The following is a 288,358-nucleotide window of genomic DNA, read 5'->3' on the forward strand; positions in this document are numbered from 1 at the left end:
GGAATGTTGGAGATGGGGCAGTAGCTTGCAAGCACAGTGGGGTCAAGGGTTGGTTTCTTGAGAGGGGTGATGATGGCAGATTTGAAGGAGAGGGGACAGTACCTGAGGAGAGAGAACCGTTAACAATGTCACACCATCCTGACTTGGAAATATATCGCTGTTCCTTCATCGTTGCTGGATCAAAAGAAGAACATAAGATCATAAGAATTATGAACAGGAGTAGGCCATCTAGCCCCTTGAGCCTGCTCCGCCATTCAATAAAATCATGGCTGATCTGGCCGTGGACTCAGCTCCACTTACCCGCCCGCTCCCCGTAACCCTTAATTCCCTGATTGGTTAAAAATCTACCTGTGACTTGAATACATTCAATGAGATAGCCTCAGCTGCTTCCTTGGGCAGAGAATTCCACAGATTCACAACCCTCTGGGAGAAGAAATTCCTTCTCAACTCGGTTTTAAATTGGCTCCCCCGTATTTTGAGGTTGTGCCCCCTAGTTCTAATCTCCCCGACCAATAGAAACAACCTCTCCGCCTCTATCTTGTCTATCCCTTTCATTATTTTAAATGTTTCTATAAGATCACCCCTCATCCTTCTGAACTCCAACGAATAAAGACCCAGTCTACTCAATCTATCATCATAAGGTAACCCCCTCATCTCTGGAATCAGCCGAGTGAATCGTCTCTGTACCTGCTCCAAAGCCAGTATATCCTTCCTTAAGTAAGGTGACCAAAACTGCACGCAGTACTCCAGGTGCGGCCTTACCAATACCCTATACAGTTGCAGCAGGACTTCCCTGCTTTTGTACTCCTTCCCTCTCGCAATGAAGGCCAACATTCCATTCGCCTTCCTGATTACCTGCTGCACCTGCAAACTAACTTTTTGGGATTCATGCACAAGGACCCCCAGGTCCCTCTGCACCTCAGCATGTTGTAATTTCTCCCCATTCAAATAATATTCCCTTTTACTGTTTCCCCCCCCCCCCCCCGCAAAGGTGGATGACCTCACACTTTCTGACATTGTATTCCATCTGCCAAACCTTAGCCCATTCGCTTAAACTATCCAAATCTCTTTGCAGTCTCTCTGTGTCCTCTACACAACCTGCTTTCCCACTAATCTTTGTGTCATCTGCAAATTTTGTTACACTACACTCTGTCCCCTCTTCCAGGTCATCTATGTATATTGTAAACAATTGTGGTCCCAGCACCGATCCCTGTGGCACACCACTAACCACCGATTTCCAACCCGAAAAGGACCCATTTATCCTGACTCTCTGCTTTCTGTTCGCCAGCCAATTCTCGATCCATGCTAATACATTTCCTCTGACTCCGCGTACCTCTATCTTCTGCAGTAACCTTTTGTGTGGCATCTTATTGAATGCCTTTTGGAAATCTAAATACACCACATCCATCGATACACCTCTATCCACCATGCTCGTTATATCCTCAAAGAATTCCAGTAAATTAGTTAAACATGATTTTCCCTTCATGAATCCATGCTGCGTCTGCTTGATTGCACTATTCCTATCTAGATGTCCCGTTATTTCTTCCTTAATGATAGTTTCAAGCATTTTCCCCACTACAGATGTTAAACTAACTGGCCTATAGTTACCTGCCTTTTGTCTGCCCCCTTTTTTAAACAGAGGCGTTACATTAGCTGCTTTCCAATCCGTTGGTACCTCCCCAGAGTCCAGAAAATTTTGATAGATTATAACGAATGCATCTGCTATAATTTCCGCCATCTCTTTTAATACCCTGAGATGCATTTCATCAGGACCAGGGGACTTGTCTACCTTGAGTCCCATTAGCCTGTCCAGCACTACCCCCCTAGTGATAGTGATTGTCTCAAGGTCCTCCCTTCCCACATTCCTGTGACCAGCAATTTTTGGCATGGTTTTTGTGTCTTCCACTGTGAAGACCGAAGCAAAATAATTGTTTAAAGTCTCAGCCATTTCCACATTTCCCATTATTAAATCCCCCTTCTCATCTTCTAAGGGACCAACATTTACTTTAAGTCACTCTTTTCCGTTTTATATATCTGTAAAAGCTTTTACTATCTGTTTTTATGTTTTGCGCAAGTTTACCTTCGTAATCTATCTTTCCTTTCTTTATTGCTTTTTTAGTCATTCTTTGCTGTTGTTTCAAATTTTCCCAATCTTCTAGTTTCCCACTAACCTTGGCCACCTTATACGCGTTGGTCTTTGATTTGATACTCTCCTTTATTTCCTTGGTTATCCACGGCTGGTTATCCCTTCTCTTACCACCCTTCTTTTTCACTGGAATATATTTTTGTTGCACACTATGAAAGAGCTCCTTAGAAGTCCTCCACTGTTCCTCAATTGTGCCACCGTTTAGTCTGAGTTTCCAGTCTACTTTAGCCAACTCTGCCCTCATCCCACTGTAGTCCCCTTTGTTTAAGCATAGTACGCTTGTTTCTGACACAACTTCCTCACCCTCGATGTGTATTACAAATTCAACCATACTGTGATCACTCATTCCGAGAGGATCTTTTACTCGGAGATCGTTTATTTTTCCTGTCGCATTACACAGGACCAGATCTAAGATAGCTTGCTCCCTTGTAGGTTCTGTAACATACTGTTCTAAGAAACAATCCCGTATGCATTCTATGAATTCCTCCTCAAGGCTACCCCGTGCGATTTGAGTTGACCAATCGACATGTAGGTTAAAATCCTCCATGACTACTGCCGTTCCTTTTTCACATGCCTCCATTATTCCCTTGATTATTGCCCGCCCCGTGAAGTTATTATGTGGGGGCCTGTAAACTACACCCACCAGTGACTTTTTCCCCTTACTATCTCTAATCTCCACCCACAAAGATTCAACATTTTGTTCCTTAGAGCCAATATCGTCTCACACAATTGCCCTGATATCATCCTTTATTAACAGAGCTACCCCACCTCCTTTCTCTTCTTGTCTATCTTTTCGAATTGTCAGATACCCCTGTATGTTTAATTCCCAGTTTTGGCCACCCTGCAACCATGTTTCTGTAATGGCCACCAAATCATACCCATTTGTAATGATTTGTGCCGTCAACTCATTTACTTTATTTTGAATGGTGCGTGCGTTTAGGTAGAGTGTTTTAATCCTAGTTTTTAAACCATGATTTTTAGTTTTGACCCCTCCTGCAGCCCCTTTATATTCAGTGGCCCTTTTTGTTTTTTGCCTTGGGTTTCTCTGCCCTCCACTTTTACACATCTCCTTTCTGTCTTTTGCTTTTGTCTCCTTTTTGTTTCCCTCTGTCTCCCTGCATTGGTTCCCATCCCCCTGCCATATTAGTTTAACTCGTCCCCAACAGCACTAGCAAAGACTCCCCCTAGGACATTGGTTCCGGTCCTGCCTAGGTGCAGACCGTCCGGTTTGTACTGGTCCCACCTCCCCCAGAACCTGTTCCAATGCCCCAGGAATTTGAATCCCTCCCTGCTGCACCACTGCTCAAGCCACGTATTCCTCTGCGCTATCCTATGATTCCTACTCTAACTAGCACGTGGCACTGGTAGCAATCCAGAGATTGCTACTTTTGAGGTCCTACTTTTTAATTTAGCTCCTAGCTCCTTAAATTCATCTCATAGGACCTCATCCCTTTTTTTACCTATGTCATTGGTACCAATGTGCACCACGACAACTGGCTGTTCTCCCTCCATTTTTAGAATGTCCTGCACCCGCTCCGAGACATCATTGACCCTTGCACCAGGGAGGCAACATATCATCCTGGAGTCTCAGTTGCGGCCGCAGAAACATCTATCTATTCCCCTTACAATCGAATCCCCTATCACTATCGCTCTCCCACTCTTTTTCCTGCCCTCCTGTGCAGCAGAGCCAGCCACGGTGCCATGAACTTGGCTGCTGCTGACCTCCCCTGATGAGTCATCCCCTTCAACAGTACTCAAAACGGTGTATCTGTTTTGCAGGGGGATGACTGCAGGGGACCCCTCCACTACCTTCCTTGCACTGCTTTTCCTGCTGGTCTTCCATTCCCTAGCTGGCTGTGGACCCTTCACCTGCGGTAAGACCAGCTCGCTACATGTGCTACTCACATCATTCTCAGCATCGTGGATGCTCCAGAGTGAATCCACCCTCAGCTCCAATTCCGCAATGCGGACCGTCAGGAGCTGGAGGCGGACACACTTCCCGCACACGTAGTCGTCAGGGACAATTCCCACATGGTACAGGAGCAGCATATCACGTGACCGAGCTCTCCTGCCATGACTTAACCCTTAGATACACTTAAATTGGCAACAACAATGCTAAAGTTTACTCACTGTTATAGAAGAGAAAAAAGAAAATCTACTCACCAATCACCAGCCAATCACTTACCCCCTTGGCTGTGATGTCACCTTTCTGTTTATTTCTACTTCTTTTTTGCCTTCTCCCTGTAGCTCCCTGGAACTCCCTCCCTAACAGCATGGTGAGAGTACCTTCACCACACGGACTGCAGCGGTTCAACGCGACGGCTCCACCACCTTCTCAAGGGCAACTAGGGATGGGCAATAATGCTGACCTTGCCAGCGACGTCCACATCTCAGAATGAATTTTTTTAAATATTGTATTCAACATGTCACCATTTATAGTCGAAGAAGAATCTAATTATATCATACAAATGACTGCAGTAAATTATTTGCTGGAGGGTGCCATCTGATGGCAATAAGCTGTTGCCTCTGAAAAAGACTGGCAGTAATTAAATATATCCATAGATGGCGGTAGTAGTCAGTGTAATATAACAATGTAATGGAATTAATCTCATGAATATTTTTACAGTACTTTAGAATAATTAAAAATAAAATGCTTATCTCTTAGCGGCAAGTGAGAAATGCAGTCCAAAAAGTACTTAATTGTGTGTAAAGCGCTGTGAGACATCCGGTGGTCATGAAAGATACAAGTCTTCTTTTCTTTGAAATCATGTATGCAGATTACTATCTTAAGTATTACACACCATGCTGTTATATTCTTAATGGGTTACACTTTATCCCAATACAGGGCCCAAGTTTCGGGCCGCGCCTAGAACGGCGCAGCCCCGACCTGGACGCCCGTTTTACGCGCCACAAAGTGCGCCTAAAAAAATCTTCCAGATTCTCCAGCTCCCTGCTGGTCCTCTGGCCCTCGGTGCAGCTCAGCACGAGCTGTAGGGGCGGAGCTAGGTCCCTGCGCTGAAAACAGTGCCGGGACCTCTGCATATGCACGCTATAGTGGGTATGCATGTGCAGTAGCTCCAGGAACTCAAAACTGTGTGGGAGCGGCCCGAATGGCCTCACTGGGGCTGCGTACATAAGGCTCCTCCCACGCCCAGCTCCTGCTTCCTCCCGACCCGACTCAACTCCCGCTTCCCCCGCCCCTGACACTGACCCGACTCCCGCTCCACCCCACCCCCCGGACCGGACCCGACCCGACCCGCGCTCCCCTTCCCCCCCCCCCCACGACCCGAACCGAACTCCCTCCCACCACCCCCGACCCCTCCCACCCCACCCGGACCAGACCCGACCCAACCTGACCTCCCTCCTCCCTCCCCCCGCCCCCGACATGAACCGACCCGCGCTCCCTCCCTCCCCCCCACTACCCGAACCAACCCGACCTCCATCCCCCCCACCCCCCCGACCCGACCCGTGCTCCCGACCGCCACCACCCCCCCCCGGACCGGACCAGACCCGACCCGTGCTCCCGACCCCGACCCGCGCTCCCCCCGACCCGCGCTCTCCCCGACCCGACCCGCGCCCCCGACCCCGGACCCTGGACCCGACCCCACCTACCTGTAAATCAGGAGCAACTGAGGCCGAAACTTGGGCCCAAAATTATTAAATTGATAAAAAACAATTAGAATGTTCTGGCTGAAGACCTTCAACTAATTAAATTGTTTGGGACCAAAATTTGGTGTTTACCGCCAGCTGATATCGACCTGGAGAAGCGGAACCATGGCGCAAACGGCTTAGCGCCTGTGCTCGGCGATGTCACCACCTGCTGCAAACTTCGGTTGAGTTTTTACAGCGGCGCAAAGAACCACTGCCTTGCCTTCTACAAAAAGTTGGCGTTGATAACTCACGATTGCGATGCCAGGGCGGAATATAACGGAGTAGCAACCGGGGCACAAAGGTCGTGGTGAGTGCTACGTATTCTCCTTGCAGATTGCGTAGGTGTTGGCATGCTGTGGCTGCTGAGTACTTACCTTGACAACTATCATTTCGGCAACATTGACGTGTTCCATTTCAGATCCAATGCAGAGTACCTTTTTGCACTTACCTTTGGCAACTTGATGGGGGCAGTGCTGGCACACCACGTCGTGCTGTGGCAACTACTTCAAAGGCAACGGCTACACAGATAGGATATGGCCAATGTGGGTCCACGCCTGGGGAGAGGCCACAGACATCTGGGGCAGAAGCAATCACCCCCACCAAGGTTTACCATGTGCATTCTTCGTACCTTGATTCTGGGGTGGTTCCAGCAGGTTGGAAAACCGCAAATTTAACGCCCCTATTTAAAAAAAAAAAGAGGCAAACAAAATCAGGATACGTTAGACCAGTTAGCCTAACATCTGTCGTTGGGAAAATGCAGGAATCCATTATTAAGGAAGCAGTAGCGGGACATTTGGTAAAGCATGATTCAATCAAGCAGAGTCAGCATGGTTTTATGAAAGGGAAATCATGTTTGACAAATGTCATCGCACACTGCTCCCTCCAATGGCCCCGGCCTGCTGATGGCCCCGGCCTGCTGGTCGGGGCCATTGGAGGAAGTAGCGGCGGCGGCCTGGCCCAGAAATCAGCACGGTCCTGGCCTGCAAGACATTTTATGCGACACCTTATCAAATGCCTTCTGGAAATCCAAATACACCACATCCATTGGCTCTCCCTTATCCACCCTGCTCGTTACTTCCTCAAAGAACTCCAGCAAATTTGTCAAACATGATTTCCCTTTCATAAAACCATGCTGACTCTGCATGATTGAATCATGCTTTACCAAATGTCCCGTTGCAGGGAGCAGCGCATGCTGCAGGAGGGCGATGGCTAAAAAGCCAGGTCGCTGATTACAGTATGGGCGGGCACAGCAGGAGGGGCGAAGGAGTGGCAAGAGTCCGTAGAGGGAAGTGACCAGGGCCCAAGAGAGGGATGAATCTGGGGCCAGAAGAGGTGAAGGCCCAGGGGCAGCACAGGCCAGCCCACACTACAATATGTGTGCGTGCTCGGTCTGTGCAGCAGAGCTGGTCTCCAGTTAGTCTTGGGTAATCCTTGCCACTTGATCAAGGCCTAGTTCTGTCAAGCCCGTGTGGTGGCTGATGTGCAATGGCCACCACATGTTAAAAAAATCCATGCACAGGCATCTTCCACCCTTCACGACGTAGTTCGGGATCTGGAATATTAAGTCCTTCATTAAAAGACCTGTGAACTCATTCCTTTTTGGCATGGAAGCAAGTCATCCTCGCTTCGAAGGACTGCCTATGATGATGATGACATAAAAAGTTATTACACAAAATAAAAGCTCACAGGGTTGGGGGTAATATATTAGCATGGATAGAGGATTGGCTAACTAACAAAAAACAGAGAGTTGGGATAAATAGGTCATTTTCCGGTTGGCAAACAGTGACTAATGGGGTGCTGCAGGGATTGGTGCTGGGTCCTCAACTATTTATAATCTATATTAATGACTTGCATGAAGGGGCCAAGTGTAATGTAGCCGAGTTTGCTGATGATAAAGATTGATGGGAAAGCAAATTGTGAGGAGGACACAAAAAATCTGCAAAGGGATATAGACAGGCTAAGTGAGTGGGCAAAAATTTGGCAGATGGATCATAATGTGCAAAAATGTGAGCTTATCCACTTTGGCAGAAATAATAGAAAAGCAAATTATAATTTAAATGGAGAAAAATTGCAAACTGCTGCGGTACAGAGAGACCTGGGGGGTTCTTGTGCATGAACCACATAAAGTTAGTATGTAGGTACAGCAAGTAATTAGGAAGGCAAATGGAATGTTGGCCTTTATTGCAAGGGGGATAGAGTATAAAGCAGAGAAGTCCTGCTACAACTGTACAGAGTATTGGCGAGGCCAATTTTGGTCTCCGTATTTAAGGAAGGATATACTTGCATTGGAGACTGTTCAGTGAAGGTTCACTAGGTTGATTCCGGAGATGAGGAGGTTGACTTATGAGGATAGGTTGAGTAGGTTGGGCCTATACTCATTGGAGTTCAGAAGAATGAGAGGTGATCTTATCGAAACATAAGATAATGAGGGGGCTCGACAAGGTGGATGCAGAGAGGATATTTCCACTCATAGGGGAAACTAAAACTAGGGGACATAGTCTTAGAATAAGGGGCCGCCTATTTAAACTGAGATGAGGAGAAATTCCTTCTCTCAGAGGGTTGTAAATCTATGGAATTCTCTTCCCCAGAGAGCTGTGGAGGCTGGGTCATTGAATATATTTAAGGTGGAGATAGACAGATTTTTGAGTGATAAGGGAGCAGAGGGTTGTAGGGAGTGGGCAGGGAAGTGGAGCTGAGTCCATGATCAGATCAGCTATGATCTTATTGAATGCGGAGCAGGCTCAAGGGGCTAAATGGCCTATTCCTGCACCTATTTCTTATGTTCTTATTTACTTACATGCCCGAGGAGCAGTGCATAAGGAGGCTGCGGTTCCACAAGGAGGTGGTCATGGAGCTGTGCCATCTCATTCACAGACCTCAAAGCAGCAATTGGCAGCAGGCCCTCACTGTCAGTGCCAGTAGTGCTCAACTTCTACACTACCGGGTCCTTCCAGACTCCAGTAGGTGGTATATGCAACATTTTGCAGTTTGTAGTACATTGCTGCATTTGCCATGTGACCGATGCTCTCTGCAGCTGACGAATGGACTACATAAAGTTCAGCATGCCCAGGGAGAACCAGGACCAGCGCTGCTGTGGCTTCGCCAAGATAACGGGCTTCCCCAGGGTTCAGGGGGCCATTGATTGCATGCATGTGGCATTGCAGGCCCTGCCCCAAAATGGAGAGGTGTTTCGCTATCGCAAGGGCTACCACTCCCTCAACGTCCAGTTGGTGTGCGATCACAAACAGATGATCCTTGCTGTGAATGTCCACTATCCTGGCAGCTGCCACGATGTCTTCATCCTGCGGGATAGCCGTGTGCCGTGCGCCAGCAACTGCAAGAAGGGCGTGGCTGGCTGATCGACGACAAAGGATCTGGTCTCATCACCTGGCTGGTGACTCCCCTCTGCAACCCCACCATTCCTGTCGAGCAGCGCTACAACCACAGCCATGCTGCAACCAGGACTATAATAGAACAAAGTATCGGTGTTCTAAAGCAGTGTTCCCGCTGCCTTAATCGCTCTGGAGGGACATTTTAGTACACCCCTGGTCAAGTGTCCATTTTCACCATTGTGTGCTGCATGGTGCGCAACCTGGCCATCATGAGGAGCCAGCCATTGGCACCAGGGATGGCAGCTGCACCGCAGGAGGATGAGGACGATGCAGAGGAAGACGAGGAGCACAAGCCACAGAGGAGGCAGCCCGAGACTGTTGCTGCTGCAAGGGCTGCTCGTCAGAGACTCATTGTGCAGCGATTCCAGTAAATGATGCAACACATGCCAAGTGGCCAGCCTATTCACCTGGCGATGTGCTGAGGACATCAAGCCCCACCCTCCAACCTTCCGTGTATATAAATCACAGCACAATAATGAAAATTCGCAAATTCACAAGAGTGTGCCATAAAGAAGCATAACACAGAGCCAGCATCAGCAGCAAATTATGAAAGAAACAACACCCCTGCAAACATAATCACCCAGAGAGGCAACTGCAACTATCTACATGCCTTAATATTCCAATAAGGTCACCAGATATGGCCATGATGCTATCAATGGTTAGTGCGACTTCCGCTGTGATTTATCATCCATTCCCTTTTCCCCCTTCCCACGCCTATTGCTCCACTTTAATGGGATCTCAGTGACTGCAGCAAGGCTGCACTACTGATGCCTAGCAGGATGTCCCCGACCAGCTCTTGCCCTGCAAGGCCCGGCTGCAGACTCTACCACCTAAGCATGGGCGGCAGCAGTCTCGGCTGGATGGGTTGCAGACAGCAGCAGGTGCAACGGCAGAATGGGAGATGGAATGATCATCCTGAGAGGACATCACATTCCATCGCGACCGACACTCTGCCACTCAGCATCCTTAGCAATCTGGGTGAGCACAAATTGCTGGCCTGCTTCGGCACCGTTAGCTCTCCGTTGGACTGATGGGGACCCAAACACGATGGCAGCAGTCAGTGCTTGCGTGGCATTAAGTTGACTCTGCATCAGAGCAGTTTAACTATGCATCAGGGCAGAGTGCGTCTGCATCAGAGCAGAGAGCGCCTTGATGCCACCACGCACTGATGACATGGCAGAATGCAGGCCTTGCGTGACTTCGGCCTGGTGCTCAATGGTTCCTGCCACGTCAGCCATGGCCCGCGCCATCAAGTCTGGGACCCCATGGTCACTTGTGGCTTCCAACATCTGTTGGTATCTATTAAGGATAGGCTCGATGGGCAGCTGAGTCGCAAGTGCAAATGTTGAGGAGGACACCTCCAGCCTCACAGTAAGTGTATTGAGGCTCTCGGGCACCCTTGCCAATGCATCCAACAGATCACTGTGCATCCGCAATGATTGTCTTGTGACAAATTCCAGCTCGGGGTCCTCATCAGAGTGCTGCTGAGCATCACTGAGTCCCGCACTCACCCTCAGGAGAGCTGGACCCCGAGTTTCCCCTCCCGACATTGCTGCCACCTCCAACTCTCCGACCAAACCCTTCATCGACTGAAGTGGTGTCCCCAGTCGCTGAGGCCGATGGCTCCTCAGTAACTGGGAGAGAGGTATCTTCTGCCTCCTCCTTATCACCACCATCGCAGCACTGGATGGCTCACGTACAGGCTCCTCAGCCTCTGGTTCATCATCTGAAAGCACAAAGCCAGAGAAGAGTGATTACCTGCAGGGGAGGGGGCCAGGAATGGGAAAGGCATTCTGAAATGCCAGTCTCATGGAAAGTGGGGAAGGATTGTGGCGTCACGGCTAAGTGGCCTGATAGAGGATGCAAAGGTACTCCACATACCGTCACTGCAGCACTGTCCCGAGGGGGCTCGGCCTCACCCACCACCACCACCGCATCCATGTGCGCCCATGAGGGCTGAAACGTGTTCCTCCAGCTCACTGAGGGCCTGGAGGTCAGGGTCCCCTCCTCCAGTCCACATTTGTTCACGCCGGTTATTGCACGAGCTTGTCCTATAAGAAACAGAATATCTGAGTTAGCGTGCGTCTCTCGGTCCGTCCGAAGTGCCTTGTATAGTTGAGTAGATGTTACTGTACAGGAGTCTTCACATGTCAATGTCACTCGGAATAGCTGGACGTGGCAATGCTGGAATTTGGGGGCCAGCACCTAACAACAGTTAAGGTGAGGTTACCATCTCATCCAAAAGATGGCACCTCCGACAGTGCAGCAATCCCTCAGCACTGCACTGGAGTGACAGCCGAGAATTCTGTGCTCAATCAAACAAAGAATCAACCCTGGGCCACTCTTAGGACAGCTTCTTGTGGCAGGTTCAGGCCAATATTGATGGAAGTCTGGGAGCAGATTGCCCACTTATGCTATCGGCCATAGATGGTGAATGTTCTGGGAAGGCTGAGGAAACTGGGGAGAAAATATTCTTTAAAAAAAAAATGCTTTCTGCACGGGAATCAAAAGTGTTAGTTTGGATCCAGAGGTCTTATGTTGTGTACTCCAAGATCAGTGCAACACAATGCTCTGATTAAATCTTTAGAGAGGGATATTAGTTAAATTGAGCATTCCTGCACTCCCAGTGAGGAGCTGTAGCCAAAGTGGGTATGAGTCGCAGAATGTAACTCTCTATCTTCGGCCCGAATCCCATTGAGTGTCGCACTCTGGGTGCATTGGATTGTTAATGTTAATGTAGGTTTGACTCTGACAACATATTTCACTGTATGCACCGTTTGTTCTGTTTAGCTTTCATGTTCCATTAAGTGAAAAAAAATTATTTTGGCATGAGTCAATGTCAAAAAGTAGAGCTATGGAATTCTAGGAATGATTTTGTAATTTCACTTTCAATTACTCTTTCGGAATTCAGACATTACTTTGAAAAATTGATATGATATATGCCAGATTGATCCGTTGATTTCTGAGTTAGACCATTTTAAACAATTAAAATGATAACCCAGTTGTCAAAGATGGAAATAGTCCCAATACTGGTGACATTAATCAGAAAGTATATGCAATATTTTAAAATTAGTAACATGTTACATTGCAGATTTCTTCATTCTATTTAGGCTACTTTTATTTATAATTACCTTTGCCCTGAAATTGTTTGAGGATACCATCTGACTCTTGTTGTAACTTTGAGACCAGTGGAATCCTCGAAGAAATGACGTTCATGACTCAATTGAACTATTTGTCGAGGGGTTCCTCTGGTCATTGCAGTGGAGACTGGGAGAACCCCTGCGAAATTTCAGGACTCGTCGTCAATTACTGCGGAGAGAAGCTCCAATTAGACTATATGAAAAACAACTTTAAAAACAAATTATTTTGTTTATATAGTTTTGTTTAAAGAAATTCCCTGATGACAGACAGGAATTTGAACATAAATCATGATTTAAAAAAAAAATTCACTCCCTCCTTTGCCCCATTACACTTATAACCTAGAAGCCATCTCTGGAAGAAAACACAAGATAGTAAATTGCGTGCATGGCACAGCTGAACTTTTAGCTAGAAAGCACTGTGCAATCTTGAGATGGAGCTTTCTTCGATGTCAGTGGCGAGCGCTATCACTTCGTCACTGACCACAAAATCCAGGCCAAAGTTTTCTTATACCTCACCTGAATCTTCCACCTTTCAGCTTATACCAATGTACCTATTTGTACTGCACTTTTTTTGACAGGCATGTGTCTGTCAAGCCCCCCCGCCCCATGCCCTTACTGCACTTTTTTGACAGACATGCGATAAGCCCCGCCCCCGTCAAGCTCCACCCGCCCTCCCCGGGCCGGAATCATTTCCTCCACGTGGTGCCGAGAAGCAGGACCTGAGGCTCTGACTCTCTTCAGCCCTCTCCACCCCACCCCGCCCCCTCGCCCCACCCTCCAACTCTCACCCCCCCCCCCCCCCCCCCACAAACTGGCCTGCGGTCGAGAGGGCCTGTGGGCGGTGGCGAGCAGAGAAGCAGCGGGGGGCCGAGAGGGAGAGAGAGGCTGGGGAGAGAGTGAGAGAGGTGGTGTTGGGGGGGTGGGGGGTGGGGGTAAGTGAGAGAGGTTGAGGGGGTAAGTGAGAGAGGTTGGGGAGGGAAGAGTGAGAGAGGCTGTGGGGGGGCGGGGGGGAAAGAGTGTGAGAGAGGCTGGGGAGGGCGCAAAGTGAGAGAGGCTGGGGGGAGGAAAAAGTGAGAGAGGCTGGGGGGGAGGAAAGAGTGAGAGAGGCTGGGAGGGAGGAAAGAGTGAGAGAGGCTGGGGGGGGAGGAAAGAGTGAGAGAGGCTGGGGGGGGAGGAAAGAGTGAGAGAGGCTGGGGGGGGGGAGGAAAGAGAGAGAGGCTGGGGGGAGGAAAGAGTGTGAGAGGCTGGGGGAGGAGGAAAGAGAGAAAGAGAGTGAGAGAGTCTGGTGGGGGGTGGGGGGTGTAAGAGCGTGAGAGAGGCTGGGGGAAGAGAGTGAGAGGGGCTAAGGGGGAGGAAGAGAGTGAGAGAGGCTGGGGGGGAGGGAGAAAGTGAGAGGCTGGGGGGAAGAGAGACTGAGAGAGGCTGGGGGGGAAAGAGAGTGAGAGGGGAAGAGAGTGAGGCTGGGGGGGGAAAGAGAGTGAGAGAGACTGGGAGGGGAAGAGAGTGAGAGAGGCTGGGGAGGGGAAGAGAGTGAGAGAGGCTGGGGAGGGGAAGAGAGTGAGAGAGGCTGGGGAGGGGAAGAGAGTGAGAGAGGCTGGGGAGGGGAAGAGAGTGAGAGAGGCTGGGGGAGAAGAGAGGCTGGGGAGGGGAAGAGAGTGAGTGAGGCTGGGAGGGGGGGGGGGGAGAAAAGAGAGTGAGTGTGATATATTCACAGAGCATAGCACACACAGCTCCTAACATGGCAGGCAGCTCTCTCTGAAGCTTTCGGAAATCTGCCTGGTTCTGTTTAATTATTAACTGCAATTGCAGCACACAATACGTCCACATCCACAGTGTGGAGCTACAAACATTATAAGCTGACAGACATTACACTTCTCCCTCCTTAATGAAGAAGTTATTATAACAAACATCATACATAACTTTCATGTTTATACATAACACAGGATATAAACTTATTTTTTTCCATATTTACAAATTTAACTTTACCATTTGTTTTCTGTTTCGAAGAGGATACCTTCGCTCTCGAACAGAACTTTCCAAACATGGTGTCGAATCTAAACTCATTCGAGGCTCATCCTGAGGAACGTTTTCCTCCATGGAATTTCCTTGCTTTTCATTTGAACTCACTCTAACTTCAGGCTCTTTGTTTTCCTAACTCAGACTCAGACTTTCATTCTGATTCTCTCCTGGATTTGTTTCCAGTACATTGGATTTAAGATTTGCTACTGGTGTATCAAAACTATCTGATGAGTCAGAAATAATTGAATCATTCCCACCTTCAACTCCTTCCATGTCTGTGGGTAAAATATCAATATGAACAAACCTAACCTGTCCATTATCAAACATCTTTACCAAATATATGTGCGAGGACCACATATCTTCACCACTCTTCCTGGTAACCAATTTAAACATTTATGTTGATGGTTCTTCATTCTCACCTTCTGGTTTAATTTCACACTTCTCTCTTTTACTCTACCTCTATCATGATTCTCTTTCTATCTGAATTGTGTCTCTTCTACGGACTGTGCCAAATTTGGCTTTAATAACGAGAATTTGGTTCGAGGCTGTCGTTTGAGAAACAACTCTGCCGGTGTTCTACCAGTACCAGTAGGAGTATTTCGATATGTAATCAAAAAATTAGCCAATTTGTGATCCATTGACAACTGTCGTTTCCTTGGATTTGGATCTAACATTTGTTTTATGAGGGCACGTTTTACAATTTGTACAGTGCGCTCTGCTGCGCCATTCGAAGCAGGGTGGTATGGTGGAACCTTGGTATGTTTCACACCATTTTTGCTTGTGAATTGTGCAAATTCTTCTGAATTAAATTGTGGTCCATTATCCAAAACAATCTCTTCAGGGAGGCTAAATGAAGAAAATAATTTTCGTAAAATGTCCAATATTTTACTTGTTGTTATTTTCCACATTGGAAACACCTCACCCACTTCGAATGGCCATCAGTCACAATGAACAATTGTTGTCCTTCAAACTCAGCAAAATCAATATGTAGCCTTTGCCACACCCTGGAAGGCCATTTCCATGGCTGTAATGGTACTGGTGGTGGTTGCTTGCTTACCGATTGACGTCGTATACTGACTCATGATGTACTCTATATCTTTATCAAGACCTGGCCATCATAAATAACTGCGTGCAAAACTCTTGGTCAAGCACATTCCCAGGTGCTGGTCATGGAGATCTCCTAATAATTTGGACTTGAATTTATTTGGTATAACCACTCTTGCACCCCACATGATACAATCTTTATTGACTGATAATTCATTCCTACGGATGAAGAATGGATGAATATCTTTGTCTGTTACCTGGTTTGGCCATCCATTTGCAATAAACTCATACACCTTTGACATCACTGGGTCACGTTTGGTTGCTCAACCAATCTCTTCAGCTGTGACTGGCAATTCATCAATGTATGAAAAATAAAACACTTCTTCCCTATCAGGTGTAACTTGTGATGGGGAAGGCAATCTAGACATTGCATCAGCATTACTGTGATCAGCTGAGCGAATGTATTCAATATCATATGTATATGCTGACAAAATCAAAGACCATCTCGGCATTCGGGCTACAGCTAATGTTGGAACTGGGGACTTTGGATGGAGGATTGCTGTTAGGGGCTTATGGTCCGTAACGATGGTAAGCTTACGACCATACAAGTATTTGTGAAACTTCTTGACCCCAAAAATTAATACCAAAACTTCCCTTTCAATTTGCGCATAATTACTCTCACTGGCACGGAGAGTGCGTGAAGCAAAAGCAATTGGTCTCTCCTCCCCGCTACTTAATACACGAGAGATTACTGCCCCAACTCCATACGGAGAGGCATCACATGCTAGCTTAATCTCCTTAGATATGTCATTGTGAACTAACATGGTGGTCTCTACCAATTTGCTTTTACACTCCTTGAAAGCTGTATCGCATTCTTTTGACCACTTCCAATGGACCTGTTTTTTCAAAAGTTCATTCAGTGGATGTAATACTGTAGCCAAATTTGGTAGGAACTTCCCATAATCGTTCAAAAGACCCAAGAATGAACGAAGTTCAGTGACATTCCTGGGAGTGGATGCATTTCTAATTGCATCCAATTTTTCCATGGTTCGATGTAAACCATCTTTGTCTACTCTGTACCCTAAGTACTCCACTGAGTTTTTAAATAACTCACACTTACAAGCAGACACTCGTACTCTGTGCTTCTCTAGCCAATTTCATTCAATATGTTATTATGAATTTGCCTATTTGATGCTGAAATTAGTATGTCATCCAAATAACATACTACCCCTTCAATACCTTGCAAAATCTGGTTCATCACCCCTTGGAATATGGCAGGGGCGGAAGACACTCCAAATGGTAGCCTATTAAATTGATCTAGGCCTAGATGAGTATTTATAGTCAAACATGACTTGGACTCCTCATCTAGTTCAAGCTGTAAGTAGGCATTCGTAAGATCCAGTTTTGAGAAGATCTGACCACCTGTCAGTGTTGTGAACAAATCTTCTATATTCGGCAATGTATTGGGGACATTACCCTCTAGAACCTGGTTTATGGTTACTTTATAATCACCGCACAATCTTACCTTACCACCGGACTTAGGTACAACAACAATGGGTGTAGCCCAATTACATCGATCTATCTTACAAATAATGTTCTCAGTCTCTAGTCTTTTGAGTTCTAGCTCAACTTTCTCCTCGAGTGCATATGGTATGGAATGTGGCTTGTAGTAAACCGATCTAGTGTCCTTCTGTACCCTGACACTCGCCTTGAAGCCTTGGATCGGACTGCCCGTTTCGCAGAACACCTTCGGATACTTCTTGATAACCTCACCTGTTGATGAAAATCTCGCTTCCACACAGAAAATCTTATCCAATCCAGCTTCAGTGAGCTCAACCAATTTCTTCCTAGTAAGGCAGACTTGTCTCCTTTCACTACTATTAGAGGCAAGTTCTGAAATTGATCTTTATATTTCACCGGTACGGTGATACGACCTACCACAGGAATTTTCTCTCCCGAGTAACCTCGCAGCTCTATCTTGGATTTCTCCAGTTGGAAATCACGCAATTTGTCACGGTATAGTGACTCCAGTACTGCACTCACGGATGCACCAGTGTCAATTTCCATTGGTATCTTGAATCCCGCAACATCTATGTGGATTTTGATGCTTTCCGAATCGCTGTCCGTTAACCTCGTGTTCCTGATGACATGTAACTCTAACATCTCCTCGTCCTGTTGTTGTTCTTCCATGCTATGTAGTCTCTTGGGATTTCGACTCATCGCTTTGAACGCTGGACTCATAGCTTTAAAAGCTGTTTTACCCTTTAGTCGGCATGCCTTCGCAAGATACCCAGTCTTTCTGCAGAAGAAACACTCTGCCTTCACGTATGGACAACTTTGAGCAATGTGTTGTCTCAGGCACCTATAGCACCACTTCGATGCTCTGTTGGAATTCCAGTTTCTGAGGCTTTGGGCCCCCACCGTCTTTTACTTTGAACCTGCAGGTGATTTACCTCGGTTGACTGACGACCGTAATTATTATTTAATTCTCGGGAATATTGTTCAGCTATGCCCATCAACCTCGCTGTCTGACAAGCAATCTCAAAAGTCAAGTCATCCGTCGTCAATAACTTCCTTCTGATCACATCATTTTTCACCCCACAAACAAAGCGATCCCATAATGCTCGGTTTTGAAAGTTTCCAAAATTACAGTGCATCGACAGCTTTTTAATGCTACGATGTAATCACTGATAACTTCATCAGTCTTTTGATTCCGAATCCCGAAATGATAGCTTTCAGCAATTTCTAACAGTTTGGGGTTATAATGCTGCTCCAGCTTCATTAAAATCTCTTTAAGCGTTGTGTCCTTTGGCTCGTCAGGCACAAGCAGATTTACAAGGGTTTCGTATAATGTCGGACCCGCCTCCGATAAGAAGATCGCTTTCTTACATTCCAACACAGCCCAGTTCTGGACTGCATTGTCTGGAACTTTGCTTCCTAGCCGATCCAAATACACTTTAAAATGTTCCCGGTCGTGTCTATATTCCCCCAAATGTCCGATTACACCTGCCATTTTAATCTCCAGCTGTTCACACCGTGTGCTGTATTTTACCTTGGATTTTGTAGCTTTGTTGCAAAGACAGAAACTTCCAAAATCTCTCTGTCAGCTCGCTGAATCCTTCACCAACAAAATTTAAACTTTAAATCATCCGATAAATCCCATCTCGTCGCCAAATGTGATATATTCACAGAGCACAAGCACACACAGCTTCCTACATGGCAGGCAGCTCTCTCGGAATCCTCTGAAAATCTGCCTGGTTCTGTTTAATTATTAACTATGCAATTGCAGTACACAATGCATCCAAATCCATAGTGTGGAGCTACAAACATTGCAGTGAGAGAGGCGGGGGGGGAGGGTGGGAGAGAGTAAGACAGGCTGGGGGAGGGGTGAGGCTGGGAAGAGAGAGAGAGAGAGAGAGAGAGAGAGAGAGAGAGAGAGAGAGAGAGAGAGAGAGAGAGAGAGAGACAGCCATCCGGCCCTTCGAGCCTGCACCACCATTTAATAAGATCATGGCTGATCATTCCCTCAGTACCCCTTTCCTGCTTTCTCATACCCCTTGATCCCTTTAGCCGTTAAGTGCCACATCTAACTCCCTCTTGAATATATCCAATGAACTGGTATCAACAACTTGCTGCGGTAGGGAATTCCACAGGTTAACAACTCTCTGAGTGAAGAAGTTTCTCCTCATCTCAGTCCTAAATGGCCTACCCCTTATCCCAAGACTGTGTCCCCTGTTCTGGACTTCCACATTATCGGGAACATTCTTCCCGCATCTAAATTGTCCAGTCCCATCAGAATCTTGTAAGTTTCCATGAGATCCCTTCTCATCCTTCTAAACTTCAGTGTATAAAGGCCCAGTTGATCCAGTCTCTCCTCATATGTCAGTCCCGCCATCCCGGGAATCAGTCTGGTGAACCTTCGTTGCACTCCCTCAATAGCAAGAACGTCCTTCCTCAGATTAGGAGACCAAAACGGAACACAATATTCCAGGTGAGGCCTCACCAAGGCCTTGTACAAGTGCAGTAAGACCTCCCTGCTCCTATACTCAAATCCCCTAGCTATTAAGGCCAACATACCATTTGCCTTCTTCATTGCTGCTGTACCTGGATGCCAACTTTCAATGACTGATGAACTATGACATCCAGGTCTCGTTGCACCTCCCCCTTTCCTAATCTTCCTCCTTTCAGATAATATTCTGCCTTCATGTTTTTGCCGCCGAAGTGGATAACCTCACATTTATCCACATTATACTGCATCTGCCATGCATTTGCCCACTCACCTAACCTGTCCAAATCACCCTGCAGCCTTTTAGCATCCTCCTCATAGCTCACACCGCCACCCAGTTTAGTGTCATCTGCAAACTTGGAGATATTACACTCAATTGCTTCAGCTAAATCATTAATGTATATTGTAAAGAGCTGGGGTCCCAGCACTGAGCCCTGTGGCACTCCACTAGTCACTGCTTGCCATTCTGAAAAAGACCCGTTTATCCCGATTCTCTGCTTCCTGTCTGCCAACCAGTTCTCTATCCACGTCAGTACATTATCCCCAATATCATGTGCTTTGATTTTGCACACCAATCTCTTGTGTGGGACCTTGATAAAAGCCTTTTGAAAGTCCAAATACACCCCACTGGTTCTCCCTTGTCCACTCTGCTAGTTACATCCTCAAAAAACTCTAGAAGATTTGTCAAGCATGATTTCCCTTTCATAAATCCATGCTGACTTGGACCGATCCCATCACTGCTTTCCAAATGCACTGCTATTTCATTTTTAATAATTGATTCCAACATTTTCCCCACTACTGATGTCAGGCTAACCAGTCTATAATTACCCGTTTTCTTTCTCCTTCCTTTTTTAAACAGTGATGTTACATTAGCTACCCTCCAGTCCATAGGAACTGATCTAGAGTCAATAGACTGTTGGAAAATGACCACCAATGCATCCACTTTGTCTATGGCCACTTCCTTTACTACTCTGGGATGCAGACTATCAGGCCCCGGGGATTTATCAGCCTTCAATCCCATCAATTTCCCTAACACAATTTCCTGCTTTATAAGGATATCCTTCAGTTCCTCCTTCTCACTAGACCTTCAGTCCCCTAGTATTTCCAGAAGGTTATTTGTGTCTTCCTTTGTGAAACCAGAACCAAAGTATTTGTTTAACTGGTCCGCCATTTCTTTGTTCCCCATTATAAATTCACCTGAATCTGACTGCAAGGGATCTATGTTTGTTTTCACTAATCTTTTTCTCTTCACATATCTATAGAAGCTTTTGCAGTCAGTTTTTATGTTCCCAGCAAGCTTCCTCTCATTATCTATTTTCCCCCTTCTAATTAAACCCTTTGTTCTCCTATGCTGTATTACAAAATTGTCCCAGTCCTCAGGTTTACTGCTTTTTCTGGCCAATTTATATGCCTCTTCCTTGGATTTAACACTATCGTTAATTTCCCTTGTTTGCCACGGTTGAACCACTTTCCCCATTTTATTTTTACTCCAGACAGGGATGTACAATTATTGAAGTTCATCCATGTGATCTTTAAATGTTTGCCATTGCCTATCCACCGTCAACCCTTTAAGTATCACTCGCCAATCTATTCTAGCCAATTCACGTCTCATACCATCGAAGTTACCTTTCTCCAAATTCAGGACCCTCGTCTCTGAATTAACTGTGTCACTCTCCATCTTAATAAAGAATTCTACCATGTTATGGTCACTCTTCCCCAAGGGGCCTCGCACAACAAGATTGTTAATTAGTCCTTTCTCATTACACAATCACCCAGTCTAGGATGGCCAGCCCTCTAGTTGGTTCCTTGACACATTGGTCGAGAAAACCATCCCTAAGACACTGCAGGAAATCCTCCTCCACCGCATTGCTACCAGTTTGGTTAGCCCAGTCAATATGTAGATTAAAGTCTTCCATGATAACTGCTGTACCTTTATTGTACGCATCCCTAATTTCTTGTTTGATGCTGTCCCCATCCTCATTACTACTGTTTGGTGGTCTGTACACAACTCCCACTAGCGTTTTCTGCCCTTTGGTATTCCGTAGCTCCACCCATTCAGATTCCACATCATCCAAGCTAATGTCGTTCCTTCCTATTGCATTAATTTCCTCTTTAACCAGCAATGCAACCCCACCTCCTTTTCCTTTCTGTCGATCCTTGCTAAATGTTGAATACCCCAGCCTTGGTCACCCTGGAGCCATGTCTCCGTGATGCCAATTACATCATATCCGTTAGCTGCTATCTGCGCAGTTAATTCGTCCACCTTATTCCGAATACTCCTCGCATTGAAGCACAGAGCCTTCAGGCTTGTCTTTTTAACACCCTTTGCCCCTTTAAGATTTTGCTGTAATGTGGCCCTTTTTGCTTTTTGCCTTGGGTTTTTCTGCCCTCCACTTTTACTTTTCTTCTTTCTATCTTTTGCTTCTGCCCCCATTCTACTTCCCTCCATCTCCCTGCATAGGTTCCCATCCCCCTGCCATATTAGTTTAACCCCTCCCCAACAGCACTAGCAAACACTCCCCCTAGGACATTGATTCCAGTCCTGCCCAGGTGCAGACCGTCCAGTTTGTACTAGTCCCACCTCCCCTAGAACCGGTTCCAATGTCCCAAGTGAGAGTGAGAGTGAGAGGGCTGGGGGAGAGAGAGGGCTGGGGGAGGGAGGAGAGACATGGGTGGGGGGTGGGCGGAGAGACACGGGTGTGGTGGTGGGAGGAGAGACACGGGTCGGGGGTGGGAGAAGAGAAATGTGTGCGGGAGTGGGGAAATCGGAGGGGAGGGAACTCAGGGAAGACGGATCACATTCTTCCAACCCCCTACAAGGGACAACTTTGGAGTGGATGACATCACCACACGGTCACTATTCACTTCATACCCAATAAACCTGTTAACAATCCGTACACAATGTCTGACCCATCTATGATGGAGTGGGGGGGGGGGCGGCGGGGGGGATGATGCATGTGCTGGGGCAAGGCACTTCGGCTGGGAGAGGCATGCACTTGGACTGGGGTAAGACACTTTGGCTGGCCCTTGCTGTCTTCTGGGGAGCTCTGTCCTCTGTCACTTCAGGAAGTCAAAGTGGATCGAGTTACAATTTGCAAAGTCAGTAAGACCTTGGGCTAGGCGGCTCCAGTTACACATTCCAGTGAAACATCAGGGTGTGGCTTACCAATCATAGACAAAGGATGGAGCATAGTGGCCATTTTGGCAGTACAAATAAGCATGTCCAGCTTAAACACATGTCCCCTTCTTCTGCTGTCCTGCACAAAATCACTTATCCCTGGCTGATCTTCTACATCTTTTTAAAAATTCATTCACAGGATGTAGACGCTGCCAGAAAGGCCAGCATTTATTACACATCGCTAATTGCCCTCGAAAAGGTGGTGGTGAGCCACCTTCTTGAATACAACTGAGTGGCTTGCTAGGCCATTTCAGAGGGCAGTTAAAAGTCAACACATTGCTATAGGTCTGGAGTCACATATCGGCCAGACCAGGTAAGGTCGACAAATTTCCTTCTCTAAGGGATATTAGCGAACCAGATGTGTTTTTACGACAACCTGATAGTTTCATGGTCACCATTACAGATTCCAGATTTGTTTAATTAACTGAATTTAAATTCCCCAGCTGCCATGGTGGGATTTGAACTCACGTCCCTGGTCGTTAGTCCAGGTCCAGTAACATACCACTATGCTACCGTATGTCTTAGCTTTATTAATTTGAACTCTTCCATCATGGGCGATTTGAATCCTCATATAGATTGGACAAATCAAATTGGCAAAAGTAGCCTTGAGAGTGAGTTCATAGAGTTTATTTGGGATGGTTTCTTAGAACAGGACATTGTGGAACCAACCAGGGAGCAGGTTATTTTACATCTGGTAATGTGTAATGAGATAGGTTTAATTAATAATCTCATAGTAAAGGATCCTCTAGCATGTTCGAATTTCAAATTCAGTTTGGGAGTGAGAAACTTAGGTCTGAAACTAGTGTCCTAAACTTAAATAAAAGCAATTGCAAAGGTATGAAGACAGAGTTGGCTAACGTGGACTGGGAAAATAGACTAAAGGGTAAGACGGTAGTTAAGCAGTGGCAGACATTTAAGGAGATATTTTATAACTCTCAACAACGATATATTCCAGTGAGAAAGAAAGCCTCTGCGAGAAGGATGAACCATCCATGGCTAACTAAGGAAGTTAAGGATGGTATCAAATTGAAAGAAAATATATACAATGTTGCAAAAATTAGTCAGAGGATTGGGAATTGTTTAAGAATCAGCAAAAGATGACTAGAAAAATAATAAAGAAAAGATAGATTATGAGAATAAATTAGCAAGAAATATAAAAACAGCCAGTAAGAGCTTCTATAGGTATATAAAAAGGAAGAGAGTAGTTAAAATAATCGTTGGTCCCTTAGAGGATGAGACTGGGGAATTAATTATGGGAAACGGCATAGAATTTGAACAAATATTTTGTATCGGTCTTCACGGTAGTAGACACAAAAAACATCCCAATAATAATAGATAATCAATTGGCTATAGGGAGGGAGGAACTTAAAACAATCACTCTAACTAGAGAAAAGATACTAGGAAAACTAATGGGACTAAAGGTGGACAAGTCCCCTGGACCTGATGGCCTGCATCATAGGGTCGTAAAAGAAATGGCTGCAGAGATAGGATGCATTGGTTGTAATCTACCAAATGTCAGTGGTTTCTGCAGAGGTCGCAGCGGATTGGAAAATCGCAAATGTTACGCCCCTATTCAAGGAAAGAGACAGAAAGCCGGAAACTATAGACCAGTTAGCCTAACATCTGTCATTGGGAAAATTCTGGAATCCATTATTAAGGAAGTAATAACAGGACATTTAGAAAATCATAATACAATCAAGCAGAGTCAACATGGTTTTATGAAAGGGAAATCATGTTTGACAAATTTATGAGAGTTCTTTGAGGATGTAACGAGCAGGGTGGATAAAGAGGTACCAGCAGATGTTGTGTATTTGGATTTCCAGAAGGCATTCGATAAGATGCCATTTAAAAGGATACTGCACAAGACAAGAGCTCACAGGGTTGGGGTAATATATTGGCATGGATAGAGGATTTGCTAACTAACAGAAAGCAGAGAGTTGGGATAAATGGATCATTTTCAGGTTGGCAAACTGTAACTAGTGGGATGCCCAGGGATCAATGCTGAGGCATCAACTATTTACAATCTATATTAATGACTTGGATGAAGGAAGTGAGTGTACCTTAGCCAAATTTGCTGATGATATAAAGATAGGTGGGAAAGCAAGTTGTGAGGAGGACACAATGAATCTGCAAAGGGACATAGATAGGTTAAGTGGTGGGCAACAATTTGGCAGATGCAGTATAATGTGGGAAAATGTAACAATAAAAAAACAAATTATTATTTAAATAGAGAGAGACTATGAGATGCTGCAGTACAGTGAGACCTGGGGGTCCTCGTGCATAGAATCATAGAAAAATTACAACACAGAGGAGGCCATTTGGCCCACCGTGTCTATGCCGATCGAAAAAGAACTACCCAGCATAATCCCACCTTCCAGCACTCGGTCCATAGCCCTGCAGATTACAGCTCTTGAAGTGCAAGTCAAAGTACTTTTTAAATGTGATGAGAGTACCTGCCTCTATCACGTTTACAGGCAGTGAGTGCCAGACTCCCACCACCATCCCCTCTAATCCTTCTACCAACTACTTTAAATCTATGCCCCCTGGTTATTGACTCCTCTGCTAAGGGAAATATTTCATTTCTATCACTCTCAAACATTAGGAGTGTAAATCAGATGGCTCCAACATCAGACCATTGTTCACTCTGAAGTACTGTTAATATTTGAAATTTTGCTTTTGTGCACTGTTTTTGGGAAGGGTAGTTTTTGTCCTTAGCAAGATGTAGTTGGCCAACTGACTCTGTTGAAAACACTTAACATGTCTTGATGCTTTGTTTCTTGTGTCGCCTGACCTTCTCATGTTACATTTCCGAACAAAGTAATGAGAAAAATTTACCCTTAAATTTTATAAACCTCAATTAGCTCTCCCCTCAGCGTCCTCTGTTTCAAGGAAACAACCCCATCCTATCCAATCTTTTCTTATATATAAAGTTTTCCAATCCTGGCAACATCCTCGAAAATCCCCTTTGCACCCTTTCTAGCACAATCAATCACATCTTTCCTGCAATGTGATGATCAGAACTGCACACAGTATTCAAGCTGTGGCCTAACTATTGTTGTATACAGTTCTAGCATAACTTCCCTTCTCTTGTATTCTATGCCTCGGCTAATAAAGGCAAGTATTCCGTATGCTTTTTTAACTACCTTATCAACCTGTCCTGCTACTTTTAAGGATTTGTGGACATACACTCCAAGGTCCCTCAGTTCCTTCACACCTCTCAATATCCTTCCATTTGCCTTGTAGCTCCTCCCCAAATGCTTTACCTCACACTTTTCCAGATTGAATTCCATTTGCCACTTTTCTGCCAACTTTCCAGTTCATCGATATCTTCCTGCAATCTACAGCTTTCCTCCTCACTTTGTATCATCTGCAAATTTCATCAGCCCCCTACATTTAAGTCTAAATCATTAACATATACGACAAAATGTAAGGGACCAAGTACTAAGCCCTGTGGAACCCCTTTGGAAACAGTCATCCAGTCACAAAAACTCTCCTCGACCATTACCCTTTGCTTCCTGCCACAGAGCCAATTTTGGATCCCATTTTCCACTCTCCCTTGGATCCCATGGGCTTTTCTTTTTTGCTCAGCCTACCATGTCGGATTTTGTCAAAAGCCTTGCTAAAATTCATGTAAACTACATCAAATGCACTGCCCTCATCAACCCTCTATGTTACCTCCTCAAAGAATTCAATCAAGTTAGTCAGACATGACCTTCTCTTAACAACTCCATGCTAACTGTCCTTGAATGTGAGGTCATGCACTTTTGCAGAAAAAAAATCAAAGAGCAAGTTATTATTTAAATGGAGAAAGATTGCAAAGTGCTGCAGTTGAGTGGGACCTGGGGGTACTTGTGCATGAAACAAAAAAGGTTAATATGCAGCTACAGCAAGTGATCAGGAAGGCCAATAGAATCTTGGCCGTTATTGCAAAGGGGATGGAGTATAAAAGCAGGGAAGTCTACAGTTATGCAGGGTATTGGTGAGGCCACACCTGGAATACTGCATGCAGTTTTGGTTTCTGTATTTACGAAAGGATATAGTTGCTTTGGAGGCAGTTCAGAGAAGGTTCACTAGGTTGATTCTTGTGATGAGGGGGTTGACTTATGAGGAAAGGTTGATAGGTTGGGCCTCTACTCATTAGAATTCAAAAGACTGAGAGTTGATCTTATCGAAACATATAAGATTATGAGGGGGCTTGACAAGGTGGATGCAGAGAGAATATTTCCACTGATGGGGAGACTAGAACTAGGGGGCAAAATCTTAGAATAAGGGGCCGCCCATTTAAAACAGAGATGAGGAGAAATTTCTTCTCAGAGGGTTGTGGTTCTGTGGAATTTGCTGCCTCAGAGAGCGGTGGAAGCTGGGACATTGAATAAATTTAAATCAAAGATAGACAGTTTCTTAAACGATAAAGGAACAAGGGGGTTATGGGGAGCGGGCAGGAAAGTGGACCCGAGTCCATGATCGGATCAGCCATGATCGTATTAAATGGTGGAGCAGGTTCGAGGGGCTGTACGGCCTATTCCTGCTCCTACTTCTTATGTTCTTCTTATTAATCTGTGTCTTTCCAAATAAAGGTTTATACTGTCCCTTAGAATTGATTCCAATAATTTGCCCATTACCGAGGTTAAACTAACTGACCTGTAATTGCTTGGTTTATCCCTTCCTCCCTTTTTAAACAATGGTACAACGTTAGTAGATCTCCAATCCTCTGGCACACCTCCTGTAGCCAGGGAGGATTGGAAAATGTTGGTCAGAACCTCCGCAATTTCTTCCCTTGCTTCTTTTAGTACCTCGGATATATTTCATCCAGTCCTGGTGAATTACCTACTTTCCAGGATGCTAAACCGCTTAAAACTTCCTTTCTTACAATGTTTATCCTATCCAATATTTCACTATCTTCCTCCTGAATGTCAACTTCGACATCGTCCTCCTCTTTTATGAAGATGGCCGCAAAGTATTCATTTAGTACCTTATCTGTTGTGTATCTGTAAAGCATGCACTCCCATGATTCACCACCAGGAAGAGCATCCCCTGTAGTCCCAAGGGATCCCAGCATCCCTTGGGAGCACTGTGTATAAGCCGGCCCCCAAGGCCTGTTCCTCACTCTGGAGTGTTTTAATAAAGACTGAGGTCACTGTTACTTTAACCTCCCTGTGTGCAGTCTCATCTGTGTTAGGAACACAATAACTGGCGACAAATATACGAATCCAACGCAAAGATGCAGCAAACTGTGGGCATCCTGGAGAAGTTCTCGGAGGGTGAGGACTGGGAAGCCAATGTCGAACAGCTAGACCAGTACTTTGTAGCCAACGAGCTGGATGGAGAAGGAAGCGTTGCAAAAAGGAGAGCGGTCCTCCTCACGGTCTGTGGGGCACCGAACTACAGTCTCATGAAGAATCTTCTGGCTCTGGTGAAACCCACAGATAAGTCATATGAGGAGCTGTGTACACTGGTTCTGGAGCATCTTAACCGGAGGGAGAGCGTGCTGATGGTGAGGTATCGGTTCTACACGTGCCAGCGATCTGAAGGTCAGGAAATGGTGAGCTACGTCACCGAGCTAAGTCAACTTGCAGGACAATGTGAGTTTGATGGCTACCTGGAGCAGATGCTCAGAGACTTTTTTCTACTGGGGATTGACCACAAGACCATCCTACGAAAACTTTTGACGATAGTGACACGGGCCCTCAGTAAGGCCATTGCGATAGCACAGGCGTTTATGTCCACCAGTGATAACACCAAACAAATCTCTCAGCACACAAGTGCTAGCAATGTTCATAAAATAACTGGAATTGTGTTTGCAAGCAGAAATGTATAGGGCAGAAACCACGAGTCTGCAACTGCCAGCAGGCCTCAGGTGACCCAGATGACTGAGAGTCCGCAACAAAGGATGAATGCAAGGCAATTCTCACCTTCTTGGCGTTGTGGAGGCTTCCATTCAGCCTATTCATGCTGCTTCAAAGGGTATGTTTGCGAGAGCTGTGGAACAATGGGGCGCCTCCAACAAGCTTGCAGACAAGCTGCATGCTCTGCAAAACCTGCTAACGTGGCAGAGGAAGATCGGTTCATGGTGGATCAAAGCAATTTCGAGCCTCAGAGAGAGGACGCAGATGCTGACGTACATGGGGTGCACACATTTTTGACGAAATGTCCACCTATAATGCTAAATGTAAAATTGAATGGCTTACCTGTAGCCATGGAACTGGACACTAGCGCTAGCCAATCCATCATGAGTAAAAAGATGTTTGAGAGACTGTGGTACAAGAAGGCACTCAGACCAGCCCCGAGCCCCATCCACACGAAACTGAGAACATACACCAAAGAGCTCATCACTGCCCTGGGCAGTGCCGTGGTCAATGTCACCTATGAGGTCACGGTGCACGAACTGCCACTCTGGATTTTCCCGGGCGATGGCCCAAACTGCTTGGAAGGAGCTGGCTGGGCAAAATCTGCTGGAACTGGGATGACATCCGAGCGCTATCACATGTCAATGCTGAACAAATTTCCTTCCCTTTTTGAGCCAGGCATTGGAAACTTTTCCGGGGCGAAGGTGCGGATCCACTTGGTCCCAGAGGCACGACCCATTCACCACAAGGCGCAAACGGTACCTCACATGATGAGGGAGAGAGTGGAAATCGAACTGGACAGGCTGCAATGCGAGGGCATCATCTCCCCAGTGGAATTTAGCGAGTGGGCCAGCCCGATTGTTCCAGTACTCAAAAGTGATGGCACGGTCAGGATTTGTGGCGATTATAAAGTAACAATTAATCGTTTCTTGCTACAGGACCAATACCCGCTACCTAAGGCAGAGGACCTATTTGTGACGCTGGCAGGAGGCAAGACGTTCACCAAGCTCGACCTGACTTCGGCCGACAACACGCAGGAGCTGGAGGAGTCTTCGAAGGGCCTCACCTGCATCAACACGCACAAGGGATTGTTCATCTACAACAGATGCCCGTTTGGAATTCGGTCGCCTGCAGTGATCTTCCAGAGAAACATGGAGAGCCTACTCAAGTCGATACCACGCACGGTGGTGTTTCAGGATGACATATTGGTCATGGGTCGGGACACCGTCGAGCACCTACAAAACTTGGAGGAGGTCCTCCAGCGATTGGATCGCATAGGTCTGCAGCTGAAGAGGTCGAAATGCGTCTTCATGGCAACAGAAGTGGAGTTTTTGGGGAGAAATATCGCGGTGGATGGCATTCGGCCCACAGATGCCAAGACAGAGGCTATCAGGAACGCGCCCAGGCCACAGAACGTCACGGAGCTGTGGTCGTTCCTGGGACTCAACTATTTTGGTAACTTCCTACCGGGGTTAAGCACCCTCTTAGAGCCCCTCCATGTGTTATTGCGTAAAGGTGAGAACTGGGTATGGGGAAAAAAAACAAGTAATTGTTTTTGAGAAAGTCAGAAACATTTTATGCTCCAACAAGCTGCTTGTATTGTATAACCCGTGTAAAAGACTTGTGCTAGCACATGATGCGTCGTCGTACAGAGTCGGGTGTGTATTACAACAAGCTAACGTTGCGGGGAAGTTGCAACCGGTCACCTATGCCTCCAGGAGCTTGTCTAAGGCCGAGAGGGCCTACAGCAAGATTGAGAAACAGGCATTAGCGTGTGTATTGGAGGTAAAGAAAATGAATCAGTACCTGTTTGGCCTCAAATTTGAGCTGGAAACTGATCACAAGCCCCGCATATCCCTGCTCGCTGAAAACAAGGGGATAAATACTAATGCCTCAGCCCGCATACAAAGGTGGGCACTCGCGCTATCAGCATATAACTATACCATCCGCCATAGGCCAGGCACCGAGAACTGTGCGGATGCTCTCAGTCGGCTACCATTGCCCACCACGGGGGGTGGAAATGGCGCAGCCTGCAAACTTGTTGATGGTGGCACAGCCCGCAGACTTGTTGATGTCATGGAAGTGTTTGAAAATGATAAGTCACCTGTCACGGCCCGCCAGATTAGAACTTGGACCAGCCAAGATCCTCTGCTGTCCCGAGTAAAAAAAAACTGTGTGCTGCATGGGAGCTGGGCCAGCATCCCCGTTGAAATGCAAGAGCTAATCAAGCCATTCCAGCGGGGAAAGGACGAGCTGTCCATTCAGGCAGACTGCCTGTTGTGGGGTAACTGCGTAGTGCTACCAAAAGGGCAGGGAGACGTTCATCGCAGATCTTCACAACAGACACCCATGTATAGTAATGATGAAAGCGATAGCCAGATCCCACATATGGTGGCCGGGTATCGACTCTGACTTAGAGTCTTGTGTATGGCAATGTAGCGGGTGTGCTCAGTTGAGCAACGCGCCCAGAGAGGCACCACTAAGTTTGTGGTCCTGGCCCTCCAGACCATGGTCGAGGATTCATGTCGACTATGTGGGCCCGTTTCTCGGTAAAATGTTCCTGGTGGTGGTGGAGGATGCTTTTTCAAAATGGATTGAACGTGAAATAATGTCAGGAAGCAGCACCACCGCCACCATTGAAAGCCTGAGGGCCATGTTTGCCACCCATGGCCTGCCTGACATACTGGTCAGTGACAACGGGCCATGTTTCACCAGTGCCGAATTTAAAGAATTCATGACCCGCAATGGGATCAAACCTTGGCCCCATTTAAACCAGCCTCCAATGGGCAGGCAGAGCGGGTAGTACAAACAATCAAACAGAGCCTCAAACGAGTCACAGAAGGCTCACTCCAAACCCACCTGTCCCAAGTACTGCTCAACTACCGCACAAGACCCCACTCACTCACAGGGGTGTCCCCGGCTGAGCTACTCATGAAAAGGGCACTTAAAACCAGACTCTCGCTGGTTCACCCCAACCTGCATGATCAGGTAGAGAGCAGGCGGCAGCAACAAAATTTAAACGATGTTCGTGCCACTGTGTCACGGGAAATTGATCTGAATGACCCTGTGTATGTGCTAAACTATGGACATGGTCCCAAGTGGATCGTGTGCACGGTGATTGCTAAAGAAGGGAGTAGGGTGTTTATAGTCAAACTAAACCATGGACAAATTTGCAGAAAACACCTGGACCAAACGAGGATGCGGTTCACAGACTGCCCTGAACAACCCATAGCAGACACCACTTTTTTCGAGCCCACAACACACACCCAAAGGATCAACGACACCACGCCAGACCAGGAAATTGAACCCATGACGCCCAACAGCCCAGCAAGGCCAGGCTCACCCAGCAGCCCTGCAGGGCAAACAACATGCCAGCCCAGTGAGAGCACAGCCAACACACCAGAACAGACATTTGTACCGAGGCGGTCCACCAGGGAAAGAAAGGCTCCCGACCATCTCACCTTGTAAATAGTTTTCATTTTGACTTTGGGGGGGGGGGGGGAAGTGATGTTGTGTATCTGTAAAGCATGCACTCCCATGTTCTGCCACCAGGGAGAGCATCCCCTGTAGTCCCAAGGGATCCCAGCATCCCTTGGGAGCACTGTATATAAGCCAGCCCCTAAGGCCTGTTCCTCACTCTGGAATGTCTTAATAAAGACTGAGGTCACTGTTACTTTAACCTCCCTGTGTGCAGTCTCATCTGTGTTAGGAACACAGTATTATCCACATCCTCGGCCTCCACACATAGATCACCATTTTGGTCCCTAATCGGCCTAACATTTGCTTTAGTTATCCTCTTGCTCTTTATGTAATTGTAAAACATCATTGAGTTTTCTTTGCTTCTACTTGCCAGTATTTTTCTATGCCTACTTTATGCTTTCTAATTTCTTTCTTCATTTCACGCTTGCAATTTCTATTCTCTTCTAGGTTTTCTGTAGTATTGAACTCGCGATATCTGATATAGGCTTTCCTTTTTCTCCCTTATCTTACCCTGTATGAACCTTGTCATCCAGGGGGCTCTAATCACAAAACGTTAGTATGCAGGTACAGCAACTAACTAGGAAGGCAAATGGAATGTTGGCCTTTATTGCAAGGGGGATATAGAGTATTAAAGTAGGGAAGTCTTACTACAACTGGAGTTCTGCATACAGTTTTGGTCTCCTTATTTAAGGAGGGATATATTTGCATTGGAGACAGTTCAGAGAAGGTTCACTAGGCTGATTCCTGAGATGAAGGGGTTGTCTTATGAAGAAATGTTGAGCAGGTTGAGCCTGTACTCATTGGAATTTAGAAGAATGAGAGGTGATCTTATTGAAACATATAAGATTCTGAGGGGGCTTGACAGGGTAGATGCAGAGAGGATGTTTCCCCTCATGGGGGAATCTAAAACTAGGGGGCATAGTTTCAGAATAAGGGGTCGCCCATTTAAAATAGAGAGAAGGAATGTCTTCTCTCAGAAGGTGGTGAATCTTTGGAATTCTCTATCCCGGAGAGCTGTGAAGGCTGGGTCATTAAATATATTTAAGGTGGACAGTGACAAATTTTTTGAATGACGGAAGTCAAGGGTTATGGGAAGCGAGCAGGAAAGTGGAGTTGAGGCCAACATCAGATCAGCCATGAGGGGCCAAACAGCCTACTCCTATTTCTTATGTTCTTATCATATCTTCCCTCAGTCTTCTCTCCAACAAAAAGGTTCCTAGTTCTGTGAGTCATTTATAATTACTTAGTCTAATAATTCTAGTAGTTCTTCTCTGCACTTTTTATTGTTCAACTATATCCTGCCTGTAATGAGGGTTCCAAAACTACATATAATATTCCAGGTGTGGTCTGACTGGCACTCTATACAGAGGTAGACGAGCTTCCTTTGATCTCATCTCTATTTTTATACAACCTGACATCCCAGTTGCTTTTTTAACAGGAGGCCAGACACTGTCTTGATGTCTTAAGAGATTTATTTACTATATGACTCCCAGATCCATTTTCTGATTCACCTTTGTCAGTACTTTCCAAGTAATCTTATAATCTATCTGCTTATTTTATTTCTCCAAATGCATGATTTTACACTTATTTGCATTAAATTACATTTGCCAATTGTCAGTTTTTGTACCCCTGTAGTTTGTCCTTATATGTCACGGTATTAAGCACTCCCGTTACTTTGGTGTGACTCCAAAAAGGACCAAAATCATCAGTTTTGCAATCGAATTCCATGAGCTGCTAGTACTGCATTCCATTTGAAATCAAGTAACTCAGCACAGATGAAGGACTGAAACTGGAAGCTTCTTGCTTTGTTTGGTTCAGTGTCACATCACACATTGCATTTATCCAGGTGACTCAACCGTTGAGCTTGGCGAGGGCGAGGCAATTCATTCAATAAACCTCACTAGCTGGTATTTAACCCACAAGCTGTGTATTGAGTATATATGTATGGCCACAGAGTATGAACATACAATACAATCTAGTAATTTGTATTATTTTCATGTCTGTTACTATATACTCAAATGACAGAGTGAATTAAACACTTGTACATGTGAATTTTGTACCTTGCACCTATATGGGAGATCGTTTCCAAACCCACCAAGCTTGATTAAATATTGTTCTATATTCCACTGTTTTTAATATTTATTTCAAGCATCCCTCTTCCAGAGTGAAAAACCTGTATAACTTCAATAGCCCCGCACCTTTTTGGATGCTTCACATTACAATGTATTGTTTTTCTTAAGTGTCAGCTATGACTCAGTGGGATTGTGGTTTCAAGTCCCACTCCAGGAACTTGAGCACTTTAAAAAATCTAAGCCGACACTCCAGTGCAGTGCTGAGGGAGTGCCGTCTTTCTGATAAAGACGTTAAACCGAGGCCCTATCTGCCCACTCAGATGGACGTAAAAGATCCCATGGCATTATTTTGAAGAAGAGCAAGGGAGTTAACCCTGGTGTCCTGGCCAATATTTATTCCTGAATCAACATAACAAAAACAGATGATCTGGTCATTATCATATTGCTGTTTGTGGGAGCTTGCTGTGCGCAAGTTGGCTGCCGCATTTCCCACATTACAACAGTGACTACACGCCAAAAGTACTTTATTGGTTGTAAAGCGCTTTGAGATGTCCGGAGGTCATGAATGACGCTATATAAATGCAAGTCTTTCATTCTTTTACAATTTCAAGGATTTTTCTCTTTCTTTATAGAACACATTGACCCTATTTACTCACTGCACACTGGCTATTCACATAACTAGCTATTATGTGCACTGACTGCCATTTACTACACCAATAATAAATGAATGTATGACCAAGTTTTGGAGTTAAGAACAATTGAAAAAAGTGCATTCATTAAAATAATTCCAAAAATTCAAAACCTATCATAAAATAATCCCAGTGAACTTCATTATAAAATGCTTGCTTCTGGATGCAAAAGAAACTATTCAAATAATACATAATATTACTAAATACGGCATATTCTTTCCTAACATACAGTGTGGGAACAAGAGGTGCAGCCAGAATTTAAATACTTTATCTAGATTCTTGCTTCACCCACTATGTTCATATTCATATTCTGTGGTTTGTTGTGTTGCAATATACAGGAACATAGCCAATGCATTTAATAGCAAATACCAATCCAATATCTACTCAGTAAGTATTGACACAAGATGTTTACGAAATCGGATTTAAACACCAGGAGGTATGCACTCAAATTAAGAAGAGGGTGGCCATCTAGCTGATCCTAATCAGATTAGATTGTGCCACCTTTCAGCACTTTTAAACAGAAAAGAAAAGCAGTAGATTCCAATTGCACAGCCAGTGGTATTTTCTTCCAAAGCGAGAATATAAGAACAAACTTAGTAAAACACACAAGTCTAGTCATACCAGATCCAGACTGGAAAAGGAGGTAATCTTATAAACCCTATTACAATGAAACCCAGGGGGCGATTTTAAACTGCTGGCCGCCCATTTCTGGCCTGAAAAACAGGCAGCAGTAATTGGAAATCGGAGTGGGAAGCCTCTTGGCCAAGGCTCAAGGTCCACCTGATGTCATTTTCAGGCGGGTTTGTATAATTACTTTTAAAATTTAAATCTTTGGGAGTCGAAGCTGTATGTATGGCTTGGACTCCACCGGTGAGGAAGTCGAAATGCCTCCACGCACTTGGTGCACCGAATGTCACACAAATGTCGGGTCCTGACCAACGTCCCCTCTTGCGCAGCCGGGGACCGGTTCTTATAATATTAAACTCTGCGCATCTGCAAAACTGTGAATTGGCCATACAAACCCTTAAAGGGGCAACACACCCAAAAAGAATTAGGGGGAACATTGGTCCTGACTGAGAAGCAAGGGAAAGAGCCCCCTGGCTAAGGGACTCTTGCCAATTCGATCAAACCAGAACCTCTCCAGCAATGGCCTCTCTTCCCAATGTCACCAATGGATACCCCAAGGATACATCCTTGGTCCCTTACTTTTCCTCATCCACATGCTATCGCGAGTGCTCCCCAACCCCATTAGCTCCACTGTAGTACCAATAAACTCCAGGACCTTCACCTCAATTGTGCCAAACCCTACCACTATTTCCCAATACTGCCAAAGCATAGAAAAGCCCATGAATACATCAAAACCCAACTCTCCTCCCAATCACTGCTAAGTACAAACATAAGAATTAGGAGCGGGAGTAGGTCATACAGCCCCTCAACCTGCTCCGCCATTCAATAAGAGCATGGCTGATCTTCAACCTCAACTCTATTTACCCGCCCGATTCTCCTAGAGTCATCCATGCCTTTGTTACCTCTAGACGTGACTATTCCAATGCACTCTTGGCTGGCCTCTCACATTCTACCCTACGTAACCTAGAGGTGATCCAAAACTTGGCTGCCCGTGTCCTAACTCGCACCAAATCCTACTCACCCATCACCCCTGTGCTCGCTGACCTGCATTGGCTCCCGGTTAAGCAATGCCTCGATTTCAAAATTCTCATCCTTGTTTTCAAATCCCTCCATGGTCTTGCCCCTCCCTATCTCTAATCTCCTCCAGCCCCCCAGCCCTCACCCCCCCACACCCCACGAGATGTCTGCGCTCCTCTAATTCTGCCCTCTTGAGCATCCCTGATTATAATCACTCAACCATTGGTGGCCGTGCCTTCTGTTGCCTCAGTCCTAAGCTCTGGAACTCCCTGCCTAAAGTTCTCCACCTCTCTACCCCTCTACCCCTCTACCCCTCTTTCCTCCTTCAAGACACTCCTCAAAAGCTTTTGGTCACCTGTCCTGATTTCTCCTTAAGTGGCTCGGTGTCAAACTTTTTATTTCATAACACTGCTGTGAAGGGCTTTGGGATATTTCACTATGTTAAGGGCACTATATAAAAACAAGTTGTTTTTGAGTCGAAAAATCTATCTCAGCCGTGAATATAATCAACAACTCAACATCCACAGTCCTTTGTGGTAGAGAATTCCAAATATTCACAATCCTTAGTGAAGAAATTCCTCCTCCTCAGTCTTGAATTGGCTGACCCCTTACCCGGAGACTATGGCCCCTAGTTCTAGACTCTCCAGCCAGGGTAACAACCTGCCAATTCCCCTCAGAATCTTGTATGTTTCAATGAGATCACCACTCATTCTTCTAAACCCCAGAGAGTATAGGCCCAATCTACTCATCTCTCCTCATTAGGACAACACTCTCATCCCAGGACTCAAATTAGTGCACCTTTGTTGCACCGCCTCAAAGGCAATTATATCCTTCCTCAGATAAGGACAACAAAATCGTGCACAGTACTCCAGGTGTGGTCTCACCAAAGCCCTATACAATTGTAACAAGACTCCAACCCCCTTGCAATAAAGGCCAAAATGCCATTTGAGTTCTTAATTGCTTGCTGTACCTGCATGGTAACTCTGTTTTTCCTGTACAAGGACATCTAAATCTCACTGAACAACAACATTTAATAGTTTCTCACCATTTTAAAAATATTCTGTTTTCCTATTCCTCCTACCAAAGTGAATAACTCTGACTGAAGGACCAGTGAGAGTGGCAAGCACAGGCAACTCAGAGTGGTGCTGCCCGGCAGCATGAAGCATGACAGGTTTGGGCTGACAAAGAGTTAGCGCAGGGAATCGGTGTGTAGTGAGGTCAGGTCGGGTGGCCTTGCAGCGGTGAGTGGTCTCAATGCAACAGGGAGATTTGGGGAGAAAATTAAACTTTAAAAAAAATTATAATAAATTATCAGCAGTGAATCTTCATTGAATCCTGTCCATGGATCCAATATCCTTCTTATAGCAGAGTGCCAAGAGCAGAACACCATACGCCAACTGTGGACTAACCAATGTCTTCTACAAGTTCAACATAACATGAAATAAATATATATATGCATAATACATTTCCCACTAATCCAGTGCCCAAAATGGTAATTTTATATTGTGGCATTGTAGATTAAGGCAGGAACCTTTAGGTCTTATGTGCCTGTTAGTTGTATTACCCAGTTTTCAACTATGTCACATCAGCTCTACTGTGTTCAGCACAGCTGTCGCATAATGGTTGAACAATTAAACATGATATACAAATGCCTGGCAGTGACTTAATCATATCATTCCCACTAATATTCATAAACATGCTTGATGATCTGCAAAATGATGCTAGTTTTATAAAAACTGCTTTTGTTTGATTTTGAAAAATTATGAAACCTAAGTGGGTTGATGTGTGGTGCTGAAGCACAGAATGTCACAGGGTGGTAGGATATGGGGTTGGGACCAGGCCATTGCTCCTCCTGTTTGGCTCGGAATGGTAAATAGTCTGGGAAAATCCAAAGAGAGGGGGAGAAAATACATTTAAATATTTTTAAAAGAATGAAAATCTACATTTAAACCCTTAAATTGACCGACAGGAAATGAAAGAAACACATTGTTGAATATAATCATGATATTTCAAGTATGCTGGCTGATTGAATCAGTCAGAAAACAAGCTATGAATGATCCAATCATTATGGCATTCTCACCATGTGACTATAACAAAACCCCACAGTTCATGTTTAAATATGTATTAATTCCTCCTACTCTGCTTGTAGTGTTGTGTGAAACTATAAACAATAAATGCTACAATACTGTAAACTTTTATTTACTCAGTTACAAATACATAAAATGAGCACAGAACAAGCATTTCAGCACTGGAATTACAGTACATTATGGAGCTAGCAGTAGAAAACAGTTCAACCCATACTATATAATATTCCGCAACGGCAATTGATAAATAAAATCACGAAGTTAACAAAATGGTGGTTCAGAATGAGTGTAAAATTAAGCCCAGAATTTATGGCGCAGCAGGAAGCAATCATTTTTCTGGTGCTTTATTACGATCTTTTGAGCAATTTAAAAAAAAATTATCCTCACTGAGACCTGCACTGTAATTTCTTTTTCATTGAATGCATTTTTATGGCCTCAGTATATCACATTAAAAATTGAAAAGCTTCTACGATTGCATGTTCTTAAATTTTCTGTGCCTAATGTGCATGAGTGATGGTTAGATTGCTTGAAACTTTAATTCTCATACTTTAAAAAGGAATGTATAGCAAGAGTCTGACGCTTTCCTCAAACTCCGATTGTTTACGCTGATTTCCGATTCTTTATACACAGTTCCATGTTCCGCGCATACTAAGGAGATTGGCAGGAAATTTAAGTGCAAATCAGTATTTGTAAAATGGGCACACGAATGTGTAACTTAGCCAATTACATCTACTTAGTCTCAAAGGCTTTTTTCAGCTTCAATCTTAGCTATTTCAATACCATTTAATGGGCATGTATGTCATGTATTTTTCCGTCCAATGTGCAGCACATTTCACTTTACAGAAGAATTGTAACAATAAACTTGCAGCTGCTATGTGTTCAGACTGTGATCCTATCATAAATGTAGTGAATAAAGACTCAGGGTACATGTAGTTCAGAACAGCTCATTTATTACAGAAAGCAACTCAAAACACCTTTCTTGTATTAAAGCAAAATACTGCGGATGCTGGAATCTGAAATTATTTAAAAAAACAGAAAATGCTGCAAATCTCAATAGGCAACATCTGTGGAGAGAAGCAGAGTTAACGTTTCAGGTCGATGACCCTTCATCAGAATTGACGAATATTCGAAATGAACAAATTCTTAAGGAGCACTGAAAGGGGGAGGGGAGGTAAGAACATAAATGGTAGGTCTGTGATAGGGTGGAAGAAGAGATATTTGAGACAAAAGGGACGATGGGTCTACTTGAGATGGTAATAGCAGAAGTTAAAAAAATATTAGTTTAGATAGGGTGTGAATGGCAGGATAATTATCAGCTGCCATGAGAAAGAGAGAGAGAGAGAGAAAAGACATCAGAGCAAAATATGGGCATTGGTTAAGGTCTGAAATTGTTGAACTTAATGTGGAGTCCAGAAGGCTGTAAAGTACCTAAATGAAAGATAAGGTACTGTTCCTCGAGCTTGCTTCATTGGAACAGTGCAGGAGTCAGAGGACAGAGATATTAGAACCTTCTTGTACTAACTGGTTACTGCTTGCCACTCTCTTTCTTCTGATGATCGGACCATGCTCGTGTCAGATATAAAATATGAAATGGATCAAGAGATCAGACCTATAATTATTCATTCACCTTGCACCCTCCGTAAACTTAAGCTCATCCAAAACTCCGCTGCTCGTATCCTAACTCGCACCAAGTCCTATTCACTCATTACCTCACTGACATTCATTGGCTCCCAGTCTGGCAATGCCTCAATTTCAAAATCTTCATCCCTCCATGGCCATGCCCCTCCCTATCTTGAAACATCTCCAACCTTGTAAGATTCATGAAGGGGAAATCATGTTTAACTAATTTACTGAAATTCTTTGAGGATATAACGAGCATGGTGGATAGAGGTGTACCGATGGATGTGGTGTATTTAGATTTCCAAAAGGCATTCGATAAAGTGCCACACAAAAGGTTACTGCAGAAGATAAAGGTACGCGGTGTCAGAGGAAATGTATTAGCATGGATCGAGAATTGGCTGGCTAACAGAAAGCAGAGAGTCGGGATAAATGGGTCCTTTTCTGGTTGGAAATCGGTGGTTAGTGGTGTGCCACAGGGATCGGTGCTGGGACCACAATTGTTTACAATATACATAGATGACCTGGAAGAGGGGACGGAGTGTAGTGTAACAAAATTTGCAGATGACACAAAGATTAGTGGAAAAGCAGGTTGTGTAGAGGACACAGAGAGGCTGCAAAGAGATTTAGATAGGTTAAGCGAATGGGCTAAGGTTTGGCAGATGGAATACAATGTCGGAAAGTGTGAGGTCATCCACCTTGGAAAAAAAAAAACAGTAAAAGGGAATATTATTTGAATGGGGAGAAATTACAACATGCTGCGGTGCAGAGGGACCTGGGGGTCCTTGTGCATGAATCCCAAAAAGTTAGTTTGCAGGTAATCAGGAAGGCGAATGGAATGTTGGCCTTCATTGCGAAAGGGATGGAGTACAAAAGCAGGGAGGTCCTGCTGCAACTGTACAGGGTATTGGTGAGGCCGCACCTGGAGTATTGCATGCAGTTTTGGTCACCTTACTTAAGGAAGGATATCCTAGCTTTGGAGGGGGTACAGAGACGATTCACTAGGCTGATTCCGGGATGAGGGGGTTACCTTATGATAGATTGAGTAGACTGGGTCTTTACTCGTTGGAGTTCAGAAGGATGAAGGGGGATCTTATAGAAACATTTAAAATAATGAAAGGGATAGACAAGATAGAGGCAGAGAGGTTGTTTCCACTGGTCGGGAAGACTAGAACTAGGGGGCACAGCCTCAAAATACGGGGGAGCCAATTTAAAACCGAGTTGAGAAGGAATTTCTTCTCCCAGAGGGTTGTGAATCTGTGGAATTCTCTGCCCAAGGAAGCAGTTGAGGCTAGCTCATTGAATGTATTCAAATCACAGATAGATAGATTTTTAACCAATAAGGGAATTAAGGGTTACAGGGAGCAGGAGGGTAAGTGGAGCCGAGTCCACGGCCAGATCAGCCATGATCTTGTTGAATGGCAGAGCAGGCTCGAGAGGCTAGATGGCCTACTCCTGTTCTTAATTTTTATGTTCTATGTTCTTATGTTCTTATATCTCTGTGGTCCTCCAATTCTGGTCTCTTGCGCATTCTCGATTTTAATCATTCCACCATTGGGGGTCATGCCTTCAGCTGCCCAGACCAGAGGCACTGGGATTCCCTGCCTAAACCTCTCTGCCTCTCGCTCCTCCTTTAAAACGCTCCTTAAAACCCACCTCTGTCAACTGTCAGAACTCCTTCACGGCAAACGAGCCAAAGATGGGCAGAGGAAACGTTACAGGGACACCCTTGAAAGCCTCTGAAAAAGTGCAACATCCCCAATCACACCTGAGAATCCCTGTCAAAGACCGCCCTAAGTGGAGGAAGTGCATCCGGGAGGGCGCTGAGCACCTAGAGTCTCATCGGCGAGAGCATGCAGAAATCAAGCGCAGGCAGCGGAAAGAGCATGTGGCAAACCTGTCCCATCCACCCTTTCCCTCAATGACTATCTGTCCCACCTGTGACAGGTACTGTGGTTCTCGTATTGGACTGTACCAGCCACCTAAGAGTGGAAGCAAGTCTTCCTCGATTCCGAGGGACTGCCTATGATGATATGATGATGATTTCATTATTATAGAATTATAGAAATTTACGGCACTGAAGGCGACCATTTGGCCCAAATTGTCTGTGCCAGTGTCAAATTTTGTTTGATAATGCTCCTGTGAAGCACCTTGGGATGATTTACAACATTTAAGGCACTATGTAAATGCAAGTGGTTATGTCAGAGTGGCTTTTATTTTTCAGCAATTCTCCATCTCTGCCGCAGGCCTCCATTTTGAATGGTTCTGAATTGTCACATACCCACTGCCTTTTTAGTACTAAAAACCTCTCAACTCTATAGTCAAGTTATAATGGTGTAATTCTGGATATTTTCCACAAAACAAATACTTATATAACAGCAACTTACATTTATATAGAGCCTTTAACATAGTAAAACTTCTCAAGGCGCTTCACAGGAGAATTATAAAACAAAATCTGACACCGAGCCACAAAGGGAGATATTAGAGCTGAGAGGTAGATTTTAAGGAGTGTCTTAAAAGAGGAAAGAGAGGTAGTGAGGCAGAGAGGTTTAGGGAAGGAATTTCAGAGCTTAAAGCCTCGACAGCCGAAGGCACGGCCACCAATGGTTGAGTGTTTGAAATCGCGGATGTTCAAGAGGCCAGAATTAGAGGAGCACAGATATCTCGGAGGGTTGTGGGGCAGAAGAAGATTACAGAGATGAGGAGGGCCATGGAAGGATTTGAAAACAAAGATGAGAATTTTAAAATCGAGACATTGCTTAACCAAGAGCCAATGTAGGTCAGCGAGCTCAAGGACTTGGTGAGAGTTAGGACACGGGCAGCCGAGTTTTGGATAATCTCAAGTTTATGGAGAATAGAATGTGGGAGACCAACCAGGAGTGCACTGGGATAGTCAAGGCTAGAGTAACAAAGACATGGATGAGTGTTTCAGTAGCAGATGAGCTGAGGCAGGAGCGGAGACGGTGGAATTAGGCGATCTGAGTAATGATGCGGATACGTGGTCAGAAGCTCATTTCAGGGTCAAATATGACACCAAGGTTGCAAACAGTCTGGTCCAGCCTCAGGCAGATGCTAGGAAGAGGGATGGAGTCGGTCTCCATTTTGCAGTGACTCTTGAATGTCACATATCCTTTTTTTTACTATAAACCTCTCTAACTCTATAGTTAAGTTATGTTTGTGTGATGCTGGACATTTTTCACAAAACAAATACTTGCATAAATGTACAGAATAATGATTAATTTAAACAAAGAAAATCCAGACGTGTATGTGGTCCTTCACTGCAACTGGGCTTATGCATATCATGTGCGAAAGCAAAACCAATTCAGGGCTGTGCACCTATCTCTAATTCACCCTGATCATCAATTATTTTGTATAACTTTATCAGTGTATCAGTGTCAAATAATCTTGCAATTTAGATGCTTTCATTTTTTAATTCTTCTGAACTCAGTTTTCCAAACATTCCCATGCCAAACACACATTTGTTGCAAAATAATGCAAGGCAATTTTTTAGTCGAAGGTCATTCAACTGAAACAGAATTTTTAGTTCAGTGCTCTGTTCACAATAACAAAAACAGTGGTGGTATTGTATGTCTTTAAACTTATTGTCTGAAATATTATCTCACTCCTACAAAGAATTTATGTTGCCAGCTTTTGTTTCATGTTTTCATGGTACAAACACAGTATCATTCCAGTTCATTACTGACAAAAAATGCTCTCAATGTTGGAAAGATATACATGATATTTCTTTCTGAATTTTGAAACTGTTTCACTGTTATCTGTTCTTTACACTTCTTTGGCATAGGATCTTTTGTCTTAATTTTCTAATTTTTTCTTCCCATGGCTATTTAATTATTGTTAGGGAAATAGTTAAAATCTAAAAATAATTTCAATTCAATAAAAAGTGAAGCAACATACTAAAGGAGGTTTACATGCCATAGTAACAGGGGAGGAAATCCCTTAATAAATGGCAGTTTTCTTATTTTGGTTTGATACTTTATGCAGTGGAGCCCCTGCAGAAATATCCATTGAAAAAAAAAACTTTTATATTAGCTGTCCAGTATTTCAGATGATTCGTTTTGGTAGGCATGAGTTGACCTTATGTGGGCTGGGTAGATGATTTTCATTGTTGCCAAAGTTCTACTGCAAGTTCGCTTGAGAATTTATTTGTGTGTTGGAATTCCCCCCCCCCCCCCCCAAAGTGCCACACCAACTCCAGACACAATCTGACCAAGTGCTGCGGTTGGCAGTGACAGCTCCACCCTTGAGCAATAGTGTTGAATCTCAGAGTGCAGGTTGCAGCTCACAGCCGGTGAAACTGGCCGCTTGTGACAAGAAAGCTGGTCTGGGGAAGCACACGGGAGCAGTTGTCACTCGAGTTCCCTCTTGCTGTGTCTGGTTGCAGTCGGGTCTGTGCTGAGGACACTCAAACAAGAACTTACCGCAGGCAAGTCTTACCTCTTTTCTCCGCAGACTAAAAGCACCTTCTTCTGGAGAGGGACGTCCTGCCTCGCAAACTCGAGGGCCCTATTGGGGAATTTGAAACATTAGCAGAATGTGATTGAAGTCACGATATTTTCCGAAAGCTTCTTTTCCTTTAATATTAAGGCATATTTACTTTAAAGTACGATGTCTTGCCACAGCAAAAACAAGTGAGGTAAATGTTCACTTTCGTTGTCAGAAATGATGTTATCTTTGTTGGGAACAGTAATATTAACACTATTAGCGGTAATCGTTTTTTGAGGTGTAAGAGCACATTTTTCCCCCAAGTGTTCAACAAGTGTGAGTAGCGTGTCTTGTGCGCACGCGCAGGTGTTCCGCCGCAGGTTCATTCTCCATGTCCCTAATGTCTGTCAGTGAGTTGCTGACAGGGCGTTGCCTCTCTGCAGTAACTCAGCACATTACTCTCGCAGGTGTAGTTTTAAATGGCAGAAAGACTACCAGAATGTTACACAGTTCAACCTTGCTTTGTCTGCATTTGACATTTATAAAACTGCTTTCAAAATAACAATTAAACTTCATAATCATCACCAAAGACATGTGAGCTGACCGACGGAGGTGCAGAAAGTGCATCCAGGAGGGCGTTGAGCTCTTCGAGTCTCAACGCAAAGAGCGTGAAGAGGCCAAGCGCAAGCAGTGGAAGGAGCACGCGGCAAACCAGCCCCACCCCCACCCCCACCACCTTCCCTCGACGAATGTCTGTCCCACTTGTGACAGGGTCTGTGGCTCTCATATCAGACTGTTCAGCCATCAAAAGAACTCACTTAGGGAGTGGAAGCAATTCTTCCTCGATTCTGAGGGACTGCCAATGATGATGATTTTCAGACAAGGCCAGTTGGCATTCCAAGTAAAATATTAGGAAAACAGGAATGTGTTGCAAGGTTGTTACTCGTCAATGGATAGGTTTCCACTGCACCAAATGGAGGTTGAAATTAAAGGAACTGATTTAAAAAAATAGCATCAGCAGGCAAAGCTGTGGAAAAGGAAGTTATTAGCACTACCTTTCTCATTATTAAAATAATGCTAATGGAGGGCTTAGCACCAATTGGCAATATTTTCTGTTCAGTGCAATTAATGATCTCCATTGCCACCCATAACACCAGGCCCAAGTTAGAGTTACTGCATTTTTGATAGGTAAACATGTTGGCAGCAGTATAGCTGCAATATTTGCTGTCTTGCATTGCCGAAGGAACTGCAGGAACACAAGAAGTATTTATCTGTCCGTAATGGAAAAGCAATGCTGCAAAAGCTGAGGCTCTCCAGGAAGGTGACTACTGACCTCTGCCTCATACTGAAGGTTGAGCTTCAGGCAGAGTCTTCAGTCAGTACTAGCCTCCCTGTGGTTGCCAAGGTAGCGACATCTCTCAGTTTCTATGTTACTTGTAGCTTCCAGGTCCCAATAGAGTTCTGTTATTTTAATATGCATAGGGTATGAAAGCAAATGTTTTAGAATGTGTATGTTAATGCCTGCCTCCCAAGGAGTTCCCATAATTCATACATTGTCCACAAACCAAACATTACTGAGCTTTTTCCAAGGAGTGGAGGGAAGGCTTGATGACTAGATGATAATGACTATATCTTGCTCCAGTGGTTCATGATACCTCTCTATAACTGGTATGCCAAGGTATAAATCCATTTCAACAGCGCCCATATGCAGATCAGAGTGCTGATCGAGTACTGAAGTAGTTCTTCAGGTTCTTGGACTACTTTATCCCCCACCCTAACCACTTGTCTCAGGCTGAACCAGACTATTTGCAATTTAAGGCATCCTAAGAAATACCAAGCTCAGGTGTTGATCCCATCACCTAGAGGACTTTATTCCACTTTTGTAAAATCACCTGCCTCTGGCCCTACCTCATCCATTTGCCACTGAAAGCCTCATCCATGCTTTTGTCACCTTCAGACTTAATTCTCAAGCTTGGCATTTCATCCTCCACCCTCCATAAACTTCAGCTAATCCAAAACCTTGCTGCCTGTAATCCATCAGACTCAAGTCCTGCTCACTTCTGTCCTCACTGACCTACATTAGCGCCTGGCCAGTCAACACCTCAAATTTTAAATTTTCATCTTTGTGTTCAAATCGCTTCATGTCCTTGCCCAATCTTAACTCTGCAACCCCCCACCAAACTTTCCACTCCTGATTGTGACCTGTTGTGCACCCTTCCCTCCCTTTGCCTTCCATTAGCAGCCATACTTTCAGCCACCTAGGCCCATGATCTGAATCCCCCCCCAAGCTTTCCGCTCTCCACTTTCACTGTCAGGCTGTGATTTTGCCTACTAAGGCGAGGTAGGTGACGGGCTGCGACCGCTTTCCTGGCTTCATGCCAGCTTCCCCCACGACGTTTCCTTGATGTGGCTTGTTAAGCCCGCCCTGTGAGGTTCCCGGCCAATTAGAAGGAAGCGGGTCTGATGACATCACGTGGTGACGTGCCATCAGCCAGTTTCCTTAAAAGGGACCATGTCCACATTCATTTTGACAGTTGTGCTGTTAGTGCTCTGCAGCATTGGGGTGCTGCAAACACAATCACTGCAGAGATGCACGGCTGTACCCAGCATCTCCCATGACTCCATCCAGATGCTTATGGAGGGAATCACAGTACAGGGAGGTTCTCTCCCTTCCCCCAATGGATAGGAGAAAACTCCCCAGGAGACCAATGCAGCCTGGTTGCACATTGCACAGAAGGGCACAAGCAGGGATGTCGTCAGGAGGATCAGGCTGCAGTGGCGCAAACCTTTCAATGATCTCAGTAGACCACACACTCAATCTCATCCTGCTGTGCCACTCATCACATCCCCATCACTCTGCCTTCCCTACCCCTGCACATCCTTACTCACACCAACTTATCTTGCACCTCCACCCATCACTATCTTCATTATCACATCCCCATCTCACTACCCACCCCTCACCCTCACCCAATCATACACACAAGGGTAGGCACTTGGGTGTTTTAGCCAATGTAAAGTTTTTGTTGATGTGTTGGCAGACATTGAAATCTTTATTTTCGAAACTTTGCATACTTGGACAGATGTGTATGTTCCTTCGGAAGTGGCTTAATGAGTTGCAGTAAATGGTGAGACATAAGGGTACCCCCCACAATGCTGATGTGTGAAAGGGCAATGCAAGAATGCTTTATGCTGCTGGGGTGGGGTGGCAACAACCTGGTGCATCATGTGTACAGCGTCAAGTGAAGTCAATCCAGCCATGGTGAGGCCATCCCTGGCAGCAATGTGGTTGGGTGCTGATGCCCTGTGTCCTGTGCTGCATCAAGTGATTGCGGAGAAGGTTGGTGTTGCTGTTGATGAAGCTGGTGTGTTTAGTGATGTTGGTGTTGGGGCTGATTGTGGTGGTATTCTGAGGACCAAGGTAAGATTTTTTCCAAGGGTACTGATGCTGCTGGAATAGATGGCAGGTGAGGTTGAGATGACAAAAGCAATCTGTCAATGGTGAGAGAGGTTGCTCCAAGGAGGTGAAAGTGGATAGAAAGTTTACATCAAACACTTCCAACCTTCCTTAAGCTGAAAAGTGTATTCCAAACCCTGAAGGCTCCGGCTTCTAAGATTGGTAAGTGAACAGCTGTGACATGTTGGCTTTTAGACCAGTGTTGCAGCTGTTACCAATTCAGAGGAATGGAGACTCATGGATAACCCAACCAACTTACCAGACGTGATCCTCGAGCACCGTGAAACGCATCAAAAACCTGGAAAAATAGTATGTAGATGGTAAAATGCTGTTTAAGTACTTTTTAACAATGTTAATTGGCTCACCCGTCACTGAGTGTCGGTTCTGTAAAGCGCGGGCAGACCCAGCACTTGGGAAACTGACACGGAGATGGGTTCACAGCAAAATCCTGCCCCGCTGTCAATCTTTTAGATTTTGACAGCGGACCGGTCTCCAAACCCGCCCTCTGAGCGCCGGCAAAATCCCTGCCCTAGACTCTGCTTAAAACCCACCTCTTTAACCAAGTTCAACTTTCTAATATTTTCTCCATTGGCTCAGCATTTATTTTTGATTATGTCTCTGAAGCTTCTCGTGATGTTTCTCTGTGTTAATAGTGCTATATAAATGCATGTTGTTGTTCAGTGACTCATTGATCTATGCTGCAAAGAAGGTTAGCAAAGTAATTATAATCTATGTTGCAATCTCCATGATATCGCCATTGACAAGATTGGAAAGAATGAAATAACTTGCATTTATATAGCACCTTTCTTGACCTCAAGGTGGCCCAAAGCACTTCACAGCAAATTAAATGCTTTATAGTCATTGTACTGAGGAACTGCAGCAGGCAATTTGTGCTCAGCTGGAACATAACATAAGAAATAAGAGCAGGAGTAGGCCATTTGGCCCCTCGAGCCTGCTCCGCCATTTAATAAGATCATGGCTGATTTGATCCTGGACTCAGCTCCACTTCCCCACCCACTCTCCATAACCCTTCACTCCCTTATCATTCAAAAATCTGTCTGTCTCCACCTTAAATATATTTAAAGACCCAGCCTCCACAGCTCTCTGGAGTAAAGAATTCCAAAGATGCACGACCCTCAAAGAAGAAGTTTCTCTATTTCTGTTTTAAATGGGGGAACCCCTTATTCTGAAACTATGCCTCTAGTTCTAGATTCCCGCATGAGAGGAAACAGCCTCTCTGTATATACCCTGTCAAGCACCCTCAGAATCTTATATGTTTCAATAAGATCACTTCTCAGTCTTCTGAACTCCAGTGAGTATAGGTTCAACCTGCTCAACCTTTCTTCATATGACAACCCTTTCATTTCAGGAATCAATCTCGTGAACCTTCTCTGAACTGCCTCCAATGCAAGTATATCTTTCTTAAATAAGGAGACCAAAACTGTACACAGTACTCCAGGTGTGGTCTTAAGAACACCCTGTACAGTTTGATCAGGACTTCCCTACTTTTATACTCTATCCCCCTTGCAATAAAGGCCAACATTCCATTTGCCTTCCTGATTACTTGCTGTACTTGCATTCCTATTTTTTTTTGTATTTCATGTACAAGAACCCCCAGATCCCTCTGTACTGCAGCATTTTGTGATCTCTCCCCACTTAAATAATAATTAGCTTTTTTATTTTTCCTACCAAAGTGGATAACCTCACATTTCCCACATTATAGTCCATCTGCCAAATTGTTGCCTACTCACCGAGCTGATCTATATTCCTTTGTAGATTGTTTGCATCCTCCTCACAACTTGTTTTCCCACCTATCTTTGCTGATGATACAAATTTGGCTACATTGCAGTCAGTCCCTTCATCCGAGTCAGTAATATAAATTGTAAATAGTTGTGGCCCCAGCACTGATCCCTGTGGCACCCCACTAGTTACAGTTTACCATTCTGAAAATGACCCATTTATCCCAACTCTCTATTTTCTGTTAGTAAGCCAAACCTCTATCTACACTAATATATTACCCCCAATCCAGTGAGCTTTTATCGTGTGCGGTAACCTTTTATGTGGCATCTTATCGAATGTTTTCTGGAAATCCAAATACATGACATCTACTGGTTCCCCTTTATCCACTCGATTTGTTACATCCTCAAAGAACTCCAGCAAATTTGTCAAACATGATTTCCTCTTCATAAAAACATGCTGACTCTGCTTGACTGCATTATGATTTTCTAAATGTCCTGCTACTACTTCATTAATGACAGACTCTAGCATTTTCCCAACGACAGATGTTAGGCTAACTGGTCTATAGTTTCCTGCTTTCTGTCTCCCTCCTTTCTTAAATAGGGGCGTTACATTTGCAGTTTCAGTCCGCTCGGACCTCTCCAGAATCCAGGGAATTTTGGTAGATTACAAGCAATGCATCCTTTATCTCTGCAGCCACTTCTATTATGTCCCTAGGATGTAAGCCATCAGGTCCAGGGGACTTGTCCACCTTTAGTCTCATTAATTTGCCTAGTACCTTATCTCTAGTGATAGTGCTTGTGTTAAGTTCCCCCCCCCCCCCCCCCCTCCAAATAGCTCCTTGATCATCAATTATTGAGATTTTTTAGTTTCTTCTACCGTGAAGACCGATACAAAATATTTGTTCAAAGTCTCTGCAATTCCGTTTCCCATGATTAATTCCCCAGTCTCATCCTCTAAGGGAGCAACATTTGCTTTAGTTACTCACTTCCTTTTTATATACTTGTAGAAGCTCTTAGTCAGTTTTTATATTTCTTGCTAGTTTACTCTCATAAGCTATCTTCTCTGTCTTTATCATTTTTTTTTTTATAGTCGTCCTTTGCTGGTTTCTAAAAATTTTCCCAATCCTCTGGCCTTCCACTATTCTTCACAACATTGTATGCCTTTGTTTTCAATTTGATACCATCCTTTACTTCCTTCATTAGCCAGGGATGGTTCATCCTTCTCAGAGTCTTTTTTTGTGTCAGGTGAAATATATCTTTGCTGAAAGTTATAAAATATCATTAAATGTTTGCCACTGCTTTTCTACAGTCTTACCCCTCAATATATTTTCCCAGTCCATTTTAACCAACTCTGCCTTCATACCTTTGCAATGACCTTTATTTAAGTTCAGGACACTAGTTTGAGACCTAGCTTTTTCACCCTCAAACTGAACTTGAAATTCTACCATGCTATGATCACTCATCACAAGAGGATCCTTCACTATGAGATCATTAATTAATCCAGACTCGTTACACTTTACCAGATCTAAAATAGTCTGCCCCTGGTTGGTTCCACAACATATTGTTCCAAGAAACCATCCCACATACACTATGAACTCTTCCTCAAGGCTACCTTTGCCAATTTGATTTGTCCAATCAATATGAAGATTAAAATCACCCGTGATTATTTCCGTACCTTTCTTACAAGCCTCCATTATTTCTTGATTTATACTTTATCCTACAGTGTGGCTATTGTTTGAGGGCCTATAGGCTATGCCCACCAGTGACTTTTTTCCCCCCTTATCTCCACCCAAACTGATTGTACATGTTGATCTTCTGAGTCAGTATCATTTCTCACTACTGCACTGATCTTATTCTTTATTAACAGAGCTACCCCACCACCTTTTCGTTTCTGCCTATCCTTAAGAAATGGCAAATGCCCCTGAATATTCAGTTCCCAGCCTTGGTCACCTTGCAACCATGTCCCTGTAATGACAATCAAATCATACCCATTTATGCCGTCAACTCATCTATCTTGTTATGAATGCTTTGTGTGTTGAGATATAGAGCATTTAATTTAGTCTTGTGTATATACTCTGTCCCTTCCCGTCACACTCTGGTTATTACCCCCATCGCTACCCTACACTTTTGCCTTCTCCTTTCTCTGACTTTTTTAAGTTCCGCTCACCGGATCCCTTCCCTTCCCCCCTCACTATTTAGTTTAAAGTCCTATCTACAACTCTAGTTATTTGATTCGCCAGGACACTGGCCCCAGCCTGGTTCAAATGAAGTCCGTCCCAACAGAACAGCTCCCTCCTATCCCAGTACTGGTGCCAGTGCCCCATGAATTGAAACCCATTCCTCTCACAATAATCTTTGAGCCACGCGTTCATCTCTCTGATCCTATTTACCCTATGCAAATTTGCTCGTGGCTCAGGTAATAATCCAGAGATTATTACCTTTGTGGTTCTGCTTTTAATTTAGTCCCTAGCTGTTCATACTCCCTCAGCAGAACCTTTTTGTTTGTCCTACCTATGCCATTGGTACCTACGTGGACCACGACAACTGGATCGTTCCCCTCCCACTCCAAGTTCCTCTCCAGCCCAGAGGAGATGTCCTTAACCGTGGCACTGGGCAGGCAACACAGCCTTCGGGACTCGCCTAACTATACTGTCCCTTACCAAATTTCATTTTACTCCCCCCTCTTGAATGGCCCCCTGTACCACGATGCTGTGGTCAGTTTGCTCATCCTCCCTGCTCTCGTCCACACAGGGAGTAAGAATCTTGTACCTGTTGGACAAGAGCAATGGCCGAGGCTCCTCCATCACTCCATCCTAGATCCCCATACCAGCCTCTTGCAAATTCTAGGTCCGTTATGTATACCAGGAACAAGAGGAATCTTGGCACAATGCCTGCGGTGCATCACTCAGTATTTCTTTCTATTGTGAAGTAGCAATAGCCTGCAGTTACCCGATGATCTAGAGGAACTAAAACACAAGGAGGATGAGTAATTTCTGTCTACTGAATATGCCAACTATTTTGAACTAAGCAGAGTCAAGAGTTATGGGGAAGGGGCAGGAAAGCAGAGTTGAAGCCAAGATCAGATCAGCCATGATCTTATTGAATGACAGAAGGCTTGAGGAGCCAAACATTTATTCTGCATTCTGTGTCTCCCTGTGCAGATTCCAGTTTGTGTATCATTGTGTTTCTCTGCCTATTCTGCTTTTGTTGTTTAGAGTCCATGTGCAGAACTATAATGGTATGATAAAACAGTGCATTAATGTGCACAGGCTTTTGTGGCTAATTATGGAAATAGTTTCAATAAGCATACAAGTGAGATGGCTTTACTGTATTGTGGATACTGCCATAATCTTATGGTCTGAGCATTACTTCAGTACTAATCTACATCTAGTTGTTGTAATTCCCAGGGGTATACCATGGGTTGGTGGCTGTGATGCAGAGGGCCCTCTAGTGGTGATAATTCTGATGCAACAGAATCAGTCTCAGTCGCTTCGTGGGGTGTCACCCCAAAATCCTCAGGTCCGAGGTGCGTTCCATTATGCTGGGCTTGATGTTGGCACAGAACTGCCACCACCATGAGAGCCAACTAGCAAACCCTGACCTCCATCTCGCCTCACACTGTTGGGGGATATGGACTTATAATATGCAATCTTCTGCTTCAGCCCAATATGGCACATCGGTCATTCCTCCTACATGTCTAGCTCTGCTGCTTACGATAAACTTTGTCTATAAGAAGCAAAAAATATAATTGAGTAAAATGATAATGAAGAAAGAAAGACTTGCATTTATATAACACCTTTCACGACCACCAGATGTCCCATTGCACTTTACAGCCAATGAAATACGTTTGAAGTGTAGTCACTGTTGTTATGCAGGAAATGTGGCAGCTAATTTGCACACAACAAGCTCCCACAAACAGCAATGTGATAATGACTAGATAATCGGTTTTAGTGATGTTGATGGAGGGATAACTATTGGACAGGACACCAGGGATAACTCCCCTGCTCTTTGAAATAGTGCCATGGGATCAGTTAAGTCAGCCTGAGGTTGATTTGCCCCATTGACTTGGTCAGCACTCAGTCAAGCATTTGCACATCATATTTGGCTAATGTCGTGATAGCGACATGACATTACAAGCAGCTTCCAATATATGGTCATAGTCCCCATCCCTCCTTTTATATATGACATTTAACTATTATTGTTACCTTACCTTTGTGATTTTCCATAGGTTATTATATTCCTTGCATACTTCATCCATGATATATATCTCCATGGATAGGTCTTTCAAAGTGCCACCACAGGCACGATGGGCCGAATGGCCTCCTACTGTGCTGTAAGATTCTATATCCAGGGGATTGGGGATGCCATTCACCTTCCCTGCAACATCTTGAGATGCATACTGCCAGTTGGCCTTGTGTAAATTTGTTAAAGATCAGTTCACGTCTCCAAAAACATAAGAAATAGGAGCAGGAGTAGGCTGCACCGCCATTCAATATGACCATGGCTGATCAGATCATGGACTCAGCTCCATATCCCCACCTGTTCCCCATAACCCTTTATCGTTTAAGAAACTGTCTATTTCGGTCTTAAAATTTATTCAATGTCCCAGCTGCCACAGCTCTCTGAGGCAGCAAATTCCACAGATTTACAACCCTCAGAGAAGAAATTCCTCTTCATCTCTGTTTTAAATGGGCAGCCCCTTATTCTAAGATCATGCCCTCTAGTTCTAATCTCACCCATCAGTGGAAACATCCCCTCTGCATCCACCTTGTCAAGCCCCCTCAATCTTATACATTTCAATAAGATCACCTCTCATTCTTCTGAATTCCAATGAGTAAAGGCCCAACCTACTCAACCTTTCCTCATAAGTCAACCCCCTCATCCCCAGAATCAACCTAGTGAACCTTCTCGGAACTGCCTCCTTTCGTAAATATGGAAGCCAAAACTGCACGCAGTATTCCAGGTGTGGCCTCACCAATACTTTATATAGCTGTAGTAACACTTCCCTGCTGTTATACTCCATCCCTTTTGCAATAAAGGCCAAGATTCCACTGGCCTTCCTGATCACTTGCAGTACCTGTATACTAACCTTTTGTGTTTCATGTACAAAATCCCCCCAGGTCCCACTGTACTGCAGCACTTTGCAATCTTTCCCCATTTAAATAATAACTTGCTCTTTGATTTTTTTTCTGTCAAAGTGCATGACTTCACACTTTCAACATTATAATCCCATCAACTAATTCTGAAATAATTTACTGAAAGAGCCTGACAGTAAAACAGATTTTTATTCTGCAGCCCTGTGCATTAGTTTCTACTGAATTCCACCCTCCACAGCACTGTTCACTTTTGCAGCTGCTACTTAAATAGTTAAATGACTATTAAACCACTTGAGAATTGTGAAATCCACATGATCATAGTGTCCTGGCCAATATTGATCGATCAACCAACACACTAAAACAAATTGGATTCATTCATCGATTGCTGTTAGTGGCCAGCTGCTGTGTGCAAATTGGCTGCTTCATTTCCTTACATTGCAACAGTGACACCTTAAAACTACTTCATTGGCTGTGAGAAACTTTGGTTTATCCTGAGGTCATGAAAAGCATTATATAAATGCAAGTTTTTCTTCTGTAATTTGGAACTGTTTGGAATTAAGTTTAATGCCGATGTGCATAAATATTGCTTGCAGTGAAAAACAAGGGATATATAATCAGGAAGAATTTCAGCATTAATTAAGTCAAAAATTTACATTATTAACACTAAAGAAATAAAAGTAGAAAACAACTCCTCAAGAGGTTGAGATGACAGAAATCGAGAGAGAGAGCGAGAAGCAAGAGCTTCACACTAAAAATGAGTACTCAGGTGACTGATGAACTCATTTTAAACAGTGGAAGATGCCTGTACGTGAATTATTTTAGCTGGGTGGCCGTTGTACACCAGCCACCACACGGGCTTGACGGAGCAAGGTCTTGGTGCAGTGGCAAGGGGATCCAAGATGTCTGGAGTCCAGGCTCAGCCGCATGTGCCAATACATACACAGAAACTCAAACATACTCCTATTGTCCTCCTTCCTTCCTCCTTCCCATAGGACCTCTCTATACGTGGAATTCATAGTACGCAATGTGAACCTCACGACCTCACAGCCTCGCTATTGGCCCGTGCTGCACTTTCCCTTGGCCTTGTCCACACTGCTCCACCCTTGGGCTCCGACCTCTCCGCTCCTCCATGCCTCGTCCATCCTCTCCTTTCCACTTCCGATCTCCGGACCTTGCTGGTCCCAACCTTCGGACCTCGCTAGTTCTGACCTCCATTCCTCCCCGTTTCTGACCTCAGCTCCTCGTCGTTTCCGACCTGGGCAACAAAATTAGACGTCATCAGAATGCAGGTAGATGATTGATGGCATCTCTTGGAGCGTGGTGGAGCCCAGTGGAAAGTTCGGGACGCAGGAGCAGGAGCGGGAGAAGCATAGGAGCGAAGCGGCGAGGAGCGGAGATCGGAAGCGGCGAGGAGCGGAGATCGGAAGCGGCGAGGAGCGGAGATCGGAAGCGGCGAGGAGCGGAGATCGGAAGCGGCGAGGAGAGGAGGTCGGAAGCGGCGAGGAGAGGAGGTCGGAAGCGGCGAGGAGAGGAGATCGGAAGCGGCGAGGAGAGGAGGTCGGAAGCGGCGAGGAGAGGAGGTCGGAAGCGGCGAGGAGCGGAGATCGGAAGCGGCGAGGAGAGGAGGTCGGAAGCGGCGAGGAGAGGAGGTCGGAAGCGGCGAGGAGAGGAGGTCGGAAGCGGCGAGGAGCGGAGGTCGGAAGCGGCGAGGAGCGGAGGTCGGAAGCGGCGAGGAGAGGAGGTCGGAAGCGGCGAGGAGAGGAGGTCGGAAGCGGCGAGGAGCGGAGATCGGAAGCGGCGAGGAGCGGAGGTCGGAAGCGGCGAGGAGCGGAGATCGGAAGCGGCGAGGAGCGGAGGTCGGAAGCGGCGAGGAGCGGAGGTCGGAAGCGGTGAGGAGCGGAGGTCGGAAGCGGCGAGGAGCAGAGGTCGGAAGCGGCGAGGAGCGGAGGTCGGAAGCGGCGAGGAGCAGAGATCGGAAGCGGCGAGGAGAGGAGGTCGGAAGCGGCGAGGAGCGGAGATCGGAAGCGGCGAGGAGCGGAGATCGGAAGCGGCGAGGAGAGGAGGTCGGAAGCGGCGAGGAGCGGAGGTCGGAAGCGGCGAGGAGAGGAGGTCGGAAGCGGCGAGGAGAGGAGGTCGGAAGCGGCTAGGAGAGGAGGTCGGAAGCGGCGAGGAGAGGAGGTCGGAAGCGGCGAGGAGCAGAGGTCAGAAGCGGCGAGGAGCGGAGATCGGAAGCGGCGAGGAGAGGAGGTCGGAAGCGGCGAGGAGAGGAGGTCGGAAGCGGCGAGGAGCAGAGGTCAGAAGCGGCGAGGAGCGGAGATCGGAAGCGGCGAGGAGAGGAGGTCGGAAGCGGCGAGGAGCGGAGGTCGGAAGCGGCAAGGAGAGGAGGCCGGAAGCGGCGAGGAGCAGAGGTCAGAAGCGGCGAGGAGCGGAGATCGGAAGCGGCGAGGAGAGGAGGTCGGAAGCGGCAAGGAGAGGAGGCCGGAAGCGGCGAGGAGAGGAGGTCGGAAGCGGCGAGGAGCGGAGATCGGAAGCGGCGAGGAGAGGAGGTCGGAAGCGGCGAGGAGCAGAGGTCAGAAGCGGCGAGGAGCGGAGATCGGAAGCGGCGAGGAGAGGAGGTCGGAAGCGGCGAGGAGCAGAGGTCGGAAGCGGCGAGGAGCGGAGGTCGGAAGCGGCGAGGAGCGGAGATCGGAAGCGGCGAGGAGAGGAGGTCGGAAGCGGCGAGGAGCAGAGGTCGGAAGCGGCGAGGAGAGGAGATCGGAAGCGGCGAGGAGAGGAGGTCGGAAGCGGCAAGGAGAGGAGGCCGGAAGCGGCGAGGAGAGGAGGTCGGAAGCGGCGAGGAGCGGAGATCGGAAGCGGCGAGGAGAGGAGATCGGAAGCGGCGAGGAGAGGAGGTCGGAAGCGGCGAGGAGAGGAGGTCGGAAGTGGCGAGGAGCGGAGATCGGAAGCGGCGAGGAGAGGAGGTCGGAAGCGGCGAGGAGCAGAGGTCGGAAGTGGCGAGGAGCGGAGGTCGGAAGCGGCGAGGAGCGGAGGTCGGAAGCGGCGAGGAGAGGAGGTCGGAAGCTGCGAGGAGAGGAGGTCGGAAGCTGCGAGGAGCGGAGGTCGGAAGCGGCGAGGAGCAGAGGTCGGAAGCGGCGAGGAGCGGAGGTCGGAAGCGGCGAGGAGAGGAGGCCGGAAGCGGCGAGGAGAGGAGGTCGGAAGCTGCGAGGAGAGGAGGTCGGAAGCGGCGAGGAGCGGAGGTCGGAAGCGGCGAGGAGCGGAGGTCGGAAGCGGCGAGGACCTCCAAATCCCCCTCCAAGTCCGACACCATTTGGACTTGGATATATATCACTGCTCCTTTATTGTCACTGGATCATTTTCCTGGAATCCCTTACCTAACACCATAATTGGAGCAACCCTCACCATGTGGATTGCAGCTGTTTAAGAAGACTCACCACCATCTTCTCAAAGCCATTAGGAATGGGCAATAAATGCAGCCTCGCCAGCACCATCCATATCCTGAGGACAAATAAAAAGAAACAAGTAGTAGATTGTATTCTAAAAAGTGTTGCTCTGTTCAGCATTTAAAAAAAAAAGATTTCTTTCTCTTTTATTTGTCCATAGAATGCTATGTTAGTGAGTGGTGGACAGCTGGACAGACTTACATACCATGTGATTAGGCTAGCAGTAGTACTGTACCAGGTGATTAGTGCAGCAGTGATATCGTGATTTATTTTACTAGCTGATACAGGGAAATACCCTAGCTTTTATGTTACTTGCAAATCTCCTGTGGCATAGATTGTGATCATTTGTTTTATAATGATTGAAGCCTTATCCCATGTAATCAGCTGGGACAGTGGACAGTTTACAATTTACACTTAGTAGCCCCAATAATATTTTAACAACAGCAGAGTTTTTGGGCTCATAATAATTCAAACTTTGCTTCCACATTACAAATAAAACTGGTACTCTTCAAAGGAGAATGGAAGTCTGGGGGACTAATTTTCAAAATATTTACCCTTTTTATAGAGAAAAATAATACCCTCAGCAAAATTTAAAATAAAACAAAAGATTTTTCTCAGCTGATGGAACAGGTGAGATGTTTGGCCTCCCTCTCTGCCAGGCCGCTTTGGGACATCACTAATGGGAAGTGATGTTCCATTGTAAACGATGGCGACCGTGATTCAGACCAGTCTGAGTCCTGGCAATTATGAAAATAGATTTTTTTTTAATTCTGAAACAATGTTTTGGGAAGTATATTATTTTTCTCTATGAATATAGTGAGTGTTTTGAATAAAAGTATCTCCCTAAATCATCATCTTCCTTTCGTTTGGCAATGCTTCCCAATTAAAATATAGAAAGCTTTTTATTTTTCAAACAAAGTTCCAGTAATCCTACTACCTTGCCAGAATCCTTCTAGTAACGTGAACAAACTGAACAGATTGCAATTGCATTTTGTTTCTCGTTTGTGACTCTGATCCCATTTCTGAGACAGCCTGAAATGACAGTCACTGCTGCAACTATCGCATCTACTGATTTGGAGGAAGGCAAGATCAGCTCTGTTGCAGCAACTTGAAACAAATAAAAAAACAGGGAAAACTGAGAATATTAAGTACAAAGTATACTGATAGCCAAATATCTGGTTGAGAATTGAACTGAAGGTTATTGAGATAAGTATAGGTGATTAAGTAGACCATGCAACACAATGGTTCCTGTGGTGCTGGGACCACGGAATGTGATAGGTCTTGGCTGACTAACAATATAGGCTGCCTTGTCAGGTTCCTGGAGTCTTGCCAGATTGCCATTAAGCATCAGGGAGAATTTCAGTGTGTGATTATTTTGTAAGTTTCCCTTTGATTATTCACTTACCTCAGGAGATTTACTAAGTAGGGTAAAGTCCATAATAGTGGATATTGTATACGGTCTGTGGAAGAAATAGGTTTCATGAACTAAATAACTTAATCTTGTGTCAAAATCTCTCATATGTGCTTAGGCTCAATAACATGAATGAGAAGAAGAAAACACTTCATATGGTAAACGAGCAGAAATACCACTTGGTTCAAAATGAAGTGGCACATGCAAATATTATTTTCAGAAAGATTTTGACCATCAATGTATGCAAACAAGGTGTGAATCTTGCCATGATTCAGCTAGCAGTAATGGCTTATTGATAGTATAAATTCTACACCTTTATGTACATTAACTCTGTACATTTAACTAAATCACTCCAAACATCGGGGAAACTAACCTTTCAACGATGAGACACTTTGATTATGTTTTAAATAAGACATACTACAAACCATTTACCAAAAGCAAAATGAATTCTATCTTACTGGTATCACTGTGCATAAGTTTATCTAATCGTGTTCATTTAGAGAATGTGACCCGAGAGGAGACATTGACGAGACCAAATCCAGATTGGGTGATCTGAACTAAAAACAGAAAATGCTGGAAACATTCAACAGATCAGGCAGTCTGGAGACATAAACACTGTTAAACGTTTCTGTTCAATGACCTTTCATCAGAACTGGAAAAGTTAGAGATGTAATAGATTTTAAGCAAGTTCAGGGACAGGGAATGGTGGGGGGCGGAGGAAAAGACAAAAGTGAAGGTCTGTGATAGGGTGGAAGACAGGAGTGATTAAATGACAAAAAGATATGATTGTACAAAGCAAAAGGAGATGGTAATGGGACAAGTGAAGAAACAAAATATGTGTCTAGAGGAAATATAAATGGATATAGCAGAATCATCTACAGTGATCGCTTTGCTGAACACCTCCGTTTAGTTGGCAAGCATGACCCTGATTTTCCATCTCTTGCCACTTTCCCATCCCACTCCCATTCTGACCTCTCTGTCCTTGCAGTCTTACATTGTTCCAATCAAGCACAATGCAAGCTCAAGGAACAGCACTGCATCTTTCGATTAAGTCATCCTCGTTTCGAGAGACCGCCTATGATGATGATGATTTTGATTAGGGACTTTACAGCCTTCCGGCCTCAACATTGAGTTTAACATCTTTAGATCATAACCAGGGCTCCTATTTTCTCAGATAGCAAGTGCTGGAAATGGCAGGGTGGATAAGGGGGAAACCAGTAGATGTGGTGTATTTGGATTTCCAGAAGGCATTCGATAAGGTGCCACATAAAAGGTTACTGCACAAGATAAAAGCTCACGTAGTTGGGGGTAATATATTAACATGGATAGAGGATTGGCTAACTAACAGAAAATAGAGAATCGGGATAAATGGGTCAATTTCTGGTTGGCAATCAGTAACTATTGGGGTGCCACAGGGATTGGTGCTGGGGCCTCAACTATTTACAATAAGAACATAAGAACATAAGAATTAGGAACAGGAGTAGGCCATCTAGCCCCTCGAGCCTGCTCCGCCATTCAACAAGATCATGACTGATCTGGCCGTGGACTCAGCTCCACTTACCCGCCCGCTCCCCATAGCCCTTAATTCTCTTATTGGTCAAAAATCTATCTACTGTGATTTGAATACATTCAATGAGCTAGCCTCAGCTGCTTCCTTGGGCAGAGAATTCCACAGATTCACAACCCTCTGGGAGAAGAAATTCCTTCTCAACTCGGTTTTAAATTGGCTCCATATTTTGAGGCTGTGCCCCCTAGTTCTAGTCTCCCCGACCAGTGGAAACAACCTCTCTGCCTCTATCTTAACTATCCCTTTCATTACTTTAAATGTTTCTATAAGATCACCCCTTATCCTTCTGAACTCCAATCTATTTACAATCTATATTAATGACTTGAATGAAGGGACTGAGTGTAATGTAGTCAAGTTTGCTGATGATACAAAGATGGGTGGGAAAGCAAATTGTGAGGAGGACACAAAAAATCTGCAAAGGGATATAGACAGGCTAAGTGAGTGGGGCAAACATTTGGCAGATGGAAGATAATGTGGGAAAGTGTGAGGTTATCCACTTTGGCAGGAAAAATTAAAAAAAAATTATTATTTACATAGAGAGAGATTACAAAATGGTGCACTACAGAAGGACCTGGGACACAAAAAGTTAGTGTGCAGGTACAGGTGTGACGTCCAAAATCCGGAGTTCCGGAATCTGGAATTTTCCGGAATCCGGATACCGGGCCTATATATGGTGGGGTCGTCTGGAAACCAGAAAATGTTTGGAAAACTGGACACCATTGCCTCGGCGACCCAACCTCCGGCCGCCCAAACTCCAGCCATCTCGGCTCAACCTCCCCCACCCCCCGTCTCGGCCCGATCTCCAGCCTCCCGACCTCCCCCCGCCTTGGCCCCACCTCCGGCCAACCCGACCAACCTTCCCCGGCCTCCCCCGCCTCGGCCTGATCTCCGGCCGCCTGACCTTCCCCAGCCTTGGCCCGACCGACCCCCCCAACCTCCGGCGGCCTGACTGGACCTCCCACCGACCCCCCACGCCCCGACCGACCTCTCCTATCTATCTTCCTCGGCCCAGGCAAAGACGTTCCGAAATCCGTAAATACCCAGAATCCGGAATAGCCTTGGTCCTGAGGTTTTCGGATTTTGGACGTCACACCTGTACAGCAAGTAATCAGGAAGGCAAATGGAATGTTGACCTTTATTGCAAGGGGGGGGGGGGGGTGGAGTATTAAAGCAGAGAAGTCCTGCTACAACTGTACAGGGTATTGGCGAGGCCACACCTAGAGTACTGCGTACAGTTTTGGTCTCCGTATTTAAGGAGGGATACACTCACATTGGAGGTAGTTCAGAGTAGGTTCACTCGGTTGATTCCTGAGATGAAGCAGTTGACTTATGAAGAAAGGTTGAGCAGGTTGGGCCTATACTCATTGAAGTTTAGAAGAATGAGAGGTGATCTTATTGAAACATATAAGATACTGAGGGGACATGAGAAGGTAGAGGATGTTTCCACTTGTGAGGGAATCTAGAACTAGGGGTCATAGTTTCAGAATAAGGGGTTGCCCATTTAAAAGGTAAATGAGGAAGAATTTCTTCTCAGAGGGTTGTAAATCTGTGGAATTTTCAACCCCAGAGAGCTGTGGAGGCTGGGTCATTGAATATATTTAAGGTGGAGATAGACAGATTTTTGAACAATAAGGGATTGAAGGGTTATGGGGAACAGGCGGGGAAGTGGAGCTGAGTCTATGATCAGATCAGCCATGATCTTATTAAATGGCGGAGCAGGCTCGATGGGCCAATTGGCATACTCCTGCTCCTATTTCTTATGTTCTAATAGTCAATTAAAATCTATTTGTAAAGTTCCCCTCATCAGTGTCTCCCTGCTACTTTCCCAGTACATCAGTTGATAAATGTATTGAATTATTGAATGGTGTGATACAATCTTCAGAGTTCCAGATTTGACAGCAAGAAAGTGAAAGTAAACGGATTAGGAATATATTGGAGCAGTGCAACAAAGACAAAAGAGTAGCCTCTGGAAGTACAACAATTTTATTTAAAATATTAACTGAATCAGGCAGTTTTAATTTAATACAACAGCCTCAGTTCTGTACAGACTAATACTGTGACATCCTCTTAATGTGGGCGCGGGTTGGTCTCCGATCGAAGGAACATTCACATCACAGCCTGTCAGACTGTAATTCGGATTGTGAATCCTTTCATTACTTCACACTTTTCTCCAAGGGACGAATGTCAAGCTATGGAAACGACATCCTCTCAGTGTAACAGGAGCACTTCATAGATTAAGATCGATACTTGGGACAATGTAAAAATGGATGAGGAAGTACTGCAACTTATTGATCTACACCTGACATGGGAATACGTAGTGCTGTTGCTAGGCTTGCTTCATTTGGAACAGTCAATATTTTGTCAATATAAAGCCAAGTTTTATTTTGGAGTAGCTCTTTTACAGGAGTGGTTTAGCTCAAGAGCCAAAAATCAAATTATATACCAGCCAAGACCTGCAAGCATTTAATGCTGTGCACGTATACTCACTGATCTTCTCACAGTAAATGCAAGTACAGGTTGAACCTCCCTTATCCGGAACCCTTGGGACCTGGCCTGCTCTGGATAAGGGATTTTTCTGGATGAGGGGTGGTCACGTTAAATTGGATGGTACAGGTACTGAGCAAGGGGATAACGGGTCTGGCTGGCTTCGGAGTGTGGCAGAGAGATCATTGTGGGGGAGTGGTGGAGGATCGCGGGGTCAGGCCAGCGATTGCGGGAGTCGGCAGCGAGGAAGGACTTCAATTTGTTCATATCGGAGTTCTGCACATGGCCGGAAATGGTTCTGGACGAGGGAAGTTCAACCTGTATACCATTGGATACATTATGAAACCTTGGCCAGCATGTTGACATGATTTGTTTCTATCTGTTTACTGATTGTACAATCCAGACTTTCTCATTGAAATTTCCTCTCATTTCTCTTTTTTCCATGCTTTATTTCCATTTCACTTTCTGTATTCCTTTCTCTCATTCCCTCTGTCTCTGCCATAGTAATTTCCTTTCTCACTATTGTTGTGTATGCGTAAGTAACTGACAAACTGAGCCAGGAGAAAAGTAACTTAAACCGTGTGCTTTTATACAACCCAAAATAGAGTCCCCAAACCGGCATGAACCAGCATGTGTACAGCAACTGTGAATAGCTCCCACAGGGTCCTAATGCCTGTCCTGTGAGATGTAACAAATAAATGGAGTGTGAACACAACATATTTCCCCCTTTTTAAAACCACAGTCTATGTACAGACAAAGTCCTTGAGATAGCCAGATCGTGCTCTGATACGCTGAGACCGGTGTGGAGCTTGCGGTGTTTGCTCTAGGTTTTGGTTGAGAAACAGAACGATGCCTCTGTTTCATCCTGCTGGTCTCTTTGCGCTAGGTTTGGGTTTGAGAATGTCCAGTAGCCAGCAAAGATTCCGCCCAATCATGAGCTCAGTGGGTGACTTCCCCGTTAGCGAGTGCTTTGTCAAACAGTATATGCGGAGAATGGTTTGAACCGCTTCATCGAATGTTTAGCCTGTTGAGAGGTTGGCTTTCAAACCCTCTTTGATGACACGGTTAAATCACTCAACACCTCTGTTGCTTTGAGGATTGTACTGAACAGTAAGGCGATGTTCGATAGCATGACGAATGAGGAAATCCGCGAACTGGTCGGACACAAACTGTGGTCCATTGTCAGTGATTATGATTTCTGGGAGGCCCCACTATGCTGCAGAATAGTGACAATCATTGATGAGGTCACTGAACGTGTTGTAGCGATTTCTGGCCATTTGGAATGCAGGTCATGTACTACAACAAGGAACTGCTGGTGCTGTGGAGCTGCTTCAACTGGACCGAAGATATCCAACTGAAGTTGTTGCCATGGTCTTTGAGGCCGTGGAATGGGCTTCATTGGCGCTGGTCGGATGTTTGTGACCTTTTCTCTCAGACTGCATGCTTCGCAGTGTGAGACGAACTCCTCGATGCGAGTGTCAACCCCAGGCCACCATACTGAATCGCGACATCTCTGCTTCATGCGGTCAATGCCAGGGTGTCCATTGTGTGCCAATGAGAGAATGTGCTGTTGAAGCGACTTGGGAATTACTGTTCTATCACCACGAGCTAGGCAGTCATCGTTCCAAACGGAAAATTCATCGCAAAGTCTATGCAATGTTTTCAGCTCTTCCAGAATTTGCTTAGGCCACTCAGTCTGGAGGAAGTGGCACATGTACTCGAGCGTAGCATCACTCTGTGATTCGGTTTTGAGTTCGTCGCAGGGACAAGGCTTCTGATGGATTGAGTGATGATCGACGTGACATATGTGTCATCATCTGTGAACAAGTCAGCACCAGAGTCCGAAATAGGTGTCGGGCGGCTGAGCATGTCAGCTACATGGTTGCGACTACCAGCGATGTACTGTACATCAAAGTTAGACTGATGAAGGCGATCTGACCATCGGCTGATTCGTAGTGGTCTGTGTCCAGATCCAGTTGTAGCGAGTAGTGTAGTTAGCGCTTGGTGATCCGTATGGAGGGTAAATTTCCTGCCATAGAGCTAGATGTGCCAGCACTCACATGCGTAGATGCAAACAAGTGCTTCGCATTCCCCTGTTGAGTATTTACGTTCTGCAGACAAGAGCGTGTGAGAGGCGAAGGCGACTGGGTGTTCCAGGCCGTCAATCCATTGTGAGAGCACAGCACCCAAGGCAGTGCCTGATGCATCCGTGGTGACATACATAGTGGCATTCGGATCAAAATGCGTGAGGATAGGAGGGGATGTGATTTTCTCCTTAAGCGTGGTGAATGCCTGAGCTGGGAATCTGTCCATTCCCAAGGGACGTCCTTGTGCATCAAATTGCGAAGTGGTTCGGCAATGTGCGCGTATTGTGGGACGAACCTCAGATAGAAGTTGCAAGTGGTAAAGAATGATGAAAGTTCTTTGACGTTGGTAGCCTCCTGCATTCGTTGGATCGCGACAATGTTGTCGTGCATCAGCTTGACACCTTGTGCTGTGACACCGTAGCCCAGAATGTTTATTTCTCCAGCAGCGAATGTACACTTATCGACGTTAAGTGTAATGTTATGTGTAACATGTCTAGCCATAACTGCGTGAAGTTGCTGGTCATGTTCTTCCATTGTTCATCCATGGACGCCTGCTAGCATAGTAGTGACAATCTTCTAACATGTACTTGGTGCAGAAGATGATGCATGCCCTACGCACTAATACTGATACAGACCATCATGCATCGTGAATGCCGTGAGCGGTTTGCTGTCCTCCACTAGGGGTTTTGCAGGTCGAATTTTGTAAAGACTTGAGTTCGTCGATGGTAGGAAGCGGGTACTTGTCGGGGATGATGACCTGAAAGAGGTCAACAAGGCAAATACATAGGCGGATCTCCCCATTTTTTCACCAAGCAATGGCTAACTTTGAGATCCAGGACAAGGAGTCGATGCTCTCAGTGATTCCCTGAGATTCGAGTCGCGATAATTCTGCGGATACTTGGTCGCGAACCACGAATGGGAGATGGCAAAATCGTTATGTAACCGATTTGACGGAGGGTCATCGCAGGGACAATGGCAGAATTTTGTTGTCACTCCAACTCTGTGAAGTTTGAGGGATGCTGCTTGTCAAAGTCCACCGTGTACACAGGTGTGCCAGTTGGGTCATAAACTTTGAACCCAAGCTTGTCAAATAGGTCAACACCCATGAGGCTTCGTCCCTTCGTGGCATAAAAGGAAAAGTTCTCCAATGTTATGTCCTTGTAGTATATCGGGACCGATATGATCCCAAGTACCTCAATTTAGGAGTTGTATGTAGAGTGGAAGTTGCGGGCTGCAGTTGGCAGTGCGTGAAGTGGGTTTTGTTCACAGCCTCGGTCAAAATGGAGACTTTGGCTCCAAGGTCAATGAGGAGGCAGCAAGGCGTGCCGTTAATGTTTACCTCACAGTCCTTCAATTTGCCCGAGCCGATGTGCAAAATGTCACTAACGGTGTTATCCATATTAGGTTCATCACTATCGGGGTTGTCCACATGTCGAATATGCAGCGATGAGCGACAGACACTAGCAAAATGGTTTATTTTACCACATGCAGAGCATTTCTTCCCACGTGCAGGGCAGTTAGGACTCTTTGCTGATTGTGATTTGTCCCCACAATTAAAGCAGTGGAAGTTAGGCCCGCGATTCATAGTGGGTAGCTTATTACTAGCCCTGGGTCTCTGCAGTGATTTCTGCTTTGGACGAACGCCTTGCACATGGGCTGTAGCTGCAGTCTGCTGCATAGGGGGAGCAGGGGATCTAATCGCTTTTGAATTGGAAAATGCTGATTAGATTTGGATGGCCAAATTAGTTGTTTGTCCAATGTCAATTTTCATCCTCCATTAGCAAGCATTCCCGAATGCGTGGGATTGATGTTTCCTCAATAATTTGATCCTTGATCATTTCCTCTGTAAGTTACATATCGCAGCCAGTTCAGTTAATGAAATGATGTACTGTTTGATTGTTTCACCGTTCCCTTGCCCCCTTTTACGAAATTGGTATCTCTTCATCACGATACTTTTCTTTGGCCCAAAATTGTTCTCTAGGGCGCTTACCGTTTTGCCTTCGATTTGGCCAAAGATGCGTTGGCCTTTGGTGCCGAGGCAGTGGATAAGTATTGCACGGCGACAAGCTGGTGTTACGTTGTCACCGTCTAACTCACTCGCCGTGATGTTGGTAGAAAAGCTTTTTATCCATCTTGGCCACGGAATTGGAGGGTCCCCGGCTGTGGAGAGGAAAGGGGGGGGGGGGGGGCGAGGGGAGGTAGGAAGGTAGGAAGGTTAATTTGAGTCATCCTTGTCGCCAAATTATTTTGTGCTTGCGTAAATAACTAACAAACTGAGCCAGGAGAAAAATAACTTAAACCGTGTGCTTTATACAACAACCCAAAATGGAGTCCCCAAACCGGCATGAACTGGCATGAGTACAGCAACTGTGGATAGCTCCCTAAAGACCGTCTTGTGAGCTGTAACAAATAAATAGAGTATGAACACAACAACTATCCAGTTCTTCTTTTCTTAATTCTATTATCTCCCTTTCTCTCATTCCCTTATCTTCTTTCTCATTTGCTGGCTCACTCATTCCTTCTTCTACCTTTCTCTCATTCCCACAATCTCTAATTCCTTCTCTCTTTCAATCCCTCTCTCTTTCCCTCTTTCTAAATAATGCTGTTTAGAAAAACCTTTCCCTATTAGTTATCATCAAAACACAAACAATGGAAGATCCTGCAATATTAATTTTTAATGAACTGAAAATGTTTTTAATATGCTAACTCCAGTCATTTTATGGCATTTTCATGTTCGACAAAGGGGGGAGGAAGAGAAAAAAAAAAGTAGTCCAAAATGCAGACAAAAAGTTGGAGGGGAATAAAAGCACATCTGCTGATGTTGTGGAAGTAGATTAGGGACCTTTGGGAGTTCTATGTCACAAACGAGAAAGCACATTCGAATGACAAACTCATTTTTGAACATTAAAGATCAATAACTGAAGATTGCATATTATAAAAAAAGTTTTATTTATTAACTAGCCTCCTTTGGAAAAGAATTAACTCAAAGAAACATTTTACAAAAGAGTTTCCTTGGCTAAAACCTACACGAAATGTGATACATCTTTGCTGGAATCAGGAAGATTACTACTTGTATATTTGAAAAGAAAAGGCGGGGGGGAAATTGGAGGATTTAGTGCCGGTCGCTACTGCCATGAAATGGAGAAAAGATGGCGGCTGGCGCTCTTCCACCAGCTGGTGGTGGATCCAGCGGCGCGAGCCATTTTGGAGCTGCCTGTATCGCTGCCTGTATCGCTGCCCGTATCGCTGCTGGTAAACACTAGCAACAGGGAGATTTAAATGAAAAAGAGCGTGGCAGCAGTGAGTGTGTATCGCTCACTTGATGGCCAATCTCCAACATTGCATTTAGCCGTTCCACTTACCGTCAGCATACGAGCAGGAATCAGGCTGCAGCAGCAATATTTAAAGACACTATCACCAGTCAGTTGCACCTGTCATGGTTCAGCAGTCTCAGTGGCTGTTTACTACTTCCTGCAACTGAAACAGCTTTCTTTAGTTATTTCAAGGTTTTTTTTAGCAATAGAGTGTTGTTTCAAGTGCAGAAGTCCCTCATTATGTTTTAAAGGCGTCTTCTCACAATGCTTGCTCAGTCATGGGGACTGTTCTGGCAGCCAGCCTCACCCTCTAGGATCTACAGCAGAGGAAATAGAGGCAGCGAGGAAGATAGGAACCTGCGCGCAGAGGCAAGAGGAGGAGGGCCATGAAGCCTTACTCACCTAGGGTCTTCCGACTGTATGGGAGCAGACTGAGTGTGGGTGGCCTCAAGCTGAGACTGCATGACAGCAGTGTGAGCTTGGATGGCACCAAGCAGTGACTGCATGAGAGCAGTCTGAGCTTCCGCTGTAGCACTAAGACTTTGGGTCGTTTCTGCCTGTGCTGCATTTGAAGCTGCGACATCACCCATCATGCACGCCATTACGTCTTGGTCGACACGGCCTCTCTGGGAGTGGAAATCCTGAGCTCCATATTCTGCGCAGAACCCTGTGCAATGTTGGAGGCCGACTCCTCCACGCTCCTTGACATTGCCGAGAGGCTCTCTGGCAGCCTTATTATCGCACCCATCATTTCTGCGTGCATGTCTATCACCCTCCTTCTGATGGCCTCCCCATCGAGGTCCACATCGGAGTCCTCTGCAACAGAACCCATGCACGCACTCATACTCCGGGGAGTTGGCCCCTGAGCTACCCTTTCCCCCTGGCCTTATTGCAGCTCACTCATGCCCAGTGCATCACCCAGTGCAGATCCTGCTTCTACGTTAGCCTCTAAAGTTCGTGGAGTGCCAGTTTCTGAGCTGGTGTCTGTGAGTTAGAGATGCATGAATTGGTGTCTTCTTCCTCCTCTTCTCCCCCCTCGCTCTCAGCGGTGCCCTCATAGTCAGGCTGCTCGTTGATTATCTGAAAGCACAAAGACACAAGAGTCAGGTTTTGATGAAGGTGGGGGGCGGGGAAAGCCAGAATTGTATGCATACAGCATGAGTAGCTTGAAAGTGAGGAAAGATTGTGGGCTGAGGGGGCAGTGTGATGCGAGAAGTAGGATTAAGAATGACCATACTGTTGTTGTCCCCAAAGGGTATGAAGCTCGCCGGTGGCCACAGCCTCTACCACGTGCCACCCAATGAATCACGAATACTTGCTCCTCAAGCTGGCTTAGGTGTTGAAGGTCCTCCTGGCCCCCTCCTATTTGCTCCTGGTCACGGCAAGTTATGTGTGACCTTGACCTGCAAGAGAAAGAGAAGTGTTGAGTGAGTTTAGTGCAATGTGTTTGAGTGATTATGCCTGCGATAGTTGAATAGCTGTTATTGTGTGCAAAGTGTGAGATGTGGGTGTGAGATAGGTGGGGATTGTTGCTTTGTGTGTGCCGGGGTGTGGTGCAAGGAGCAGTGTGTGAAGTTTGTGGTGCAGATGGTGGTATGTGGCATTTGCTGAAGCCGTCACTCATCCTGACCACCCACATGAGGTTATTAAACTTACTCTGCCACTGAATGTGGGTCCCGCGGATAACGGTGCTGGCTGTGATGTGGTCTGCTATCTCACGCCACATGGTCCTGGATGTGTGTGGCAAGGGTCGGCTGCCAGTTTGTAGGTATAGCACCAACCACCTCCTCTTTACTATGGACACCAACGCCCCGAGTGAGAACCTACGGGCTCTCTCCCTCCATCTATGTTCTGCCATCACTACTTGTTAGTGTTGCTTCTTCATCCACCTCTTCACTGTGCTGTTGGGGCAGCTGAGCAGCCTGACAATGAGGTGCTGCTGCATTAATGCACCTCCCCTTTAATTAATGGAAAAAGCCTGTGGCAATCATGACTGTGAATTAGACCATCCCCGATATTGGTCCACCTGTTCAGTATAAAGCCGATGAGCAGCAGTTTTAGTGCTGAAATCATGACTAAAATAATGTTAATGAAGAGTGAGCATGAATTTTGAGTGCTAATTAGACCAATGTCAGGTGGCACAGCTTAACAGTGCCACTTTCTTGGCTATTTCCAATTTTTAGTCCAAGGTGCATTTATATAGTGTCGTTCACGTTTACAGCCAGAGAATTACTTTTGAAGTGTGAGTCACTCTTGTTTTGTGGCCAAACATTGCAGCCAATTTTTGTACAGCAAGGGCCCATAAATATTGAGTTACATGACCAGTTAATCTGCTTTGATGGTGTTAGCTAGGGGAGAAATGTTGGTCAGAACATTAGGATAATCCCCTCAATGTCTTTGTGCTGCTTTGAATAGTGCTATGTGATCTTTTACGGCCATCTAAACAAAGAGATGGGGCCTCAGTTTAATATTTCATTGAAAGATGGCACCTCTGACAATGCAGCCCTCCCTTAGCACTGTACTGAAGGGTCAGCCAAGATTATGTATTCAAATCTTGGAGTGGGATTTGAGATTAATTTTCGCCGACTTTGTGACTGGGTTTTCGCCGCGACTTGACCTTTCGGTTGTCAGCAAAAATCTAGCCCAACGAATGTTGAGATAAACACATTCATTTTTTTTAATGAATCTAATTAATCAAACATTAAGGAAAGGAGGACTGGTTAAGTAGTGCATAAAGTCTATTTGCTAATAACTGGATTTATCATAAAGCTATTACTCAACTTTAGGATCCCTATCTTCATCAGCATGCTCCAACATGGCTGAGGAGAGCAATAGTTCCTACTGCACAACCCGCCGCAAATAGTTGATGTAATATAACTTGTTGAGAGTATATTGGTTATCCAGATGAGAATATAAGTAAAGACGACCAGCTCTTTTGCATCTGACCATGTCCTTTGCTGCTCTGCATGTCTCACATTCGGACTCAATCTGTTAACAGAGCAGCTTAATAAAACATAAGATTATATAGATTACAAATAAGTTACAACATTGAAATGTTGGACTCAGTCAGACCATGTTGAACTTTATCTTCCACACAAGCATTAGTCCTAATCCCATGTGTCCATACTGTTCCCATATCCCATTTTTTCCATTTCCTTCAACTACATATCTAACCTATTCTTAAATGTCAAAATGATCTCTGCATTTCCTGTATTCCTATTTTGGACATGTATTTGAAGAGAACTAATTTGTAGGGTTATAAGGAGAAAGCTGGAGTGTGGGACTAAATTGGACAGCTCTTTGAAAGGGCCAGCATAGGCATGATGGGCTGAATGGCCCCTTCTGTGCTGTGAGATTCTAAGATTCAATGATTATAATGGTGTCTACACTTTAAACGTACTGCATTGGCTGTAAAACGTTTTGGAACGTCCTGAGGTCGTGAAAGGCGCTATAGAAATGCAAGTTCTTTCCTCTTTGTTTCAATCACTAACTCAAATATTGCATTCAACAGTCTCATAACCCTCTGTGTAATTTTTATTTCTACAATTTTGAATTTGTCGGGTGGAAATCTACCAATAGTGGACCATCTACCCGCCGTACACGCCGTTCAATTTTCCTTTCCGTTCTTCCACTTTCCGATCCCTGACAAAGTTGAAAATCACCCTCCATATATTTAATTTTCTATCTATGTCTCCTTGTTCAAGATCCCTTCTATTGTGTTCCTAACACAGATGAGACTGCATACAGGGAGGTTAAAGTAACAGTGACCTCAGTCTTTATTAAGACACTCCAGAGTGAGGAACAGGCCTTAGGGGCCGGCTTATATAGAGTGCTCCCAAGGGATGCTGGGATGCCCTCCCTGGTGGCAGAACATGGGAGTGCATGCTTTACAGATACACAACATCACTCCGCCCCCCAAAGTCAAAGTGAAAACTATTTACAAGGTGAGGCGGTCGGGAGCCTTTCTTTCTCTGGTGGACCGCCTCGGTACAAATGTCTGTTCTGGTGTGTTGGCTGTGCCCTTGCTGGGCTGGCGTGTTGTTGGCGCTGCAGGGCTGCTGGGTGAGCCTGGCCTTGCTGGGCTGTTGGACGTGATGGGTTCAATTTCCTGGTCTGGGGTGGTGTCATTGATCCTTTGGGCTCGAAAAAGCTGGTGTCTGCTGTGGGTTGTTCAGGGCACTCTGTGAACCGCAGCCTCGTTTGGTCCAGGTGCTTTCTGCAAATTTGTCCATTGTCTAATTTGACTACAAACACCCTACTCCCTTCTTTAGCTATCACTGTGCCCGCGATCCACTTGGGACCAGAGTTTAGCACATACACAGGGGCATTCAGATCAATTTCCCGTGACACAGTGGCGCGACCATCGTTTACATTTTGTTGCTGCCGCCTGCTCTCTACCTGATCATGCAGATTGGGGTGAACCAACAAGAGTCTGGTTTTAAGCGTCCTTTTCATGAGTAGCTCAGCCAGGGGCACCCCTGTGAGTGAGTGGGGTCTCGTGCGGTAGCTGAGCAGTACTCGGGACAGGCGAGTTTGGAGTGAGCCTTCTGTGACTTGTTTAAGGCTCTGTTTGATTATTTGTACTGCCCCCTCTGCCTGCCCATTGGAGGCTGGTTTAAACGGGGCTGAGGTGACATGTTTGATCCCATTGCGGGTCATGAATTCTTTAAATTCAGCACTGGAGAAACATGACCCGTTGTCCCTGACCAGTATGTCAGGCAGGCCGTGGGTGGCAAACATGGCCCTCAGGCTTTCAATGGTGGCGTGGCGTTGCTTCCCGACATTATTTCACATTCAATCCATTTTGAAAAAGCATCCACCATCACCAGGAACATTTTACTGAGAAACGGACCCGCATAGGTCGACTTGGATCCTCAACCATGGTCTGGCGGGCCAGGACCACAAACTTAGTGGTGCCTCTCTGGGCGCGTTGCTCAACTGAGCGCACACGCTGCATTGCCGTACACAGGACTCTAAGTCAGAGCCGATACCGGGCCACCACACGTGGGATCTGGCTATTGCTTTCATCATTACTATACCCGGGTGTGTGCTGTGGAGATCCGAGATGAACATCTCCCTGCCCTTTTTGGGTAGCACTACGCGGTTACCCCACAACAGGCAGTCTGCCTGAATGGATAGCTCGTCCTTTTGCCACTGGAACGGCTTGATTAGCTCTTGCATTTCAATGGGGATGCTGGCCCAGCTCCCATGCAGTACACGTTTTTTTTACTAGGGACAGCAGAGGATCTTGGCTGGTCCAAGTTCTAATCTGGTCGGCTGTGACAGGTGATTTATCATTTTCAAATGCTTCCATGACCATCAACAAGTCTGCGGGCTGCACCACCATCAACAAGTTTGGAGGCTGCGCTATTTCCACCCCCGTGGTGGGCAATGATAGCCAACTGAGAGCATCTGCACAGTTCTCGGTGCCTGGCCTGTGGCTGATGGTATAGTTATATGCTGATAGCGCGAGTGCCCACCTTTGTATGCGGGCTGAGGCATTAGTATTTATCCCCTTGTTTTCAGCGAACGGGGATATGAGGGGCTTGTGATCGGTTTCCAACTCAAATTTGAGGCCAAACAGGTACTGATGCATTTTCTTTACCCCGAACACACACGCTGATGCCTCTTTCTCAATCATGCTGTAGGCCCCCTCGGCCTTAGACAAGCTCCTGGAGGCATGGGCGAAAGGTTGCAACTTCACCGCAATGTTAGCTTGTTGTAATACACACCCGACTCCGTACAACGACGCGTCACATGCTAGCACAAGTCTTTTACACGGGTTATACAATACAAGCAGCTTGTTGGAGCATAAAATGTTTCTGGCTTTCTCAAAAGCAATTACTTGTTTTTTTCCCCATACCCAGTTCTCACCTTTACGCAATAACACATGTAGGGACTCTAAGAGGGTGCTTAACCCCAGTAGGAAGTTACCAAAATAGTTGAGGAGTCCCAGGAACGACCGCAGCTCCGTGACGTTCTGTGGCCTGGGCGCGTTCCTGATAGCCCCTGTCTTGGCGTCTGTGGGCCGAATGCCATCCACCGCGATCTTTCTCCCCAAAAACTCTGTTGTTATGAAGACGCATTTCGACCTCTTCAGCCGCAGACCTACGTGATCCAGTCGCTGGAGGCCCTCCTCCAGGTTTTGTAGGTGCTCGACGGTGTCCCGACCCGTGACCAATGTGTCGACCTGAAAAACCACCGTGCGTGGTACCGACTTGAGTAGATTCTCCGTGTTTCTCTGGAAGATCGCTGCAGCCGACCGAATTCCAAACGGGCATCTGTTGTAGATGAGCAATCCCTTGTGCGTGTTGATGCAGGTGAGGCCCTTCGAAGACTCCTCCAGTTCCTGCGTCATGTAGACCGAAGTCAGGTCGAGCTTGGTGAACATCTTGCCTCCTGCCAGCGTTGCAAATAGGTCATCTGCCTTAGGTAGCGGGTATTGGTCCTGTAGCGAGAAACGATTAATAGTTACTTTATAATTGCCGCAAATCACTTTTGAGTACTGGAACAATTGGGCTGGCCCACTTGCTGAATTCCACTGGGGAGATGATGCCCTCGAGTTGCAGCCTGTCCAGCTTGATTTCCAGTCTCTCCCTCATCATGTGAGGTACCGCTCGCGCCTTGTGGTGAATGGGTCATGCCTCTGGGACCAAGTGCACCTGCACCTTTGCCCCGGAAACGTTTACAATGCCTGGCTGAGAAAGGGAAGGAAATTTGTTAAGAACCTGGGTACATGAGGCCTCATCGACATGTGATAGCACTCGGATGTCATCCCAGTTCCAGCAGATTTTGCCCAGCCATCTCCTTCCAAGCAGTGTGGGGCCATCGCCCGGGACAATCCAGAGTGGCAGTTCGTGCACCGTGCCTTCGTAGGTGACCTTGACCATGGCACTGCCCAGGACAGTGATGAGCTCTTTGGTGTACGTTTTCATTTTCATGTGGATGGGGCTCAGGGCTGGTCTGAGTGCCTTGTTGCACCACAGTCTCTCAAACATCTTTTTACTCATGATGGATTGGCCAGTGTCCAGTTCCATGGCTACAGGTAAGCCATTCAATTTTACATTTAGCATTACCGATGGACATTTTGTCAAAAATGTGTGCACCCCGTGTACTTCAGTATCTGCCTTCTCTCTCTGAGGCTCGAAATTGCTTTGATCCACCATTGACCGATTTTCCTCTGCCACGTGGTGATGAGCAGGCTTTGCAGAGCTTGCAGCTCGTCTGAAAGCTTGTTGGAGGTGTCCCATTGTTCCACAGCTCTTGCAAACATACTCTTTGAAGCAGCATGAATAGGCTGAATGGAAGCCTCCACAACGCCAACAAGGTGTGAATTGCCTTGCATTCATCCTTTGTTGCGGACTCTGAGTCATCTGGGTCACCTGAGGCCTGCTGGCAGTTACAGACTCGTGGGTTCTGCCCTGTACATTTCTGCTCGCAAACACAGTTCCAGTTAATTTATGAACATTGCTAGCACTTGTGTGCTGAGAGATTTGTTTGGTGTTATCACTGGTGGACATAAACGCCTGAGCTATCGCAATGGCCTTATTGAGGGTCGGTGTCTCTACAATCAAAAGTTTTCGTAGGATGGTCTCGTGGCCAATGCCCAGTACAAAAAAGTCTCTGAGCATCTGCTCCAGGTAGCCATCAAACTCACATTGTCCTGCAAGTCGCCTTAGGTTGGCGACGTAGCTCACCATTTCCTGACCTTCAGATCGCTGGCACATGTAGAACCGATACCTCGCCATCAGCACGCTCTACCTCAGACTTATCTGTGGGTTTCATCGGAGCCAGAAGATTCTTCATGAGGCTGTAGATTAGTGCCCCATAGACCGTGAGGTAGACCGCTCTCCTTTTTGCAGTGTTTCCTTCTCCGTCCAGCTCGTTGGCTACAAAGTACTGGTCTAGCTGTTCGACATAGGCTTCCCAGTCCTCACCCTCTGAGAACTTCTCCAGGATGACCACAGTTTGCTGCACCTTTGCGTTGGATTCGTGTACTCGTCGCCAGTTATTGTGTTCCTAACACAGATGAGACTGCACACAGGGAGGTTAAAGTAACAGTGACCTCAATCTTTATTAAGACACTCCAGAGTGAGGAACAGGCCTTCGGGGCCGGCTTATATACAGTGCTCCCAAGGGATGCTGGGATCCCTTGGGACTACAGGGGATGCTCTCTCTGGTGGCGGAACATGGGAGTGCATGCTTTACAGATACACTGCACCTTCGGTCACTGGAAACAGTTTGTTTCTGTCTACCCTGTCCCATCCCATCAGAATTTTAACACCTCTATCAAATCACCCAGTATTTTTTCTGCGAATGAAACAATACCAATTTTTCAAATCTTTGCTTACATTTAATTTTCTCATACCAGGCAGCATCTAGCAACTCTGTGCTGTACCCTGTCTGTTGCCTCAACATGTGTCCTTTAGTATGGAACCCAAACTGCACACAGTATTCCAACTGCGGTCTTACTCACGTTTATATAAATTTATTATTACATCTGAACTCTTGTATTCTATACCTCTTTACAACAGTAACTACACTCCAAAAGTACTTCATTCGCTGTAAAGTGCTTTGAAACACCCGGTGGTCGTGAAAGGCGCGATATAACTACAAGTCTTTCTTTCCATAAAATTCGGTGTTCCACTAGTTTTCTTTAAATGGCGTTATCACTTGAGATGTTGCTTTTAATATCTTGTGAACCTCAACCAGCAAATGCCTCCACTCTTCCACATCACCCAACTTTCCTCTATTCAAAGTACAATTCTTACTTTTTTAAACAAAATATACTACATGGTACCTCACATTTACTGACACTGAATTACACACATACACACTCACATAACTCTCTTCTCGCTTATACAATTATGAATAAAATAGTTAATTTTGAATTGAGGGGTTTTGAGAGTGGATCAGTCCTGGGCCTGATACTGGAACCACTGCTTCTGGGGAAGGTGGAGGCCAGATAGGAAGGCCACACAGGGGCCTGGTGGGACGAAGTTTAAAAAATACATTTACTAATTAGAATAAATAGGTATTTTGTGCTGCTGCTCATGGTGTTGCTGCAGCAGAGACGATTATTCGTTGTTAAAATTAATATTAGCGTGCTTGCTGGCCACTTGGAGGACTGCAAGACTGTAGTGATAGACACAGACTTATACACTGCTGTTACACTGCATTCTGTACACTGTAGTGATTGACACAGACCTGTACACGTTACACTGCACTCTATGCCATCCAAGGAGGCGGAGCATGTGCACAACTTCTCCTGAAACACGCATATTTTGCAATGTTTGAAACATATTAGATTTGTGAACAGCCTGATTCCTGAACGATTTAAAATACCAAAAGAGCCTGAAACAGCAAAGATCGGCTGGCGAAACTGGCTCTAAACTTGAAGAGTTAGGACATCACCGACCGACCTGCGCAATGGTTCTTCCACTGAAAGGAATAAGTTGTCAATGTTGGTGGGACCACATACTTGACTGCGGAATTTAGGTGGTCAGGAATGAATACACAGGTACTAATGTTTAGCTTGATATCTGATGTTTTTCTGGATTACATTAGAAAGGGCTAGAAAGAAGTTTCACCGAGTTTTATCTCCTGAAAGTTTACTTGCATTATTTGCTTTTCTTGTTGAGTAGGATTCATAACAGTGCAAGATGTACATAGTTTATTTTCTTACTCACAGTAATATTTTCCATTTTCCATCGTTCCTTGTAATGTGTGGGTCTGTGCTATTTTCATTTTATTACTACTGTTATTTCTCGCCCGTATTTGCATCGCAAAATTTAAATTGTGCGTGATTTGAAATGAATAAATTTTCATTCTGATTTTGTATTTAAACAGTATATTCACCATGGGTAATGCAGTATCACATGAACATTTGAGTGACTCTGTGGCGGAATCCTCAGCATTGGAACAGACCACGGTAATGCTAGTATCAATTTATCATCTTTCTTCAATTCATATTTTTACGTGTGTTTATTTTAATTTCGCAGTGTTATATTCAAGGAGCGACATGTTAAAGCATGTCTGTAATAAATGTTTTAAATCAATATTGTGACCTTCATGTGGCATCATAAGGAATAAAAACTGAGTGGCATGTGCTCCAGGAATGCTGCTGAAATAGCATAAGATGAAATTGAAAGGGATCTAGAGCCATTGGTAGACTCAGGGCTTAACATATCCAGTCATTGCAGAACAGCACAACAAAGCTAATGGGATGCTGAACTATATAGTTAAAACAGTAGAGTCAGGAAAATCATGCCAAATCTGTACAGTGTTTCAGTTACACTATGCCTTACGCATTGGGCAGAACTTACAGCGAGAATGTAAAACTGACGATAGTGGATAGGCTGTTTGTTACCAGCCGTTTTACAACCCGCGCCGAAGTTGAACTTCTGCCTATTGTGTCCAGTTTTGGTCAGCAAGACACAAGGAGACCTTTTCCCCCTGGGGGTAGCTCAGAGAAGAATTATGGTGTCAGAGGATTGAGGAAATCTTGGACTTTTCAACCTTGAAAGGAGGTGATGGGGGTGTCTCATAAGGGTGAATAATATAGTAATGACAGAAAAGATATTTATAACACGACTTTGAATTGTCTTTAACAATAGGACAAGGGCACAGGTTCAAACTAGTGAAAGGCAAATTTGGACTGACATCAGGATGTTCTCCTTCATGCAAAGATTGACCATACATAGGGCTCAATTTTGGCCAGGAGTTGCTCCGTCTTTTTTGGAGCAACTTGATTTTTCTGGAGTATCTTAAAAATCCCCATTTTGCACATTCAATTTGCGCCAGTGTAAGTGAGTTAGTTAGGATTTTTTTAGTTTAGATTTTTTTTCTCAAAAGGGGGCATTACCAGCCACCTACGCCAGTTTTGGCCAATTAGGCCACTTTGGCCAGCTAATAGTTATTCCAAATCTACTTAGGCCCGCGTATGTGGCCACTTCAGAATACCATTGCGGAGAGTTAAGAAATCAGCGTAGATAGGTACATCGGAGACTAATCGGCCTGGGATAGGGGCGGGAAGGGAAGCGGAGAGGACCTTGCACCAAGACTTACAAAGCACTAAACAAATCACAAAAAGTAATAAGCATTCAAGAAGAAATAAAAAATAGAACAAAGTCCTACCTTCATCTGAAAACTTGGCCCGGGAAGGCAGCGGGTTGGCTGGTGCAGGAGGCCACTCTGCCTGGATAGGGGCAGGAGCCATTGAACTGCCGACATCGGAGCACAACAGGCTGCAGGAAGCAAACTCACCGGACAGGCTGCAGCAAGCAAACGGAGAGGCTTCGGGGGCGGGGGGGGAGGAGAGGGAGAGAGGAGAGAGAGGTCACAAGACTCAAAGGGGTGGAGGAGGAGGAAGAGAGAGAGGTCACATGACTCAAGGGGGGAGGGGGAGAGGACAAAAGACCTTTTGGGTGTGGTCCACATATATACCTTGGGGGGAGGGAGAGAGAGAGACACAGAACTGTGAACCTGTGCTGTGCTGCCTGCTTTCCTGTCATTTTGACCTTCTTTGAAAGTTTAACTTTAATTATGGGAGCAATAATATCAATGCCACACCTTTTGCGAGTGTTCTGCATCATGGTGCTATGTAGGAGACAATTGATTAGAGCTCATCACATCAGGAACATCAGAACCCGTAGGCGGCTGGGCAGGAGGCTTTACCCACATCGGCAATTTTGAGTCAGGTGTTCGTACCTGGACCTGAGTAATGCTGATTGTGTCCGCAGAGAAGTTGTCTGTGAGATCTGTGAGTTGCTGAGACCAGACTTACAGCCGAGAAGCATCAGGAGGACTGATTTGTCAGTTGAAGTGAAGGTTACAGCTGAACTTTCCTTCTATGCCTTGGGATTGTTTCAAGCTACAACTGGCGATGTGTGCGCCATCTCTCAACATGTAACACATGTCTGCATTTGGCAGGTCACGACTGCACTGTATGCGCAGAGGAATAACTTCATCAAGTTCCCAATGACCGCCCAAGGAATGGACTTCTGGGTGGGATAGTGGAGATAAACTTTGAAATCATTTAAGCAAGTGTTGAACGCTGGATCCTGTGAGGGGTGATTGTAGCTCGTTGCCTGACGGATCAGCTAGGATTGGCTGAATGGCTCGCTTCATTTATCTTGATTTATATTGAGCGAATAATATTCACAACTGCAAATAGCAGTCAGCTGATTTATGACAGGCAGACATTCATCTTTATCAGCTTTTCCCTCTGACAGTATTTAATCACAGTATAACACTTAGAAACAACGGCACTTAAATAATAGTTTACTTTGGGAAACTGAAAATATATTTTCACTTGTTTTTAATCTCTGCTTATGTTGTTAATTCATCTGAAATAGAACCTGATTTTTGAAGTTCCTATGCATATTTAAAATTTGATCTGTCTGATTTAGTTTGAATTCTTTTATTCTTTATTGTTAAATTCACAAGACATACAGAGACTACATACAAAACAAAAATTCATCTAATAGTCAACATAAAATCAGCCTCTCTAACTCTCTTTCCTCCTTTAAGATGCTTGTTAAAACCTATCACTTTAAACAAGCTTTTGAACATCTGCCTTAATTTCTTCTGTCAAATTTATCTGTTTGTCTGTAACACTGTTGTGAAGTGCCTTGGGACGTTTTACTACGTTAAAGGCGCTATATAAATAAAAGTTATTATGATTATTATTATAATATTGGGAATAAAACTACATTGGCAGTTTGAATTAAATACTTACGTTTGATCTTTTATTTAAGCTAATTTTGGCCCCGAATTATATACAGTGCAATAATTAATAATTAAAATTGGTACAGAAAATAAACATAAGGCTGTTTTTTATATATCTATATATATATATGTGTAAAACATATTTTATAAGAAAGTACTGATATAAAAGGGGTCAGCGGGTCTAGTAAGGAGGAGGAACTGAGGGAAATCTTTATTAGTCGGGAAATTGTGTTGGGGAAATTGATGGGATTGAAGGCCGATAAATCCCCAGGGCCTGATGGACTGCATCCCAGAGTACTTAAGGAGGTGGCCTTGGAAATAGTGGATGCATTGACAGTCATTTTCCAACATTCCATTGACTCTGGATCAGTTCCTATCGAGTGGAGGGTAGCCAATGTAACCCCACTTTTTAAAAAAGGAGGGAGAGAGAAAACAGGGAATTATAGACCGGTCAGCCTGACCTCAGTAGTGGGTAAAATGATGGAATCAATTATTAAGGATGTCATAGCAGCGCATTTGGAAAATGGTGACATGATAGGTCCAAGTCAACATGGATTTGTGAAAGGGAAATCATGCTTGACAAATCTTCTGGAATTTTTTGAGGATGTTTCCAGTAGAGTGGACAAGGGAGAACCAGTTGATGTGGTATATTTGGACTTTCAGAAGGCTTTCGACAAGGTCCCACACAAGAGATTAATGTGCAAAGTTAAAGCACATGGGATTGGGGGTAGTGTGCTGACGTGGATTGAGAACTGGTTGTCAGACAGGAAGCAAAGAGTAGGAGTAAATGGGTACTTTTCAGAATGGCAGGCAGTGACTAGTGGGGTACCGCAAGGTTCTGTGCTGGGGCCCCAGCTGTTTACATTGTACATTAATGATTTAGACGAGGGGATTAAATGTAGTATCTCCAAATTTGCGGATGACACTAAATTGGGTGGCAGTGTGAGCTGCGAGGAGGATTCTATGAAGCTGCAGAGTGACTTGGATAGGTTAGGTGAGTGGGCAAATGCATGGCAGATGAAGTATAATGTGGATAAATGTGAGGTTATCCACTTTGGTGGTAAAAACAGAGAGACAGACTATTATCTGAATGGTGACAGATTAGGAAAAGGGGAGGTGCAACGAGACCTGGGTGTCATGGTACATCAGTCATTGAAGGTTGGCATGCAGGTACAGCAGGCAGTTAAGAAAGCAAATGGCATGTTGGCCTTCATAGCGAGGGGATTTGAGTACAGGGGCAGGGAGGTGTTGCTACAGTTGTACAGGGCCTTGGTGAGCCACACCTGGAGTATTGTGTACAGTTTTGGTCTCCTAACTTGAGGAAGGACATTCTTGCTATTGAGGGAGTGCAACGAAGATTCACCAGACTGATTCCCGGGATGGTGGGACTGACCTATCAAGAAAGACTGGATCAACTGGGCTTGTATTCACTGGAGTTCAGAAGAATGAGAGGGGACCTCATAGAAACGTTTAAAATTCTGACGGGTTTAGACAGGTTAGATGCAGGAAGAATGTTCCCAATGTTGGGGAAGTCCAGAACCAGGGGTCACAGTCTAAGGATAAGGGGTAAGCCATTTAGGACCGAGATGAGGAGAAACTTCTTCACCCAGAGAGTGGTGAACCTGTGGAATTCTCTACCACAGAAAGTAGTTGAGGCCAATTCACTAAATATATTCAAAAGGGAGTTCGATGAAGTCCTTACTACTTGGGGGATCAAGGGGTATGGCGAGAAAGCAGGAATGGGGTACTGAAGTTTCATGTTCAGCCATGAACTCATTGAATGGCGGTGCAGGTAGAAGGGCTGAATGGCCTACTCCTGCACCTATTTTCTATGTTTCTATGTAAGAAAAGGCTTTGAACTGCTGCTATAATGAATGAATGTGTATAAATGCTGTGTGTTGTGTTTGTCCACAATAAAGAAGTAAATGCTCTGAAAGGATAGAAAAGATGACAGGATTCGTTATATGCATCCAGCAGTTTGGAACTATTTACAATCACTAAGTGAATCTGATTACACAATTCACAAGTAATGGAGATTGCCTTCATTCATGCAACAAAAACCATGGCCCAAATTTTACGGACACAATTATTTGCAGTTGTGAAAATAGCCACATTGCCTCTGATTGGCTCTCCATTATCAAATGACCTGATTGCTGATTGGTCCCCTTGGAGGATAAGCCACACCCAGAAATTTCTCTGGAATGTGTAACTGGAACTGTCCAGCCCAAGTTCTGAGTGACTTGGCAAATTGTAATTCGATCCATTCTGACTTTCGAAACCAGAGAGGATAGACCTCCACCAACCCAGCAAAAGCCTCCCAATTTCCAGCCGAAATCCCTTACCTGAACCTAATTGCATGCCTCCGCCTTACCCCAGCCCAAGTGCATGCCTCCCCCAGCCCAAGTTCCTTACTCATCCCCCCCAGCCCAAGTTCATGACCTTACCCCCCCCCCCCCACCCCCACACCCGTCATAAATGGGGCATTGTGTGTGGGTCACGGATTGTTAACAGGTTATTGGGTATGAAGTGAATAATGACAGTTTCGTGACTTCCGGATTTCATCCACTCCAATGATATCCCTTGTAACACACGCACCGAGCTTTACAAGAAATTGGGTGTGGGTGTAAAGAGGTTGGAAGAACATGATACGTCTTCCCTGTGTTCCCTCTCTCCTCTCCAATCTCCGCTCCCACTTCCCCATCTCTCTCTCTCACCCCCACCCCCCATCTCTCTCTCTTTCTTCCTCTCCTCCCCACCCCTGTATCTCTCTCCTCGCTCGTTCAGAGACTCGGAGGATCAGCAGCGCAGCTCGCAGCTCGGTCGGAGGCTTGGAGGAACAACGTGGTCAATTGTGATGCCCACCTCCGGTTCGGGGTCCCATTTCCGGTTCTGGTTTCGGACGGGAGGCATCGGGGATGGGGTCCAGAGGATCCAGGCGCAGAAGGTCAGAAAAAACACAGTGCAAATAGTCGCAATGGAATTTTACTGGTGCTGAGAGGGCGCGACCGGAGACGGGTAAGTTGTCAAAATAGAAATGATTGACAGCAGGTTGGCCCCACCCCACCCCAGCATCATAAAGCATCCCTGTAATGCCCAAGCCATTCCTTTCATACTCATCACCATTGCATATGTCTCACCATTCACTGCAACTCACTAAGCCACTTCCAAAGGTGCACACAAATCAATGTTTGATAACACATTAACAGATACTTTACATGAACATTGGTGATAACACCAAAGTGCCTACACTTGTGTGTTGTTAGTTGGTATTATTGGACAAGGATGAGGGTGAGTGTGAGGGGTGGCTAGTGAGATGGGGAAGTGATAATGTAGGTAGAGAGAGAGGGATGGGTGGAGGTGCAAGGTAAGTTGGTGTGAGGAAGGATGTGCAAGAGTAGGGTAGGTAAGGCAGAGTGATGGGGATGTGATGAGTGGCACAGCAGGATGAGAATGAGTGTGGCTTTGCAGTAATGTTTTGTGATCTACTGAGATCATTGAAAGGTTTACGCCACTGCAGCCTGGTCCTGCTGACATCCCTGCTGGAGCCATCCTGTGCAATGTGCTGAGTTGGTCTCCTGGGGAGGTCTCTTCTACCCACTGTGTGCTGTGACTCCCTGCATAATATGCAGGGAGTCATGGGAGAGCCTGGGTGCACCGTGCACTTTTTTGCTGTGCTCGTCAGTGATTGCAGCAGTTCAATGCTGTAGAACACTGACAGCACAATTGCCAAAATCAATGTGCACATGGTCCCTTTAAGGAAAACGGAATGAACATGTCATTTAATGATGTTGTCAGACCCACTTCCTTTTAATTGGCAGGGAAATGTGCTGGGCAGGCTTAACAAGCCCAATCAAGATAAAAATCACTTGTAGTGACTACACTTTTACCCACCTTATGTATGTAAATGCCGGCAGGCTGATGGGGCCTGGGCTCTCAGGCCATTTCCCTCTAATCTGCCCCAGTTATCGCCATTTCCCATGACTGCCTGCTGGAAGGTAGCAGTAAGCCTGGGCAGCAGAGGTAATGACCCCAAGTGAGGGAGGGGGCCGAGTAAACCTCGGCTCAATTTTGGTCGAGGCTTACAGAAACTGTGGCCGAGATTCTTCATAGGAGCACCTCTGCCCCTTTAACTGCTGTTCTGCTGTTTTGTGTGCTGCAGTGACAGTTTTGCTCATCAGTAATGGCTCCTCCCTTATCGTTCAAAAAACAGTCCATCTCCATCTTAAGTATAGTCAATGACACAGCTCTTCGGGGCAGAGACTTCCACCGATTTACGACCCTATAACCAGGGTGTAGTTTGAAAGGCAGGCCCGCAGTGTCTTGTTTGTGAAGTATGTTTCTGATCAGTTGGCAAAGCAGCCACCCAGCTTGATACGTATGACTGTAGGTAAATTGAATGTGCTCTTTTTTTTATAGTTGTGGATTGCTTGTTATTGGGGAGCAGTAGAACAGGAACCATAGAAGGCAAACAAAGGGTTTGGAAAAGATATGGGAGCAAATAGCATTTTTCCACCATTCTGGATAGTTTGTGAATATTTATCATGTATTGGCATAACATTTGTTAATGCTGTTTAGATGCTGTAATTCTTCAGCTATTATGTCACAAAGATTGTATTACTCTCATGAGTTAATCCATTGTCATGTGTTTAATTATCTACATATATTTTGTGTAAAATAGAATTATTTTGAGTGAGTTCAGGATTATAAGCAAGGATATAAGATGCAGAGTATGCACACATAGGAGCCCTGCCTTCTGGGCTCAAAGACCTCGAAATTGCCCTTCACCCTGATAGGGGGCGGTAACCTTCGGGGGTCGGGACTTCCTGCGCCCGGCCCATGCGGCCCCACCCCCGATGCTGAATTGGGCCGTGTGCCCCTCAAAGGAAGCGGAGTGAGCAGCAGCGGGGTATTGAGTTCAGCGACTCGCGGAGCAAGCCAACACTATGATGCTCCGCACAGCGCCGACGCACTGCAATGCCCCTCCCCTTCAATTAAAGGGGAGGGCTGCTGCGCACTCTGCGGGCCCTTGGTGGCTGCCATTAGGTCTATGCACTATGGCAGCCCAGTCCACGCGAGGGCCGCCATTTTAGGGCCAACACAAGAGTCGGCCGACAAATAAAAATGGCGGCCGAAGCGCATAAAGACCTCCCCTTTAATTGACATCTGCCCGTGACAGCCTCACAGACTGCAGGGCAATTTACCCACAATTAACGGGGACGGCATGGGGCGGAGAGTGGTCTGCATGCATGGCGATGAAAATATCGTCAGTTGCACGCCAGCCCGGGATGCTAATTGTGGGGTGCGGCGCTGCTGGGTCAGTGTACCCCTAAACCTCCAGGGCAATTTCCCCGGAGCCTCCCACGGGCGAAAACGCCATTGCGCCCCCGGAGGCCTCCACGGATGAAGCCCGGGCCAGCCTCGCAGGTCGCAGATATCAACTTAAAGGGGAGGCTTTTCGTGCTTCGAGCTGCCATTTTTATTTGGTGACCCATAGCGAGGCGAACCTTAAAGGGGAGGCAGCCATCTTGTTTTTTTCCTGACTCTCTGGTCGGGCCGAACCCTGCTCCTTTCTGGGGATCTGGGCCGCCATCACGCAGCCCGGCACTCCACCTCACTGACGGGCTGCGGCCACAGCTCCCCTTCGGCGTCAGCGCTACGCTGAGAAGCCGCGTAGCGTTTCCAAACCCGCCCCAAAGAGAAGTTCAGCAGCTGACATTGCGCTACACTTCCTGTGAGGGCCGGTAACCACAATTTCGCAGCTGGGGCAGAACTTCTGCACTGGGCACAGGAAGGCCTGCCTCCCTCCTAGGTCACCGCCCCCAAAGAAGGCATAACTGAATTTTTCCCTCAAAGTGTGATTAGAACTGATTTTAAGGGGTCTGGGGGTGGGGGGAGGTCAGCCAGCTTCAACACGTGGTAGAAGAGTTTTACAGAATCCAGAACAGAATCACCAGTTCATGGGGCTCTCCTGGACTGCAGCCCTTTTATTGTCCTCTGGACTTAGTAGGCCAAAAAACTTTCCATTTACTGTGTTTTAGGTCTTATGCTATTCTTTTTTTTAAAAAAACAGACCCAAATATTCTTTAAACTTTATTTCATTCAGTGCACTGTCGAGAATTACAACAGCATTTAACAGAGAAACTGTACAGAAGCACATTGCAATTCAATGGTTTTTTTGCTCTAATATGATTAAAAAGTTTACGTGCGAATGCGCACACAAGACCAAACTTAATCATACGGTTCTGCAAGTTCTATTCCTGTTGCAATCAATGCCATAGTCGTGTCCAGAGTTGAATGGTTATATACTGTAATGACATCATAATTGCCCAGAAATCTTCTGTAGAGATACTTGTTTATTTTATGAGAAGGGGTGTGTGCATTTAATATTCAACATTGGTTCATTTCAAAATGCCAGAAACATTTCACTGTCTTCTTGCAATGGCTGTGGTTTGGAAGTGAAACAGGATTACACGTGCTGCAGTAAATTTTCTGGCTTTCCATTGAAAACAATGCTATGAATTGAAAGTTGTTTTGAGTGATAGTATTGTGAGTAAAATATAATCATAGACCACAATGTAACTGTTTACCTTTGGTCTTCCTTTTAGAGATTAACTATGTTCTTTTATAAATCCCATCAAAAAAAGAGGCGTTAAGCTTTTGTTTTCTCATATCGCAAGGACCTTAGTTTTGACCTTAGCACATTGGCATTAACATTGTGTACTTTATAATCTCAACAACATAGTGTTTGTGAGTGAAATCTACTGCACCACCACAATTTATATTAAACTCTTGGTAAAGAGATTTTCAGGATGGTTCAATTGACTTCTGGAGGGAAGATATGTGTCCTGAAGATTATAAATTCCCAATATACTTGCAATAGGCCTCAGGAAAATATATTTTTTTTCCAAAGAAATGTATGATCAGTGAATTGTGTATGTAAAATTTTCACTGGGGAACTGATAAATCCAGAATTTATTACATTGGTGACAAAAACATTAATAATTCAAATGTGACTTTTGTCTTTCATAAATTATCAGCTGTACCTCACTCAGTTCAGAAAGTGTGCATTCCACAGTTCTGCACAATATGCATTTGTTAGATATTGTTCTTAAACTACTTAATTGTTTATGTCTTAGCAATAAAATGTCACTTGCCTTGCATTCAATTTGCTGTACACAAAGTACAGCATAAAATTTACCTTTAGATAATTATACATATTTTTCTTTTTCAGGCTGAAACTGACACTGATATTGTTCAGAATGGACCAATTCTGGGAAAACCCTTGCAGAATTCAGATACTGGTATGTATGAACTATTCACTAGGGACATCTTGAGCAAAGACGAACAACATCCTTGGTACCGTTTTTCTCCATGGTCCACGTTATTGTCCTTTAGACAATGAAGCTGATTACTTAGTTTGTCAAATTTAGAAAAAATCTGTACTGCAACCTGCTAAAACTAAATTAATATTCAGCAAATTTTCATTTGAATTTGCAACTTTTAAAACAGATCTTTCTTGTCATGGTCTTCAGATGGTTTAAAACCCAGGAACCAATTTTAAGACACTTGTAACGTCACGCATACCCAAGTAAGAATATATTTTCAATCCTGAATATACAACCTGATGCGACATTGAAGAAGCCATTAATCTATTTTTACATACAGGTTAGTTGAGATAGGGGTCAAAAGCTCGATTTTAACTCTGGATTGGTTTTCGGCAGGTGCGTAGTGGTGTGAGTTAGAAACTCACTCGCTGCTCTAGAAATGAGACCTGGGGTATTATAGCTCCAGGGGTTCATCTACATCCTGCTGGCCACCCCATTCCTGCTGGGAAGCGACTGAAAATCATGTGGCCCGGATGCCACCCGCCAACAGCGGGTAGGTGCAGTTTCGGCTGCTGAGGGAGTCATGCAAGAATTTCGTAATAGGGAAGGGGCGGTGGTGAGTCGGTACCAGGGGAGGCCTAAGCTTTTCTGGTGGGGTCTGGAGGACCACACTTAAAAGTATAAAAAGTTAAAAACATTAGTTGTTTGGTCCCAGATCCTCTTCTCCGCTATCTTCACCTGGTGGGATAGCCACTGTTGCTTCCTGCTAAAGTCGGCAAGTTAAAATTGCAGTCAGATGATGATGACACCATTATAAGAAAAAAAAACACCACTGGCTTTGGGCAGGCGTCCTTGTTGCCTGCTCAGTTAAAAGAGGGAACAGTCAATTCCTGGCCGTTCTAGGGAAGTTAAGTAACCTGGGCGATTTTGTTCTGTTTCTGCTGGGTGGGTAAGGCTAAAACCACTCCACCCAGAAATCACATACTGAACTGATTTATTCATATCTGAGAAAAGCATCCTTGTCATTCCCAGCATTATGATTTCAGAATAACTAATTTCACTATTGTGTATAATATATTCCTATTTAGTCCTGCTCGTGATATCTGTTTTTTGTTGTATAAATTTTGAAGACCGCCCAAAGCAGAAAGTCACTGGGGAGACCAGTGGGAAACATGGCAGCAGATCAGTCACCTGTTTTACACCCTGCCTGATTTTCCTTTCTAATGACATTCCACCAGTGGGAACAGTTAAAGTGGACTTACACTACCTTCATCATCATCATCATAGGCAGTCCCTCGAAATCGAGGACGACTTGCTTCCACTCTAAAAATGAGTTCTTAGGTGATTGAACAGTCCAATACAGGAATTACAGTCTCTGTCACAGGTGGGACAAACAGTGGTTGAAGGAAAGGGTGGGTGGGGAGTCTGGTTTGCCGCACGCTCCTTCTGCTGCCTGCACGCTCTTCTGTATGCTCTCGGCGATGTTGCTCAAGGTGCTCAGCGCCCTCCCGGATGCACTTTTTCCACTTTTCACTACCTTAAACAGTAATTGTCACCATCCCATGATAGCTGATATTTGCAGAGCGCTTGGATAAAGAGGGTAATTGTAATTGTGTTTAAATTTATGGACGTACAAGCTTCTGTTCCCATTTCACTCATAACACAACCGGTTGCAGTCACATCAAGATGGATCCGTGTTGCCTTTAACATGACATTATTTTTTAAAGTGGTACAATTATGCCATTTTTAGTTAAACACTTAAATATCTTTGTTGTGAAGTGTTTTGCGAATCGTTTTTGTTGGTGGTTTCTGTCATCATTCGCAAGTAATACATGAACACATTTTATAGTGATATAATTAATAAACTTTTATATGTTTATATGTAAACAAATGAAACAAAGATTTACCAAACATTTTTTTCATGAAGACTTTAGTTAAAAGCACAGGTCTCCACTGCCCCACCCCAAAAAACAATAAATTTGAAGTTGTAAATAACCATTCTCCACAAATTGTTTGCTAGTGTATGTAACCAGAGAAGTAATGGCCATTAAACTTCCTGTGCCATGTGCCATCTACTTAGTTCACTATCGTAATTCAGACATAACATCAGGGCACAAACAATTGAAAGCAAGCAATAAAAGTTAATTTGTTACCATGAAATTGTTTTTCAAACCAGACCAGTAAACTTGTGCAAAAACTATGCTGCATTGGTGCAGATATACATACATATATATGTATATATATATATATATATAGGGAGAGAAATATTAAAATCCAAGACTGCGTTTTATTTATGAATGTGAAAGATCTTTCATTCTGAGAAAGGCAGTATGAATGGAGGAATTGAGTTTAATTCTGACTTGTAGTACTAGTTCCCCACCAATAAATGGCTCTCGTGCACTTTGTAAACAGTTCTGTACTTGTTTAACAAAGGAAACCAACTCATCATTCCTACACTGCCAACACCCCTTTTAGACCAGTGTTGAAGACAGGTAATTAAATAATCAGAATTACTTCCAGCTGAATCACCTCAATAAGCAAAATTAATTCTGGTTAATTGAAACACCAACTTTTCATGACCAATAAGCTGAAAGAGATAGCAGGTTTTCCTATAAGCCATTCTGTCTATTGTAGACCACAGATGAACAAAAAGACAGCATTTAAATATTAATCAGAGCCCAAGAATGCTATAATGCTATGAAGGTATTAATGACTTTGCTGGTAGCTCTGGGACAAATATGAATCTCCAGATAGCTTCAAGTTGTGTTTGCTTATGGATTAGTAATGCAAACAATGGAGAAGTACACCCAGCTTCTAAGAGAATGAGCTTTGTGATTTACCAGGATGTTGCTGTTTAACGACTATTCTGTGGATTAATTGTCATGCTGTCATGGGTTGACACCCAAAATTCCAAGTATATCAGATCATTCTATGTCCAATGGAAGGAAGTTAAACCCAGTTAGGTGTCATTGTATCTGCTGTTCACATGGAGCATTTTATTAATAATTAAAAACAAATCAATCATGATAAATAAAAAGGAAACACCGAAAGTTAACCTGAATTGAATATTTAAATTATTTGTTTAAAATTGACTACTTTTGATCCTATGTTTTGAGGTAGGCGAGTGGTGCAGAAAGAGAATCCTCCCTGATGTGACACGTGCTATCATTGTAAAAATACTGACCTTGAATACAAGATTAGCTTTGCATTTCATTTTAAACTGTGATAACCAATTTATTTTCACATATGCTATTTTAATAGTTGGGCATGTGTTGCTAAACCTCTTCAATGTCCAGTATAGTTCAATATGTACCATATATTTTTCTGTTAAAAGATTACAAAGAGAAAAAGAAACAAATGTAGATTCAAAATCATTCAGCGTAACAAAGTATATAAACAGGTTATATTGCAATTTAAACATTCTAATTTAAAATTCTCATCCTCATGTTAATATCCCTTCCTAGCCTTGCCTCACCCAATCTCTATATCCTCCTCAAACTCTACAACTCACTCCAGAACTCTCCGTTCCTCTGACTCTGGCATCTTGTGCACTCCCTCCTGCTTTGCTCTACTGTTGCCAGCTGTACCTATAGCCGTCTCAGTCCCATACTCTGGAATTTCTCCCTTAATCTCCTCTGCCCCTCCACCTCCCTCTTGTCCTTTAAAGACCCTTCTTAAAATCTAGCTCCAATCAAGCTTTTGCACACTTCTTCTAATAGCTCCTTCTTTGGCTTGGCATCCATCTGTGTCTGATTACAGCCCCGTGGAGCCCTTTAGGACATGTTTTATTTTAAAGACGGTAAAAGGGAGACAGCACTGTGAAATTGATGCTTTTTGTCCCCATTCTGTGCCCAAAAAATGAATGCAGAAAGGTTCAATTTCTAGGTCATGGTTTGAGTTCATGTCTGAATTTTCTGTATATCAGAATGGCTCTCATTCTGTTCAAGTAACTGACAGGGTGCTGTAGTCGCACATGCTGACAATTACTGTGATTTTCTGATTTAACAGGCACCAGTATTGTCATCCAATGGAATTGTACTCCATAGCTAGCGTTTAAACCTACCTAAACAATCCAGTGATTGTTCACTGGTGTAAAATAAAAAAATAAATTGCTGCTGATAGTGAAGCCTAAATATGTTTTTACTTATTTGACACAATCATAGCTGGTTGTCAAATGTGACAGAGCACGATTAACCCGTAGTGATTTCAGTACATCAAGTATACCATCGCAACGTGTTCTGTTTTACCCCACATTCTCACTTAAAAAGTGAAAGCCATTATTAAACCTCATTAACATTTTTAAAATATTTTTAACTGAGTGTATTAATGGATTGAGATGATGCTCTCCTGTGCTTTTTATTTTCAAACAAAATGCTTATCATTTCTCACAAAGGCAGTCAATTTTGAAATATTTTTGTGACTGATTTTCCTATATAAAAAAACAGACTCTGTCATCATTGAAAACAGTTGAGAAATTTGAAACTATGGTCACCTGCAGGTAGTGGAATGACCAAGTACTTCGGCACTTCCTTGTCACTGAGCAGTTGTGAGGGATGGTTGAGAAAGTTGTGTATAATACAGTACTGCATATACATCTCTTTACTTCTATTTCTTTTTATTCTCTAGTATTTTCTTTCTGTTTCATCATTCTGTCTCTTTCCATTCTTCATTTGTTCCATCTGAAGAAATCTGGAGATTTGATTATCTGATGAGGAAACTGCATTTAAAGTCTAGAAACGTCAAAGGTATGTAGTCCAGAGTACTAAATCTCTTGTGTTTCCACATCCTAACTACACTAGCCACGTCTATCCCTTATTGTCTTAAACCCAATTTAACTATCCAGTTTATGGTTTAGATCATTATTTTACCTGACTTGCATTCCAATTGTTTTTTTTAAATGCTCTTTGTGCCTCTGGGCATCTTTTCTATCCATTGTGACTCACCCCTGTGAAACTTCTGTTCTGAGCTTGGGTTCTGTTCCCCAAATATATTTTTATTTCTGTTGTCAAACTGACATGCTTCTAACTTACTTTACCAGAAAAGTTATCCAGTGTCACACTAACTATACCTCAGGAGTTGCATGATCCAATGTTATGCTGTCATCTGACTCTGGGTTGGGCGAATAGAAAGAAAATAACAGATTGGAGCTTGGAGCTTGGATTACTAATAAGCAATCAGCGAGAGAAATAAAAGCTATGGAGTAACATGCAGTGAATATTGGAAGGAAGTACATAATCCACAATGACCAGCTTAACAATGAAACATGTACATCACCACAATTCAAAAGTACCATAAAACCATATCCTTCTCCACCTTAACACTCTGATTCAACTGCGATTCAACAAAAATATCTAGTTATAAAATTTATCTACAATTTCAGCAAGAACTCACACATGCCTAGCAATCCCAGAATTTTGAATTTCATTAACATAGTGTAAAAGCAGCCGTTACACAACACATTCATTTTTAACGTACTACTCAAACATTTGACCTATGTTTACTTTCTAGCTATTATAGAACAGAACAACCTCAAATTCAAATATTAGCTGTGATTCATCTTAAAATATCTATCTTACAGAGTGTGCCTTTTTAAAAAAGAATAGAAAACATGTTAATTTTTATACGTAGCGAAATTAATTATTTGGTGGCAATCTTAGAAAATTATATTTTAGAATTAAACGCTGTAAATGCTGCCTGGATATAATTGGAGACTTGACACGATCAGTCTCCCCACTAACTTGAAACACTGTTGACTTTTTCCAAAGAAATCTAGGGTGGAACAAGACTCAAGGGTCAACAAATAAATTAATACACAATTGGAAAAATCATCAAATTGTTTGTTTTCCCTGTGGGTGTGGAGCTCTGGTTTATTGTGATTATCAGACTTGGAGTGAGGCTATATTAAGCCATGTAAATGCTTGATGATTGAACAGTTGGATGACATGAAAAAAGCCATCTGTGGGCTTTCTTGTATTTTAAAGAAAAAGAGGCCAATAAAATTATACTTAAAAAGAGCTAATTAACAAGTAGATAATATTTCTTTTAATAATGAGAATGTTTTCTTGTCAGAACCCTGAGATTGCAGTATCGTTAAAGCATTGCATTACTTTACTAATTCACAAAATCTCATCACAATATACGAGTTTCCATGTTTTCCTGGTGTGTTTTTTTTTACTGGTGAACACACAGGGAGGTCATGAGTGAAATGCAGCAAAGGTTCAAAGGTTAACCGTCTTTGGTTATATCTCAACCCATCTCCTAGCCAAATGATAAAACTACTCATTACTCAGCTTGATATGGCAATGTGACTGAAAGGGTGGAAAGGATGGGAGATAGAAATAGCACACTCGTACAGTAAAGGATGAGATTGTATGACTGCTGCTGAGTACTAGTGACACTGCTGCTGAGAACTGGTGCCATGCAACAAGTTGCAATAATTACATCTCAAGTGTACCTGCTGTGTTATACTTAACCACCACTCCTTTTTTTTCCGACAAAACTTGCAGTTCTATTCAGCATGTGAAGGTACCTTATGCGTTAAAAAAAATTCATTCCTGGAACGTGGGCGTCGCTGGCAAAGCCAACATTTATTTCTTATCCCAAATTGCCCTTGAGAAGATGGTGGTGAGCCGCCTTCTTGAACTGCTGCAGTCTGTGTGGTGAAGGTACTTCTACAGTGCTGTTGGGAAGGGAGGTCCAGGATTTTGACCCAGCAACAATGATGGAATGGCGGTATATTTCCAAGTCAGGATGGTGTGTAACTTGGAGGGGTACTTGCCAGTGATGGTGTTCCCATGCACCTGTTGCCCTTGTCTTTCTAGGTGGTAGAGGTTGTGGGTTTGAAAGGTGCTGCCGAAGAAGCCAGAGTGAGTTGCTGCAGTGCATCTTATAGATCATACACACTGCAGCCATAGTACGCCGGTGATGGAGGGAGTGAATATTGAAGGTGGTGGATGGGGTGCCAATCAATCGGATTGCTTTGTCCTGGATAGTGTTGAGCTTCTTGAATGTTGTTGCAGCTGACTCATCCAGGCAAATAGAGAGTATTCCATCACACTCCTGATTTGTGTTTTGTAGATAGTGGAAAGGCTTTGGGGAGTCAAGAGGTGAGACACTCTGACCTGCTCTTGTAGTTACAGTATTTACGTGGCTGGTCCAGTTAAGTTTATAAGAACATAAGAAATAGGAACAGGAGTAGGCCATACGGCCCCTCGAGCCTGCTCCACCATTCAATAAGATCATGGCTGATCTGATTATTGGCTCAGCACCACTTCCCTGCCCGCTCCCCATTACCCCTTATCCCCTTATCATTTAAGAAACTGTCTATTTCTGTCTTAAATTTATCCAATGTCCCAACTTCCACAGCTCTCTGAGGCAGCGAATTCCACAGATTTAGAAACCACTGAGAGAAGAAATTTCTCTTCATCTCTGTTTTAAATGGGCGGCCCCTTATTCTAAGATCGTGCCCTCTAGTTCTAGTCTCCCCCATCAGTGGAAACATCCTCTCTGCTTCCACCTTGTCATGCCCCCTCATAACCTTACACATTTCGATAAGCTCACCTCTCATTCTTCTGAATTCCAATGAGTAGAGGCCCAAACTACTCAACCTTCCCTCATCCTCGGAATCAACCTAGTGAACTTTCTCTGAACTTCCTCCAAAGCATGTATATCCTTTCGTAAATATGGAAACCAAAACTGCACACAATATTCCAGGTGTGGCCTCACCAATACCCTATATAGCTGTAGCAAGACTTCCCTGCTTTTATACTCCATCCCCTTTGCAATAAAGGCCAAGATTCCATTGGCCTTCCTGATCACTTGCTGTAACTGCATACTATCCTTTATATTTCATGCACAAGTACCCCCAGGTCCCGCTGTACTACAGCACTTTGCAATCTTTCTCCATTTAAATAATAACTTGCTCTTTGATTTTTTTCTGCCAAAGTGCATGATTTCACACTTTCCAACATTATACTCCATCTGCCAATTTTTTTCCCACTCACTTAGCCTGTCCATGTCCTTTTGCAGATTTTTCATGTCCTCCTCACACATTGCTTTTCCTCCCATCTTTGTATCGTCAGCAAACTTAGCTACATTACACTCAGTCTCTTCTTCCAAGTCGTTAATATAGATTGTAAATAATTGGGGTCCCAGCATTGATCCCTGCGGCACCCCACTAATTACTGGTTGCCAACCAGAGAATGAACCATTTATCCCGATTCTCTGTTCTCTGTTAGTTAGCCAATCCTCTATGCACGCTAATATATTACCCACAACCCCGTGAACTTTTATCTTGTGTAGTAACCTTTTACGTGGCACCTTGTCTGGAAGTCCAAATACACCACATCCACTGGTTCCCCTTTATCCACCCTGTTTGTTACATCCTCAAAGAACTCCAGCAAATTTGTCAAACATTACTTCCCCTTCATAAATCCATGCTGACTCTGCCTGACCGAATTTTGCTTTTCCAAATGTCCTGCTACTGCTTCTTTAATAATGGACTCCAACATTTTCCTAACCACAGATGTGAGGCTAACTGGTCTATAGTTTCCTGCTTTTTGTCTGCCTCCTTTTTTAAATAGTGGCGTTATATTTGCAGTTTTCCAATCTGCTGGGACCTCCCCAGAATCCAGGGAATTTTGGTAAATTACTAACAATGCATCCACAATCCCTGCCGCTACTTCTCTTAAGACCCTAGGATGCAAGCCATCAGGTCCAGGGGATTTATCTTCCTTTAGTCCCTTTATCTTACTGAGTACCACCTCCTTAGTGATTGTGATTGTGTTAAGTTCCTCCCCACCCCCCACCCCCCATAGCCCCTAGATTATCCATTGTCAGAATATTATTAGTGTCCTCTACCGTAAAGACTGATACAAAATATTTGGTGACCCCCAAGATGTTGATGGTGGGGTATTTGGCAATGATAATGCCGTTGAATGTCAATAGGCAGTGATTAGACTCTCTCTTGTTGGAGCTAGTCTAATCACTGGCACTTGTGTGGCGCGAATGTTACTTGCCACTTACCAGTCCCAGCCTGAATACCTTATCCTGTGTGACTTGTTTCATCCAAATATGAACACCTTCAGCATAGCTACAGGTGTGAGTTTGCTAGCTTGTAAGTGGGGGTGCTTGGACCTGCACCAATCATGGTTGAGCTAACTCATTCATTTTGTGTAACTCTGGATGTCCTACTGGAGCTGATTCCATGTGAATGTACAGTTAGACTCTGTTTTCTGAGAATGAGAAATATGAAATGCCTCACCTTATTTTAATGTTTGCCATTGGTTTATGCCAGTGCTGGAGTAAATCCGTCATTAGACTATTTCAATAACTCATCATTAAGGCAGAGTGGGAGCATAGCCGAGCCAATATTAAAGCCACTTTTATATTGGTCTTTTAATTTGGATTGTGGGAGCGAGGTGTTTGGGTGCCGACTCTCAGCATTCATGCTGTTGAGACCGGTTTTTGTAGACTAGCAACAGTCTCATAAACTTAGTTGTGTCTGGATCCACATGTCTGTCGCTGGTCTATGGAAACTGATTTAACAACATAATTGCTAAGAGCCTGCTCATGGACACCAGCCTTTCAAAAATCAAATAGCATTTTAAAAGGCCCTTAAAAGTGCTTTACGATGCAATACTGTCTTGATTATAAACAGCAAAAGTAAGATAATGCTAAACTGTGTTTGGTAAGATTCGTATTTTCAAATAAAACTGGTTTATGTACATTATTTAAAGATTTTATGACTCAGTAGTGATTTTCTGTAGTATTCTTCGCGGTGAGTCAAGGGTATAGTGGTTTGCAGATATATGTGTAACATTGTTGGGCAAAAGTACTAGCACCAGTGACGTCAAAAATCGGGAACTAAAAAATCGTCCGTAAGTAGTTTAGGATGGCGCAGAAACTTTGGCGAAACTTGCAGATTTTAGTCTGCTCAAAAAAAAACAGCATAGGCCAAAAAAGCGGCATAAAATGATGGCGAAAATTCAGCCCAAATCAGAAAGGATGGATACACTGATTGAAAGGCCTGCTAAGGTATGCATGTACTATTGATTTTGTCTTTTTCAGAATCTGGCAGAAATATATTTCTGTTTGTAATCAACAACAACAACTTGTATTTATATAGCGCTTTTAATGTAGTAAAATGTCCCAAGGTGCCCCACAGGAGTATTATAAGACAAAACACTTTACACCGAGCCACATAAGAAGAAATTAGGGCAGATAACCAAAAGCTTGGTCAAAGAGGTAGGTTTTAAGGAGTGTCTTAAAGGAGGAAAGAGAGACGGAGAGGTTTTGGTCGGGAATTCCAGAGCTTAGGGCCTAGGCAACAGAAGGCATGGCTGCCAATGGTTGAGTGATTATAATCAGGGTTGCTCAAGAGGGAAGAATTAGAGGAGCACAAATATGTCGGTGGTCGAGGGAGGTTGTGGGGCTGGAGGAGATTACAGAGATAAGGAGAGGCGAGGCCATGGAGGGATTTGAAAACAAGGATGAAAATTTTGAAATCGAGGCGTTGCTTAACCGGGAACCAATGTAGGTCAGCGAGCACAGGGGTAAAGGGTGAATGAGACTTGGTGTGAGTTAGGACACGGGCAGCCGAGTTTTGGATGACTTCAAGTTTACGTAGGGTAGAACATGGGAGGCCAGCCAGGAGTGCTTTGGAATAGTCAGATCTAGAGGTAACAGAGGCATGGATGAAGGCTTCAGCAGCGGATGAGCTGAGGCAAGGGCAGAGATGGGCGATGTTACGGAAGTGCAAATAGGCAGTCTTAGTTAGGCCACAGAAGCTCATTTCAATCAATTATGACACCAAGGTTGCAAACAGTGTGGTTCAGTCTCAGACAGATATTAGAATGAGGGATGGAGTCCGTGGCTAGGGAATGGAGTTTATGGCGAGGACCGAAAACAATGACTTCGGTCTTCCCAATATTTAATTGGAGAACATTTCTGCTCATATCAGTCAAGCAATCTCACAAATCGCAGATAATTTGGAAATCTAGACACTACATGGCACTGATTTGTAGAACTGGTTTCCATTATTCTCCAAGTACTTCCTTTTACTGCCTATGGACTAAAAAAATGAAAGATTAGTGATTATACTTTTACTTCTAACAAGTTTGCTAATTCATTCACTTATATGGAAGATTAATTAGTAAATTAAAACATTTCACTGTAAAACTGATTTTTGTTACATAATGGTTCACTATAATGAAATCAAATTTCTTCTGACCATACTAAAGCATGATAGTTCTGTAGGTGTATACATGAGATTGAATGAGGTATATTTCCTGATCTCATTTCAGAGGAAAAAGGGAATATTTTGTCAAATGCTCACTGACTGTGGAATAATTTTAAACCTTGTATATTTAATTTGGGATTGAGTGTGTCGCACTGGAGATCATGTGTGAGAATTTACATGCAGCACAAATGGCTTCTTTAACTTTCAGGGCTGCACACAGAAAAATACATCGTCAATCGAAAATGTCAATTTTCAAAACTGTGAGATGTCACTGAATATTGGACAAGGTGATGATATTTTTACTGATTACTTGGGAAATGGTGAGAAAGCAGAGTCCAATTAGAATTAACTGGATTTAAAATGAAAGCTCGCAGGCTTTGTCACTCATTCATTTCCCTCTCAGAAGTTATCACCCCCTTCAGAAGATCTGTTTTAATGGAGCTTCACTTACCTGCAGCTTTTGGACTGGGAGCATGAACTCATTGTTATTGTTGCATATAGGTCGGCTTGGCCAGACTGACTGCTTCATTGGTTTAAAGAATTTCACCATTCATATACAAAAGTCAATTATCCATTTTATAGGCACCCTGAAATAACAAAATATGTCGGTATTGGCGACAAAAGCCATAAGTTAAACTGTTGCAGTCCCTGGCCTTCCAGTTAGTGAATTCACATCACAATTTGCATAAGAATTATTAGAATACATGACGGTAAGCATAGTGTCAGATCAGGAACGCGCAGCCAATGTCTGATTCAGATCCAAGGCACTGAAACCCGGCAGAACAGAACAACAGATTATTTAACATGGATATGTTTAGGAGAAATGGGTCACAGTATGTACAGACAGAAGGCCAGGTCAGGTTTTGTACTGAAACCTTAGTATGGCGTTAATATATAAATCGCTGTTAATAAAGGAACCCATTTGCACAGGGTTGTTTCACAAACTGCAAGCGATCCCAAGCCATCTTTCATTTCAGGTTGCAATCCATGCTGAGTGCACGATCTCAACAAATATTAATATAAAATAATATCAGTCAGGGGGGAAATTAGAACATGCCTGGCTATCAAAACACTTATTTTATTACTGAATTGAGGTTTAAGATTTCAATGACGTCCCTAGAACAAGTTAGCAAAAAGGTTACTCTCAGGCAACTTACTGAGCGATTGAATACTTCACTGATTCTGAGCCTTCCAGCACCATTCTGTAACGGTCTAGTGGCTGTGGCGAATGCAGTGGCGTTAATTCAGCAAACTCAATCTACCATTGGTCTTAATGGAGGCGGAGCTACGATAATTAACCGTTCAACTTTTGTCGGCGAGGATCTCTGTGGAGCAGTGCAAAAGTCCCAGCAAATTATGGTATGGCATACGTAAAGGCTTAAGTCACCCACGCCATGCATTCCTGGAACTTCTGCACCATAATACGTCATTACCATGGTGCAAATTTTCAGCAAATTCAAACCCCGTTAAACTTAAATAAAATCTAAAAGGGTAATTTAAGAGTGGGATGTTAGTTCATGATTTAAAGCACATTTTACTTGATCCATTGGGGTGTTGGGTGCTTGTTAATATGGACTAAAAAGAGTTTATAAAAAAAATGCTCAAGAATTTTTCATTTAAAAAAAAAAATTTAATTCCAAATAAATATCAGGAGGAAAATGAATGTTCTAGTTACTGGATGACATTAGGTCGGGGTAGAAGAATATTCGTTGTTTCAAAAAGAAACGTAGCAAAAGCTCTTACATATTATTATTCAGTTTTTCTCATTGTCAGTGTAACTCAGTAGCATTGCCATCTTTGAGTCAGAAGATTGTGGGGTCATCTGCCCGCATGGTTCTATGGTAAATAAAGGTAACGCCACACAGCAAATGAGGAGGGGAGAAAACTGGGGGGAAAATTGAGTAATATATGGCCACAAATTCTCCATTCACCTACTCATCTGGGAAATTCCCTACTGCACCCATTACAGGGACTCCCATCCACATTCACCCTAGCTGCAGGGTTCCACCTGCCTCCAGATAGTGTGTGCCTCTCAGCCACTACCTGTTTTTGTAAATGGACTGTCCACTCCTACTATCTGACTAGTATTAAAAACGTTGGAAATTCTCCTCTGAATTATAAAGCCCTTCCTTATTCAAAGCAGGAGTGGGGTATTCCATTCACAGAGGTAGGTGGTGGCCAGAACATATGCAAGGTGGTAATAATAGTTGGGGAGGGAGATATTATTTATTTAATGTGTCAGTGAGGTACGTGGCTGGCAGAAGAGTTTAGAACTACAAAGGACTTTGCTCAATTTCTTTATCAAGCTCAACAGAACAAACAGCATGAGAAAAAAAACCTATAAAAAGCATGATTACTAATTATAGAACTGCTACTTTGTTTTTTTAAACTCGTCAACATTTTCTGGCATGGCCCATTAGGGGTCAGAATCCAATGCAGTATTCAGTTCAAGCATTGTTAACGGGAAGAGGAAGTTACAGGGGAGGGGAGGAGAGAGGGCGGTGGGGGAGGTTAATGGGGTCAGTGAGAAAGAAAGGGGAGAGGAGGGTAAAGGGGATGAGAGAGGCAGATAGGAGAAGGGAGCAGACAGAGAGAGGGAAGGGTGAGGAGGATGACAACGAAGTGGATTGGGAGAGGTGGATGGGGACAGAGCGGAGAGAAGAAGAGCGTGGAGGGAGGAAGAAGATAAGGGAGCAACCATTCTTCTCAACAGGGTGGTGGGGGAGGTGGTTGTGATCACAAGAATTTCCTGATTCTGTGGGCTTGTGGTGGGGGGGGGGGTTGCGCAGATGGTTGCTGAATGGGGGGGGACAGGGGGGCAGTTGAATATGGTGATCATAGGGGTGCAGTGCAAAATGCTGATCGGTAGTGGGGGGAGAGGCAGGGGTGGGGGTGGGGGGGGAAGAGTTCTCAGCTTTACGTGAGGCAATATTCTGCTCAGTTGAGGTGAGGGGGGAGCGGGTACGCAAGCTGGAATGCTGTTCGGGCGGGGAGGGGTGGGGAAATTCCTTTCACTAGGGTGGAGAATTTTCTCACTTGGGGGGTAGAAATGGGGTGGAGTGCTGCTGAATGAATCCGTGCTAAAGTGTTTGGGGGGCAGAGGATGCCACTAGATACAGAGAGGAGGGTTTGTGTTTTTGTGTAGACGAGGCGGTTTACAAAAGGGAGGGTTATGGGGTCCATGACTGATGGAATGGGCGGAACAAAGGGCACACTGAGGTGCTGACCATGGGTTATTGGTGGCACTGGAGAGATAGAGTTGGTGGTGAGGTGGAAGAGTGAGAGGCTGATTGCCCAGTGAGGAAAGCATTTTCCAATTGAGACACGGGAACCGAAATTGCCCTCTGAGAAAGGTCCATTACACTTCCGGGAGATGCTACCGGGCCACTCAAGGGGTTTCCCCTGGACACAGCAGCCAGAGCCCAGTGGGCGCCACTAAAGCGGCTGCAGATTTCGCAGCGGCCCACGCAACTTAGTGGTTCATCTCGTTGGGCGTTAAATGTACTTTTAATTCAATGCGCCCAAAACCGGGCACGGGGCAAGTTTGTCCCATGGTCTGGGGGAAAGGCCATTTTTCATGAAATAATGCAGAGAAAATGATTAGTGAACTGGAGGGTCTGGTAGGTCTGTAAGGAGGCAACAAATTTTTTAAAAACACAGCAATGTTAAATGTTTTCATTTACCACTTTTTAACCGATAACATCATCATAGGCAGTCCCTCGAAATGAGGATGACTTGCTTTCACGTCAAAAAAGAATTAATTCACAGGTGTCTCAATGAAGGACCTAATATTCCAAGTCCTGAACTAGATGTTGAAGCGTGGAAGATGCCTGTGAGTGGATTTTTTTTAATGTGTGGTGGCCGTTGCACAGCAGCCACCACACGGGCTTGACAGAGCTAGGTCTTGGTCCAGTGGCAAGGATTAACCAAGATGACTGGAGACCTACTCTGCTGCACGGGCCTAGTGCGTACATATATCGCAGTGTGGGCTGGCCCGTGCTGCCCCTGTGCCCACGCCTCTTCTGGGCCCTGAACTCACACCTCTCCTGGGCCTCGATCACGTCGCTCCACAATCACTCGCCGCTCCTGCTGTACCTGCCCACGCTCCAATCACCGACCTGGACTTTGATGACGTCCCTCTTCGCTGCCGTCGCCCTCCTGCACCAGCTTGTGCTGTACCTTGCAGTGGCATTCCACCATGCTGGCAATGGCCGCCGCACCTTTTATGACCCCGACCTACCGCTGATGGTCTCTCGCAGGTTGGGGCCAATACCAATATGTTGCTGGCTACCTTAATGAAGCTTAAAAATGTCAGCTGCTCCACACCAGTATTTGCAGGGCAGAGTCTGGAATTGTATACAAGCTCAAACATTTTTTGGTGGTGATTAACTCCGAATGTACCCTGTTGTAGCTGTTGGTTTTGCAACCAATATTGTGCGACGTTCAACATTGAAAAAATCTCCACAGTGCCACCTACAGGTGTAACGGGCACATCACTTAAATGTTGACATAATTAAAGTGGGAATTCCCATAGGCAAGACTTTTCAATGCATTTTGAAAGGGAATATTATGATCCACTCAGCAATTTTAATACATTATAGGTGGTGTGTAACTTTCAGTCAGCTGAGGATGAATTTTCATAACATTTTAACACTTTGGAGAAAGTGATTTAATTTTGTAACCGTTGCAGTAGTTCTCCACTAATTACTTCTAATATGGTGAGCATATAAAAAAAAATATGCACCCCCTTTGTGGCTTTGAATTCTTTGCTAAGGCTAGTACCTCACAGACAAATCATAACACAGTGCTTAAGATACAAATATGGTGTCAAACTTTGAAAATAAACAATACTTCTACATTGAAATATGCCGGCAACTAAATATTTACAAGAATTTCTAAACTGGCCTTTTTGTGTTGTTCAGCAAATTACTTTTGTAATGTTTTCAATAATGATGTGTTCTCTGCAAATATATTACTTTGCATTTTATGATACAAAATATAATAAAAATATAGTGTTACTTTTTAGAGAAAATTATTTAATGCTCCAATATGCAACTACTTCAAAACTAGTTCCTTTCACATAGTAGCATGCAAGAATTACAATCCAAGCAGTGCCTTTCTTAGTTAAATTATGCCATTTTAGATTACGTATTCTGCATCTATTATACAACAGGTTTATTGTAGTTACGAAATGCTGACAAGTCACAAGTTCTGCAGGCTTGAGTCATAGAGCTTGCATTGTGCATTGTGTGATATATCAGTTCTATGGGTTTGCTTTCAGACCTTTCCTGGGACACGTCCTACAGAACCACATGGTGTCAGCTGCAGTTAGTTGTCATTTGTACTTTCTTTCACTGCAGTTAATTATCATGTTACAATGCACTAATATATGACTAATATTTGACGAAATAACAGTGTTCTATTTAGTTATGCACTAAAAATTATTATGGCTCATCGAACAAATCTAGGGCAATGTGAGCTGAGTCAAAGTCCAGTTTCAAATTGTTTAGACTTGATTGAAATAGAGCCTACTCTTAGGAAATAATAATATCAAATCCCATGTCTGCAGCTAAGTGTTGAGTTATAATTGAGAGGCCAAGTAGCAGTAATGGATTGGGGAAGTTAGATGAGAATGAGTGAGGGCTTCCACTGGTCTGTGGAATTCTCTGCCCCAGAGAGCTGTGGAGGCTGGGGCATTGAATATATTTAAGTCGGAGATGGACAGATTTTTGAGCGATAAGCGAATAAAGGATTATGGGGAGCGGGCAGGGAAGTGGAGCTGAGTCCATGGTCAGATCAGCCATAATCTTATTAAATGACGGAGCAGGCTCGAGGGGCCAAATGACCTACTCCTGCTCCTATTTTTTATGTTCTTATGTTCTGAGGAGCAATGCAATATTGCAAAGGAAAGAAATGGAGATTAAAGGTCTGAGCTGTGTGATTCAGTTCTAATCTGAGTGAGACAGCCTTGAGACAACACCCTCAACAGGGAGAGACTGTCTTCTGATCAGTGTTAATTTATTCTATAGTATTGTGGTATTATAGTATTTAATTATATAACCCCAAGGATCACACTAGTCGAAGCTGTTTGCAAACAGAATTATTTGGCACAATGAGAACAAATCTAACATAGAAACATGGAAAATAGGTGCAGGAGTAGGCCATTTGGCCCTTCGAGCCTGCACCACCATTCAATATGATCATGGATGATCATGCAACTTCAGTACCCCATTCCTGCTTTCTCTCCATACCCCTTGATCCCTTTAGCCGTAAGGGCCACATCTAACTCCGTTTTGAATATATCGAATGAACTGGCCTCAACAACTTTCTGTGGTAGAGAATTCCACAGGGTCACAATTCTCTGAATGAAGAAGTTTCTCCTCATCTCGGTCCTAAATTGCTTACCCCTTATCCTTCAAATGTGACACCTGGTTCTGGACTTCCCCAACATCGGGAACATTCTTCCTGCATCTAACCTGTCCAATCCCGTCAGAATTTTATATGTTTCTCTGAGATCCCCTCTCATTCTTCTAAATTCCAGTGAATATAAGCCTAGTTGATCCAGTCTTTCTTCATATGTCAGTCCTGCCATCCCGGGAATCACTCTGATGAACCTTCACTGCACTCCCTCTATAGCAAGAATCTCCTTCCTCAGATTAGGAGACCAAAACTGTACACAATACTCAAGGTGTGGTCTCACCAAGGCCCTGTACAACTGCAGTAAGTCCTCCCTGCTCCTATACTCTAATCCCCTCGCTATGAAGGCCAGCATGCCATTTGCCTTCTTTACTGCCTGCTGTACCTGCATGCCTACCTTCAATGACTGATGTACTATGATGCCCAGGTCTCATTGCACCTCTCCTTTTATTAATCTGTCACCATTCAGATAATAATCTGCCTTCCTGTTTTTGCAACCAAAGTGGATAACTTCACACTTATCCACATTATACTGCATCTGCCATGCATTTGCCCACTCACCTCACCTGTCCAAGTCACCCTGCAGCCTCCTAGCATCTTCCTCGCAGCTCGCACTGCCACCCAGCTTAGTGTCATCTGCAAACTTGGAGATATTACACTCAATTCCTTCATCTAAATCATTAATATATATTGTAAATAGCTGGGGTCCCAGCACTGAACCCTGTGGTACCCCACTAGTCACTGCCTGACATTCTGAAAAGGACTCATTTATTCCCACTCTTTGCTTCCTGTCTGCCAACCAGTTCTCTATTTACGTCAATACATTACCCCTAATACCATGTGCCTTAATTTTGCACACTAATCTCTTGTGTGAGGCCTTGTCAAAAGCCTTTTGAAAGTCCAAATACACCACATCCACTGGTTCTCCCTTATCCACTCTACTAGTTACATCCCCCAAAAATTCTAGAAGATTTGTCAAGCATGATTTCCCTTTCATAAATCCATGCTGACTTGGACCGATCCTGTCACTGCTTTCCAAATGCGCTGCTATTACATCTTTAATAATTGATTCCAACATTTTCCCCACTACCGATGTCAGGCTAACCGGTCTATAATTCCCTGTTTTCTCTCTCCCTCCTTTTTTAAAAAGTGGGATTACATTAGCTACCCTCCAAACAATAGGAACTGATCCAGAGTCTATAGAATGTTGGAAAATGACTACCAATGCATCCACTATTTCTAGGGCCACTTCCTTAAGTACTCTGGGATGCAGAATGTCAGGCCTGGGAGATTTATCGGCCTTCAGTCCCTTCAATTTCCCGAAAAACCATTTCCTGAATAATAATGATTTCCTTCAGTTCTTTCTTCTCGCTAGACCCTCAGTCCCCTCATATTTTCGGGAAATTAGTCGTGTCTTCCTTAGTGAAGACAGAACCAAAGTATTTGTTCAATTGGTCTGCCATTTCCTTGTACCCCATTATGAATTCCCCTGATTCTGACTGCAAGGGACCTACATTAGTCTTCACTCATCTTTTTCTCTTCACATATCTATAGAAGCTTTTGCAGTGAGTTTTTATGTTCCCTGCAAACTTACTCACATATTCTATTTTCCCCCTCCTAATTAAACCCTTAGTCCTCCTCTACTGAATTCTAAATTTCTCCCAGTCCTCAGGTTTGCTGCTTTTTCTGGCCAATTTATATGCCCCTTCCTTGGATTTAACACGTTCCCTAATTTTATTTGTTAGCCATAGTTGAGCCACCTTCCCTTTTTTATTCTTACACCACACAGGGATGTACAATTGTTGTAGTTCATCCATGTGATATTTAAATGTCTGCCATTGCCTATCCACCATCAACCCTTTAAGTATCATTCTCCAGTCTATCCTATCCAATTCATGTCTCATACCATCGAAGTTTCCTTTCTTTAAGTTCAGGACCCTAGTCTCTGAATTAACTGTGTCACTCTCCATCTTAATGTATTCTACCATATTATGGTCACTCTTCCCCAAGGGGCCCCGCACGACTAGATTGCTAATTAATCCGCTCTCGTTACACAAGACCCAGTCTAAGATGGTCTGCTCTGTAGTTGGTTCCTCGACATATTGGTCTAGAAAACCATCCCTTATATACTCCAGGAAATCCTCCTCCATAGTATTGCTACCAATTTGGTTAGCCCAATCAATATGCAGATTAAAGTCACCCATGATAACTGCTGTACCCTTATTGTACGCATCCCTAATTTCCTGTTTGATGCCATCCTCAACCTCCCTACTACTATTTGGTGGTCTGTACACAACTCCCACTAATGTTTTCTGTCCTTTGGTGTTTCGCAGCTCTACCCATATAGATTTCACATTATCCAAGGTAATGTCCTTCCTTACTACTGCGTTAATCTCCTCGTTAACCAGGAACGCTACCCCACCTCCTTTTCCTTCCTGTCTGTCCTTCCTGAATATTCAATACCCCTGGATATTGAGTTCCCAGCCTTGGTTACTTTGGAGACATATCTCCGTAATCCCAATTACATCATATCCGTTAACAGCTACCTGAGCAGTCAATTCATCCACCTTATTAAGAATGCTCCTCGCATTGAGACTCAGAGCCTTCAGGCTTGTTTTTTTAACACTCTTTGTCCTTTTAGAATTATATTATGTGGCCCTTTTTGATTTTTGCCCTTGATTTCTCTGCCCTCCACTCTTGCTTTTCTCCTACCTACCTTTTGCTTCTGCCCCATTTTTACTTCCCTCTGTCTCCCTGCATAGATTCCCATCCCCCTGCCTTGTTAGCTTAAACCCTCCCCAACAGCACTAGCAAACACTCCGCCTCGGACATCGGTTCCGGTCCTGCCCAGGTGCAGACCTTCCGGTTTGTACTGGTCCCACCTCCCCCAGAACCGCTTCCAATGTCCCAGGAATTTGAATCCCTCCCCCTTGCACCATTCCTCAAGCCACGTATTTAGCTGAGCTATCCTGCAATTCCTACTCTGACTAGCACGGCACTGGTAGCAATCCTGAGATTATTACCTTTGAGGTTCTACTTTTTAATTTAACTCCTAGCTCCCTAAATTCAGCTTGTAGGACCTCATCCCATTGTTTACCTATATCGTTGGTACCTACATATACCACGACAGCTGGCTGTTCACCCACCCTCTCCAGAATGCGCTGCAGCCACTCCGAGACATCCTTGACCCTTGCACCAGGGAGACAACATACCATCCTGGAGCCTCGTTTGCGGCTGCAGAAATGCCTATCTATTCCCCTTACAATAGAATCCCTTATCACTATAGCTCTCCCACTCTTTATCCTGTCCTGGTGCCATGGACTTGGCTGCTGCTGCCTTCCCCTGATGAGTCATCTCCCCCAACAGTACCCAAGGTGGTGTAGCTGTTTTGGAGGGAGATGTCCGCAGTGGACCCCTGCACTCCCTTCCTTCCACTACTCTTCCTGATGGTCACCCATTCCCTATCTGCCTGTGTAACCTTTACCTGCGCTGTGACCAACTCACTGAACGTGCTATTCACGACATCCTCAGCATCGCGGATGCTCCAGAGTGAATCCATGCGCAGCTCCAGTGCCGCAATGTGGTCTGTCAGGAGCTGCAGCTGGATACAGTTCCTGCACATGTAGTCATCAGGGACACTGAAAGCGCCCCTAACTTCTCACATAGCACAGGAGGAGCATGACACAGGTCTGGGCTCTCCTGCCATGACTTAACTCTTAAATTACTTAATTTGGCAACAATGCTTCTTACTGCTAAGAACAAGAAAAAGGATAAAGAAAAAGAAAACTACTCGCCACTCAACCAGCCAATCACTTACCCTCTTGGCTGTGACATCACCTTTCGACTACTTTTTACTTCTTTCTTACTTATGACCCCGCTGCAGCTGCAGCTAGCTCCTCCTCCGGCCGCTGCTCCTCCGGTGATTGTTCAAATGAATGAGGTTCAGCTAACAAAACTGCACCATGAAGCCGGCTGGAAAACGCGAACGTTTTCACTCTCTCCCCGTCAGGATATAAAGACTAGATTCAGGTTTACATTCTTCACCCTAAAAAAAAATCCTTTTAACCACTATTGCCTTAGCATGCAAATGCATTATGGATTATTTTCAAATGAAGCCAAATGTCAGAGCTCCAGAACAACGGATGGAATTTCTGTGGAGGTTCTCCCGACCTCCGGTTGTAATTTTGGCGGAATCACGGAGAAACAACATAAATGGCAAAAATAGGCATTTATGCCACATCTTCAGGGATTCCGTTGAAGTTATTGCAGTAAATTATGAGAACCTCTGTGAAAATTCTTCCCCCGTAACTTAAGAGCTTACTAGTTTCTAGCGAGACCATGAAAATGTTACAGCCAAACAGCTGTTCAAAACAATTTATAGCCACTTTCTCTATCATTACAGTGACTCAGACTCCTTCTGCTAGCCTTTATTAACACTTCACATACATAACATAATAGCTAACCCTACATCCCTCTTTCTAAGAAGTATTGTCATAAATTTTAAAGGAATTTTTAACATGATCTTGGTTTCACAGATGTATACATGTTTCCCTGAATCAATGCAAACAGCAGTATTCCCACAACATTTATCCTCTCAGTCCAGTTTTTTTACATAAATTATCATTCAAGTAGGTAAATGACTTGTACCAAAATGACAATTAACTTTGTAGCAGAGTGTTATATAGAGATCTTGTACTAACAATTCCACCTTCCCATTCCTTAAAATTACAAAGTAGTTTGATTCAGCTTTGGCGCATTTTTGTCTTCATTGTTTTGACTAGCTTTGTTTTGTCTGCCTACCCACCACTGAAAATTAAAATGGTGGCTGGGGAGGACAAGAGATCAGAGGGACATGGTGAGAGTGAGAGATATGAGATGGGAACTGAGAGGAATGGGGGATGAACAGTGATGGAATGGGGTGGTGAGTGGAATAGGGCAGTGAGTGGCAGAGCTTGAGGGGATAGTGCACCAGGGAATGGGTTGGCGATGCCATGAGAGTGAGGGGTGAGTGGGAACTGAAGGGAGTAGTGGGGACGGGAAGTTTTGATGTAGTCGTGGAAATGATAGGAGTACAGGGATGTAATGAAGTGAGAGGAATGGCCCATTGCTGTGAAGGAAACCGAAAAGGTGTGTAAGTAAGCGGTATTTTTGCCACACCTCCCCACTGGAAAATGAAACCTGCAGTTCTCTTCCTCACCACACTGCCCGCTTCCTTGCACCCAAAATCAAACCAAAGAAGAGCAAAGAGGGAGGAAGAAGTAAGAACAGAAAGAAAGAACCAGAAAAGAGAAATGCAGAGAGGAGCAGAAGAGAAAGAGAGACAGAAGGAGAAGAGGAGAAAAACAACAGAATGAACACTATAGAGACTGGTAAGAGAGAGAGAGACCGTAACATCTGACTTACAGTGAGAAATGCCATGGGAGATCTAATACTATTAAACTTGAAGCTGCACTGTTTACGTAGAATTACATAGAGCCTACCGCAGAGAAACAGGCCATTTGGCCCATCTGGACTATGCCGCTGTTATACTCCACACGAGCCTCCTCTCATCCCATTTCATCTAACCCTATCAGCATATTGTTCTATTCCTTGCTTTCTCATGTGCTTATCCAGCTCTCCCTTAACTGCATCTGTGCTATTCACCTCAACTACATCCTTGTGGTAGCAAGTTCCACATTCCTAACACTCTTTGCGTAAAGAAGTTGCTCCTGAATTCCCTACTGGATTTGTTGGTGACTATCTTATAGTTTTCGTCTCCCCCATAAGTGGCTTCGCTACACCAATCTTATCAAACTGCCTAATAATTTTAAAGACTAATACAAAAACAAAATACTGCGGATGCTGGAAATTTGTGGAGAGCGAAACAGAGTTAACGTTTATGGTCGATGACCTTTCAATTCTAGTATCATCCTTGTGAATCTTTTTTTTGCACTTTATTCAGTGCCTCTATATCGTTTTTGTAATCTGGATACCCGAACTGTGCACATTACTGTGTTTGAAGTGTTTTTGAAATCTAAATTAATTGTTATAACCTTTCTTTTAGTTTATTGCTTGAGCTTGATGCCTCTACTGACAAGAGTTCAGGAACATGGTCCTGTGGTCCTATAGGAGACAGCAGGAAACACCCAGGTGTGACTGTCCCCTCATTTTCCTCCCCCATGCAAAAGGATAACACAGTACCTTCACCACACGGACTGCAGCGGTGCCAGAAGGAAGCTCACCACTACCACCTTCTCAAGGGCAATTAGGGATGGGCAATAAATGCTGGCCTTGCCGGCGATGCCCAGATCCCATGAATGAATAAATTAAAAAAGTCTCCACTCAGCTTCTCCCTGTTGTAGTTTAAGTTGGGAACTGGAGCATTGTGTGTCTGATTCAGCACGAGTATTATAATGCTCAGTGGCATTGCTCTGCCCATTCCAAGCACTTTTAAAATGATACAACAATTGGAAGTTGTCATGGTAAATATACGAGTGCATTTATACTGCAGCAACAAGTCAGCAACTGGTAACTGCACTGTTCTGTCTGCCAGTACTGCTGCAACCACTAACGGAGGCGTTGTACACCTCTCTTGGCGCAACGAATGGAAACTCCCGAGCTAAACAGCCAGCCGGGGAGCGTGCCAAGAGAGGCCCTGGGGGGAGGGGAACCTAATAAATAACACAAAAAGATTCCTAAAACATTGCCCACACTGCCACAACACAAATCGCATAAAAAAATTTAAAACAAAAAACACTCGCACTTATTTTTGGAGTACACTAGCTTCCTTTCCGCTGTCGGGATCGTCGGACCGCTCTGATTTCCCAGGCAGTCATTGCGGGGGCACTTCCAGGCGGACAGGTCGGGCAAGACTCAAAACTCGTGCTGGTGTCCCAAACAGGGGTGTTGCATACCCAGCGCAGCTCTTCCGAGCGATGCTGCTGAGCGCCACCGCAAAACCCGATCGGAGGATCCCGGCGGGGCGCTGGAGATCTCACCGCCGCCTTTCACACCGCTCCGGGGCAAAAGCCAGAGCGCAAAGAACCGTAAAATCCAGTCCTATGTTCTAGATGTCATGTATTCAACTGTCATTGCAACCCATGTATAAGGTGACCTAAGTTGCACACCTTGAAAACACTGGCCACAGGGGGCGAACTTGTGGGAGACACTCCTAACCTGGACTTTCCGGTATAAAAGGGGAAGCTCCACCCACCGTCTGTCTCTTGAGGTCTTAGTAATAAAGGTAACCGGACACAGTGTGATCTTCTCTCCAGTATGGGCCTCGTGTGCATTTATACTGTATAGTAAGGACATATTATTAACGACGAGAAACTGGGATTTACACCATACGAGCATGGCCACTAGCAGCACAGAAGAGAGGTACTGTGTTGGTGATGATTGGGACGACTTTATTGAGAGACTGCAGCAACGTTTTGTCACCAAGGAATGGTTGGGACAGGATTCGGCCGACAAACGCAGGGCTCATCTGACGGTTTGTGGACCCAGAACATACTCCCTGATAAAGGACCTTCTAGCGCCAGAGAAGCCGGCGGACAAGACGTTCGAAGAGCTCAGTAAGTTCATCGGGGAACACCTTAAACCGGCAGGCAGCATGCACATGGCGAGACACCAGTTTTACACGCATCGGCGGCGATAAGGGCAAAGCGTTCCAGACTTCGTGGCAGATCTCCGGCAACTGGCGAGCCTATATAAGTTCCCAGATGTATGCAGAGTGGAGATGCTGCAAGACTTTTTTATTGAGGGCATCGGGCATGCTGGGGTTTTCAGAAAACTGATTGAGACCAAAGACTTGACCTTGGAACCGGCGGCTATGATAGCCCAGACAATTATCTCAGGGGAGGAAGAGACCAGAATGATTTATGACAACAATCTTGGCTCAATTTCGGCAAACGACCAGGGAGTCAACATTGTTAATGCGGCACACAGTTCTCTAGGCAGACAAGGGCAATCGGACATGCCCCAGCATGCAGTCAAACCCAAAGGGGGAATTCAACAGAGACAATGGCTAACTGAACGGCGATTCATGCCATCGCAATGGACAATGCTGCCAGTAATGGGGCCATCAACACCTGTTAATGGTGCGCTTAAGGACAGTTACAGAGACAGTCAGAGACGATCGACTGGAAATGGACCTTTTACTTCCGACAATGGGGCCTCTAGCTCATGCTGGAGGTGTGGAGGAAAACACCCAGCCAGAGCTTGCAGGTATCAGCAATATACCTGCAAAAACTGCAACATCAGTAGTCACTTGGCGCATATGTGCAGGAAGCCTGCAGCCAGGTTGATGTACGAGGAGGACGGGCTCGATGTAAGCCCTACGAGGCCAAATGAATACTGGGGGAAATCGCTGGAAGCTGAAGTTCAGCGAGTTCACGTGGAACACATAGACAGTTCATACACCAGGACGCCACCGATAATGATAAAAGTGCTCCTCAAAGGCATCCCAGCACTAATGGAGCTGGACACGGGGGCCAGCCAGTCCTTGATGAGTATCAAACAGTTTGAAAGGTTGTGGGTGTCCAAGGCCCGGAGGCCAAAATTATTGCCGATTGACACACTGCTACGGACATATACTAAGGAGATCATTCCGGTGCTAGGCAGCGCCACGGTAGTCGTGACCCACAAAGATTCGGAGAACAGGTTGCCACTCTGGATTGTCCCGGGGGACGGTCCGCACTGCTGGGGAGGAGTTGGCTTGCTGTCATGAACTGGAAATGGGGCGATTTCAATGCAATTTCTTCTGTGGAGCGAGTATCATGCTCACAGCTCCTGCACAAATTTGACTCATTATTTCAACCCGGCATTGACATTTTCATGGGGACCAAGGTAGTGATTCACATAAACCCAGACGCCAGGCCAGTGCACCACAAGGCCAGAGCGATGCCATAAGTGATGCGGGAAAAGATAGAAGGCGAATTGGAACGCCTGCTGAGAGAAGGCATCATCTCGCCAGTCGAATTCAGTGACTGGGCGAGCCCGATCGTGCCGGTGCTCAAGGCGGCTGGGTCGGTCAGGATATGTGGCGATTACAAGGCCACCATCAATCGGGTGTCACTCCAAGACCAGTACCCGCAACCGAGAGCGGAGGACCTCTTTGCGACGCTATCCGGTGGCAAACTTTTTTCAAAATTGGACCTGACTTCAGCTTACATGACCCAGGAGCTGGCGAGTGAGTCGAAGAAGCTGACCACCATCACGACACACAAGGGGTTGTTTGAGTACAACAGATGTCCGTTCGGGATTCATTTGGCCGCCACGATCTTTCAGCGAAATATGGAAAGCCTCCTCAAGTCGATTCCAAGGATGGTGGTTTTTCAAGACGACATCCTCATCACGGGTCGCGATACTGAAGAACACCTCCACAACCTGGAGGAGGTGCTACGCGGACTGGACCGGGTAGGGCTGCAACTGAAAAAGGCGAAGTGCGTCTTCTTAGCTCCAGAGGTAGATTTCCTGGGGAGGAGGGTAGCAGCAGACGGGATCAGACCTACTGCGTCCAAAACGGAAGTGATCCAGAGAGCCCCCAGACCCCGTAACACGATGGAGCTGCGTTCGTTCCTGGGGCTCCTGAACTATTTTGGCAACTTTCTTCCCAAATTGAGTACGCTGTTAGAGCTGCTACACGTGCTCCTACGCAAAGGTCATGATTGGGTCTGGGGGGACAGCCAGGAAAGGGCTTTTGATAGAGCACGCAATTTGTTATGCTCCAACAAACTGTTAATGTTATATGACCGTGTAAGAAACTAGTTTTAACGTGTGATGTGTCATCCTATGGGGTCGGGTGTGTGTTGCAGCATGTGAATGCCAATGGTCAGTTACAGCCGGTAGCTTATGCCTCCAGATGTCTGTACCGGGCAGAAAGTGGCTACAGGATGGTAGAAAAGGAAGCGCTAGCATGTGTATATGCAGTAAAAAAAATGCACCAGTACCTGTTTGGCAGGAAATTTGAGCTGGAGACAGATCACAAACCCCTAACGTCCCTTTTGGCCAACAACAAGGCCATAAATGCGAATGCATCGGCCCACATACAGAGGTGGGCACTTATGTTAGCCGCCTATGACTACACAATTCGGCACTAACCAGGCACTGAAAACTGTGCTGATGCACTCAGCAGGCTCCCACTAGCCATCACTGAGGGGGCAGCTGAGCATGATGCTAAGATGGCCATGGCTGTTGAAACTTTCGAAAGCGAAGGCTCACCTGTGACAGACTGTCAGATTACAGTCTGGACAAATAAAGACCCGCTACTGTCTTTAGTTAAGAAATGTGTCCTGAATGGGGACTGGGCAGCCACGTACAGGGCATGCCCTGAGGAGCTTAAACCATTTCATAGGTGCAAGGCTGAACTCTCGATTCAGGCCGATTGCCTACTGTGTGAAAACCGAGTAGTCATGCCCCAGAAGGGCAGAGAGGTGTTTGTCAGAGAACTTCACAGTGAGCACCCGGGCATTATCATGATGAAGGCAATTGCCAGGTCACACGTTTGATGGCCAGGGATAGATGCAGACCTGGAACTTTGTGTTCGCAAGTGCAACACGTGTGCTCAGCTGGACAACGCACCCAGGGAAGCCCCCCTTAGCCCCTGGTCCTGGCCCGCCAAGCCATGGTCACACATCCATGTGGACTACGCAGGTCCTTTCATGGGAAAAATGTTTTTGGTTGTAGTAGACGCCTACTCCAAATGGATTGAGTGTGCCATTTTCAATTCAAGCACATCCTCTGCCACGGTAGAAAGTCTACGGGCAATGTTCGCCGCCCACGGTCTACCGGACATCTTGGTCAGCGACAATGGCCCGTGCTTCACAAGCACTGAATTCCAGGACTTCATGGCAGGCAATGGAATCAACCATGTCAGAACGGCATCGTTCAAGGCGGCCTCAAACGGCCAGGCGGAACGAGCAGTGCAGATAATCAAACAGGGGATGCTCAGAATCCAAGGGGGTTCCCTACAAAGCCGCTTATCACGCCTCCTGTTGGTCAATAGATCCCGACCACACTCGCTCACAGGGGCTCCACCCGCAGAGCTGCTAATGAAAAGAACGCTCAAAACCAGGTTATCCCTTATACACCCTATTATGAAAGAAATTGTTGAGAGCAGGCGTCAGTCACTATGTGACTACTATGACATGAATGCGAGGGCGCGATGTATTGATGTCAATGACCCTATTTTTGTCCTTAATTACGCTGCAGGGCCCAAATGGCTTGCAGGCACTGTGATTGCCAAAGAGGGGAATAATGTTTTGGTAGTTAAACTTACCAATGGACAAATCTGCTGCAAACATGTGGATCAAACTAAAAGGAGGTTCAGCAACCCCATGGAAGAAGCATAGGAAGAACACGATGTAGAGTTTACTCCACCACAGGTGACCGAACACCGGAACCAAGTGGAGGAGAGCTCAGTCACTGTGGGCAGTCCGGACAGGCCTGAGGCACCGCAAACAGTAGACACTCAGGCCAATGCCCACAACCGGAGCCCCAACTCAGGCGCTCTACAAGGGAGCGTAAACCACCAGAGAGACTTAACCTGTGATCCCAATAAGACTTTGGGGGGGGAGGTGATGTCATGTATTCAACTGTCATTGTAACCCATGTATAAGGTGACCTAAGTTGTACACCTTGAGAACACTGACCACAGGTGGCAAACTTGTGGGAGACACTCCTAACCTGGACTTTCCGGTATAAAAGGGAAGCTCCACCCACCGTCTGCCTCTTGAGGTCTTGGTAATAAAGGTAACAGGACACAGAATGATCTTCTCTCAAGTATGGGCCTCGTGTACATTTATACTGTGTAGTAAGGACATATTACTATCCAGCATAAGTAGATGCTGCAGCGGAGTCTGGTCTCCAGTCGTCTTGGATCCCCTTACCATTGGTCCAAGACCTTGCTCTGCCAAGCCCGTCTGGAAGCTGGTGTGCAACGGCCACCCCACGTTAAAAGAATTCACGCACTGGCATCTTCCACCCTTTAAAATGAAAAGTTGATGGTACAGTGTTAACGTGGCTATCAGTTTCCCTCATTTTAAACTGCTTAAACTTCTGCCTTTTCCAACAAAGGTAATTAATTTGCATCATTGTGATTACTTTGAAGTCCTGCTCACCTAGCACCTTACCCACTTCTTGTATAGATATAAGCTAATTAAATTGTCTATAATGTTACCAAAGACTTAACTAATTTACAACAGGAAGCTACAATGAAAGGCCTGAGATCATAGGCACAGATCTTGTTTCATCTATGTGGGTTAAGTCATTCCTCATGTTGTCTCTGGTAAAAGTTACTTTTGTCTACAACCCCCCTCTCCCCCACCAAAACATTTTATAATCTCTCTCTCTTTGATCTTTAGCTCCTAATAGGAAATCTAAGTCATTTGCACTTCTAGAACCGAGATCTTAAATGTCTGTTGTGTTAACATTAATTAATAAAGTGTGAACATTTTAGTGTTTCATTGGTTTTACTAAAACAAAACAATGTTCTATGAATGCCTTTCAAATGTGGGGCACTTGATCACAATGCAAACAATACAAGAGTTTAAGAAACTCTTACCTACATTAATTTTTGTAATTTATTGTATTTGTAAAGAAAGTTGTTTTAGCATATTATTGGACCATGCAACTTTCAATACATCTTAATAAACAGATGTACTCGACATGTTAATTGAATGTGGTTGGTTGCAGCTGAACTTTAGAAAATCACATTGGACTAATACATCTGGAAATTCTGCTTCATTTTCCTATTTAGTAGAATTTTTAAGGCCCAGGATGTGGACATAAGGTAACATTTTCTGCTGATGTCTGGAGTAAAATTGTCAAAGTTTCATTGTTAAACTGTATTGTTGTATAGCCCAAATATGGAGCATGAACCAACTAGAGTGGTACTATTCTTCTCGAAATGGAGGAAGACCACTCCCCAGTCGTGAAAAGTCCAGCTGGACTTACCCATTACACAACTGCAAGATGAATATTTTGTTCACAAGTAAACTTTAAAAAAAGTCTAATACAAACTATTTAACTGTAACTTTTTTTTACCACCCTCCCCTTGGTTCTGTGCTAAGAACAAAAGCTGTTTACTAAATGGCTGTCTCTGTTTTCATCTCTTATCACTCATCAAACACAGTTAACCATTCGTGCACTAAACCTCTTGAACTGCTGTATGTGGTGATTGAAATGCTGTAAATTAGCAGCAGGCCTTCTGTCAGTTATCTGTTGCATTATGCAAGTGAGTGTTTTCCTCAACATCAACTTTCTGCTTTTAGCAGCACGTGACCTGCCAAGTGCTACTTGTGTAGTGTGGCAAGTGCATGCTTTGGTATTACAAAACAATAAGTTGCTGTTTTGAGATATGTCACACTTAGAAAATAAATGCAGCTCCAAATGTTTAACTAAGTTTGCAATCTGCAATATAATTTTTGCTGATCATAAACATCACTTCAAAGCTGACTGATGGTAACAGTTCTGTTACCTCTGCTCTCCTGAGGCGGTAATTCAATTTGATGGGTTTTGACTGCTGTCCAGGACCTCCAGCTCAGGTGCCCTTTTTTTATTCATGAGCATAGACTGTGAGTGTCAATGGACTATTTAGCCATGAGGACTATATCACATTTAAAGATTATTAAAATCATTTTACCACTAGAAACAATTTGTAAAAGAGTTACATTTATAGGCTTATCAAAAAGCACTGAGATGAAAGATAGTTAAAATGCTAATGAGCTAGGCAGTGAAGTTGATTTTAAATGATAAGCGATTTGTTAGCTTGTGTCAATAATCGATTACCACCTCACACTAGTTGTAGTGGAAAGCGAAGGCCTAGCTCTCCCTTCTGGCTTGGACATAGAGCTGGTAAATAGGAAGAAACACAGACTGACAGTCTGTTTAATTGAGCAGTTCAGGCAGGTTTTTGCCAAATTCGGTAATAATGCAGATGTTGTTTGCTTTAGGTCAGGCAAGATGACTCACTGAGGTGGGGAAGCATAGTGGGTTCACTATTTTATGCAAAGACAAGTTGTACTGATTATATTGAATCCAATGCCAACTGTTGTTCCACATGGTCACTTGCTGACCATGATATAAAGCAGCTTAACGATTCATATCTGGTCTTCTTTTACCAACTGATTTCTCGGTCTGCCTTTGAAAAGATTGGAGAGGTGCATTTGGGGGCAAGCGCAAAAGACACATCCAGTTAAAGGGTTGCTATTGTTCTACTCCTAGATTACTCTATCGTATAGTTTCCATTGGGCAGTATGGGCACACTCCTAAATGTACGCTGATCAGGCCACTTGTGCAAATGATCAGCACCGCTGTACCTGAGGGAATACTCGAGGCAGATCGGGGATATAAAAGAGCTGGAGTGGCGGGCTTGGTACATCGTGGCCCCCTGACCTGCGAGAGAACACTACTGCAGGTCAGGGATATAAAAGTGCATACCACTACAACATCCAGTGCGAGCTGCTCCAAGAGTGCAATGATTTTGAGGTGGGCGACTGGCTGATGTCATCAAAACCCAGGTCACTGTTTGGAGCATGGGCAGGAACATCGGTGGGGCCCAGGTACAGCGGAGGAGCAGGAAAGTTGGGGCGGATGAGCGGCGAGAGATCATGGCGGAGGAGCGGTGAGAGATCGTGGCGGAGGAGCGGTGAGAAATCATGGCGGAGGAGCGGTGAGAGATCGTGGCGGATGAGCGGCGAGAGATCATGGCGGAGGAGCAGTGAGAGATCGTGGCGGAGGAGCAGTGAGAGATCGTGGTGGCGGAGCGGTGAGAAATCATGGCGGAGGAGCGGTGAGAGATCGTGGCGGAGGAGCGGTGAGAGATCGTGGCGGAGGAGCAATGAGAGATCGTGGCGGAGGAGTTATGTTCAGAATAAATTCACAGGACTATATCGCAAGCTCAAACTGTTGTGACCTTGGTCTCTTTATTCAGACTCTAGAGTGAGGAAGCGGCATGGTGAATCACCTTTTATACCTGCTTGCCCCAGGGTGCACAGGTGACCCTTAGGTCTCTCACAGGTGTGCCCCCTAGTGGCAAGTCTTACATTTGGCTAAGGTCTACATACATATATAACATCACTCCAATCCCAAAGTCTTATTGTGCAAGTTATTTGCAAGTTGAGGCGATCTGGCACCCCGCCCCCCCTGGGTTGATCACTTGGTTTGAAGTCCTGACATGGTGGATTCAACCTTGTGGTTGACGATGAAGTTGATCGTGTTAGTAGGTTGCTGGGGTCCACGTCCTTTCACAGTGGTTCCTGGTTATCTGTCGTTCACAGTTTGGTCTTGTCCAACTGCTTTACTCGTTAGCCTGGTACATGGTTTCATAATCAAACGCTCTATTTTCATCACATACTCTCCATTCCCCCCCTTGGCTAACGTGGTGCTAGCGGCCCAACTGGGGCCCTGAACATGGTCTACATCACTTATTCTGATGTCGCATGGAGGAGCCGTGCACTTATGGTGCATTCTCTGCTGATGGCATGTGGAAGGCTCGGTTCTGAGTGATTCACTCTGGTGATTGCGTAACACTCAGGATGGCTGGGTCTGTAGGGAGTCTACCATGGCACGCGTGGTGCTAGGTTTAGTGATTTGGGCACTGACCCTGAGGTCTGGCAAGCCCAGGATGTCCGCAATGGCCTTGAGACTTTCGGCAGTGGCGATGAGCCTAGTGGTCCCCGTGGACATTGGGTCGTAGTATGGGGGCCCCGGACCACCGACTATGTGTAGTCACCCTGCCTTGCTTTGCAATGTTGGGATGGGTCTATTGTCTCTTTGGTGGATAGGTTGCCACATCCCATCTGGCAGATCACCTTTGGCAGGCGGTAACCTGGGATCCTGGCTGGTCCAGGTCCTAAGCTGCGGGTCCATTACGGTTGACCCCTCGCTTTCTAGCACTTCCACGACCGTGAGTGGGTCTGCAAGATGCACCGTTTCCACCCTGGGCGTGAGCAACGGTGGCCAACTGAGAGCATAGGTGCCGCCCTCTGTGCCTGGCCCGTGGCGGATCATGTTACAGTGCACAGACAGTGTTGGACATTCTGGAAACAACGCATCGATAATGGTGCCTCTGCTCTCCCAAGCTTGTGGGATGAACAGCTTGTCTGACTTGAGCACATATTGGGACACTCTTTGGTACGTCTCTTTAGTCCCGTGAACACAGGCTGCTGCTTTGTTTAACTTATTTGATGCATGTTAAATCGTTTGGGGTTCGCCCGCTACTTTTGCTTGCTGCATAACACTCTCGACCCCGAGTGGTAACCTCTCATTTGCTACGAATACTTTGTTATATACAAATACAACTGGTTGGGGTTCGCCCGCTATTTTGGCTTGTTGTAAGGTACCCCCAACTCCATACAATGGTACATCATTGGCCGCGAAAGACCGCTCGCAAGGGTTACATAGTGCACACAATTTATTTGAGTGGAGTGGGTTCCTGGCCTTCACCCGCGGCCGCCCCTTTACCTTTGCTCCAAACCCAGTTGTCTTCCTTGCTGGGCGACACATTCCTCCATTCCATCGCGGCGACCTACCGTGGTCTGGACGCTCTCTCGTCCCGTGGTCTGGACGCCTTCTCATCCCGTGGTCTGGGCGCCCTCTCGTTCGTGTCCATGATGCCGACTGCCGTGATCTTCCTCCCCAGGTATTTTACCTCTGGCTTCGGGAAGACGTATTCGGATCGTTTTGGCCAGTGTCCCACTCTGCATGGTCGACCTGGAGCCTCTTCCATTGTTGCGAAAGGGTCGTCGGCTTTGGGTGGTGGGTACCGTGCCTGTACCGCTGCTCGGTTGAACTTTACCTCCTCGTGTTGTAATGAGCGACCTGTGCCCCGGGGATCTGCAAATGGATCTGCACTTTGATGCCTGGTTCAGCTGGAAGTGGGGGTTTGCTCGGCCTATGGGAAAGGGAGGCCTTGTTCGCTGGAGAAGGTACGCAGAGGTCTTTCCAGTTCCATCGATTCTTTCCCATCCACCTCCTGCCAAGCAGCGTTGGCCCATCACCTGAAACAATCCACAGTGGTAAATCGTGCACTGACCCCTCATGGAATACTCTTATGTCCACACTATCAATAACTGGTATCAGTTCCTTGGTGTAGGGATCAGCTCGGGTCACTGTGCTTCGTCGCTCCACAGTCTCTCGAAAGCCTTCTGGCTCATAACTGATTGACTCGCCCCGTGTCTAGTTCCATGGAGACTGGAGTGCCATTAAGTTCAACTTTTAACATTATCGGAGGGCTTTTGATGGTGAAGGTGTGTATCCCATATACTTCCTCTTCATCCTCAGGTTCAGTTGCCTCTCCTGCTTAATCATCGTGATCCTCGCTGGATCGGTCGTCCTCTCCTGACTCTGCCACGTGGTGAGTCAGAGATCGTTTGCACATTCGCTGGAGGTGCCCCATTGTTCCACAGCCCTTGCACACATAGGGCTTGAATTTAAATTGATGAGCTCTATGGCTGCCCCCGCAGTGCTAACATGATGCTAATGGATACGCATTCACGCCCCATGGCGGACTCTGAGTCACTCTAGGCCTAGGTCTGGCCTCTGCAATCGGGTGGACCCTGTCCTTTGCCGCTCTGCCTGCTGCAAACATTATTTTGTGCACGGTGCTTGCCGATGTGAAGATATCTGTTTTGTGTTATGAAGGCTTGGGCTATCGTGATGGCCTTGCTCAGATCTAGGGATTCGACAGACAGCAGTTTGCGAAGGATAACCTCGTGGCCAATTCCAAGCACGAAAAAGTCCGGCAAGATTTCCCCCAAGGATCCTGCAAAGTCGCACTGTCCCGCAAGGTGTCTTAGGTTGGCGACAAAACTCGCCACGTTCTGGCCCAATGAGCGACGGTGCGTGTAAAAGCAGTACCTGGCCATCAGGATGCTCTCCTTTGGCTTGAGATGTTCCTTAGCCAGCGTGCACAGCTCTGTGTAAGATTTGTCCATTATTTTGACTGGTGCCAGCAAACTTTTAAGGAGGCCATATACCGATGACCCACATAGGGTGAGGAGAATCGCTCTGTGCTTGGTCGCCATCTCAGCCTTGTCCAATTCGTTGGCCACGAAGTGCTGGTCAATGAAGACTTCCCAATCATCATTCTCAACAAATCTCTGAAGAATTCCAATGGCAGCCATTACTGTGTGAAAGTTTGTGATCTGTTACTCGTCGCCAGTTTGTTTTGTTCAGAATAAATTCACAGGACTATATCGCAAGCTCAAACTGTTGTGACCTTGGTCTCTTTATTCAGACTCCCGAATGAGGAAGCAGCATGGTGAATCACCTTTTATACCTGCTTGCCCCAGAGTGCACAGGTGAACCTTAGGTCTCTCACAGATGTGCCCCCTAGTGGCAAGTCTTACATTTGTGTAAGGTCTATATACATACATAACAGTTTGTGGTGGAGGAGCGATGAGAGATCGTGGCGGAGGTGCGGCAAATGAGGGTATCCCAAGTTAGATAAACCTATCCTGTGAATAACCAAAATTAGATATACTGAGGGTGAACAAGACTGTTCGCAACCTCGGTGTCATATTTCACCCGGAAATAAGTTTCCAGCCACATATCCGCGGCGTAACTAAAACTTCCTTTTTCCAGCTCCGTAACATTGCCCGCCTCCACCCGTGCCTCAGCTCTTATGCTGAAACCCTCATTCATGCCTTTGTTACCTCTAGACTTGACTACTCCAACTCACTCCTGGCCGCCCTTCCATATTCCACACTACGTAAACTTGAAGTCATCCAAAACTCAGCAGCGTGTGTACTAACCCGCACCGTCAAGATCACCCATCACCCTTGTGCTTTCTGACCTACATTGGCTCCTAGTTAAACAGCGCCTTGATTTGAAAATTCTCATCCTTGTTCACAAATCGCTCCATGGACTTTCCCCTCCCTATCTCTGTAATCTTTTTCAGCCTCACAATCCCACAAGATGTCTGCACTCCTCAAATTTTGGCCTCTTGAACATCCCTCATTATAACTGCTCAACCATCGGTGGACGTGCCTTCAGCTGCCTGGGCCCTAAGCTCTGGAGCTCCCTCCCTAAACCTCTACACCTCTCTACCTCTCTTTCCTCCTTTAAGATGCTTGTCAAAACCTACCTCTTTAAACAAGCTTTTGATCATCTGCCTTAATTTTTTCTGTGGCTCGGTGTCAAATTTATCTGTTTGTCTGTAACACTGTTGTGAAGCGCCTTGGGACATTTTATTACGTTAAAGGCGCTATATAAATAACAGTTATTACTATTCTTATGAAGAATGGTATTTAATTTTTGTACTAAAGGATTACTGCTGGTCATGGAACCATACATCAGCATAAGTCATTCAATGTTTAAGATGGCAAAATTAGAGGGGAAAGGAAACATTGATTTTATACACTGGGAGCACTCTTCGATGAATATTGAGGTTTACTTTTGGTCTTCTTTGAACGAGTATGGATATAACTATTGTTATGTATGCAACCCTGTGTAACCTGTATCATACCGCCACCAGAGGGCTTACCCGATGGAGTCCCAAGGGATCCCAGCATCCCTTGGCAGCACTGTTTATAAGCTGGCCTCCTATGCTGTACCAACACTCTGGAGTTTGAATAAAGGAGCTAAGGTCACACTTACTCATGTCCACAGTACTCAGTTACATTACTTTATTATGAACGTAACAACTGGCGACGAGATAACAAACAATCATGCAAAAATGCAGAGAACTGTTGGTATCCTGGAGAAGTTCTCAGAAGAGGACTATTGGGAGGCCTTCGTGGAGTGACTCGACCAATACTTCGTGGCCAATGAGCTGGAAGGGAATGAGAACACTCCCAAACGAAGGGCGATCCTCCTCACCGTCTGTGGGGCCACAACCTATGGCCTCATGAAGAATCTTCTAGCTCCGGTGAAACCAACAACCAAATCATATGAAGAACTGTGTACGCTGGTCCGAGAGCACCTAAATCAGAAGGAAAGCGTTCTGATGGTAAGGTATCGATTTTACACATGTCAACGGTCTGAAGACCAGTTTGAGTTAGAAACTGACCATAAGCCGCTCATATCGCTATTCTCAGAGCAAAGGGATTAATACCAATGCCTCTGCCCGCATCCAAAGATAGGCGCTTACGCTGTCTGCATATAACTATATAATCCGCCACAAACCAGGCACAGAGAACTGCGCTGATGCTCTCAGTCGGCTACCATTGCAAACACCGGGGTGGAAATGGCACAGCCTGCAGACTTGCTCTTGGTGTGGATGCATTTGAAAATGAGAAATCACCCATTACGGCCCGCCAGATCAGGACCTGGACCAGCCAGGATCCTTTAGTGTCCCTTGTCAAAAACTGTGCCCTCCATGGAGCTGGTCTAGCGTCCCAGCGGAGATGCATGAAGAGATCAAGCCGTTCCAGTGGCACAAAGATGAAATATCCATACAGGCGGACTGTCTTTTGTGGGGCAATCGCGTGGTTTTGCCTGAGAAAGACAGGGAAACGTTCATACACGACCTCCACAGTACCCACCCAGGCATAGTAACGATGAAAGCTATAGCCAGATCCCATGTGTGGTGGCCCAGCATCGACTCAGATTTGGAGTCATACGTGTGCCAATGCAACACTTGCTCTCAACTGAACAATGCACCCAGGGAGACACCACTAAGTTTGTGGTCATGGCCCTCCAAACCGTGGTCTAGGATCCACGTTGACATTGCGGGCCCGTTTCTAGGCAAAATGTTTTTGGTTGTTGTGGATGCTTATTCAAAATGAATTGAGTGTGTAATTATGTCTTTAAGCACGTCCACTGCCACCATCGAAAGCCTATGAGCCATGTTCACCACGCACGGCCTGCCTGATGTCCTTGTCAGCGACAATGGGCCGTGTTTCACCAGTGCTGAATTCAAGGAATTCATGACCCGCAATGGGATCAAGCACATCACATCTGCCCCAATCAAGCCCACATCCAACGGCCAGGCAGAACGGGCAGTCCAAACCATCAAGCAAAGCTTGAAACAAGTATTGGAAGGCTCCCTGCAGACCAGCCTGTCCCGAGTCCTGCTCAGCTACCGTATCAGACCCCACTCGCTCACTGGAGTTCCCACAGCCGAGCTGCTCATGAAAAGGGCGCTCAAAACAAGGCTCTCTCTTGTCCACCCTGATTTCCATGATCGTGCAAACTTGTCACGTGATATTGAAGTCAATGACCCTGTATTTGTACTCAACTATGGACGTGGTCCCAAATGACTTGCTGGCACTGTCATAACCAAAGAAGGGAGTAGGGTATTTCAGGTCAAACTTGCTAATGGACTAACTTGCAGAAAGCATTTGGACCAAACCAAACTGCAATTCACAGACAGCCACGAGCAACCCGAAGAGGATACCACCAACTTCGACCCTCCAACACACATACAAGTGACAACCGACATCATGGTCGACCATGAAGCTGAACTCACCATCCCCAGCAGCCCAGCAAGGCTAGCTACCCAGCAGCCCAGCGAAGAACCAACCAACTCATCCACACCTGCATTTGTACCGAGACGATCGACAAGGGAGCGAAAAGCCCCAGATCGTTCACTCTGTAAGTAAGTGTACTATTGACTTTGGGAGGGAGTGATGTTATGTATGCAACCCTGTGTAACCTATACCATACCGCCGCCAGATGGCATACCTGTTGGAGTCCCAAGGGATCCCAGCATCCCTTGGGAGCACTGTATATAAGCAGGCCTCCCATGCTGTACCAACACTCTGGAGTTTGAATAAAGGAGCTAAGGTCACACTTACTCATGTCTAAAGTACTCGGTTACATTACTTTATTATGAACTTAACAACTATGGATATAATACTATCGGTGTCATGAATGTTTAAAGATTGATATGGGAGGAACTCAGTACGTCACCAGCTCAATGCGTTCTATCACCTTCATCCTCTTAAAAATAAATGACAGGTTGGGCAAACCTCAAAGCAATGCCAGTAAAAGTATTGTATTTTGTTTAGCAATGTATAAAGACTTCTAGTATGAGAAGTAAAATAGTCTATTTATTTTGATCAATATTTAAAGTACCTACTGTATGTCAAAATTGTTTGAAATAATAGCTCTTTTATAACACATTAAAGTACATGTTCTGTTGGTTTCTAGTAGCAACTTATCCTTAGAACCATTATCATTTGTTTCCTTGCTTATAATCAAGGGAATTTCCTCAGCCTTCGTCATGGCTGGCATGTATTTCTGCATCTGGTTCAGAATTAATGAGAAATGTTCTTGTAAAAGTGTAGAACAGATAATTGTCTGGCAAACACTATAAAGGCAATTTTGTGAGCCTATGCTCCCTGTGTGGAACCTTGCTTGACAGGAGCATGGAATGAAGAAATGACTGTGGGGGTCACAAAGCCTGATTTTCTGGTGATTAATTGTTACTAAAATTAAAAGTTATCTTTAGATGATATCAAGAACTTGCTAATTATTGTATGGGTTTGGTAAGTTGATCCTAACATGTATACTTGTTGAAAGCAGTGTCAAAATTCAGGTGAAAAACCTCAATAAGATTTCATACAATATCCTCTCTCCCTGACTGTGAGATTCAAATACTGAAAACAACTGCTCCCAATTGTGCAAACATTGCAAGCAATGAAGTGCTTATGTAGGAAGCATGAGTTTTGAATGTGCTGAAGATCATGAAATTGGGGTTTCATCCTGATGGTCAGCATCTTTTAAAGTTTGCCAGTGTATCCTGGGCAGGCCTCCGAAATCAGTGGTTTCGTAGCCTGTGGTGTTTTTGGTCCAAATCCTCTAAAATGTTATTGTACACATCTGCAAACCCATGGAGTTCCATGAATGTGTGAACAGCTATGGCTTGTGGTCATGCATGAAAAGTTGCATAACCAGGATGTTGAGGAAGATGGTGGTTCCACACTAGCTTAGTGACAGATGCAGGTCAAGGATTTATGGGTTAAGAGATGGGAAAGGTTAACTCCAAACAGTAATTAAAAGGGGAAAAAAATCAGCAAATTAAATAGCTTTACCTTCAAATATATACACACAGACCAGTTAGATAGTCCAACTACAGATATTAATATTGACAGAAACAGAAACAGCTCTCACTACGATGGACTGATGCTCAATCCGTTTATTTTCCAGCCAGGTTACTTGCTTACTTCCAGGGAGTCTCCTCAGCTTCTGTGTGGGGAGAGGAGTATTGGGCTATGGCCTTCTCCATGACCTCAGTCAGTAGTGCTCTATGATTGGCTGACAGTGGTGCACTTGCTGTCGGATGAACAAACTACATACATAACAACCTTCAGTGTTTCACATTGACAATCAGTGTTTCTTCAGTTCTGACAGTGGCAGTCTTCAGAAATCAGCGTTATGTAGCCTGAGTCTCTTCTTGTTCAGTCAGTCCAGATTGCCCCGAATTGTTGTTGAGTGCATGTGCAAATCGGCAAAATTGTGCAAATCAGCGAGGAGTTAGGGAGCACCTGCATCCTGTGCTGGCTCAGGGGCCACTTAGCAGCAGACAAGTAGGGGATTTATGTTTTGGGGGAAACCCTTGCTTAAATGTGTGTGCAGCATGATTTTATACCTGACTGTTGGAAAAAGCTAGAACTCTGCATTCTAGCAATTTTAAAACTTGGTTAAGCTAGTAATATTGCAAAGATATGGATTTGTATGGCTGCACTTACTTTAACCCACCATTTTCTTTTCATTCTTTGGATGTGGCCGTCACTGGCAAGGCCAGCATTTATTGTCCGTCCCCAGTTGCCCTTGCAAAAGTGCTGGTGCGCTGCCTTCTTGAACAGCTGCAGTCTGTGTGGTGAAGGTAGTCCAACAATGCTCTTGGGTAGGGAGTTCCAGAAGGGGGCTGTACCAGGGAGAATGTCCAGGGTGGGATCAACTATGGATTTTACTGGGGATAAGGACATCAATGATAAGGGAGCGATGGAGCAGAACAAGAGCTGGAGAAGTATTGTGGCAAGCGAAGGGCCAAATATTGGACAGTGGGAGTTTGAATGTGCAGTTGAAAGTGACGTGAGGCAGAGATTTTTCCAGGGCCAAGCACAAAAGGAAGAGGGGTTAGAACGGTGCAGCGGGATGTGGGTGGCGAGGGATTCAAAGAAGTGATCAGAGATGGTCATGTCTGGGATCGAGACAGACAGTGGAAGTAGAGAGACCACGCACTTTGGCAAGGTGAAGGGGGTGGCCGTGAATGTGGGTAGGATATTATATTTGGAGGGAAAGGTTAAGGGAGGACTGGAGAGCAGTGTAATCAGAGGAGAGAGGGCAAGGAATATATAGTTCAAATTGTGAATGTATGTGTGATTACAGAGCCGAATAAGGCTCAAGGGAAGTCTAGATAAAATGCTGTGCATTGCTTTCATTGATTTTTGTAAGCTATTGATCTGTTATCTCTTGGCCTTTATGGAGAATCTAAAGACTATGGAAATACTATGTACTAAATTTTGGATTCTATCCAGTATATGAACTGTGGTAGATGGAACCTTCACTGAACGTTTCTCTTTCAGAGGTGTGAGACAAGATTCTAATACAAAAGCAAAATTACAGTAGGCTCCAAAATTCTGGAAGATGTATCCAAAAAGTGCCACAAGCAAATTTCCTGGAAGGGCATGCCCCCAGATTTCCCAAGGAAATCAATTTTGCACCATTGGTACTCACTTCCTCTCTTTAGCTTGGCATACTACAGCAACCAGGAGCACCCATAGCTAAACGATCCCCAATTATAACTAGCCCTTATCGACAATTCTTTACCTCAGTCAATGCAAGATTAAAATTCATATTAGCACCCACAACTCTTATGAGGAAATCATTGTGAAAATGCAGACGACATCTGAGGTGATCTAGATTGAGAAATGAAGGAATCAAGTCGCGAAGACAGGTAGCTGCAATTGACACAAATAAGAAAGTTGCCTTTGTTGAGGGAACGATATGTGTAGGACACTCCCACCTGATAACCTGCAGGATAATTGTAATGTCGTTATTGTGTCTGTAAGCACTCTAGTGATGGCTCTACAAGGCAAGGCATTGTACTTGAACTGTGGTGACCTTAGTCCATTTATTACAGCTCCTGAGGGAGGGTACAGCATGGTGAGCTCCCTTTTATACCTGGTTACCTGTCGTGTACAGGTGACCCCTAGGTCTTCACCAGTTGCACCCTCTGGTGGTATAAGCATAGTGTATACAGTGTGAAGGTACATCCAGTAGTCTTATGTAATTGTACATTGAGTGTACAGGGAGTATACTTATATTATACATACACAACAGTAGTAATATTTGTTGGTAAATTGGATGGATACCGAGTCATGATATAAAAATAAAAAATGGTGGAAATGCAATGCAAGTTGTTCAGTGTCTAAAAGAGCAAGATAGGTTCACAATTCATCATCTGTTCACCAGTTTTAATGAAGGACTTATAGCCAAAGTGCAAAAATCAGAATCTGTATAAGACTAGAGAAGGAAAAAGAAAAGTTGAGAACAAGAGCACTTGTTGGAAAAAATTAAAATATAGCAAAATAAAAATGGATCTGAATTAGATTAAATGAATTAAAGGAATTAAAGGAAAAATTGGCCGAGAGAACCTTAGATCAGTAATAAGAAATATTTAAACTGGAGATGGAGCAGGTACATGGAAAAAGGTGTGTCTCAGAGGTTGGATGAATAAATAGATTAGATCACATTAGAAACTAAAATAAGGATTTAGCACCTAGAGGGCAGATAATAGAAAGTGAAAAGCCAAGACAAATGTGGAAAATTTTCAAAAGGGGAGATTAAAAAAGCTAAGGGGGAATTTGACAAAAAATTAGCAAAAAGTATAAAGGCAATAAAAAGGCTTTCTACACGCACATTAGAAGCTGAAAAGATGGGCATGGTAGTAGAGTTGTTAAAGAATGAAGACAACGAGCTCAGGGCGGATTGGCAGATACACTAAAGTATTTTGGCTTTGCTTCCAAAAGGAGGTGCATATTGGGATTGTAGCTCTGCCAGAGGTCGGTGTAGAGCTGTTAGTAGAGGTCATCATTTAAAGAAGTGGAAGCTTGCTTGCCTCTTACTTGCTCCTCCTCCTCAGTGGTATCTTGATTTGGATTATATGGAGAAACATAAATTAAAGAATGTTATAATATCAGGCATCTACCATGATGGATCCTCTGTAACTTCTGAAGGTACCTATGCTGCTTGCTGAAATGCTTTCTGAAAGTCCAGGTAGACAATGGGCCATAATGTCAATAATTAGACTTGCCATTGGATATTTAGTTTTTGCAATTTTTTTGCGTGGCAAGTTGCTGAATGTGCGAGCTGATAACATTGCAGCAAGGGAAACCATGCATCTGGGACTTGAGTGATCAGAACAACCAACTGTGTAGCTCTTTAACCAATCAGATTGAAGGTTTGTTAAATTAACTGTGCAAGGACTGAGAAGGAAATGTAAATTAGGGTGGGTGAATGCAATGCAGAATCAAGTATAGAAAGGAAAAGAAAGATTGGATTATGAGGAAAAAAAAAGACAAAAAGGAAAAGTAAAAAATCTTTGTAAAATTTTAGATTTTAGATTTTTACATTTTTAAAATCTCCAACAACAATTAAAACCTGAAAGAATGAGACTCAACACTTGTAATCATTAATTTTCAGTGAAATGGACAAGACTTAACTTTCTGTAGTGAGTTTAGTTCATATTTACCACGCAAATACAGCAACTTCACATCATTCGATGCATTTCAATGAGGAGGAAGACAGCGAGATGCCATTTTTACAAAGCTAACAGCGGAGCAGCGCATCTCGGACAGCAACTTTTGAATATCTGCATTTAACCGTTCATCTGTCCCTTACCTGAAGTTCTCTACCATTTGCACATAAATAGCGGCGAGCGCCATTTGCCTTGCCATTATTTTGAGAGCGAAATCTGCCCCAATATAATTCTATCTTTCTTTCTTTCTTTGACTTTGAGCTTATAGTTGATAACGCTGTCAATAAGAACTGTAGTTTATGTAGCATGGAAATCAGAAGGCCATTAGATTCACTGTTATTTTGACAGAAAATTCTGGCCCATTGTCTATTGGGTTTCCTCATCAACTATGCTGGTAATTCAAAAATACAATCAAATTGGTAAGGCACGCCCTTCTTTTCTGGAAGCTTTGTGGGTGTCCCTGATATGGCCTTTTTTGTCTAAGTAGTTATATAGGCCCTGAAATTCCGTTCAGAAGCTTCCTTCGGACGAACGCCTCCGTCCCAAATGTTTTTTGCGAAAGTACCCGGTGGTCCGGAGGGGCCTTGGATTCCGGTCGGAGGCCATCTTTTCCCATGCTTCGCAGCGTGCCCACGTCTTCGAGATACAGACGGAGAAGCTGAAGTCATGTGGGTCTGGACAACCAATCACGATACAGTATTTTCATTGATAATAATGGGAAATCCGATTTTATGCGTTCCCATTACTATCAATGAGAATAACCCCCTAAAACACCCAAACACAACATAATAAATAAAACACCTCACATATTTAAAATTAATTGAAATTAAAGTTAATTAAATGATTTTGAAAAAATATTTTTTTTTAATGTGTTTTAATAGGGTTTAAAATAAACTTACCTAATGGACAGGGTTTTTACTCTAAAAATGTGTGTTTAAATTTAATTTTTATGTGTTTTAAAACAATTACGCTGGTAAAAGTAGGCTATGCGCCTGCTTTTACCAGACGTAAAAGTTTCAAGGACACTCGCTAGGCAAGAGATGGGCAAATAGTCCAATCTCACCCGGCAAATGTCTTTGCTGTGGGGATGCGGAGGACCTGTCAAGCCAAAACTTGACAGATCGGAAAAGCATTGCACACTGAAAACCGGCTTTTGCGAGGCCTCGCCGGGTCCATACACACTCTGTACGGTCCCGACGAGGCCAGTATTTCACGCCCATTGTGTATCCCTAATGATTTCCTTGAGCATTTTGTCTATTACCGATGTCAAGCTAATAAAAGAACATAAGAACATAAGAAATAGAAGCAGGAGTACATCATACAGCCCCTTGAGCCTGCTCTGCCATTTAATACGATCATGGCTGATCCGATCGTGGAATCAGCTTCACTTCCCTGCGCGTTCCCCATAACCCCTTATCGTTTAAGAAACTGTCTATTTCTGTCTTAAATTTATTCAATGTCCCAGCTTCCACAGCTCTCTGCGGCAGCGAATTCCACAGATTTACAACCCTCTGAGAGAAGAAATTTCTCCTCATCTCCGTTTTAAATGGACGGCCCCTTATTCTAAGATTATGCCCTCTAGTTCTCGTCTTCCCTATCAGTGCAAACATCCTCTCTGCATCTACCTTGTCAAGCCCCCTCATAATCTTATACGTTTCGATAAGATCACCTCTCATTCTTCTGAATTCCAATGAGTAGAGGCCCAACCTACTCAACCTTTTCTCATAAAGTCAACCCCCTCATCTCCGGAATCAACCTAGTGAACCTTCTCTGAATTGCCTCCAAAGCAGTATATCCTTTTGTAAATATGGAAACCAAAACTGCACGCAATATTCCAGGTGTGGCCTCACCAATACCCTGTACAACTGTAGCAAGACTTCCCTGCTTTTATACTCCATCCCCTTTGCAATAAAGGCCAAGATTCCATTGGCCTTCCTGATCACTTGCCATACCTACATACTATCCTTTTGTGTTTCATGCAGGTCCCACTGTACTGCAGCACTTTGCAATCTTTCTCCATTTAAATAATAACTTGCTCTTTGATTTTTTCTGCCAAAGTGCACGATCTCACACTTTCCAACATTATACTCCATCTGCCTAAAGTTACCCAGATCTGCCTTATCTCCTTTTAAAAACAACAACTTGCATGTATGTAGCACCTTTAACATAGTGAAATGTCCCAAGACGCTTCAGAGGAGTATTATGAGATTAAAACCTTGACACCAAGCCGCATAAATAGAAATTAGTGCTGGTGACCAAAGCTTGGTCAAAGATGTATGTTTTAAGAAGTGTCTTGAAGGAGGAAAGTGAGGTAGAGAGGCGGAGAGGTTTAAGCAGGGGGTTCCAAAAGCTTAGGGCCTAGTCAACAGAAGGCACGGCCACCAATGGTTGAGCGATTATAATCAGGGATGCTCATGAGGACAGAATTAGTGGAGCGCAAACAGCTTGAGGGGGAGGGGAGGGGAGGGGCTGGAGGGGATTACAGAGATAGGGAATAAAAGATTGGAATTTTGTTAGGCACCTTCCAGTCTAAGACTCCAGTGAGCGATTAAAGATATGAGCAAAGCGCTCACATAGTACTTGTCCCATCTCCATATATATATCTAGATTGTAACTTTTTCTGGGCTTTATCTCACCCTGTACCAACAACAATCTCTTAGCATTTTCAACATGCTTTAAAACTAATATGCTCATAGCCAGCATACTTGCAGTCCTCAAATTGTAATTTGCCGTATTGTTTCATACTAACACAAGTTAGTTGATGCTTTGAGCAGCAGCATTTAAATTCTTTTCAGTTTATGATTGTAGTTGATTAAGTCTGAGGGAAAATCGTGTTTGTGCCAGGTAGATGTGGACATACTCAAATTAAGAATGCATGTGACATATCTACAACACTCTGTTGACTGATTATTAACAAGATCTTTGTTCATTTTTTTATTTGCAGTAGACACAGTAGCAGATGGTAAGCAGGACACAGGGACCTTCACACCGCAGAAGACAAAAGAGATGAGCTCCAATACTAAAGCAGACGAAAAAGAACTTGAGAAGTCTGCCAAGGCAGTTTCTAAATCAATATTTTCCATGTCTTTTTCTCGCTCTGTACCAGGGCGTACTGATGGTCCCTCTGCAGAGCCAATATCAGGGTCGGTGAAGCTCCAAACCAATCAAGAGAGCATCTCAGTGAACACAGCATCAGTTGATAAAGTGAATCTTCAAAAATCCTCCTCACACAAGGGGAGCTCCGCTCAAAAGCAACAGCAGCTCTCGACTGAATCGTCCGATACAGCAGAGCACTCTGAAAAAGAATCAGAACAACCAAAGCAAAAAGAAGTGAGCTTTTTTGACAAACTGTTCAAACAGGGAGATAAAGGCAAACTACAAAATGAGAACCAGGGAGATCTGAACACTCCTGGAAGTCAGGACCCAGCTGCTGCTGATAAAGAAGCTGCAGAACTTATACATAGGCTGGATAGCGTGCACCAATACTTGGTGAGTACTACTTGCTTTCATCCAGTTAACTCAGCATCTCCAAATGGAAGTAAGGGATGTTTAAAATTGTTTAAATGTATTTTGTTTCCAGACATGCATTAAAAAGTTCTGGAATTAAAATATATATGGGTAGAAATTTGGGCGTGCCCATTTTTGGGCGCAATTTTCGGGGGGGGTGGGCAGGATAAAATCCCTGCCCCTTGAATGGTGAGGCCCAAGGTGCCCCTGATATTGGGTGTTGAGCCTCATTAACACCAAGTGCGTGTGGTGCAAACAGTCAGCGAAGAGTAAATGAAGATTGTGCCACTGTTAACAACGCAGTGGCCTTCAGGTAAGTGAGGTTTGGGAGATAGGAAGCTGAGGACGGGTGCAGAGAGATAGGGCATAGGCAGGGAGGAGGGAAGCGGCAATAATTGCGGGTGGGAGAGTGGCGGCCCACATTCTTTAAATGTAGGGTCGGGAGGAGCTGCTCTTCCCGGCTCCACATTCAGATAAGTAAATGTTTAAAAGCTACATTTTTGGTAGCAGGCGGTCTCAAGGTCTGGTTTTCCGAAGAGAAGCAGGTGCTGGCTGCCTCAGGGCAAACCAATCTTGCAGTGGGGGCATCAAACAGGTATTAGCCCCCTTATTTGCATATCTAAATATATAAAAAGGAGCTTTCAAGTGCGGGCGTTGTACGACAATTTGTTTTTCCTTTCGCAATATGGCTGAGATGCGCATTTCCTTCGGGTATTGTATGGCTGGATTCATCGGCAGTATGTTTGTTAGGTAAATGTTCTGTAAGGTTCAGAAAAGTTCACGGTTCAGTTGTTTATCTCAAATGCTTTAGGCAATCTCCGTCATGCTACAGGTAGGTTTACCATGATGGTAGCTTCAGCTTCCCTGGGCGAGATAGGAAATGCAACCACCAGTGTTTCCACTCTCGAGCGTGGTTCAGCAAAATGTACCAGAAAGAGCACATGTGTGGAATTCCACTGAAACTAAGATTGGTCTCGGCTGTGATGGCCCTGCAAGTCAAACAGTCATAAGAACATAAGAACATAAGAAATAGGAACAGGAGTAGGCCATACAGCCCCTCGAGCCTGCACTGCCATTCAATACGATTGTGGCTGATCTGATCATGGACTCAGCTTCACTTTCCCGCCTGTCCCCATAACCTCTTATCCCCTTATTGTTTAAGAAACTGTCTTTTTCTGTCTTAAATCTATTCAAAGTCCCAGCTTCCACAGCTCTCTGAGGCAGCGAATTCCACAGATTTACAACCCTCTGAGAGAAGAAATTTCTCCTCATCTCAGTTTTAAATGGACGGCCCCTTATTCTAAAATCATGCCCTCTAGTTCTAGTCTCCCCCATCAGTGGAAACATCCTCTCTGCATCCACCCTGTCAAGCTCCCTCATATTCTTATACGTTTCGATAAGATCACCTCTCATTCTTCTGAATTCCAATGAGGAGAGGCCCAACCTACTCAACCTTTCCTCATAAGTCAACCCCCTCATCCCCAGAATCATCTAACTGTCCAACCGCCGACCACCTAGGCTCACAAGATAAATTAGCCATTTTGCTGCAGATAGTGAGTCTATGGAATCATTCCCCAGTGCGAGTTAACACCTTCTGGAGCGGAGAAAAAAAAGCTGGAGGATGATAAAATAGAAAAATATATTCCTGTTAATAAAATGTTCCCCAGTACTCGGAGAGCTTGTATTGTTTATGATCATTTCATCTTTTTTCTTTCTTTCCGTTTTATTTCTTCCATTGTTCTAACTGAAATGGGTCAGTATGCCTGTTCTTATTGCACAAATATACAGTGTGTTCATTCAAACCTGTCATGTATTCAACTGTCATTGTAATCTATGTATAAACTGACCTAAGTTGTACACCGTGAGAACACTGACCACTAGGTGGTGAACTTGTGGGAGACACTCCTAACCTGGACCTTCAGGTATACAAGGGGAAGCTCCATCCATCTTCAGCACTTCAGTGCTGGCTAATAAAGGTTACTGGTCACGGAGTGACCTTCTCTCTAGTATGGGCCTTGTGTGCATTTGTACTGTAAAGTAAGGACATATTATTGACGACGAGAAACTGGGATTTAAACCACGTGAGCATGGCCACTAGCAGCACAGACAAGAGGTACTGTGTTGGTGATGATTGGGACGATTTCATTGAGAGACTACAGCAAAGTTTCGTCACTAAGGAATGGCTGGGACAGGATTCGGCCGACAAATGCAGGGCTCATCTCCTGACGGTTTGTGGATCCGGGACCTACTCCCTGATGAAGGACCTTCTAGCGCCAGAGAAGCCGGCGGACAAGACTTTTGAAGAGCTCAGTAAGTTAATTGGGGAACACTTTAAACCGGCGAGCAGCATGCACCTAGCGAGTCACCGGTTTTACACGCACTGGTGGCGAGAAGGGCAAAGTGTTCCAGACTTCGTGGCAGACCTCCGGCGACTGGCGAGCCTATGTAAGTTCCCAGATGCATGCAGAGCAGAGATGCTGCGAGACTTTTTTATTGAGGGCATCGGGCACGCTGGGGTTTTCAGGAAACTGATTGAGACCAAAGACTTGACCCTGGAAACGGCGGCTTTGATGGCCCAGACATTGATCTCAGGGGACCAGAATGATGTTTGACAAAAATCTTGGTTTAAATGTAGCAAATGGACAGGGAGTCAACATTGTTAATGCGGCACACAGTTCTCCAGGCAGACAGGGGCAATCGGACATGCCCAAGCATATAGTCGAACCCAAGGGGGGAAATTCAACAGAGACAATGGCTAGCTGAACGGCGATTCATGCCATCGCAAGGGACAATGCAGCCAGTAATGGGGCCATCAACACCTGTCAATGGTGCGTTTAGAAGGACAGTTACAGAGACAGTCAGAGATGATCGACTAGTAATGGACCTTTTGTTTCCAGCAACGGCTCATGCTGGAAGTGTGGAGGCAAACACACAGCCAGAGCTTGCAGGTATCAGCAATATACCTGCAGAAACTGCAACGTCAGCGGTCACTTGGCGCATATGAGCAGGAAGCCTGCAGCCAGGTTGATGTACGAAGAGGATGGGCCCGATGTAAGCCCTACGAGGCCAAATGGACACTGGGGGAACTCGCTGGAAGCTGAAGTTCAGCGAGTTCATGTGGAGCACATATACAGTTCATACACAGGACGCCACCGATAATGGTGAAAGTGCTCCTCAATGGCATCCCAGTATCAATGGAGCTAGACATGGAGGCCAGCCAGTTCCTGATGAGTATCAAACAGTTCGACAAGTTGTGGGCGTCTAAGGCCAGGAGGCCAAAATTATTACCGATTGACGCACAGCTACGGACATTTACAAAGGAGATCATTCTGATGCTAGGCAGCGCCACGGTAGTCGTGACCCACAAAGATTCGGAAAACAGGTTGCCACTCTGGATTGACGTGGGGGATGGTCCCGCACTGCTGTGGAGGAGTTGGTTTGCTGTCATGAACTGGAAATGGGGTGATGTCAATGCAATTTCTTCTGTGGAGCAAATATCATGCTCACAGGCCCTGGACAAATTTGACTCACTATTTCAACCCGCATTGGCACTTTCATGTGGATCAAGGTAATGATTCACATAAACCCGGACGCCAGGCCAGTACACCACAAGGCCAGAGCGGTGCCGTACGTGATGCGGGAAAAGATAGAAGGCGAATTGGACCGCCTGCTGAGGGAAGGCATCATCTCGCCAGTCGAATTCAGTGACTGGGCAAGCCTGATTGTGCCGGTGCTCAAGGCGGATGGGTTGGTCAGGATATGTGGTGATTACAAGGCCACCATCAATTGGGTCTCAATCCAAGACCAGTACCCGCTACCGAGAGCAGAGGACCTCTTTGTGACACTATCCGGTGGCAAACTTTTTTCAAAATTGGACCTGACCTCAGCTTACATGACCCAGGAGCTGGCGAGTGAGTCGAAGAAGCTGACCACCATACGACACACAAGGGGTTGTTTGAGTACAATAGATGTCCGTTCGGGATTCGCTTGGTCGCCGCGATCTTTCAACGAAACATGGAAAGTCTCCTCAAGTCGCGTCCAAGGACGGTAGTTTTTCAAGACGACATCCTCATCACGGGTTGCGATACTGAAGAACACCTCCACAACCTGGAGGGGGTGCTATGCAGACGATTGGGTAGGTCTGCGACTGAAAAAGGTGAAGTGCGTCTTCCTAGCTACAGAGGTAGAATTCCTGGGGAGGAGGGTAGCAGCAGCCGGGATCAGACCTACTGCGTCCAAAATGGAAACGATCCAGAGAGCACCCAGACCCCGTAACACGACGGAGCTGCGTTCGTTCCTGGGGCTTCTGAACTATTTTGGTAACTTTCTTCCCAAATTGAGCACGCTGTTAGAGCCGTTACACGTGCTCCTACACAAAGGTCACGAATGGGTCTTGGGGGACAGCCAGGAAAGGGCTTTTGATAGAGCATGCAATTTGCTATGCTCCAGCAATCTCTTAATGCTGTATGACCCATGTAAGAAACTTGTTTTAACGTGAGATGCGTCGTCCTATGGGGTTGGGTGTGTGTTGCAGCATGTTAATGCCAAGGGTCAGTTAAAGCCGGTAGCTTTTGTCTCCAGAAGTCTGTCCCAGGCAGAAAGGGGCTACGGGATGGTAGAAAAGGAAGCACTTGCATGTGTATATGCAGTAATAAAAATGCACCAGTACCTGTTTGGCAGGAAATTTGAGCTGGAGACAGATCACAAACCCCTAACGCCCTTTTGGCCGACAACAAGGCCATGAATGCAAATGCGTCGGCCCGCATACAGATGTGTGCATTCATGTTAGCCGCCTTTGACTATAGAATTCGGCACAGACCTGGCACCGAAAACTGCGCCGATGCACTCAGCAGGCTCCCACTAGCCACCACTGAGGGGGCAACCGAGCATGCTGCTGAGATGGTCATGGCTGTTGAAGCTTTCGAAATCGAAGGCTCACCTGTGACAGCCCATCAGATCAAAGTCTGGACAAATAGAGACCCGCTACTGTCTTTAGTCAAGAAATGTGTCCTGAATGGGGACTGGGCAGCCACCTAAGGGGCATGCCCTGAGTAATTTAAACCATTTCACAGGCGCAAGGATGAACTCTCGATTCAGGCCGATTGCCTACTATGGGAAAACCGAGTAGTCATGCCCCAGATGGGCAGAGAGGCATTCATCTGAGAACTCCACAATGAGCACCCGGGTATTGTCATGATGAAGGCAAATGGCAGGTCACACGTTTGGTGGCCAGGGATAGATGCAAACCTGGAACTTTGTGTTCGCAGGTGCAACACATGTGCCCAGCTGGGCAATGTGCCCAGGGAAGCCCCCCTTAACCCCTGGTCCTGGCCCGCCAAGCCTTGGTCACGCATCCATGTGGACTACGCAGGTCCTTTCATGGGAAAAATGTTTTTGGTTGTAGTAGACGCCAATCCAAATGGATCGAGTATGACATTCTCAATTCAAGCACATCCTCTGCCACAGTAGAAAGTCTACGGGCAATGTTCACCGCCCGTGGCCTACCGGACGTCTTGGTCAGCGATAATGACCCGTGCTTTATAAGCATTGAATTCCAGGACTTCATGGCAGGAAATGGTATCAACCATGTCAGAACGGCACTCTTTAAGCCGGCCTCAAACGGCCAGGCGGAACGAGTAGTGCAGATAATCAAATAGCGGATGCTCAGAATCCAAGGGGGTTCCCTACAAAGCTGCTTATCACGCCTCCCGTTGGCCAATAGATCCCGACCACACTCGCTCACAGGGGTTCCACCTACAGAGTTGCTTATGAAAAGCATGCTCAAAACCAGGTTATCCCTTATACACCCCACCATGAAAGAAATTGTTGAGAGTAGGCGCTGGTCACAATGTGACTACCATGATGGGAATGCGAGGGCGCGATGTATTGATGTCAATGACCCTGTTTTTGTCTTCAACTACGCTGCAGGGCCCAAATGGCTCGCAGGCACTGTGATTGCCAAAGAGGGAAATAGGATTCTGGTAGTTAAACTTACCAATGGACAAATCTGCCACAAACACGTGGATCAAACAAAAAGGAGGTTCAGCAGCCCCATAGAAGAAGCAGAGGAAGAACACGATGTAGAGTTCACTCCACCACAGGTGACCGAACACCAGAACCAAGTGGAGGAGAGCCCAGTCACTGTGGGCAGTCCGGACGGGCCTGAGGCACCGCAAACAGCAGACACTCAGGCCAGTGCCCAACAACTGGAGCACCAACTCAGGTGCTCTATAAGGGAGCGTCAACCACCAGAGAGACTTAACTTGTGATCCCAATAAGACTTAGGGGGGGAGGTGATGTCATGTATTCAACTGTCATTGTAATCCATGTATAAACTGACCTAAGTTGTACACCATTAGAACACTGACCACTAGGTGGTGAACTTGTGGGAGACACTCCTAACCTGGACCTTCAGGTATAAAAGGGGAAGCTCCATCCATCTTCAGCACTTCAGTGCTGGCTAATAAAGGTTACTGGTCACGAAGTGACCTTCTCTCTAGCATGGGCCTTGTGTGCATTTGTACTGTATAGTAGGGACATATTAAAACCTTTACCGGGTGTCATTTAGCATGAACGTCATTGATTGTGACAAACTTCTGTACACAGTGTCCTGCCTCAGTACAAATGTTCATTCTAGTGATCCACATTTACAGCCGAGAAAGTGATGAATGTTCATATGCCTCAGGAGCAAGTTTACTTTGTACAGTAGTTTAAAACAACATTGTTGCACATTGCATCAACTGTGCTGATGCATACTAGAAATATTTTGGACAGAAAGCAGAGTTTATTGGATAAAATAAATCCCAAATAGATTACTGACTTAAATACGTGGTTTCAAATGCATTTTGAGTAATTTTGTTTTATTTGTACCAAAATTGATAAAATATACTCTCTTCGAGTTATTCAGATAATAGCCTGAATTTGAACATGTTCATGGTTCTCTACCCTTCCTAATTTAGACTGTATAGTATACAACATGAGAAATTTTATTAATGTCAGATGATTGTTGGGTTTTCAGGTCTTTTTCAGTTTTTATTCTTGACATAACCAGATTGAAGAATCTTCATTGAGACATGCAGAATCTAAACCAGGAAGTATAAGTTAGAATATATAATTCATGGGAACATAGAAACAGGAGCAGGCTATTTAGCCCCTCGAGTCTGTTCTGCGTTCATTTGCTGATCTGCGACCTAACTCCATATACCCGTCTTTGTTGCATGTTACCTAGTCCGAGACTCCCCAACCAGCGAAAATAGTTCTCCTCTACCCTATCCGTTCCCCTTGATATCTTGAAAACTTGGATCAAACCACCCCTTAACCTTCTAAATTCCAGAGGATACAACCCTCATAATTTAACCCCTGAAGTCCGGGTATCATTCTGGTAAACATACGCTGCACTCCCTTCAAGGCCAATATATCCTTCCTAAAGTGTGGTGCCCTGAACTGCTCACAGTACTCCAGGTATGGTCTAACCAGGGCTTTGCATAGCTGCGGCATAACTTCTACCCCCTTGTATTTTAGTCCTCTAGATATAAAGGCCAGCATTCTACTAGCCTTTTTGATTATTTTCTGTCCCTGATCATGACAATTTAATGATCTATGTATATGGACCCCCAAGCCTCTTTGGACCACCACTGTATTTAGCTTTTCAGCATATAGAAATACCCTGTTCTATCCTTCTTGGGTCCAAAGTGGATGACCTCACATTTGCCTACATTGAAATCCATTGGCCATAGTTTTGCCCATTCACTTAATCTATCAATATCTCTGCAATTTTATACTTTCATCTACGCTGCCTGCAATGCCACCTATCTTTGTGTCATCAGCATATTTTGATATGTAGTTTTTTATCCCATCACTAAGTTGTTAATAAATACAGTGAATAGTTGAGGCCCCAACATCATCATCATCATCATAGGCAGTCGCTCGGAATCGAGGAAGACTTGCTTCCACTCTAAACATGAGTCCTTAGATGACTGAACAGTCCAATACAGGAGCCACCATCCCTGTCACAGGTGGGACAGACAGTCGTTGAGGGAAAGGGTGGGTGGGACAGGTTTGCCGCACGCTCCTTCCGCTGCCTGCGCTTGATTTCTGCATGCTCTCGGCGACAAGACTCTAGGTGCTCAGCACCCTCCCGGATGCACTTCCTCCACTTAGGGCGGTCTTTGGTCAGGGACTACCAGATGTCGGTGGGGATGTTGAACTTTATCAGGGAGACATAGATCCCTGCGGGACACGCTAGTCACATCCTGCCAATTTGAGTACCTGTCCATTATCCCTATTCTCTAGGGCTGAAATTGACCCTTTCTATAAGAGCCGTAACTGCCCTCACGAGGTGGTAAGGACTCACCGCTCCGTCATCGCAGAGGGGCCGCCATTTTGTAAATTGCACTCCTTTATTTTTGGAGCAGTGTATGGGACCACCCTCCCGTTTCCCCGCCGCGTCAGGCATGCGCCAACCCCTTACTGACCGCCGCGACCTGCTTGCCGACCCCCGCGGGAAATTGCCCCGTGTTGAATTGCCCCGTGTTGAATTGCCCCGTGTTGAATTGCCCCGTGTTGAATTGCCCCGTGTTGAATTGTCCCGTGTTGAATTGCCCCGTGTTGAATTGCCCCGTGTTGAATTGCCCCGTGTTGAATTGCCCCGTGTTGAATTGCCCCGTGTTGAATTGCCCCGTGTTGAATTGCCCCGTGTTGAATTGCCCCGTGTTGAATTGTCCCGTGTTGAATTGCCCCGTGTTGAATTGCCCCGTGTTGAATTGCCCCGTGTTGAATTGCCCCGTGTTGAATTGCCCCGTGTTGAATTGCCCCGTGGAAGTGGCGCCTCTGTCGGTCGATGCCACTGACAGTTTTCTCCAACGAGGAGCTCTCCATGGCTGGGCGGCACGTCCACCCTTAAAGGGGAGGTCATGCTGCCAGCGACTCCATTTTATTTTTTTATTGTCGGCTGACTGCCAGGACGGGCCGACAGTTATGCCCACGGGTTCGGCCAGCCCGGCTGAAATCCTCCCTGGCGGCCCAGTGTCTGCCACTAACCTGAAGGGGAGGGACGTTGTGACGCGTCAGCTGTTCCGACATGCCCCCACTTCCACCCCGCTGATGACAGCCGCTCCGACCCGCCCGCATTTCTGCCCCACTCCCGACACCAACACCGCTCCAACGGGAAACCGTAAACAAAATACTGAAAATTGCCGGATTGTCCGCCCCATGCATTAGGGTGGACGGAACATTTAAAAATCGGTAGGTGCATTCCGTTTTGAGTGGAGGGCAATTTCAGCTCCTCTGTCTCCTGCCGCTCAGCCAATTTCCTAGCCAGGTCAATAATTTGCCTTCAATTCCACGGGCTTCATCATTAGTTAACAGTACTTTTATACGGGACTTTATCAAACGTTTTCTGGAATTCCATATAAATAACATCCATAGACATTCCCCTGTCCACTACTTTGTCACCTCTTTAAAAAATTCATTCGGGTTTTTCAGGCATGACCTACCTTTCACAAATCCTTGTAGGCTATCTCTGATCAGCTGAAAATGTTCAAGGTGCTCAGTCACCTTATGTTTAATTATAGACTCTAGTAATTTTCCGACAACAGATATTAGACTAACTGGCCTATAATTCCCTGGTTTCCCCCTCACCATTCTTAAATAGCAGAGTGATTCAAACTAAAATCATGTATGGGAAGTGAAACAAAGAGAGCTAAAGAAAGATGGGATGAAGAAAGATAAAAGAGATAGAAAGAAAAAGTAAAAAATTCATTGCTTTATTTTATTTGTAATTTTTTTTTGAATCTCCAGCAATAACTAAATTCTGAAGGAATGAGACTCCACACTTGTAAAATTAAATTTTCAGGGCCAGTTAGGTTGTTTGGTAGTAATTAAGACTTATCACACTTTTAACAATTCACTTACTTCACGTCCTCACATGGATTTCAATGCTGAGTCTCTGAGTGACCTGGCAGTCGGCCGACAATAAAAAATAAAATCGAGTCGCCGGCAGTGCGACCTCCCCTTTAAGGGCTGCTATGCCACCCAGCCACAGAGAATATACCAACAGGGAAAGCTGTCAGTGGCACCAATCGGTGGCAGTGCCGCACCCGCAGGGCAATTCCGTGCGGGGTTGGAAAGGAGGTCGCCGCCCGGTGCGTGCCCAATGCGATGGGAACACGGGCAGAGCGGAAACCCGTTACCACCGCTTCCGGTCCAGGGGCAATTCTGGATGGATCGGCCTATCCACCTGCCCCCGGTTGGTAAGGCCTCTCCGCTCCATTCCCACCTCTTAGAGGCAGTAATGGAGCTTACGGAAGGGGGCAATTTCAGATATGAGTTTAAGCTCAACTCTAAGGCATAAAATAGGCTGACACTTCAGTCAGAGGAGCCATGCTTGAAATCTTAAACAATCAAAGGGAAAAAGTCATCCAGGGTTTGTGCTTCAGTTCATTATCCAGTAACCTTTGGAAAGTGTGGGTGTCGGATGAATATTATATCAGGTTCAACTGATGCCCCTAATGGTTAATTGGCCTTTAACACCATCCGGGTTCACACATGATGGTTGGTCGGTAGGCGAGGTATATGAATACTGCCAGCAACCATGGAATTGTAATCCAGCTGTGTATTATACATTAATATAGTGTGCCATAGAATCATATAATATTAGGACACAGAAACGAGCCATTTGGCTCATCAAGTCTATGCCAGTGTTTTTCTCCACAAGAGCCACCCACTTTAATCCCACTCTCCTGCTTGCTCTCAATATCCTTTAATATTCTTTTTTATATCATTCCTTTATAAAAGGAACTTACACACTCTGTTTCAACAACTGTTGGTTGTTGAAAGTTCCACATTTCTAAACAATCTCTTTGTAAAGAAATGTTCTCTAACTTTTTCTTAATTCGCTTGGTAATTAGCTGTAAATATCTATGTTGAAAATCATAAGTATTATCCAAAATAAATCCCTAAAGCACAAACAAGGCCCGACACTCACAGTATTCTTATAAGCCCAGAAGAGGCGAGGGCCCAGGGGCAGCAAGGGCCAGCCCACACTGCGATATGTGTGCGAACTAGGTCTGCGCAGCAGAGCTGGTCTCCAGTCATCTTGGTTAACCTTTGCCACTGGACCAAGACCTAGCTCTGTCAAGCCCGTGTGGTGGCTGATGTGCAACGGTCACCACACGTTAAAAACATCCACGCACCGGCCTCTTCCACCCTTCAGGATGCAGTTCGGGAGCTGGAATATTAGGTCCTTCATTGAAACACCTGCGAACTCATTCCTTTTTGGGGTGGAAGCAAGTCATCTCGACTCGAGGGACCACCTATAATGGTGATGATCTTATAAGCTAGTGAAGAATTGCAATATGTTTAATAGCTTTAGTTCTAATGCAGAAATATTACCACATTTCCAAGCAAATAATGTAACAACTCTATACATTTTCTCTGAAGATATATTTTAAGCCTCAGATAAAGGAGGCAGAGGTACATGGGGTGCACACATTCATCACGAATTGTCCGCCGATAATGCTGAATGTTGAACTAAATGGACTCCTGGTGTCAATGGAGCTGGACATCATGGGCAAAAAGACTTTCGAAGGGTTGTGGTGCCTCAAGGCCTCAAGGCCAGTCTTAACTCCAGTTCGCACGAGACTAAGAATTTACACTAAAGAACTGATTCCTGTAATCGGCATTGTTACCGTAAAGGTCTCCTACGATGGAACGGTGCACAAGCTACCACTCTGGGTGGTACTGGGCGATGGTCCCACACTGCTCGACAGGAGCTAGCTGGGAAAGATATGCTGGAACTGGGACGACGTCCGAGCGCTATCGCCCGCTGACGACACTTCGTGTGCCCATGTCTTAAACAAATTTTCTTCGCTGTTCGAACCAGGCATCGGGAAATTCCAAGGAGCAAAAGTGCAGATCCACCTAATTCCGGGGGCATGACCCATCCATCACAAGGCGAGAGCAGTACCATTATGAGAGAAAGGGTAGAGATCGAGCTAGACCGGCTGCAACGAGAGGGCATCATTTCACCGATCGAGTTCAGCTTGTGGGCCAGTCCTATTGTCCCAGTCCTCAAAGGAGACGGCACCATCAGAATCTGTGGCGATTACAAAGTAACTATCAGTTGTTTCTCCCTGCAGGACCAATACCCACTACCAAAAGCCGATGACCTCTTTGCAATGCTGGCAGGAGGAAAAATGTTCACAAAGCTGGATCTGACTTCAGCCTACATGATGCAGGAACTGGAGGAATCATTGAAGGCCCTCACCAACATCAACATGCATAAAGGTCTTTTTGCTTATAACAGATGCCCGTTTGGAATCTGATCAGCGGCGGCAATATTCCAGAGAAACATGGAAAGTTTACTGAAGTCGGTCCCGCACACCGTTGTCTTCCAGGACGACATCTTGGTCACAGGTCGGAACACAGTCGAGCACCTGCAGAACCTGGAGGAGATTCTTAGTTGACTCAACCACGTGGGGCTCAGGTTAAAAGGCTCAAATTGCATTTTCCTGGCACCTGAAGTGGAGTTCCTGGGAAGGAGGAATGCGGCAGACTGCATCAGGCCCACCAATGCGAAGACGGAGGCAATCGAGAACGCACCGAGGCCACAGAACGTGATTCTTGAACTACTTTGGTAACTTCTTACCAGGTCTCAGCACCCTGCTAGAACCACTACATGTCTTACTACGAAAAGGGGGCGAATGGGTTTGGGGCAAAAGCCAAGAAAATGCCTTTGTAAAAGCGAGAAAATTGTTATGCTCAAACAAACTGCTTGTGTTCTATGATCCATGTAAGGGTTTGGTACTAGCATGTGATGCGTCGTCATATGGCGTCAGGTGTATATTGCAACAAGCTAATGATTTCGGGAAACTGCAACCGGTTGCTTATGCATCCAGGAGTCTGTCTAAGGCCGAGAGAGCCTACAGCATGATTGAAAAAGAAGCGTTAGCGTTTGTCCATGGGGTAAAGAAAATGCAGCAATGCTTGTTTGGGCTAAAATTCGAATTGGAAACTTACCATAAACCACTTATATACCTGATCTCCTAGAGTAGCATCCAGAGATGGGCGCTCACGTTGTCCGCATACAACTATGCCATCCGCCACAGGCCAGACACAGAAAACTGCGCCGATGCTCTCAGTAGGCTGCCATTGCCCACCACGGGGGTGGAAATGGCGCAGCCTGCAGATCTAGCCATGGTTATGGAAGCATTTGAGAGTGAGCAATCACCCGTCACTGCCCGGCAGATCAAAACCTGAACAAGCCAGGACCCCTTATTATCTCTAGTCAAAAGCTGTGTGCTTCACGGGAGCTGGTCCAGTGTCCCAGTGGAAATGCAGGAAGAGATAAAGCCATTCCAGCGGCGCAAAGATGAAATGTCTATACAAGCAGACTGCCTTCTGTGGGGCAATCGAGTAGTGGTCCCCAAGAAGGGCAGAGACACTTTCATCAATGACCTCCAAAGTACCCACCCAGGCATCGTAATGATGAAAGCAATAGCCAAATCTCACGTGTGGTGGCCTGGTATCGATACGGACTTAGAGTCCTGTGTTCATAGATGTAATACATGCTCGCAGTTAAGCAATGTACCCAGGGAGGCGCCGCTAAGTTTATGGTCTTGGCCCTCCAAACCGTGGTCTAGAATACACGTCGACTATGCAGGCCTGTCCTTGGGTAAAATGTTCCTTGTGGTTGTAGATGCATACTACAAGTGGGTTGAATGTGAGATAATGTTGGCTAGCATGTCCGCTGCCAACACTGAATGCCTGCGGGTTATGTTTGCCACACACGGCTTACCCGATGTCCTGGTGAGCGACAACGGGCCGTGTTTTACCAGTGCTGAGTTCAAAGAATTCATGACCCTGAACGGGATCAAATATGTCACATCTGTCCTGTTTAAACCAATGGTCAGGCAGAGAGAGCAGTGCAAACCATCAAGCAAGGCTTGAAGAAGGTAACTGAAGGCTCACTGCAGACTCGCCTATCCCGAGTCCTGCTTAGTTACTGCATGAGACCGCACTCACTCATTGGGATCCCACCTGCTGAACTGCTCATGAAAAGAGCACTTAAGACAAGGCTCTTGTTAGTTTGTCCTGACCTACATGAACAGGTAGAGAGCAGGCGGCTTCAACAAAGTGCATACCATGATGGCGCAAATGTGTCATGCGAGATTGAAGTCAATGATCCTGTATTTGTATTAAATTATGGACAAGGACCCAAGTGGGTTCCCGACACTGTCATGGCCACAGGGGGAGCAAGGTGTTTCGGGTCAAACTTTCAAATGGACTCATTCACCGGAAACATTTGGTCCAAATTAAACTCAGATTCACTGATTACCTTGAGCAACCCACCTTGGGCCCTACCTTTTTTGATCCCCCAACACACACACCAGTGGCAACCGACACCACGGTTGACCACGAAACAGAACCCATCATCCACAGCAGCCCTGCAGGACCCCACACACCAGGCAGCCCAGCAAGGCCAGCTGCACAGCAGCCCAGCGAGGGCCCAACAAATGATTCAACAACACAAGCTTTCACACAGAGAAGATCAACCAGGGCAAGAAGGGTCCCAGATCGACTCACATTGTAAATAGTTACACTATTGACTTTGGGGGGGGAATGTTGTTATCTATGTGGACTTGTATTTACTCTGTACAGCCACAGAGGGCTCATTCTCCGGAGTCCCAAGGGATCCCATAATCCCTTGGGAACACAGGTATTTAAGAAGGCTTCACAGGTTGGAGAGGCACTCTGGAGACCTGCAATAAAAGACTAAGGTCACACTTTACTTTGAGCTCATGGTGTTCAGTCTGACTCTTTCTCTATACACAACACTTATGTTCTTCTGTTATACCGACATAATCTTCATCATGATATTCTGAACAGGAATCTTATGTCGCCAAACTAGAGTGGAGCCCTATGAAATTTATAGTAATCTGCATCTGAATGGCTTATGTGGCCCTCCCTCAGTATTGCAAAGTGTTAGCCTAGATTCTGTGCTCAAGTATCTGGAGTGGGGTTGAACCAACAACCTTTTGTTTCAGAGGTGAGAGAGTTACTACTGAGCTGAGCCAAAACTGACACGTCAGAGCTCCCTGCTGTTTCTCAGATAACATCCACCTGAAACAGCGGAATAGGCAATTGATGTATCAGTTTACCATCTCATTCTGAAGGCAACACTTCTGAGAATACAGCACTCCTTCAGTATTACACTAGAATGTGAGCTTGTTTTGATGCTCAAGTTCTGCAATGGCCTTAAAATCACATCTTACTAACTCAACAGAGAGTGCTAGCAATTGAGCCAAACCTCAAACTAAGTTATTAATTTACTTGATTTTTTTTTAGGAGCATGGTGGTTACTATCGCAATTTCTCTGTTAGGGTCACCCAACACCCACAGTTCACAGATTAAGTGGGCAGTATATTCTCAGGACACTTTCAATGTAGCTTTCAGCTGGCTGCCAGAAGAGCAGTACAGAAGCGATTGCCACTGCAGTTTTCCTTTCTAGTTTGCACAGTAGTCTTTGTTCCCCATTCTCGTTACAAGTTCATTTGCTTTTAGCTTTGTCTGTCAAATTTTTGTTTTAGATGTAATTTTTATTAACAGTGTGTACTCTTTAATTTGCTACATTTTCATTTGCAGTGAGTAATATTCTTCAGTGAGTGATGTTGCTTCATGGTTGAATATGGACTGTGCTTGCCGATCATACTAAGCATATTCTGTAACCTGAACAATACCGCTGAAGGACTTCATTTTTTTTAAAATAAGCATCAAGTTTAACAAGGAAATATTGTTATTTGGGGTTCTATACTGTGGCCTTCAAGTGGCAGTCAATATTCAACATAAAAACTATATATAAAAGCAATAAATTGCAGAAGGTCCCCAGCTCGGTACCGAGTTGGTGTTGAATTAGCTGATCTTAATTAATGCAGCAGTCAGGGCTGTAGATTTGGTAGGTGGGGGCTGGAAATCAGCTACAACTTCCAGTTCAGACTGCTTTCCAGGAAGGCACAGCTGAAAATAGGATTGAGCCTTACAGTGATGCCTTCCATGGTTCTATAGCCTGCCGACACTTGGATCGAAATTGCCCTGTTTTGTAAATCCCGTTAGCATATCTGGGGGCGCTAACAGGACGCAAAACTGGTTTCACCCAGGGTGGGGCGCTAATGGCACCTGCGAAATAGCACGGCAGTTAGCAGAGGCGCTGCCACAGTAGCACTGCGCCCTACCGGTAGTGTCCCAAGCCACCACACGATGATGTGATCGCCGTGTGCGGCAACCCATTAGCACCAAGCGCCGATCCCTTATGCCCCATGGCAGGAATTGGCCAGTGCCCCACGTGGAAGCCGCGAGCAGTATCAGTGCCGGCCTCGCGGGTTGCGAATCGGGCCGACCTTCGCTCCCGGGATGGAAGTTAAAGGGGAAGTTGGCCTCTTCTTTGTTTCTTTGGCATGGTCCAGGCTGCCATTGTGTAGCCGGGCACTCTGTTTTGGGTGCCGGGCTGCGGCCTGGTTGCCCAGTGGAGGCCAGCCGAGTGCACAGCATCTCTCCTCTTTAAAGCAGAGCAGCCTCGTGTCACTGACGAACGCATCTGAGTAGCGCCCTGGAATCCGCCCCAAATGGATTGCACGAGATTGTTCTCCACTTCCTGTGAGGGTCGGTAACCGCAATTTTGCGGCCGGGCGGGACTTCCACGCCGGGCGTAGGAAGTACCGTCCCGAGTCTGTTACCGCCCCCATTTGGGTCACGGGGAACTTCGCCCCTCAGTCTCTCGGCTCAGAAGAATGGCCACTTGGAAAATAACCAAAGGACTGCCAGCTTCTGGTAGCATGATTCCATACCTTTAAGGGGGAACTTGGAAAAAAACAGCAAACCTACTGGGAAATAGTGCAATTGTTAGCCCAGGATTTGCAGTCAGCAGCGAAGCGAAGGCTGGCCCGGAAGTACGTTTCGCACAAAGCTCTCACGATCCCTGAGTTGAGAACTTTGGATTTTCCAACCTTCAGTTCACATCAATGGAAGTTAATGGGGTTTCCCTTGTTCGAATTGCTGTGTAAGCAGCCAATCAAAACGCAGAATTCTCACAGACAGCGAACAAGGAAGTGGGTAAGCTCTTAAACTTCTAACTTTGAAAAAATATTAGAGCGAACAAACCAAAGATTGGTCTCTCACATGGGGAAAACATAAACCTGAAATAAAGACGGACAAACTTAAAAAAAATAAAAGACATTTTTATGAAAAGTTTCTTAAAAGTTTAATTTTTTATTAAATTGGACAAATTTCACACTGCACAAAATATTTTCAGGCCCTTAAAATTTGTTTAGCAGTAATAGTGCTGTCAAAAGTTCAATTACACTTAATCCTTTGGATCGAACTTTTAATGGGGAATTTAACCGCGTGCTAACTGTGGAAGAGCTAAGGTTTCCATCAGTTCCCCTGATTTGGTTGATTACACAGATTGCCGGCTCTGTAGGGGCGGGTGAGGGATGGGGGAATGACTCCTTGCATCTTCAGGATTTTTTGCGCCACATCCCAAAGTTGTGGTCAGTTTCAAAGGCGAAATGACGACAAACGCTGCCAACTCGGCATCTTCCCGACCACAAATGCTGGGCCAATATTTTTATTTCCATGTCCCCTTCCTCCTACAATCTGAAGGTTTACAAATTGCTGATGACCTGGTGGTGAGCCTGAGCCCTTTATCTGAATCTCACTGAAGAAACACGTAAACAACATTGCCCAAGTCGTAACGCCCATCCGAAATGTTTTTTTTTTAACATTTCAATTCCTGATATGGGCATAAGTTTAAAGTCCAACTGCTGTTTTATTTGCACGGTGCAAATAAAATCCCACCCTAAACAAACATTCCTTCAGCAATCACAATTGTACCTGATGATCAGGAGGCCCAGTAAATTTGCCAATTAACCCAACCCAAGGCGCTTCACAGGACTGTGCATTTAGATTGCAACCTCCTGTCTGAGACCAGTAGCGTTAGTTCAGGTTTCAGCCGGGCAGAACCTGTTGTCAAATAAAAGGCAAAAAAGTGCAAATGTTGGGAACCAGAAACAGAAGCAGAAACATTTTGGAAACTGTGAGCCGAGGCTGTGAATGCCAGCTGCCTATTCAGCTATAGGGTGCACCACAGCTGAGGCTGATCCTATTTTGATTCTTTTTATTTGATTTTTTGACTTGTTGGATAGAGACCAAGAGTGGGTACCCTGGCTGAGTATTTTTTTCCCCCTTTTTAAGTTGAGGGTATGAAGACCACTTGTTGCATCTCTCCTGCTAGCTCACAACAACAACAACAACTTGTGTTTATATAACAACAACAACTTGTATTTATATAGCACCCTTAACGTAGCAAAACGTCCCAAGGCGCTTCACAGGAGTGTTATAAGACAAAAATTTGACACTGAGTCACATGAGATATTAGGGCAGATGACCAAAAGCTTAGTCAAATAGATAGATTTTAAGGAGCATCTTAAAGGAGAAAAGAGAGGCGGAGAGGTTTAAGGAGGGCGTTCCATAGCTTAGGGCCGAGGTAGCTGAAGGCACGGCTACCAATGGTTGAGTGATTATGATCATCATCATAGGCAGTCCCTCGGAATTGAGGAAGACTTGCTTCCACTCTTAGTATGATTCATAGGTGGCTGTACAGTCCAATACGAGAACCACAGTCTCTGTCACAGGTGGGACAGATAGTCGTTGAGGGAAAAGGTGGGCCTGGAGCCTGGTTTGCCGCATGCTCCTTCCGCTGCCTGCGCTTGATTTCTGTATGCTCTCGGCGACGATACTTGAGGAGCTCAGCGCCCTCCCGAATGCACTTCCTCCACTTAGGGCGGTCTATGGCCAAGGACTCCCAGGTGTCAATGGGGATGTCGTACTTTATCAGGGAGGCTTTGAGGGTGTCCTTGTAACGTTTCCTCTGCCGCCTTTGGTTCGTTTGCCATGGATGCTCAGGGATGCTCAAGGTGTCAGAATTTGAGGAGTGCAGATATCTCGGTGAGGGTGTGGCGGGGGCGGAGGGGGTGGGGGTGGCGGAGCTGGCGGCTGTTGTGAGGCTGAAGGATATTGCATAGATAGGGAGAGGCGAGGCTCATGGAGGGATTTGTAAACAAGGATGAGAATTTCAAAATCGAGGTATTGTTTAACCAGGAGCCAATGTAGGTCAGCGAGCACAGGGGTAATAGGTGAATGGGGCTTGGTGCGAGTTAGGATATGGGCAGCCGAGTTTTGGATGACCTAAAGTTTACGTATGGTAGAATTTGGGAGGCCAGTCAGGAGTGCGTTGGAATAGTCAAGTCTAGAGGTAACAAAGACATGAATGAGGATTTCAGCTGCAGATGAGCTGAGGCAGTGGCGGGGACGGGCAATGTTACGGAGGTGAAATAGGCGGTTTTAGTTCTGCGCGGCTATGTGATCGGCAGCTAATTTCAGGATCAAATATGACACCAAGGTTGCAAACAGTCTGGTTCCGCCTCAGATAGATGCTCAGGAGAGGCATGGAGTCGACGCCGTTTGTGGCGGCGACCAAAGACAATGGCTTTGGTCTTCCCAATAATTAATTGGAGAAAATTTCTGCTCATCCAGTACTGAATGTAGGACAAACAGTCTGACAATTTGGAGACCGTGGAGGGGTCGATAGAAGTGGTAGTAAGGTAGCGCTGGATGTCGTCAGCATGAAGGTGGAAACTGACACCGTGTTTTCGGATGATGTCACCAAGGGGCAGCATGTAGAAATAGGAGGGGGCCAAGGATCCTTGGGAGATACCAGAGGTAACAATGCGGGAGTGGGAAGAGAAGCCATTGCAGGTAATTTTCTGGCTACAATTAGCTAGGTAAGAATAGAGTACAGTCTGACCCAGCTGGATGTTGGTGGAGAGGTGTTGGAGGAGGATGGATTGGTCCCTTATGAAAGGCTTGAAAAATCATCTAGAATTTTTTGAGGATGTAACTAGTAGAGTGGACAAGGATGTGCCAGTGGATGAGTTGTATTTAGACTTTCAAAAGGCTTTTGACAAGGTCCCACACAAGAGATTAGTGTGCAAAATTAAAGCACATGGTATTGGGGGTAATGTATTGATGTGGATAGAGAACTGGTTGGCAGACAGGAAGCAAAGAGTAGGGATAAACGGGTCCTTTTCAGAATGGCAGGCAGTGACTAGTGGGGTACTGCGAGGTTCAGTGCTGGGATCCCAGCTATTTACAATATACATTAATGATTTAGACAAAGGAATTGAATGTAATATCTCAAGGTTTGCAGATGACACTAAGCTGGGTGGCAGTGTGAGCTGTGAGGAGGATGCTAAGAGGCTGCAGAGTGCCTTGGACAAGTTATGTGAGTTGGCAAATACATGGCAGATGCAGTATAATGTGGATAAATGTGAGGTTATCCATTTTGGTGGTAAAAACAGGAAGGCAGATTATTATCTGAATGGTGACAGATTAGTAAAAGGGGAGGTGCAACGTGACCTGGGTGTCATGGTACATCAATCATTGAAAGTTGGCATACAGGTACAGCAGGCGGTGAAGAAGGCAAATGGCATGTTGGCATTTGGCAAATGGCATAACGAGAGGATTTGAGTTTACTAGCAGGGAAGTCTTACTACAGTTGCACAGGGCCTTGGTGAGGTAACACCTTGAATATTGTGTACAGTTTTGGTTTCCTAATCTGAAGAAGGACATTCTTGCTATTGAGGGAGTGCAACGAAGGTTCACCAGACTGATTCCCGGGATGGCAGGACTGACATATGAAGAAAGACTGGATCGACTAGGCTTATAGTCACTGAATTTAGAAGAATGAGAGGGGATCTCATAGAAACATATAAAATTCTGACGGGATTGGACAGGTTAGATGCAGGAAGAATGTTTCTGATGTTGGGGAAGTCCAGAACCAGGGGTCACAGTCCAAGGATAAGGGGTAAGCCATTTAGGACCGAGATGAGGAGAAACTTCTACACTCAGAGACCTGTGAGCATGTGGAGTTCTCTACCACAGAAAGTTGTTGAAGCCAGTTCGTTCGATATATTCAAAAGGGAGTTAGATGTGGCCCTTACGGCTAAAGGGATCAAGGGGTATGGAGAGAAAGCAGGAATGGGGTACTGAAGTTGCATGATCAGCCATGGTCATATTGAATAGTGGTGCAGGCTCGAAGGGCCGAATGGCCTACTGCTGCACCTATTTTCTATGTTTCTATGTTTCTATGTCCACCGTGTCAAAGGCTGCAGACAGGTCGAGAAGGAAGAGGATGGATAGTTTAGCTTCGTCACTGTCACAAAGGATGTCATTTGTGATTTTGATGAGAGCTGTTCCAGTAGTACGGTAGTGGCAGAAACAATATTGAAGATGGTCACAGATTTGGGAGGCGACAACATATTCAAGGACTTTGGGGAGATTGGAGATGGGGTGGTAGCTTGCAGTGGGGTCAAGGAATTTTTTGAGGAGAGGGGTGATGACAGCAGATTTAAAGGTGAGGCGGATAGTACCTGAGGAGAACAAACTGTTAACAATGTCAGCTAACATTGAAGCCAGAAAAGGAAATTGGGCGGTTAGCAGTTTAGTGAGAATAGGGTCGAGGGAGCAGGACATGGATCTCATGGATAAGATGAGCATGGAGACCACAAGAGGGGAGATCAGAGAGAAACTGGAGAAAGATGCGAGTTCAGGGCTAGGGCAGGGGGGAACCTTAGAGGAGGTTTGGCCCAGTGGGCTAGGGGAAGGAAGGAAAAAGACAGAGGTAGCTGATCAGATGGTCTCAATCTTTGAGACAAAGAAGTCCATGAGCTCCTCGCACTTGTTGGAGGTGAGTGTGGTAGAGACAGTCGAGAAGGTTTTAAAAAGATGGTTAGCAGTGGAGAATAGTAGCCGGTGTTTATCTTTACATTTCAAAATGATCCTAGAATATTGAGTAGTTTTGCAGACAAGAGTAGGAACCGATAATGCTTTATGTGCCAAACCTCCAGTCAGATCGGCCAGTGAATGGCTAAACCAGTTGTCTGCCATATCTGTTCAAGTCTGCGTCCCTTGGTCTTGAGGGAGCGAAGATGAGAGCTGTACCAGGGTGTGAGAGACTAATGGTTTTAATAGGGACGAGGGCATTAAAGGTGGTGGTGAGGGAGTGGTTGAGTAGATCGGTGGCTGCAGAACTATCATGGTGAATGGAGGGCCAAAGGCTGGACAGTTTGGAGTTGATAAGTGCTGTAAGAGAGTTTGGAGAGAGATTTTTCCAGGGGCGGAAACAGAAAGAAGTAGGGTTGGATGGGGAATGGGGATGTGGGTGGAGAGCGATACAAAGAAGTGGTCAGAGATGGCTTTATCTGCAGTTGACACGGTGGGAATAAGGAGGCCACGAGAGATGGCAAGGTCAAGGGGATGGCCATGAATATGTGTTGTGGCGTTCACATGGAGGGAGAGATTAAGTGAGGATAGGAGGGTAGTGAACTCAAAGGAGAGCATGATGCATTAAGATGGAGGTTGAAATCCCCGAGAATGAGAAGTGGCTTAGTGCAGAGGCTGAGAGAGGAAAGCAGTGAAGATATCTCAGTGATAACAATTTTTATCATACTTGGATGGGTGGTAGGGAACCCAGCAGAGATCAACTAGCTCTGCACAACAAGAGCCATATAGCCACATGTAATATTATCGAAAAGACGATTGGAGTGCTGAAGCAGCGCTTTTGATGCTTGGACCACTCGGGAGACAGGCTGCAATACCAACCTGAGCAGGTTGCTCAGTTCACAGTGGTGTGTTGCATGTTGCATAATTTAGCAATCATGCGGGGACAGGAATTGCTACAGGGGACTGCGGGACCACCTGAGGAGAGAGTGCAGGAAATGGAGGAGGAAGAAGAGGAAAATGAGGCGGAGCAGGATGAGGAGGAGCTTCCAGATGAACCCATGACACCTCCCCCCTCACCACAACGCCACAGCGGAGGGCTCGCGGAGTGTATGCTACTGCAAAATGTCAGCAGCTCATAAATGAACACGTTGCTTGAATGTGGAGAACTGTGTTTTGGGACCCTGATGACTGTTACCCCAAAAGTTTGACACTGTACAAGAGTGCTTAAATTCAATTCAAACATTTGTGTAAAAATGTAAAAAATAGACAACAATTTTTAAACTTTGTAAAACTTATAACTATATTTGAACAACTTTAACGACTTTAATAACTTTAACAAAATCTTTACAACTTGAAATAAACATTTAAAATTCAAACTTCAAATATTTTATATGAACAACTATAACAAAAGACCCTTTACTGTCCTCGACCTCGACCGGTGTTCCACCACCCTTGGGACTCACCCCACTTTTCTTACTCCTACCCTTCCTTTCCCACTGCCCCTGAGCCTGGAGCTCCCCATGGTGGTACCAAGCCGGCGTGCAGCACTGCACCCAGAGTGCTGTTGCTGTTGTTGGCGGTCAGACATTGCAGGTGCAATGAATGGGGCTTCAGGAGAAGCTCGTGATCCAGAAGGATTCAGAGCTGGAAGCTGCTGGCAGCTCCCCACCCTCAGGTGCTGTCGACCCGACTACTATGGCATGGGGGTATTGCGCGGCGCATCCCAATCCAGTTGATTACCGCATGGCTTCGACGGTTCGCTCCATCGCGGTGATCAGATGCGACATATCCTCCGACTGTTGTTCTGATAGCCCCGCGATGTTTCCGGCTGTCGTAGTCATGGCCTTGAGCAGCTCTCGACTTATGTCGACACTGGCCTGTGACAGATGCACCATGTCCTGGTACGCACCTATCTGTCTTGCAGCAACGGACCTTTTCTGCACCAACTGCGGTCGCTGCACTGTACAGTTACAGTGCTGCAACACCGGGGGTGCCTTGCTGCGCACCACTTGGTCCCGCAGAATCACAGGAGGCATGGGGGAATCCCCTGAATACAGACTCGGTGGTGGAGGATGTTCCAGCTGGCCCACATGGAACTGGTGTATCCTCCTCCGTCGCCACTCCCACCTCCATCTCCACTGGCTCCAGGATCAGCGGTTCTTCCCCTTCCTCTTCCTCTTCCTCTTCATCTCCATCATCCCTGCCAGGGAGAGGGCTGGGTGACGCCAGAGGTGGAGGCAGTGGGTCTGTCGTCTGGTCTCTCTGTGGAGGTCTGGTCTGAATCGTCCGAGTCTGGAAGTATAAAACAACATTTAAAAATGCTTGGCACCAGGGGAGGGATCAGGGTTACATGAGTACATAAGTACAGTGATTTAGCACAGTCTTACTTAAATGTCCACCACTACTGCAGTACTGCATTACATATCGCAGACAGACAATACATATATGCATTGCGTTACATGTCCCCAACATTGCAGTACATCACATGAGTCCAACATTACAGTGCAATAAACTTACATAAGGCCAACATTACAGTTACAGTTACATTACATGACATTACAGGACCGCAACACAGACCGGGGATTGTACTGAACTGACCATCCTGTGTGGGTGGGTCAGCTCCAATGCCAGTGGTGGCACGGTTGCTATCCCTGACCAGCGACAGGGCACGGATTTCAATCTCCAGCAAGGGTTCTTGCATTGGGGGTCCTTCCCCCCGCATGCCACTGATCCGCTGCTATCCCTGTCTTCTGCAGAAAGTAAAGTAAATGAAAGTAAAAATCTTCAATCCATTTAACATTGCAGACAGACAGGGTCACACAAACACACACAGGGTCACACACACACAGGGTCACACACACACACACACAGGGTCTCACACACACACACATATACACACACACACACACACACACACATACACATTGCCTGAAAGCACAAATACATCGCCATAACCTTAAGATAAATAACATCATCCGTGCGATACTGAACCTACATTTACTTGGTACATGGCACATGGTGGGTGCATAAATAAAATCATTACTTACTCTTGCTACCTTCACCAGGTCGTTCCACCTCTTACAATACCTTTCCCTGGTGCGTACCATGGTACTTGTGGAGGAGACAGCCTCCCCGATCTCATCTCATATCCTGTTGTACTCCTTTGGGGGGTGCTTTCCACGACCACCCTTCGTTAGCTCGGAGCACCGCTCTCTGATATTCTCCAGAAGGGCAGGTAACTCCATCTTGTCGAAGGCGGGCGCCCTCAACCTCCCGTCCTTCTCGATGTTCCTGCGCTTAGACTTTTTTTTGAGCATTTCCATTATATTTATATTGTTATGATTTTTGATTTATAAAATATGTCTTATTATTGTTGATATTGTATAAATATTATGTGTTATTTTTTAACTCTGCAATCTGTGATTAAACCAACTGATCCTCGACTAGCTTGCTGCTCCTTCTCACTCTCTCTCCCTCAACTTCACCTCACTGCGCATGTGCGGGTGACCCCTGATCCCCGAAATCGCGAATAAAAAGCTTCTCTGAAATAAAAGGAAAAAAAAAAATCGCATGTGCAGTGCAGTGCGGCATCGTCCATTGACAAGAAAGTCGATCTGGATCGATTACAATGTTACCTATTGCCCGCTGCACACCGCTTGCATACCGCCGGAAAAAAATCTACCAAAATTGCACTCTTCGGTCTTGGCGGAATGCAAGCAGTTTGAAACTACACACCACCGGCACACCGCCAAGAAATGAGCGGACCTCATGTCCTAACCAATTTCAGGAGCTCAACTGTAAACAGCAGCCCACTGACGATAATTTGCATACCCCGTTATAACAGAGTAAGGAATGCTAGTTCTGATTGGAATCAAACCCAGGGTGTTAAATCTGCAGCTGTTGGTCTTTGCTTTGAGATGCTGAATAGCGATTCATAATGCTTCCATGAATTATCAGTACTAGTTGGTCATTGTTAACTGCTGTACAAATAGTCTAAGAAAATATACTCCACCAAACACAACTGTTATGTCTCAATTAAAGCAATGTGACTGAGTATTGTAGACTTGAGTAAGTGTGACCTTAGTCTCTTTATTCTGACTCCAGAGTGCTGGCACAGCATAGGAGGCCTGCTTATATACAGTGCTCCCAAGGGATGCTGGGATCCCTTGGGACTCCAACAGATGCGCCTTCTGGTGACAGTAGAATGCTGGTTACATAGTGTTGCATACATAACATCAACACTACGTATCATATAAATATTCATAGGGTTGGAATTTCGAATAGCTTACCGCCCGGTTTCTGGGCAGTATTGGCCATTGTGGGCGGTAATCAGGTGAACGAAAATTTCCTTACCTGAGTTACGCCGGCGGTTTTGAGGTATTGCTGGGGTGGACCGACGGCGTGCACCGTCCTCAGATCGCCCTGGCGCGATATTTGGTTGAGCGGTGACCCGTAGGTATGTTTTTTAAACCGCCCATGAGGATCAGCAGAGCTGGACGGTAGGTGAGTATCTCTGCAAGAAAAAGATTAGTAATTGGTTCTTTACTAATTCTTTTTAAAATGTGTTGTGGTGATTCAGGTTTAAAATGCCTTGGGAATGTTTTTTTGATTTGTTTTTAGTTGATGTTTCTTTTTATTTTTATTGTTTTTCTGTTGTTAGACCCAACCGGCAGCCTTGGGGTAAATTTTTATTGATGTTTAAATTTTTCGTCCATTTTGTTTACGAACCGCCCAATTGCCCTTTTTTGCCCAGAATGGGGGTGCAAGGCCCATGTTTTTCACACGGTGCATTTTAAAATTTTGGGGGGGGGGGGGCGGCGGAGTTTTCGCCGGCGATAATCTTCCTAGTCTTAGCGATCTTTTGGGCGGCAATCGGGCGCTGGCGGGCTGATAGGAAATTCTAACCCATAGTTTTCATATCCTTGAGGATGAAATTTTGAAGCATTTAACATATTTCAGCTACAGCTGCATTTTATTAAACACTGTGTAATATTTAAAATCAATTTATGTGACCTTGTTCAGGGAATTCCTTAATATCATGGAAGTATATGTTCCATTTTTTTCAAATAAAGGGTCAGTTGTACTATTTTCATTGAGTTAACAGACCCAAGTAGGAATGGTGTGTGAATGTACAATTTTGCTGCAGATGGCTTTGTGTAATATGAATCTTTAAGTGGGAGTGAATCGAAATGGCTAATCACAATGCTCCTCTCACACTTTCCAAGAAGCTAAATTGCTACCTAATATTGATAACTGATGGAAATTTCTGTAACTCAGTTATGGAGCACACAAAACGTGTATGGAATCACTCCATGAAAGTTAGGTCTTCCCTGAAAAGGGAGTCTCGAATCTAAAAGTGATCGTGTTGGCAAGCCAGCAGGATACACTGCACTTGTCAACTCCAGACTAGTCATTAAGACTGGTACACATTTTAAATCTACATTTCAAAAATTAAAATTCTATCTGTAAGTGCTTATTCTCTTGAATTATAATTATATTCCACAAAATAAGCAATGCGATATTTAAAACATCTTTTTGATTATTACACCACATACCTGCATCATTAAATAACACAGTTAATTGATGCAAGTTGATGTAGAAGCAATGTACATTTTCTTAAATAAACATCTTTTTAAATGTGTGTACATAATTATCATAGACACCTGCAACCATCCAGTTTCTCAGCTAAGTGACTGTTCTTTATGTATGAGCCTGGATTTACCTAGTGTTACCAGGCTATTGACTATGTAAGCGATATAACACCCAAGCCCAATCCTGCCCTTGACCAATATCTATACTTGTACACATTCCATTAGCGGCTGCTGGGTAGTGATCAGGAGTAGGAGACCTTGCTGATTTTTCCCCTTCCTTTGTTTATGTACACAGAGGCCAATTGTAGCAACCCAGCTGCTGAGATTAGATAACTCAAGGCAGACGAGAAATTGAATCTGAGCCTTTTGATCTGTATGGCTTAGTACCACACTATGTGGTGCATTTAGCCATATTCCATTGTGGAAACCCCAATGTTACATCATTTAAAATATTCCAATAATAGAAACTGATTTTAGTTTAAACAATGACAATTTTTCTGATTGGTAGTATTAAGAGTTGATAACAATGATCCATCCACTATCTTGATGGACCGTAAAAATATCCCTGGATCTTGTACAGGTAGAACATCCGAAATCCAGAGTTCTAAAAACCAGAATTGTCTGGAAAACTGGATATTGTGCAGATTGTAAGAGTTGTTGTCCAGAATCCGGATATATTTCCTGAAAATCGGAATTTAAGCTGTACATACCTTTCTCCAAACACAAATCCAAAAAAGTACACAGCGCGGCCCGGCCTCGAGGTTGCCGGATTCAGGCCATCGGATGTAATGTTCCAAAATCCAGAAATTCACGAAAGTCGGCCCAAGGGTTTCCGGATTCAAGACGTCGGATTGTCTCCGAAATCCGGAAATACCCAAAACTCAGCCCAGGGATTTCTGAATTCGGGACATCCAATTTCTTCTCCAAAGTCCGGAAAAATCCAAAAACTGGAATGGCCTCGGTCCCGAGGTTTATGGTTTCAGGACGTTATACCTCTACATGCTCATTGTGAAAACTGTATATGTACTCTTGTTGTGTATATGTACTCTGATTTATTAAAATAATGCATCTTTCACAGTGTTGCTCATGGGGCCTAAGCTGAGAGCCAGCTGTGGATCTGCTGTGACCCTGTCAAGGCCACAGGCAGAGTCTAGGCTCAGAATATAACTTGTCCTGAATCAAAGTCTATGGGTTATGGTGCCAATGTGGGGGTAGGCTGAGGCTGAACTGTGGGTCTGGTGGACAGCAAGTCCAGGAGGAGTTACTGGCCGGTGCTGAACTCAGAATGAGGGCAGGGAGAATGGAGCCTCCGACTGCAAAGCGAAGATGTTTGGACTATGACCTTGGAGCAAACAGGGAATGGAAACTCTCATTGAGGCTTGTCCCTGCTCCTGCCATTTTGGCGTCCTGCGGTGACAGTTTACAAGATGATGGTAACTGTCGTTCTCCTTTGTACACCCGTTGAAAGTTTCAGGTCTGCCTTAGATATTCTCTCAGGTTCAGCAGAGCTGCAGGACTGCAAATTAAACCAGAAAGAGGTGTGGTTCCCTACAAACTATCTCCTACTGTTCTCAAAATAAATGGGACCATGTTGATATAATAGGTGGAACTTTCAACTTCCATTGACGTCAGTGGGATGGAAAATCGGGTGGGCTGTTTATACCCGCAAAAGTGGAAAGTTCAGGCGAAGGAGTCTTGGCTGAATCTATTGATTCTTCTCATCTCAGTTTGAAGTAGTATGTGAATAGCAACATTCCATACCCAGTTATACATCAGCCTTCCTCCTCCATCCTCTGGCTGCTGTGGTAACTTCAATCCCTTGATTTAACTTAGAGGTTAACATTTTTAACATTAATCAAATTATTTCCATGGCATATTCATCAGAAATCCAAAACGATGACAACTCCATTAGATGAATTCTGCCCAGTGTCTGGAATTTCAAATTGTACAAAGAAGAACATTGCAAACATTATAGACATCAAAAAATGATATGAAAATGTATGAATTGCTCGGGCAGATACATTGCGGACTGGTAGCAGTTGTACAGGGGAGTTCAGAATCATGTGTCAGCTTCAGCTAATGTTCATATTAGAAGTTTCCACCAGCTGTTCTTGACCAAGTCATCAGTTGCAACATGAGGCTCTGGGAGAAGGATTGGAAATCTTCTGAAGTTCCACTATAGAACTCTTACTAGCTGCCCAGGAAAAAAATATCAGTTTATTTTCCAAACACAATAAGTAGCTGCTTTATTGAATATGAAGTGTATTAAAAAAATAAACCAACACAGCTATTGTGGAAAGAATGAAGCCTTTTTAATTAATCCCACATCTGATCCCTACTCAGCTCAAATTTTTAAGTTCTCAAGAAGTGTTAGGGTAATTTGTGCAAATCCCACATTGGTCATGTACTTTCCTGTTAAGTTGTTTATGAAGTTAGCTGTTTCTAGTGCAGCTGGTTATGATCCCAACGATGTGAGTGCATTGCCAAAGTGACAGTAAAAGCAGATTGCTTCCCTTTATACAGCTCTTGCTCAGCAAGGAGTCTTGTTCTACAGCAGACTGCATGTTTTTTTACTTTTAATTACTTGCAGTACCTGTTGGACAGATTATATCGAGGGATGCATTCAAACAGAAACTCTTCTGACCATGGCAGTAAAGGAAGCCAAAAAATATACTGCGTTCATAACCAATAAACACTATTGTTATAGAATCTTGGTACTCCTTGTCCATCAAGATTTTTCATTGAAGTCTGCATTGTGTCTCATCCAATCTCATACAATCATGAAAGCTATCCTTGGAGAGGTCAATTTTCATGCAAGAATGAGTGGGGAAATCAAGTAGGGTTTACATTTGCCAAGTTACTGTCAAAACTTTCAGAAATATTGGATTTGTAGTCATAACTTGCCATCATAACCAGGATGCAATACTTTTTTTGAGTTTTAATTTAGACGGCAGCATTACTATCTTCATGCATTTTAAGCAAGAGCCAACAAGTACAGAATTTAATGCCAAATGTTACTCAAACAAACCTTTACTCTGAAGTGTCAGGGAGAGATACCCCAATAAACAACAACTGTGCCAATTTAAGAAATAATAAAGAACACCAGTAAACAAAAACTGGGAAGGGAGGTGTGAAATAAATAGTGATCATTTTTAGAATGTTTTGTATAATAAAATGTCTGTTGGTTCAGTCAGAAAAGCTTTGTGTTAATCCTAGCACTGGCATTCTCCATTATACTGCAAGTTCTTTTCAAAACATCTGCTAGTGCCGACACAAGCACCTCATTATCCTGTGCTAGCAGCTAGTATTTCAGTAACAATAAATGATTCATTTTAATACGACGTTGCTGTGCACTCGAAGTTCAACACTGCATCAATTTACAGTTTATTTTCCAAAGGCCATAAAACAATAATAGTATTTTTCAGCTTTCTCCTTCGTAATTTGTTTTTCTTCTTTCAGCAAAACTGAAAGTATTCTGTTTCAAATTCCTCATGGCTCGCGAACACTAAGATCATTGAAATTTAAACGTCGCTTCTTTATAGCCAAGCACAAAATAAGATTGTTTATATAATGTACAACAGGAGGACACCTAAATGTGCTGTCTATATAGAATCCCTTATTGCAAAATGCTTGAATTTGCTTATATGCATACTTTTGAACATCTCAGCAAGAATGCATATTTTACTAAGGTTTATATATATTACATTTTATCAACATTTATTATTTTTACTCTTATTCTTTCAAGCCCTTATGAATTACATTCTGTTTGGCTCACAGTGGACTCAACTCAGATTCGTGAGAGCTGTTTGAGGCATTTCATGTGGTGGGAGATATTGAAAAACATTATCTGGCTAATTAATGTGCTTACTGTTAATTTTCAGTTTAAACTCACAGAATAGACATATCAAAGATGAATACAGCACTAAACTAATATAAATTTACTGCTTTGTAGCCTGGAGCAAAACTGAATGGAGGGTGGCAGAGTTCAAATCTGATTGAAATAAATAATTCCCTACTTGCTGTGGTGGTGCTGGAAAACTTGAAAAACATGTGCATTTTTAGCATTGGCATAAACACGCTAACTTCTCCAAATCCCATTTATAATTCTTTCTTACACCGCATTTCCTATTTAATCCCTAACCATCTTCTCTTCTGTCAGTCAATTCATGCTTGATTTAGAGTAAACATTCCTAATCCAGTCAATGCTTGGAGCAACAATAAAGCCCAGCACTTCTTCCCCCTCTGTGTCCAACTGCACTGCATGGCACAGTAGAACAACAACAGCTTGCATTTATATAGTGCCTTTGATGTAGAAAATCATCCCAAGGCACTTCACAGAACTGTAATCAGACAAAGCTGGATGCCAAGCCAAAGGATTAGATATTGGGAGGATTGATGTTTGCTCCAAGAGATGGGTTTTAAGGAGAGGCTTTAAAGTGGAGAGGGAGGTGGATGAGTTTAGGGAAAACATTCCAGAGCATGGGGCTTGGGGGAATGAAGGAATAGCCACCAACAGTGAGGCAAAGGGAGGGAGAGAGGCAGAAGAGGTGAGAGTCACAGGACAGAGGTCGGGGTGGGGTGAGGGGAGGGTTCTGTAAGGCTAGAGAAGATTATAAAATATGGAAAGGCAGGCCATGAAGAAATTTAAATACAAGGATGAGAATTTTATATTGAAAGCATTGAGGCACCAGAAGCCCGTGGAGCTCAACAAGACAGTAATAATAGGTGAGCAGCACATGATGTAGGAAGGATACAGAACGCAGAGTTTTAGATGAGCTGAAGTTTATGAAGGGTGGACGATGGGAAGCCAGCCAGGAAAGTATTGGATTAGTTGACTCTTGAGGTGACAAAGGCATGGATGAAAGTTTCAGCAGCAACGGGGCTGAGGCAAATAAAGGCGGTTTAAGTTACACAGGTGGAAATAGGCAGTCTATGTGATGGAGAGGATAGCTCAGCTTGAGGTTGAATATATGCCAAGAATTCAAACAGTCTGGCTCAGCCTTAAGACCGTGGCTGGGGAGAGGGTTGGAATCAGTAGCAAGGGCATGGGGGCCGAAATTGGTCATCTGCCCAAATCTCGGTGGTATGCCGGTGGTGGGTCGTTGCATATCGCCGGGTACCGCTGGGGCGGGGTGCTGGCAAAATTGGTGCGGCCAGTCCTGAGCGGTGCGTTAGCGGAGTGCGATGGACGGTCTGCTCCGGCGGTGCAGGGTAAGTTATCTGGGACTCTTTGGGTCTCGAGTCCTGTGCACACGCGCTCTTCCATCGACCTCCGTCCTCCCGCCTCCCCGAGAAGAGCAGTCCGCAGGCCAGAGACTGCCGACGTTGGATCGCAGGTAGGTGTCTCGAGGTACGTTTAGATTTGTAATTGTTTTGTGCAGTGTTTTTGGTTTATTTGTAATACTTATATTGTTATTTATTTATTTATTTTCGTGTTTTTCTGGGGGTGGAGTCAGAATAGATCGCTGGGATAATTAGATCTCTGGGGGGAGAGAAATAGATCGCTGGCGGGGGAGGAGCATTGTAGTTTACATACCGTCGCCATACCATTGGCATAACACCACCTTTTTTCAGACGGTGTGCAGACGGTGGTATGACGGCGCTATGCGACCAATTTCAGACTTTTGGCGGTCTGTAGGGTGCTCCGAGTGGGCAGATGGTATGCATACCGCATGGCGGTATATCGCTGATGAATTTCCTGCCGGGCTGTATGTGGGTGGTATGTTGGTATTTTTCGATCAATATCGCAATTTTGGGCGGTATGTCGGCGGTCCACGGGCAGTTTGTCCATCAATTTCAGGCCCATGGATTTTATGGTGGAAGTCAAAGAGCTTGGGCTAGAACCTCCACTTTTTTTGCCTGCTTAACACCCACTTAATGCCCATTTAACCGCTGAAGTGACGTATAACGCCCAGATATCGGCCATTTTGGCACAAAATGGAAACTGATGGGCTTTTTTAGGAGACTTATCGCCGAACGTTATTTTCCCCATGTGCTTAATGCCGAGAAAAAATATTACCACCCACTCACTTTATTGGGGCGGAATCAGTAGAATGGGCGATTTCAATGCCCATATTATCGCCCAACGTTACTTTCCTCATGGACTTAACGCCGAAATTCAATAATAACACCCAACAGCTGCTTTTTATCATAAAGAGCATATTTACCCAAACTAGCGGCCATGGAGATCGCCCATCATCAATTTCACCACCTCCCACACATATCGCCCACAATATTGCCCTTTCAAAAAAGCGCCCATAAAAAGTGGAACTAACCAGGACGAATGCCAGCGGTGTGACTGGCATTTGTTAAATCCCACTCTTATGTGAGGAGCTGATATCGGAAAAATTTGCCTGAAAGAGCGCTGATGTGCGTGACAACGCTGACACACTACTGTGTATGTGCAGCTCAGATATCAATGGTGCCCATCACCTTGGTGCCAGTTAAAGTTTACGTTGATCGATGTAAAGTTGTATTTAACCCTTTCACGGTAAGGAATCACCAGTGTGTAACGGTCCAGCTACCTGAGACAATGCACAACAAGGTTGTGTTCAATAACAAAAGTTTTAATACCAACATTGGTCTGAAATCATAAGTAACACAGCCAATAACACCCAACCCCTGCCCACATCCCACTTTTTCCACCATTGACATAAATCACATGGTCAACATGTCCAGCAACACAGAATACAAAGGCAAAGCAGGAGCGTGGTCCCCAACTCCCATACATTGCAATAAATTGCATACACCCAGATGGAGATATAACAGAGCCATCATCTGCGCACATGCACCTCACTTTCCTACACCCCTCTCTTTCTTCTCCCCATCTCTATACCTTCCCCTCCTCGCTCCACGGTGCCTGGTCGAGGAGCTCCTCAGGCGGTGCCTCCTTCGGGGGAATGAAGGCAAATGCGTTGGTTGGACAGGTACGAGAGCGGGGGTGGCCGAGGGGGTAACATTCTCTGATGCAGAAGCAGGATCTTGGTCCTCGCTCGCATCTGTCATTTGCAGTGGTAGTGCGGAACCTAGGGGTGGAGTGCCGTGCTCTGGGACCACTGGGAGGGTTGTGGCAGCAGTGTTCCTGGCTATCACATCCAGGAACTCCGCCATGCACGGAATGTACTCGGACATGGTGGCCAGTTGTCGGTATATGCCCCCCAAAGCTTTGATGAGTTGGTCATCAATGTCTCAGTCCTCCTGGACAACTGAACCATCTCTCCGCTGTTATGTTGCGCTCGTGGAACAGACCTGCCGCGTCCATGAGGCTTCCGCGAGGTCGGCACCGTCCTGGGGACAAATGGGGTGCCCTGTGGAGAGGTGCTTAGGACCGGCACCTCCAGAGTGGAGACAGGAATGACCGGAGGACCAATAGATGGCCTTGGGGTGGAATGGGTTCTGGAGCGATGCAGGTTCTTCCAAATCTGAGCTCTCATCCGAGAACAGACCCAGTGGATTGACGGGCAAGAATTGGAGCTCCTCAGCACCAGATGTAGTAGCATCGTCCGCTGATTCCTGCCCCGCGCCCCCACCTTCTGGCCTCTGTGGCCTTGCCTGGGGCCGCGCTGCTGGCTGAGCTGCAAGACACAAATGAGGTTGTTAGAGGAGAAGGGGTTGCTAGGGTGACAAGGTGAGTCCAGTGCTACCCACAGCATATGCACGACAAAAGCACCACCGCTCTCAAATTCATCGCAGACATCACATTTCATGACCATCAACACATTGTGGATTGCAATGCTTTTCATTCAGCCAGCATTATTTCTATGACACTTTCAGAAATCATCTATCATATATGATTGGTCGGATATGAGTTGGTGTGACATCTATTGACTTACATCACGCAATGGTGTTAGCTTTACTCATGTTGCATCACTTCAAGGTCTGCAGATGCATCCGTGGCTGTCTGGGGGTGCTTCCCCACGAGTGCTCGCACTCACTCCTCCATGTCAGTGATGTCGCTGGGGACTGGTGACCCCCCACCCGTTCGCCTCTTCATGGACCTCATCGTCGATAGCTTCTTCTGTAAAAGGTGACAGGACGGCATGGCATGAGATCATTGTGTGATATCATTGCTAGGTACTGTCATAGACACTGATACAACACATAACTGATAGATGTAATCATGATTATTATGATTATTATCATTCTTTACCTAAAGATGTTCACCGTGACTGCAGGTTTTGAGTCAAACATTCCAGGTAAAAGTGGAATCATATCTGCTGATAGTCACTCATGACTGTTACAAATCAAATTATACAAATACATAAGTACATGTAAATAAATGTAATACTTACTCTTGCGGATCCTACAAGGTTGTTTCATCGTTTGCGGCATTGGTTGCCCTCACGCAACTCGTTGGTCCCCTACGAGACCACCTCTGCTATCTCGGTGCATATCCTCTGGTAGGCCTTTGGGGTGGGCTTCCTGTAAAGTCTTTACTCTACAGCATGAAACCACACGATGCACATTCTGGGGACAAGGTGACTCTGTGACTTTAACTCTTTATTCACAGGGCTCCAAAGACGATGACCCTGCGTGGGACCTCCCTTCATATACCTGTGTGATCAGGTAAGGAGTGTCTCCCACAAATTCACCTGTTCTGGTCAAGGTGTGCATCTAGGTTGAGTGTATACAGTAATAAAGTGGTGTTACATTGTGCTTACATACATGACATCACCTCCCCCCCGCCCCCCCCCCAAAGTCTTATTGGGATCAGAGGTTTATTCTTTCAGGTGGTCTACGCTCCCTCGTGGAACGCAGCAGTTGGGGCTCTGGTTGTTGGACACTGAGTGTCTGTCGCCTGTGGTGATTCCGGCCTGTCCGGGCTGACCGCAGGGACTGTGCATTCTTCTGATTGCTCTTGTTGCTCATTCACTGGCGGTGTTGTGAGCTCCATCTCATGGTCTGCTTCAGGTTCCTCTGTGTCGATGCTGAATCTTTTTTTTACTTGGTCCAGATGCTTACGGCACATCTGACCATTGTTGAGTTTTACCACGATGACCCTATTCCCCTCTTTGTCAATTACAGTGCCCTCAAGCCATTTGGGCCCCATGGCGTGATTGAGGACGAATACAGGATCATTTATTTCTATACATCTCCCCTTCGAATTACGGTCATGGTACTCATTTTGTGACTTGCGCTTGCCCTCAACTACGTCGGTCAGGACTGGGTGAATGAGGGACACCCGAGTTTTGAGTGTCCGTTTCATTAGTAGCTCTGCGGGCGGGATCCCCGTGAGCGAGTGCGGTCGGGATCTATAGGCCAGCAGGAGATCCGATAGGCAGCATTGTAGGGAGGGTCCTTGAATCCTGAGCATACCTTGCTTAATGATTTGGACTGCACGTTCCACCTGGCTATTGGAGGCCGGCTTGAACGGCACAGTCCTGACGTGGTCGATGCCATTGCCCGACATAAACTCTCAGAATTCGTAGCTTGTGAAACATTATCACTAACCAGGACGTCCGGCAAGCCATGGGTTGCAAAGATCGCACGTAAGCTTTCCACGGTGGTGGATGACGTGCATGAATTCAGAATGATGCACTTGATCCATTTCGAGTACACATCTACCACAATAAGGAACATCTTACCCATGAACGGGCCCGCGTAGTCAACATGAATGCATGACCATGGCCTGATGGGCCAGGGCCACGGGCTGAGCGGGGCCTCCCTGGGGGCATTACCCAGCTGGGCACACGTCGTGCACCTGCGAACACAGTGTTCCAGGTCTGAATCAATTCCAGGCCACCAAACGTGTGACCGGGTAATGGCCTTCATCAGCACAATGCCTGGGTGCTTCGCTGTGGAGTTCCCTGATGAATGCCCCCTTGCCCTTCTGGGGCATAATTACCCGGCTGCCCCATAGTAGGCAGTCGGCTTGGATGGAGAGCTTATCCATCCGTCTGTGGAACGGTCTGACCTCCTCAGGGCATGCTCCGTGTGCGGGCGCCCAATCCCCAGTCAGGACACATTTCTTAATCAGTGATAGGAGGGGATCTCTCTTTGTCCAGATTTTGATCTGGCGGGCAGTGATGGGGGAGCCTGTGCTGTCAAAGGCATCAACAGCCATGACCATCTTGGCACTTTGCTCCGCTGCCCCCTCGGTGGTGGCCAGTGGAATCCTGCTGAGTGCATCAGCGCAATTTTCAGTGCCGGCCCGGTGCTGGATGGAGTAGTCATAAGCAGCCAGCGTGAGAGCCCATCGCTGTATGCGAGCTGATGCATTGGCATTGATAGCCTTGCTGTCTGACAACAGGGATGTTAATGGCTTGTGGTCCGCCTCTAATTCAAACTTCCTACCAAAGAGGTACTGATGCATTTTTTTTACACCATAGACACATGCAAGCGCTTTCTTCTCGACCATCTCATATCCCCATTTGCTTGAGAGAGCGACCTGGAGGCATAAGCCACAGGTTGTAGTTGACGCTCAGCATTGCCCTGCTGCAACACACACCCAACCCAATAGGACGATGCATCACATGTCAGAACCAATTTTTTACAGGAGTCGTACAGGGTCAACAACTTGTTGGAACAAAGTAGGTTTCACGCCCGATCAAAAGCCCGTTCCTGATAGTCCCCCAAAAACAAATCGCAACCCTTACACAGGAGCACGTGTAGAGGCTCCAACAACGTGTTCAGGTTCGGCAGAAAGTTCCCAATATAGTTCAACAGTCCCAGGAATGAACGCAGCTCCGATGTGTTGCAGGGTCTGGGTGCTCGTCGAATCGCCTCTGTTTTGGATTCGGTGGGCCGAATCCCATCTGCAGCAACCCTCCTGCCCAGAAACTCAACCTCAGGAGCTAAGAACACACATTTAGACTTCTTGAGTCGCAGGCCTACCCGGTCCAGTCGGCGTAGCACCTCCTCCAGGTTGTGGAGGTGTTCCTCGGTGTCTCGACCCGTGATGAGGATGTCCTGGAATACGATCGTTCCAGGATTGGATTTAAGCAGGCTTTCCATGTTTCGTTGAAAAATCACCACCGCTGATCGAATGTCAAATGGGCACCTGTTATAAATGGGCCTTGTGCATGGTGATGGTGGTCAGTAGTTTAGATTCGTCGGCCAGTTCCTGGATCATATAGGCTGAAGTGAGGTCCAACTTGGTGAACAACTTGCTGCCTGCGTGGCGAAGAAGTCCTCCATTCTCGGGAGCGGGTTTTGATCTTGTAGGGACACCCGATTGATGGTGGCCTTGTAGTCGCCACAGATCCTGACAGAGCCATCCGCTTTTAGGATGGGAACGATGGGGCTCACGCAGTCGCTAAATTCAACAGGCGAGATGATGCCCTCTCTCAACAGCCGGTCCAATTCGCTCTGGATCTTTTCCCACATCACATACGGCACCGCTCTGGCTTTGTGGTGCACTGGCCTGGCATTCGGGGTGATGAGTATCACTACTTTGGTGCCTTTGAAAGTCCCGACGCCAGGTTGGAATAGTGAATCGAATTGTTGTAGGACTTGTGAGCACGAACTTCGCTCCACAGATGACATTGCGTAAACATCCCCCCATTTCCAGTTCATCTCGGCTAACCAGCTCCTCCCCAACAGTGCGGGACCATTGCCCGGGACAATCCAGAGCAGCAGCCGATTACTAACCCATTGTGTGTGACAGCCAACATTGCACTGCCTAGCACCGGAATGATTTCTTTAGTGTAAGTCCGTAATTGTGTCTCAATACATGCTAATTTGGGTCTACTGGCTTTAAGTGGCCATAGCTTCTCAAATTGCTGAACGCCCATGAGTGACTGGCTGGCCCCAGTGTCCAGCTCCATTCATACAGGGATACCGTTTAATAAAACCCTCATCATCATTGGTGGCGTTCTGGTGTATGAACTGTGAATATTCGCCGCATGAACCCGCTGAACCTCGGCGTCCATCGATTTGCCCCAAAAGTCATCCTGCCTCAAAGAACCCTCTTCTGATCCATCCGCCTCATATATTAGTCTGGTTGCAGGCTTCCTGCACATTCGAACTAAATGGCCACTGAGATTTCAGTTCCTGCAGACAAACTGTTGAAATCTGCAAGATCTAGCTGAGTGTTTTCCCCCACACCTCCAGCATGAGTTAAAGTTTCCATTGTTGGGAACAAAGGGACTATGGCCAGGCATTCCACGCTGACTGTCCCTTTGACTGCTCTTAAGTACCCTATTAATGGGTGTCAATGGCCCCATCCCGGGCCGCATTGTCCACTGTGATGGCGTGAATGTCCGTTCAGCCTTCCATTGTCTCTGTTGAAGTACTACTCTGGATCTATTGCTGCCTGTGGGGCTCTGAGTCGCATTGATGATGTTGACTCCCTGATCCAGAGGCAGAATTGCGCACGTATATTATTTTCGTCTCTTCCTCCCCCACCATGAAAGTTTGAGCCATCAACACCGCCGCTTCCGAGGTCAAATCCTTGGTTTCAATTAATTTGCGGAAAATTCCTGCATGACCGATGCCCTCGATAAAGAAGTCCCTTAGCATCTCCCCCCTGCAGGCATCTGTGAACTTACAGAGGCTGGCCAAACGCCAGAGGTCCGCTACGAAGTCCGGTATGCTCTGTCCTTCACGACGTTGGTGGGTGTAGAATCTGTGTCGGGCCATATGTATGCTACTCGCCGGTTTGAGGTGCACCCCGATCAATTTGCTAAGTTCGTCAAAGGTTCTGTCCGCCGGCTTTTCGGGTGCTAGTAAGTCCTTCATGAGCGCGTAAGTCTGTGGTCCACAGCTGGTCAAAAGATGAGCCCTTCGCTTGTCGGCCGCTGCATCCCCCAGCCATTCTTTCGTAACGAAGCTTTGCTGAAGCCTCTCAAAAAATCGTCCTAGTCTTCCTCAACACAGTACCATTCCTCTGTGGCCATTCTCGTGGGCCGTGAATTCCCGTTTCTCGTTGCCAATGTAAAGTCCTTACTCTACAGCATGAAACCACACGAGGCACATTCTGGGGACAAGGTCACTCTGTGACCTTAACTCTTTATTCACAGGACTCCAAAGACGATGACCCTGCGTGGGACCTCCCCTTTTATACCTGTGTGATCAGATGAGGAATGTCTCCCACAAGTTTACCCCGTGTGGTCAAGGTGTGCATCTAGGTTGAATGTATACAGTAATACAGTGGTGTTACATTGTGGTTACATACATGACACTTCCCACGCCCTCCCTGTTTCAGATTGGACTTTATAAGCTTCCCTATGACCAGGGAGGCACAGACCAGGAGGGCTTTGGGTTTCTCGAGAATAGCAAGCTTCCCCAAGATGCAGGGAGCAATAGACTGCATGCACATTGCCGTGAAAGCCCCTTTACAGAATGCGAAGGTGTTTTGTAACAGAAAGGGATTCCATTCCCTGAATGTGCAGCTTGCTGTCGACCACAACCAAATTATTATGACAGTAAATGCTACATTTCCTGGCAGCACCCATGATGCGCACATCCTACATGAAGGTGCTATCCCTGACCTGTTTGTCAATCAGCCAGAAGGTCACGGTTGGATGCTGGGGGATAAGGGATATGGCCTTGCCAACTGCGTAATCCCGTTACTGAAACAGAGAGACGTTACAACGAAAGCCACATAGCGACATGCAACATCGTCGAAAAGACAATTGGAGTCCTAAAGCAGCACTTCAGAAGCCTGGACCACATTGACCAGGCCGCTGAGTTTATTGTGGTGTATTGCATGCTGCATAACCTAGCTATAAGGAGAAGACAACTAATGCCAGATGGGGCTGCAGAAGGAGGGGAGACGGAAGAGCCAGCCGGCAAGGAGCAAGAGGAGGAGGATGTGGAAGAGGAGTCTGGTGAGGACCTCAGGGAGGACAATCAGCCTGGTGATCTAGCCATGGTCCCACCCCCCGAAGACCAGAACCCAGTGGGAGTTACGTGGCTTCTAAGCTGTTGCTGTTGTGTATGGAGAAAGAGTCGGACTGAACACTGTGAGCTCAAAGTAAAGTGTGATCTTAGTCTTTTATTGCAGGTCGCCAGAGTGCCTCTCCAACCTGTGAAGCCTTCTTAAATACCTGTGCTCCCAAGGGATAATGGGATCCCTTGGGACTCCGGGGAATGAGCCCTCTGGTGGCTGTACAGAGTAAATACACATATATAACAACATTCCCCCCAAAGTCAATAGTGTAACTATTTACAATGTGAGTCGATCTGAGGCCCTTCTTGCCCTGGTTGATCATCTCTGTGTGAAAGCTGGTGATGTTGAATCATTTGTTGGGCCCTCGCTGGGCTGCTGTGCAGCTGGCCTTGCTGGGCTGCCTGGTGTGTTGGGCTCTGCAGGGCTGCTGTGGATGATGGGTTCTGCTTAGTGGTCAACCGTGGTGTCGGTTGCCACTGGTGTGTATGTTGGGGGATCAAAAAAGGTAGGGTCCAAGGTGGGTTGCTCAAGGTAGTCCGTGAATCTGAGTTTAATTTGGTCCAAGTGTTTCCGGTGAATGAGTCCATTTGAAAGTTTGACCCGAAACACCCTGCTCCCCTCTTTGGCCACGACAGTGCCGGGAAGCCAATTGGGACCTTTCCCCATAATTTAATACAAATACAGGATCATTGACTTCAATCTCGCATGACACATTTGCGCTATCATGGTACGCACTTTGTTGAAGCCGCCTGCTCTCTACCTGTTCATGTAAATCAGGGTGAACTAACGAGAGCCTTGTCTTAAGTGCTCTTTTCATGAGCAGTTTAGTAGGTGGGATCCCAGTGGTGAGTGTGGTCTCGTGCAGTAGCTAAGCAGGACTCGGGATAGGCGAGTCTGCAGTGAGCCTTCAGTTATCCTCTTCAAGCCTTGCTTGATGGTTTGCACTGCTCTCTCTGCCTGACCATTGGACGCTGGTTTAAACGGGGCAGATGTGACATGTTTGATCCCTTTACGGGTTATGAATTCTTTGAACTCAGCACTGGTAAAACATGGCCCATTGTCGCTCACCAGGACATCGGGTAAGCCGTGTGTGGCAAACATGGCCCACAGGCTTTCAGTGGTGGCAGCGGACATGCTAGCTGACATTATCTCACATTCAATCCACTTGGAGTACGCGTCTACAACCACAAAGAACAGGCCTGCACACGTGTACCCGAGACCACGGTTTGGAGGGCCAAGACCATAAACTTAGTGGTGCCTCCCTGGGTACATTGCTTAACTGCATGCATGCATTACATCTGTGAACACAAGACTCTTAAGTCCGCATCAATACCGTGCCACCACACATGGGATCTGGCTATCGCTTTCATCATTACGATGCCTGGGTGGGTGCTGCGGAGGTCATTGATGAAGGTATCTCTGCCCTTCTTGGAGACCACTACTCGATTGCCCCACAGAAGGCAGTCTGCCTGTATAGACATTTCATCTTTGCACTGCTGGAACGGTTTTATCTCTTCCTTCATTTCCACTGGGACACTGGACCAGCTCCCGTGAAGCAAACAGCTTTTGACTAGAGCTAATAAGGGGTCATGGCCTGTCCAGGTTTTGATCTGCCGGGCAGTGACGGGTGATTGCTCACTCTCAAATGCTTCAATAACCATGGCTAGATCTGCAGGTTGCGCCATTTTCACCTCCGTATTGGGCAATGGCAACCCCTACTCAGAGCATCAGCGCAATTTTCTTTGCCTGGCCTGTGGCGGATGGCGTAGTTGTATGCGGACAACGTGAGCGCCCATCTCTGGATGCAGGCCAATGCGTTGGTATTTATCCCTTTACTCTCGGAAAACAGGGATATAAGTGGCTTATGTTCCAATTCGAATTTTAGCCCAAACAGGTATTGGTGCATTTTCTTTACCCCATAGACACATGCTAATGCTTCTTTTTCAATCATGCTGTAGGCTCTCTCGACCTTAGACAGACTCCTGGATGCATAAGCAACCGGTTGCAGTTTCCCGAAATCATTAGCTTGTTGCAATACACACCTAACGCCATATGACGACGCATCACATGCTAGTACCAAATGCTTACATGGATCATACAACACAAGCAGTTTGTTTGAACATAACAGTTTTCTCGCTTTTACAAAAGCATGTTCTTGGCTTTTGCCCCAAACCCATTCGCCCCTTTTTCATAGTAAGACATGCAGTGGTTCTAGCAGGGTGCTGAGACCCGGTAAGAAGTTACCAAAGTAGTTCAAGAGTCCCAGAAACGACCGCAGCTCAGTCATGTACTGTGGCCTCGGTGCGTTCTCGATTGCCTCCATCTTCGCGTTGGTGGGCCTGATGCCGTCTGCCGCAATCCTCCTTTCCAGGAACTCCACTTCAGGCGCCAGGAAAACGCACTTCAAGCGTTTTAACCTGAGCCCCACGCGGTTGAGTCAACTAAGAACTTCCTCCAGGTTCTGCAGGTGCTCAACTGTGATCCGACCTGTGACTAAGATGTCGTCCTGGAAGACCACAGTGTGCAGGACCGACTTCAGTAAACTTTCCATGTTTCTCTGGAATATCGCCCCCGCTGATCGGATTCCAAACGGACATCTGTTATAAACAAACAGACCTTTGTGCGTGTTTTTGCAGGTGAGGGCCTTCGATGATTCCTCCAGTTCCTGCGTCATGTAGGCTGAAGTCAGATCCAGCTTCGTGAACGTCTTTTCTCCCGCCAGTGTTGCAAAGAGGTCGTCAGCTTTTGGTAGTGGGTATTGGTCCTGCAGGGAGAAACGATTGATAGTTTATAATTGTCACAGATTCTGATGGTGCCATCTCTCTTGAAGACTGAGACAATAGGACTGGCCCACTCGCTGAACTCGATCGGTGAACTGATGCCCTCTCGTTGCAGCCGGTCTAGCTCGATCTCTACCCTTTCTCTCATCATGTACAGTACTGCTCTCGCCGTGTGATGGATGGGTCGCGCCTCCAGAATTAGGTGGATCTGCACTTTTGCTCCTTGGAATTTCCCGATGCCTGGTTCGAACAGCGAAGGAAATTTGTTTAAGACCTGGGCACACGAAGTGTTGTTAGCGGGCGATAGCGCTCGGACGTTGTCCTAGTTCCAGCATATCCTTCCCAGCCAGCTCCTGCCGAGCAGCATGGGACCATCATCCGGTACCACCCAGAATGGTAGCTTGTGCACCGCTCCATCATAGGAGACCTTTACGGTAGCACTGCCGATTACAGGAATCAGTTCTTTAGTGTAAGTTCTTAGTCTCGTGTGAACTGGAGTTAAAACTGGTCTTGAGGCCTTGTTGCACCACAACCTTTCGAAAGTCTTTTTGCTCATGATGGACTGGCTCGCGCCCATGTCCAGCTCCATTGACACCGGGAGTCCATTTAGTTCAACATTCAGCATTATCAGGGGACAATTCGTGGTGAATGTGTGCACCCCATGTACCTCTGCCTCCTCTATCTGAGGCTCTGATTCATAGTGATCTTCCGTGGATCTGTCCTCCTCTGCAACATGGTGGTTTGAAAGTTTAACAGGCTTAGGAGCTCGCCTGCACACTCGTTGAAGGTGTTCCATTGTTCCACCACACTCCTTGCAAACGTATCCTTTGAATCGGCATGAATGGAAACGATGATCACCCCCGCAGCGCCAACAAGGTGTTAATGGCCTTGCATTCATCACCCTTGATGGTGGACTCTGAGACATCTGCGGACGTGTAGCTGCAGATATGTGTGACCTGCCCTGTAAGTTATGATTCGAAAACAACATCACTTTGTTCACAGTACTGGAACAGCACTTGTGTGCTGAGAGATTTGCTAAGTATGGTCACTGGTGGCAATGAATGCCTGGGCTATCGCTATGGCCTTACTCAAGGTTGGGGTCTCTACAGTCAAAAGCTTGCGAAGTATGGTTTCATGGCCAATGCCAAGTATGAAAAAGTCTCTGAGCATGTGCTCCAAATGTCCTTCAAATTCGCAATGTCCTGCAAGGCATCTCAGCTCGGCTCAGCACTTCCTGGCCTTCAGATCTTTTGTCGGTGTAGAACCGGTACCTCGCCATCAGAACGCTTTCCTTCAGATTCAAATGCTCTCGGACCAGTGTGCACAAATCGCCATATGATTTCTCCGTGGGTTTCACTGGATTGAGCAGATTCTTCATGAGGCCATACGTTGGTGCCCCACAGACGGTGAGGAGGATCGCTCTATGTTTGACAGCGCTCTCTTCCCCATCTAGCTCGTTGACCATGAAGTATTGATCAAGTCGCTCCACAAAAGTTTCCCAATCATCTCCCTCCAAAAATTTCTCCAGGATGCCCACTGTTCTCTGAATCTTTGGGTTCACTATCTGTATCTCGTCGCCAATTGTTATGTATGGAGAAAGAGTCAGACTGAACACTGTGAGCTCAACGTAAAGTGTGACCTTAGTCTTTTATTGCAGGTCTCCAGAGTGCCTCTCCAATCTGTGAAGCCTTCTTAAATACCTGTGCTCCCAAGGGTTTATGGGATCCCTTGGGACTCCATGGAATGAGCCCTCTGGTGGCTGTACAGAGTAAATACAAGTCCACATATATAACAACTGCATCAGCAGTTCATTTATGAACGCTTTGCATGAACTTACATTGGGGATAGTCACATTTACAGTTACAGTTAAACAAAAGTTGTATTTGCGTTGAGTTACATTTTTGTCTTGCCTGCACTGGCCTGACCTTTGTTGTACAACATTTGCATTAATGCTTAACTTAAGTAGATTTATGTTATTATAAGAGAATGCAGAACAATTGTTAAAATGTTAAATTTTTAAAATGCTTAACTTAACTATAAAAGAATGCACAACAATTGTCAAATTTAGTAAAAAAATTTTATTTTAAACAACGAATTAAAATTTTTATTTATCAACACTCACTCCCTGCTCCCCCTCCCACCCCCCCACCCACCCCCCACCGCCCAACAACTATGAACACACATGAACTATAAAAGATTTAACATTAACATTGTAAAAACAACCCGCCTCCCTGCCTGCGGCCATGTTTCCCTCCAGTTTCTTTACCACCCCGTATTTTAACACCATCCGCCCGTTTTGTTCCCCGCAGACCGAGACGACACTGGCATGTAGCAGGCGACAGAAGACTTCCTGCCATGCCTCCGAGTCAAGAGGAAGTGTATCCTCCATACTCACTTGAGTGCTCGGGGTAAAACACAGACCCAACATGACACCTTGTGGTGCAGCGCCGTGTTCAGCCAGCATCGCATGCCGAAGGGCATTGGTTGCGGTGGCCTGCTCTCACATCCCCTCCAGGGTCTGCCGTGCTAACTGCACTTGCATAGCAGACACATGGTTAAAGTTAGACGAGAACTGATTGAATCCTTAGAGAAGCTCGCGACCTATCGCGACCGTCTCCGAGCACAGGGAGATCAAGCCCTCCAACTGACCGTCCGAGGTAGGCGATTGCCGACCTTGCTGACCCAGCCTCCGTGGGGTCGGCGTGCGCAATATGATGCGCCTTGGCGTTGCCGGCTGCACACTGCTTGGCCCCGGTGCCTCTTCTATCTCCAGTGAGATGACCGCAGATTCATCCCCTCCCTCCACAGCTGTCTGCTGCTGCTGGTGCTCCTCCTCCTCCGCTTCCCCCTCGAGCTCAGTGGTGTTGATAATGCTCTCCAGCTCATCCTCCTCCTCCTGCTCTTCAGCAGGCGCTGGTGCAGGTGCGGTTGCAGCTCGACCAGCCTCTCAGGATGACTTTAAAAACACATATGACCTTATTACGGAGCTTATTAGAACATAACGGTGCACATTAATGAGAGACGCTACATATCAATACACTTCACTACCCAGAAAGCTGTAGCGGCTGTATCCCCTGCATCCCCTGCTTCTTATGCACAAAGGCTGCATGCATGACATGACATCATTCGTATATTGCATATGGCATTATAATTACAGGACATTACATTACTCACGAGACGCATAGTTGGGCTCCGCCAGACCATGGGTGGTGGGCGAACGGGTTTCGTGGCCCACGAGCGCGGTTGCACGCTCCTCCAGGTCGGTCAGCGGTTGTAGCTGAGCAGAACCCCCCCCCACTGGTGCACCTCTGCTCAGCCCTATTGATTGATATCATTTTCTGCAAACGAGAAAAGAGGCTAGCATAAGCAAATTGACTAGGTAGTATCATGGAGTCACAAGAGTTTAAAACATTACATGCTATATCTTGACACATACGCATCTTTCTATACTGCAGCAGCCAGAATAAAGCTCCTTCCACATTCCCAGGGAAGCTGCAGCATGGGGTTACAACTCTTTTAGAGGAGACAAAATAAAACATTTAAATCAAGTGTCCCCAATCTGGGGGCCACTCCAAACATTTTCCAAGGCCCTTTTTTTTGTTGTTGTTTTCTTTGTATTTTTGTAGTTTTTTTTGTGTTTTTTTTTGGGCACTAAAACCATAATTTAGAAGTGCCCCCTATAAAAGGAGAGGGGGACACTAAAACTGGCAAGTAAAACAAATTAAACTTTAAAACATATAAAATCAAATTAAAATTTGGTTGCTGGGGGTGTGATGCACTCCAGTCCCTCTGGCGCCCACCTCTCGCGGAAGGTCGCGAGCGTACCGGTGGACACCGCATGCTCCATCTCTAGGGACACCCTGGCCCGGATGTAAGCACAGAAGAGAGACAGGCAGTCAGGCTGAACGAGCATGGGGTTACATACAGAGTAAAGCTCCCTCCACACTGTCCCATCAAACACTCCCAGGGGAGCTGCAGCATGGGGTTACATACAGAGTAAAGCTCCCTCCACATTCCCAGGGCAGCTGCAGCATAGGGTTACATGCAGAGTAAAGCTCCCTTCAGACTGTCCCATACATAGTCCCAGGTCCAGAGCTCTGTCCGGATCTTAACATGTAGTTAATGTAAAACATTTATGAATAACCAAATTAAATTCAATGCAGGAGATTCATTATTATAATTAAAATTTGCATCAGTACAATATAAAATGCAACTTACTATTGCTGCAGCTACCAAGCTGTTCCAGCGCTTACGGCACTGGTTCAACCCCCTCGCCCCATGGGATGCCAAGGACACCACCACAGCAATCTCCGCCCAAATTTTTCTATAAACTCAGGGTGGGGGTTTCCCGTGCACACCCTGAATCAGTTCGCCCCACCGGGAATGGACCTCATCACTAAAGGGCTTTGCCCTCTTTCTCTCACCCTCAGCATCATGATGCAAATCCGACATTATAAAAAAGTATTTAAATATTGCAAAGTGTTTAAAATATATTTAAAGCACTTAAACTCTTTATGCAAAACTTCTCTCCTCTCTGTCTGCCTTCCCCCTCTCTCTCTATCCTCTCTCTCTCTCTCTCTCTCTCTCTCTCTCTCTCTCTGCCCCTCCCTGTGCCTTCTGTGCATGTGTGGATGATCCCTGACCTCCGGAAACGTGGGAAAACCAGTCAAGAAAGAAAAAAAAATTGCATGCGCAGTAGGCCGTTGCTGGGGAGGCTTTGGCTTACATCACATCACCGACTTTTCGCATCGCCCATTTCACATCGCCGACCTATCGCATCGCCCATTTCACATCGCCGACCTTTCGCATCGCCCATTTCACATCGCTGGCCTATCGCCAAATGGAAAATCAAAATCCAGAAAATGGGCTATGTCCTAGCGATCAGTGAGGCTGAGACATCGTACATCGCTGGTCCATCGCCCATTTTTGGGGCGATAGACAGCAAAGTGGAAAGTCTAGCCCCATGGCTTTGCTCTTCCAAATGTTTAACTGGAGGAAATTGCGGCTCATCAAAAACTGGATACCGCACCAGCAGTCTGAAAACACAGGCAATGGGTGGATTGAGAGAGGGAGTGGTGTAAGGGGTTGGCCATTTAGGATTGAGATGAGAAGAAATTTCTTCACTTAAAGGGTTGTGAATCTTTGGAATGATATTGGAGAGATATGGGGATAGTGCGAGAAGGTGGAGTTGTGGTAGAAGATCAGCCGTGGTCTTATTAAATGACAGACCTTGCTCGAAGGGCCAAATTACCTAATGAAGCTCCTATTTCTGGGCAGCTGGGGAATCAGCATACATGTGGCAGTCTGTAGGGATGATGTCGCCAAGGGACAGATGAAGAAGAAGAGTGGGCAAGGAATTATCCTTGGGAGACTCCAGAGATGATCAGTTTGGCAAGAGTGAAACCAAGCAAGGGATATCCCTATGAGCTGGGCAATGGAGGAAAGGCATTAGAGGAGGGTGGTGTGGTCGGCCGTGTCAAAAGCTACACTGTGGTTGAGGGGGGAAATGCAGCACAGTCAAAATCATTTCATTTTTGAATTTGGTTAAGACTATTTTGGTGCTGTGGCAGGGAGGAAAACTTGATTGGAGAGATTCAAACATGGAGTTGCAAGAAAGTTGGGCATAGATGTGGGAGGTGACAATACATTCAGGAGCTTGTAAAGGAAAGAGTTATTGGAGATTGGGGTGGCAGTTTGCGAGGACAGAGGGGTAATGATCTTAGTTTTGAAAGTGAGGAGGACAGTATCCGAGTATAGGGAACTATTTACAATGTTGGATGGCACGGGGTCCAGGAAAAGTACTTGCTTGGTCAGCAGTTACTGGAATGAAGTCAAGGGAGCAGGAGGTGGGTGTCATGCAGAGAGCATGATTGGAGATAGGAGAGAAACTAGAGAAAGACGTGGGTTCAGGGCTGGGGTGGGGAGCGCCTGGAGGATGTTTGGCTTGGCGAGTGAGGAAAAAGGTGTTGGGGGGGGGGGCGAAGCAGTACAGGCAGTTTAATGGTTGTTCTTAGTCTTAGTGCCAAAGATCTCCAGGAACTTCTTGCATGTTGTTGGAAGTGAGAGTGGAGGACGCATGGAAGAGGAGCTTAAGAAGATGGATGGTAGTAGAAAATATAAGCAAGGGATTATCTTTGCTCTCCAGGATATTCCTGGAGTGTGAGCAGTTTTGGCAGAGAGGCCTGATAGTGCTTGATGTGGTCCAGCTGAGCCTGACAGACTGGAAATGTCTCACGCTCGCCCACTGCTGTATGCTGAGTTAGTCATTATCAGCTGAGGCCGTGGTGGAGGAGCTACAGTTAGCCTCAGTGTCCCTGGTCCAGATAAAAAAAACTATGTAAAATCCAGTGGTGTTCCCGCTTTCCATTTGTATCCAGCAACCCCTACTGAGAGTGCAATAAACACATATAGTGCAGAAAGTTCAATGTTTCTCCAAGAAATTTTAAGGGGTTTAATGATAGCATAGTTCATTATTACTGAATTAGCAAGTGTGTACCAACAACAACTGGGTCCGAATAAAACTTAACACATAAATGGTAGGACACAGCAGTTGGAGCCCCACATCCAGAGCTGATGCAATTTACTGGAGATTCTCATCAACTATTGCGCCTGCATGCAAATACCTTCTGTAAATTCGTGGAATTTCAGAATACATGATGTATAAACCCTTATATTTACAAACGATTATACCTATTAACTGCTTCTTTGTGACAGTAGTCACCATATCCAACAACTTCAGGAGAGGAGGAAATGAGAGAAAGTTGGTGCAATTTTTTTTAATCGGGTAGACAGGCTGAAATGTTCCCAATTGTTATGAGACTTGTTTACTGCTGCAGAACAAAGAATTTGAGAGGCAAGCTGGAAGGTACATTAACTCATTCCACCTCTCTATACCTCCCACCAACTAACTGAAGAGCAGTGCACAAACCTGTGAACAGAGACCCTACCCTCTGGCTGATATAATGTGGCTGCGGTATAAACTGATATTTCAGCTTAGCGTAACGTGTCTCTTTTTTGAGTGTAGATAATAAAGACCGAAAGTTTTACAATGTTCACTGTATAAAAATGAAATTAAAGGGTTTGTTATTTTAAGCCATGGGGGAAAAATTCCCCCAGCGCCCCAATTGGGGGCGGGACTTCCTGCACTCGGCGCCGAAGTCACGCCCTGGCCGCGAAATTGCAGTTACCACCCGTCACAGGAAGTGGAGCACAAGCTCGCGCGCTCCACTTCCTGATGGGATGGGTTCCAGGGCGATGCTGGGACGCGATCGGCAGCGCCACACGGATGCTCCGTGTACCGCTGACACGGTTCAACGCCCCTCCCCTTCACTTAAAGGGGAGAGACACTACTCACTCTGCTGGGCCTCCGATGGCCTCGACTAGGCCACCAGGGCGGCGTGGTGCCAAGGCCACCGCCGGCATCCAAAACGGAGTCATTATCATCATCATCATAGGCGGTCCCTCGAAACGAGGATGACTTGCTTCCACACCGAAAAGAGATGAGTTCACAGGTGTTTCAATGAAGGACCTAATATTCCAGATCCCGAACTACATCCTGAAGGGTGGAAGATGCCTGTGCGTGGATTTATTTAACGTGTGGTGACCGTTGCACACCAGCCACCACACGGGCTTGACAGAGCTAGGTCTTGGTCCAGTGGCAAGGGTTAACCAAGACGACTGGAAACCAGCTCTGCTGCACGGGCCTAGTGCGCACACATATCGCAGTGTGGGCTGGCCCATGCTGCCCCTGAGCCCTCGCCTCTTCTAGGCCCCAAACTCACGCCTCTCCTGGGCCCCGATCACAACCCTCTACGAACTCTTGCCGCTCCTTCGCCCTGACCTCGCCGCTCCTGCTGTACCTGCCTGCACTGCAGTCAGCGCCGCCCTCCTGCAGCAGCACGCGCTGCTCCCTGCAGTGGTATGCTGCCGCACGCTGCTCCCTCTGATGGCCCTGGCCTGCTAATGGTCTTGCAGACCGGGACCGCACCGATTTCTGGGTCGGACTGCATTATGGTGGCACGGACCACGCAACAGACGAAGATGTCGGGCCGACCGGTGAGTCAGCCAAAAAGGTAAGATGGCGGTGTGGGGTGCTCCCGACCTCCCTCCTCCCTTTTAACTTCCACCCCGCGAGCGGATGTCGGGCGGTTCACACTCCGCACGATGTAGGGCAATATGGGGTCGGCGCGCACTGCTAAGGGGTCATCACTGGTCATGCGCCAGCTTGGGGCACTACCCGCACCGCCTCCACTAACTCCTGCACAATTCCACGGGAGTTTGTAGCAGTCCCCCTCCGCCCATCAGTGAGCCGCAGTATTTTTGTGGAGCCAGGCGAAGCACCCCTTCTCCTCTTGCCACACAACAACAAGTCACCCCCCAAAATAATTCTGGGCCTCTTCTTGAGCAGCCGCCAGCAGTGCCTTTAAGGACTGCTGGTTCATCACCACCTGGTACAAATGGATGGAACACGCTTAACGCACATCCCACCCATTTCATAGAATCATAGAAATTCACAGCGCGGAAGGAAGCCATTTCGGCCCATCGCGTCCGCGCCGACCGATCACGAGCTATCCAGCCTAATCCCACTTTCCAGCGTTTGGTCCATAACCCTGTAGGTTATGGCACTTCAAGTGCACATTCAAGCACTTTTTAAATGTGGTGAGGGTTTCTGCCTCCACCACCCTTTCAGGCAGTGAGTTCCAGACCCCCATCACCGTGAAGAAATGTTCCCTCGTATACCTCCCCCCAATTACTTTAAATCTATGCCTCCCTGGTTGTTGATCCCTCTGCTAAGGGAAACAGGTCCTTCCTATCCACTCTATCCATGCTGCTCATAATTTTATACACCTCAATCAGGTCTCCCCTCAGCCTCCTCTGTTCCAAAGAAAACATATCCAGCATCTCCAATATTTCCTCATAGCCAAAATTCTCCAGTTCAGGCAACATTCTTGTAAATCTCCTCTGCACCCTTTCCAATGCAATCACATCTTTCCTGTAATATGGTGACCAGAACTGCACACAGAACTCCAGCTGTGGCTTAACCAGTGTTTTATACAGTTCAAGCATAACCTCCTTGCTCTTGTGTTCCATGCCTCGACTAATAAAGGCAAGTGTTCCATATGCCTTCTTAACCACCTTATCTACCTGGCCTGCTACCTTCAGGGATCTGTGGACCTGCACATAAGTTGGAACTAGTTTTGGGTGAGGGTTTCATGTTAGGTCCAGGTACAGGTCAGGGTCTGGATTAGTCAGAATTAGGTTGTACATGAAAATTGTACAAAAGGCCTTGCAACCATCGTAGAATCCTGGTTTACATATTTAAGGTGCTTTATGCTGCTCATAAGTTTACAGGCCCACTTGAAAATTGCATCAGGCAAACCTTGTGTTGGCCCAAGAGCCCCTTCCAATTTGATGTTCAGCTGCCGGCCGCTTGTTTCTCAGGCAAGAAACATGTGCTTGGCAGTTGACAATTGCCAACCAGTATTTTTCACTGGATCTTACAGAATCGATTTCAGTCACAATATGAGATGTTTTATCGTTTGCATGAAGCACAGCAATAAATCATTGAACCTGTTGTTCAGAAAACCTTTGCATATTCTTTGCATTTGCCTGACTTTAAATGGGTTCTGACAAGTTTCTTGATAAGTTATAAACAGTATCATCTGCTCAGTTCTGGTATGTAAAGTTTCAGTTGCAAGATCATTAATTATAGTTCAGCCTTCGGCATAATTTCAAAAAATGTAATTATTTGCACTAAAATAGATTGAAGTTACCTTTCCAATTGCCTAGCAGGTAAATATACAGCCTAGTGTGGTGCTGAGCTACAAATGCCGTCCCTGCAGTCTCTGCTACGTTAATTAACCTTGACTAGAGCGACAGTTGGAGTACTGTTAAATCATGCACATGTTGGATGAGGATAGGGCCAGACTTCACTGTGATGCCCTCACGGTGAACTGACCGGGCAACACTCACTCCCTAGATTCTAATTATTAACAGTTGTCAAACAGAGAGAATGATAGAGAGAGTGACACCCACAGATTGTAAAGGGTACGGAATGTGTGCGCCCCAAATCGAGCGGCGCTCGGAAATTCTGGCCACGTTGAGGCCCTGTTTCTTCTGGTCCACAAGGAAACTGAAATAAAAATGAAAAACTTACCTCCTCTGCCTCTGCTGGCCCACGATCCACTTTCCGACAGGTTTGACCTGACTGGGAAGCCATCACTGTTCTCCTGCTCAGGCCCCAGACTTTAATAGCAGATCAGGTCCCAATAACGTCATTGTGCCTCAATGTACATATTTAAAGAGATCCCCGCCGTCTAGGGTCGGATGTCCTGCTTGCCTGCTCACAAGAACAGCTTAATATTCAAACTCGTTGATAAGGTAGTGGGATTGGAGAGGGTATGTCGTTCCTCTCATTTTAACTGCATTCCCCCCCCCCCCCGCCTAGTTTCCATCAGACGGGAGTCAATCAGGGCCACAGACACTGAGAAATATACAGAGGTTTAAAGTGGTTGTTTCCATCGGTGAGATGGGAAAAGCAGTTGGAGGTCCAAACCATTTTTAAGCCTCATTTGAAATTGGTAAGTGAATTTCTCGCACATCTGAAGCAGCTTGCCGATTGGGGAAGGTGGGAACTTTAATGACTCCTCTGCAAAGCCCAGCTGTTGGGTAAGTTAAGGTGGGGTAGGCAATTGCGAAGGACTGTCATTCATTGGGATGGATGGATTTTTGTAGGGCAAGGGAACGCCACAAAAAAAGCATTTAAAAATGTTTTCTTACTTTTCTCGAGGGGCCTGCAGCAGTCCTGTGAAGGACCACTGTTTAGGCCACTCTACGGGAAGGTACCAATGGGTGGAGCACACACTTTGGGCATTGGTATTTCCTAGGACCCCAATTTGCATAGGCTAATGAGACTCCAGTGTGTTCCTGGAGTGACCCTGGGCAGCCCATTTTAAGGCCCCCACCAAAATGGCGGTGACCCAGATGTCAGGAACAGGGCGGTAAGAGCTGTGTTTCCATCTTCGTCATGCCCAACGGAGAGGGGAGGTTGGAAATTGGCCTCAGAATTTCTTTCTGCAGTTGATTTTCTTTCTTCAAATAAAAAATAAAGTTGAATTTGAAGAGCTTAATTACCACCTATGTTTTGTTTTGTTGATAGTAATTTTGTTGACAGAATGATTTTCTTCCAGCTGCGTCTCTGTGAGAAAGAGAGTGAAAAAGACAAAAAAACTTCCAGGAAACAATCACAAAACATCATATTCAATGTTTACAGAGATCCTTTAGATAGTTGCAAACCATAACTGTTATCAGATCCACTACCCTACCCCTCCCTTCACTACTGACACCAGGAATCCACCAGAGAGCCAAACCTGACCTTCAACCCCAGGTTCGGTCAAACCTTAGCTCCTCCTTCCACAGTAATGCCAAAATCATGCAAACAAATTCCTGCAACCCCTCCGCAGTACTGTCAAACTCCAACTGCCTGAACTTGGTGGCCTTACTGTCCGCTGCTGCCGGCTGCCGGCAAGTTTTTTGGGTGGTCTCCCCTCGGTGCCAGTTTCCTCTAGGCCTCCCGCCAGCAGGAGGGGAGAACCGCTGGGAACCACCCACTGACGGTGGCTAGCGTGCAAGGCACTTAAATGCCCTCCCGCCTGCCGAGCTGGCAGATTCCTCAAGGTGGCAGCAGGGGTAGGACCACTGCCTGGAGGTCTAATCCGAACGGTTAAGTATGAAGGCTTGCAAAAAAAAGTTAGTAAATTTTTTTTTTACAGCAATTCAGGTGAATGGGGTCCCCTGAATGTTTTCCAATTGGTTTTTTTGTGTAAATTTTAATGTTTATGTGTCCCCTCCCCCCCACCCTCACCCTCCCTGAGCCCGACTCAATCCTCAGCGGCACTTTGGCGAGGATTGCATTTGCCACTGAGATTGGGAGCTCCTGCCCGCTGCCGCCCAGATTCAGGGCATAAATTATTTTTTTGCCGCCGGGCAGTCTTTGCCGATCTTTTGGAGAAATCTACCTGCCAAAGTACTGCCAGGTCTCTCGGTGGTCCTTTGGGTGGGCCTTAGTATTGACTAAGTTCAGGCCCCAAGACTATACGACCCCCAAAGCTAAATAAGTCCAAGTCTGCCTGTATTGCTACTAAAGTTCAGGATACCCCCTCCCCCCCACACCCCTTCCCCACCCCCTGCCTAACTGCAGCGAAACACCCTTCCCAGAACTACTAATGACCAAATGCTCATCTCCAGTTGGTGTATATTTCTGTATATTCACAGCTTCAAAAATCATACGGAATAAAAATAAATATTTATATAACAAGGCAAGTCACTTACAATTTTCACAATAAAATAGACAGATTTGTGAAATTCAATCCCCAAAGTACCAGTAAAAATCCTACATTTTAATAAAAATGGTACTTGATTTAGTAATTGTTAGTCAGTGTCCCTGATTTAACCCCTATGTGGAATAAACATCCACATTGTTATAAAACAGCGAACCTTCCGACTCATTGTGAGCAACACCGTGGGAGGTCCACTAGTATATAGTAAGTATGTGAATAGGTACTGTACAATGCATTTGAACTGAAAACTGTGTATTCTAGGAAACCGGTGACAGTAACAAGGATCATATAACATCGGCAAATGGTGACAAAGTATCTCAAAATCCAACACCTGCCAAATCATCAGAGAACCTCAAGGAGTCTGAAAAGGATAATAAAGCAGAGGCACCTGCAGACGATAAGTCGGTCATGAATTTCTTCAAAACACTTGTAAGCAATGATAGATTGCTGTTTTGAGTCTTGATGTGTAGCTATTCTTAGATCCCGTGATTAAGAACATTCTGCAGATGTATAAGCAACATTGGTTAATTCAGGACTACAACGCACAATTTACACAAATTGCCTTGCAAGCACAATTTACTTCTATTTTTTAAAGGCATATGCTTCTGTGTCATTTCCAAAGTACTCGTGAATTTGATTTGTAAGTTAATACAGGAAAGTATTTAGGATGCATGGATGAATTTCAACAATTGTACATCCCTGTCTGGCATAAAAATAAAACTGGGAAGGTGGCTCAACCGTGGCTTACAAGGGAAATTAGGGATAGTGTTAAATCCAAGGAAGAGGCATATAAATTGGCCCAAAAAAGAAGCAAATCTGAGGACTGGGAGAAATTTAGAATTCAGCAGAGGAGGACAAAGGGTTTAATTAGGAGGGAGAAAATAGAATATGAGAGTAAGCTTGCAGGGAGCATAAAAACTGACTGCAAAAGCTTCTACAGATACGTGAAGAGAAAAAGATTAGTGAAGACAAATGTAGGTCCCCTACAGTCAGAATCAGGTGAATTTATAATGGGGAACAAAGAAATGGCAGACCAATTGAACAAATATTTTGGTTCCGTCTTCACTAAGGAAGACACAAATAACCTTCCAGAAATACTAGGGGACTGAGGATCTAGCGAGAAGGAGGAACAAAAGGAAATCCTTATTAGTCAGCAAATTGTGTTAGGAAAATTGATGTGATTGAAGGCTGATAAATCCCCAGGGCCTGATAGTCTGCATCCTAGAGTACTTAAGGAAGTGGCCCTAGAAATAGTGGATGCATTGGTGGTCATTTTCCAACATTCTATAGACTCTGGATCAGTTCCTATGGACTGGAGGGTAGCTAATATAGCCCCACTTTATAAAAAGGAGGGAGAGAGAAAACAGGGAATTATAGACCAGTCAGCCTGACATCAGTGGTGGGGAAGATGTTGGAATCAATTATTAAAGATGTAATAGCAGTGCATTTGGAAAGCAGTGACAGGATCGGTCCAAGTCAGCATGGATTTATGAAAGGGAAATCATGCTTGACAAATCTTCTAGAATTTTTTGAGGATGTAACTATTAGAGTGGACAAGGGGGAGCCAGTGGATGTGGTATATATAGACTTTCAAAAGGCTTTTGACAAGGTCCCACACAAGAGATTAGTGTGCAAAATTAAAGCACATGGTATTGGGGGTAATGTACTGATGTGGATAGAGAACTGGTTGGCAGACAGGAAGCAAAGAGTAAGAATAAACGGGTCCTTTTCAGAATGGCAGGCAGTGACTCGTGGGGTACAGAAGGTTCAGTGCTAGGACCCCAGCTATTTACAATATACATTAATGATTTAGATGAAGGAATTGAGTGTAATATCTCCAAGTTTGCAGATGACACTAAGCTGGGTGGCAGTGTGAGCTGTGAGGAGGATGCTAAGAGGCTGCAGGGTGACTTGGACAAGTTAGGTGAGTGGGCAAATACATGGCAGATGCAGTATAATGTAGATAAATGTGAGGTTATCCACTTTGGTGGCAAAAACAGGAAGGCAGATTATTATCTGAATGGTGACAGATTAGTAAAAGGGGAGGTGCAACGAGACCTGGGTGTCATGGTACATCAGTCATTGAAAGTTGGTTCAGCAGGCGGTGAAGAAGGCAAATGGCATGTTGGCCTTCATAGCGAGAGGATTTGAGTATAGGAGCAGGGAGGTCTTACTACAGTTGTACAGGGCCTTGATGAGGCCACACTTTGAATATTGTGTACAGTTTTGGTCTCCTAATCTGAGGAAGGACATTCTTGCTATTGTGGGAATGCAGCGAAGGTTCACCAGATTGATTCTCGGGATGACAGGACTGACATAAGAAGAAAGACTGGATCGACCAAGCTTATATTCAATGAAATTTAGAAGAAAGGGGATCTCATAAGAACATACAAACTTCTGACGGGATTGGACAGGTTAGATGCAGGAAGAATGCTCTCGATGCTGGGGAAGTCCAGAACCAGGGGTCATAGTCTAAGGATAAGGGGTAAGCCATTTAGGAGCGAGATGAGAAGAAACCTCTTCAGTCAGAGAGTTGTGAGAATGTGGAATTCTTTACCACAGAAAGTTGTTGAGGCCAGTTCGTTAGATATATTCAAAAGGGAGTTAGATGTGGCCCTTACAGCTAAAGGGATCAAGTGGTATGGTGAGAAAGCCGGAATAGGTACTGAAGTGCATGATCAGCCATGATCATATTGAATGGTGGCGCAGGCTCGAAGGGCCAAATGGCCTTACTCCTGCACCTATTTTCTATGTTTCTATGTCTCTTGTAATTTCTAACTGGAATCATGCGAATTGTACTTGCTATGCTTTGTACAAGGCATGACGATACAGCATTGTTCAAAAAAGGGAGTAAAGATAAACCAAGTAACTACAGGCCAGTCAGTTTAACCTCGGGAGTGGGGAAGCTTTTAGAAACAGTAATCAGGGACAAAATTAACAGTCACTTGGATAGGGGTGGATTCATTAAGGAAAGCCAGCACGGATTCGTTAAAGGCAACTTGTGTTTAACCAACTTGATCAAGTTTTTTGATGAGGTAACAGAGAGGGTTGATGAGGGTAATGCGGTTGACGTAGTGTACATGAATTTCCAAAAGATATTTGATAAATTGTCACATAATAGACTTGCCAGCAAAATTGAAGCCTATGGAATAAAATGGATAGTGGCAGCCTGGATACGAAATTGGCTAAGTGACAGGAAACAGAGAGTAGTGGTGAACGGTTGTTTTTCGGACTGGAGGAAGGTATACAGTGGTGTTCCCCAGGGGTTGGTTCTAGGATCCCTGCTTTTCTTGATATATATTAATTACTTGGATGTGGGTGTACAGGGCACAATTTCAAAATTTGCAGATGACACAAAACTTGGAAGTATAGTGAACAGTGAGGAGGAGAGTAATCGATTTCAGGAAGGCATCGATATGCTGGTAAATGGGTGAACACGTGGCAGATGAAGTTTAACGCAGAAGTGTGGTGATGCATTTTTGTAGAAAGAATGAGGAAAGGACATATAAACTAAATGGTACAATCCTAAAGGGGGTGCATGAACAGAGGGGTATGTGTGCATAAATCATTGAAGGTGGCAGGGCAGGTTGAGAAAGTAGTTAAAAAGGCTTTATGGGATCCTGGGCTTCAAATGTGTGGAAATTATGATGAACCTGTATAAATCACTAGTTTGGCCCCAACTGGAGTATTGTATCCAATTCTGGGCACCACACCTTAGGAAGGAAGGAAGGCCTTAGAGAAGGTGCAGAAAAGATTTCCGAGAATGATTGCAGGAATGATGGACTTCAGTTACGTTGATAGACTGGAGAAGCTGGGAGCAGAGAAGGTTGAGAGGAGATTTGATAGAGGTATTCAAAATCATGAGGGATCAGACTTATGCCCAATTGGAAGATCTGCCTTAGTCAGTCTTCCTACAAAGCTGCCACAGAGGAGTAGTGCAAGTTCACAGGGATCCTTCACGTGCTGATTACCAATATGTGTTGGCTGATGTGAATTTTTCCCACATTAGGAGAGAATGCTGGGGGAAAGTCACATCGATTCACTCTTGCGTGCCTCCTGCCGCCTAATTTAAGAGCACCATTAGCAGAGACTGGAAATAGCTGGCCTCCCGCTTACAAAAACCCTGCACTGCACAGAGCCCATTAGAATCAGCCAGAACAGAAAATGACAAATCACAGAGACAGAGACTGAGCCTTGCTCTTACTGCAAACAAAATGAACCGTTAGAATGTAAATAAGATCAAGCAAATTGATAATTTTCTTAAATTCAATTAAAAACAAATGTTACAGTGGTTTAAAAATCCTTTCAAGAAATATTTACAATCTTATAGCAATTAGAATTCATTTCTAAAATTCCAAACAATCACTGCAATTATTAAGCATATTCTGTCATTTTCATTATAGGTGACACCAACAAAATCTTCTTCCAAGGCAGAGCATGACCCAGAGCAGGCATCAGATGACAAGGTAAACCTCTTCTCATTTCCCCCTCTGCTTTATGGTCTTTTTATGCCACATACCATCTTCAGCCAAGAGGATGAACTTGAGACTTGCTTCCAACAGTTGTTTGACAGTGCCCCGCAGTGAATGACTTCCAATATTACCTTCCTCCTTATAAGAAAATATGTGGCCTTTGCTCAGTTCCTCCACAAAGCTTGGGAACTCACTGTGTGGGACACCATGCTTACAAATCTGTGACTTATCTTTCCACGGCACACTCTACCAGATTTCCAGTGTAATGCATCACCTTTTTTTTTTATCACAGGAAGAGGTAAAATCATTGCCATGTATCTGATTTATCATTGTCGTTTTTAATGCAAAAACATTTCCTATTTTGGTTGGGAGGGGTTAAATTGCAAGAGGCAGAATGCTATACATGTAATGTTACATGATGGGGCAATAAAGCAGAAGCCATAAATTAAATAATAAATACTGTATGGTGAATATCCTTGACACACACAGAAAGTGTGTAGATTAAGGTGTCTAATAGCTTCATTGAAGTCATACTGAAGTTATAGAATCTCATTATCAGAGGCAGTCCCTCGGAATCAAGGAAGACTTGCTTCTACTCATAGCATGAGTTCTTAGGTGGCTGTATAATCCAATATGAGAACCACAGTCTCTGTCACAGGTGGGACAGACAGTGGTTGAAGGAAAGGGTGGACGGGGAGTCTGCTTTGCCGCACTCTCCTTCCGCTGCCTGCCCTTGATTTCTGCATGCTCTCGGCGACGAGCCTCGAGGAGCTCAGCGCCCTCCTGGATGCACTTCCTCCACTTAGGGCGGTCTTTGGTCAAGGACTCTCAAGTGTCAGTGGGGATGTCGCACTTTATCGGGGAGGCTTTGAGGGAGTCCTTGTAACGTTTCCGCTGCCCACCTTTGGCTCGTTTGCCGTGGGCTTGTTTTGGGAGTCTCGTGTCTGGCATGCGAACTATGTGGCCTGCCCAGCGGAGCTGATCAAGTGTGGTCAGTGTTTCAATCTAGGGGTTAGTATGACCACAGCCCAATTGCCCAATTCTGAAGTGAGTGTTTCTTGTGCCTCAGGATCATGATGATGCAAGTATTGAGGTTAGTAATTATTTGTTCGATAAAATGAAAATATTTATGGACCTCAAGTAAATGAAGAAACTTAGCTCCCATTCCTCTGCTCCTGTTTTATAGCATCAGCACTAGAAATGTGAAGATTATTGTTACAGATGGGAAATGAATAAAAGACCATGTATTTGAAAATTTATCAGAGGTTATTTTTTACAAATTGATCAATGTCCAACAAAAATGGGGTTGATTTTGCTAACTATTCAAGTATGTTACTTTGTACAACTAAGTACAGCCAGAATATGTCCAGCATTTATAAATCACACTGGAGATATTCAGTGGCAGTAAGGGGGGATTTTGATGGCTCTATATGCACTTTCCAGTGTCACCATTCACCCCAAGCATTTATAAAATAACGGCCAAAACAGGTAATTGTGCGACTGGAGGCCTGGAAGGTTAATGAGAACTGTTGTCTTAATTAACCCACAACATAAATTACAAATTCAAGGCTTATGCTAAAAGCAGTTTATTATTATGTGATTACATTGCAATGAAGGGGAATAGTATTGTTCTTAAGGAGATTTGATTTTATCAGTCAGCTAGGTTTAGTGGTTAATCACATGCAAGTGTGACAATGAATAATGCGTGCACCTTTTTTTTCTGTAAAGGAAAAAGTAAATGGTGAACACAAAGAGCCAACAACTAAAGCCCACAAATTAGAACAAAGAGCAGCAGAACAACAAGAGGTATCTAAGACAAAAGATTCAGATTCCTCTGAGAAAGCAAAACCAGAAAAGGCACCAACACAAAGTCCATTTGGAAAGCTGTTTAAGCAAAAGGTCAGTAACAGTACAGTAATTTCATTACTTCAAACATATTTTGTATTAAGGTTAATGATATCCCTCATCAGCTATTATTATAGTCTCTTCTATTGTAATCTGTACATATATGTGTTGCTCTCCTGAAACATAGAATTAAATAACTCTTGATATCATAGTTGGACAAGTCACTTACATACTGATTGCAATATTAATTCTGATCAAATCCCATGTACGTGTAGCAGCCTGTCTACTCAAATCAAAGAGACACCTTTGACAAATGGCAATCAAGAAAGACTGGATCAACTGGGCTTGTATTCACTGGAGTTCAGAAGAATGAGAGGGGACCTCATAGAAACATTTAAAATTCTGACGGGGTTAGACAGGTTAGATGCAGGAAGAATGTTCCCAATGTTGGGGAAGTCCAGAACCAGAGGTCATAGTCTAAGGATAAGGGGTAAGCCATTTAGGACCGAGATGCGGAGGAACTTCTTCACCCAGAGAGTGGTGAACCTGTGGAATTCTCTACCACAGAAAGTTGTTGAGGCCAATTCACTAAATATATTCAAAAAGGAGTTAGATGAGGTCCTTACTACTAGGGGGATCAAGGGGTATGGCGAGAAAGCAGGAATGGGGTACTGAAGTTGAATGTTCAGCCATGAACTCATTGAATGGCGGTGCAGGCTAGAAGGGCCGAATGGCCTACTCCTGCACCTATTTTCTATGTTTCTATGTTTCTAAAAGCCAATCCCATTTACTAACCGCAATACAATTAAAACAGATTAACTAGACACGTCAAAGAAGCGCCCAATCAGAAACCAGCAAACCAATACCATTATAATTTAACATTTAAAAAGAAGGAACTTAATTATAGTAACTAACATTATATATTTTTTAATTACAAGGCGTCAGCATCACAGCCCTCTCTCCGATCTGTGCTCCTTTCATGAGGAGCTTTCCCGCTGGGACTGCAGTACCACAGAATTATCCCTTACATACTGGTAGTTCAAATAAGATCAAAATGTTTCAAGTATATTGGCACAAATAAAGTTGATAAAAACTAGGATGTTATTAAACGCAGAGATATTTATCAAGATTCCTTTTACATAGAGCTGAAGAGAAGTGTGTATAATTGTTGGTGAACACAATTGTAATTGGGAATATGTATATTGAATATTCAATCTTGCAAATGTCTGTCCTGCTTCTACTCTTATATGGCTCAGTTTCAGAACGTAAAGAAGTGGGGCTCAAAAAGATCCCTGTAATGTGACAGTCACCATTGCACACGAGCGCTCAGTGCAACTGCACCATCTAGATATAACATTTCTAAAATTAGTTATACATTTGACAACATAAAGCCTTATTTAATGATTAATTCATTTTGGTCTCTCTTTCTTCATTCAGACCATCAAGGAAGTACCACAGGTCAGTGCAAATCAGAACGTAAGTTAATTATACATTGTAAATTCAGTGATCCCGTGAACCCAGCAGAGAGTCTCACTCGAAGTAAACTTGGGTCAGAGATGGGACTAAATACTGTAATCACGATTCTCTGACCTGCACTCCATTCAAATGAGTTCCTTCATGGGAGTGCTGAATTTAGCTTTTTGTGTACTGTACGCAATTGAATTAAACTGTCATCATGCTAGGTGTAAATCATTTATAACGGTAGAATTTATATCACATTAAGTGCCATTTTTCTTCCAATTTTCTCTTTGGAAGGCCATTTATTACCATGCATTCCTTTCCAGCCAAGAGGACAAAGTGGGCTGGTTCTTGATTTCTTTATGACTGTCATTAATGACATTGTGATCAACTAGCAGGAGTCTGATTCAGGCTGGACACGACAGTATTTTCTTATCCCCGAAAGTGAAATGCCTTGCTTCTTCATCTGCCAGCTCACCTCAGACTATTAAAAGTCTCCAAACTGAGCAATCAATATAAGATTTAAATCCATGCCTTATGACTGGGAAACAAGCACACTACTAGTTACATTACTGTGCTATACACAATGACTATAATTTTGATTTAGGAAGAGAGTGGTAAAATCTGGTTTTACAAATATGTCAGCTTCTGAATTCTGGGAATACATTTTGCTATTTATATTTCAGAACAGGGAGATTTCATATCATACCTAATGTATAATTAGTGGTCTTTTATATCAGTTAATTTTGTTTTTTACCTCTAATTCTTTTGCCAATATATAATTCTATAGGTACCTTTTAACTTATAGACATTCCTCCAAAAACTCAATACCCAATGGGGCTTTCAGTTCTTTGTCTCAACTCTTGAATCAAAAGCCCTCCCTAAAAATGTCTCATGATCTTGTTCACATGTCTTTTCCTGTTTATATTTTCTCAGGGTTCCTTCCTTTGTAATTTGTCTTATCCCTCTCATTCCTATCCTCTCGGGTACCATTAATACAAGGACTAGCCTAATACTCTTTCAACTATGAGGCCCAAAGCAAAGTTTTCTCACTTCATCCAGTTGTTACCTCTTTTACGACATAGTAAACTATTTCATTCTGAGATATTGTTTACACTAACTTCCCCAACTTCCTTCCATTATCTTTGCAAGCAGTTCTGTTAAGATAACATCAATCCCTACCTTAACATTATACATATCTGAAAAGTACCCATTTACTTCTACCCTTTGCTTCCAGTCTGCCAACCAGTTCTCAATCCACGTTAGCACATGGGATTGGGGGTAGTGTGCTGACGTGGATTGAGAACTGGTTGGCAGACAGGAAGCAATGAGTAGGAGTAAATGGGTACTTTTCAGAATGGCAGGCAGTGACTAGTGGGGTACCGCAAGGTTCTGTGCTGGGGCCCCAGCTGTTTACATTGGACATTAATGATTTAGACGAGGGGATTAAATGTAGTATCTCCAAATTTGCGGATGACACTAAGTTGGGTGGCAGTGTGAGCTGCGAGGAGGATGCTATGAGGCTGAAGAGTGACTTGGATAGGTTAGGTGAGTGGGCAAATGCATGGCAGATGAAGTATAATGTGGATAAATGTGAGGTTATCCACTTTGGTGGTAAAAACAGAGAGACAGACTATTATCTGAATGGTGACAGATTAGGAAAAGGGGAGATGCAACGAGACCTGGGTGTCATGGTACATCAGTCATTGAAGGTTGGCATGCAGGTACAGCAGGCAGTTAAGAAAGCAAATGGCATGTTGGCCTTCATAGCGAGGGGATTTGAGTACAGGGGCAGGGAGGTGTTACTACAGTTGTACAGGGCCTCAGTGAGGCCACACCTGGAGTATTGTGTACAGTTTTGGTCTCCTATCTTGAGGAAGGACATTCTTGTTATTGAGGGAGTGCAGCGAAGTTTCACCAGACTGATTCCCGGGATGGCGGGACTGACATATCAAGAAAGACTGGATCAACTGGGCTTGTATTCACTGGAGTTCAGAAGAATGAGAGGGGATCTCATAGAAACGTTTAAAATTCTGACGGGATTAGACAGGTTAGATGCAGGAAGAATGTTCCCAATGTTGGGAAAGTCCAGAACCAGGGGTCACAGTCTAAGGATAAGAGGTAAGCCATTTAGGACCGAGATCGAGCTGCGCGAGTCCGGGGTGTGTGGTGAGGCCTACAAAAGGCCCAATGTCGGAGGAGGAGCGGCAGTTTGAGCAGCGCGAGTCCGGGGTGTGTGGTGAGGCCTACAAAATGTCCAACGTCGGAGGAGAAGCGGCATTTCGAGCAGCGCAAGTCCGGGGTGTGTGGTGAGGCCTACAAAAGGCCCAACCTCGGAGGAGGAGTGGCAGTTTGAGCAGCGCGAGTCCGGGGTGTGTGGTGAGGCCTATAAAGGCCCAACGTCGGAGGAGGAGCGGCATTTCAAGCAGCGGGAGTCCGGGGTGCGTGGTGAGGCCTATAAAGGCCCAACCTCGGAGGAGGAGTGGCAGTTCAAGCAGCGGGAGTCCGGGGTGCATGGTGAGGCCTACAAAAGGCCCAACATCGGAGGAGGAGTGGCACTTTGAGCAGCGCAAGTCCGGGGTGTGTGGTGAGGCCTATAAAGGCCCAATGTCGGAGGAGGAGCGGCAGTTCGAGCAGCACGAGTCCGGGGTGCATGGTGAGGCCTACAAAAGGCCCAGCTTGTGCAGCTCCAGCCAGGAGAAAAAGCAAAAAAGAAGTAGGAAGAAAGCTGACGTCACAGCCAAAGGGGTAAGTGATTGACTGGTGATTGGTGAGTAGATTTTCTTTTTTATATCAGTAAGTAACTTGTTAACATTGTTATCGCCAATTTAAGTTAATCTAAGGGTTAAGTCATGACAGGAGAGCTCGGTCACGTGATATGCTCCTCCTGTACCATGTGGTAACTCAGGGACACTTCCGGTGTCCCTGACGACTACGTGTGCGGGAAGTGTATCCGCCTCCAGCTCCTGACGAGCCGTGTTGCGGATTTGGAGCTGAGGGTGGATTCACTCTGGAGCATCCACGATGCTGAGAATGACGTGAGTAGCATGTGTAGCGAGTTGGTCTTACCGCAGGTGAAGGGTCCACAGCCAGCTAGAGAATGGAAAACCAGCAGGAAGAGCAGTGCAAGGAAGGTAGTGCAGGGGTCCCCTGCGGTCATCCCCCTGCAAAACAGATACACTGCTTTGAGTACTGTTGAGGGGGATGACTCATCAGGGGAGGGCAGCAGCAGCCAAGTTCGTGGCACCGTGGCTGGCTCTGTTGCACAGGAGGGCAGGAAAAAGAGTGGGAGAGCGATAGTGATAGGGGATTCAATTGTAAGGGGAATTGATAGGCGTTTCTGCGGCCGCAACCGAGACTCCAGGATGGTATGTTGCCTCCCTGGTGCAAGGGTCAAGGATGTCTCGGAGCGGGTGCAGGATATTCTGAAAAGGGAGGGAGAACAGCCAGTTGTCGTGGTGCACATTGGTACCAACGACATAGGTTAAAAAAAAAAGGGATGAGGTCCTACGAGACGAATTTAAGGAGCAAGGAGCTAAATTAAAAAGTAGGACCTCAAAAGTAGTAATCTCGGGATTGCTACCAGTGCCAAGTGCTAGTCAGAGCAGGAATCGCAGGATAGCGCAGATGAATACGTGGCTTGAGCAGTGGTGCAGCAGGGTGATATTCAAATTCCTGGGGCATTGGAACCGGTTCTGGGGGAGGTGGGACCAGTACAAACCGGACGGTCTGCACCTGGGCAGGACCGGAACCAATGCCCTAGGGGGAGTGTTTACGAGTGCTGTTGGGGAGGAGTTAAACTAATATGGCAGGGGGGTGGGAACCAATGCAGGGAGACAGAGGGAAACAAAATTGAGACAGAAGCAAAAGACAGAAAGCAGATGAGTAAAAGTGGAGGGCAGAGAAACCCAAGGCAAAAAACAAAAAGGGCCTATGTACAGCAAAATTCTAAAGGGTCAAAGAGTAATAAAAAGGCAAGCCTGAAAGCTTGGTACCTCAATGCGAGGAATCGGAACCCAGGAAAGGGCTCTGAGCTAGTTAGAGTTGGTGAGAGCGCAGATGAACAGGACCCCAAGAAAGAATGCAAAAGGCAGGAGGCAACAGAGCAGAGTAGCACGGGGGTAAGTGTAAACCACAAGGTGATAGGAAGGGACAATATGTATGAATATAAAGGGGCTGCAGGAGGGGTCAAAACTAAAAATCATGGTTTAAAAACTAGTATTAAAACACTCTACCTAAACGCATGCAGCATTCGAAATAAAGTAAATGAGTTGACGGCACAAATCATTACAAATGGGTATGATTTGGTGGCCATTACAGAAACGTGGTTGCAGGGTGGCCAAGACTGGGAATTAAACATACAGGGGTATCTGACAATTCGGAAGGATAGACAAGAAGGGAAAGGAGGTGGGATAGCTCTGTTAATAAAGAATGATATCAGGGCAGTTGTGAGAGATGATATTGGCTTGAATGAACAAAATGTTGAATCATTGTGGGTGGAGATTAGAGATAGTAAGGGGAAAAAGTCACTGGTGGGCATAGTTTATAGGCCCCCAAATAATAACTTCACGGTGGGGCGGACAATAATCAAGGGAATAATAGAGGCATGTGAAAAAGGAACAGCAGTAATCATGGGGGATTTTAACCTACATATCGATTGGTCAAATCAAATCACACGGGGTAGCCTGGAGGAGGAATTCATAGAATGCATACGGGATTGTTTCTTAGAACAGTATGTTACAGAACCTACAAGGGAGCAAGCTATCTTAGATCTGGTCCTGTGTAATGAGACAGGAATAATAAACGATCTCCTTGTAAAAGATCCTCTCGGAATGAGTGATCACAGTATGGTTGAATTTGTAATACAGATTGAGGGTAAGGAAGTAGTGTCTCAAACTAGCGTACTATGCTTAAACAAAGGGGACTGCAGTGGGATGAGGACAGAGTTAGCTAAAGTAGACTGGGAACACAGACTAAACGGTAGCACAATTGAGGAACAGTGGAGGACTTTTAAGGAGCTCTTTCATAGTGCTCAACAAAAATATATTCCAGTGAAAAAGAAGGGCGGTAAGAGAAGGGATAACCAGCCGTGAATAACCAAGGATAATAAAGGAGAGTATCAAATTAAAAACCAATGCGTATAAGGTGGCCAAGGTTAGTGGGAAACTAGAAGATTGGGAAAGTTTTAAACGACAGCAAAGAATGACTACGAAAGCAATAAAGAAAGGAAAGATAGATTACGAAAGTAAACTTGCGCAAAACATAAAAACAGATAGTGAAAGCTTTTACCGATATTTCAAACGGAAGAGAGTGACTAAAGTAAATGTTGGTCCCTTAGAAGATGAGAAGGGGAATTTAAGAATGGGAAATGTGGAAATGGCTGAGACCTTAAACAATTATTTTGCTTCGGTCTTCACAGTGGAAGACACAAAAACCATGCCAAAAATTGTTGGTTACGGGAATGTGGGAAGGGAGGACCTTGAGACAATCACTATCACTCGGGAGGTAGTGCTGGACAGGCTAATGGGACTCAAGGTAGACAAGTCCCCTGGTCCTGATGAAATGCATCCCGGGGTATTAAAAGAGATGCCGGAAGTTATAGCAGATGCATTCGTTATAATCTCCAAAATTCTCTGGACTCTGGGGAGGTACCAGCGGATTGGAAAGCGGCTAATGTAACGCCTCTGTTTAAAAAAAGGGGGCAGTCAAAAGGCAGGTAACTTTAGGCCGGTTAGTTTAACATCTGTAGTGGGGAAAATGCTTGAAGCTATCATTAAGGAAGAAATAGCGGGACATCTGGATAGGAATAGTGCAATCAAGCAGACGCAACATGGATTCATGAAGGGGAAATCATGTTTAACTAATTTACTGGAATTCTTTGAGGATATAACGAGCATGGTGGATAGAGATGTACCGATGGATGTGGTGTATTTAGATTTCCAAAAGGCATTCAATAAGGTGCCACACAAAAGGTTACTGCAGAAGATAAAGGTACGCGGAGTCAGAGGAAATGTATTAGCATGGATCGAGAATTGGCTGGCTAACAGAAAGCAGAGAGTCGGGATAAATGGGTCCTTTTCGGGTTGGAAATCGGTGGTTAGTGGTGTGCCACAGGGATCGGTGCTGGGATCACAACTGTTTTCAATATACATAGATGACCTGGAAGAGGGGACAGAGTGTAGTGTAATAAAATTTGCAGATGACACAAAGATTAGTGGGATAGCGGGTTGTGTAGAGGACACAGAGAGGCTGCAAAGAGATTTAGATAGGTTAAGCGAATGGGCTAAGGTTTGGCAGATGGAAAACAATGTCGGAAAATGTGAGGTCATCCACCTTGGGAAAAAAAACAGTAAAAGGGAATATTATTTGAATGGAGAGAAATTACAACATGCTGCGGTGCAGAGGGACCTGGGGGTCCTTGTGCATGAAACTCTTTTTGGAGTTCACCTGCAAGACATAAAACATTAAACGGTGCCACCCGACCTGGGTGACACTCCAGACATTTACAAGGCCCTTTTTTTCCCCCTTTTTTTTTTTTGTTTTTTTTTGTTTTTCTTTTTTTTTTGTTTTTTTTTGGGGGCACTAAAATCACAATTTTTCCCCAGTGCCCCCTATAAAAGGGAAGGGGACACTAAAAGCACCGGCAATTAAAACAAATCAACTTTAAAACGTAAAATCAAATTAAAATTTGGTTGCCGGGCGTGATGATGCACTCCAGTCCCTCCGGTGCCCACCTCTCGCGGAAGGCCGCCAGCGTACCGGTGGACACCGCGTGCTCCATCTCCAAGGACACCCTGGACCGGATGTAAGAGCGGAAGAGAGGCAGGCAGTCAGGTTGAACGACCCCCTCGACCGCCCGCTGCCTGGACCGGCTGATGGCACCCTTGGCCGTGCCCAGGAGCAGTCCTACGAGGAGGCCTTCGGACCTACCCGCTCCCCTCCGCACAGGGTGCCCAAAGATCAGGAGAGTGGGACTGAAGTGCAGCCAGAATTTCAGGAGCAGCCCCTTCAAATAGTGGAACAGGGGCTGCAACCTTGTGCATTCAATAAAAACATGGAACACGGACTCCTCCAGACCGCAGAAATTGCAGGCGGCCTGGGAGTCCGTGAACCGGCTTAAAAATTTGTTGCACGGCACTGCTCCGTGCACCACCCTCCAGGCCAAGTCCCCGATGAATAGTGGGAGGACCCCTGCGTAGAGTGCCCTCCATCGGGGACCCCCGCCTCCTCCGGACGGCAAGATGGTACGTCATGGCGTGTCCGGACGGCCGGCGAGGATGGCAAAGTTGAGGGTGTGCAGGAGCAGCCCGTACAGGAAACCCCTCCGCGCGGAACTGAAAGGCACGGAGGGGATTTCCCCGAGGCGGCTCAAGTTGTGAGGCGCCGGCCCCCGAGGGAGGTTCCGGGGTTTGGCGCCGATGAGGAATTCCGTCCGGACGGGGGTCAGTTCGGACGGGATCTCCCCACGTGCTTGAGCCTCCTCGATGCACCTAACGGAGTCAGGGCCCAGAGCTGTTTTTAGCGACTCGATGGCATCGGCCGCGTGGCGGACGTTGGCAGAATTTAGGCGCCGCGCCAGCGTGTCCTTGTGCATGAATCCCAAAAAGTTAGTTTGCAGGTGCAGCAGGTAATCAGGAAGGCAAATGGAATGTTGGCCTTCATTGCGAGAGGGATGGAGTACAAAAGCAGGGAGGTCCTGCTGCAACTGTACAGGGTATTGGTGAGGCCGCACCTGGAGTACTGCATGCAGTTTTGGTCACCTTACTTAAGGAAGGATATACTAGCTTTGGAGGGGGTACAGAGACGATTCACTAGGCTGATTCCAGAGATGAGGGGGTTACCTTATGATGATAGATTGAGTAGACTGGGTCTTTACTCGTTGGAGTTCAGAAGGATGAGGGGTGATCTTATAGAAACATTTAAAATAATGAAAGGGTTCGACAAGATAGAGGCAGAGAGGTTGTTTCCACTGGTCGGGGAGACTAGAACTAGGGGGTACAGCCTCAAAATACGGGGGAGCCAATTTAAAACCGAGTTGAGAAGGAATTTCTTCTCCCAGAGGGTTGTGAAGCTGTGGAATTCTCTGCCCAAGGAAGCAGTTGAGGCTAGCTCATTGAATGTATTCAAATCACAGATAGATAGATTTTTAACCAATAAGGGAATTAAGGGTTATGGGGAGCGGGCGGGTAAGTGAAGCTGAGTCCACGGCCATGATCAGCCATGATCTTGTTGAATGGCGGAGCAGGCTCGAGGGGCTAGATGGCCTACTCCTGTTCCTAATTCTTATATTCTTATGTTCTTATGAGGAGAAACTTCTTCACCCAGAGAGTGGTGAACCTGTGGAATTCTCTACCACAGAAAGTTATTGAGGCCAATTCATTAAATATATTCAAAAAGGAGTTAGATGTAGTCCTTACTACTAGGGGGATCAAGGGGTATGGCGAGAAAGCAGGAATGGGGTACTGAAGTTGCATGTTCAGCCATGAACTCATTGAATGGCGGTGCAGGCTCAAAGGGCCGAATGGCCTACTCCTGCAACTATTTTCTATGTTTCTATAAAATACCTAAATAAGGTTCAAGTCTTAACTTAAAAACAGCAGATAATCGCTTAGCAACAGGGAGATTGTATATCGTGCAGAATGCTATACCATCTGCAGGAAACCAAAACATTAGCACTTCTAAGCATCTATCTAGTCTGAGGAGACTTTTCATCTCCAGTTCGAACATAACCATTTAAACACAGCATTCTTCACATCACAGTTTTAGTCGCATAACCATATACATTTTTGGTATCTTTAGTTTCTAACACGTGTTCAGTATTTAACTTGGGAAGAGATGGCAACCGAAGTCTGATCCTGTTCTTACTTGACATCCACATTTTCAACATTTGTCACAGGATAGTGAGCTAGAGCAGGAACCTATGTCCTTAGTCTGGAGAAAGCGTCAACTCAGCTGCTGCATAAACTGGTATCAGCTAAATCAGCGCAGGGATCATATGAGCTTTCTGCTTTGAATGGCTCAGCACCATACCAGACAGTTCAGTTACACATTGCCCATCAAGATAGCTTAGTTTCTACAAACTTATGAAGTTGATTTGATAAGTATATCAACTTCATTTTCTTACTTTTATGCTGCATTTTAATGCACACGTAGAGGTACTATTAAAACTAATGGGGGTGGAGTACACAGTGCAATGCTGATGCAGTGAATGGTTGAGTTCTGGGAGTTTTGGAATTTTCTCGTATAAGTGTAAAACTCAGTTTCCATTTGAATTCCAGTAAGACAATGGCTCAGATTTTAATAATATCTACTCATGTGTAATTCTGCATGGACATAAGTTTCTGATTGTAATTGGTTCTCTGAAACTGTATAATTTGATTGCCCACTGCACTGAGAGTTCATAAGTTTGAATATCACCAGATCAAATGAATGACAAGTGCTTGTTTCCAATTTGTATTTTGTGGATTAATGCCTAGTTATATTCACAGCTCCTGTTGACATTTCCAACTAAAGAAAATTGATTTAGTTAGTATATGATGTTGCCTCTAATTATTCTTTCTGTAGGAGAAAAATACCTTTTCTTTAGCTCTTTGCTGCTTTTGCCTTTCCCATTGTGGCTTCATGATGACGATGGTTCATATTTTGCATAGTTGCACAAATGGCAGCTGGCCTTTGCAGCTCATTCAAAAGGATATCCTTCATGTGTGAGCCTAAACTATAATGCTCCTGTGAATGGTTGAGCCATACAGACCTGGAAGATTCCAGGTTTGATCCCTATTGTGTGCCGAGTTACCTGATCTCAACTGGGCAGCAGTAGAAGTGCTACCGTTTGCCTCAGCATGCCTGCATTAGGTAAGAGAAAATTTCCTCATCATTGCTGGAAAAGTGAATATGTGGACAAGGGTGAGGATAACACTGGGTTCTGCAGTAATAGTTTACTAGCACTCCCTATTGAGGCACAAGGCATAGAATAATGGCTAGATTGGAAAGATACCAAAGGTCAGCCAGCACTAAACCATACCAAGCAACAAGTCAACACTTTCAGGAGAGAAGCAGAAGGGCTGAAAAATTGTGGAGAAAATTGGTGAAAATAAAATGTAGATGGGGTATTTGATAGTGTCACAGAAAACCTGTATTTACACATGAATGCTTTCAGCAGGGGGTCACTTGATAACATTCAACCCTTGTCCCACCTGTGACAGAGTCTGTGGCTCTCGTATTGGACTGTTCAGCCACCAAAGAACTCACTTCAGGAGTGGAAGCAAATCTTCCTGAATTCCGAGGGACTGCCTATGATGATGATGATGTTCTCTCCTCCCTTGCCCAGGGTGTGAGACCAGTCATTGTAGCCCATAAATATCTGACTGATCAAATACTTTAAATACAGTCCAGGGACAGTATAGCTGAATACCACACAGTATTGTACATTCGTCTATTGGGCTATCAGGACAGCACAAGTCATTATATAGTGTTAAATTGAAGTTCAGTTTTTGAATATTAGTTATTGACAGTTTATTGGTAACATGTGATTCATTTAAAAATAATTCACCTCAACTGTCTATGTTGTTATCATCCAGATGATATTTAAAATTTTGACATCGGTGATACGTACTCACTGTAGGAATTTAGACCAAAAGTAGTCCACCATGGATACAGGATCTAAAAATGCTACTGCACCACTACCTGTACATTAAGTTTGCATTGACAATGCTACATGTTTGTTTCTGTATGTCTTTGCAATTTCACCAATAAACATTATATTTTTTTTATTATCCAGGCTGAACAAGAAAATGTAACCAGTACAACAGATGCAAAATCGGAAAAAGGCTCACAACCCCAAAAACAGACATCAAAACAGGAAAGTAAAAGTCCTGAATCTGCACAGAAAGTAAAATCTGAAGAAGAAGTTAAACCAGCCAAGAAGGGCTTCCTGAATTTCTTCAAACAGATGGTGAATGTACTCTTTGTGCACTTTTGTTAACATATTCCCTCCGTACTGAGATAATAGGTCGATATATTTATTGCTTGGCATGTATGACTGTTTTTTCTATTCAAATCACCTAAATTGACTGTTTACTTACTTAGAATATTGGAATAAAATGCATAAGATTGACTGGGAAATAGGCAGAGAGTGCAGGAAGCACAGATAAATAAAGGATTGGCAACATCTGTAAAGCAGCTAAAGAAGTAATAAAGAGTTAAAAATGTTGTAGGAAATGTCAAAGACAGATTTGTTCTTTACTTTTCTGCTTTAGTGAGCCAAAAAGTAACAGTTAAAGTATCCAATGCTAATTCCCCCAAGGACTGGAGCTGGAAAACATCCACAGTTCTCTGTGACAAAATTACAAAACCATTCTGCAGATTCCATTTGCTGAATATTGTGAAATACAAGTAGAGAAACTTAAGGAACTAAAAACTATTTTTTTTCCCCCTTTATGGTGTTTAATTAAGTGGAACATTATATTTTATTCTGATGAAAAAATGCCATCCTAGTTTTCAAATTCTTATATTGCGATCCTGTCCCATACCTGGGCTCAGTTCACAGATTAGGGAGTAAGCATGGAATGGTGCTGTCCATCTTTTAAACTACCTGCAGAGTAAGTAGGTGGTTTTCAAAGCCCAAGAGAACATGGACATTGTAACAGAAAATTAAATATGTCAGATCCTACATCATTTTCCAATATTAATTACAGCATCAGGTGGCAGGAAGTTCTGAGGAAGATGCAATAGTAGTAATAATGCCCAGGGGGGGGAGTTGCCAGATTAGCCACAATGGAAACATGAGCACGATTCTGAATAGGCAGCTGCAATCCTCAGGACTCACAGAGGTTTGCTTTGCTTTGCTTTTGCAATTTAACCCCGCCTTGATTAGCAGTTAAGCTTTGAGTCCACTTTTGTAGGTGGACCAGCATTTTACTGCTCAATATGACGACTAAACATTCTGTCAGAGTTTGGCACTGCTATTATACGTACCTTTCAAAGTGAGTCCCATCTCCCAGAGTGACTTCCTTTTACTGTGCCTGCCAGTTTATATTAGTAATGCAAACTGGGCTCCTTTTGAAACTCTGAGCAACAACACACATTTGGAAACACGTACTCATTGACAATTCTGACAGAGAAATGGGATGATAATAATAGGACCATAGAATTTTACAGTACATGAGGAGGCCATTCAACCCATTGTGCCGGCTTTTTGCTAGAGCAATCCAAAACTAATCCCACTGTCCTGCTCTCTCCCCATAGCTATATATCTTTCACGCTTTCAAATGTTCATTCATTCTTCCCTTCAAAGATGCAGTGGTCTCTGCATCAACTACTCTGTATTTGAATTGCTAGGTCTCTTTGTTCTTCCCCTGCTTCAGTATCTTTTCAATGTTTTATACTCATATTCCTTGCTTTTCCTCCCAAAGTGCATTACCTCACATTTCCTCACATTGAACCTGCCATCTGTCTGTCTAATCTGCTAACCTGTTTACTTCCTCCTGAAGTCATTTGCCATTCTCCTCACTGTTTGTTAAAATTCCTACTGTTGTGTCATTGGTAAATTTTAAATTTATACTCCCTGGTCCAAATCATTGATAATGGCCAAATGAAACTTTTGCATGCTGTAAATCATTTGATATTTCCCATGGGTTTTGCTTATATTCAGGAAGCTTTGTGGAATTGCAGAGATTCTGTAAATAACTAATTGCTGAAAATTTATTTTTGAAAATTCATACAGGATTTGTGAAAAAGGGCTTTTAACAATAGCTATATACTTTTTACAAGAATTTATTTATTTCTACTAGTCATCAAAGAACTGTCTTCATTTTACAAATACTGTTTGTTAAAAGCAACATTGAGTGAAAACGTGGTGACTGTAAGCAGTAATCAGTTACGGATATCAATCGTTATTTCATTAGAAACACTCATGAATCATGACCTTAGTAGAATGTAGTTAGTGTTGTTTAGGGCCACATCAAATACCATGTGGCACAAATTAAGTGATGTCCCAGTTTAGACCAGAAATTGGTGCCACTGATGTAGACACACTTGTTACTAATCTAGTATGTAGCAGGCACAATTCTAATTAGGCAGTGCAAAGGACTTAATTTTAGAATAAGCCAATAATTAACTGTATAACAAAAATGGCAAATGGGACTAGGAAACATTAAAAGTAGATTAATTTGAGTTGTGAACTTGCCTCTGGCATCCTTCCAAAGCCTTTGTGAAAGAACGTATGAAAAAAATGTCAGCCACGGATTCAAGCCCTTGATCATGATCTCCACAGGAAGGCACATCAGATGAGGTAAGTACAGGAACGGATTCAGGTATTTGTATGCTGATGACACAAAGATGGGAGGAAAAGCAATGTGTGAGGAGGACATGAAAAATCTGCAAGAGGACATAGACAGACTAAGCGAGTGGACAAAAATTTGGCAGATGGAGTATAATGTTGGAAAGTGTGAGGTCATGCACTTTGGCAGAAAAAAAAATCAAAGAGCAAGTTATTATTTAAATGCAAAACGTTTGCAAAGTGCCACAGTACAGCAGGACCTGGGGGTACTTGTGCATGAACCGCAAAAGGATAGTATGCAGGTACAGCAAGTGATCAGGAAGGCCAATGGAATCTTGGCCTTTATTGCAAAGGGGATGGAGTACAAAAACAGGAAAGTCTTGCTACAGCTTTATAAGGTATTGGTGAGGCCACACTTGGAATACAGCATGCAGTTTTGGTTTCCATATTTACGAAAGGATATACTTGCTTTGGAGGAAGTTCAGAGAAGGTTCACTAGGTTGATTCCGGGGATGAGGGGGTTGACTTATGAGGAAAGGTTGAGTAGATTGGGCCTCTACTCATTGGAATTCAGAAAAATGAGAGGTGATCTTATCGAAACAACCTATAAGATTATGAGGGGGCTTGACAAGGTGGATGCAGAGATGATGTTTCCACTGATGGGGGAGACTAGAACTAGAGGGCATGATCTTAGAATAAGGGGCCGCCCATTTAAAACAGAGATGAGGAGAAATTTCTTTTCTGAGTGTTGTAAATCTGTGGAATTCGCTGCCTCAGAGAGCTGTGGAAGCTGGAACATTGAATAAATTTAAGACATAAATAGACAGTTTCTTAAATGATAAGGGGATAAGGGGTTATGGGGAGCGGGCAGGGAAGTGGAGCTGAGTCCATGATCAGATCAGCCATGATCTTATTGAATGGCGGAGCAGGCTCGAGGGGCCGTATGGCCTACTCCTGCTCCTATTTCTTATGTTCTTATTTTCTTATATGTTGCCTTCCTCGTTTGAATAACCAAACAGCCTTTACCATTGAGAATGACAAATAAAGCATAAGCACTCAGGGTAAATAGCCCAAACCATATCCCAGAGAAATTTTAAGAAAAAAACTACAGGCAAAAGTGAAGTTTCATGATGAAGTTATAAAACATTTAGTAATAAATGTCCTTTTCCGGTTGGAAATCAGTGGTTAGTGGTGTGCCACAGGGATCAGTACTGGGACCACAACTGTTTACAATATACATAGATGACCTAGAAGAGGGGACAGAGTGTAGTGCAACAAAATTTGCAGATGACACTAAGATTAGTGGGAAAGCGGGTTGTGTAGAGGACAAAGAGAGGCTGCAAGGAGATTTGGATAGGTTAAGCGAATGGGCTAAGGTTTGGCAGATGGAATACAATGTCGGAAAGTGTGAGGTCATCCACCTTGGGAAAAAAAACAGTAAAAGGGAATATTATTTGAATGGGGAGAAATTACAACATGCTGTGGTGCAGAGGGACCTGGGGGTCCTTGTGCATGAATCCCAAAAGGTTAGTTTGCAGGTGCAGCAGGTAATCAGGAAGGCAAATGGAATGTTGGCCTTCATTGCGAAAGGGATAGAGTACAAAAGCAGGGAGGTGTTGCTGCAACTGTATAAGGTATTGGTAAGGCCGCACCTGGAGTACTGCGTGCAGTTTTGGTCACCTTACTTAAGGAAGAATATACTAGCTTTGGAAGGGATACAGAGACGATTCACTAGGCTGATTCGAGAAATGAGGGGGTTACCTTATGATGATAGATTGAGTAGATTGGGTCTTTACTCCTTGGAGTTCAGAAGGATGAGGGGTGATCTTATAGAAACATTTAAAATCATGAAAGGGATAGACAAGATAGAGGCAGAGAGGTTGTTTCCACTGGTCGGGGAGACTAGAACTAGGGGGCACAGCCTCAAAATATGGAGGAGTCAATTTAAAACCGAGTTGAGAAAGAATTTCTTCTCCCAGAGGGTTGTGAATCTGTGGAATTCTATGCCCAAGGAAGCAGTTGAGGCTGGCTCATTGAATGTATTCAAGTCAAAGATAGATAGATTTTTAACCAATAAGGGAATTAAGGGTTACGGGGAGAGTGTGGGTAAGTGGAGCTGAGTCCACGACCAGATCAGCCATGATCTTATTGAATGGCGGAGCAGGCTCGAGGGGCTAGATGGCCTACTCCTGTTCCTAATTCTTATGTTCTTATGTTCTTATAAAGAAAAATGTTAACAAAAATGACTACAAGAAGCACTTAACAAAGTGTTGTACCAATATTGTGATTATCTTTTATGAAAATATGCGTAGACATTTCTCTTTTTCCAAAATACATTTTTTTTTAATGAAAAATTCCTTCTATTTCTGTTGTTTGTAATTAATAGCAGTAATTCAATGCGGTTTCCAGCAGCCCCTTCATTTCTTCACATGATACAGAAAACCATTCTCGTGAGAAGAAGGTCAAATTTGAGGAACAGTGAAAGTACAGGTGCAGCATCTAAAATCCGGAGTTCCGGAATGTTCTGGAATCCGGACCCACCAAACTTGCCAACCTCGAGCCTCGCTGCCACTGCCCTTACCTTGGGACCTACTCACCGGCCCACCCCAACACCTCCTCTTCAACGGGGCCCGCCGGCCCGAACACATCCTTGGGGCGAGGCCTGCCCGAACAGTTCCACGGCGGTGGGGCCTCACCCGAACACCTTCTCCTCGGCAGGGCCCTGCCTGAACTGCTCCTCCATGGCGGGGCCCACCCGAACAGCTCCTCTACGGCGGGGCCTGCCTGAACAGCTCCACGGCGGCGGGGCCTCACCCGAACTGCTCCTCCATGGCGGGGCCCGTCCGAACTGCTCCTCCATGGCGGGGCCCGTCCGAACTGCTCCTCCATGGCGGGGCCCAGCCCCAACACCTCCTCTGCGACGGGGCCCGCCGGCCCGTACACTTCCTCGGTGGGGACCCCCCCTTTCTGACGTTCCTAAATCCAGAAATACCCAAACCTGGGCTCGGGTGTTTCAGGATTCGTGACATGAAAAAGACATTCCAATGTCCTGAAAAACGTGGAATCCGGAACGGCCTCGGTCCTGAGGGTTCCGGATTCTGGATGCTGCACCAGTAACTGTTTTAACAGAAATAGAGCAACTGTGGGGAGCCAGCATGAAAAGAGACAGTAACAAGATGTCTGCTCCAATGTGACGAGATATTTGCTGCTGCTGATCATGGTCCCATTGGCAAAATTGAGACATACATAGAATAAATATTAAATAACTGAATTCATATCTCATTTAAAGGTCAACTCATTATTTTTTTTTATAAAGTAATGGTAGATTGTATCTATGATTGCAGTCAGTCAAAGAGGATGAGAAATGTGCCGATTCTGTGGATTCACCTGTAAAAAATTCTGAAGGAAAGGTAAGTGTCTTTTTAATGCTTAATTTGTCATAATGTACAGGGCACAGATGTATTAAATTATCAGTGGATCTCCCATGGCTTTGCCCATGGAAAGTCATGGTAAAACAGGATGCCCTCAGTGCAATAATGACGCTCTAAGTACAGGTATGAAGATCTGCCGCTTCTGAGGCTTCAGAAGCTTCATCCAGCAGTAGAAGTGTGAAGGGAGCTGGCAGGAATCAATCTCCAAAGAGAGAACAACATATGTTGGCAGGCTGCCAAAGGATGCCAGCAAAGACTAAATAACTATGGCAGGGAAATAATTTTAGAAAGCATTCAGAGGAAACGGGTAGTCCCAGAGAGTGAAAAACCGGTCCTGTGGGGTGAGGGGAGGTGGCGAGACAGAACAGGTTGAAGAATTGATCTCCGAGAAAAATGCTCAGAAAAGTTTAATGAGTCATTTACTTAAGCACTAAACAATCTTCTTTGACATTACACACGGGGAGTTAAGAGTTTCAGTTGAAGCAGCATTATTGGGTGGGGTAATAATTGGACCAGGGCTCACAGACAGAATTCAGTCCTCCTTTCAAAGTTACACATTGTGTCATTATTTTTATATTTAGATTATAAATTCTTATGTCCACATTTATAATAGAAGCCCTTCAGCTGCAGGACCTCCTCTGGCAGGAGGGTGTAATTACAGTGTGACCTGTTTACATAGGCAATTCCCATTATGAAGGTTGATATATGAACTTATAATGGTAAAGTTGATAGTCAGTTTGTATTTTGTTCTTGGGATGTAGGTGATGTGGGCAAGGCAATTTTTTTTGCCCAGCCCTAGTTACCCTACATACTGCTCAGTGCACTGTCAGTGCACTGTCACTGCTCGCTGCACAGTGCACTGTCACTGCTCGCTGCACAGTGCACTGTCACTGCTCGCTTTTCACTGCACAGTGCACTGTCACTGCTCGCTGCTCACTGCACAGTGCACTGTCACTGCTCACTGCACAGTGCACTGTCACTGCTCACTGCTCGCTGCACAGTGCACTCTCACTGCTCACTGCTCGCTGCACAGTGCACTCTCACTGCTCACTGCACAGTGCACTGTCACTGCTCACTGCTCGCTGCACAGTGCACTGTCACTGCTCACTGCACAGTACACTCTGCTCACTACACAGTGCACTCTCACTGCACAGTGCACTGTCACTGCTCACTGCTCGCTGCACAGTGCACTCTCACTGCTCGCTGCACAGTGCACTCTCACTGCTCACTGCACAGTGCACTGTCACTGCTCACTGCTCGCTGCACAGTGCACTCTCACTGCTCGCTGCACAGTGCACTCTCACTGCTCACTGCACAGTGCACTGTCACTGCTCACTGCTCGCTGCACAGTTCACAGTCACTGCTCGCTGCTCGCTGCACAGTGCACTCTAACTGCTCGCTGCACAGTGCACTGTCACTGCTCACTGCACAGTACACTCTGCTCACTACACAGTGCACTCTCACTGCACAGTGCACTGTCACTGCTCACTGCTCGCTGCACAGTGCACTGTCACTGCTCGCTGCACAGTGCACTGTCACTGCTCGCTTTTCACTGCACAGTGCACTGTCACTGCTCGCTGCTCACTGCACAGTGCACTGTCACTGCTCACTGCACAGTGCACTGTCACTGCTCACTGCTCGCTGCACAGTGCACTCTCACTGCTCACTGCTCGCTGCACAGTGCACTCTCACTGCTCACTGCACAGTGCACTGTCACTGCTCACTGCTCGCTGCACAGTGCACTGTCACTGCTCACTGCACAGTACACTCTGCTCACTACACAGTGCACTCTCACTGCACAGTGCACTGTCACTGCTCACTGCTCGCTGCACAGTGCACTCTCACTGCTCGCTGCACAGTGCACTCTCACTGCTCACTGCACAGTGCACTGTCACTGCTCACTGCTCGCTGCACAGTGCACTCTCACTGCTCGCTGCACAGTGCACTCTCACTGCTCACTGCACAGTGCACTGTCACTGCTCACTGCTCGCTGCACAGTTCACAGTCACTGCTCGCTGCTCGCTGCACAGTGCACTCTAACTGCTCGCTGCACAGTGCACTGTCACTGCTCACTGCACAGTACACTCTGCTCACTACACAGTGCACTCTCACTGCACAGTGCACTGTCACTGCTCACTGCTCGCTGCACAGTGCACTGTCACTGCTCACTGCACAGTGCACTCTCACTGCTCACTGCTCGCTGCACAGTGCACTCGCACTGCTCGCTGCACAGTGCACTCTCACTGCTCACTGCTCACTGCACAGTGCACTCTCACTGCTCGCTGCACAGTGCACTCTCACTGCTCACTGCACTCTCACTGCTCACTGCACAGTGCACTGTCACTGCTCGCTGCACTGTCACTGCACAGTGCACTGTCACTGCTCACTGCACAGTGCACAGTGCACTCTTACTGCTCACTGCTCGCTGCACAGTGCACTCTCACTGCTCGCTGCACTGTCACTGCTCACTGCACAGTGCACTGTCACTGCTCACTGCTCACTGCACAGTGCACTCTTACTGCCCACTGCTCGCTGCACAGTGCACTCTCACTGCTCGCTGCACAGTGCACTCTCACTGCTCACTGCACAGTGCACTCTCACTGCTCGCTGCACAGTGCACTCTCACTGCTCGCTGCACAGTGCACTGTCACTGCTTGCTGCTCGCTGCACAGTGCACTGTCACTGCTCACTGCACTGTCACTGCTCACTGGCACAGTGCACTGTCACTGCTCGCTGCACAGTGCACTCTCACTGCTCACTGCACAGTGCATTGTCGCTGCTCACTGGCTGCACTGCTCACTGCTCACTGCTCACTGCACAGTGCACTCTTACTGCCCACTGCTCGCTGCACAGTGCACTCTCACCGCTCGCTGCACAGTGCACTCTCACTGCTCACTGCACAGTGCACTCTCACTGCTCGCTGCACAGTGCACTCTCACTGCTCGCTGCACAGTGCACTGTCACTGCTTGCTGCTCGCTGCACAGTGCACTGTCACTGCTCACTGCACTGTCACTGCTCACTGGCACAGTGCACTGTCACTGCTCGCTGCACAGTGCACTCTCACTGCTCACTGCACAGTGCATTGTCGCTGCTCACTGGCTGCACTGCTCACTCCTCACTGGCACAATGCACTGTCACTCCTCACTGCACAGTGTACTGTCACTCCTCACTGCACAGTGTACTGCCTATATAACCTGCATTGTTTACTCCCACTATAATTAAACATGTACAGAAATGTTGGCCCCGATATAAACACCACCCTCCACACAACAGACTGGAGAGGTTTGCTTGGGGCTTTAAACAGCCAAATGCGCATCTCTTACCCGCAGTGCAAGTGTCTGTTGCTGTTTTAACAGCGGTGGATATGGAGGCATCCGAGTATCCCGCCATGGAGGGGGTGGCTGTATTGACATATTTAAATCAGGCTCCGCAGTGCAATCTGATAGGGAGATGGCAGCTTCCGGCTCCACACGGCAAATGCATTTTCCAGCACTACTGGAAGAGCAGGAGTGCCCCTGCCAGCCCGTTAAGGAGCCTTCTGCTTCTACAAACTGATTGCGGCCTCTGTCTCCCCCTCCTGACCGCTGACCTCCCCCCTCCTTGCAGCCCCAATGTTCACTTCCTTTCTCCCCCCCCCCCCACCCCCACTCCCTACCTCACTGGCCAACCTTCCTCCCTCCCCACCGCTATAATGGCTGACCTTCACGCCCTCCGCCCCCCGCCCCCCCAGTCCTCACCACGATAGCCGATATTTTCTCCCACCCCACCCTCCCCAGCCCCCAGCACTCTGGCCAACCTTCCCCGCCTCCACCCCCCCCCCATTCCACCACAATGGCTGACCTTTCCCTTCCCCCACCCCTGCTATGATGGCCAAAGTTTCCCCCCCACTGCAATGATTGATCTTCCCTCCCCTCCCAAGTGCCCGGGTCCATCCCTAAGGGTCACTGACTGCAGCCTCCTGCCACAGTTTGCCCTCTCGACTGCCAGCCAGGCGAGAAACGTTTTTTTAAAATGATAAATAGACCCGATTGTTAAGTTCTACTGAACCTCCTCAGCCCCGGCTTTGCTGGATTCTTCAGCAGTTTTCGACCTTCCCCACACCCTCCCTGCCTCCCCATAAAAATCAGGGCCATTGTGTTTGTAGATCCATATGTGTTGTGGTGTTGGAAAAACAAATACCAAACGGCTTTGCTGCAAGTTCCAGGTAAACAACTGGGACTACCCGATTAATCTACCTCAATATATTTACATATATTTGCAGTAATCCAGGCGAGAGCTATCTACTACGTGATGTGAATTTTGTTTTTTGCCTTTCCTGATTATGTTCCCAGAGGTGCCCTGGCTATGAAGAGTTGTCATCAACCTAGTTTCAAGACGTGGCTTGATGTAATTTGTAAAACACTCATCTATTTGAAAAGTTGATGTTCCAGATTACAACTCATTCTCAATTGTCCATTTTTTTTTCAAAATATTTGTGAAATATTGATGTTTTTTCATCTTCTCTGTGGCTCAGTGGGTAGCACTCTATCGTCCCTGAGTCAGACGGTGTAGGTTCGAGTCCCACTCCAGGGACCTGAGCACAAAAATTCTAGGCCGACACTTGAGTGCAGTACTGAGGGTGTGCTGCACTGTCGGAAGTGCCGTCTTTCAGATGAGACCTCAAACCGAGGCCCCGTCTGCACTCAGGTGGATGTAAAAGATCCCATGGCACTATTTCGAAGACGAGCGGGGGAGTTATCCCCAGTGTCCTGGCCAACATTTATCCCTTAATCCAACATCATTAAAACAGATTATCTGGTCATAATCACTTTGCTGTTTGTGGGAGCTTGCTGTACGCAAATTGGCTGCCGCGTTTCCCACATTACAACAATGACTACACTCCAAAAGTACTTCATTGGCTGTAAAGCGCTTTGAGATGTCCGGTGGTCGTGAAATGCGCTGTAGAAATGCAAGTCTTTTTTTCTTCTTTTCTTTCTTCAAATTGCCAGCCTAGTATTCATTGAGTTAACAGTAGCCCCTTCTGGATAATTTGTACATTTTAACAATAAGTAGAAAATGACTCCTTGATGGTCAGTAAAGCCAGTGCGTAATTGAACCGTACAAAGTGGAAGGTCTCAGATCAGATTCCTTCTCTGCGCAGAGCTAGCCAACAGCAGCCGGGCAGCTGTAGAGTCTCAGTTGTCCTCAGTAGGTGTGGATTAGGGAGGAAAAAGTTGATCAGGGTTCGTGTTCCTGATTGCTATTGTAACAACATCGACTGGAAAGCTGTACGTGTGTGTAAGTATGCATATGTGTGTGTGAGTTTCAGCTGCACAGGATCAGGCTCAACTTTGATGGTGGTCAAACAGTCTGTTAAGGCTCACGTGTGAAAACTGGCCATTTAGACAAGTACTGGAGGGCAATGGAACCAAACCCCAGCAAGGAGCCAACACCTTCAGGAAAGAAAAGAAGGGAGGCATCTCAACTGTTAATTGTCAATATCAAACAATATAACATAGAATTACAGAAATATAATTTAAAATACCAAAGAACATTTCTAAATTCAAAAAGATTCTTTGTATAAACTATAAAGTTGTACGCTGGTAATTTTTCCAATTGCTGTTGTGGTTAGCATTTGTTAAAAAGTTGTATTATGGAATGATCCAAGATAAGGTTCTACCATGGCCTTTCCCTCAAGTACTGATAGAAAATTACACCCATGGCTAATGTTTTTAAGTATTTCTGAGTGCGTTTGTTTCCCAAAAGAGAAGGCACCATGCAGTGCCTGGCTTCCCAGTCAGGGCCAACACCTGTTACTTTTTCACTTGCACTTGGCTCTGGGCCCCCCTCTTACTCATTGCTTTCAGTGGAGAAATCAGAGCTACAGCGAACTATAGCTAAGCAAAGATGTGGCATAGTATCAAAAGTGGCAGCCCAATTGAGAGAGTAACTACTGCTTGATAATCTTTTTATCTGATAAATTTATATTAAATTATTTAAATAAAATTATGGATATATTTTGCCCATAAAGAGATGAGAAGACCATTTACTTGGAGTATTCCTTAATGTCTACTTATAAAACTTTATTTTTGTGCCTTTTCAGTAAACACAAGTAATATCCTGCATGACAACTACTGTATTATTCGTAACTAACAATCATGGCTTTGTTTTGTGCAGTGAGGTCACTTTTCAACCAGTGATTTTATAGGCAAAAGATGTGTTGGCACCAATTTACTCAGTGCCTGGCATCATCAATATTAATATAAAGGATCTTTGTAGCTAATTCTGTGGTTGAAGAAGCAACAGAGGGTCCAGCTATGCGTGATGTCACTTCTTATCTGTAGACATTGCAGCTCCAGACTGTGCTAGCATTTTATTTAGATTAAAATAACATGAGGCTTTGGATTGTTTGAGGTAGGGCACAGATAACAAAGATAGTAAGATTAATAAGGCCATAAAAAGCAAACCAAGTACTAGGGTTTATTTTTAGGTGGACAGAATTAAAAAGTAGAGAAGATACGTTAAACTTGTATCAAACCTTGGTTAGACCATACTTGTAGTACTGTATACAGTTCTGGTCACCATATTATAAAATGGATAGAGGCACTGGACAGGGTGCAAAAAAGACTTGCAAGGTTTATAGCAGAAATGCGAGGTTATATCTGTAAGGAAAGGATAAACAAGCTGGGTCTCTTTTCTCTTGAAAAGAAAAGGCTGAGTGGTGACCTAATCGAAGACTTTAAAATTATGAAAGGTTTTGATAGAGTAGACACAGAGAGAGTGTTTCCACTTGTGGGGAAGAGCAAAACTAGAGGCCACCCAGAGAATGGTGAGAATATGGAGCTCACTACCACAAGGAGTGGTTGAGGTGAATAGTAAAGAGGCTTTTAAGGAGAGGCTAGATAAGCACATAAGGGAGCAGGGAATAGAGGGTTTTGCTGATCAGCGTTAGATGAGGAAGGATGGGAGGAGGCTCGAGTGGAGCATAAACGCCGGCATGGACTGGTTGGACCTAATGGCCTGTTTCTGTGCCATATCTCCTGTGTCATTCTATATGATTAACCGGACTGTTAAAGATTGGGGAGCTGTCAGATCTTCTTATAAAAATGGGTTTGGAGCTAGAGTATTATAATAGACTCCAGAAGGCATCTCCATCCCACCAAATGCAACTAAATGGACTACAGAAAGAAATAAATTAAATACAGGGTATGTTTTCTACAAGTACTTAAAAGGCCACTACAGAGCATTATCCTGGAGTATTCCTTAAAGTCTAGCCAACAGAATGTCTTTTCATGCTTGGTAACAATATCATACAATCCTGTGATGCAATGCCATGAGCAGAATTGTGCAACCAGATAATGCTTTTTGAAGAAGAGGTGACTCTATATAAAAACTAGCTTCACTTGGCAGCAAATAAATGTTTCTGTATGCAAGGAGTTTGCCAAATAGAGATAGTGAGAATCAACCATGTACATGAGTTCAGATAATGGGACATTTTTGTGTTCTTTGAAAATGTTCATGGCTTGCTATCGAATCATATATTGAACAGAGGTCTGTGGAGGAGGTGTATGTAAAGTTTCAGTCGACAGTAAATCATTTTATAATCTCATACCGCGCCTCAAGGATCAAATTTGTAATTGAATCTAATTTGGGACTGGACTGGGCATTTGGAGGATCTCTGCTGTACATCGTAGAGGTTCTGTTATTCTGGAATTTGCTGACATTCTATAATTACCAGTTTCACTGGAAAATTCCATAAAATAGTGGCAGGGATTTCTCCGAATTTCTTGTGGAGAAATTGTTGGCTATTGAGAACACGTATTGTTACTGTCTGTTGCTTAATTGTTTATATTGTTTTGTTGAACGTTAATTTGTTTACTAATCCCATCCCTTCCTAAGAGGCCATTCTTCTTCAACCCCTATTTCCAATATGTGAAATCAAATATGCAAATGTTTTTAAATGTGGTAAAATATGGATGGCACTTCCATTTTAAAATGTGTTATGGATCCTGCTTCCAAGGACTGTTTAGCAGTCTCCAATAAGCTCCCCATAAAATAACTCTTCCCTCCTTATTCCTAAGTTCTAGCCAAGTAAATTCAGTTTTTACGTTAGAATAATTCTGCCGGCCTTCTCATTTTTATTCTACTCGAACCCTCCTGAATATTTTGTAACTAGCAGTGTTTAGCTCCCACTCATGCCCTAGCCTACGTCTCGGTTCATACCATTACATCATACCCCAATCACACATTGTGTCTCTCGCTCACCAATTTTATTCAGATTAGTTTATGCATTTCTGCACAAAAAACTCCAACCAGCCCTGTCTGTTTCGCAATCTTACTCGTTTTAATCCCTCCATTTTCTGATTTTTTTTTTATTACTTTACTGTTTCTCTTGCTAATCTTTCCAACACCCTATCCGTTTTAATTTCCTTTTTGCTTCCTTGTTTTCCTCCAACCTGCTATATTAGGTTAAATTCCTAGTTACTCTCCCAGCAAGGACATTAGTCCCAACCCTATTCAGGTGAAGTCCATCCATGTTGTACAAGCTGCTCCTGTACCAGAATTGCTCCCAATGTTCCAGAAATCAGAACCTTTTCTTTCTACACCATCTCTCCAGCCACATATTTGCCTCTTTACTATTACTGATATTACATCTGCAATGTACAACATATTGGCCCTGAGGTGCGTACGCGGCCGTAGGGGCCCTACAAGTTGCGGGTTTAGCCATGCGAAGGGCCTAAACCCGGAACTTGCGACCTGTCAAGAAACCTCCACGGGCAGAGAGTTGGGCCTGCTTCTATCAGCATAAGATTTTTAAAGGACAGAAAGACATTTTTCTCAATAATTTAATTTTTCTCAATAATTTAAACATTTAAACTCCTGTTAAATAAGGCAAGTTTATTTTTACAGAAACTGAAAAAACTAATGCGAATCAGTTTATAGCAAGACATTTTCATTTCAGTATTTTTAGATTCTGACTACATTACTTCATCTTTTTCAGGAATCAGGCTTGACAGATGACACTGGGAAAAAAGGACCTGAGACTCGAGAAAATTCAGTGCAACTGGTAAAGAAAGGCAAAGGCAATCAAGAAGAATCTCAGAGAACAAAATCTCTGGAAGCGCTTCCTCCCACTCAGCAACCAAACACCATTTCAGTGCCAATACCGAATGGCAATAACCTCAAAACCAAAGAAACTCCTGAGAAGAGACTCGAAAAGAAGCAATCATTTGGGGGGTTCTTAAAACAATTGGTATGTTAAAGAAGCTCAGATCAAATATATTTCTGAAGTCTTTCCAACTTGAGTATTTAGAAACAAAATTAATTATAAATTGCTAGCATTTGATTTTTTTAATGGAGTTTGAGAGTTTTGTTAAACCATAATGACAGGTTTGCTCCCTATAATTTGCTGCTTTATCCTTCCTATCTTGCTACTTTTGCCTTTGTATAGTTTACCCAGCTGGCTTGATGAAGGAATATGTAGCACCAGCAAATTTTCACGAAAATTGTAATCTCCTACATGAAGGAATATATGGAAGTAAAAGCTCATGTGTATATAATTGGTAAATTCAACTAGCAATCACGAGTAAAGACAGACTTATAAACAAACAGTTTACTTTGCTGCTGTAATTGGAAAAACAGGCATGTTTTCTCTTTGACTCATGCTTTTAGTTATTTTCCTTTTGCTCGTCTCAGTTCCCCCACTATAGGTACTTGTCTCTACACTGAGAAATTAGGAAGATAAGAACATAAGAACAAGAGTAGGTCATTAAGCCCCTCGAACCTGTTCCACCATTCAATGAGATCATGGCTGATCTGCGACCTAACTCCATATACCCGTCCCTGGCCCATATCCCTCAATACCTTTAGTTGACAAAAAACTATCAGTCTCCATTTTAAAACCAACAATTGATCTAGCATCAATTGCCGTTTGTGGAACAGAGTTCCAAACTTCTACCACCCTTTGTGTGTGCACAGCATGTTTCCAACCCTATGCCATTGCCACTCCAAGTCAGCACAGAGGAGTGCTATGGATTAACCCTTCAGTTTTCTTTTTAAATATATCTGTCAACCCGCCCATCCCCCACCTCAGGCAACATGCCTTCCAAGATAGTTCCGGCTGCGACTAGGAACTTAACATGTGCAAAGTTGCATCGGAGATTAAATGTAATGTATACATAGTCACATGACACTGCAGTAGAGTCAATCAGTGAACTGTCACACTAGTGTGGCCACCAGGGATACACTGGCTGCCTTTCACAGCAGACCACTTCTTAGATGTGGTTTACATTATTTGATTAATAATCAGATTATAACTGAGTTTATAGCTACTGCCAAAAGTGTCACTGTTGTGCATTGTATCTATATCTAGCCAATAGTGATCCCTAGTTAGATAGAAATAATACTGTCAAATTATCGGTTATCATAGTGCCACAATACCCCAACGTTTAGATAAATCTACCTCAACACGAACGCTGATTAACCCTCGGCTTGGATCAGTGAGCACAGCTGGTCTTGTGTTCAGATTGTATGCAGTAATCCCCAATGGACATGCATCTAAAGTCTGGAAAAATTCACCAGCTATAACAGAAGGTGGGGGCTTAATGAGAGGAGAACTGAAATATCATCTAGTGAAGGAGAGGATCTTCTTCAGGGATTACATTTAGGTTCAGACTTCACAGTCAAGAAGGATGTTCTAATTAGTGGTTTAGATTATTTGATTAATAATCAGAAAAACTGAAGTTAATGGACAGTTTTGTATAACATAGTTTATGGTTAAGACGTACATGTTTTGAAAGTACATTTTTAATTTTAAAAAGTAGATATCTGAGTACAATAAGAATACATACTTGCTACTAGCATCACTTGTTTACTTTTCATGCGAGTTAACTATAATTATGATGCTTAAAATAAAGCAGTAATATAACTTTGAAAGACATCATAGTCACTATTCATTATCAACCCTGAGGTACTCATTTGCAAAGTCTGTAATGAGAACATTAAGGGAAGTAATGATCGTGATGTCTGAACAGAATTATTGGATCTTATCACTATTATTATCATCAATCCACATGGTCTTGTTCTGGTTTCTTTGTTACATATTTTTAGTGTTCTGTTATGGAGGTTCCTTTTGTACTTCACTATTTTGAAGCTTTAATCTCCACACTGTGTGGGCTCGTTATCTCAGCAGGGGTAGCACTAGGGATACTACCATTGGTCTTGGGACCCTGGGTTAGGAAGGGGATTATCAGACACTATTTTTGTTGCTGATTGCTATTTCACAGCCACCTGCTTAAAGAGCCCATGTGCAGATGTCAGGATGGCAGGACTGTGATGACCTTCATAGTTGAATGGTCTGCTATGATTCATTGTAATAGCTCACGTAAAAATAATGTCCACTTGTGTGACATACCACAGTAATTGTTTGTTTGGCAGACATCTAAAGATATTCACAATAAATTTTCTCCTGGAACAATATTGTTTTTCTTTGAAAAGAACTAACTGTTCTACATTTTTTCCACAATCCACTAACCATGGTTGAATGGTGTGGGTAGTTTCTGTTTAATCTGTGGTTTTATTGAATCAACTATATCACTGTTAGTCCTACAACAGAGAGAGGAAAATAAATTAAAAGGAAATCTGTGCTGAGTTAGCTGTGGTAGAGACGTTACCATTGACAACAGCATCCCTGGGTTAGGGTAGGGAAAAGCAATCAAGGTTCCCATTCACAATTGCCAACCAGAGCTCACTATTGGAAACGTGCATGTTTGAATGGTGTGGGAGGACAGAATTAACCTCGACCATGATGTACTCTACAGTTAAACAGCCCACCAGCATACACTGTCAAAGCACATACATGAATAACGCTCACCTGGTCAATGTAATGGATAGTGACCTATATCTTTGGAACTGTACCCAGTAAAGGAGTCTTCTTTCAGCAGGGAGGGGAGAAAATTAAAAGAAAGGAAATGTAAAATACAGAGTCCTTGACATACCCAGCTCGCCAATGTTAAAGTGCTAAAATCATATGTAGATTGTAGAAACTGCTGCTGTAATTGTCTCCATCTTTCTCCTTCTGCTTTACAGGGAGGAAAAAAAACAGCAGATGCTGCCGTGCAAACAGATCCCGTTGTTATCTATCCGGCAGGGAAGGCAAAGTGATACCAATCCGCCCCCCCCTCTCATTCCAGGAAGCTGGCAACATGCTTTACTACTTGGTGAAATCACATACTGTAGACAGCTCTGACTGTCCCTCTTGCATCTGTCGGCACTCAGGCCATGCCTACGAATATTATTCTGATCATATTTCCAGTTAGTTGATTAGGGTACTTTCAGCGAATGGCAGAACTCCCTAAAGCTGCATGTGATAGATTTAGACTTCATATAATTTTCTATATATTAGCTAAGTGTATTGTTAGAAATGCATACATTCACTAAACATATTAGTTACTTTTTCATTGTTTTTGTGATAACATCAAATGTTTAATATAAAATACACGCCGTCTCCAGTGTGTTTCAAGGCACTTAAGCTTCAATGGGTAGAAATATCATCACAAATCGGAAGAATTAAGCTAAAGTAATACATCACTGTTAACCTTGGAACACAGTCTGAAGTGTTTTGTGTTTTATAATACAGTGAGATTTAAGGGTTCTTGCATTTTGGGTCAGCAGTGACCTAACGGTGGATGACAGAAAGATGTTGGGGAATGTTATAGTGTGTATATATTATATGGTAATGAATGCGTTAGTGTATATTAGTAATAAATACCAATATTTGTGATTAGATTTAGGATTACATAGGGTCTAAACATTGTTACATTAAACCAAGTTAGAAATTTAATTGGAGGGGCTATCTGAAAAAAGACATCATCATTACACCAGAATTACCCATGAGAAGATATTTTAAGCTACATCTGTACACCAGAGGGCATCAAAACCTTAATTTAAGGGAAGGAAGAGATTTGTTTATCATACTTTTGTTTTTAATGCATTTTATTAACTTTTCAAATGATCTGATGAAACTGTTGTGTCAGCATAATTGATAGAAATTCTTAATTTGTTTCTGATATTTTAGTTTTTAAAAGTTGAAATTCTTCATGAATATTTTGCTAATATTTCAGTGCTCTGTACATTTTGGAATTTAATTTATAATTTGATCAATTATGTTAGCTGACACATTAGCAGTGAAAGACTTAGGATAATTGCAGTCTATTTAATTTAGTTTTATATGCCTTAATTTCCTATATCCTATAATTATTCCATTATTATCCATAGTTAATAAAACAATCATTAAGTTAGATTCTGGCTACGAGTTCTACAAAGCTGATGAAAATTAAAACTTCACAAAAAAAAATCTTTATTTCACCATAAAATAATTATGCTATAAAGCTTTCATCATGTGTTAATTATACTATTAAAACACACACAGAGTTCTCGGAATTGTTGCCAGCTCATTCTGAACAGTTTCCCCTTTGGGCATTGCCTTTTAGGCTGTGTGTGCATTCCTTCGGATCCATCTGTATACAGCTCATTACTATTTAGGGCAATTAAAATTATTTTCATTGTACAAACCCTTATTTGTGTCCTTGTATTTTAATAAAGCAAGCTTTTATCTGATTTATATTCCACTTTTGGCCCTTCTGTTTGATATCTGTAGAGTGATATCCTGCTTCATTCAGTTCACTGTTGAGATCAAACAGTTCTTGATTTATCGCCTCAGACATTTTGTGAATTACCTTCCCATTCCAAACACACTGCCACTAAATATACAGTAATTTAATACCTATTGTATATTTAAGCTTATGTTATTAATCCCTTTTGCCCTCTTTTCCTGAAAGAACTCACTCTTGCTGGCGTATCGTTCCACAGGAATCAACACTCCTCCAGTACCTTATCCAAGTTGCTATTCTTCATTTAAGAGCTTATACAGTGAGTCTTGGCAGCCTATTTAAATATGGGATTCACAGCTAAGCACAAGTCTGTGCTCACCTAAAGTCCACACAAATATTCCAACAGATAATGATCAGGAGTGGGAATCCTGTCTGATATGTTTTCCCCTCCCTAGCCCAGGGACACTGAAGCAAACTCAGCACAGTCCAGGCAACAAATCTAGGAATTCCCCTGGTAGTTTTTCTTAATCCGGTTCTCTCAGAGTCTAGTTAAGGAATACTAATCTAAAACAATACAATGTGTGAATCCTTTGAGTCCTACTGTAACAGTTGTATATGAAAAATATTGCATGAGAAGACAGGCTTGCTTTTGTTCTGAAAATACTGCAAATGAGGAAACGTTTTCAGAATTCAGCTTTAGAATAAGTATTTATGATTTAGTCAATTTTCTATTAGGGATTTCATTCAACTTTAAAGTAAGTGGGAAACATCGGGAGATGATAAACATTACACACAAGCTGATAAATACCAGACTGTTGTGAAATATTGGAGCTAAATTCATTAAAATGTAACACTAGCAGATGGGTTGTTTAGATTGAAATCCTGTTTATGATAGGGCCTATATTACAGTTTGTAAAATAGGAAGTCCTTGGAGTTAATGTTGTCGGTAATGCTGTACTTAGCACTCCCTCTGCTGGCTGGACAAAGTAGCTCTGGTTGTACCGAATGCCATCTTTTACTGGCCAGTTATGCTCCTTTAAAACATCTCATTGTGGAATCAGTGAGTAACATTTTAGAGTATCTCAGGAAACAGTTTTAAAGCAATTCAAAATACAAGCAAATCCTCCAAAGTCCACTGTTTTTTCAAGCAACTTGGTAAGTGGGGAAACAAGACAATATACTTTTTAAATAAAGCGAAGAATGAATGCCGCTTTACAATTAGTTCCAACACAATTCCCTCTTTTAAAGCATCATGCTTGGCTCCCAAATGTTCTTTTAAAAGAATCCCAATGTTCTACCTTTCTTTGCTGAAGATGCCAGCAGCCTTCTGGTTCCTTACAGAAGTGACCAGTCTTTCTATGCACTGGGGGAGTATTGGGCTATTTGAGTGTGGGAGGCATCATAATCAAGCCTGATCCTGTCCTCATCTGACATGTATATACATGTAATTTCCAGCAGGGGTCAGTGATCGGAAATGAAAAATATTTTTTCTCTCCCAGTTGAGATCCCAACGGCATAGGTTCAGAATCAAAGCAGAGAGCTTCTTGAAGGCAGCGTCTTTATTCATTGGGCCATCAGATATACTTAGGTTTTCATTTCAGTAGAACCAGCACTCTTATAATTACAGTAGTTCCAATATAGTTGTTCCTTTTAAAGCACCACAATGTCCATGCAGCCAAAAATTGATGTACGCATATGCTTACATTGTAACTGGTTACATTGAAACATACAAAATTCTTACAGGGCTTGATAGGGTAGATACAAGGAGGATGTTTCCCTTGGCTAGGGAGTCTAGAACCATGGGTCACAGTTTCAGAATCAGGGGTTAGCCATTTAGGATTGATATGAGGATTAATTTCTTCACCCAGAGGGTGGTGAATCTTTGGAATTTTCTGCCCCAGAGGGCTGTAGTGGCTCAGTCGTTAAGTATATTCAAGACAGAGATCGATAGATTTTTGGACATTAAGGGAATCGAGGGATTATGGGGATAGTGCAGGAAAGTTGAGATAGAAGATCAGCCATGATTTTATTGAATGGCGGAGCAGGCTCGAGGGCCGAATGGTCTACTCCTGCTCCCACTTCTTATGTTCTTATGGTGAGTATGCAATAAGAAAGCATTAACATATATTTATCACAATAGTATATGGTTTAATTAGCAATCACCTCTAACATAAGGATGGGTTATGTGACGAACAGCTACTGAAGTAATAAACAGTAATGATTGAATCCATGGGGCATCAATCCACTCCCACCTGTGGGATAATTATTTATATAATTACGCTCTGCCATTTAGCTGTTTATAGGTATTATGTTATAATTTTAAACTGTTTCTCTAGCAACTTTAAGCAGTTTTGATTTACAGAACAATTTGGATTTCATGTGTTGATAATTTCTTTACATATCTGATTTTCTCATCTTCTTCCTCCTTTCCTGAAGGAAGTAACTTGTGTTGAGGTCTAGTTCCATTGGCTAGTCATGGGGAGGTCAACAATCATATTTAAACCTCTCTTTTGACAATCTTTTCCAAACCCCCAAATTATAAATACTCTCCACTCTCCCAAAAATAATTAAATTAGACCTAAAATGTAACTTATCTTTTTTAATTCACTTGAAACTAAATGAATAAAGCTCTGGAGACAGAAATAACATTAACTGTGAGCAGAATAATACCTTTGATAATCACATTCAGCTCTTCCTTACCATTTTATATATATTGTGGCCTAAGTCCCTATTCTTCGTGTCTGATTCTTGACGGTGTATGTTGGTGTAATCAACCATCGGCTTTGAAGAGACACCCAAGGCATCACTTGTATATTTAGAAAGGATGCATTATATGTTTTATTGGTACATTAATTATCTATGTCCTTGGGGTTTTCCCCTCCCTCATGGTGTTAACTCGTTTGCCGAACTACAGTTATACTGGCCATTACTGTTACCTTGTCCAAGCAGCCATTGTTTATGTGTGAAATTGGATCGTGATTGTTGGCAGACTATTTAACTGCTGGGGATCCTAATCTATCTTCACCCTATCTCCACAAATGTACATTTACAGCAGAGTTCTCCTGAATAGTGATCAAGAGTGGGAATCCTAGCTAGAGGCACTTTGGCCAATTGTATTGCCTCTAATGCCACTCCAGCTCATATCAGCCAACTCAGCACATACTGGGGATCAAATAGGAGACATCCTAGTCTTTATGGCTCAGCTGCTCACTGGATAAACTCACTGAGCCATCAAGGGAACGGTCTGCATCCTTTCTAAATACTGTGAGATGCAGTAGTTAATTAAATCTTTCATTAACATTGAATGGCAGAATATCAATATCGTAGCAACCTTTAAAAATATTTATATTGACAGGATAGCCAATGTGGACAAATTGGGTCATTTCAATGTCTAATTGGAATCCAAATCCTCCCTTAGTCCGTTTTACACATGACTAGGCTGAGCTCTGCTATACTGTATATAAGATAATTTTATGTATTTTAGTGCTTTCAAAAAGACACCCAGGACCTTGCAGGTTTAAAATAAGCAATTCAAATTGGTTTTAAGAACTATAACTCCGAATGTTACAGCAACTCCCTGGTAGCACACTAGGTACATGAACTGCCTGCTGTAGCACTGAGTGGCACTGGTTGTAGTTTCAAACCTGGACCTCTGTTAAGTTAACTAGTGTAAGCCTGCGCACTGATGAACGGAAATCCAATCAGACTCGATGTCCTCGTTACAAAACCTGCCAATGTTCCCAGGCCTGACTATGACCAACAAATCACTACATGGTCAAATAGCCTGCAACAGTCACTGAAGGTTGACACGTGTAGGAGTGTACTTTAGCAAGAGCCAGCATTTCCCAAAGCGAAAGGGAGAAAATTCTAAGAGGGCTCTTCTAGGGTGAATAATTAGGCAATAATGAATGAGAAACCTGGACCTTCTTATTTAGTGCATTTTTAAAATAGTGTAATTAATAAATAATAACAAATTGATTTTAAATCATATGAAGTTGATTTAGAAATGGACTTAAACCTCTAATGACCATTTGTTGCAGCAACTCAGAGCAGAATATTTATGTAGAGACACGTGCAATCAAATAATCTAAATATAATGTTCTAAGTGACTATGCCAGGTGCATTGTAGGATTATGAGAGCATTGAGTGTAATCCAGAATGAATGATTCTCATATTATTAAACACCACAGCTAGAATAATATGAAGTACAATGAGAGAACCATAGCAGCGGGACACCGTGGTTGTAGTACTGCAATTGGCTTCAGTGCCTCTGATCTCGGGGCACTAAAATCAGCCTGAGCTGCTGCTCCTGATCACTAACCAGTGACTCTGCTCGCTAGTGCACATACGTGGACATCAGGTAAAAACAGGATTGGGCTGGGTTATAATGTTCGGTGAATAGCCTGCTGACACGTACTGTTCAGACTCACATGTGAAGAGTTTTCATTTGGTAAGGTACCAGAGGGTTGTCAGTGGCCCACAGAGTCATATACTAGCAAAGTCTCGAACCAGGTCACTGTAGAAAATTGGGCAGAGGATTTGTAAAAAACAAAATGGAATGTCTACAACTTTATAGCATTCTGTGAGTTGTTGGAATAAACTTGTAATTTTTAAAAATTTTCATGGAGAGATAATATTGCATTCTTTAAGTGAACGATAGCATAGTGGTTATGTTACTGGACTAGTAATCCAGAGGCCTGGGCTAATAATCCAGAGACAAGAGTTCAAATCTCACCATGGCAGCTGGGGAATTTAAATTATGTTAATTAAATAAATCTGGAATTTTAAAAAGCTAGTAACAGTAATGCTAATCATAAAAACCCATCTGGTTCACTACTGTCCTTTAGAGAAGGAAATCTGCTGTTCTTTCCCAGTCTGGCCTATATGTGACTCCAATGTGGTTGACTCTTACCTACCTTGGCAGCTCACTGCCACCTACTCAAGAGCAATTAGGGATGGGCAATAAATGTTGGCCTTTCTTGCGACATCCACATCCAATGAATAATTTTTTTTTTAATTCTTTAAGGGATATATTTTGTGTGTTAGGTTTAAATAAAATGAGTCCACATGAGTAAACTGGTGAGCAAAGTTGGAAGAAACCAACTTTAGTACCATTGGTACCACTCCTCTGAATCTAGCTCCCATCCCAAAATGTTTAAAAGGAAATTAGTAACACAAAAACTTCTTAAAAATCAATTGAACGCTTGTGAAAGGCGTGTGAAAAGAAAATTGTGCAGCAGGGCAAAGCAATATAAACCAAAAGTGACCTAACTCAAATCCAGAATTGTAGTTACTCGGTTGAGCTTGGAATGGAAAGAATTCTAAGTGTCACCACAGCAACCCTGAGGCCTCTTGATGCCTGTACTGCAGATATTATAAGGCTATTATATACTTGCACTTCCATTCAGAAGAAACAAAAGCTGTTAACGTGCGAATGCTTCCTCGTCAATTGAAGACTATTACAATATAATACATTAAAATTAAAGCTCAGCTATATATGTGACTTATAAAATTTACAAAATTAAATGAAATTATGTCAGTACAGGTACTATATTAATAGAAAGAAGAAAGACTTGGATTTATGTAGCGCCTTTCACAACCACCGGACGTCTCAAAGCGCGTTACAGCCAATGAAGTACTTTTGGAGTGTAGTCATTGATGTATTGTAGGAAAAGCAAGAGAAAAGCAATATTGAGATGATACAGTATGGATGTCATATAAGAGGGAGGCAGTTAGATGGATTATCTTAAGGTGGAGTAATGTGCTTTTAACCAAATGTTGCGCAGTATTTAATTACATGGTATGTAACTATACTTCATACTGCTGTACCTAATAAATCAAGAACAAAGTCGTTTATTCAGTTGACTGCACTTAAACATATGACCATTATGTACAGTATCCGTTAAATTAATTATGCAATAAGAAGGTATCTTCCCACTAAATATATACACCACAACAAACGCAGCTCGGGAGCAGGTAGGGTTCCTGCTGCTGGTGTAGAGATCACGAGGTGGGTGGGGTGGTGGGTACAGTGTTACTCATATGGTTGGCAGGTGATTGCAGGGGGTCCAAGACAGATCGGGGAGAGAGATGAGAGGGAGTCAGTGAGCGCACGGGGGGAGTCTAATAGTGGAGTGGGGGGGGTTTGGTGATCATTCAGGGGGCTCGGTGATTGTTCAGGGGGTCGGTGATCATGGGGTGGGGGGAGGAAGGTTGGTTATTTTGTAGGGGAGGGCGACCGTGGTGGGGGGGGTCCAATCATGGGGAGGGAAGCAGGTTAGCTTGGGCGGTTGGGAGGAAGCATTCCTGCTCCTCCTAACCCAAATGCAGTGTTGGAAAGACATTTCTTCCACGCAGCCTCACTTTAAATGCCGAGTTTCCCAAAGTCTGGGAAACCTGGCCGGCCAGAGTTAAATAAAGATAAAATCTGAGGCACACTCACTCATTAAAATATTTAAATGAGTAACCTGCCTCCAAGGTGCCCTCTGTCCCACCTCCATTAAAATAGGAAGTGGTCGGGTTCAAAACAGGTTGGGTTAAGGTTTAAGATTTTTTAAACTTTTACATCCCACGTGGCCAAAACCCACCTATTTTGGGGGAGTTAAAATTCCCCTGTGTTATAAAAAAACAATAAATTTGCATTTATATATCTTTTAAATCCTGGGGGTGTGCACCACAGTCAGGGAATTACTTTTGAAGTGTCTTCACCGTAATGTAGGCAAATGCAGCAGCTAATTTTTGCACGGCGTCAAGTGGGGAAGATGCACATGAGCCAGCATCAGAGCTGGGAGGACGTTGTCAAATGGAAGGATTTTACAGGGACATGGAGAGTCTCTTAAAATAGGATGTGTATTTTAAATTTCAGGCATTGGGGGACTGGGAGCCAGTGAAAATCAGGATGGGGATGATATGTGAGTACAATTTAGTGCAGGGTAGAATACTGACAGCATAATTTTGGATGAGCTAAAGTTTATGGAGGGTGAAGGACAGGAAAGTGGCCGAGAGTAATCGAGTCAAGAAGTGACAAAGACACTGATGTAGGTCTCAACATCAGATGGCTGAGGTAGGGGCAGAGGTGAGTATTGTGGAGACGAAGGAAAGCTGCCTTTGTGATGGAGAGGATATGGAGTCAGAAGCTCAACTTGGGTGAAATCAGATGCCGAGATTGCTAACAGTCTGGTTCAGCCTGAGACAGTCTGGTTCAGCCTGAGACAGTCGCCGTGGAGGGGGATTGAAGCAGGGGCCAAGCTTCAGTCTTCTCAATGTTCAACTACAGGAATGTTGAACAAGCAGTTTCACAGCATGGAGGCAGTGGAGGGCTCGAGAGAGAAGTGGTGCAGAGATAGAGCTGGGTGCCATTGGAAACTGACCTTATTTTTTGTGGATGATGTCACCAAGTGGCGGCAGCATGTAAACGAGGAGAGCAAGGGGGACCAGGATGGATCCTTGGGGGACTGTGAAGGTGATCTGTTATGTATGTAACTATGTAATACTTGCCACCAGAGGGCGCGACTGTTGGAGTCCTAATGGTCACCTGCACACACTTGCAGGGCCAGTATAAAAGGTTGGCTGCCATGTTGTTTAGGCAATCTGGAGTTGTAATAAAGAAGACTAAGGTCACACTAAGTTTAGCTCACAGTACTCAGCCTTGTGGAGTTCTTCTATACACAACATGATGTTGTGGGATGGTGGGAAGAGAAGTTAATGCTAGAGAAGCTCTGGCTTGGCTGAATAGGAAAGAGTGGAACCAATTGAGTGTACTCCCATGGAGCTGGACAATGGAAGAGAGGTATTGGAAGAGGTGTGATTGACAGCTGTAGAGAGTTCAAGGAAAGCAAGGAGGAATAAAGCACCAAAGTCATGATCACAAGGTTGGTTGGTTTGTGCCATTTTGGTGCTCTGGAATGTGCAGAAGTGGATTGAAGGGATTCATACAGAGAGTTGTGAGAGAGATGGATATAGATCTGGAAGGCAACAAGATGTGAGAGGAAAGGAAGGTTGGAGATGGAGTGAGAGTTGATGAGAACAAGGTTTATAGAAAGCAACAACAACAAATTATATTTATGTAGTGCCTTTATTGTAGTAAAACATCCCAAGGTACTTCACAGGAGTGTTATAAAACAAATTTGCTACACCAAGCTACATAATAAAAGCTTGTTCAAAGAGGTAGGTTTTAAGGAGCATCTTAAAGGAGGAAGGAGAGGTAGCGAGGTTTAGGGATGAAATTCTAGAGCCTTAGGCCTAGGCAGATCAAGGCACAGCCACCAATGGTTGAGTGATTAATAATCAGGGATGCTCAAGAGGCCAGAATTAGAGGAGCGCAGATATTTTTTTTTGGGGGGGGGGCGTGTTGTGGGGCTGGAGGAGATTACAGAGATAGGGAGGGGCGAGGCCATGAGGAGATTTGAAAACAATGGTGTGAATTTTTAAATCGAGGCATTCTTAATGAGAGATTTTGAAAGGGAGTGGGAGAGAAGAGAGAGAACCATTTACAATATCAGTTTACATGGGGACCAGAAAGTGAAGTCGGCTGGGCAGGAGTTTAATGAGAATGGGGTGAAGGGGCAGAAAATGGGTGTCTCATAGATGAGATAAGCTTGGAAAGGGTGGGGTAGATGGGAAGGAAACTAGAGCGAGGTGAAGGTTTAAAGCTAAAGTGGGGGAAGTTTGACTTAAAGAGGAAGGGAAAAGTCTGCTAAACAGATGGTGAGGAAGAAGTTCATGAGCACTTGTTAATGGTGAGGATGGTGAGGGTAGAAGTTTCAGGTGGTCATTGTTAGCAGGAAATAGAAGCATTGGGTGACCTTTGCCCACCAGGATTATCCTAGAGTCGTGGGCAAATTGGCAAAGGAAAGTGAAACCTGTACCGCTTGATATGACCGGCAGATCTGGAGGTGGATGGTTAAACCAAGTCCATTGTGAGGCAGGCAAGAATCTGGAATCTGTTCATTTCTGATACATTAAATCGTTCACGATTCTGCCACCCACATCCTAAACCTTGCTCACCTATCATCCATGTCCTTGCTGACACCCTGCCTACCAAATGTGCCAAATTTAAAATCCTTGTCTTTGTTTACAAATCTCTCCACAGGTTTGCCTACCGTACCTCTGCACCCTCTACCAGCCAATTAACCAGCTCGCACCCTCTGGTGCTCCAATTCTGGGCTCTTGTGTACCCCACCCACCTGCTTTTCTTACTTGGTGAGAGTACTTTCAGCTCTCTTGGAACTTCCCACCTAAACCTCTCCTCCACCCTTCAAACAGCTCCTCAGTACGAGACACAATCAACTCTCCTAAATCACTCAGTTCACCTTTCTTTGTGAAGTGCTGTGGAACGTTCGATAACGCTGTACAAATGCAATTTGTTAATAATGTTTACTTACCTTCGGCAGGCTAAATATCATGTTAATTCATACCAGCCGCGCCCATTGTTAAACAACGTCGATCGGCATAATTTCTTGTATAATTTCTCCGCTATTTTCTGAATGTGATGGTTTCTTTATTATCTTCGGACACTATGAGCCCAAGTTTCGGCATCTGGTGAAAACGGCGCACCCCCGAGACTTACGTGACCTGCCTGGGCTCGAAGGTGCGCTGGAATATTCTGCAGCAATTCTCCGGTCCTCCTGGACCATGGTGTGGCGTGGCGCAGCATAGTCTCCCTGGGGAGGAGCCTGCCTGCAGGGGGGCGGGGCTAGGGATCATGCCTTCTTCTCAGAGCCGGCAGCGTTGCGCAGGCGCGTTGGAGCATGTGCGCCTGCGCAATGGCTCGGGGGAGCGTGGGTACCGGGGGGGAGCGTGGGTAATGGGAGGAGGGGGAGCGTGGGTACCGGGAGGAGGGGGGGGCGTGGGTACCGGGAGGAGGGGGAGCGTGGGTACTGGGGTGGGGGGAGTGGGTACTAGGAGGAGGGGGGGCGTGGGTACCGGTGGGGGGGGAGTGGGTACCAGGAGGAGGGGGAGCGTGGGTACTGGGTGGAGGGGGGGGCGTGGGTACGGGGGGGGGAGTGGGTACCGGGGTGGGCGTGGGTACCGGGAGGGGGGGGGAAGCGTGGCAACTAGGGTGGGGAGGGGGGGAGCATGGCAACAGGGATGGAGGGGCATGGGTTGGGGGCACTCAATGATCGAAGGGCCGGAGGAGGGAGCGTGGGTTTGAGGGAGCTTGGGTTGGGGGCCACTCCACACATACCCACCCCCCCACATCTCCCCCCCACACCCCCCCCCACACACACTCTCACCCCCCCACACACACACCCACCTCCACACACACCCCCACCCCCACACACCCCCCCCCCACACACACACTCCCCCCACACATCCATACACACCCACACCCCCACACACATCCCCCCACACAAACCCCCCCCCCACCACCGCACACACACACCCCTTTCCCACCCCCCCCACACACATCACCCCCATACATACACACACCCTCCCACCCCCCACACACACACATACCCCCTTCCACCCCCCCACACATACCCTCTCCCACCCCCCCACACACACACCATCCCACCTCCCCCCCACATACACACCCCACCCCTGCCACACACCCCCCCCACTCCCACACATACACACACACAGACACACACACACCACCCCCACCCCCCGCACCCCTCACTGTCAGATACAGAGAGAGAGAGACATTGACAGAGACACCTTCCCTTCACATAAAGGTAGGACTTCTATTTTGTATTGATTGATTGCTTATTACTTTGGTCTTGGTGCTTTAGGTGCAGGGTTCCTTCTATTTTTTATTAATTAATTGTTTATTACTTTTTGTGCTTCGTTTAGTTCTTGGTGCTTTAAATGTACTGCTTTGTTTAGTGCTTAGCACTTTAAATGTACTTTGCTTCTTTAATGTTGTTGTGAAGATGTTTATAGAAAATCCTCTAACTTCCCTTACCCCCCGTTGTGATGTTGATGTGTCCTTTGTGTTTAATGCTTCCCACCCGCCGTCTCTGGCTGTGCCTGCATTAAACTTAACTCTAGGTAAGGTTTTTCAGAACTTACAAAAGTGGACACTTACTCCATCCTAAGTTAGCTTGTAGTAAGTTTTCACTGCCGAAACTTGCAAAACAGGCCTGAGTGGCTGGACACACCCCCTTTTGGAAAAAAAAGTACCTTACCTAAAGCCAACCTAAACTAACTCACTAGAACTGGAGCAAACTAATATCCGAGAATTGCAATTTCTAACAATACTCCAAACTAAACTAGTTGCTCCAAAAAACTAGGAGCAACTCCACCCGAAACTTGGGCCCTATGCTTCATGCTCAATGGGCTTACTTACAGTTTACAGGTAAAGTGAAGAGCATACTGGGAGCAGTATCTGAATTGTCATCAAATGCCTGTAAAACACGCAGGCTTCATTACAGCACTCACAAACAAGACTAGCTGAACAAGTGGAACTGGAGGACAGGCTAGTGACAATGAGGAGGAGATAACAAATACTGGAATTCCTGCTACACCCAGGGCTTTGTGGGCAAAGCAACATATTCTCCAGTTTCATGGAGGCATCATGTATAAGTTATGCGGTCCTTTAGTTGATTGCCAAACTTTTTGTAAATTATACCAGTTAAGTGACTACTTAACAGCTTCAGAAGTTTGAAAGGAGCATTATAACAGGTGAATCATGGTCACTAGTTTTCTTTCACAGTTTACGTTTCACGAAATCACCCTCAGGAAAATAGCGTCCAGGTGCCATTTTGATTAAGAGTCATTAAGTTGTTCAGAAAATAAAGCTATTAACCCTAAAGGTTTCGCTTACATGATTCATTTACCCTGGAATATTTTGAGCAATTCTTCATATCATAAACCCTGTAGGGGAGCTATGGTAGTTGAATGCAGAACAATATTTGTCAGCCAAGGACAATAGAATTATATATTTTTTAGAACTCTTTGTTATTCTCCCCCAAATATATCAAAATTGCATCTACTAAATTACAGCTAATGTACTGTAGTATTCTAGAATGCATAGGATTGAAAACATGCTATACAGTATGTCACAATACATAGTTTGATTTTTTTAAAAGGTGTGATCCTTTTAAAATAGATCAATAAAAAGGATACTGCCCTTGATATAAGATAAATTATGAACTAAACCAGAAGAAATGTAAAAGAGGCCTTGTTGGCAACTCAAGCCTCTAAACAAGCAGGCTTTTCTCAGTAGGAAATGAAAATGATCAAAATATGACAAACAGGTGTGCTGAGTATACTGTATGTTGAAACCTGGAAGTACGGTTGATGAATCAGTGCCTTTAGAAGAAAAGGGAAGAACATTGAAGGGATGTTTTTGTTTGGCCATTATTCATGTATGAGCAAACTTTTGGTCATCTACCCTAATTCCTCCTTATGTGGCCTGGTGTCAGATTTTGTTTTATAACACTCATGTGAAACATCTTAGGACATTTTATTACATTAAAGGCAGTATATAAATACAAGTTGCTGTTGTTGTTGACAGTGAGTACCTGCAGGCTATTTGACTGCAGTGGGCAGCACAGGTGAAGCTCTATCCTGCCCTCACCCAGCCCCCACTTCCAGCAATCAGGAGCAGGAACTCAGACTAATTTTGATAAAGTGAGATTATCTAACTCAGCGCAGACTGAGGATCAAACCTGAGATCTCCACTGATAAAAATGGTTCAGCTATTCACTGAATAAACCCATTCAGGCATCAGAAAAAAAATACAATGATACAACAATAATAAGGTACTAGAAGGCTCCCATCACCTGTAGAACTGCAACCAGCATAAACAGTTGCCTTCGACAAGGGACAAAAAAGGGTAAATGGATAAAGTAATTGTTTTTATTTATGTGCTTTCAATGAGTTCACAAGTTCTCAATTCTCTACACTAGGTGGCAGTTTCTTTTAAATATTCTCTGCAGGAAGTTTCACCGAAACTCTGCATCTGTGTTTTCCAGGTTGTTAAAACTATGTTCTGATGGATGAAATCTCCCCTAGTGTAGATGGTACAGGAAATGACAGAGTTGACATCCTTTCCCCAATGGAAATACCCCTGCCATCAAAAAGACAACATTGTCCCCAGTAAAGAGGTATGAACAAAATATATTATGCAGATATCTGCCAAACAAGCTTGACTTCCTTTAGTGGGCATTTATTTGCCCACTGCTGGGTCAGCAATTAAATGGAGTGGACAATAAGAACATAAGAACTAGGAGCAGGACTAGGCCATTTGGCCCCTCGAACCTGCTCTGCCATTTAATAAGATCATGGTTGGTCTGATCCTGGGCTCAGCTCCACTTCCCTGCCCACTCCCCAAAAACCCTTCACTCCCTTATCGTTCAGAAATCTGTCTATCTCCAGCTTAAATATATTCAATAACCCATCCTCCACAGTTTTCTGGGCAGAGAATTCCACAGACATTCTTCCTTATTTCAGTTCTAAATGGACGATCCCTTATTCTGAAACTATGCCCCCTAGTTCTAGATTCCCCAACAAGTGGAAACATCCTCTTTGCATCTCCCTTGTTGAGCTCCCTCAGTATCTTATATGTTTCAATAAGATCACCTCTCATTCTTCTAAACTCCAGAGACAATAAATTAATTATGTGGTAAATCCACTTTTTATAAACCTGTTTATAAGATTTTTTAGAAAACAGAATTTCACACTGTAATGAGAAGATTTCACAGCTGCCCTGGGACAGGAAACACTTTCTCGATAGCAGCAGAGTTGAAAGCAGCTTCTGTCTCGTCTTACATCTACTGCCAGAGAAAGTGGAAAATCGGATGAGAGGAAGGTACCTTCAACCCACTTCTCTATCGGTTAGTGTTGAGAAAGAGGTATGAATCAAAAACCTGCCAATATCATAGATTTATCAGACACAGTGATAGAGAATTCAAGCTCTACAGCCTGGCTGCAGTTTTGAAAAAACACAGACCACATTGCATTAAGTCATCAATCAACTTGACATTTTAGGACCTTTGGGTAGCGAGCCAATTAAAGGTTAACAGACTATCAATTGCGCCAATAAGGTCAAAGAAGGCGAGTTTTTTTCTGTAAATTGAACCAGGTATAAGTACAGCCATTTTGGCCATGTGATCTCAGAAGGACAAAGGCCTGGCTTAAAGCCAGAAGCTTGTTGCTGCTGCCAGAATAAAATTACATTAAAACTACAACCGGAGTTCGTATTTCATTGGAAATTAAGAGATCTAACACACACTCAGTGGAAAATCAGCATAGTGTGACTATCATGTCTAATAAAGTGTTCCTGAAAAGAACTTAAACTCTCTTTCAGCAGGGGTAGACAGAAAGTGCTCAAATGCTACAAAGGTGAAATATACATAGAAAATGTTGAAACTTACCGCAGGCCCATTAGCCTCTGAAGAAGTAACACCGGCTCATGTTCTGGGTGAGATCATGAGCCCATGTTGGGAGGGTTCTGTCAGAGAAACCCACTGGAATCGAGCACTTGCCTTTCTTTTTCAGATACTGACTGACCTGCTGTGTATTTCCAGTATTTTCTCTTTTGACCTTTTACTCGTTCAAATATTAAAAATAGTTTTTTAAATGCAACATATTGAGTTTTTTTTTAGCCTCCCTCAACCTATTTCCATTATATCCGCAGCTTAACTAGGAAGTAGTAGAAAGGATCATATGATCAAGTTGGAAACAGCTGATCAAATAGATTCAGTTGACAGTAGTCAAAATTATTTGCCCTTCGCTCAGAGTAGTGACATTCCTATTTTATTCATTCACGTGATGTGGGAATCAATGGCAAGGCCAGCATTTATTGCCCATCCCTAACTGCCCTTGAGAAAGTGGGGGTGAGCCATCTTCTTGAACTGCTGCAGTCCATGTGGTGAAGGTACTCCCACAATGCTGTTAGAGACGGAGTTCCAGGATTTTGATCCAACGACCATGAAGGAGCGGCAATATATTTCCAAGTCAGCATGGTGTGTGACTTGGAGGGGAACTTGCAGGTGGGGGTGTTCCCACATGCCTGCTGCCCTTGTCCTTCTAGGTGGTAGAGGTCACGGGTTTGGGAGGTGCTGCTGAAGAAGCTGTGGTGAGTTGCTGCAGTGCATCTTGTAGATGATACACACAGCAGTCACGGTGGTGCAGGGAGTGAATGTTGATGGTGGTGCAAAGAGTGCCAATCAAGCAGGCTGCTTTGTCCTGGATGGTATCGAGCTTCTTGAGTGATATTGGAGCTTCACTCTTCCAGGCAAGTGGAAAGTATTCCATCACACTCCTGACTTGTGCCTTGTAGATGGTGGAAAGGCTTTGGGAAATCAGGAGGTGAATCATTCACCATAGAATACCCAACCTCTAACATGCTTTTATGGCCACAATATTTATGTGGCTGGTCCAGTTAAGTTTCTGGTTAATGGTGACCCCAGGATGTTGATGGTGAGGGACTCAACATTGGTAATGCCCGTTGAATGTCAAGGGGAGATATTTAGATTCTCTCTTCTGGGGGATGATCATTGCCTGGCACTTGTGTGGTGCAAATATTACTTGCTACTTATCAACCCAAGCCTAAATGCTGTCCAGATCTTGCTCCATGTGAGCATTATCTGAGGAGTTGCGAATGGAACTGAACACTGTGCAATCATCCACGGACATCCCCAATTCTGACCTTATGATGGAGGGAAGGTCATTGATAAAGCAGCTGAAGATAGTTGAGCCTTGGAGGCTGCCTTGAGGAAATTCTGTGTGGATGTCCTGGGGCTGAGATGATTGGCCTCCAACAACCACAACTTCCTTTGTGCTAAGTATGACCCCAGCCAGTAGAGAGTCTTCCCCCTGATTTCCATTGACTTCAATTTTATTAGAGCTCTTGGATGCCATATTCAGTCAAATGCTGCCTGGATGTCAAGGGCAGTCACTCTCACCTCACCTCTGGAGTTCAGCTCTTTGTGCATATTTGGACAAAGTCTGTAATGGGGACTGGAGCTGAGTGATCCTGGTGGAAGCCAAACTGAGCACTGGTGAGCAGGTTATTGGTGAGTAAGTGCCGCTTGACAGCATTAGCACCTTCCATCAATTCCTATTCTGTGGTTACATCTATTAGGCAGAAGGAGAGTGCCAACTGGACAGTGTGAGCCTTCATTCCACGAAATTTGTTAAATGCTGTTTGAACGATTAACTACCATAATCCTGAAGTCTAAAAGCAAAAAAGTACTGATAACAGTTACTGCTTTTGTTTATATAAGGTTGGAATATGTTACTTAAAAGAAGCATGGTTACATAGTTCAAAAAGCATTTTGTTATGAACTAACATGGCTAACTATGTAACCCAAATCATACACTCATCAGGAAGGCCAGTGGTACAAGAAGGTACATTAGCAGCCTATAGTTAGAATAGAACATCATCAATTATCTTATCTACAGTGTAGTTGGTCACATCCAATAAATTTTTTGTGATGGATGCAATATTTAAGAGTTGGAGCAGGACATAATGGTAATTAAGGTACAGCAGAAACAGGATTTGCCCACCTGAATCAACTTTCAGGCAGGACTTTAAATGAGAACCCAACGCTCCTGCTTAGATATGCAAACCGCCTGTTGGAGGATTCTAATTGTAAAGCATTCGTGGCTTTAAGAACATAAGAAATAGGAATAGGAGTAGTGCATTTGGCCCCTCGAGCCTGCTCCGCCATTCAATAAGATCATGGTTGATCTGAAAATGGCAGAGAATTCCAGAGATTTACAACCCTCTGAAAGAAGAAATTCCTCCTCATCTCAGTTTTAAATGGGCGGCCCCTTATTCTGAGACTAGGGGCTAGAACCTCCACTTTTTTTGCATGCTTAACACCCACTTAACACCTATTTTACTGCTGAAATGATGTATAACGCCCATATATCACCCATTTTGGCACAAAATGAAAACTGACGGGCAATTTTAGGAAACTTATCGCCGAGTGTTCAACTTTCCCCATGTGCTAAACGCCAGGAAAAAATATTACCGCCTGCCGACTTTTTTTGGGCGGAATCATCATAATGGGCGAAATCAACGCCCGTAATATTGCCCATGTTTACTTTCTGTACGGAATTAACGCCGAGATTCAATAATACCGCCCGCCCACTTTTTTTTGTCGTAAAGAGCACATTTGGCGAAACTAACGCCCAGGAGATCGCCCACCGTCACTTTCATCACCTCGCACACATATCGCCCACAATATCGCTCGCCCAAAAAACTGCCCATAAAAAGTGGAACTGTTCTGAACAAACGGCAACGGTGTCGCTGGCATTTTTAAAATCGCAGGTCGCTTCATTCAAAAGGCTGCCTCAACTTCGGGGGAGATTGCATTGACTCTGGAGTTATTCTCAGGTGAAGTGAACATCTCAACAGACATATTTTCAGACTCTGGACTATTGGGGCTTTACTCCAGATGTATTTTAGTGAGGAAATCATTGCTTCTGATCAATCACTATTATACTTTCAATGCAATGGGGCCACCAAACAATAACTGTGCTTAAGCAGCGCTTCAGATGTCTTGACCACTCAGGAGGGGAGCTACAATACAACCCTGAGCAAGTAGGTAAATTCGTGGTCATGTGCTCGATGTTGCACAACCTGGCTATCATGAGGGGCCAAGAATTGCCAGAAGGCACTGATGCTCCACCTCAGGAGAGAGGGGAAGTATTGTGTTCCTAACACAGATGAGGCTGCACACAGGGAGGTTAAAGTAACAGTGACCTCAGTCTTTAATAAGACACTCCAGAGTGAGGAACAGGCCTTAGGGGTCAGCTTATATACAGTGCTCCCAAGGGATGCTGGGATCCCTTGTACTTCAGGGGATGAGCTCCCTGGTGGTGTAACATGGGAGTGCATGCTTTACAGATACACAACATCAAAGGGAAAACTATTTACAAGGTGAGGTGGTCGGGAGTCTTTCTTTCCCTGGTGGACCGCCTCGGTACAAATGTCTGTTCTGGTGTGTTGGCTGTGCCCTCGCTAGGCTGGCGTGTTGTTGGCCCTGCAGGGCTGCTAGGTGAGCCTGGCCTTGCTGGGCTGTTGGGCGTGATGGGTTCGATTTCCTGGTCCAGCGTGGTGTCGTTGATCCTTTGGGTGTGTGTTGTGGGCTCAAAAAAGGTGGTGTCTGCTGTAGGTTGTTCAGGGCAGTTTGTGAACTGCAGCCTCGTTTGGTCCAGGTGCTTTCTGCAAATTTGTCCATTGTCTAGTTTGACTACAAACACCCTATTCCCTTCTTTAGCTATCTCCGTGCCCGCGATCCACTTGGGACCATGTCCATAGTTTAGCACATACACAGGGTCATTCAGATCAATATCCCGTGACACAGTGGCGCGACCATCGTTTACATTTTGTTGCTGCCGCCTGCTCTCTACCTGATCATGCAGGTTGGGGTGAACCAGCGAGAGTCTGGTTTTAAGTGTCCTTTTCATGAGTAGTTCAGCTGGGGGCACCACTGTGAGCGAGTGGGGTCTCATATGGTAGCTGAGCAGTACTCGGGCCAGGTGGATTTGGAGTGAGTCTTCTGTGACTCGTTTAAGGCTCTGTTTGATGGTTTGTACTGCCCACTCTGCCTGCCCATTGGAGGCTGGTTTAATCGGGGCCGAGGTGACATGTTTGATCACATTGCGGGTCATGAATTCTTCAAATTCAGCACTGGTGAAACATGGCCCGTTGTCACTGACCAGTATATCAGTCAGGCTGTGGGTGGCAAACATGGCCCTCAGGCTTTCAATGGTGGCGGTGGCGGTGCTTCCCGACATTATTTCACATTCAATCCATTTTGAAAAAACATCCACCACCACCAGGAACATTTTACTGAGAAATGGGCCCGCCTAGTCGACATGGATCCTCGACCATGGTCTGGAGGGCCAAGTCCACAAACTTAATGGTGTCTATCTGGGCGCATTGCTCAACTGAGCACATACGCTGCATTGCCGTACACAGGACTCTAAGTCAGAGTCGATACCGGGCCACCACATGTGGGATCTGGCTATCGCTTTCATCATTACTATACCCGGGTGTGTGCTGTGGAGATCCGAGATGAACGTCTCCCTGCCCTTTTTTGGTAGCACTACGCGGTTACCCCACAACAGGCAGTCTGCCTGAATGGACAGCTCGTCCTTTCGCCGCTGGAACGGCTTGATTAGCTCTTGCATTTCAACGGGGATGCTGGCCCAGCTCCCATGCAGTACACAGTTTTTTACTAGGGACAGCAGAGGATCTTGGCTGGTCCAATTCCTAATCTGGCGGGCCATGACAGGTGATTTATCATTTTCAAACGTTTCCATGACCATCAACAAGTTTGCAGGCTGCGCCATTTCCACCCCCGTGGTGGGCAATGGTAGCCAACTGAGAGCATCCGCACAGTTCTCGGTGCCCGGCCTGTGGCGTTTGGTATAGTTATATGCTGATAGCGCGAGTGCCCACCTTTGTATGTGGCTGAGGCATTAGTATTTATCCCCTGTATTCAACGAACAGGGATGTGAGGGGCTTGTGATCGGTTTCCAGCTCAAATTTGAGGCCAAACAGGTACTGATGCATTTTCTTTACCCCAAACACACACGCTAATGCCTCTTTCTCAATCCTGCTGTAGGCCTTCTCAGCCTTAGACAAGCTCCTGGAAGCATACACAACAGGTTGCAACTTCCCCGCAACGTTAGCTTGCTGTAATACACACCCGACTCCGTACGATGACGCATCACATGCTAGCACAAGTCTTTTACACGGGTTATACAATACAAGCAGCTTGTTGGAGCATAAAATGTTTCTGGCTTTCTCAAAAGCAATTACTTGTTTTTTTTCCCCCATACCCAGTTCTCACCTTTACGCAACAACACATGTAGGGGCTCTAAGAGGTGCTTAGCCCCAGTAGGAAGTTACCAAAATAGTTGAGGAGTCCCAGGAACGACCGCATCTCCGTGACGTTCTGTGGCCTGGGCGCGTTCCTGATAGCCTCTGTCTTGGTGTCAGTGGGCTGAATGCCGTCCACCGCGATCTTTCTCCCCAAAAACTCCACTTCTGTTGCCATGAAGACGCATTCCAACCTCTTCAGCCGCAGCCCTACGCTATCCAGTCGCTGGAGGACCTCCTCCAGGTTTTGTAGGTGCTCGGCAGTGTCCCGACCCATGTCCAATATGTTGTCCTGAAAGACTACCGTGTGTGGTACCGACTTGAGTAAGCTCTCCATGTTTCTCTGGAAGATCGCTGCAGCTGACCGAATTTCAAACGGGCATCTGTTGTAGATGAGCAGTCCCTTGTGCGTGTTGATGCAGGTGAGGCCTTTCGAAGACTCCTCTAGCTCCTGCATCATGTAGGCCGAAGTCAGGTCGAGCTTGGTGAACGTCTTGCCTCCTGCCAGCGTCGCAAATAGGTCGTCTGCCTTAGGTAGCGGGTATTGGTCCTGTAACGAGAAACGATTAATAGTTACTTTATAATCGCCATAAATCCTGACCGTGCCATCACTTTTGAGTACTGGAACAATCGGGCTGGCCCACTCGTTGAATTCTATTGGGGATGATGCCCTCGCGTTGCAGCCTGTCCAGCTCGATTTCCACTCTCTCCCTCATCATGTGAGGTACCGCTCGCGCCTTGTGGTGAATGGGTCATGCCTCTGGGACCAAGTGGATCTGCACCTTCGCCCCAGAAAAGTTTTCAATGCCTGGCTCAAAAAGGGAAGGAAATTTGTTAAGAACCTGGGTACATGAGGCCTCATCGACATGTGATAGCGCTCGGATGTCATCCCAGTTCCAGCGGATTTTGCCCAGCCAGCTCCTTCCAAGCAGTGTGGGGCTATCGCCCGGGACAATTCAGAGTGGCAGTTCGTGCACCATGCCCTCGTAGGTGACCTTGACCATGGCGCTGCCCAGGATAGTGATAAGCTCTTTGGTGAACGTTCTCAGTTTCGTGTGGATGGGGCTCAAGGCTGATCTGAGTGCCTTGTTGCACCACAGTCTCTCAAACATCTTTTTGCTCATGATGGATTGGCTAGTGCCAGTGTCCAGTTCCATGGCTATGGGTAAGCCATTCAATTTTGCATTTAGCATTATCGGTGGACATTTCATCGAAAATGTGTGCACCCCATGTACTTCAGCATATGCCTTCTCTCTCTGAGGCTCGAAATTGCTTTGATCCACCATGGACCGATCTTCCTCTGCCACGTGGTGGTTAGCAGGTTTTGCAGAGCTTGCAGCTTGTTTGCGAGCTCGTTGGAGGTGCCCCATTGTTCCACAGCTCTTGCAAACATACCCTTTGAAGCGGCATGAATAGGCTGAATGGAAGCCTCCACATCGCCAACAAGCTGTGAATTGCCTTGCATTCATCCTTTGTTGGGGACTCTGAATCACCTGGTTCACCTGAGGCCTGCTGGCAGTTACAGACTCGTGGTTTCTGCCCTATACATTTCTGCTCGCAAACACAGTCCCAGTTAATTTATGAACATTGCTATTACTTGTGTGCTGAGAGATTTCTTTGGTGTTATCACTGGTGGACATAAACGCCTGTGCTATCGCAATGACCTTACTGAGGGTCGGTGTCTCTACAGTCAAAAGTTTTCGTAGGATGGTCTCGTGGCCAATGCCCAGTACAAAAAAGTCTCTGAGCATTTGCTCCAGGTTGCCATCAAACTCACATTGTCCTGCAAGTCGCCTTAGCTCAGCGACGTAGCTTGACATTTCCTGACCTTCAGATCGCTGGCACGTGTAGAACCGATACCTCGCCATCAGCACACTCTCCCTCAGGTTCAGATGCTCCAGAACCAGTGTACGCAGCTCCTCATATGACTTATCTCTGGGTTTCACCGGAGCCAAAAGATTCTTTATGCCCCGCAGACTGTGAGGAGGACCGCTCTCCTTTTTCAGCGCTTCCTTCTCCGTCCAGCTCGTTGGCTACAAAGTACTAGTCTAGCTGTTCGACATAGGCTTCCTAGTCCTCACCCTCTGAGAACTTCTCCAAGATACCCACAGTTTGCTGCATCTTTGCGTTGGATTCATATTCTCGTTGCCAGTTATTGTGTTCTAACACAGAAGAGGCTGCACACAGGGAGGTTAAAGTAACAGTGACCTCAGTCTTTATTTAGACACTCCAGAGTGAGGAACATGCCTTAGGGGCCGGCTTATATACAGTGCTCCCAAGGGATGCTGGGATCCCTTGGAACTTCAGGGGATGAGCTCCCTGGTGGCGGAACATGGGAGTGCATGCCTGACAGATACACAACAGGAAGAGGACAACGAAGGGCTGGACGCTGACCTCGGGCCAGACAATCAGGCTGGCTATGCTACCATGCCCACAACCCCCTCCAGACCGCAGGAAAGGGTCCGTGGTGGCTACATAGCTGCAAGACTCTTACATGAGGAGCTGATATCTGAACGATTTGCCTGAAGGAACGCTACTGTGACTGACAACGCTGACACACTGCTGACACACTGCTGTGCAGCTCAGACATCAATGGTGTCCATCACCTTGGTGCCAGTTAAAGTTTACGTTGATTGATGTTAAGTTGTATTTAACCCTTTCATGTTAAGGAATTACCAGTGTGTAATGGTGCAGCTATCTGAGACAATGCGCAACAAGGTTATGTTCAATAAAAAAATGTTTATACCAACGTTGGTCTGAAATCATAAGTATCACAGGCAATAACGCCCAACCCCCGCCCAAACCCCACTTTTTCCACCATTGACATCAATCAAATGTTTAACATGTCCAGCAACACAGAACACAAAGGCAAATCAGGAGCATGGTCCCCAGCCCCCATACATTACAACATATTGCATACACACAGATGGAGATATAACACAGCCATCACCTGCAGACATGCACCTCACTTTCCTTCCCCCCTCCCCTTCTTCTCCCCACCTCTACCCCTTCCCCTCCTCGCTCCAAGGCACCTGGCCGAGGAGCTCTTTAGGCGGTGCCTCATTGCGGGTGATGAAGGCAGAGGCGGTGGTTGCACGAGTACGGGAGCGGGTGGTGCCAAGGGGGCAACATTCTCTGATGCAGAAGCAGGATCTTGGTCCTTGCTCTCATCTGTCGTTCGCAGTGGTGATGCGGAACCTAGGGATGGAGTGCCGCATGCGGGGACCACTGGGAGGCCTGTGCCCACAATGTTCCTGGCTATCACATCCAGGGCCTCCGCCATCCGCGAGATGTACTCGGTCATGGTGGTCAGTTGTCGGGATATACCTTCCAATGCTTCCATGAGCTGGTCACCAATGTTTACAGTCCTCCTGGACAACTGTAGCATCTCTCCACTGTCATGTGGCGCTCGTGGAACAGACCTTCCACGTCCAAGAGACCTCCACGGGGTCGGCACCATCCTGGGGACAAATGGGGTGCCCTGTGGCGGGGTGCTTGGGGCCGGTACGTCCACAGTGGTCGCCGACAAACCAGCTCTGTTATCTTGGTCCATATCCTCCAGTAGGCCTTTAGGGTGAGCTTCCTACACCCTCCCTGTGTCAAATCACCCCAGCGTAACTCGACCTCCTGTAGGAGGCATTTGTCTCATCTGAGAACCTCCTGGCTCTTTTGCGCTCCCCAATGTGCTCCTCTCCCACCTCACTGCTCTCTCTAGTGTCAGTCTCCACAGCATGCTGTGATGCCTCCTCCTCTCCCTCCATTGTAGGCTAAATTCAGGCAAATATGTGGCTGGTAACAGCTAATTTTTGTTTACCTATTTGCTGTAAAGCTCTAAAGTCTCACTCCTTCCTCCCAAAGCAGCCACTCCACACCCAGACACGCCTTCAGTCTCTCTGAGCTCCCTCTCTCTCTGTCTCCTCTTCTGTGCATATCATGATGACCCTTGACCTCCTGAATCGCGGGAATCGAGCGTTGCCATGCCGTTGCTAAGGACAGCCACACTTTACGGCAGAAGATCAAAAAAATTTAACGCTACCGCCCATTTCATGTCGCTCATGATAAAGCCCATTTTTAAAAACGGAGACTAGGTGCTTTGAGAATGGGCGAGAAGACAGCGATCTGAAAACCCTTTTTTACTGCCCACACCGGAAATAATGCCCATTTATGGGTGATAAGCACAAAAGTGGAGGTTCTAGCCCCATGTCCCCTAGTTTTAGTTTCCCCTATGAGTGGAAATATCCTCTCTGCATCCACCTTGTCGAGCCCCCTCATTATCTTATATGTTTCGATAAGATCACCTCTCATTCTTCAGAACTCCAATGAGTATAGGCCCAACCTACTCAACCTAACTTCATAAGTCAACCCCTTCATCTCCGGAAACAACCAAGTGAATCTTCTCTGAACAGCCTCCAATGCAAGTGTATCCTTTCTTAAATACGGAGACCAAAACTGCACACAGTACTCTCGGTGTGGCCTCACCAATACCCTGTACAGTTGCAGCAGGACTTTTCTGCTTTTATACTCTATCACCTTTGCAATAAAGGCCAAACTTCCATTTTCCTTCCTGATTACTTTCTGTACCTACATAATAACTTTTTGTGTTTCATGCACAAGGACCCCCAGGTCCCTCTGTACTGCAGCACTTTGTAATTTTTCGTCATTTAAATTATAATTTGCTTTTCTATTATTTCTGCCAAAGTGGATAACCTCACATTTTCCCACATTATTCTTCATCTGCCAAATTTTTGCCCACTCACTTAGCCTGTCTATATCCCTTTGCAGATTTTTTGTCTTCCTCACAATTTGCTTTTCCACCCATCTTTGTATCATCAGGAAACTTGGCTACATTACACTTGGTCCCTTCATCCAAGTCATTAATATAGATTGTAAATAGTTGAGGCCCCAGCACCGATCCCTGCGGCACCCCACTAGTTACTGTTTGCCAACCGGAAAATGACCCATTTATCCCGACTCTCTTTTCTGTTAGTTAGCCAATCCTCTATCCATGTTAATATATTACCCTCAACCCCATGAACTTTTATCTTGTGCAGTAACCTTTAATGTGGCAACTTGTTGACTGCCTTCTGGAAATCCAAATACACCACATCCACTGGTTCCCCCTTATCCACCCTATTTGTTACATCCTCCAAGAACTCCAGCAAATTTGTCAAACATGATTTCCCTTTCATAAAACCATGCTGACTCTGCTTCATTGAATTATGCTTTTCCAAATGTCCCGCTACTGCTTCCTTAATAATGGACTGTAGCATTTTCCCAAGGCAGATGTTACGCTAACTGGTCTATAGTTTCCTGCTTTTTGTCTGCTTCCTTTTTTAAATGGGATCATTACATTTACGGTTTTCCAATCCACTGGGACCGCCCCAGAATCTAGGGAATTTTAGTAGATTACAATCAATGCATCCACTATCTCTGCAGCTTCTTCTTTTAAGACCCGAGGATGTAAGCCATCAGTTCTCGGGGACTTGTCTGCCTTTAGTCCCATTATTTTACTTCATTCGTGATAGTGATTGTATTAAGTTCCTCCCTCCCTATAGCCGCCTGATTATTCACTATTGGACTGTTTTTAGCGTCTTCTACTGTGAAGACCGATACAAAATATTTGTTCACTATCTCTGCCATTTCCCTGTTCTCCATTATTAATTTCCCAGTCTCATCCTCTGCTTTGCTTTCCCATTTCTCCAGGCATTACGAAACCTAACCGCCTCCCCTGAAAGGGAGCACTAGCTGCCTCTCCCAAAAAGGTAAGTTTTTGCGGGGGGGAGTTTGTTAAGTTTTCTGTGGGAAGGAATGATCCTCGGGCCCCACAACAGATTTCTGGCCTTGCCTGCCATGTGGCTGTGTGCAGTAGCCGGCCGATCTTCCTGCCGACGACACCCTCGAGCTACAGCTGGGTGCGCAATTGGTGCCCGCAGCTCACCAGGAAAATGTTAATGAGACCCGAACCTGAAAGTGGTTCCAGCTTCCTGAATGCCACACGAGGTGGGTGCCATGGGTGCCGAACTGATATTCTGCCCATTCGACACCCAACCCGAAAATCTCCCACCCCGGCCCTCTGGCCCCGACAGGTTTGCAAGCCATTTGACCACAGGAGGAGAGAGTATCATTGGCAGGGGTCTCTGGGTAGTAATCAGGAGTTGGAACCTTGACTTATTTCTTTCTTCCTAATCCAGACCTTCTGATGTCAATTGTATTTGCCCTACCCCTGACCCAGCTGAAATTATCCATCTCAGCACACACGGCAGGTTAATTGTGGTACCTTTCTGCTTTCTTGCTTAGCTACTCACCAAATACATTTTCTTAGCCATCAAGGAAACTGGGTTCCAATCTTATCTGATTGGTAAAAGTAGACTTGAACGTATAGTAATAGGCAGTCCCTCGTATCGAGGATAACCCGCTTCCACACCAAAAAGGGATGAGTTCACAGGTGTTCAATGAAGGACCTGACATTCTAGGTCCCGAACTACATACTGAAAGGTGGAAAATGCCTGTGCATGGATTCTTTTAATGTGGGTTGGCCGTTGCACACCAGCCACCACATGGGCTTGACAGAGCTAGGTCTTGGTCCAGTGGCAAGGATTAACTATGACAACTGGAGACCAAGCTCTGCTGCACGGATCTAGTGCGCACACATACTCCTACTATCCCTAGATTACAGTGTGGGCTGGCCCGTGCTGCCCCTGGGCCCTCGCCTCTTCTGGGCCCCGAACCCTCGCCTCTCTTGGGCCCTGATCTCTCACCGCTCCTCCGCCCCGATCAAAAATGGAGCTGTCAGTAACATAGTAAATGTGGATTTAGGAATCTTATCAGAAGTTTAAAAAACCTTAGAATTATATCAATTTTCTTCCCCCTGGGTTTTTTTTTCTGTTACTTCGGCTGGGGGAGGGGAGGCATGCACTTGGGCTGGGGCAGGGGTTTGGGAGGCTTTTGCTGGGAGCTCTATCCTCTCTGTGACTGCTTGCAAGGGAGTTCTGAAGTCAGAATAGCTCAAATTACACTTTACAAAGTCACTCAGATCTTGAGCTGGGCAGTTCCAATTCCACACTCCAGAGAAACTTTTGGGTGTGGCTTATCCTCCAAAGGGACCAATCAGCAATCAGGTCATGTAATAATGGCGAGCCAATCAGCCAGAAACAGTGCCAATAAGTGCATCCTTTTGTGCCTCTCCCAGTAGATCGCATGGATGCAGGGGCTAGAGTCATGATGCCCCAGGTATTATGAGCATGGGGCAGGTTTGATTGTCTTTTTCTGACCTTCATTTACCTATGTTTGTACAAGAACAACTTGCATTTATGTAGCGCCTTTAACACAAAAGCATTCTATGACACTTCAAAGGGGCATAATAAAAAAATAGACACTGAGCTAAAGAAGACATTAGTAGTGGTTACCAGAAATTGGTCAAACAGATAGATTTGAAGGAGGGTCTTAAAGGAGGACTGGGAGTTGGAAAGGCTGAGGGGGTTTAGAACCAGAATAAAACAGGATCTTTCAAATGGAGCTGTAAAGGCAAACACGTGCCCTTTAGATTGGGGTCCAGTGCCAAGTGAGGCTCATTGTGAAGATAATCGGGTCATTGACTGGTAAGGTAATTATGTCATTTCCTCCTGTTCACATTGCAGGATATATTTTCCTCTTCTATGAAGCTCTCATTGTGTCAAAGGCAACAGAGTGATAGGATTTTTCTTTAATTTTATACAGAAGGAAAATAAAGAATGATGCTACAGACCAATTTTATATTTGTTATTAATTGTGATGTAACAATCAGGAAACTAGTAAAAAGACATCGCGCATGATTTCCTTTGTTTGCTACTTCACGCTAAGTCAGAAATGTGTTTTTGATGTATGATTTCACTACAAACAACGAACAGAGGAAATCCTCCTCCTGATTCAAGTATAAATCAGCCTTTTGGCACGTGATAAGCTCAGACCATGAAAAAGCAATTGCTTTCCCAGAGACACATTGCAAACTCTCAGAAATGTTCATCTGTGTTTAAAAAGATGAATTTTCATTTTCCGTAGACTTTTTATATTGGCATGTCAATGTGGGGCAAGGGGCGGGGGGCTGGTCAGGAGTTCCCCCGGAAGAAGGGAGTGAAGAATCATCATCATCATCCTACTTGCTTTACAAAAAGGAGTCAGAAGCATGATTTCAGCTTTTCCCTCGGCCAGGGAAAGTGTGTGGCACATGAGAACTATAGAAAAAAAGGCGAGAAGATAAAAGAAAAATTACAGCAACAATAACTTGTACTTATGTAGCGCCTTTAATGTGATAAAACGACCCAAGGAACTTCATGAAAGCATTATCAAACAAAATTTGACGCCGAGCTATATAAGGAGATATTGGGACAGATGATCAAAAGCTTGGTCAAAGAGCTGGGTTTTAAGGTGCGTCTTAAAGGAGGAAAGAGTTGTCGAGAGGCAGAGAGAATTCCGGAGCTTAGTGCCTAGGCAACTGAAGGCACAGCCGCCAATGCTGGAGCAATTAAAATCGGGATGCGCAAGAGGCCAGAATTGAAGGAGCGCAGAGGTCTCAGAGTGTTGTAGGGCTAGAGGAAGTTACAGAGACAGGGAAATGGAAGGTAATGGAGGGATTTAAAAACAAGGATGAGAATTTGAAAATCGAGGTATTGCTACCTTAAGGAAAGGTAACTCGATGGTATGAGACGTGAATTGGCTAGAATAGACTGACAAATGATACTTAAAGGGTTGATGGTGGACAGGCAATGGCAAACATTTAAAGATCACATGGATGAACGTCAACAATTGTACATCACTGTCTGGAGTAAAAATAAAACAGGGAAGGTGGCTCAACTGTGGCTAACAAGGGAAATTAAGGATAGTGTTAAATCAAAGGAAGAGATGTATAAATTGGTCAGAAAAAGCAGCAAACCTGAGGACTGGGAGAAATTTAGAATTCAGCAGAGGAGGACAAATAGAGTATGAGAGGAAGTTTGCCGGGAACATAAAAACTGACTGCAAAAGCTTCTATAGATATGTGAAGAGAAAAAGATTAGTGAAGACAAACATAGGTCCCTTGCAGTCAGATTCAGGTGAATTTATAATGGGGAACAAAGAAATGGCAGACCAGTTGAAAAAATACCTTGGTTCTGTCTTCATAAAGGAAGACACAAATAACCTTCTGGAAGTACAAGGGGACCGAGGGTCTATGAGAAGGAGGAACTGAAGGATATCCTTATTAGGCGGGAAATTGTGTTAGGGAAATTGATGGGATTCAAGGCCGATAAATCCCCGGGGCCTGATGGGCTGCATCCCAGAGTACTTAAGAATGTGGCCCTATAAATAGTGGATGCATTGGTGATCATTTTCCAACAGTCTATCGACTCTGGATCAGTTCCTATGGACTGGAGGGTAGCTAATGTAACACCACTTTTTAAAAAGGAGGGAGAGAGAAAATGGGTAATTATAGACCGGTTAGCCTGACATCAGTAGTGGGGAAAATGTTGGAATCAATTATTAAAGATGAAATAGTAGCGCATTTGGAAAGCAGTGACAGGATCGGTCGAAGTCAGCATGGATTTATGAAAGGGAAATCATGTTTGACAAATCTTCTGGAATTTTTTGAGGATGTAACTAGTAGAGTGGACAAGGGAGAACCAGTGGATGCGGCGTATTTGGACTTACAAAAAGCTTTTTACAATGTCCCACACAAGAGATTGGTGTGCAAAATTAAAGCAAATGGTATTGGGGGTAATGTACTGACGTGGATAGAGAACTGGTTGGCAGACAGAAAGCAGAGAGTCGGGATAAATGGGTCCTTTTCAGAATGGCAGGCAGTGACTAGTGGGGTGCCGCAGGGCTCAGTGCTGGGAGCCCAGCTATTTACAATATACATTAAGGAATTGAGTCTAATATCTCCAAGTTTGCAGATGACACTAAGCTGGGTGGTGGTGTGAGCTGTGAGGAGGACGCTAAGAAGCTGCAGGGTGACTTGGACAGGTTAGGTGAGTGGGAAAATACATGGCAGATGCAGTATAATGTGGATAAATGTGAGGTTATCCACTTTGGGGGTAAAAACACAAAGGCAGAATATTATCTGAATGGCGGCAGATTAGGAAAAGGGGAGGTGCAACGAGACCTGGATGTCATGGTACATCAGTCATTGAAAGTTGACATGCAGGTACAGCAGGTGGTGAAGAAGGCAAATGGTATGTTCATAGCTATGGGTTTTGAGTATAGGAACAGGGAGGTCTTACTGCAGTTGTACAGGGCCTTGGTGAGGCCTCACCTGGAATATTGTGTTCAGTTTTGGTCTCCGAATCTGAGGAAGGATGTCCTTGCTATTGAGAGAGTGCAGCGGGGGTTCACCAGACTGATTCCCGGGATGGCGGGACTGACATATGAGGAGAGATTGGATCGACTGGGCCTTTATTCACTGGAGTTTAGAAGGATGAGAGGGGATCGCATAGAAACATATAAAACGGGACTGGACAGGTTAGATGCGGGAAGAATGTTCCCAATTTTGGGGAAGTCCAGAACCAGGCGACACAGTCTAAGGATAAGGGGTAAGCCATTTAAGATTGAGATGAGGAGAAACTTCTTCACTCAGAGAGTTGTTGGCCTGTGGAATTCCCTTCTGCAGAGAGTTGTTGATGCCAGTTCATTGGATATATTCAAGAGGGAGTTAGATGTGGCCCTTATGGCTAAAGGGATCAAGGGGTATGGAGAGAAAGCAGGAAAGGAGTACTGAGGTGAATGATCAGCCATGATCTTATTGAATGGTGGTGCAGGCTCGAAGGGCCGAATGGCCTACTTCTGCACCTATTTTCTATGTTTCTATGTTTACACCGGGAACCAATATAGGTGTGCAAGCACAGGGGTGATGGATGAATGAGACTTGGTACGGGTTAGGATACGGGCAGCAGAGCTTTGGACAAGCTTCAGTTTACGTAGGGTGGAAGAATGGAGGCCAGTCAGGAGGGTTTTGGAATAGTCAGGTCGAGATATAAAGGTATGGATGAGGGTTTCCGCAGCAGATGAGCTGAGGTGGCGCAGAGGTGGACGATGTGATGGAGGTGAAAGTGGGTAGTCTTAATGATGGACCAGATATCTGGTCAGAAGCTCATCTCGGGATCAATTACGACACCAAGGTGGTGAACTGTCTAGTTCAGCCTCAGACAGTTGCGAGGGGGAGGAATGTTGGTGGCTTGTGACCAGAGTTTGTGGCAGGGACCAAAGACATTGGCCCAGAAGTTGCGGCCTCGCTGGGTCCGTACAAAGTACACACGCACCCGGCGAGGCCTTGCAAAAGCCGGTTCTTGGCGCGCAATGCACATGCATCGAGAACTGGCTTTTCCGATGTGTCAAGATTTCTCCGTACAGATCTTACGAGTTGTTGGAAGAAGGACATTCGCGGGGCAGAGATTGGGCAATTTGCCCAACTCATGCCCAGCGAATGTCCTTCAAACTCTTAAGCCTGGTAAAAGCAGGCATATAACATACCTTTACCAGTGTAATGCTTTTAAAACATATAAAAATTAAATTTAAACATGCATTTTTATATTAAAAACCCTGTCCATTAAGGTAAGTTTATTTTTAACCCTATTTAACACATTAAAAAAAATTTTTTTTTTAACTCTTTTTTCTAAAACATTTAATTACATTTAATTTCAATTCATTTTAAATATGTGAGGTATTTTATTTATTATGCTGTGTTTCGGTGTTTTAGGGGATTTTCTCATTGATAGTAATGGGAGCCCGTACAAACCGAGCTCCCATTTTTATTAATAAGAATACTGCATAGTGATTGGTGGTCCAGGCCCATGTGACTCCAGCATGTACGTATGTACGTGATAGTCATCTCCCCTTGCGCTGCGAGGTGAATCTAGGCCTCCGACCGGAATCCTACGTTCCTCCGGGACCACCAGGTACTTTCATAGATTTTTTTCGGATCGGAGGTGTTCATACGCAGGAAGCCTCCGACCGCAATTTCTGGGCCAATGGCTTTAGTCTTCCCGATATTTTGTTGGAAGAAATTCCTGCTGATGTCCTGCTGATGTGGAGGGGACGAGAGAGGTAATGATCTGGTTGAGTTGGGTGTTGTCAGTGAACATGTGGAACCTAATGTGTTTTCAGATGATGTTGCTGAGGGGCAGCATGTAGATGAGAGATAGGAGAGGGCCAAGGATAGATCCTTGGGGCACTCTCAACAAAAATATAATCACATAAAAATTTACTGATTTCATCCAATCGATATATTGCTGCAGTTACTGCTCCCAATGAGTGAGGGCGCAGAGAGGGAGGGAGAGAGGGATTACAATATGGGGAGACACAACAGCCAATTTGCAAACGGCAAGGTCCCATAACCAGCAATGTGATAATGACCAGATTATCTGTTTTCTTGATGTTGGTTGAGGGATATATATTGCCCAAGGCACCATGAGAACTCCCCTGCTATTCTTTGAGATACTGCCAAGGGATCTGTTACATCGTGAGAGGGCAGATAGGACCACGGTTTAATACCTCATATGAAAGACGTTACCTCCGACAGTGCAGCACTCCCTCAGTACTTCACCGAAGTACTCTCAATTGCAAGATTACACACATTATATCCAATTTGTTCCAGTTGATGAATAACTTGTTTTCCACTGAATCTCTTTAACTTCTCAGGATGACTCATTTTCAAAACCTTACATTAAAAAAGTTTGGAAAATAAAGGCTTGTAAATGTAACCACTTAATTGGCAAGGTTCTTACAAATAGGAACATATGCTGTTATTCTTAGCTCTTTGAAGAAAATTCTCTCTCTTTTGAAGATTCTGACATGCTGGGATATAAAGGGTCATTTTACGAATTCATGCTCCCAGCACAGAGCTTCATCTGCCGAGAGTGCATCTGGGGAATTTCCGATGGTGTTCTGTTCACGATTCCCCAGATGCACTCCCAGTGCAGTGGGTGAAGCTCTTCACTGGCAGTACAAAAGGAAAAATAATCCCTTTAATTCTATGGGCACAGGCACCTCGGGCACCTTGATCAAATGGCCATTTTGCAGGTGTGAGCCGAGATATTGAATGTCATTCTTTCTTAGTGACCAGGACACAAACGTAGCATGAGTCCCAAAGCAAGCGCTCTACTTGGAACTCCTACAAGGCAAGCGAGCCCCATGTGGGCAGAGGAAACATTTCAAGGACACCCTCAAAACCCCCTTGATAAAATGCAAGATCCCCACCGACACCTGAGAGTCCCTTGCCAAAGACCGTTCTAAGTGGAGGAAGAGCATCCGGGAGGATGCTGAGCACCTCGAGTCTCGTCGCCGAGAGCATGCAGAAAACAAGTGTAGGCAGCGGAAGGAGCGTGCGGCAAACCAGACTCCCCACCCAACCTTTCCTTCAACGAATGTCTGTCCCACCTGTGACAGAGACTGTAATTCCTGTATTGGACTGTTCAGTCACCTAAGAACTCATTTTTAGAGTGGAAGCAAGTTTTCCTTGATTTCGAGGGACTGCCTATGATGATGATGAGTGAGCACCTTCAGGAGAGGCTGCAAGAACATTTGGGAAGAAAATGCAATTGAGGTTGGCTAAGCAGTTCTCCTCTGACTGAATGTCTCATACAATGTATACAACCCAACACATGCCATTAAGATTCTCCCTGGCTCATGTGAGACATGGTGTCACGCTGATCACTTTCACTGTATGAAATTATTTTCTCTGCAATTCACATTTTGCCAAATTTCACATTTTAGCTTCTCAGAATCAACAATTAATGTGTAAACATTGTGCGCTCAGAACCTGAAGTTAAAGTTTAATTAACATGACTATGTAAATAACAGCTTTTAATGACTTCAGTGGGTTAAAGAGAAAGCAGCAGCTAGACAGATACCACAAAATGGTGCCGACTGTACTGAAAGCCTTTTGCATGGTTTGAAGTTTCTTTTGAATTCTACGATCTGTTCAGTACAGCATTGGCTGTAAATTAGATGAAAATGGCTCTTAGTAATTTACAACTTAAAGCATTTATTTAACCAGAGTGACTTCAAAGTGTTGAAAGAAAGCTTTGGCTCCCAGAAATGCTCACTTCACAGGCTAGGTAATCACTTCAAGCTACAGCATTTAAGAAAGTTTATTTATCTCACAGTTTTTTTATTTCTCCTTTATCAGTTATTTTATTCATTCCAGGGATGTGGGCGTCACTGGCAAAGCCAACATTTAGTGTCCATCCCTAAAAGTTATCCTTACCTGTCCTTTGGAATTCCACTTCAGGGTGTCAGCCTTAGCTCAGTGGTAGCACCCTGAATCATGAAGGTTGTGGGTTTAAGCCCCACTGCAGAGACTTGAGCATGATGCTGACACTGCAGTGCAGTACTGAAGGAGTGCTGCACTGTCAGACTTTACAGTGAGAAGTTCAACCAAGGCCCTGTCTGCTATCTCACGTTGAGGTAAAATATCCCATGGTACTATTTGAAGAACAGGGATGTTCTCCTGGTGTCCTGGCTAATATTTATCAACTGTACAGGGCCTTGGTGAGGCCTCACTTGGAATATTGTGTTCAGTAATCTGAGGAAGGACATTCTTGCTATTGAGGGAGTGCAGCGAAGGTTCACCAGACTGATTCCCGAGATGGCAGGACTGACATATGAGGAGAGACTGGATCGACTGTATTCACTGGAGTTTAGAAGGGTGAGAGGGGATCTCATAGAAACATATAAAATTCTGATGGGACTGGACAGGGTAGATGCAGGAAGAATGTTCCCGATGTTGGGGAAGTCCAGAACCAGGGGATATAGTCTAAGGATAAGGGGTAAGCCATTTAGGACTGAGATGAGGAGAAACTTTCTTCACTCAGAGAGTTGTTAACCTGTGGGGAATTCCCTACTGCAGAGAGTTGTTGATGCCAGTTCATTGGATATATTCAAGAGGGAGTTAGATATGGCCCTTACGGCTAAAGAGATCAAGGGGTATGGAGAGAAAGCAGGAAAGGGGTACTGAGGGAATGATCAGCCATGATCTTATTGAATGGCGGTGCAGGTTCGAAGGGCCGAATGGCCTACTCCTGCACCTATTTTCTATGTTTCTATTAAAAAAGCAGATTATCTGGCCATTTATCTCATTGCTGTTTTGGGGATCTTGCTGTGCGCAAATTGTCTGCCATGTTTCCTACATTACAACCATGATTACATCATTGACTGTGAAGCACTTTGAGATGTTCTGAGATCATGAAAGGTGATATATCAACTGCATGTTCTTTATTTCTTCTGACTACTCCCAGACCTCACATGGCAATAGGCACAGTGAGTGTGCATGCCCTCTTTTATTAGGATAGGAGTGATCTATAATGCACAATATTGTTTTGTTAATAGTGTGCAATGTAAGGATCCCTTGACCACAATGTCTAATTGCTGTGTATAGGCACATCCTGGGATCATTGAGAGATAAATTCTTCTTTGTTACCTCTAGACTTGACGATTCCAATGCTCTCCTGGTCGGCCTCCCACTTTCTACCCTCCGTAAACTTGAGGTCATCCAAAACTCTGCTGCCCCTGTCCTAACTCACACTAAATCCTGTTCACCCATCACCTGACCTACATTGGCTCCCAGTTAAGCAACGCCTCGATTTCAAGATTCTCATCCTTGTTTCAAAATCCCTCCATGGCCTTGCCCTTCCCTATCTCTGTAATCTCCTCCAGACCCACAAGCCTCTAAGATATCTGCGCTGCTCTAATTCTGTCCTCTTGAGCATCCCTGATTATAATCGCTCAACCTTTGGTGGCCGTGCCTTTAGTTGCCGAGGCTCTAAGCTCTGGAATTCCCTCCCTAAACCTCTCCACCTCTCTACCTCTCTTTCCTCCTGTCAGACACTCCTTAAAACCTACCTCTTTGACCAAGCCTTTGTTCATCTTGATTAATATCTCCTTTTGTGGCTCGGTGTCAAATTTTGTTTGATAACACTCCTGTGAAGTGCCTTGGGACATTTTACTACGTTAAAGGCGCTATATAAATACAAGTTGTTGTTTTTTTGTTCGGCTCATCCTGAGAACAATGAGAGGCTTTGGTTTCTCCACAGATTGGCAACAGCAGGAAATGGTTGGTTTCCTTTTTAATTTTTATATTCTTGAGTTTATTTTGCACTGTAACTGAGTGTGATATTTGAAGTGTGTCAAGATGGTGAGGGGAAACATTAGCAGAGAGATGTGGAAAGTAAAATACTCTCTTTATCAAAACAACAGTTCCTCATGAAGAAAAGCCTTTAAAGTATGTAAGTGTTTTGGTTCAGCCTGCAAAAATCTCCTGTATATGACCATAAACTAACACAGCCCTAATGGTGACATCAAATTAGATGATAAGAAAGATAAAAAATGAACCACTAAACACCACAGGACTGTATCAGTTCTGTTGCACAAGCAGGAAGTTCTGCAAAATCTACTCAACCAATTTCACCAGCTATATTTGCATATCAGCTAATCCAGTTATAGATTAGCTGCAGCACTGGCTGCAAACATTGCCTATAAAACATCTACCCTAAAGCTGTCCTCTGAAACTGATAGTTTTTCAAGCTGAATGTTTGGGCAAACAGTGTATTCAACTGAGATATAAAGATAAAAAACTACACATACTGGAAATTTGAAATGAAAGTAGAAAAGGGTAAAAATACAGTACTTGTACAAACTCTGAAAGAGAAAACGTAGGTTAATGTCTCAGATGTAAGATCCTTTGCCAACTCTATTTTTGTTTTTATTTCTGTTCCGTTTTCCTGTTAGGGTAGCACAGGGTAGATGACACATCAAGAAAAATGGAAGAAAAATAAGAACAAAAATAGAGTTGACAAAGAATTTACATCTGAGACATTATTATCTATATCCAAATAATTAATGTATTAAAAATCTTATGTCTGCACAAACTGTCTTTCAACTGTTTCCATTATAAATTCCTATTTATAAATTTATAACGGAAACTACTTTCAAAAAAAAATTCTTAGGATATGAGTGACGCAGGCAAGGCATTGGCCATTGATCGTTGCCTTGAGAAGGTGGTGCAGGAGCTTATCCATTAACCACAGCAGTCCTTGCAATGATGGTGCTCACACAATGGTAGGGAATTCCAGGAGTCTAACCCAGTGATGAGTGATGATGTAAGGAATAGCAATGTATGTCCAAGTCATGAAAGTGTGCAACTTGGAAGTGATGGTGTTGCTACAACATTGCTGCGCTGTAAAACTTGTCAGGCTGTAATTGCACACTTGCCCCAATGGAGGTGCTGCAGCATGGACAGTTTACATTGTATATGTGGACATAGGAATTTATAACTCAAATACAAAACTAAGGATGGAATGTACGACTTTAAAATGGGTATTGAGATAAATCTTCTGATCTGGTCCGATTATTCTTGATCTCTAAGCCCATTTCGCCTGAAGACTACATTTGAGCTCGACATCGCTGGGCACTGCACAGGAGATCAACTAGTAATACAATAAAATCTTTGAGGCTTCTCGTTCGGGTCACACTGACTTCACGTGTCACCATTAGATTGCCACAGTTGCACTGTTTCTGTCACATTTGTGTTTTAGTTTTAAACTGTGTTTTAAGCTGTAAAAGCACTCTTACCATGATACTTACCATCCAGTTCCCCAGAAACTAGATAATAATTTTGCACTAAGCACCACCACTGTGTCTTTACTGATCACGGAATTCCCCCTCTGCACCAACATCCCACCCGTCTGTGGCCCTAGCTGGATCCCTCCCCCACCCCCACAGATGACCCAGCATCCACCATATTCTACCAGCCTGCCCCTGCTCACCCTCCCTCCCCCTCCTGATCATCTGACACCCATGATGTTCCAGCCAAAATGAATAATAGAAACAGACTAAAGTAGAAGAGCAAAGAGAGAGAATAGAAAGAGAGACCTTAGAAACAGAAGAACGGAAAGGTGAACCGAAGTGAAGATAAACAGGGAGAAAAGCAGATGAGATAAACAGAGAGAGGCAGCAAACCAAAGATGATCTAGGCATGAGCAACCTTATATAACATTCACTAGTTTTACAATCAGTCTGTCACATTCCAGCACCAACTCCTTTAAGGTTAGCTCTTTATACAATGGGCACATTATTTCCAATATATTTGCAAGCATATTTTACTCATACTTTTTCACACTTTGTTATTGCCGGGTGTTGGTCACACCTTCTTACAATACAAACTAATCCTAAAACAGAGACAATCATTTCATGCTGGGTTCTTCCAACCTGGAGCCAGAAATTTATTAACAGCAACAATCGTCCTCTAATTAACCCCAGGAGTATGCTGGCAGAAACAATTACCTGGATTTTCTTGTTTATATCACTTCCCTAAAGGGAGAGCTTGAGCAGTGGCCTTAAAGGAAAAGGCCAGTTTAAACACTGTTCCATTTTAGCAGCTAGTCATTTTAACCGAATTTCAGACGACCCATGAGCAACACCACAGCAGGTCTCCAAAATATGTAGAAAAGTATTAAATTTAGGCTTTAAATCATTTGTTCATTTTATAAGCAGTGTACCATCAGCACATGTGTAATTTATATCTTGCACTTGTATGAAAAAGTGACAACTGTGTCTCGAGCAAGTCAAAATAAGACAAAGCCCTTTCTTCAAGTGACAAAGACTGATCCAAAACATGCTCATTCAAGTCCACAGGCTTTTTAATTAGGCAAATCTCCTGGCCTGAGTTGCATCAGTCCAGGCTACAACTTGGAGCCAGTAACAAGAAGTGTGTATCCTGGCAGCTGTTCACACAGAAATCACAAAGGTGATTGAGGAGGCTGATGAGACCTGACCCTCTCCATCCTCCAGCCTGTTTCTTAGAGATTGCTGAATCTGTTACATAAATAAGATAACATGGTATGAAGGATATTAGTGAAGTTCAGTTTTCTTTGTAACTTTGGAAATACAGTCACTCTATTTTGTATTAAAATTTTTAATTGAGTAAGATAAATTGCTTTGAGCATATGTATAAAAAAGAGTTAAACTTCAGTATTTAAGAACTATATCATTAGTAATAATACACTTTTCCCTGGAACTTTGATTGGCTATACCATCAGTATGACCTCTGACATTGCCATCTAGTATTTCTCCTGGTTGAACAAAGCTGCTTCCATATCTAAACAGCTGCTGAGACCAACACCCGGCAATAACAAAGTGTGAAAAAGTATGAGTAAAATATGCTTGCAAATATATTGGAAATAATGTGCCTATTGTATAAAGAGCTAACCTTAAAGGAGTTGGTGCTGAATGCTTACCCTAAGCATTGTCCATTTTATTAAAACTTTTTAACAAGAACTAATAGATCTGCTGTGTTGTTTCTCAAGGTGAGTTAGGGGTACAGTGTTTGCAAGAGGTTACTTGGATGTGGAAGTGGAGGAGAGTACACACATCTACCAAGAGTCAGGGAAATATATTTTTTTAAATAAATAAAACGGTCCTGAAATTGCTGGGATCGCACCTTCCAGCACTGAGCCCACTGGATCATGCAGGTGTTGGAGGGCATATCATTAGCTTAGGGCAAGGATAACAACAACTACTTGTATTTATATAGAGCCTTTAACGCAGTGAAACGTCCCAAGGCGCTTCACAGGAGTATTATCAAATAAAAAATTTGATTTGAGCCACATAAGTAGAAATTAGCACTTGTGACCAAGAGCTTGGTCAGAGAGGTAGATTTTAAGGAGCATCTTGAAGGAGGAAAGAGAGACGGAGAGGTTTAGGCAGGGAGTTCCAGAGCTCGGGGACTAGGCAACAGAGGCACACCCACTGATGGCTGAGCGATTATAATCAGAGATGCTCAAGAGGGCAGAATTAGAGGAGCGCAAACATCTTGGGGGGAGGTTGTGAGGCTGAAGGAGATTAGAGAGATATGGAAGGGCAAAGCCATGGAGGGTTTTGAAAATAAGGATGAGAATTTTGAAATCGAGGTTTTGCTTAACAGGAAGCCAATGTAGGTCAGCGAGCATAGTGGTGATTGGTGAGCGGGTTTAGGTGCGATTTAGGACACGGACAGCAGAGTTTTGGATGACCTCAAGTTTACGGAAGTGATAGGCCGGTAAGGAGTGCATTGGAATAGTCAAGTCTAGAGGTAACAAAGGCATGAATGAGGGCTTTGTCTCTGAATGATCTCAGGATGTGCCTATACACAGCAATTAGACATTGTGGTAAAGATATCCTCACATTGCACACTATTAACAAAACAATATTTTGCATTATTGTGCATGGGTGAGCGGGTCTTGGTGCAAGTTAGGACATAGGCAGCCGTGATTTCGATCACCTCTAGTTTACGTAGGGTAGAATGTGGGAGGCTAGCCAGGGGTGCGTTAGAATAGTCAAGTCTAAAGGTAACAAAGGCATGGATGAGGGCTTCAGCAGCGGATGAGCTGAGGCAAAGGTCAGAGATAGGCAATGTTACAGAGGTGGAAATAGGCAGTCTTATTTATGCTGCTGTTATGTGGTCAAAAGCTCATTTCAGGATCAAATATGACACCAAGGTTGCAAACAGTGTGGTTCAGCCTCAGACAGGTGTTGGGGAGATGGATGGAATCAGTAGCTAGGGAATACAGTTTGTGATGGGGACGGAAAACAATGGCTTTGGTCTTCCCAATATTCAATTGGAGAAAATTTCTGCTTATTCAGAACTGGATGTCGGGCAAGCAATCTGACAAATTAGAGACCATGGAGGGGTCGAGAAAAATGGTATTGATGTAAAACTGGGTGTCATCAGTGTACATGTGGAAACTGATGCTGCGTCTTTGGATGATGTCACCAAGGGGGAACATGTAGATGAGAAATAGGAGGAGGCCATGGATAGATCTTTGGGGGACACCAGAGGTAATGATGTAAGGACAGGAAGAGAGGCCGTTGCAAGTGATTCTCTGGCTATGATTAGATAGATAAGAATGGAACGACCCCAGCTGGATGACGGTGGAGAGATGTTTGAGAAGGATAGAGTGGTCAACCGTGTCAAAGGTTGCAGACAGGTCAAATAGGAGGAGGAGAGATAGGACATCACTGGCACACATTTCTCCCATGCCAATGCAAACTTCAGCTTCCATCTGTTCTCAGGCCTTCCCCACCCCATGCTCATCCACAGCATGATTTTGATCAGCCTCTGAGAAAGCAAACCATTCTAGCTGCATGTCAAGGACATTTTTTGAAATGTATTCGAGGGGCTCGACCACTGCCTGGCCTGGAGTTCAGTAGTGGAGTCCACATGCAGCCTTGTGGAGGCTGGTGTGCCTCAACTCACCAGATATACCAGCTACACAACCATTGTGTCCAGACTGTCAATCAGCTGGCAGAACTCCCAGTTTAGTGTGTTCTGAAACCTGGCCTCACCCCGTGCCCATCATTTACTTTGTATGAAGTGAATTACATTTCTGCCTTCAGTGTCAGCTGTGGCTCAGTGGGTAGCACACTCGCCTCTGAGTTTTTTTCCAAAAATATACTTTATTCATATAAAATGTTCACAATACATTGGAAAATAGCTCAGTACCTTGCGGTCAGCAATTCCATACAATTCGTTTGGATGCTGACAGCAGTTCCATACAATGCACTAGCGTGCATTTCATTTCAAAGTACAGTTTAGTACAATCCATAAGTCACATTACATGTAATACTGTGCAAATGAGGTATTACATGGAGCAGATGAGAACAGGTTTACATTAGATTCCAGGATACATTTCAATATCGATCACGAATCACGTTACATGTAGCACTATGCAGATGAATGCAGTACATGGACCGGATGGGGATACATTTACATCTCTTTACAAGTTACTAAACAGTGCAGAGACTTTCATTATACATGGCACAACACAGGTGTTTTTCACTACCTGGTGCTCTATGTATACAAGCAGATTAACAAGTACAGCCCGAGGGGGGTCTGACTCCATCCCCTGGGTTTACCGTGGCGGAAGGGCCTTAAACTGTGGCTCTTCCCCACCGTGCCTTTGCGGCGACTGCACCAATCTTTAGTGCGTCCCTCAGCACGTATTCCTGGACCTTAGATTGCACCAGTCTGCAACACTCAGCCGTGTATATCTCCTTGCTCTGGAAGACCAGCAAGTTTCGGGAAGACTAAAGTGCGTTTCTCACCGAGTTGATGGCTCTCCAGCAGCAGATGATGTCTGTCTCGGTGTGTGTCCCTGGGAACAGTCCGCAGAGCACAGAGTCCTGTGTTACAGAGCTGCTTAGGATGAACCTCGACAGCAACCACTGCATCTCCTTCCAGACCTGCCTTGCAAAGGGGCAATCCCAAAGGAGATGGATGACAGTCTCGTCCACACCACAGCCAACTCGGGGGCAGAGTGCCGTGTCTCTGAAACCCCGGCTGTGCATGAAGGATCTGACGGTTAGGGCCTTTCTCACCGCCAACCAAGTCTTGATGCTTGTGTAAAAGCTCTGGTGATGAGACATTCTGCCAAACGAGTTCGACACTCTGCTTGGGGAACCGTCCGACAGGATCTATCATCTCCTTCTTTCGCAGGACGTCCAGGACCTTGTATGCTGACCACTGCTTTATGGCCTTGTGGTCAAAGGTGTTTTTCTTGAAAAACTTTTCCATGAAGGACCGGTGCTGAGGCATGGTCCAACTGGTTGGAGCATTCCGCGGCAGCCTGGCCAGACCCATCCTTCACTACACCAGGGACAGATAGAATCTCAGCACGTACTGACACTTGGTGTTTGCATACGAAGGGTCTATGCACAGCTTGATGCAACCGCACACAAAGGTGGCCATCAGAATGAGAGCCACGTTCGGAACGTCCTTTCCCCCCTTATCCAGAGATTTGTACATCGTGTCTCTGGGACACAGTCCATTTTCGATCTCCAGACGAAATGGAAGACGGCTCGGGTGACTGCCACGGCACAGGAGCGAGGTATGGGCCAGACCTGCGCCATGTACAACAACAGCGAGAGCACCTCACTACTGATGACCAGGTTCTTTCCTGCAATGGAGAGTGAGCGCAGTTTCCACCATCCCAGTTTATGTTTGGCTTTAGCGATACGCTCCTTCCAGTTTTTGACGCACGCCCCGTCCGCTCCGAACCATATTCCCAAAACCTTCAGGTAATCTGACTTCACGGTGAAGGGAATAAAGGATCGGTTGGACCAGCTTCCAAAGAACATGGCCTCACTTTTGCTGCGATTGACCTTCGCTCCCGAGGCCAGTTCAAACTGGTCGCAGATTGTGAGCAATCCGCGGACTGACTGTGGATCCGAGCAAAAGACGGCGACGTTGTCCATGTACAGGGAGGTCTTGACCTGAACGCCTCCGCTGCCTGGGATTGTCACCCCACGAATGCCCGCATCCTTCCTGATGGACTCGGCAAAGGGCTCGATATAGCACACAAACAAGACATAGGAGAGGGGACAGCTTTGCCTGACTCCAGACCTGATCAGAAAGCTTTCAGTTTCCCACCCGTTGATTAGAACTGTGCTACTGATGTCTGTGTAGAGCAGTTGGATCCAATTGCGGATACCCTCTATTGTGTTCCTAACACAGATGAGACTGCACACAGAGAGGTTAAAGTAACAGTGACCTCAGTCTTTATTAAGACACTCCAGACTGAGGACCAGGCGTTAGGGGCCGGCTTATAGACAGTGCTCCCAAGGGATGCTGGGATCCCTGGTGGTGGAACATGGGAGTGCATGCTTTACAGATACACAACTTCACTCCTCCTCCCCAAAGTTAAAGGTAAAACTATTTACAAGGTGAGGTGGTCGGGAGCCTTTCTTTCCCTGGTAGACCGCCTCGGTACAAATGTCTGTTCTGGTGTGTTGAATGTGCCCTTGTTGGGCTGTTGGGAGTGATGGGTTTGATTTCCTGGTCCGGGGTGGTGTCGTTGATCCTTTGGGTGTGTGTTGTGGGCTCGAAAAAGGTGGTGTCTGCTGTGGGTTGTTCAGGGCAGTCTGTGAACCGCAGCCTTGTTTGGTCCAGGTGCTTTCTGCAAATTTGTCCATTGTCTAGTTTGACTACAAACACCCTATTCCCTTCTTTAGCTATCACCATGCCCGTGATCCACTTGGGACCATGTCCATAGTTTAGCGCATACACAGGGTCATTCAGATCAATTTCCCGTGAAACAGTGGCGTGACCATCGTTTACATTTTTGTTGCTGCCGCCTGCTCTCTACCTGATCATGCAGGTTGGGTTGAACCAGCGAGAGTCTGGTTTTAAGTGTCCTTTTCACGAGTAGCTCAGCCGGGGGCATCCCTGTGAGCGAGTGGGGTCTCGTGCGGTAGCCGAGCAGTACTCGGGACAGGCGGGTTTGGAGTGAGCCTTCTGTGACTCGTTTGAGGCTCTGTTTGATGGTTTGTACTGCCCGCTCTGCCTGCCCATTGGAGGTTGGTTTAAACAGGGCAGAGGTGACATGTTTGATCCCATTGCGGGTCATGAATTCTTTAAATTCGGCATTGGTGAAACATGGCCCGTTGTCACTGACCAGTATATCAGGCAGGCTGTGGGTGGCAAACATGGCCCTCAGGCTTTCAATGGTGGCGGTGGCGGTGCTTCCCGACATTATTTCACATTCAATCCACTTTGAAAAAGCATCCACCACCACCAGGAACATTTTACTGAGAAACGGGCCAACATAGTCGACATGGATCCTCGACCATAGTCTGGAGGGCCAGGACCACAAACTTAGTGGTGCCTCTCTGGGCGCGTTGCTCAACTGAGCACACACGCTGCATTGCCGTACACAGGACTCTAAGTCAGAGTCAATACCGGGTCACCACACGTGGGATTTGGCTATCTCTTTCATCATTACTATACCCAGGTGTGTGCTGTGGAGATCTCCCTGCCCTTTTTTGGTAGCACTATGCGGTTACCCCACAACAGGCAGTCTGCCTGAATGGACAGCTCATCCTTTCGCCGCTGGAACGGTTTGATTAGCTCTTGCATTTCAACGGGGATGCTGGCCCAGCTCCCATGCAGTACACAGTTTTTTACTAGGGACAGCAGAGGATCTTGGCTGGTCCAAGACCGAATCTGGTGGGCCGTGACAGGTGATTTATCATTTTCAAACGCTTCCATGACCATCAACAAGTCTGCGGGCTTCGCCACCTTCAACAAGTTTGCAGGTTGCGCTATTTCCACCCCCGTGGTGGGCAATGGTAGCCGACTGAGAGCATCCGCACAGTTCTCGGTGCCCGGCCTGTGGCGGATGGTATAGTTATACGCTGATAGCGCGAGTGCCCACCTTTGTATGCGGGCTGAGGCATTAGTATTTATCCCCTTGTATTCAGCGAATAGGGATATGAGGGGCTTGTGATTGGTTTCCAGCTCAAATTTGAGGCCAAACAGGTACTGATACATTTTCTGTACCACGAACACACACGCTAATGCTTCTTTCTCAATCATGCTGTCGGCTCTCTTGGCCTTAGACAAGCTCCTGGAAACATAGGCGACAGGTTGCAACTTCCCCACAATGTTAGCTTGTTGTAATACACACCTGACTCCGTACGACGACGCATCACATGCTAGCACGAGTCTTTTACACGGGTTATACAATAAAAGCAGCTTGTTGGAGCATAAAATGTTTCTGGCTTTCTCAAAAGCAATTACTTGTTTTTTTCCCCATACCCAGTCCTCACCTTTATGCAATATCACATGTAAGAGCTCTAAGAGGGTGCTTAACCCCGGTAGGAAGTTACCAAAATAGTTGGTGTCCTCGGAACTACCGCAGCTCCGTGACGTTCTGTGGCCTGGGCGCATTCCTGATAGCCTCTGTCTTGGCGTCCATGGGCCGAATGCCATCCACCACGATCTTTCTCCCCAAAAACTCCACTTCTGTTGCCATGAAGCCACATTTCGACCTCTTCAATCGCAGCCCTACACGATTCAGTCGCTGGAGAACTTCCTCCAGGTTTTGTAGGTGCTCGACAGTGTCCCGACCCGTGACCAATATGTCGTCCTGAAAAACCACCATGCGTGCTACCGACTTGAGTAGGCTCTCCATGTTTCTCTGGAAGTTCGCTGCAGCCGACCAAATTCCAAACGGGCATCTGTTGTAAATGAATAGTCCCTTGTGCGTGTTGATGCAGGTGAGGCCCTTCAAAGACTCCTCCAGCTCCTGCGTCATGTAGGCTGAAGTCAGGTCGAGCTTGGTGAACGTCTTGCCTCCTGTCAGCGTCGCAAATAGGTCGTCTTCCTTCAGTAGCGGGTATTGGTCCTGTAACGAGAAACGATTAATAGTTACTTTATAATCGGCGCAAATCCTGACCGTGTCATCACTTTTGAGTACTGAAACAATCGGGCTGACCCACTTGCTGAATTCCACTGAGGAGATGATGCCCTTGCGTTGCAGCCTGTCCAGCTCGGTTTCCACTCTCTCCCTCATCATGTGAGCTCAAAAAGGGAAGGAAATTTGTTAAGAACCTGGGTACATGAGGCCTCATCGACAAGTGATAGCGCTCGGATGTCATCCCAGTTCCAGCAGATTTTGCCCAGCCAGCTCCTTCCAAGCAGTGTGGGGCCATCGCCCAGGACAATCCAGAGTGGCAGTTCGTGCACAGTGACCTTGACCATGGGGCTGCCCAGGACAGTGATAAGCTCTTTGGTGTACGTTCTCAGTTTCGTGTGGATGGGACTCAGGGCTTGTCTGAGTGCCTTGTTGCACGACAGTCTCTCAAACATCTTTTTACTCATGATGGATTGGCTAGCGCCAGTGTCCAGTTCCATGGCTACGGGTAAGCCATTCAATTTTACATTTAGCATTATAGGTGGACATTTCATCGAAAATGTGTGCACCCATATACTTCAGCATCTGCCTCCATCTCTGAGGCTCGAAATTGCTTTGATCCACCATGGACCGGTCTTCCTCTGCCACGTGGTGGTTAGCAGGTTTTGCAGAGCTTGCAGCTCGTCTGCAAGCTCATTGGAGGTGCCCCATTGTTCCACAGCTCTTGCAAACATACCTTTGAAGCGGCATGAATAGGCTGAATGGAGCCTCCACAATGCCATAAGGTGTGAATTGCCTTGCATTCATCCTTTGTTGCGGACTCTGACTCTTCAGGGTCACCTGAGGCCTGCTGGCAGTTGCAGACTCATGGTTTCTGCCCTGTACATTTCTGCTCGCAAACACAATTCCAGTTAATTTGTGAACATTGCTAGCACTTGTGTGCTGAGAGATTTGTTTGGTGTTATCGCTGGTGGACATAAACTCTTGTACTATCGCAATGGCCTTACTGAGGGTCGGTGTCTCTACAGTCAAAAGTTTTCATGGGATGGTCTCGTGGCCAATGCCCAGTACAAAAAAGTCTCTGAGCATTTGCTCCAGGTAGCCATCAAACTCACATTGTCCTACAAAGTCGCCTTAGCTCGGCGACGTAGCTCACCACTTTCTGACCTTCAGATCGCTGGCACATGTAGAACCGATACCTCGCCATCAGATTGCTCTCCTTTGGGTTAAGATGCTCCAGAACCAGTGGACACAGCTCCTCATATGACTTATCTGTGGGTTTCACCGGAGCCAGAAGATTCTTCATGAAGCTGTAGGTCGGTGCCCTGCAGACTGTGAGGAGGACCGCTTTCCTTTTTGCAGTGCTTCCTTCTCCGTCCAGCTCGTTGGCTACAAAGTACTGGTCTAGCCGTTCGACATAGGCTTCCCAGTCCTCACCCTCCGAGAACTTCTCCAGGATGCCCACTGTTTGCTGCATCTTTGCGTTGGATTTGTATACTCATCGCCAGTTATTGTGTTCCTAACACAGATGAGACTGCACACAGGGAGGTTAAAGTAACAGTGACCTCAGTCTTTATTAAGACACTCCAGAGTGAGGAACAGGCCTTAGGGGCCGGCTTATATATAGTGCTCCCAAGGGATGCTGGGATCCCTTGGGACTTCAGGGGATGCGCTCCCTGGTGGTGGAACATGGGAGTATATGCTTTACAGATATACAACACCCTCCCCAAACCCCATCTTGGAGAGCACGTTCCTCAGGTATGTGGACGATATCCTGTCAAAGGCCTTCTCCTGGTCCAAGCTGATTACACAGGTATCCACCCTCCTGTCCCGCAGTTAGGCGATCGTATCCCTGAGTAGCACGAGGCTATCAGAGATCTTCCTGCTGAGGACAGCGCAGGTCTGGTTCGGGTGGATCACCAGCTCCAGAGCAGATGTTTGCGATGACCTTCGACAGGATCTTGTAGTCCACATTGAGCAGCGAAATGGGCCACCAGTTTTTGATTTCCTCCCTCTCCTCCTTCTGCTTGTAGATGAGGGTGCTGATGCCTTTCCTCATTGATTCTGACATGCTGCCGGTCAGAAGCATACCCCCGTACACTTCCAGCAGGTCTGGGCCCATCCAGTCCCACAGAGCCCAATACAACTCGACCGGTAAGCTGTCGCTTCCGCGAGTTTTACTCGTCGCGAGGGACCGGACGGCCTTTGTCAGCTCATCCAGAGTTAGCGGGTGGTCCAGACTCTTCTGCTCGCTATGTCGAAGACCTCTGAGATAGACGACAGGAAAGACTGGGAGGCGAGGTCTGTGGGCTTGGCATCGTAGAGCCCGGCATAGAAGAATTTGCTGATCCTCAGCATGTCGGACTGCACAGACATCACAGAACCATCTTCTTCTTTTAGGTTAGTGATCACAGAGCTCCCCCTGTGCACCTTTTGGAAGAAGAAACGCGAACACGTCTCATCCTGCTCGACGGAGCGGACTCTGGAGCGGAAGATGATTTTGAGGACTCTGAGGCAAAGAGCGAGGCTTGCTGGCCCTTCACCTCTTGGAGTTCCTCCACGACATCGACCCCCATCGACTGCAGCAGGAGCAGGTTTTACATACTCCTCTGGAGTTAGGACAATTCCCTCTGTCTCCCTCTCGCCTCCTGAACACCTTTGAGGATGAAGAACCTCTTGATGTTTGTCTTGATTGTTTCCCATCAGTGCATCGGAGAATCACAGAGGGGTTTTACGGTTCTCCAACCTTTGTAATCCCTCTTGAGTTCCTCAATGTTGTCTGGGGTCAACAGTTTCACGTTGAGCTTTCATATCCCCCTGCCAACTTTCTGGTCTTTCTGTGGGAGGCAGTCGGCCAGTAGGAGGCAGTGGTCAGAGAAGAGCACCGGCGTGACGTCAGTGGATCTGACTTTGAGCGTGTGGGACACAAACAGGAAGTCTATTCTGGAACGGATGGACCTGTCTGGTCTCGACCAGGTGTATCTGCGTGGTGCTCCATCTGCAGAGTTGCTGAAGACGTCGCACAGCTTGGATCTTTTATCACGTCCATCAGGAGTTTGGATGTGGTGTCCAGTTTGCAGTCGGCTCTGCTGGATCGTCCAGCCGCATCGATGATGCAGTTGAAATCACTGCCCAGAACAACCGGTTTGGATGTCGCCAGCAGCAGTGGGAGCTGCTGGAGGAGGGCTAGCCGCTCGCTTCTGAGAGGCGAGGCATACACGTTAATTAGCCTTAGAGGAACATTTTTATACAATACATCTGCTACGAGGAGGCGGCTGTCCATCACCTCCTTAACTTCGGTGATGGAGAAGTGGCCTCCCCGCGGCAGAATGCCCAGGCCGGAGGAATGGCAATCGTTGCCTCCTGACCAGATGGATGGTCCGTGGGACCACCATTGCGACCACTGCCGGTAACTGCTCCTGCAAGAACAGCAGATCTGCCTTGACCTTGGCGAGGTACGCCGAGGTGTAAACGCACCGCGTAGTCGACTTAATGCTACGCACATTAATGGATGCAATCTTTAAACCCATTTTTAAATTGGTGATTACAATCCAAACATTACATTTCGAACACGCGGTCCTTTGGCTCTGTGGCCTGTTCCCGTATGCATCGGTTGCTTCTTCGCTCCCGGAAATCCCGGGCTGGGTTTCATCCGTTGTTTCGTCGCTCCTGGAAATCCGGAGTAAGGATGCATCGGTGACATCACTGCTCCCGGGGTCCCGGAGCTGGACTGCGCTGGTCGCATTGGCGTTTTGCCTCTTCTGCTGGTGGTGGTGGGGGCTTTTGCCTCGCCCTTCATCATCGGATGAGCTGCAGCCACTGTTGTCCGTCGTGGAGGGTAGCCGTCTTTTGCCTCTCATTTCTGCAGGAGGCCTCTTCTCCTTTGACTTGCGGGCCTTCTTCTTCCTGGTGACACGCTGCCATTCCTGTTCCTCTTCTGCTTCTGCTCCCTCCTCTTCCATGGACTCGGTGTCTCGGGGGGGGGGGCGGAGTTTCACTGCTGGGTGTTAGTGTCTGGCGGCTTGCCGTGGCAGACTTTCTTTCCTCCTCTCGGTCAGTGTCGCCTAGGGCGGTGGTTTGTTTGCACGGTGTCTTGGAGGGGAGGGAGGTCTCGGTCTCCTCTGGGGCATTGCACTCCTCAGCTTTCTCCTCACATGTCACCATGTTCTTTGCCACCTGCGCAGAGCTGAAATTCCTCTTGGGGCAGGCCTTGTATAGGTGTCCAGCCTGACCACAAAGGTTGCAGCACTTGCTCTCTTTATAGTCCTTTGTCTGGCGTCCTTCCTTCTTGCAATTGCGGCAATTGATTGTTTTGCAGCTTGCCGCCACATGGCCTGCTTTCCCGCAGGTTCGGCACACATTGGGTTGTCTGGCGTACACCATGTAGCCCCGACTTCCTCCGATGGCGAAGCTGGAGGGGGGGTGTAGGATGGTTCCGCTGGGGTCCACTTTCAAGGTGACCTGGATCTGGTGCTTGCTGGTCCAAATCCCATGGAAATCCTTCAGGTCAATGCTGTTTCCTGCCCCATGGACATACCTGGCGAGGAATGTCAGCACATCACTGACCAGGATGTGGGGGTTGTACATGTGCACTGTGATAGTGTGCTTCCTCTGCGATGGGAGGGTGAACAGTGGTTCCCAAGTCAGCATTGACCGCAGTGGTTCACTCGCCTCCTTCAATCCCTTCAGGTATTTCAGGCATTGGGTGACGTTTCTGAAGGTTACATCAAAGTAACCTCTCTTCGGGATGTCCTGCAAGGCGAAGGCATCGGCGATTTTCATGCAACAGGTTTCAAGCAGGATTTTCTTCACGAAGAGGTCCCGGTTGATCGTTGTCTGTCCTTCCACTTTCTTTACCGTCACTCAGATGGTGTTTTGGACGCCCTGGTTCGCCGCTCGGTTGGCCGCCATCCGGGTTGCAGATTCCTCCCTTCGGCTTGTGTTTTGGCTGAAGCCTTCAATCTTTCGTGGTGCTAGTCTGGCACCTTGGCAGACCTCCTGGTCCGCCCAATGGTCGGTCGACATGCAGATTTCTTCTTCTCTCCAATTGGTGCTTGGCCCGAGCCAAAAGGCCAGACGCAGCCAAACTGGAAAGACGAGTTTCTGCAATTAGTCAATTGCATATGAATGCCCAATCAACACTTGATCTTCGCCAAAAGGCCGAGAAGCGATACAGGAGGGCAGGTATTACTACAGCCCTGTAGGCTCACCAGCGGAGAGTGCCATTGAGCAGCAACACTTCAAAGCACTCAGCACTACCTTTCAGGTAAAAAAACTATAGAAATGATCCATAAAAGTATAGTCTTCTGAGTCACCTCTGAGTCAGGAGGTTGGGGGTTCAAGTCCCACTCCAGGGTCTTGAGCACATAAAACTAGGCTGACACTCCAATGCAGTGCTGATGCGATATTAAACCGAGGCCCCGTCTGCTCTCTCAGGTGGACGTATATGATCCCATGGCACTATTTCGAAGAAGAGCAGGGGAGTTATCCCCAGTGTCCTGGCCAATATTTATCCCTCAATCAACATAACAAAAACAAACTATCTGGTCATTATCACATTGCTGTTTGTGGGAGCTTGCTGTGCACAAATTGGCTGTCACATTGCCCACATTAAAACACTGACTACACTGACTACATTCCAAAAGTACTTCATTGACTGTAAAGCGCTTTGAAATGTCCAGTGGCCGTGAAAGGAACTATATAAATGTAAGTCTTTCTTTATAGGTCAAATTGGAAACTTCCAGAAATTGCACAGATCTGGAACAAACAGTATCCGCAGTTGATCGAACTATTTTTTGCGTAAATTCAGTTTATAGTAATCCTTTTTCCCCGACTAAAACTATTACTTTATCTGGAAAATATTCTCCCTTTTCCTGAAGACATTGGCAGCTTCTTGTGGTATGTTTCCATGGGCACTGGCTGCCCTTTGCCACCTTGACCCAGTAGCCAAACTTGGGAGCGTCCTCTTTTGTATCATTCTGCTCACTGAGCAATCAAGTAAGCATGTGTGTGTTTTCTGACAACTAGCAGGAGCTACAGGGTCAAATGCCAACTAAAGGGCTTGCAATATCATCAACCTTTTAACTGTAGTAAACAATGCTGCAGCCCAGAATACTATAGTATAATGTGAGGTATATACCAGACCCATAAAAAAAATTGGTAGCATAAGTGTTCCATTCCTCTCTGATCCACTTTTAATTAATTCAATCCAGACCTGAGTGAAAGTGTATACCAGCAATTATTATTTCTTTCAATGGCATGCTTGAGATTCCAAAATGCAAACGGCAGAGCATGTAAAAAAATATGCTTGGACTGTCTCGGGAATGTACTTACTTATGTGGCATTTAGTTAATCCACAGTCTTTCTTTTATATTTATTATTTCCTCTGTGCTCCACTGACCTGGTTTTGACCTTGGAGAGTTTATTTCAAGAGCTCCCCTATAAGATCAATGAAATATCTAGATGCAACCAAGGGTTGGACTTGGCAGACATCAAGCAACAACAACATCTTGCATTTATATAGCACCTTTAACATAGTAAAACGTCCCAAGCCATTTTACATTAGCATCATCAGACAAAATTTTACACTGAGCCACATAAGGAGACATTAGGACAGGTCTAAGGTCTAAGTGTGGTCAAAGAGGTAGGTTTTAAGGAGCATCTTAAAGAAGGAGAGAGAGAGGTAGCGAGGTGGAGAGGTTTAGGGAGCAAATTCCAAAGCTTGGGGCCTAGGCAGCTGAAGGGACAGCTTCCAATGGTAGAGCAAATTCTTTAATTAAGCAAACTTTCGGGTGGCAATATGACATAGTGCTGTGCCATAAAACAACACAAGCCTACAATTCTCTACGTGGCAAAATACCCAAATTTGGCCTTAGCATTAGGGTGGGGAAAGAGTTGGTGGAGAGGATGGACAGAGAGTAGTCTATTCCTTAAAGAAGAGGTGAACAATATCAGGAGTGAAAAAGGAAAGAAATACTGGCATTTATATAGCGTGTTTCACGACCACTGGACGTCCCAAACCACTTTACAGCCAATGAAGTACTTTTGTTGCAGTATCGTCACTGTTCCCAGAATTCCTCTTTTAGTGACTTGCTAATGAGATTGAGGGAATACGCAGCTTTAAAATATGAAACTTTGAATAAAGAAACTTTTACATAGAAGTACATAGCATTTACAGCTCAGGAACAGGCCATTCGGCACATCAATATACTCCACACCAGCCTCCTCCCACTTTATTCACTGCATCTCACCCTGTCAACATAATTGTTTTTCTTTCGCCCTCATGTACTTATCAAGTTTCCCCTTAAATGCATTTATGCTATTTACCTCAACCATTCCACATGTTAGCAAGTTCCACATTCTAACCACTCTCTGAGTAAAAAGTTATGTCAGAACTTTATTTGAGACGTTAAACCATTTTTACTATTTTCAGATGCTGATGGACCTGCTGTGTATTTCTATCATTTTCTGTTTTTATTACACACAAGTCAGCATTCCTGTTTTCCTCAACACCCCATTTATCAATTTGCAGTTATAGTTAAACAATTCCCTCCTATTTAATTATGCTGCATATCTCATTATGACACATCACAGCAGACACAGCCTCTCCCTCTGTGCCAGAAAAATATGAAAGCAGGAGTTTCATACAAGTGACTAACTAAATGGAAACTCAAAGAAAGAAACCTAAAGGGCAGATTACTCAGCCTAACCCGAACCCCAGAGTGAAGGAAAAGTCTACCAATTTAAAAACAAAATCAATCTTTTCGTCTCCCAAGCACCAGTCCCTTCAATGTGCTGGAAATGGCCATTTTGCGAGTGATTAGCTTGTAATTCTTGAGCAAGATCAACCAAGATTTTGTCAGCCAAACACAATGCTGTATTTGAAAAACATTCAGTCATCTCTCTATTGTATGCTTCAATCTGTTTCCTGCAGAAATCACTTCATAAGATTTTAGCATTTGGAACTTATTTTCCTATTATGAGGTGAGGATGAGAAAGAAGGTTACCTATCTTGTTCAATGATCTCTGTAATTCATTCTAGAAACAGACAGTTCCATACACAATGCTCGTACTTGACGACATTTAATGAGTAAGATGCTCCTATAGTGCAGAACTCCACAGAGACCTCCAAAACTATTAGGAAAAAACAGCAATGTGCTGGGGATGGAGAAATGCAAGATTGCAAGTGAGGTATGTCATTAATGTATGACAGTAAAGCACTGCAGATATTGCAGGCACAGATTCATATTTTTATTTTTTTACTTAGACCACCCTGAAAATAAAAGCTATTTTACAAATCAGGAAATGTTTCACTATGTAGACTTTTTTGCTCTCAACTGATCTGTACTTGAAGCTGTGCATTCAGTGACTCTGCTTTGTGTTTGGGTTAGCTGGTTTTCCATAATGAAAAGCCAAAACAAACCTTTATCATTGGAATGTAACCAGAATGCTTCAAAGTTATTTCCAAGTAAATAGCACCTGATAATGGTTTCAACATTCTCACTTCTGTTCAGGCTCGGGTTAGATTTTAGAATACAATGCCAATCCCACACTCAGCGAAATGCTTGATAAATACAGACTCCTATGGTTGAAACTAAAAAGGCAGAATACACATTGCAGTGACGAACACAAAACAGCAAATGCTGCAAATACGCAGAAGAGCTTTCATGAAACCAAAAAAATCGAGATGTTTTTTCCTCTTTCAGATATTGATTGATCTGCTGTGTATTTCGTTTTTGTTTTATGTGTTTTATTCATTTAATGACTAACCGCTACATATGACCTCTAAAGAATTACAAGGCATTGTGTACATCTCTGTGCAAAAGGTTAATTAATGCTGCTTTCAGACTTAAGAATAATAATTAATAAAGAACCTGAATTGGTGCTTGCAGCGAAAGAAAACCTTTATAAAATGACATTTTAGAATATATTACAATTATGAGACTGGGCCTTTGTTAACCAAATTAAGTTTATCTTTTTAAAATATGACTGGGCTGCAGGGAAGGAAATTCACAGGCAATTAACTAATTAGGAGCTGAGGATGTGGTAATGATCTCTATGTGTTACAAATGGAGCAGATGGGATTTAATTTAAATATATATATATTAAAAATGTAACTGGGCCCATATTTAAAATATTGGATAATTTTGAAATCATATTAATGCACTTTTGAAATATTATGGATAGGCTTGAGGTTTTTTTTTCATTTGAATCCCTAAAGTTCATTGTGTACAAATGTCATAATTCTGAATAAATATTTATGATAATGGACTAAAATGACCTCAGGGTGTAGTGCATTCATCTGCGTAACAGCTTATGGATGAAGCACACCAATGCTAAATGTTTAATTCATAATATGGCAATAAGCAATTGAAATATAGCAGGTTGGGATTCCAGGAAAACATTCAATGGTAATAACTTGTATTTATATAGCGCCTTTAACGTAGTGAAGCATACCCAGGCGCTTCACAGGAGCATTATGAAACAAAGTTTGACACAGAGTCACATGAGGTCATATTAGAACAGATTGGTTAAAGAGGCAGGTTTTAGGGAGTGCCTTAAAGCAGGAAATAGAGGTAGAGCCACAGAGGTTTAGGGAGAGAATTCCAGAGATTAGAGCCTTGGCAGCTGGAGGCAAGGCCACCAATGGTGGAGCGATTAAAATCAGGGATGCACAAGAGGCCAGAATTGGAGGACTGCAGATATCTTGGAGGATTATAGGGCTGGAGGAGATTACAGAGATAGTGATGGGCGAGGCCACGAAGGGATTTGAAAACTAGGATGAGAATTTTTAAATCGAGACGTTGCACAACTGGGAGCCAATGTAGGTCAGCGAGCACAGGGGTGATGGGTGAACGGGATTTGTTGTAATTTAGGATATGGACAGCAGAGTTTTGGAGGGTGGAAGATGTGAAGCCAGCCAGGAGTGCATCGGAATAGACTCTAGAGGTACTAAAGGCATGGATGAGGGTTTCAGCTGAGGCAGGGCGAAGTCAGGTGATGTTATGGAGGTTGAAATAGGTATTCTGAGTGATGGTGCGGGTATGTGGTCAGAAGCTCACCTCGGGGTCAAATACAACACCAAGGTTGCGAACAGTCTGGTTCAGCCTCAGACAGTTGCAAGGGAGAGGGATGGATCCGGTGGCTAGGGAACGGAGTTTGTGATGGGAATTGAATACAATGGTTTCAGTCTTTCCAATATTTAGTTGGAAGATTTATATAGCGCACTTAACATAGGAAAAAACCCCAACGTGCTTCACGGAAGCTTAATCAAACAAAACTGGACACTGAGCCAAGGAGATATTAGAGGTGTGATCAAAAAAACCACCTCTTTGACCAAGTTTTTGATCACACTCCTAATACCTCCTTCTTGGTTCAATGTCCATTCTGTTTTGATTAAGCTTCTGTGAAGCATGTTGGGGTTTTGTCCTACATTAAAGGTGCTATATAAATGCAATTTGTTATTGTAGTGTCCTTCATCAACGAATAGCCTGTGAACATTCATTGCCTATTGAAGACTGATAATTTGCTTGAGATTATTTAATGTGGCCAGTTCCTGAGGAAACACATCCCAGTTTGAGTCAGCACCGTCAGGAAAGCAAAAGAGCAAACCGGGATTTTTTTACTAAAAGATTACTTTCCATTTCAACTATCTAGGCAGAATCTACAAAATGCTACAACGTGACAGAGTAGCACTAATCACTGATGTTCCAAACCACCAGAAAACAGGTGTTAGTCCCAGTTCTGGATCTATATTACCCAACTTGATGAGTTCCTAATTTGGCTGTGCTGTTTGGGGCTGGGCATAGGGATAATAATTGGAGGCAAGGGATTGATTGGAGGCTACAGGGGCAACTTTAAACATAAGCCCATTACAAGCATGAAGATCCACCTGAAGACTTCACATTCGAGCTATATTAGAATCTAGTTGGCAAGCCTGGTGTTACCATTTCAATTCCGCCCATCATCCCTTTTGTCTCTCTAATCTCTCCTGCTTTCCACCCTATCGCAAATCTTCCCTTTTGTTCTTTCTTCCCCTTCCCCTCCAGTGCTGGTTAAGAATG

At 45.0% G+C, this 288,358-nt stretch overlaps 1 protein-coding gene across 3 annotated transcripts; it reads left to right on the forward strand.

Annotated features, from left to right (window-relative positions):
• The first annotated feature begins 44,227 nt into the window (after positions 1-44,227).
• Positions 44,228-231,297, forward strand: bcas1 (brain enriched myelin associated protein 1). 3 transcript variants are annotated; one of them, XM_070896042.1, is made up of 12 exons: positions 44,229-44,452; positions 78,893-78,974; positions 89,004-89,073; positions 136,327-136,871; positions 193,525-193,692; positions 197,667-197,729; positions 199,464-199,634; positions 201,018-201,038; positions 211,816-211,989; positions 217,659-217,724; positions 226,727-226,978; positions 229,813-231,297. In XM_070896042.1, the coding sequence occupies exons 2-12, from the start codon at positions 78,903-78,905 to the stop codon at positions 229,885-229,887; spliced, it is 1,677 nt and encodes a 558-aa protein (XP_070752143.1). In that variant the 5' UTR covers positions 44,229-44,452; positions 78,893-78,902; the 3' UTR covers positions 229,888-231,297. The 3 variants fall into 3 exon arrangements, with proteins under 3 accessions (XP_070752144.1, XP_070752143.1, XP_070752145.1); XM_070896043.1 differs by lacking the exon at positions 217,659-217,724 and having other exon boundaries at positions 44,228-44,452; XM_070896044.1 differs by lacking the exons at positions 44,229-44,452; positions 78,893-78,974; positions 89,004-89,073 and adding an exon at positions 93,788-93,842.
• The last annotated feature ends 57,061 nt before the right edge of the window (positions 231,298-288,358 follow it).

The sequence above is a fragment of the Pristiophorus japonicus genome, chromosome 12 (genome assembly GCF_044704955.1).
Source record: "Pristiophorus japonicus isolate sPriJap1 chromosome 12, sPriJap1.hap1, whole genome shotgun sequence".
In the NCBI taxonomy this organism is placed as follows: domain Eukaryota; kingdom Metazoa; phylum Chordata; class Chondrichthyes; family Pristiophoridae; genus Pristiophorus; species Pristiophorus japonicus.

What these genes read in the sequence shown, in the direction of transcription:
- bcas1 (XM_070896042.1), top strand. Translation starts at nt 78,903, where the DNA reads ATGGGTAATGCAGTATCACATGAACATTTGAGTGACTCTGTGGCGGAA. An exon ending in ATAGCGTGCACCAATACTTG is followed by an intron (nt 136,872 to 193,524) that starts GTGAGTACTACT and finishes TGTGTATTCTAG; the next exon opens with GAAACCGGTGACAGTAACAA. An exon ending in AGCAGGCATCAGATGACAAG is followed by an intron (nt 197,730 to 199,463) that starts GTAAACCTCTTC and finishes TTTTCTGTAAAG; the next exon opens with GAAAAAGTAAATGGTGAACA.